This window comes from Pelophylax lessonae (genome assembly GCF_965119305.1).
Source record: "Pelophylax lessonae genome assembly, chromosome: 10".
NCBI classification, from domain to species: domain Eukaryota; kingdom Metazoa; phylum Chordata; class Amphibia; order Anura; family Ranidae; genus Pelophylax; species Pelophylax lessonae.
This window is the reverse complement of record NC_138777.1, coordinates 94172650-94461007: the sequence shown is the minus strand read 5'-3', so window position 1 is coordinate 94461007 and position 288358 is coordinate 94172650. Positions and strand designations below refer to the sequence as shown.

At 43.7% G+C, this 288358-nt stretch overlaps 2 protein-coding genes across 3 annotated transcripts in view; one reads left to right on the top strand and one right to left on the bottom strand.

The window, feature by feature from the left end:
- Nucleotides 1–100637, top strand: part of LOC309565970 (lamin tail domain-containing protein 2-like) — a gene marked incomplete at its 3' end in the record, with an annotated part of 116136 nt that extends 15499 nt beyond the window's left edge. The window contains exons 2-7 of the mRNA XM_082270997.1: nt 57849–57913; nt 67170–67356; nt 69683–69802; nt 91270–91418; nt 94948–95054; nt 100618–100637. Coding sequence (XP_082127123.1) covers nt 57849–57913; nt 67170–67356; nt 69683–69802; nt 91270–91418; nt 94948–95054; nt 100618–100637 — 648 coding nt within the window. The remainder of the gene's footprint in view (nt 1–57848; nt 57914–67169; nt 67357–69682; nt 69803–91269; nt 91419–94947; nt 95055–100617) is intronic.
- A 30460-nt stretch (nt 100638–131097) lies between these two features.
- LRRC56 (leucine rich repeat containing 56) lies at nt 131098–262379 on the bottom strand. Of its 2 annotated transcripts, none has more exons than XM_082269575.1 (14): nt 262192–262379; nt 196817–196857; nt 186913–187063; nt 186008–186113; nt 160107–160167; nt 157835–157931; nt 154277–154474; nt 146494–146671; nt 144665–144877; nt 143620–143684; nt 138861–138985; nt 136876–137066; nt 133296–133605; nt 131098–131692 (listed from the first exon to the last, which is right to left on the bottom strand). In XM_082269575.1, the coding sequence occupies exons 3-14, from the start codon at nt 187054–187056 to the stop codon at nt 131506–131508; spliced, it is 1875 nt and encodes a 624-aa protein (XP_082125701.1). In that variant the 5' UTR covers nt 187057–187063; nt 196817–196857; nt 262192–262379; the 3' UTR covers nt 131098–131505. The 2 variants fall into 2 exon arrangements, with proteins under 2 accessions (XP_082125701.1, XP_082125702.1); XM_082269576.1 differs by having other exon boundaries at nt 186026–186113; nt 262192–262378.
- Nucleotides 262380–288358: the final 25979 nt, after the last annotated feature.

Sequence of the window (288358 nt, the reverse complement as noted above, 5' to 3'; positions counted from 1 at the left end):
GGGATGGGGGTCAGCCTCTCAGTGTTTAGACCATAAGCCGCATGCTGCATCAAATTGGTTTGCATGGCTATCATCCCAGAAGGAAGCCTCTTCTAAAGCTGATGCACAAGAAAGCCCGCAAACAGTTTGCTGAAGACAAGCAGACTAAGGACATAGATTACTGGAACCATGTCCTGTGGTCTGATGAGACCAAGATAAACGTATTTGGTTTGGATGGTGTCAAGCAAATGTGGCAGCAACCAGGTGAGCAGTACAAAGACAAGTGTGTCTTGCCTACAGTCAAGCATGGTGGTGGGGGTGTCATGGTCTGGGGCTGCATGAGTGCACTGGGGAGCTACAGTTCATTGAGGGAACCATGAATGCCAACATGTACTGTGACATACTGAAGCAGAGCATGATCCCCTCCCTTCGGAGACTGGGTATTCCAATATGATAACGACCCCAAACACACCTCAGAGATGACCATTGCCTTGCTAAAGTAGCTGAGGGTAAAGATGATGGACTGGCAAAGCATGTCCGCAGACCTACACCCTATTGAGCATCTGTGGGACATCCTCAAACATCCTCAAACAGAAGGTGGAGAAGCGCAAAGTTTCTAACATCCACCAGCTCCATGATGTCATCATGGAGGAGTGGAAGAGGACTCCAGTGGAAACCTGTGACACTCTGGTGAACTCCATGTCCAAGAGGGTTAAGGCAGTGCTGGAAAATAATGTCGGCCACACAAAATATTGACACTTTGGGCCCAATGTGGACATTTTCATGTAGGGGTGTACTCACTTTTGTTGCCAGCGGTTTAGACATTAATGGCTATGTGTTGAGATATTTTGAGGGGAACAGCAAATTTACACTGTTATACAAGCTGTACACTCACTACTTTACATTGTAGCAAAGTGTCATTTCTTCAGTGTTGTCACATGAAAAGATATAATGAAATATTTATAAAAATGTGAGGGGTGTACTCACTTTTGTGAGATACTGTACCTGTCCATGCAATGTCAGCACGGATCGGATCGGCTGCCGGGTGCTGCTGCCACCATTCGTTCTAAGGGAAACCGGCAGTGAAGTCTTTCAGCTTTACAGCCGGTTTCCTACTGCGCATGCGCGAAGCGAGGTGCACATTTTACTTAACTGGGGGCGGGGGAAGGAGGGGGGGGTGCAATGCTGTCTTCCAGCAGTGGGGAAAAGTGTACCCGTCAAAAATAGTTACCCATCCCCCCCCCCCTGAAAGGTGCCAAATGTGGCACCGGAGGGGGGGGGGAGCAGATGAACGGAAGTTCCACTTTTAGGTGGAACTCTGCTTTAAGAACAGAGGTTTATTACACACTATGGGTTTGATTTACTAAAGCTGGACAGTGCAAAATCTGGTGCAGATGTGCAAAGAAACCAATCAACTTCCAGGTTTTATTGTCAAAGCTTCATTGAACAAGGTGATTCTGCACTCTCCAATTTAGTAAGACAATCCCATTAGATAATTATTTGGGTGCTACATGGTTGTATCAAGGAGCTCTGTCTTCTGTAGTCCTGTCCTAATCAAATGCATCAAGAATGTGATATAGCAGTAACTGAACTGAGAGTTTTTAAAACAGAAATCTATTAGACCAGTGGTTGTCAACTTACAGGATGTTGGGGACCTCAACTGTGTCCCCTGATGGCTCCAAAGGGTTTCACATAACATTTAGTATGTGACTGAAGACCATCAGAGATTTCAGATGTAAAGGAGAAAATCAGTGTATGCAGACATGCAACAGGGGTGGTTGGAGTCTAAAGACACACTACAGGAGACACAGTTAAGCCCCGTACACACACGTAGTGATTGTCGGCCGTAAATATTCGGCCGCCGAACGATCGGCCGATTGTTAGTATGATGCTTCCGACAACCGACTCCGACTTTTCGGCCGAACAGAATCGGGTGTGCAGGCATTAAAATTTTTGTTGGCCAACACCAGAACGGCCAATTGTTCGCCAGTCAGTACAGAATTCAGCCGACAAACAGCCGATTAGCAAGACTGGGCATGCTCAGAAAAGAAAAAACACACGGAAAGTTAACCATCACATGACATCACTTCTGCAGTCGGCTGTTGTTTGCCGACAAAATTCATGTGCAGTCTTTTGCAGTTTTCAGCCGACAGGACAGCACCGGACAAAAGACGGCCGATCGTTCGGCCGACATTCGGGATGTGTGTACGGGGCTTTAGAGACAAGAAACATGCTACACTAAACTGCTAGAGATCACTGCCATTACAGTCTATCTACAAACAAATCCATCCACTACTGACTGCAGGGATCTCCAAAGGGCTGCACAACAGGTACCAAAGGGCCACACATATCCCTTGGTGTGCAGGTTGGCCAGTCGGGTGATAGACATCTGGTAGCACAAGTTTTTTTGCCTAAACCTGGCTCTGCCTATCAACTTTTTTTCAACCAGCCTGTTGGATTTCCCCCGCTTGATCAGCGCTGACAGCTATGGCCGGCAGTGCTGATCAGTGTATTTTGATGGCAGGGAAGTCTCACCACTGCCAGTATACAATACCTGCAAAAGATTCCTCCATCCACAGTGTGTGGATGGGGGAATCGGGTAATTTTCTTCTAATAAAAAAAAAAACTTGGTCTATGGCCAACTTTACACTTACTAACAGGCAACTTCTATTTCAAAAACATTGCTATGTGTTACCAATCATAAAATCGGAATCCTTTTCTTATTTTTAAAGTGGCCCATGGTGACTTGGCCATTACTACAGGTAGACAAGGCTGCTGTTACATTCCAGGCATTATCCAAACTTAAAGCAGGTTTTTTTTTTTTATAACAGAATAGATCCTAGTGGTTTCTTATTTCATGAATGCTTCCCCCTGCTTGTCAGTGGTAATGTAAACTGAGCTGTGTATGCGCAGCTCAGAGTACATTTCCAGCGTCTCTCTGTGTCGTGATAAAGTGACTCCCATGTCTGTGACATCATCACTAAGCTTGTAAAATTTATGCAGGGGCTTCTACTGGGATCTCACTTACAATTACATAAGCATTCCCCCAGAACTACATTCCACATAAGCCCTTTCATTGTTTTGCTGAAAATCTAATTATTGTTTGCATCTGGAATTTGTGTGAATGAAAGGAATAAACATAATTGTCTGATAAAAGCATATCAGAGAGCTATAGGAAGTACTTAACAATCTCAGCCGTTCCAGGATAAATAAAGGAAAGTGCAAAAGGAGATTAGAATTTGTTTACAATACACCAATGCCATTGAAAAGGTACAGGAGGTGTGTAAATGTCACTGGCACATACAGTATTAAAGCCTAGAATGAATGTCCTTTTTTTTTTTTTTTTGCATGCTAGTCTCCAGATCTAAAAATGAAGAGGTTATTAACCACTTAAGCCCCGGAGGATTTTCCTGCTCAAAGACCAGGGCCTATTTTGCGATTCGGCACTGCGTGACTTTAACGGACAATTGCGACGCTGTACCCAAATGAAATTAATGTCCTTTTTTCCCCACAAACAGAGCTTTCTTTTGGCGGTATTTGATCACCTGTGCGATTTTTATTTTTTGCGCTATAAACAAAAAAAAGAGCGTCAACTTTGAAAAAATAACAATATTTTTCACGTTTGTTTATATGAAATTCCCCCCCCCCCCAAAATGTAAAAATCTAATTTTTTTTAACATTTTAGGCCAATTTGTTTTCTGCTACATATTTTTGGTAAAAAAAAAATCGCAATAAGCTTATTTTGATTGGTTTGCGCAAAAGTTATTGCGTTTACTAACTGAGGGAAAAATTTATGTCATTTTTATTGTTTTTTTTTTAACTAGTAATGGCGGCGATCTGCGATTTTTTTTGCGGGACTGCGACATTTTGGCGGACAGATCGGACCCCTGACTAACATTTTTGACACTTTCGGGGGTACCAGTGACATTACTACAGTAATCAGTGCTATACATATGCACTGTTACTGTAAAAATGACACTGGCAGGGAAGGGGTTAACTTTATTAGTGATCAAGGGGTTAAGTGTGTCCCTAGGGGCGTGATTCTAACTGTAAAGGGGCGTGGCTTGTGATGTAACCACAGAGACATAGGATCCTACATAGCAGGATCGTATGATCTCTGCAGTTACACCAGGGAGAATGACAGGCGGCTTTGTTTACAACACCCGCCTGCCTTTCTCCCTCTCCAGCGGGAGATCGCGAGTGGCCGGCGGACATCGGAGCCGCCGGTCACTCGCGCGGGGATGCCCGTGAACAAGCAGGGGCGGGAGCGTGCCTCCGGCGGTGCGCGCTCTCCCCCTGCAGTAGTAGTAGTAGTACTACGTCGCTTTGCCCAGGAGGGGCTGACTGCCGCAGTAAATATACTGTGTGCGGTCGGCAAGCAGTTAAAGTACGAAAATTCTTGTCTGACAGAATAAAAAATTGCAAGTGATGTCATGTGTTGTATTGTATTTTTGGATGAAAACTGTACTGATTAAACAAAAATCGTTCCATCTGGTATCTTACGGGAAAACATTTTGTGTTTGTCCCCTCCAGAAAATTTCAGATGAAAGCTGAGTACCAATGATCAGATTACCATACGATCACTTTCAGCGATATTTTTTGCACAATTTTCTGATCGTGTGTACGGGCCTTAAGTCAAAATCAAATGACTAAAACACTTGTCTCTACTAAACCGAGAATTGTTTATCCAATGGGACAGTGGTGGCCGGTGCGTCCGCCCCCCTAATCTGCATGTGGGGCGCCGGACGCATGGAGTTCAATGTGGCTTTTTTTTTCTGAGTCACCTGATTAGAGCCAGAGGCTCTAATAGGTTTCAGAAAAGGGAGGACCCGGGGCGCAGAGCAGTTGCTCCCGAGCCCACCCATTGTGGGACAATAGCGAATGAAAATTCGCTATTGTCACTCGGATCCTCCTCCTGGCCAATCAGGAAGCGGGTCCGACACCCGCTTCCTGATTGGCCGAAAGGCAAATACCAGCTGCATCAGGTAAGTGCTGGTCTGGGGGGGCTTGCTACACTGGTCACTCTGCATTGAAAAGGGGCACGATGATCTCTCTACATTGAAGGGGGCACACTGATCTCTCTACATTAAAGGGGGCACACTGATCTCTCTGCATTGAAAGGGGCACACTCATCTCTCTGCATTGAATGGGGGCACGATGATCTCTCTACATTGAAGGGGGCACACTGATCTCTCTGCATTAAAAAGGGGCATGATGATCTCTCTAGATTGAAGGGTGCACACTGATCTCTCTGCATCGAAAGGGGGCACACTGATCTCTCTGCATTGAAGGGAGCACACTGATCTCTCTGCATTGAAAGGAGGTACGCTGGTCACTCTGCATTGAAGGGGGCACACTGATCTCTCTGCATTGAAGGGGGCACACTGATCTCTCTGCATTGAAGGGGGCACACTGATCACTCTGCATTGAAGGGGGCACACTGATCACTCTGCATTGAAGGGGGTACACTGATCTCTCTGCATTGAAGGGGGCACACTGATCTCTCTGCATTGAAGGGGGCACACTGATCTCTCTGCATTGAAAGGGGGCACACTGATCTCTCTGCATTGAAAGGGGGCACGCTGATCTCTCTGCATTGAAAGGGGGCACACTGATCTCTCTGCATTGAATGGGGGCACACTGTACCTTGATTACTGAAGGCCCCTTTCACACTTTTGTGACCTCAAAGTCACGCAATTTTTTACAGCGTTTTTTGTTGCAAAGCAATGCCTATTACATTTTTCTGTTTTGCGCCCCCCCCCCCCCCAAAATTTTGAGCACCAGCCGCCACTGCAATGGGACCTTCTGGTAAATGGTGTCATGAACATGGACCAGCCATACATAGAATAAAATCATGGGCTCATGCAGATGCAAAGAATGTGCATATTTCAGATTTTTGATTTAGTGTCAGTCCACACATAAATGAGATGTCAGACATCGCATGTGATTCGGAGCGCACTGCTCTGTAAATCACATGAGATGTCTGTGCAGATTGTATGGCTGAATTTGCATCGCATTCGGACCAAAGTAGAGTAGTATAAGGAGTACGGCGCCTCCCCTGGTAGACTAACAATATATTGGGTAGAGCTGCCTTCAATTTATGTTATGTTATTTATTGGTAAATAAGCAAGATATACACTTCATGCAATTTTTTTTTTTAAAAGGTACACATACAGGATATACACTTTGTGCGATTTTTAAACCCAGGTGACTCTAACTCCCATGTTGGGGTGGTTGTGACTGTACACTCAATAATAGCAAAAATAGGTTTCAATAAAAAGGCAGTTAAAAAAATGAGTGATAAAGTGTTAGTGATGGACCGTGCTGTTAATCCAAACCGTGCGAGGTCCAAATTTGTGCAATAATTAACATAAAGAATCCAGTAATAGGATAAAAAGGTGTCATACACATTGAGTGTCTTATACAATAAGATTCTATACAATGTGTTTAAAAGCTCTCTGTAAATAAATCAATGGTAAATACGTAGTGTGTCGTGCTCAGTGAGGGATGATCCCCCTATAAGGCAAAGCAACAATGAAAAAGACACATAGAAATTAGTGTCCAAATAACGTGGTGCCAAATCCTGTGTTATCCTTCTTTCCTTAGTGCTGTGCAGTAGTGCAACAGGTCTCTGATCCTCCACCTCCGTGGTGCCAAATCCTGTGTTATCCTTGTGCAAAAAACATCCAAAAAGGAGAAGAAGGCTGCCCTGGGACTTTAAATGAAGTGGACACACAGGAGCCAAGCAGATGTATAGTGTAAAACAGTTTATTGAAGGTAGGAAAAATCGTCAAGTGTGGCCATGTGTACATCAAGAAGTAACACATGAATACATATACAGTATATATAATCGAAAAACGGTGCATGAGAAAACTAAGGCATCTTAGGCTCAAAGCATTTCGTGAGAATATCTCACTTCTTCAGGAGTGGATGCTATGGATGGGTCTGGAGAGTACATAAAATAACGTAATCAAGTATAGGAATATATAACACAGTGTCAAATTAAATATTTGAACTCATCAAAGTCCCTATACAAAATTAGCATACTTACAAGTGTATCAAGCCGAAATGAATACAAAGGCGCTGTTATCCTGAGATGGTGGAAAGGGGGCATACTCCAGGAGCTGGAAGCATGAGATGAGAAGACATCCCAATGGGAAGCAGATGGGGGACAAATAAAGCCAAAAGGGAATGAAAAGATGTCCTAGAGTGTCCATGTATGCTGCTAGAAAAAACATATATGAATATATCAAAGTAGGGGTACCAATGGAGTACTGCATCACATGATAATGATCGCAGACAAATAAATATTGTGTAGATGTATACATAATTTAGTGTATAGAAAACATATTCAAATATATGTATAAGATGCTGCATAGCATGGCGTTGCTAGTAGAAAAAAGTTTGGGAAACCAAATAAATGGGACAGAAAGAGAACGGAAAAAGAGGAAAGAGAAAGGGAGAGGAAAATGGGGAGGAAAAAGAAAGGCATAAAGAAAAGGAAAGAGGAAAAAGAAAAAGAGAAAGTGAGTAAGGTGGAAGGACCGGATAAAAAATAAAATAAAAATGAAGTGCCAGAAAAGATGAACAGGTGAGGTAAAGTGAAATGAATCAACGGAGTGGGCAAAGAAAAGAAAAGGTAAAAATAGCACAGTGAAACCAAATAGGTAATGGTACAAGAGGAAGCGATAAGGTGTATACTGACCACATAAATGTTGTGGAGAGGGAAATACATCTGTGATGTCCTTCATGTGAATGGAGTGTTGTGGGGTGAAGAGATCCAGAGGAATGTCCGCCCAAATGGACCCCATATGGGGCGCAGTCAAACAAACGCCTGCACGCCATGTCCGGTGGCTGAAGGGCAGACAAACACCTGTTGGCATCTGACGCCTCGTGGTGGATACCAGCGCTGGCGCCGACACTCACTGTCCACTCAAGCTGGACGTGCTGTGTTATCCTTCTTCCCTTAGTGCTGTGCAGTAGTGCAAAATCCTCCACCAAGTAAGCAGTGGCCACTCACCAGAAGCACTCAGGCTTAGGAGGTTCCTAACACTACATCACTTCCGGTTTTGCGGCTGGTCAGAGCGGGGGTGACACGCACTGTGGAACACATGCCACACAGCTGAGCGGCGGTTCCTGGATTTTTCTAATTCTGACTTACAGCAAGTGCCATTTGAGGCACCTACAAATGTGAGTTTATTACTTTTATTCTGCTTTAATGTTCTCAATAAAATTTACTACACAATGAGAAGTTTTCCCGTATTTCTTGAGATCTCTGAGTAAAATTGGATAGACGTGACCCTGACCAACGCCTATGAGGAAGTGCTTTCCAAGAAAAGAGCAGTACTACAGGCATTTTAGGTCCCAGAGGCCTGAGTGCTTCTGGTGAGTGGCCACTGCTTACTAGGTGGAGGATCAGAGACCTGTTGCACTACTGCATAGCACTAAGGGAAGAAAGATAACACAGGATTTGGCATCACGCAGGTGGAGGATCAGAGACCTGTTGCAATACTGCACAGCACTAAGGGAAGAAAGATAACACAGGATTTGGCACCATGTTTATGGACACAAATTTCTATGTGTCTTTTTCATTGTTGCTTTGCCTTATAGGGGGATCATCCCTCACTGAGCACGACACACTACGTATATACCATTGATTTATTTACAGAGAGCTTTAAAACACATTATATAGCACCTTATTGTATATTTTAGGCACTCATATGTGCATGACACATTTTTATCCTATTACTGTATTCTTTATGTTAATTATTGCACAAACTTGGACCTCACACGGTTTGGATTAACAGCACGGTCCGTCACTAGCACTTTATCACTCATTTTTAACTGCTATTCATTGATACCTATTTTTGCTATTATTGAGTGTACAGTCACATCCACCCCAACACAAGAGTTGGAGTCACCTGGGTTTAAAGATTGCACGATGTGTATATCCTGTAGATGTACCTTTTTAAAAAAAATGGCATGAAGTGCATTTGGACCAAAGTTGCACAGGGCCCTTTTTTGGTCCGCACTAGAATCTGATCACATGGGTGTTTACACCTATGTGATCCTGTTCATGTCCCAAGTGATGTCCGATATGCAAACTGATCTTGGTGTGTCATTAACTGTGTATTGACACCCCCAGCGATGTGCATATAGCAGTGTGAACTGCCTGCAAGTCGAGTGTGATGCGGGAACCTGCAGTGGTTCCCGCATTGCATATGTGTGAAGCGGCACTTAAGGAGATAAATTTGCTGCATCCTTGAGTAGGCTTCTCAAGTGCAGATCTAATGTGAATTGTCATACACAGGCACTAATTTACAGACATACAGTACAGTATAGTGCCTGTGAAACCTTCTACAAGGGAAAATCAACAATAATGTGACCGTGTTTATGATATAAGAACTTTCAATATGTGTTCACCCTAAGCCAGACACCTTTTTCAGATATAATGGCCAAGAACATTGTCTAAGATTCTGGATAATAGAGATAACTGAGAGTAAGGCAATATGTACACTGGACATTTAGCCTTGTAACTCCAATCCCGTTTTAACTTGCATGAAAGGCACAGATACAGCATCTAGCCCTGCTTCCTTCAGCCTGTCAAGGTCTAAGGCAAGCTGAAATATGCTGTGGCTGGATTAGACTAAATGCTATACCAAGTAGAATACTTTTTTAGGGCCTTATGTGTTCAGAGGCATATGCCTCGTGTATTTAGGGGGGCCATAGACTTTTCTAAGGCTACACTAAAATGTCAAGCTTGGGCACGTGGGTTAAACGTTAAGTGTGCATGTGGCCTAACCCTAGAGGCGTGATTTGCAATCCTTCAGAGAGAATGTAGGTGGATTTGAGAAATGAGGGTAACATCCCCACTGGGTCCGATAGATAGGGTCTGTTAACGTAATTTTTTGTAAACAGTTTTTTTTTTTTTTTTTATGTTTTTAAATGTTTTTTGGAAGTTTTTGAAAACTTTGAAAATTTTGGGAGTTATGCATCTTTGATGGTATATTTACATTTAAACAAACTCAAACAGTATTGAGAGTCAATATCTATGAAGCTTGAGAAAGCTGCATTATAGGGCTAAACAAATTTGTAAATGTGTAATATATTGAAAAAAAAAAAATATTTTGGTTGAGGCCTCTTGCACACTAAAAATGTTTGTTTTTTGCATATGCCCATACTCTATACCCTATAGGTGGCTATACACATCACCTGCATTTTCACGGTGGGGGAAATACGGTGGAAATCACTTAGGCATCCATGTGCAAGAGGCTGTAGTCATTGGAGGCCTACGCTGACAGCTTTTTTAAAACAAAAACAATTGCCCCATATTTATAAATCAAGTTTCTGTGCAATTCCTGTGCAAGCCCTGGGCCCTGCAGTGTTTTTTTCAGCCCATTTATGTGAATGGTGTAAAAATCAAAAATATTTCTGCGCTAAATAATTGTGAATGAGATGATAGGAAGAAAAAAAGCTGCTAACACAGACCCATAGAAAAAAAAGTCCAAACAATAAAAATACAAATTGTGTAGTGCTAATGCATATACAATTTGCGTGTGAAACCAAAAAATATAAATGATGACACTCAAATGTTGTAAATACCACTCAATAAAAAGCAGTGAACAATTTCCCATGAGTAACATATGAAAAAGTTCTATAATAAAATATTCCAAAGAAAGGTGAAAACAATTGTGCTCAAAAAGAATTAAGGAAGATAGCAAAATAGTCCCAATAGAATCCAATAAACGATCCTTGTATCACCCGTGAGTAGTTAATACAGTGAGCTGCTTACCAGACCCTTAAGGTCTTCAGGCATATAGGCAATCACAGACAGGCAGATATCATAGGCAAAAGATTCATCAGGAACACACTTTTCATGTGTAAGGCACCAGGCTCCAATGATAAGATGGGGAGTTCTCATGAGAATATAGCCCATATGTGGGCCAAAGAGAAAAGAGAGGGGCGCATAGCGTGATACCATTTAAAAATATAACACTATTTTATTAACCTCCCTGGCGGTATGATTCTTTCGGATTTTAGGTGCTGAAAGCGGTACCATTATTTTGCATGTAATTCTTGAGAATGAGCAGCCCAAACCAAGTATTTAGTTTTTTTTTTTTTTTTTTTACTGTGCGTTCTTCTTTATAACATCTTGGGTATGATAAAGTTTGAAACACAAAATCATAAATTATAATATAATAAAAAACTATAAATAAGTTAAAGTATGTATACATACGGAAGCCGGGGCACGGAGACGATCGGGAGGAAGATCCGCCGCCGCATACCGCTCGCATACATCGCTGGATCCCGGTGATCCCGGTAAGTAACCTTTTTTTACAGAATCCAGCGATGCTTCTGTACCCTGAGTGTGGCTCGGGGTTACCGCCTTTGGCTCTAAAATGTAACCCCGAGCCACGCTCGGGAATACCGCTAAGAAGGTTAAAAAGTTGCACTTACTAAATAAAAAGACATATCAGCGTGTATCAGCATATAGGCAGAGACAAGGCTGCGGCGTCCCGCCGGTATAATGAAAGCTCGGGCCGAATGTTGGGGGCGTGGCTGCGTCACGTCTGGTTGGTTACTCATGGGAAATTTTTCACTGCTTTTTATTGAGTGGTATTTACAGCATTTGAGTGTCATCATTTATATTTTTTGGTTTCACACGCCAATTGTATATGCATTAGCGCTACACAATTTGTACATTTATGTGAATGGGCTGAAAGTGCACCAGATAACGCAAAAAGTAATAAATGCACTAAATGCACTACACGCCGCACCTAATCACATGGTCCTGCGATCTAGTGCCCGCAAATGCAGTTTTGCATTTGGGGTGGCATTAAAGCTCAGCGTACTCCAGCTTTTCAAACACTTTACATAGTTAGTTTGGGCCAAGCTGGTCCAAACTATGTCCCTCACTAATATGTGAGGCCACTGGATGTGCTGTAAAAACTGGGTGTAGCTGAGGCTACGTATAGCATACATCACTGTGTTTTCTGGGTTCGAGCCGAGGACTACCTGTCTCATACCCAGAACACAGTAGAGTCTATCACAGCGACTCTCAGCCATTTAGAGGAGGCAATATATTCTAGCAATGAATACAAAGCTTCCTCAAATAAGTGGGCTGATGATGTCACCACACTTTCATGGGCATTTATTGAGCATTCTTGAAGCAGTTTCAACTCCTCATAAACACAATGAAAACAAGTCCTAAACACGTGATAAATGCTATAGGAGCGTTAATGACCATTGCTTCATTCTTCATAATTAGAAATGTTAGAAATGGGCTCAGGCGTGTTCGGGATCCCAGTCCCAACCCACCGGCCCGATCCCGCCAGGTAGCCGACACTGCACCCCACTAATCACAGGCAGTGATACATTTACTGCTTCCTCAGCTGCACAGACCAGGAAATGTCTCAATGCCCATGATTAGCGGTGTGCAGTGACGGATTCCTGGCAGGTTCGGGCAGGTGGGTTGGAACTAGGATCTTGAACATGGATGAGCCCATCTCTATCAATAATTAACACATGTCTGAATGGGCCCTTATCAAGCATTTATCCTTTCAGTGTGGAGGGGCCCCAGTGCAAGGGTAGTTTTGTTTGTTGTGTCTGGAGTTGGCCTTTAAAGCGGAACTCCATCCACCCTCCTCCAAAAATTAAAAATCAGCAGCTACAAAAACTGTAGATGCTGATTTTAATATTAGGACACTTACTTGTCGAGGGGTCCTGCAATGTCAGCACCCAAGCCGATTTTTCAATTGGCTCTTGGGTGCTGGCACCACCATTCCTTGCAAAGGAAACCGGAAGTGAAGCCTTTTGCATGCGCCAAGTGTGCTGCACTTTCTGAATGGCCCGGCAGCAGAGGAAGGGGGCCAAACTTCTGCAACATGGTCTGCGGCTAGGTCTCCCGGAAGTGGGCTCACCCCCCCCCCCCCGAAAGGTGGCAAATATGGTATCGGAGGGGGGAGCAAACAAGTGAGGCTTTCCCTTTTGGGTGGAGCTCCGCTTTAAGTATTTGCCATATACATCACCTACTAACCATGGATACAGCCCATGGAATAGGCGTGCAGTGATGGCGAACCTTGGCACCCCAGATGTTTTGGAACTACATTTCCCATGATGCTCATGCAATCTGCAGTGTAGTTGAGCATCATGGGAAATGTAGTTCCAAAACATCTGGGGTGCCAAGGTTTGCCATCACTGGAATAGGGTGACAGATGCTTCACTCTACGGCTTCTTTTATTATACTATTGATCATTATTAACTTGCTGAGCAGACTTGAATAAAGTACTCAAAATTTCTACTTGAGTAAAAGTACAAGTGCTCGATCAAAAAATTACTTGAGTAGAAGTGGAAGTGCTCGCAGAAAAAGTTACTTAAGTAGAAGTACTAAAGTATTCAACATTTTTTTTACTTAAGTATTGCAAGTAGTTTTTTCAAAAAATGTGCTACTTAAGTACTAAAAGTAAAAAGTACCAGTAGTTTTGAAAAAAAAATTCTACTCAAGTACTGAAAGTAGAAGTACAAGTACTGTGTTATGTAGTTATTAAAGAAAGAAGTCAAAAGTATGAACATCATATTGTTTTTTATTATTTCAAATGATTTATTCAAATGATTAACCTGTTTGTTAGTAGTTTCTTGATGCACTTTAAGCGCTGTAGCACCATTTATTTGTTTGTTTCATATTTTCTTTTTATTGGAAATATTTTTTATAGCAGCTTTTATTATACACAGCCTTTATTTTCTTATGCGCTGATTTACAAATTACATTATACACATTTTTTTGAGCTTTATGCAACCTGCCATCTACTGTTCTGGCAGTGGTAATTTTTTTAAAAGTAACGAGTAACTATGCAGCACAAAAAAAAAATACTTGAGTAGAAGTATCGAAATCATCGAAAAAATGTAGTGAAGTAAAAGTAGAAGTAGGAGAAAAAAATTCTACTCTAGGAAAGTACAGATACCGCATTTCGGTACTTAAGTACAGTACTTAAGTAGTTCTACTTCGTTACTATACATCTCTGTTGCTGAGTAGAGCGCAGATACCACGCCTGTAAAGAACAGGTGCAAAGACTGCTAATGTTTTCTCAGTAGTAAGGATGGATTCAAAGTATATTCCACAAATAAAGCTACCTTGGGGGGAAATATGTTATAATATGTATTTTTACTAGCAAAGAAGCTTGGGCAGGCGACAGTGTGATGGAGTTTTGACTCAGGACACCCTGGAGCTGAAGTCCTGACATCTTTGCAGAACCCAATACATATATCAACCATGACAGGTCTTTTAGGCCTCCTACACACAGACAACTAGGGGCGTTCACTGGATTCCAGCAGGAAGAATCGGCAGATTCTTGTGGTTGGGATAACAGGTGTATGCAAACAGTGGCGGCCATTCAGCCTGTACTAAGTAATGGCAGGCTAAGGCAGTCGTTGTTCACATCCACATATGCACCATTTACCTGCAGTTAGAAATGGATGTCTGAGCTTGGATAAATCTTTCGTCCCTAACCGCAGTTAACTGCTTAATGTGCGTTTACCTGAGGACAGCCACAGCCGCTGTCAGTTTGTAATTCATTCAAGCGTCCGCAGCTAAATATAAACATCTGTAATTCTGCATGCAAGAGTTCACTAATACTTGAATGCTGGAATTCACAGACTGGCCCTAATCACATGTGAGATTGAGACTGTAGCCTCACTGGAAAATGTTATGTTTGGAGATCTAGAATTAAATGCATTGATTATGCAATAATGTATATATTGTGAAGCTATGATAAGGTGATGCTTATTTTTTTAAAGGGGGGGGGGGGGTTGGCGTCCCCGTGTATGCAAACACCTCTCTCCATTACAGTGCGATTGCTAGTAAAATGGACTGTAAACACGTAATGGATATGTATGAAGGAATACATGGTATACTATAAATCTGTAATACAGAACAAAATTCCATCAGCTTACAGTAGTATTACACTTTGGGGTTTATTTACTAAAGGCAAATCCACAGTGCGCACGTGGAAGTGTAGATTTGAGGGGGACATGCAAGGAAAATTAAAAAAAAAATGAATTTTTACTTGCACATGATTGGATAATAGAAATCAGCAGAGCTAACCCTCATTTCAGATCTTTCCCTGAGATCTACAGCAACTTCACTTCCAAGTGTACTTGCAGTACACAGTGGATTTGCCTTTAGTAAATCAACCCCAATGTTTTTTTGATATAGCTGTAACATTGTGTCACAATGGGTTTGATGTACTAAAACTGGAGAGTGCAAAATCTGGTGCAGTTATGAATGATAACCAATCGGCTTCTAACTTCAGCTTGTTCAATTAAGCAGTGATGAAAAAAAACAAAACTGGAAGCTGATTGGTTCCTACGCAGAGCTGCACCAGATTTTGCACTCTCCATTTTTAGTAAATCAGCCCAAGTGTTTTCTACCTATTTGCAATCCATGAAGTGCAGTTTGTAGGTGAGGGCTCCACACAGGCTGTGCCTTGACATTTACCCATAATGTGCATTGTGGTTTGGGCTTTGTTTATTGTGTTTAAAATTGCTCAATAAAGTTCTTTCATGATGTTGTGTATACACTATTTTACCAAAAGGATCAAGATGCCTGCCTTTGCACGCACATGAACTTTAAGGGCATGCCAGTCTTAGTCCGTAGGGTTCAATATTGAGTTGGCCCACCCTTTGCAGCTATAACAGCTTCAACTTTTCTGGGAAGGCTGTCCACAAGGTTTAGGAATGTGTTTGTGGGAATGTTTTACCATTCTTTCAGAAGCACATTTGTGAGGTCAGACACTGATTTTGGATGAGAAGACCTGGCTCGCAGTCTCCGCTCTAATGCATCCTGAAGGTGTTCTATCAGGTTGAGGTTAGGACTCTGTGCAGGACAGTCAAGCTCCTCCATCCCAAACTTGCTCACCCATGTTTTATGGACCTTGCTTTCTGCACTGGTCCAAATCATTTGGTAGAAAAGACAAAAAAGAAAGGAGGGCGCACCGACCTAGTGCATTATCATTAAAACCATTTATTAAAATATTAAAAAGTGTACAGAATACTCACAAAACTGGTGTGGTATTACACACATCAACAAATCATGTACAATCTCCAAGGTAGCCAAGGTCCCAAAAGTGGCGAATAGGCATGCAGATGGTCGCATGGGGCTGCTGTGGCTAGGCTGACGCGTTTCAGGGGCGAACCCCCTTCCTCAGGGCAGCATTTCTTTAGGTCGGTGCGCCCTCCGACCTAGAGCTCCCGGCAAGTAAAACTAAAGGTCCCCCCCGGACCTTCAGAGCGCATGCTCTGCTCGCGTGAGCGGCTGCATGCACTGCAAATATCTCCTAAACCGTGCCGTGTATAATAAGGCTTACCTGTAGGTAAAAGTGTCAAAAAGCGGGATACTACCGCTTTAATGGGGGGGGGGGGCTGTCAGGTTGGCTGTATGGGGCCCCATGGTTTCTAACAGCAGCCCTGACCGAAGCAGATCAACATCTAGTTCAAATCGGACTAAAAGTCTGCTGATTAGCACATTCCATTGGCACTCCCTACAGCTCGGCAACTGGAAGTATGGACAGAGAGCTGTATGAAGTGTTAGCAGGAGCCTGACATCGCCCACTGATGACGGATGCAAAAAGAGTTGCACATTTTTTTTTTCCTGGAAAAAATGTATGTTTTTTTTCCTAATTTATTTTCATTAAAGTGAACCTAGCCTTTAAAGTGATAAAATATGGGGAAATGTGCACGTATTACAAAGAGGTAGCTCCACTACTGCACTGAGAAAAAAATAGCAAATTTTGTTTTAGATGACATGTTAAGAAAGTTTACTTATTTCTATGTACCTACTGCACTCTTGCTTCTTGCTTTTAGAGAAAAATACAGGAACATAACCCGTTATGTATGGCACCACATCCAAAGAAACATGAAAAAACAAAAAGCAAAACACATAGGACTTTACTGGTTTCCAATTTAAAATCCCAAATAGGAAGAGAGAGTACTCATTTTAGTCCAAAATTTATTATACCAGCATGACTAAAATATCATAAAAGCATATCAGAGCTGTAACTTTCCGCTTATCACTGTAAATCTTTGTTCAGCACTTACTGTTAGGTGGAACCTTTCTGCCTCCCTCTTGGTTCCCTGGGGAATGTTTAATCAGCAGGATCACGAGACCACTCCTTCTTCCTGTTTTAGAAAGAAGGTCTTTTCCTGTGACTCAGATATCACATTTAGAGCATGTCAAGGACATCAGGGGAAGATGACTGCTGAGAGAATTCCTAAGGCTTAAAAGTTTTTGCACCCCTTGGCAAGCGGAGCGAGGTATGCAGTAAGAGTGCATTATATATAAAGATGTATATGTTCTTAGAAATAAATTGTGTCCATGCTGTTAGTTTAAATATGCTATAGATAATCCAAAGCATCTTGCATGTGGCCATGTTTCCTTAGATGTTAAATGTCATTAGATATGTGTGCAGACAACTGTAATCCACCTTGTAACTTCACATTTGTAATTAACCTTGTAACCCCCCTTTTTGGTGATCACTGTAAACAAATGTATTGTATGTCGTTTACAGTTTTCACGGTGCTATGGTGCTACGGTGTTTATGGTGTTCATGGTTTACGGTAATCTTTCATGTGCAGGGCCAAACAGAGGAATCAATGTACCACCAATATAGATCATTACGCATTTCGCCAAAGACTTCTTCAGGGGATCCTATTTGTACTGGGAGATGTGTTATAATTAATATGTGATTCCAAATACTTGTAAATAAACACATACATCAAAATTACACTTCTCATTGAGGATTATACATACCCCAAAAAAGGGGCAATATTCTTTAAAGATTGAGTACTCACTAGTATATACCTAAGCCAAAATGAAGTGCCTGGTCCACAGTGTCGTGGGGAGAAGGGTCACGTACAACCAGTTCTGGCCAGAATATGCATTGGAAACAGTGCAGCTAGAGAGGAGGGATCGCCCTAGGACAGAGTTTACACCTAAAAAATAAACAGTGTGATATATTTGAGTCAATGTCTATTATAAATGGAAGTGTCTTCCTGAGAGAAATAGCAGGTAGATAAAGCCATCAAAATTTTACGGTAGGTGTAGTGACAGTAAGCAGGCATAGTTAGGAAAAAATCACCCCATCTATGTCCATGTATATACATACGTATATATGTGTATGTAACTCAACAACTCACTTGCAGAGGTGAACTCCAAATTTATAGTTGAGGTAAGACAAATGGTCCCATATACAGTTGCCCTCTGTCAAAAGCAAAAATGAATGTATACTACAGTATGGAAACCACTGTAAGGTATCTGTAATAGAAAAGAGGGGGGAGAAAGAGTGCCAAGGAAAGGAACAGGGGAGCCATCTCCCAGATTGTGGGAATCTGGGAGATGGTTCCCCTGTTTCTTTCTTTGGCCCCTCTTTTCTTTGCCAACCTCCCAAAATGTAAAATGGGACTAACCCTTTATGTTTAACACTTGGATTCGCCCATGCCGGTCCTGGCTGTAGCCTCCAATTCCTCACAGGGGATCGGAGAGACATAGGGCCAAACTGAAAGTTTAAGTCATTTTAATTTGATGTTAAATATCAAGGTTATGGCAGCAGCTAGCTGCCAAACACCCGGTATCTTTATTTACAGCAGGCAGCCAGCTTTCTGATAAAAGTGGTCACAGCAGAGCCTTCGCCACGGGATCTATTTTATAGGCAGCGGGAGTGGTGCCCCCCCTCCCCCTGCCACTTCCCAGTGTCTTCCGGGTTTACCAGAGCTGTCGGTAAACCCAGAAGCGATCCAGTCTAATTGGTGGCTGGGCAGAAAGTCAAGGAAGGGCAAGATGGCCCTCACTTGGCTCTACATCATTGGATGACCGGAGCGACCCCTGATGTCACTTCCGGTTCTTGGCCATCAACTTTTTTTTTTTTCTTAAAGTCACATTTTTTTTTTTTTGCTTTTATAGGTTAATGAGAGATCAGGGGTCTTTTTGGCCCCTGATCTCTCAATCTATTACAAGGGATATTTACATTCCTTGTAATATGAATGAAAGTGATAAAAAAATTAAAGGGTAATGTAAAAAAAATTAAAGTAAAAAACATTTAAAGTGCCCCATTCCTGCAAGCTCAAGCACAGAAACTAACACATATACGTAAGTCGCACCCGCATATTTGAGTTCAAACCACACATGTAAGGTATCGCTGTGATTGTTAGAGCAAGAACAATAATTCTAGCACAACACCTCCTCTGAAACTCTAAACAGGTAACCTGTATATTTTTTAACCACTTGCCGACCGCTCACATTGGTGCTACTGCGGCAAAATGATTCAATTCCGTCCAGTGACATAGACCTGTATTCAGTTACAGCGGGAGTCGGGCCAGGGGAGGAGCGGTGGTGATCACCGCCGCTCTTTCCCGGTCGTCAGGGATCGAGTGTGGAGATCCGCCAGCTTGTGTAAACAAAGCGGGCGGATCTCCTAAGTGACAGGCAGGGTCAGATTGCAGGGTTCAGCATAGTTGAACCTGCGATCTGTCCCTATGTCACACAGTCCCCTCCCCCCACACACGTCAGTAAGCACCAGGCATACTTTAACCCCTTGATCACCAATAAAAATTAACCCCTTCCCTGCAAGTGTCATTTTTACAGTAACAGTGCATATTTATAGCACTGATTACTGTAGTAATGTCACTGGTACCCCCAAAAGTGTCAAAAATGTCATTCAAGGGTCCGATCTGTCCGCCGCAATGTCACAGTCCCGCAAAAAAATTGCAGATTGCCGCCATTACTAGTTAAAAAAAAACAATAATTTTTTTTTACCAAAAATATGTAGCAGAAAACAAATTGGCAAAAAAAGTTTAAAAATTTTGATTTTTACATTTTTTTGGGGGAATTTCATATAAAAAATTTGAAAAATATTGTTATTTTTTCAAAATTGTCGCTCTTTTGTTGTATATAGCGCAAAAAGTAAAAATCGCACAGGTGATCAAATACCACCAAAAGAAATCTCTATTTGTGGGGAAAAAAAGGACATGTATTTAATTTGGGTACAGCATCGCACGACCGCGCAATTGTCCGTTAAATTAACGCAGTGCCGAATCGCAAAATTTGGCCTGGTCAGGAAGGGGGTAAAATCTTCTGGTCTTGAAGCGGTTAAAAATACGCTCATTGACAATTTTTTTGTCAAAGACATGTAGCTAAATACATTTTGGCCTAAATATATGACAAAAATTGAATATATTGGATATTTTTTAACTAAAAGTAGAAAAATATTGTTATTTTTTCAAAATTTTCGCATTTTCTTATTAATTTTGCAAAAAATAAAAAGTGCAGAGGTGATCAAATACCACCAAAAGAAAGCTCTGTTTGTGGGAAAAGAAGGACGTAAATTTCGTTTGGGTACCGCGTTGCATGACCGCGCAATTGTCAGTTAAAGTCGCAGAGTGCCGAATCGCAAAAAGTGGCCTGGACGTAAAGCAGGAAAATCCTCCGGTGGTAAAGTGGTTAAAACATTGCCTACGGAGATTTATAAGTACTGTAGTTTATTGCCATTCCACGAGCGTGCGCAATTTTAAAACATAATATGTTCGGTATCTATTTTTTTGGCGTAACATCATCTTTCACATTATGCAAAAAAATTGGGCTAACTTTACTGTTTTTTTTTTTTTTTTAATCGTTAAAGTGTATTTTAAAAAAAAAACTGCATTTGAAATACCGCTGCGCAAATACTGTGCGACATGAAATTTTGCAACAACCGCCATTTCATTCTCTAGGGTCTCTACTAAAAAGTATATATATATATATATATATATATATATATATATATATATATATATATATATATATATATATATATATACAGTACAGACCAGAAGTTTGGACACACCTTCTCATTCAAAGTGTTTTCTTTATTTTCATGACTATGAAAATTGTAGAGCCACACTTCAAGAGGTAGTCACCTGAAATGGTCTTCCAACAGTCTTGAAGAAGTTCCCAGAGATGCTTAGCACTTGTTGGCCCTTTTGCCTTCACTCTGCAGTCCAGCTCACCCCAAACCATCTCGATTGGGTTCAGGTCCGGTGGCGCAGCACCCCATCACTCTCCTTCTTGGTCAAATAGCCCTTACACAGCCTGGAGGTGTGTTTGAGGTCATTGTCCTGTTGAAAAATAAATGATGGTCCAACTAAACGCAAACCGGATGGAATAGCATGCCGCTGCAAGATGCTGTGGTAGCCATGCTGGTTCAGTATGCCTTCAATTTTGAATAAATCCCCAACAGTGTCACCAGCAAAGCACCCCCACACCATCACACCTCCTCCTCCATGCTTCACGGTGGGAACCAGGCATGTAGAGTCCATCCGTTCACCTTTCCTGCGTCACACAAAGACACGGTGGTTGGAACCAAAGATCTCAAATTTGGACACAGATTTCCACTGGTCTAATGTCCATTCCTTGTGTTCTTTAGCCCAAACAAGTCTCTTCTGCTTGTTGCCTTTCTTTAGCAGTGGTTTTCTAGCAGAAATTCTACCATGAAGGCCTGATTCACACCGTCTCCTCTTAACAGTTGTTCTAGAGATGTGTCTGCTGCTAGAACTCCGTGTGCCATTGACCTGGTCTCTAATCTGAACTGCTGTTTCTCTGCGATTTCTGAGGCTGGTGACTCGGATGAACTTATCCTCCGCAGCAGAGGTGACTCTTGGTCTTCCTTTCCTGGGGCGGTCCGCATGCGACCAGTTTCTTTGTAGCGCTTGATGGTTTTTGTGACTGCACTTGGGGACACTTTCAAAGTTTTCCCAATTTTTCGGACTGACTGACCTTCATTTCTTAAAGTAATGATGGCCACTCGTTTTCCTGTACTTAGCTGCTTTTTTCTTGCTATAATACAGATTCTAATGCCCCATACACACTTGCAGATTATCTGCAGACTTTTGTCTGCAGACTTACCAAAACCATATAATATGAGGTCAAACCTAAACACTTTAAATTTATATGCAATCCGGCAGGCCCTTGCACTACATAGAAAAGGTAAGTCTGCAGACAAAAGTCTGCAGATAATCTGCACGTGTGTATGGGGCATAACAGTCTATTCAGTAGGACTATCAGCTGTGTATCCACCTGACTTCTGCACAACACAACTGATGGTCCCAACCCCATTTAAAAGGCAAGAAATCCCACTTATTGAACCTGACAAGGCACACCTGTGAAGTGAAAACCATTTCAGGTGACTACCTCTTGAAGTGTGACTCTACAATTTTCATAGTCATGAAAATAAAGAAAACTCTTTGAATGAGAAGGTGTGTCCAAACTTTTGGTCTGTACTGTATATATATATATATATATATATCTATCTATATATATATAATATTTGGAGGTTCTAAGTAATTTTCTAGCAAAAAATACAGATTTTTACTCGTAAAAGATAGATGTCAGAAAAAGACCTGGTCTTTAATTGGCTAAGCAATGTACAGCGTCTCTATGTGGCAACCTGGACATGGCTTTAGGCAGGAAACATTCTAAGAAGTCTCAGGCATACATTTTTAGTCTGGGAAAATATTTTCAACAGACAGGCTAATGTAAATGAGCGTAAATCATACAGGGAAAAGCAGTGCTGGAGGGGATCAAATGGGCTGAATTCATTATGATCAGAGTGACTCCCAGCGCCGTCAATAGAGAACTTATTTTATGTACACATTGTACTTGCTATTTCAGAAAAATGTAATAATGCCTGGAATTCACTACATGTCCAGATAAGATTTCCAATACAACCTGTGTACGTAGCGCATGAGTCATGAGAAAACACTGTACAATAACAGGTGTACAGTCAATTATTCCCTAAACTGATTTTATCTGTTCAAAAAAGAAATCCTAACAGGCATGAATAATCTACAGCCTGTTAGTGATAATAATAATAATAAAAGTGAGCAATAACAGTAAAAATTAGAGCAACAACAACATATTAAAAATTCTAATAATATTAATAAAAACAACAATATTGTGTTTGAGTGATTATTCAAACTTACATTGCTTTTTTAAAGTGTGCCTTGTATAAAAATGCCAGATCCTCTTATCTGGAAGCCTCAACTCTCAGTTAAGGTTCACAGGATCCTGGAGTGAGGCCCAGGACAATACTGATGCTTAGAAAATGTCCTAGGATTGAAGTGTAAGGTAAGTATGCTTTTATAATTTTCCTTCATTTTTTTTTTCCATGGCAATTACCAAACTTTCACAGGTGGTGAATCAGGTCAATATGTACCTGCATTTGGTGAATGTTACATTCACTGCTTTTAAAATGTGTCCCTAGGGGCAGTTCACATTGCATTTAACCACTTAAGGACCAAGCCTATTTCTGACACATGTTGTTTACAGGTTAAAAATCTGTATTTTTTTGCTAGAAAATTACTTAGAACACCCAAACATTTTATATATATTTTTTAGCAAAGACTTTAGCAAAGAGAATAAAATGGCGGTTGTTGCAATATTTTATGTCACAGGGGATTTGTGCAGCGGACTTTCAAACGCAATTTTTTGGGAAAATTAAAAAAAAAAACGAAACAGTAAAGTTTGCTCAATGTTTTGCATATTGTGAAAGATGATGTCACACTGAGTAAATAGATACCTAACATGTTACAGTTTAAAATTGGGCACACGTGTGGAATGGCAAAAACTACAGTACTTAAAAATCTCCATAGGTAACGCTTTTACATTTTTTACTGGTTACCAGTTTAGAGTTACAGAGAAGAACTTATGCTACAATTATTGCTCTCACTCTGATGATCGCGTCGACACCTCACGTGTGTTATTTGAACACGTTTACATTTGCGGGCGCAACTTTCGGATGCATTTTCTTTCGCGAGCGAGCAAACGGGGACAGGGGCTCTTTAAAATGTTTTTTTTTCCTATTTATTTTATGGTATTTTTAATTTTTTCATTGTTCCTTTAACCTTCTCACATCCGCGCTACAGCCTATATACGGCTGCAGCGCGGACTTGAATTTTCGGGAGGCCGTTTTTAAACGGCCTCCCATAAACACGCCCTCCGCGCGCTCCCGCGAGCGCGCATCGGGCAGAAGCTGTGTTGGCCGTGTCCCTTGGACACAGCCAATCACAGATCGAGACGAATGGCCAATCACAGCGGCCATTCGTCACGATCGAGGCATCCAATGAGAGATGATCTCATATGTAAACATATGAGATCATCTGTCATTGCCTCGGTAGTAACAGACTCCCCGCGCGCTCCCGCGAGCGCGCACCGGGGATAATCTGTGTTGGCCGTGTCCCTTGGACACAGCCAATCACAGATTGTGACGAATGGCCAATCACAGCGGCCATTCGTCACGATCGAGGCATCCAATGAGAGATGATCTCAAATGTAAACATTTGAGATCATCACTCATTGCCAGCTCTCCCTCCTCACACACAGACTGCAGTGTGAGGAGAGGAGAGATCGTAAGTGCGAAAAAAGTGCCCACCATTGCCCACCAGTGATCACCAGTGCCCACCAGTGCCCACCAGTGCCCACCAGTGTGCCCACCAGTGTGCCATCAGTGTGCCAGTGTGCCCAGTCTCATCAGTGCCCACCAGTGCCCACCAGTGTGCCCACCAGTGTGCCCACCAGTGCCCACCAGTGTGCCCACCTGTGCCCATCAGTGCCTGCCCAGTGCTCATCAGTGCCGCCCTGTGCTCATCACTGCCGCCCAGTGCTCATCAGTGCCGCCCAGTGCCCACCAGTGTGCCCATCAGTGCCCGCCCAGTGCTCATCAGTGCCGCCCAGTGCTCATCAGTGCCATCCAGTGCTCATCAGTGCCGCCCAGTGCTCATCAGTGCCGTCCAGTGCTCATCAGTGCCGCCCAGTGCCGCCCAGTGCTCATAAGTGTGCCCAGTGCCCACCAGTGCCCACCAGTGTGCCCATCAGTGCCGCCCAGTGCTCATCAGTGCCGTCCAGTGCTCATCAGTGCCGCCCAGTGCTCATAAGTGTGCCCAGTGCCCACCAGTGCCCACCAGTGTGCCCATCAGTGCCGCCCAGTGCTCATCAGTGCCGCCCAGTGCTCATCAGTGCCGCCCAGTGCCCACCAGTGTGCCCATCAGTGCCCGCCCAGTGCTCATCAGTGCCGCCCAGTGCTCATCAGTGCCGCCCAGTGCTCATCAGTGTGCCCAGTGCTCAGTGTGCCCACAGCGCTCATCAGTGCTCATAAGTGTGCTCATCAGTGTGCCCACAGAGCCCATCAGTGTGCCCATCACAGTGCCCATCAGTGAGCCAGTTTAACCGTGCCCATCAGTGTCACCGTGCCCATCAGTGTCACCAACGATGGCAAAAAAAATTTTCTCAGCCGAGGAGGCCTTTAATATAATCAGTGAGGACATGGACAGGGAGCTTTCTGCTTCGGAATCTTCGGAGTCAGAGTCTGACTCCGAAGTAAATTACGAGCCGGTCATTAGCAGCGGGACGCAGACCGACTCCGACGAGGAGGAATACTGCCCACCTGCCAAACTAAGGCGTTCTGGTGAGGAGGAGGCAGTGCCATCCACCAGCTCCGCGGTGCCATCCACCAGCTTCGCAGTGCCATCCACCAGCTCCGCAGTGCCATCCACCAGCACCACAGTGCCATCCACCAGCACCACAGTGCCTCGGCAAGAAAGGCCAAGCTCAAGTGGGGTGTCACCTCGCCCCCAAAGGGTTAGGACCAACGCCAGCCTTCCCTATGCCCTTCTGAACCCCCTGTGGCTTCCTCCCAACTCAGGAGAAGCCATCATCCCCCCTTTCACTGCCCAGCCAGGAGTCCAGGTCAACACGGAGAACTTTGCCCCAATTGACTACTTCCGTTTAATTTTTACGGAGGACCTGCTGACGTCCATTGTGGCCCAGTGCAACCTGTATGCACATCAATTTATCCACAGTAACCCCACATCTTTTTATTCCCGTCCCTTTGAGTGGAGAGACCTAACGGTGGAGTTCAAGATATTTTTAGGCCTCACCCTCAACATGGGACTCAATAAAAAAAACGAACTGCAAGCATATTGGTCAACCAAACCAATCTACCATATGCCCATCTACTCTGCAGTAATGCCCAGGGCCAGGTGTCTGATGATCATGAGGTTCCTCCATTTCAACGACAATACCCAGTGCCCTCCCCGAAATTCCCCAGCATTTGACAAGCTGTTCAAAATTCGGCCACTTCTAAATTATTTTTCAGAAATATTCCCTCAATTATTTACCCCAGACCAAAATATATGTGTGGATGAGTCCCTTGTTAAATTTACCGGCAGGCTGGGCATCAAACAATTCATTCCCAGCAAACGGGCCCGCTATGGGGTGAAGCTTTACAAACTATGTGACCGAGCCACAGGGTACACCTATGCCTTCAGGGTGTACGAAGGGAAGGACACCCAGCTGCATCCCCCTGAATGTCCGGACTACATGGGATCAAGCGGGAAAGTCGTTTGGGACCTCATTTACCCCCCTCCTTGAAAAAGGCTACCACCTGTTCGTAGACAATTTCTACACCAGTTTGCCCCTGTTCCAAAACCTTCACAGAAAGAAGACTCCTGCATGTGGCACGGTCCGAAAAAACCGGAAAGGCTTTCCTCAAAGGCTAGTAAACACCAAGCTGAGAAGAGGGGAGACGGCGAGTCTGAGAAATGAGGAAGTTCTGGCTGTGAAGTGGAGGGACAGAAGAAACGTGTACATGTTGTCTTCGATCCACAATGACAACTATGTGGAATCCCGACGAAGGAATGGCCCAGTCCGAAAGCCAACATGTGTACATGAGTACAACTTATTCATGGGGGGAGTGGATTTCAACGACCAAATGATGGAACCCTATCTACCCACAAGACGTACCCATCATTGGTACAAAAAAGTAGCAATTTATATTTTTCATTTGGCCATATACAATTCCTACATTTTATACCGCAAATCCACCGAAAGCCCCCAACCCTTCCTTTATTACCTGGAGGAAATCTTCACAACCCTCATATTTCCAAACGGCCCACCAGAAAACATTAGATCTGACGTAATAAGCAGACTGTCTGAACGCCATTTTCCAAGTAAAATCCCTCCCACACAAAAAACCAAAAACGGCAGAAAAAATGTAGGGTGTGTACCAAGGCAGGAATTTGAAAAGACACCCGCTATTATTGTCCCCAGTGTCCTTCCCAACCAGGCCTCTGTGTAGACGATACGTTACCATACTTGTCTAAATTATTAGTATGGTAAACGTAGTCCTCCGCTTTCACCCCTTATGCCACTGTATGCTCCTGAAATGACCCTGGACTGTTATACAACGACGCCTTTGCCTGCTGATTTTGTACCTATGTCTGCCTGCTCCGGAACTGATCCTGGCCTGTTTTTTGACCATGCTTCTGCCTGCTGATTCTGTTCATACCTCTGCCTGATCTGGAACTGACCCTGGACTGTTATTTGACCACGCCTTTGCCTGCCGATTTTGTACCTACCTCTGCCTGCTCTGGAACTGACCCTGGACTGTTTGACCACGATTTTTGCCTGCCTCTGGAAGTAGTGGGATTCATACCACAGGGGTCTCGCATATGTGAGGGGACCAGAAATGTTTTTCTGGATGAAGAAAACAATTTTTTTTGTTTTTCTTCTTCTCAGATTAGGGTCTGGATCCCGGAGGCTTCAAAGCGATTTGGGTGGGAGAAGCCTCTACCCCTGTCCCCATTCTATCCCGACAGAGGCCCTACTTCTGCCTGCAGGACTTACTGCCATCATGCCTCTGCCTGCCGCATGCACTGACACTGGACTGGTATCCTTGCCTGGAGAATTGCATGCACTGTTGCTGACCAAGTCCCTGCCTGCTGCCTGGACTCAACTCCTGTGGACAACTGCGCTTCTAAAACTACAGGTAAGCTTTTGTTTACCCTTTGCTCAGCAGAATGTATTGTGGGGTGTAATTCATGGTATGTGCATGCTATGTGTCTTTGCATGTTGGGCCTCTGTATGTGACCTGACTGCGTAAAAGTCTCACACATGTGGTATCGCCATACTCAGGAGGAGTAGCAGAATGTATTTTGGGGTGTCATTTTTGCTATGTACATGCTATGTGTTGGAAATATCTTATAAATGGACAACTTTGTGTAAAAAAAATGCGTTTTAATTTTTTTTCCACATTTTCCGAAAGATTCTGGAAAAAAATGACATGTTCAAAAGACTCATTATGCCTCATAGAATATACGTTGGGGTGTTTGCTTTCCAAAATGGGGTCATTTAGTGGGCTTTTTCATTGTGCTGGTGCTCCAGGGCCTTCAAAAGTGTAATAGGTGGTTGAGAAATGAAAAGTGTATTTTATGCTCCGAGAACTCCTGGAGGTGCTACTTCAATGTTGGACCTCTGTATGTGGCCTGGCTGTAAAAAAGTCTCACACATGTGGTATCGCCATACTCAGGAGGAGTAGCAGAATGTATTTTGGGGGGTCATTTTTGCTATGTACATGCTATGTGTTGGAAATATCTTATAAATGGACAACTTTGTGTAAAAAAAACGCGTTTTCATTTTTTTTCCACATTTTCCAAAAGATTCTGGAAAAAAATGACATGTTCAAATGGAAAATTGTTATCAAATACTTACCGTAATTTTCCTTTCCTGATGGACTCCATGGCAGCTTACGTGTGGGTTAGTCCCGCCTCCTCCTACCTCATAGGACCCCACTCCCATAAATTTTTACTCCGTGCCAGAGGCCGTGTTCCATAAATAGCCTACTCCAGCAGATGGGAGGGGACTCCAGCTGCCATGGAGTCCATCAGGAAAGGAAAATTACGGTAAGTATTTGATAACAATTTTCCGTTTTCCTGACAGACTCCATGGCAGCTTACGTGTGGGAAATAACTAGCCAAACACACAAGGGTGGGAAACTGCTGGCCAAAAGAAATTTAATTTGCACCATCAACAGACAGTACTTGCAAACCAAAGTTAACAGAAGACAATGAAGCTGGCTCAATACAATAATGAGTCATGAAAGTGTTAATGGAAGACCATGATGCCGCCTTGCATATTACTTCAGGGGCCACATGACAAGAAGCCGCCCAGGATGTGGACACCCCTCTTGTCGAATGCGCGGTCACCGCTTCTGGAGGAGTCAAGCCCTTAGCCTTATATGCCCATTGGATGGTCTGAACAATCCATGCCGCTATGGATCTTGAAGAGGCCCGCAAGCCCTTGTTCTTTCCATGGAGGAGAACAAATAGATAATCTGAACGCCTGAAGGAAGCTGTTGCATCCAGGTACAGTCTCAGAATTGCACCCACATCTAATGGATGTGTATTCGGATCATCTGACAATTTGAATGTTGGAAGGACAATCTCCTGGTTCTCGTGGAAAACAGAGACCACCTTGGGGTGTGATCCCAACACGGGGATAAGAACCACACGATCTGGGAAGAAGGTCAGGAATGGTTCTTTGCAACCCAGAGAACTAATCTCGGAGACTCTTTTAGCCGAGGTGATGGCAACCAAGAAGGCCAATATCAGAGACAGATCTTTAATGGAGAGTTGCTCTGTGTGACTTCTTATGATGTCAGAAAGGAAGTTCAAGACGAGTGGAAGATCCCATTTAAGGAACCTTGGCTTCCTCTGTGGCCTGAGTCTGGAAGCTCCCCGAAAGAATTGACGAACAAGGGGATGAGACGCCCAAGAAGTTCCTGTGAAGGCCGAAATAGCAGAAACTTGCACACGTAGTGAGCTAACGGATAATGGTAGGTCCAGTCCCGACTGCAGGAAACCAAGAATATGCTGGATATTCAGGTCATTGCATGACCCCCCTTTCTTGGTAACAAAATCCATGAACTTGGACCAGATCCTTCCGTAGACCTTGTTAGTGCCCGCTCTTCTGGTACTTAAGAGAGTAGAAATTGCCCCACTCGGGCAACCTAACGCCTCCAGCCTTTCCCTCTCAAAAACCATGCCTTCAGGTGCAGATGAGCCGCGCATGGGTGCAGAGTTGCTCCCTGGGACAGAAGGTCCGGCCTGATGGGTAGAGGAACTGGATCCCGAAAACTGAGGAGCATCAGCAGTGGAAACCATGGCCTGTTCGGCCAGTATGGGGCTATTGTTAGCACTTCCACATCTTCCATCCTGAGTCTCGCCAGGAACCGGAGAATGACAGGAACTGGGGAAAAGGCATATGCCCTGTGGAATCTCCAATGGTCTGTCAGAGCATCCGTCCCAAAGGCTTGGGGACAACTGAACCTCACATAATACTTCGGAAGCTTGTGATTGCATGGAGATGCAAATAGATCCACTTCTGGGTGAAATTCCAGAGAAGTGAGCCACTGGAAGACATCGTTGTGAAGGCTCCATTCGTTGTTGTCCAAGCGGACTCTTGAGAGGAAGTCCGCTTGAACATTCTGTACCCCTGGAAGAAACACTGCAGTGAGGTTGACCAGGTGTTTCTGGGCCCAATATAAAATTGGATCTACCTCCTTCAACAGGGAGTGCCTCCTTGTCGCTTCACATAGGAGACCGCGGTCGTATTGTCCATCCTCAGGATCACAGAAGTCCCTCCTATTAGGTGACGGAATGCTTTCAGAGCGCAGAACGCGGCTCGCAATTCTAGAGTATTTGACACTACCCTGTGAGCTTGGAAATCCCAGCTGCCCTGGGCTATCTCTGTCTGACAGAGGGCACCCCATCCGGTGTTGCTGGCATCCGTGGTAACTGTGATCCAAGAGATGGGCATGATGGAATGGCAATTGAGGAGATTTTTGCTCTGCAGCCACCATGGAAGGCTCTCCCGCATTGATGATGTTATGCGAATGAGGTGATTTTGATCTCCTGGACGCCACTGATGGAGAAACCCCACTTGGAAAGGCCGCATATTCCACTGTGCCCACTTCACCATTGGAGTCGTGGCTACCATGGTCCCAACCAATCTTAGACACTGAGATGCTCGAAGGTGAGTGGTCGTCATAGCTAGGCGTACCCTGTCCCTGACTACCGGGATCTTCTCGAGGGGCAAAGAAATTGTGCCTCGACTTGTGTCGAACTGAGCTCCCAGAAATATTAACGACTGGGTAGGCTCCAGATGGCTCTTCTCCATGTTCAGTAACCAGCCGAACTCGCGAAGAGTGGCTATTACCTGAGACCTGTGTACCAGAAGTTGTTCTCTGTCTTGTGACAGCAGGAGCAGGTCGTCCAGATAATGGTGTAGACGGACGCCTTTGGTCCTGATCAAAGCCACCACTGCTAGTAAGACCTTTAAGAATACCCGCGGCAATGTAGTAAGCCCAAACGGGAGACAGACAAACTGTAGATGATTCTGATCTACTGCGAATCGTAGGAACTTCTGGTAATCTGCTGCCACTGGCACATGGAAATAGGCGTCCTTGAGGTCGATTGACACAAGCCAGTCTGCCAGTTGTATTGCTTGACGGATGGTGAATAGCGTCTCCATCTTGAATTTTTCCTTCTTGATAAAAGAGTTCAGGTGCGTGAGGTCTATGACCGGTCTCCAAGCACCGCTCTTTTTCTGAACCAAGAAGAGAGGGGAGTATAGACCCTGGAACTTCTCGTTGGTTGGAACTGGAACCACTGCGCCTTGAGCCACCAACAGATCTACGTAAGACAGAAGGCCTTGTCTTTTCTCTTCTGACTGTGGCAATGAGGTTGGAATGAACCTCAGTCTGGGCGGACTGCAGAATTTCCAGGAATGGCCTGTTGATACTGTCTTGACGACCCAGAAGTCGTTTATCGAGGTTGCCCAGACGTGTTGGAAGCATAGTAGCCGAGCCCCGACTTGCTCCGCCTGGGCAGGCACAACGTCAAAAAGACTTCGTGGCCTCCCGACCACCAGAAGACCCTCCTCTGGGTGCTTTCTGTCCTGAAGGCTGCGGTCTTCTCCAGTTCTTTCGGAATTGACGGCCAGGCTTATATAGGCGAGCATCCCTTGATCGATCAGCCCCTTGCCTGGGCTGAGACCTCTTCTGGTCCAGCAAGCGCCTATCCTGGGGAAGGAACCGCGACTTACCACCTGTGGCATGGGAAACGGCGCTTTCTAACTTTTTGCTGAATAGGAAGGACCCCTCAAATGGAATTCGGCACCAGGCCTGTTTTGACGCAGGATCGGCCAACCAAGGACGTAACCAAAGAGCCCGTTTTGCAGTAACCGATGAAAGCATTACCCGTGCCCCAAAGCGGACCATGTCTAGGGAGGCCTCCCCCAAAAAGCAGCCGCCAGCCTCAGCTCATGTATTGGCGAATTTCTTGCGACTTCTTCCGACACGCTTCTGAGTGTTGTGTCCACACTGTCTGTCCACACCTCCATTGCTTTAGACAGGGCTGCGAGAGCCAATGCTGGCTTGCATGCCATTCCTGCTGACACATAGATGCGCTTGAGGTCTGAATTAATGCGTCTCTCAAGGCCATCCTTAAAGGTCACTGTGTCTTCAAGCGGAAGGGTGACATGACGCACCAGACGCATCAGTGCTGCATCCACCAGAGGTGCAGATTCCAGGTGTTTAACCTCTTCCGTTTTAAACGGGTACATTTTGTTCACTTTGGAGAGTAGAGAGTTTTTTTCTCTCTGTGCAGCCCCATTCGTCTGTAAGGATTTCGCCGACCTCCCCTAACAGGGGAAAGAAAGGGCGTTCCTTCTAGAGATGCTTAAAATACCTCTTCTGTTTAGAGGGTGACTCTACCGGCTCATCCCACTTCAGGGCTTCCTTCACAGCTTTGACCAGGGAGGGAACCATGGCAAAGTCAAAACCCGCACCAGGGTCGTCTGCTTCAAGCTCACCCTCAGAGTAGTCAGATGAGGAGTGGCTGTGCTGGGAAGGCCCAGGGATATCAATATTTTCACCAGCCGGAGTACTCGCCATCCTGGGGGAGGAAGTTCCAGCACGAGCAGGATCCGAGGTTTTTAAGGACTCCATAACTATTCGCCTGATCAGCGACTCCATCTGCTGGTTGCTGTCTTCCCTTTTGTTTGCAGCATGTGCAAAACAGGGCTCACAGAGCGACTTTCCATCAGGATCTTTTGTCAGAGTGGTGGTGTCCTGAAGTAGCTCCAGACTCTTCACCATGTCGCCTAGAGGACGACCGATGATGATTGATGATGAATGCCGCGTTTGCGACCTGGGAGGATCTTTATCTTCACGGGCTGAGTGACGTCTTTCAGACCTAGAAGGGCTTTAGGAAAGAAAATAAAGACTCAACAGAACAGCAGAAAAAAACCCCCCCAAACATTACAGGGAGAGGAATAAAACCAATCTTACCTGTAATGTAAGGGCTGTCCACCAGGGGGCGGTGAGACATCCATATCACTTTAGGAAACTGCAAGAGATTATGAATGAGTGACATGCAGAAAGCAGGCAGGAAGCCTATTCAGCATAATCACAGCCATCTCTCACCTTTAAAGATTCCTGCAGAGCACGGGGAAGCCGCTGGAAACATTGCTGAACAAACCCACAGATAGCTGAAACTAACAGCTATTTGAATTTGCTACTGGAATGTTGTCACCGCCCCCCTCCCCCCACCTGTGCAAACCAAGCCTCAATTCAGATCGAGCCTGGAAGGCACCGCCCCCCCCACCTGTGTGAACCAAGCCTCGATTCAGATCGAGCCTGGAAGACACCAGGAAGCAGTGGAGCGGAGGGGAAGGACATGGAATGGAACACCATGCATCCCACAGCCAAACTAGACTCCAGGGAGAGATAAGTAACAAACAACAGGAGAATATACAAAAACAAACTGCTGCCATAGAATGTAAAGCAGGATACATCACCACTTCCACGACCAGGCCCTGGACCATACGGACACCACAGCTGCACACATGATGGGGCGTATTAATGGGCCTCCCGCTAATAGCTGGGACGATTGGCCAAATGTCGCTTTGCCTGCCATTGGCCAGGTTTGTAAGCTCTTCCGGCAACTGACTCCACGCCCGTGTCCTACCCCGCTAATAGCTAGGGCGTGCTGGACATGAAAGGGACACCACTCGATCCAACGTGCAGACCGCCAGGCCTGAATCGGGAATCTTCATGAGGTAAGATTTGACTATAATCCTTTCAGGAGGAGGACAAAAAGGAACACGGCCTCTGGCACGGAGTAAAAATTTATGGGAGTGGGGTCCTATGAGGTAGGAGGAGGCGGGACTAAACCACACGTAAGCTGCCATGGAGTCTGTCAGGAAAGACTCATTATGCCTCATAGATTATACGTTGGGGTGTTTGCTTTCCAAAATGGGGTCATTTAGTGGGCTTTTTCATTGTGCTGGTGCTCCAGGGCCTTCAAAAGTGTAATAGGTGGTTGAGAAATGAAAAGTGTATTTTATGCTCCGAGAACGCCTGGAGGTGCTACTTCAATGTTGGACTTCTGTATGTGGCCTGGCTGTAAAAAAGTCTCACACATGTGGTATCGCCATACTCAGGAGGAGTAGCAGAATGTATTTTGGGGTGTCATTTTTGCTATGTACATGCTATGTGTTGGAAATATCTTATAAATTGACAACTTTGTGTAAAAAAAAATGCGTTTTCATTTTTTTTCCACATTTTCCGAAAGATTCCGGAAAAAAATGACATGTTCAAAAGACTCATTATGCCTCATAGATTATACGTTGGGGTGTTTGCTTTCCAAAATGGGGTCATTTAGTGGGCTTTTCCATTGTGCTGGTGCTCCAGGGCCTTCAAAAGTGTAATAGGTGGTTGAGAAATGAAAAGTGTATTTTATGCTCCGAGAACGCCTGGAGGTGCTACTTCAATGTTGGACCTCTGTATGTGGCCAGGCTGTAAAAAAGTCTCACACATGTGGTATCGCCATACTCAGGAGGAGTAGCAGAATGTGTTTTGGGGTGTAGTTGTAAGTATGCATATGCCATGTGAGAGAAATAACCTGTTGAATATGACAATTTTGTAAAAAAAAAAAAAAATTAATTTTGCAAAGAATTGTGGGAAAAAATGACAACTTCAAAAAACTCACCATCCCTCTTATTAAATACCTTGGAATGTCTACTTTCCAAAAAGGGGTCATTTGGGGGTCATTTGTACTTTCCTGGCTTGTTAGGGTCTCAAGAAGTGAGATAGGCTGTCAGTACATTAGGTGTGATCAATTTTCAATGATTAGCACCATAACTTGTAGACTCTCTAACTTTCACGCAGACCAAATAATGTACACTTATTTGGGTTATTTTTACCAAAGATATGTAGAAGTATACATTTTGGCCAAAATTTATGAAGAAAAATTACTAATTTGCAAAATTTTATAACAGAAACTAAAAAAAAACGTTTTTTTTTTTAAATTTGCGGTCTTTTTTCATTTATAGCGCACAAAATAAAAAGCCCAGCGGTGAATAAATACCATCAAAAGAAAGCTCTATTTCTATGAAAAAAAGGACGAAAAATTTATATGGGTTGAGTGTTGCATGACCGCGCAATTGTCATTCAAAGTGTGAGAGCACTGAAAGCTAAAAATTGGTCTGGATGGGAAGTGGGTTTAAGTGCAAAGTAGGCAAGTGGTTAAAAAAAAAGAAAAACAGATCACTTTTTTTGCTGTCACAAGGAATGTAAACACCCCTTTACACCCCTGCTCCTAAAATTACATGCGATCTCTGTGCGGTGCAAATTCAGGCTGAATTCGCACCGCAATCGCACCCAACACGCACAGGACCCTTTTTTTGGTCCGCAGCAGATTCGGATCGCATGGTGGTTCACACTAGTGCGATCTGATTCTGTGCAAACTTTCAGATCGCACTGCGATATGCGATCTGATCTGGGGGTGTCGTTAACTTTTAATTGACACCATCAGCGTATCGCATATGGCAGTGTGAACTGCCAGGGGTGCGGATGCGATGCGGGAACACGCTGTATATTCGCAGCGTTCCCACATCGCACAAATGTGAACCGGGACTAATAGTCAGATTGGTACTCTTTATGGAGGAATCCCAAATCCCTCCTTTGCACTTAAATAAATTCAAAACGCCAAAATCTACGTTTTTGAATACTGTAATTTTTTTAAATCGGCGCCATTGGCAGTCGAGTAAACCAGAAGTGACGTCCCTTCTGGGTTACTTCATTGGAGACCTGATTGAAGCCAAATCCGGATTCGTTCTGGATGCTCACCAACCGGGGGACGTGCCAGCTGGTCGCTCGGGCCTCCCAGTGAGAAGGAAGACCCAAGCAGAGCGGTGGAAGGCGGCATGAGTGGGGGCGTCCCCTCTCGCTTCTTATGATAACTGCCAAGCAGCTGCTGTGCTGGCTCTAAAAAAACGGTACTGGGTGATGCCTCTAGCTTCAGGCATCACCCCGGTACAACCAATTCTACAGGTACGTCAGTTTGCAGGAAGTGGTGTTTAATGCAGGCGCATTAATATGCATTGTGTTGCCCTTTATTATGCCAGCCCATTGATTTGGCCTAAATTGTATCTGCAGAATGTTTTTGTAGTGCGTAAGCATGCACTGAAGTGTGCTGCAAGGTATGTATGTTGGGGTGTCTTTCAAAATAAATAGCACAGCAGGGCACCAAAACGTAAATTGCACGTGTTTCCAAAATACAGTGATGTGATTGGGCCGCAGTCCATTCTACAGCCTAGGATATATGTCAATTCGCTTTTATTCAGGAACCTTGTAAGTTGCTCTTTTAAATAAACCTTTACTTTGTTTTATGGGATTATGTTATGTGTCTCCATTTATGTTTTTTGCACATACCTGATTCTGCCTGGGTGTCCGAGTGAGTCTTGAGGACTGCGTTGCTTAGGAGGTGATCCATACCAACATATGATTCTGAGGTCTACAATATCCTTCATGCTTTTGGGGCCACTTCATTAGTTTGAACGCCCATGTCCTTTTGGTAAGCAGCTCCCAAATTCCTTTGCACCGTGGTGTCCTTCACTTATTTTCCTGCTGCTTTCACGAGAGGAGGTTTTCTTGGATTACCTTGCACTTATTTTTTGGGCTTAATCTATATGAAATCCACTTTATTTTTTTGCTATCCATTATTGTTTATATTATTATATATTGCAGTTAACGTGTGATATATGTTCATTTATATTTAGCGCTACACTATTTGTATATATATATTGGTTTTTGATCATTGTCTGTGGATCAATGTAAGCAGCTTTATCTAACCATTTGATTTATATATTTTTCAATCATTCTTAGCGCAGACATTTTTCCCCTTTCTTGATGTGATTGGGCCCTCACTGTTTTTGAACCAGAAGATCCACTTTGACTGACCAATGCAATGCTAAATGTTTCATCTCTCGCCTTGACTACTGCAACTTCCTTCTCATTGGATTACCTTTACATAGGCTTTCACCCTTTCATTCCATTATGAATGCTGCTGCCAGGCTCATCCACCTTACTAACGGCTCCATGTTTGCTACTCCTCTCTGTCAATCCCTCCGTTGGCTTCCACTCACCCAACAAATTAAATTCAAAATACTAACAACAACTTACAAAGCCATCCACAACTCTTCTCCCAGCTACATCACTAATCTTGTCTCTAAATACCATTTTTTTAAATCAGTTTAGGCCAATTTGTATTCTGCTACATATTTTTGGTAAAAAAAATCCCAAAAAGCGTATTTTAATTGGTTTGCGCAACAATTATAGCGTTTACAAACTATGGAATAGATTTTTAGACTTTGTATTATTTTTATTGTTTTTATTAGTAATCAGTGATTTTTAGCGGGACTGCGACATTGTGGTGGACAGATCGGACCCCTAACTGACATTTTTGACACTTTTTGAGGACCAGTGACATTAATACAGTAATCAGTGCTAAATAATATGCACTGTTACTGTCTAAATGACACTGGCAGGGAAGGAGTTAATACTGGGGTTGATCAAGGGGTTAAATGTAAGCCTAAGGCTCCATGCACACAGAGCGTCAGAAAAAACGAGCTGCAGTGCCACTTCTAACGCCAGGAAAAAGCAGCTGTAAAAATGTGCTTTTAGTAGCTTTTTCCATTGGCGTTATTGCACCTTTGGCCACTTCGCTTTTAGCAGGCGACTTGCGATGCGCCTATTGATTTGAATGCAAGTCGGATCAGAATTATCCGACCTGTAGTGCGACTTGTGCTCTGAGAATCTTGAGGGGGAACTCCACGCCAAAATGGGGGGAAAAAATGGCGTAGGGTCCCCCCAGGTTCCAAACCAGGCCCTTCGGGTCTGGTATGGATTTTGAGGGGAGCCCTACGCCGAAAAAACGGTGTGGGGGTCCCCCCCAAAATCCATACCAGACCCTTATTCGAGCATGCAGCTCAGAAGGCCAGCAAAGGGGAGGAGACGAGTGAGCGGCCCCACCCCCCTGAACCATACAAGGCCACAAGCCCTCAATACCCCCCCCACCCCAAAACACCTTGCCCCCATGTTGATGAGGACAAGGGCCTCTTCCCGACAACCCTGGCCGGTGGTTGTGTGGTCTGCGGGCAGGGGGCTTATCAGAATCTGGAACAAAGGGGCCCCCCAGATCCCGGGCTCCCTCCCTATGTGAATAGGTATGGGGTACATTGTACCCCTACCCATTCACCCCATAAAAGGCAGTGTATGTAAATAATGACAGGAGACGTTTCGAAAAGTTTATTCAAAATCTCCATCCGGTCTTCTCCGCTCCGCTCTTCTCCCCTCCGCTCTTCTCCCCTCCACTCTTCTGCTCTTTTGGCCTCCGCTCTTCTCCCCCTCTGCTATTCTTCTTCATTCTCTGGTCTTCTTCTTCATTCTCTGGTCTTCTTCTTCCTCCGGTCCTCCTCCGATGCTGTCTCCGGTGATTATGCCGGTCTCCAGACTATGCAGCTTATTATATAGCCATTAGGGGCGTGGCCACCCAGTGACATCAACGGGAGACCCCGCCCCCTTTCAGGAGAGCCGCCTGCTTAGTTTACATAGGCAGGCAGCTCTCTTGTCAGTTTCCCTGAAGATCGCGGGAGGCCGGTGGAGAACAACCCCACTGCTCCCGCGGTCTGGCTTCCGATGTGTCTAATAATAAAGCTCAGCATGTTTATAAAGCTCAGCAGCTTAAGCTGAAGTTTACACACCCCTCACTTCCCCTCCTTCAGTGTGGTGAATAATTATCTGCACTCTGATCTGTTTCTTTCATGTATATAGGTGTAGCATCCTCCTAGGTAGGTGCTAGGGAGAGTGTACAGTTTTGGATCCTGACTGCTTATCAGTAGGATTGCCAGGTAAATCTATATTGTTCTCTGCCTACACGAGAGCAGGATCTGATAGTAAGGTCTGCTCAATGTGCTCATGTGCCACTCAGTTTGTCTGAAGTGTTTCACACTGGTCCAATAGGGAGGCAAATTGGACAGTGGGAGGAAACTTGACAAATGAGTGCACAGGCATTTAGAGGAAAGTGCCTCAGTGCATGCTGGGATACTGTGTAAATGCCAGGAGCACATGTGCTCAGGGGCTTTCAGCTGGAAAGCGGTGTCCCGGAGGGAGGGAGGGCGCAGCTGCCTCCTCCTCTGTAGAAGTTGCCATGCGGCCTCAGGTAGTCGACCTGAGGGCTTAAAGAGCTAGAGAGGAACTGAACCCGGAGGTCCTGGAGAACTGACTGGAAGGGAGACACATGAAGAATCTCATTCTGCATACAGTAAGTACAGATCTGTGTCAAGGGGCCTGACCCGAGTGGGGGCATCCCTGCAGCTAGTAAAGTCAGTGGGCGGGTGTCAGTAAAGGGGATGCTAGAAAGTATCCTGAAGATAATGAAGATCACCAAGTCTATTGCTGGTGAAAGAGCAATGAGATTTAATCCTTTTCATACACATGGCAGTTTGGTCAAAGCAGTGTGACTGCTTCCACAAGTAACCTGGTGAGGCCAAGTGAGAGTTGTTCTTATCAAATGTATATTGTTCCAGTTGAAGTATCCCATTATTCCCTTCTCCCATCCAAGTTCCACAATAAATACCAAAACCAATACCCCTGGACTGTTTATTGAGTAACGAGCCATTGGGAGTAAGGATGAATGTGTGAACTGTACCCTAAGTGACTGTCTGCAGGTAATCAGAGAAGGCCCAACACAGCAAGCCCTAAAGGGACAGTGCTACACAGGCATAGAATGCAGCATAATAACAATGAAGAGAGTCTCTCATCTCAAGGCACCCCTAGACAGAGCCATTTAACTACTTGACCTCTGGAAGATTTACCTATGACCAGGCTGTTTTTTGCTATATGGCACTGCTTTATTTTAACTGACAATTGCGTGATCATGCAACGCTGTACGGGCTGTGCGACTCTGTGTTGTGCGTCTGAACGGGCTGTGCGACTCAGTGTTGTGCGTCTGACCGGGCTGTGCGACTCAGTGTTGTGCGTCTGACAGGGCTGTGCGACTTGGAGTTGTGCATCTGACCGGGCTGTGCGACTCAGCGTTGTGCGTCTGACCGGACTGTGAGATTGTGAGTGTTGTGTGACTGACCGGTGTCAAGTGAGTGGAGCGGAATACCAGAGGGTGAGAAGGTAGCGTTAGGAAGCCAGGAAATAGCCACATAGGATAGACTTAAATCGCTGAATCCCCATTAGATTAGATAGTAGGTACAATGCCCGGCGGGTGTGGAGATGCGACTCGGTGTACATCTTGTGATATGTATGCGTTCCTCTGACATGTGATCGAGGGCGAATACAAATGCGCAAAATGTAAGCACGTTGCTTCCCTGGAAGCTCAGGTCCTGAATCTAGGGAAGCAGCTGGCAACACTGAGACGAATGTCCATACCGGAGGAGAGCCAGGATCGTACCAGTCAGGTGCAGACAGGGGCCTGCACAGAGGTGGGCGGAGTATTGGAGGTGCAGGCATCAGAGCAGAGTAGAGGGGTGACAGTTAGGAGGGGTAGAAGGGGTCAAGGCAAGGAGGCTGATCCTGGGCTGGAGCACCCCAATAGATACGCCCCGTTGTGTGATGTTGGGGAAACCAGTCAGGGACCAGCATTGCTGGAGCAGATCGACGCCCCTAGCTGCCAGGGGAAAAACTCCTCCAGTGAGGCCGGGAGAAAGGGAAAGGAAAGACAGGTGCTGGTTTTAGGGGACTCAATCATTAGAAGGACAGATAGTGTAATCTGTGACAAAGACCGTGTGCGCCGAACAGTCTGTTGTTTGCCGGGCGCTCGGGTTCGGCACATCGCGGATTATTGGGTGGGGCTGGGGAAGACCCAGCTGTCATGGTACACGTGGGTACCAATGACATAGGCAGAGGAAGACGGAGAGTCCTAAACGATTTCAGGGACTTAGGCGCTAAGTTGAGGACTAGGACCTCCAAGGTAGTATTTTCCGAAATACTACCTGTACCTTGAGCCACACCAGAGAGGCAGCGGGAGATTAGGGAAGTTAACGAGTGGCTGAGGAGCTGGTGTAGTAAGGAGGGTTTCGGGTTCCTGGAGAACTGGGCCGACTTCTCAGTCGGTCACCGGCTCTTTGGTAGGGACGGATTGCACCTAAATGGGGTGGGTGCAGCCGTACTGGGTGCGAGGATGGCCAAAAAGTTAGAGGGGCTTTTAAACCAGGGAATGGGGGGGAGGGTACAGATGTAGAATTAGCCAGTGGAAAGCAAGTTTCAGAGGGCAGAAATGGGGGCATTAGCGGTAGGGTGTTCGGAGCTCCTATACCAAGGGTGGGTACGGGGAAAAATCAAGAGAGCAGCCTAAAAACATCAAAATTACGAGGCTTGTATACCAATGCCAGAAGCCTGGCCAACAAGATGGGAGAGCTGGAGCTGCTGATGTTTGAGGAGGACTTAGATTTTGTGGGGATAACTGAGACTTGGTTTGACAGCTCTCATGACTGGATGGCGACCATTCAGGGGTATTCCCTTTATCGTAGAGATAGAGAGGGTAAAAAAGGGGGAGGGGTATGTTTGTATATTAAGAACAGTATACATGTAAATATGAGGGATGATATTAATAATGGAGCTATGGACGAGGCAGAATCCCTATGGGTAGAGCTTCAAAGGAAAGGCACGGTGGGGAAGGTAATATTGGGCGTATGCTATAGGCCCCCCAACCAGAGGGAGGAGGGTGAGGCGGACCTCATGTTACAGATAGGATTGGCAGCAAGGATGGGAAATGTCATTATAATGGGGGACTTTAATTATCCTGATATAGACTGGGCAGAAGGAACCGCGCATTCAGCCAAGGCTCGGCAGTTCCTAAATGTTTTGCAGGACAATTTCATGGGTCAGATGGTGAATGCACCGACAAGAAACAATGCGGTACTTGACCTACTGATTACCAACAATACAGACCTGCTCACGGATATAGAAATACGGGAGAACTTAGGGAACAGTGACCATAGGTCAATTGGTTTCAGTATTAATTACAGTAATAGGAAACACAAGGGTAATATAAGGACACAGAATTTCAAAAGAGCCAATTTCCCTAAACTGCGCTCGCTGCTAGAAAATATCAAATGGGATAGAACCCTGGGAACAAAGAACACGGAGGAAAAATGGGAGTGCTTCAAGAGCATACTTAACAAGGGGGTGGGCCAGTGCATTCCAAAGGGAAATAAATTTAAAAGAGCAAAACTAAACCCTGGGTGGCTAAACTCCAACATAAAAATGTATATTAGAGCTAAAGAAAAGGCCTTCAAAAAATACAAGACTGAGGGGTCATTGGCAGCATTTAAGCACTACAAAGAGTGTAATAAGAAATGTAAAGACGAAATCAGGGCGGCTAAAATAGAACACGAGAGACATATAGCGGAGGAGAGTAAAAAGAACCCCAAGAAGTTCTTTAAGTATATAAACAGTAGGAAAGCGAGGCCAGAGCACATTGGCCCCATAAAAGATGATAAAGGAAAAATGGCCACAGAGGACAGAGAAAAGGCGGAAGTGTTAATTTCTTTTCTTCAGTCTTCACAAAGGAATCGGGGGGCTACACGAACCCCGCTTGTAAGGCCGAACTAAAAAATACACCTCAGTAAGTGCCGCCATGGCTAACAGAGGATAGACTTAGAGCTAAACTAGAGAAACTTAACATAAATAAATCCCCGGGACCGGATGGCTTGCACCCAAGGGTTCTTAATGAGCTCAGCCAGGTGATTGCCAGACCATTATTCTTGATCTTTAAGGATAGTTTACAGACGGGTATGGTGCCAGCTGATTGGAAAAAAGCCTACGTGGTACCAATATTTAAAAAGGGGCCGAGATATATCCCGGGTAACTATAGGCCGGTCAGCCTAACATCAGTAGTCTGCAAAATTTTGGAGGGGATGATAAGGGACCACATACAAGACTTTAGTAATGAAAACGGTATTATAAGTAGTAATCAGCATGGATTCATGAAAAATCGTTCATGCCAAACCAATCTATTAACCTTCTACGATGAAGTGAGCTGCCACTTAGATAAAGGTAAGCCTGTGGATGTGGTGTATCTGGACTTTGCAAAGGCCTTTGACACCGTTCCCCACAAACGCTTACTGTACAAACTAAGGAAGGTAGGTATGGACCATAAGGTGAGTACCTGGATAGAGAACTGGCTCCAGGGGAGAGTACAGAGGGTGGTGATTAATGGGGAGTACTCGGATTGGGTGGGTGTGGAAAGTGGGGTCCCCCAGGGTTCTGTCCTGGGACCAATCCTGTTTAATTTATTCATAAATGATCTAGAGGAGGGGATATCTAGTACAATCTCAGTATTTGCAGATGATACTAAATTAGGCATGCCAATATCTTCTATGCAGGATGTGGAAATCTTGCAAGCAGACCTGAACAAAATAACGGGGTGGGCAACTACATGGCAGATGAGATTTAATGTAGAAAAATGTAAAGTAATGCACTTGGGGGCCAGAAACCAGAAAGCAAGCTACTCACTAGGGGGGGAACCTCTGGGTGAGTCTAGGATGGAAAGGGACCTGGGGGTACTGGTAGACAACAGGCTTGGCAGTGGCATGCAATGCCAAGCCGCCGCAAGCAAAGCCAACAGAATACTGGGTTGTATAAAAAAGGGGATTCACTCCAGAAATAAAGAGATTATTCTTCCACTCTACAAGACTCTGGTCCGGCCACATCTGGAGTATGCTGTCCAGTTCTGGGCACCGGTCCTCAGGAAGGATGTGCTGGAACTGGAGAAAGTCCAGAGAAGGGCAACAAAAATAATTAGGGGAATGGAGGACATCAGCTATGAGGAAAGACTACAAGCACTGAACCTATTCTCTCTGGAGAAGAGACGATTGAGGGGGGACATGATATCAATGTACAAATACTGTACTGGCGACCCTAGCATAAGGAACAAACTATTCAGAGAAAGGAGATACAATAAGACACGTGGCCACTCACTAAAACTTGAGGAAAGGCGGTTTAACCTTAAAGTGCGTAAGGGGTTCTTCACTGTAAGAGCGGTAAGGATGTGGAATTCTCTTCCACAAGCAGTCGTATCAGCGGGGAGCATTGATAGTTTCAAAAAACTATTGGATGGACACCTTAAAGACCACAACATACAGGGGTATACAATGTACGGTTAAAAGCAAACACACACACACATCATAGGTTGAACTGGATGGACTTGTGTCTTTTTTCAGCCTCACTAACTATGTAACTATGTAACTATGTACCCACAAAAAATGAATGTCTTTTTTTTTCACAAATAGAGCTTTTTTTGGTGGCATTTGATTACCACTGTTTTTTTTATTTTTTGCGCTATACACAAAAAGACCAACAATTTTAAAAACAAAAACAATATTTTTCAAACGCTCATAGAGCAAGTCTGGTTGCTCCTCTAATGTTAGAGGAGATCCAGGAGGTGACCAGCTCTTTTCCCAACTCCAAAGACCCTGGGGATGATGGGCTGCCAATGGAGGTATTCCAACAATACGCTGATATCCTTTTACCTAAGCTGTTGAAAGTATTCAACGAGGCCCATGAGCATGGACAGTTAGTCTCCATTCACACTACCGCGACTTGTCAGCCTGACAAGTCGCGGTCCGTCGCGGTCCATGCAGTGCTACAGGACCTGTTCTAATAGCTTCGACTTAGAAAAAAGGGTCCTGTTCTACTTCGGGGTGACCTCGGAGCGACTTGCATAGACATTCATTATATGAAGTCCGTGCAAGTCGCGCCGAAGTCGCGGTACACGCGACTTGAGAAGTCGCCCCCGAAGTTGTGCCGCTTCAGTGTGAATGCGGTCTTACCGTCTTTCATGAACAGGGCTAGTATTATTTTGCATTTGAAGCCTAATAAGCCAGCTATGGAGCCTAATTATTATAGACCTATTTTCTTGTTTCAAGCTTACATAAAAATTTTGGCTAAAGTACTGGCTCGGAGGCTTAATAAAGTAATTGCTGATATCGTTCACGCAGACCAAGCTGGCTTCATGCCTAACAAATCCACTGCTTTCAATCTCAGACGACTTTATATAAATATGCAAACACCAGCTGATAACAAAGGGGTGAGAGCGCTTTTGTTGCTGGACGCAAACAAAGCTTTTGATAGCGTGGAGTGGTGCTATTTGTGGGCAGTGTTGGAAAGATTTGGCTTTGAAGAACAATTTATTGCATGGATCCGTTAATTGTATCATAATCTCCAGGCTGCTATCTGGGAGGGTGACAGGACCTCACAGGTATTTTCACAGAAAAGGGGTACTAGGCAGAGGTGCCCTCTCTCCCCCCTCCTATTTGCCCTTGCAATAGAACCCCTGGCAGCTAAAATTAGGACAAGCTCTCTGGTTGAGGGCTTTAAATATGGTGCACTCCATGATAAGATCATAGTCTCGGCTGAGATTATGGACTATTGCCATTTAAACATTTTCCCGGAAACCAGCAAAGTAGAAGTGTGCAGCCCGGTGGCTAACATACGGTGTTACTCACCTCCCTCACATTTTAACCAATGGCAGGTTGCTCCCGTTTGCCAAGATGCAAGCCATATATGGATTGTCAAACAAAATGAACTTCTCCTACCTTCAATTGTAGCATGCCATTAACTACCTCAATACTGGGCACTTAAACCCCCTTCCTTCCCAGACCAATTTTCAGCTTTTAGCGCTGTTGCATTTTGAATGACAATTGCGCGATCATGCAACACTGTACCTAAACCAAATTTATGTCATTTTTTCCCCACAAATAGAGCTTTCTTTTGGTGGTATTTGATCACCGCCAGGTTTTTTCTTTTTTGGTGCACAAATAAAAAAAGACCGAAAAGTTTGAAAAAAAAAAAAAAGTTTTTTTTGTTTAGGTTATAAAATTTTGTAAATAGATACGTTTTTTTCCTGCACTGATGAGCACTGATGACGCCGCACTGACAGGCACTGATGAGGAGACACTGATGGGGTGGCACTGATATGCAACACTGATTGGCACTGATAGCACTGATGGGCACTGATATGTGGCACTGATAGATAGCACTGATATGCAGCATTGGTGGGCACTGATAGGCAGCGCTGATGGGCACTGATAGGCAGCACTGATGGGGACTGATCGGCGGCACTGATGGGCACTGATAGGTGGCACTGATGGGCACTGATAGGTGGCACTGATGGACGGCACTGATCGGCACTGATGGGGGGGCACAGATGGGCAGCACTGGTGGGCAATAATGGGCACTGGTGGGCGGCACTGATAGATGGCAATAACGGGCACTGGTGGGCAGCACTGATAGATGGCATTGGTGGGCAGCACTGATAGGGGGGCACCACTGGCAGGCTCTCTGAGCCCTGTTTGCTATTCCTGGTGGCCATGGTGGGCATCCCTGGTGGTCATGGGTGGGCATCCCTGGTGGCTCTAGTGGCACCCCTCCCCCCCAGGGCTGCACTGGTAATCAATCATCTGATTACCATCACAGACCCCCCCCTGTGATCAGTGAGTAATTAGAAATACTCACTGATCCCCCCGGCTGCAGCACCGATCCTCTCCTCTTCTCCTCACTGACAGGATCTGTCAGGAGGAGAAGACGGCTGTATTGACATTACATGACGGCTGTGATTGGACACAGCCGTCATGTGATCAGGAGGGCCAATCACAGGGCCCTCCTGACGCATCTTGTTGCTCTGTGTCGCAGCACGATCTCTCTCCTTCTGAAGGACGTTCAGTAACGTCCGATCAGAAGGACGAGACTCCCACCCGGCCGTATATGTACAATGGCCCGGGTGGGAGGTGGTTAAAGTGCAAACATTCTTAGAGCACTCCCTCTCCTCTTTACAATATAAAAAAACAATATTTTTTACTTTCTGCAAAAAAATATATCAAATAAAAAAAATAAAAAAACAATGTCTTCATAAATTCAGGTCAATATGTATTCTGCTACATGTTTTAGGTAAAGAAAAAATCTCAATAAGCATATGTTGATTGGTTTGATGGTGATGGTGATGTTATAGCGTCTACAAACTATAGTATATATTTATTATTTTTTAATTTTTTTTATACTAGTAATGGTGCCGATCAGTGTCTTATAGCGGTACAGGGATATTGCGGCGGATAATTGAACACTAAGAGGGAGATTTACTAAAACTGGAGCACTCAGAATCTGGTGCTGCTGTGCTTAGTATCCAATAAGCTAGCAATACAACCTGGAAGCTGATTGCTTTCTATGCAGAATTGCACCAGATTTTGCACTCTCCAGTTTTAGTAAATACCCCAACTGACAGTTTTGACACTTTGCAGGAACCAGTGACACTAATACAGTGATCAGTGCTAAAAATATGCACTGTCACTGTACTAATGACACTGGCTGGGAAGGAGTTAAACATCTAGGGCAATCAAAGGGTTAACTGTGTGCCTAGCCTGTGTTTTTGTTATATGTGTTCCATTTTGCTACAGGGACACAATATCCCTTCCCCCCTGTCAGAACAGAAATCTGCCTTGTGTACATAGGCAGATCTTCATTCTGTGTGTTCTATCGGTGATCGGTGGGTGGCGGCAGACATCCAGTGCCCGGCACCCAAAAGTGCCTGCTTTACTACTTCATCCAAAATGCAGACAACCTAAAGCCTCGTACACACGATCAGATTATCGGATGATCTTTGGTTCGTTTTTTGTTGCATGCTAGTCTCATATGGAAAGTGAAGAGGTTACTTTCATATGAAAATTCTTGTAAGACAGAATTCTACTTCAGAAGTGATGTCATGTGTTGAATTGTTTTGTATGTGTTCTTTCATTTCTGAGCATGCCTAGTCTTGCTCTTACGATTTTTTTTGGACTAAAACTGTACTAATTAAACAAAAATCTTTTAGCCTGTACATCCAGTTTTTGTAGTCCGAAAAGTCGTAATCGGCTGTCGAAAGCACGATACTAACAATCCGAAAATCTGCGGATCGTTCGTCGGAGGAAATTTTACTTCCGATTTTCGTATCATGTGTACGGGCCTTTAGACAGAAAGTCTGTTACTGGCTGGATCACCAGGTGTAATAAAGGAAAAAAGAAAATGAATGCAGCCAACAAATTAAAGGATTGGTAAACTGCAGTATTTTACGTATTTGGGTTTAATAAGTAATGTACCTAGCTAAAATAAAATCTATCAATTATGCTAAAGATATTAAGTTCAGTTATTTACATACCTTATTTGGTGAACATCTTTTGGTACATTAATGAAAGGTAAAACATTTTTAGAAGGTATTTGAAGTAATGACATAAAAGATATAGTAAAGAATAATCTAATAACAGAGAATCAGCATGGATTCATGAAAGAAAGGTTGAATTTTAGGATCCATTCCCTGAGCGTGTCGTTTTCAGGCGTTTATCAAGCATTTTTTCCAGGTGTTTGGAGGCAGACATTAACATCTGACCAAAAACACTTGTAATCTGCCAAAAAAAAAATCTCATGTACTTTTTTGAGCATCAGGCATTTTGCTTCAAGTGACAAAATGTTCAAATGTGAACAGAGGCCATTGAAATGAATGCGATTTTGCTTGTTGTGCGTTTTAGCACTTCAGAGATGAGCATTTTACGAGTTGAAAAATGCTCAGGTGTGAACAGAGCCTTACAAAGTAAATTCAAATCTAGTAATGGTGATGTTGGTGACATAATATATAAATATTTCGTTTTTGAATAAGCATGTACTTGTTAGGGGTTCTCTAAGGTAAAAATAAAATTGAAAAAAAGTTAATTCTGATTGCTACTGTTGTTGCACTTTGCAGAACATTCATTTTTTTTTTTTTTTTTTTTTTAATATGCTTGTTTAAGTAAGGGCATCCAGGAAAAAGGGAGCATATGATATTACTGAGTTTACAGATTTTGAACATGGATCTTAAACAATTTATGACATACGGTATACCCAACACTTTGCAAGAGCCGTACAGCATACTCTCTGATGGCAGGCACACACATGAATTATTCCTTGATTTGACAGAATGACAGAAAGACGTGGGGCCCCCTTTTTTAGCAATGTTGGGAATGTGGAAAATATTTGTAATGTTAGTACTTTGCAAGTCTGGTCCTATAGAGTCATTTGTCTGTCTGTAACTGACAAAATAAAAGACATGTGCCTAGAATCCATATATAGTATACATATCCATTCATTTGAAAGAAACACTTCTGTAGGGATCAAGGCTGGGCAATAAACTGATAGTGACTTTAAATTGCCAGTGATTATTTCAGAGAAAATTAGGAGTAGAAGCTCTGTAAGAGAAGGAGTCTTAGGTCATTTGGGCTTCTTTTTTTGGAGATTCCGGGGTGGGCCTCTTAGAGGAAACCAAGGCAACCCAATTGGAGACATTCATATCACATCAGTGGAAATAAATCTCAAAATCGACCTAAGAATACCTTAGAATTGTGTGCAAAGAGTTGAAATGAACCTGATCCAAACTAAAAAATGGCCAAGGTAACAGCAACATGAAGTTGTGGTAGAAAATATCAATGTTGGTTTTCAAATGGATCCTTGTGTCCCCAGTATGTCTCTTCTGCCAAAAAACTGTTTTTATGTGCACAGTGAAGAAGCCAGGGAAGGTAGGTTGAAGGTAAATGTAACTCCGGTACGTACATGCAAGAGTAAAGCTTAGTACACATGGGTAAAATGCTGGGTGACATTGGGCGATTCAATAAATACTGGATGACATTTGGCCCGTGTGTAAGGTAGCTGGTCCTACAGAAGCCGGCCAAGCATGCTGGAAAACCAGCAGCCGACCGACTCCAGATTAGCGTTTTCCTACAATTTCCCTGTCAGAAGACAATAGAACAGCAGGGGAGATTGCTGTACTAACATCTAAAGATTAGTACAGTTGCTCCGACCGGAGCTGTCAGTTTTTTTCCCCATAATATTTTATTGAATAAAATGCAAATACAAAGGTCTAGAGAGGACATACAGTAGTACATGCAAAGACAAAAACAAAAAACAAAAAAGGGTGTGATCACTGAGAAGGCAAGGTAGACCAAGGTGATAGTGACAGATCTCTCTCCAAGTATCTTGGTATAGCCTATCATATATAGCAGTGGTGGCTGATGTTCCATCGGTCGGGGGGGGGGGGGCGTCAGATGGACCTGACCATGGACCCCCCCCCCCCCGTCGCTCCGCACCATACCCCCCCCCCAGTCGCCAGCTCACTCACCCTGTGTTACCCCGAACTGACCACTGACATGTGGAGGCGGCAGCTTCCCCCCCTTCTCCGTGTCCTCCCTCTGTTGGTTGGACTTCCCCTGCATTTCCTCTACATCACGGCGGCTGTCTTCTCCCTCCTTCTTCGCCAATAGGATGGCTTCTCCTTTCGACCAATCCAGAAACAATATGAACCTACAATATGTACCTGTCTTTACAAATGTGGGTGCCAACCCTAAGTTGACCAATGACTCAATTAGGTGTCTAAAAAAATTCTCAAACAATATAGGTAAGTGGCAGGGCTTTTTTTCTCAGAGAATAGGTGCAGGAACTCCCCCCCTCCCCCCCTTTTGAGTCACTCTTTGTCTCCGCCCCCACCCACCTCCAAGTATCGTCCCTTGGTTCCAACCCCTACCCACCTCCCAGTACCACCGCTTTTAGAGAAGACAGAACCATGTATTATTTTGTGGTGATAAATAATTTGTATGTAATTTGTTAATGACAAGAAAAAAAAAAGCAGTAAAATAGATTCCCTGAAGCCAGCAACAATAGATCCCATCCCAGCCACACTGGATCTCCCCCAGCAATAATAGAGTTCCATGCAAAAATAGATCACCAGTTACAATAGATCCCCCAAGCAGCCAGCATCGTAGACCCTCCAGCAACCTTTACCATTACATGCATTCAGTGCTGGAGGTGCCGGAACTGCGTTCCCCCTCGTTCCTGCTGAAAAGTGGAGTCCAGGCCAAAGGGTGCATCAATGTAAAAGAAGGCCTGAGGGTAAGTCGATACCATAGCCTACCTATGTTACTTTCCCTTGATGAAAGTTATGCTTATTCCGATGCTAATCATAGCCTTATGTGGACACCATATATATATCCGTAGAATGTGTTAGTAGTATTCAACTTGCAGGTTTAATACGCGATCCGACTTCAAAAAAGAAAAAAAGAAAAGAAAAAAGGGAAAGCCCCCCCACTACGTTCGATACAATGGGAGGGAGGCACCATTAGCTACAATCATGGCTGATCAGATATATACTGTCAGGTTGTTTTTTTTTCTCAGACTTACTGAGCGATAATGTAATGACGCTTGTACATTATAACAAATACTCTGGCAGTGCCCCCCCCCCCCCCCCGGCCCAAACCACACACACAATTTCATTTCTGCCCAATTAAAAATTCGAATTCACTGAGCTGTAAGCTTGATTTTATAGGCATAATTTACCCCACATTTATTTATCTACAATAGCAAATGTTACAAATGAAAAACAGCGTGACTCAACAGCTATGACTTGCCTATTACATATTTGTATTGTGAAGTAACAGATTAATGATGCATTACAAGGCTGATAAAATCATTCATTGCTTTTAAAAAACAAGTCAAAAACATCAATCTAAAAGCCTGAAACATATTTGAGATTAAAAATAGTGACTCATTTCCAATCGTATTATCAATTTAAATTATAAGTAAACTATAACTAATGTTTTTGTTTTACATAGAGAGGGAAGTGTTATGACCCCTACCAGGTTTTAAGATGAAAACAATGTGACTGTGTCTTTAAGAGTTAAGAGTTATCCACCGTGCCTTCTATAACCTTCATATGTTTGTTGGACATCAACACAGTGCCACAAGTGATGTACTCTCACCTTTTCAGATACTTTCGGTCAAGTCAGAGGCGTAACTGGAACCTTCAGGGCCCTGGTGCTAGAAACCATGAAGGGCCCCCCGGACCCCTGGCTGGGGCCCTTCCCTTTAAGCCTGGGGCTCTTCCCACTGATTCTGGGGCCCTTTACGCTCATTACGGGGCCCTTTATTATGGTCCCGCAGCAGGACCCTATCACAAGTTCTGCAGTGGGCCCCTTCCTGTCATCTTGGGGCCTCCCCACAGTGGTGGAATGCCAGGGCCCGGTCGCAAGTGTGACCTTTGCAATCCTGGAAGTTCAACCACTGGTGTCAGTAGTTTTTATTTTTTGGTATTTTAATTGTATTATTTTTTTATCATTTTATTTTATTCTTTTACAATGTCACTGACTATGACTCTGTCTATTCAGAAAAGGAAGGAGCTGCTGTATTACATATTTACCAACCCCTTCCTGGTTCTCTATTGTGACACATCCCCTGCAGCAGCCGGCAGGAGAGGGGAGGGAGCACTCAGCACTGTGGGGGGGGGGGGGACCGGGGAGCACACAGGGGTCCAGAGACAGCAGAACACAAGTGAACTTAATAGGAGGAGTGGCGGGGCAGTATACAGAGGAACCAATCTCCTCCATTTTCCTCCTGCAGCTACAGGAGGAAAAAGGAGGACAGTGATTTCTCTACATGCTGCCCCCACCACCCCTCCTATCCAGGTGTACAGGGGAGCTGCACAGGCCCCCTGGAGCATGGGGCCTGGTTGCAATTGCAACCCCTGTAGTTACGCCCCTGGGTCAAGTACTCATCTATACCGAGTACCGATACCTTTGCAGTGTGATTTGAGTCCATACAAAATTATTAGCTGCAAATTGCACTGCAAAGAATTGCATACGTTTTGAACAGGAATGTGATGCGATTCCTGTCTAAATCACATGCGGTTTCCCTGTATGAACCCAGACTGAAGTCACTATGACATGTCTGGGTTCACACAGGAACGGTGCTTGCTAACACTGCACCAGAGGAAGATAGGTCTATAAATAAATGCAAACAAATATTTTGAGACCGTGGCAACATAGTAGCATGCTTTTATTCATGCAATGATCTTCTTCTGGTGAAAAGTTACAATTTATTTACATTCCAGAGCTTAGCGTAGAACATTTCTACACTGATCCCGTACATTGTGTACCTTTAACCTACTGTTTAGTGCAGAGTTCCCCTCATTGTTATTTTGTGCAATGCTAAAAATGTACAATTGTTCCATGATAAAAATTCCGACTGCCTACCGCCAGGTGATAAATACCGAACGTGTGTGTTCCTTTACTTTAATGATGTATCGCATTTTTTTTTTTTTTTTTTTTTATATATATTTACTGTACCTCACATTCAATATTTTACTTTGATGAATTGACTCTCTTATTATCTCATGCAATATTTCCACAAAGTGAATCACGTGACCTTCATATTGCATGTGGAGTCCTTTAGTGAATTGACCCCAGAGCCTGGTCAGTTGATGCTCAGTTATTGTCAAACTAGCGTTAGTGATTCAATAAAAGTTTACCGTGTATGGTGAAACTGGACACCGAGGTGTATTTTTTAGTTTATTTGAAATAATTATGAATGATGACCAGTGCAGCTGAAAGGCTTAAATCAAACTTTATACCTATACATTCTACATTGACGGCAATCTTCACTAACTCAGACTTAGTGGGTGATAACTATGGGGGGTTTATGATTCTGAATGTTGTTTTTAGCCATGTTACCTGCGTAACTTAACAAATATCTTATAACACAAGTTGTAATAATATTAGACATTATTTACATAGAAATGATTGCTTGGTTTGTGACAGAATCCCTAGATTGTATCATAATGAGAAGACCCCAGAGGACATTATCTGAAGTGTAAGATGTTCTGGGTTTCCCAGCCTCCAGCAATGCTTAGTGCACAGAACACACCTGCAGTACAAGGAATTCCTCTTGTGTAACTTCTACTGTTTGCTGGCACAGGAGTGGAGGCTGCATGGCTCCTACAAGTCTAGGGGATGGCATTAAACATGTCAACTAGTCTTAAGTATTGTGTATGTTGGATGTAGGTATTGATATTATTTAAAGTTGTAGTAAGACTCAAACTGAGATTTAAATTATGCATTATACATGTTGCCGCGCTAACATAGTGAAAATAATTTGCTAAAAACAAAGGTCCATATCAAAATGGAATCTATTGTAGCACTGCCCCCTTGGGAGCTGCTGAGTGTGGATTCCCCTGGATTACCCATAGCAACAGTCTGAAAAACTTATCGCTTTAGTTTTTGTATTTTATTTTAGAACTTGGATGGGAGAAGGGATGAGTGGGATACTCCAACTTGAACTATGCACAATTACTGAGGACACTATCTGTAAAGAGTGTGGCAAGGCCACTGCTTCACCTTGCCACTGAAGTGAAGTAAAGCATAGGTTCCTGACTGAATTTCTCTTCAGGGTCCTGACTTGGCACCCCCTTTCTCACTTCCCGTGCATGCTAGCCCTTTGTCCACTGACTCTACACCAGAGTGGTCCCCTTCCTGGGCAGACCCCTGAGGAGCTTCCCGGTACTCACGGACACTGTTTTCCCTGGGTTGCTTTGCCTTCAGCTCCGCTTGTCAATATCCTGGACCTCCTGGCTCAGCATCACACACTTGGTGCACTAGGCTGACTGCCTGTGACCACTTTCCTTGCTGACAGGAGGAGAGACCAACCGTCACCCTCCTCCTGGGCCCTGGATTCTTGCCCAAAGACCCCCTGTCACATGTGCCCTTTGCTTTTATAACCTATCCCAGGATGCACCACTCTCTGTGCCAACCCACTGGGACAGTTACAAAGCCTGTGTGTCACTGGCTAGGTTTCCTCCACTGTCCAACAGGCTCCCCTATTGGATACAGTGGGGATACTCCCTCAGACCAAGTGAATCACACATGGACACGTGTAACAGGCAAAACTACTGATCAGGCTCCCCTGATAAGCAGATGGAGCAAAACAATGCCTTTACCCAGCACCTACCTAGGAGGGTGCTACACTAGCAAAGCTAAATAAAGTGTATGAAATAGTCCAAATCAAATGTATGTCTTGAGGAAAACATCACTGATATTGTGCAGAGATGGTGCTACGCCATTATTTTAGTCACCACTTGGGCCATCACCTTTGTAAGAAATTAACTCTTACTAGACTGAGCCTCAAATGATGTCCTATGGGATGAAAAGTATGTCAGGGCTAAATGTGTATATACAGGGCTTTTTTTCAGCGGGAACGCGGGGGAACGCAGTTCCGGCACCTTCAGTAGTGAATGGTACTGTATTTATTGGCAAGGGGTGCTTGGGTGTGCTGGAGGGTCTATTGATAATGGCTGCTGGGGGAATCTATTGTTGCTGAAGGGGATCTATTTTTGCATGGTTGTTTATTGTTTCTGGGGAGGTCAATTGTTGTTGGTTTGCTGGAGGGGGGCTTATGATGCTGAGGAGTCAATTACTGCTGGATAGGACTTGCTGTTGAGGAAGGGGGTCTGTTGATGCTGGCTGCTGGGCGATCTATAGTTGTTGGGGAGGGTCTATTACTGGTGGATGCAGGGGGGTCTATTTTACTGCTTTTCTTGCTACCATTACCAAATTCCATACAAATTACTTAGCACCACAAAATGATACCTAGCTCTGTATTCTGTAAAGGGGGCGGCACTAAGAGTCGGGGGGGGGGGGGGTTTGAATCAAGAAACGGTGCTCAGAGGTGGGTAGGGGCAGAGACAAGAATTGACCCAGAAAGGGGGAGTTCCTGCACCTATTCTCTGAGAAAAAAAGCCCTGTGTATATATATATATATATATATATATATATATATATATATATATACATATATATGTATATATATATATATATATACGCTGGTCGGACTGAGGTTCTTACCTCTGACAGCTTCACAAAGCAGCATCTGCAGTGAGCCAATATAAAATAGGGGACAATGTTATCATTAGGGATGATCGAACTTTTGAAAAGTTCGGTTCGACCAGAACACCCGAACTTCACGAAAGTTCGGTTCGGATTTCAGAACCCCATTGAAATCAATGGGACCCGAACTTCGGTAATCAAAAAACACCATTTTGAAGCCCCAAAACCCAATAAATGCCCCTAAAAAAATGCCTAGGGTTCTGGGTCATGCCCCATTAACTATTAATCACACAAAAAAAGTTCTTAAAAATTGTCATTTTTGATAAAAAAGCCAATTATTGAAAAATTTAAAAAAAAAAAAAAAAAGAGATTTTTTGATTTTTACTTTGGATTTCAGATCTGGGGGGTCTAAAAAGTGTACATGTGAAGTTTCAGCTCTGTAGCATGTCCAGAACCATAAAAAAAAAGATTGTTTGTATTAGAAAACTTTAAGCACAGGAATATGGCTTCTCTGCTGTAACACCTTGCCGGTTTAATAGCAGGCATTTTTTTGGGTTCTTTGCAGTCAGGAAAAACATCTGAACTTGTGTATAGTGGTACTGTGCACAAGTTCTGATGTTTTGCCTGCCTCCAAAACCCCCCAAAAAATGCCAGCAAAAACACACCTGGGCATTTTTTTTTGACGCTAGCGTTTTTTTTGGCATTTTTTGGGGTTCTTTTGAGGCAGGCAAAACATCTGAACTTGTGTATAGTGGTACTGTGCACAAGTTCTGATGTTTTGCCTGCCTCCAAAACCCCCCAAAAAATGCCAGCAAAAACACACCTGGGCATTTTTTTTTTTTGACGCTAGCGTTTTTTTGGCATTTTTTGGGGTTCTTTTGAGGCAGGCAAAACATCTGAACATGTGTATAGGGGGTATATATAGGCATATATGTCTGAATATATACCCCTAGACATATATAGGTGTGATAGTAGCAGAAATATATTACTGTAAATGATTTCATTAGCGCAAGCATTTATTTCTGCTACTATCACACCTATATATGTCTAGGGGTATATATTCAGACATATATGTCTATATATACCCCCTATACACATGTTCAGATGTCATGTCTGACATCAAACATGTCCTCAAAAAAACACTGGCAGTGGCAGCCCCTGCAGCATAAAAAATGCTTGCTGGTGAGAAGCCACATACCTGTCCCGAAGCAACTCAGAGAAATGATCATTTCTCTATAGCGGTCACCCTGCTATGGAAGGGTTTTGTCACCCTGCCATAGCAGTCACTGTCAGTTAACCCTACACTACACTACGGTCCCCTGACACTTAACACTTTCCCTACAGAAACTAAATTTTTGAAGCTAACTTAAGTGTAAAGGAGCACTCTAACTACACTAGATATCCCTTTGCTCACACTAAAAATAGCTAAATGACACTTTTAAAGTAAAATTAACAGAACTGCTTCCACTCTCTTCCATGTCCAGTATAACAATGCTGGGAATATGGCGGGGGCGATCTTATATACTGGGGGGCGTATTCACTAATGATTGGTCTAGGGACCCCCTAGTCACTCCAATCACATTCCTAGCATTCTCCTGCCCCCTCAATTGGCTTTTGCTAATGGTTCTGGTCCAATCACGGGCTTTTAAAGCCCATTTCCTGAAGCATTGCATTTTGGGCGGTTCTGGTTGCCGAATTCCGAACTTTTTGGGCAAAAAGTTCTAAATTCGGCCGAACCTCGAACACCCAATGTTCGGGCCGAACCGATGGTGGACCCGAACCGTTCGATCATCCCTAATTATCATATCTGTGTCCAATCTATGTAAGGATCACAAGTCAGTACTATAAACAAGAAGTTGTAGATGATCTCACTAACATTTTACAATATTTTATTTCTAAAAGTTAACTTTATTAGACTGAACACTTTGTCATGTTTGACATTTATCTGTTGCTATAGGTAACCAAAGATGATTGGGTAGACAGAGGACCCATGGCGAGAGCAACAATGCCGGAACATTGCAAGTAAGATATATATGTTTTTGGGGGGTTTTTTGCTAGGAAAGTTTTCCTTAATATCAATACAATAGCATCCATTGTAGCAGAGACCACAGCTATAACTGGACCCATGTCTCTAATGCCCTTAGAGAGGAAAATTATCTAAAAGTGATATTTTGGTCAAAGATGTAGCCTGGCGGGCTGAATCCACCCCTGGCTTCTTATATATCCTGGATACCCAAACAGCGAGAGCTCCCTGCCATTGTTCCTGACTCTCTTTCTGTCGGCCTTGTTTTCGTGTTCCCAGCTCCCTCTGTTACATTCTCCCTAATGGATTAAATTAAAACATATCCAATCCAACAAAGAGAGTGGGAATTTAAAATAAACAAAGCAGGTGTGCAAATTTATGAACTCAAGAGCAGACATCTTACCATCATACCTTCTTACCTTAGAAACTGCCAGAGAGTTTACTTTTTACTGGGGAAATTTTTACATTTTTGGCACACATGATAAACTCTGCATTTTTTCTAGAAAATATTTTTAAACCCCCAAACATATTTTTTTAATTCCAGAAGACAGTCTGATCATTGCCAGGGTGACACATCCCTAATAATGTTTAAAGAGAAGGAAGAAAAAATACAGACTGGGATTTTTTTGGTCATCAATTAAATCATAAAGTATTTTAAAAAGAATTACAAAAGCATTTTATTAGACATCAGATAAAAAAGGAGAGACTGTATTAAAACCAATCCAGCTGATAAGTCAAGATGGCCAAAAATGGTTCAATGTTGCCTAGTACATAAAGACCACTCTTTATTTACATATTGCAAAAAGGCTGTTACAATAGCTAAAATGATACATATAGACCCCAACGTGTTTCAATTTCAGCAAATCTTCAGTGGGAATTGGTGTTTAATCAGAAATATGAATGTACAAATCCGAAAACATAATAATATCTACTTATACATAACTTCTATAGCAAACTTACATAAAAGCTGATATAACATCAACACTGATAAACCAACCAATGAAATGTGCCTATATGTCATTGGTGGCCCCCACAGAATAGAGTCTGGGGAGTACAAAGGGCCCTAGGAATCCCTATGGGGGTCTGCATAAAAAATAATACATTTTTTATCCACAAGAGCAATTTTACAAATGAGTAAAAATAGGAGGTGATATGTGCGCTGTCACTTAGGTATCCAAATAGGAGGGATTCCTATAATGTGTTGCAGCTGATCGAGAAACTTATAAGGCTATGAGATTAGGATCAAATCCTATCCCACACGCTGCCAGCTCTAGTATTTTCACTAAATACCAATAACGATATCACATTACAAAGTGAGTCGGCGCTAGTGGGAGAAAATCTCAGAGGGGCTCAAACTGAGCTACCCAATATCAAACGCTCAGCAAGGACTCCTACAGTTAGGTATAACGGAAATCACCATGCAATATGTTTCATTGGATCTGAGGTAAATATATCCACGGAATACTATGAGTAAAATATATAAACTACTATATCAGGCCATTTAATCCGAATCCTAAAGCCAAATGTATGTCTGTCTTAGAAGAACGATATAAGAAGATCAGTAGACTGTAACGATAATTGTGTAAAATCCGAATCCTAAAAGTCGATCCAAATCCTAAAACAAAATATGTGTCTGTCTTAGATATAAATAATGTAAAAGAGCTGCTGCAATATGTATCCAACTTCCATTAAAAGATAAAACCCCACTATTAAAATATCACAGAAAAAATGCCGGATAACCGCATCAAGCGATTGAAATCGCAGGATCGAATAATCGCTGTATAGGCTAATCCAATAATCGAACATTCACTGTTGTATAAAATAGAGTATAAATCAATGTTGACTAATGTGATAACCAATAATTCTGGGTAAACTTAATAATCTATATAAAATGTGATCAATGCGTGGTACTAATAAATATCCATCAATGCGTGATACTGATAAATATCCATATAAAATAAATAAATACACGATGTGAGAAATGAAGTTGATGAACACACAATACTAAAGGTGAGATAAATAATTCAATGAATAAATAAATATACATTTCTTATGCAATAAATAGTCCAAGTGCAATAAATCAAGCTGGTGCGGTGATCAAAAAATAAATATATATATCTTGTGCAATTAACAGTCCATGTGCAATAAATAAAGCTGGTGCGGTGATCAAATAAGTGCACATATAATTAGGTGACAACTAGTGAATCTCAAGGACAATTTGTGGATATCCAGTGATGTGATCCGGAGTGAGCCGTGATAATATAGACGCAGTGGCCGCTCACCTCACTGCACCTTTTAAGGCGCTTTGGCTGATATCTGACCCTGGGGGCGAGATGTTGGGCTTCTCCGGTAGCTTTAGGTTAGTGCACTCCGACCTCCACTCCTTATTCCATAGCTATCGATCCCAAATATGCTCCAACGGTACCAGTATACTCCAAAAAAAGATAATGATGCCCAATAGTGAAGTATGTAAAAACTCACTTTATTTATAAAAAGGGAAAAAGAAACACTCACATTTCCAATCAGAAACAATAGGCAGAAACAATTAGGCAGCCGCACTCATGAGGTATGATTCCTCTGGGTACTTCCGGCTACGGCCGCAAAACCGGAAGTCGACGTCACCCGATGCCTCCCGACGCGTTGCGTCACAGATCATGTGACTTTCTCAAGGGATGCTGTTTAGAATACTGCTAAAGATTTTACGACCCCCTGTATGGCATTTAACTGTCTCTGCTTTTAATCTCAATTCAGTGCTGTGCCAATCTATAGCAGCGCTGCTCTCTCTCCTCATGGGACTCAGAAGCAGCAACAGGAGTCAATCAAATCCTGTGCAGAGGGAGTGGTTGCGGGGCTGAGCAGTGCTGTGTGTGTTTATGGGCGGAAAAAGCCCAGCTCAAGATTGAGCCTGCACAAGTGCCCCCACACAGCCGATCACATGGGTAAAGAGTCACGTCATTGACTCTTTACCGACATCGAGATCGCGCCGCGTCCTAGCAACACGCGCGGTCACGATTGCCGCTCCGCGCGCCCCCGGGGGTACGCAAGAGAGGCTGTTCTGGTGCGCTGTGATATGACGGCATCCAAGGATAATAGCTACACCGCTCTGCCATCATTTGACGGTGGGCAGTTAGTAAGTGGTTAAAAAAAGTCAGCAGCTACAAAAAGTGAGGCTGCTGACTTTTAATAAACACACACCCACCTGTCCCATGGTCCAGCGATATGGCCATCGGGAGCCTCGGTTCCCTCCCTCTTCTCCCCATGGCACAGGCATCTGTACTATGGGCACCCGGCTGTGACAGCTTGCGGCTTCACAGCCGGGTGCGCACTGTGCATGCGCGAGTCATGCTGCGCGTCCTGAGTGGATGAGCAAACTTCTGGGACCTGTGTCTCAGAAGATTGCAGGGAGGTAGGGGGAGAGGAAAACTTCCGCTTGAGCCCCCTAGGTGGCCCAAGCAGAAGTGGAAGCGGGTACCTGTCAAAACCAAGTACCTGCTCCCCCCCCCCAAAAAAAAAGCCGTGCCAAATGTGGCATGTCAGGGGCTCAAGAGGTCTGAAAAATCAGATGTCAATACACAAATGTTTTTTTTTTTTCTCTCTGGATTTAGTTGCTTTCTAAAGACAATACAACGGGTAAAATATATATTGAACACGTCACCATTTTTCTAGGTAAATATATTTTTAAAGGTGATATTGACATGAAATGTTCACCACATATCGGTAGTAACCCATGCAATCCATACATACAAAGAAACCAAAACAAATACGTTCAGAAATTAGGTTATGTGTAATAAAATGAAAAGACACAGGGAGAAAATATTGAACACGCTAACTGAAATGTAGTTAATACTTCGTACAAAATCCACCTGTGTGGAGAAACTAGTCGCATGCATCGCTCGGGTGTGATTTTGCTCCATTCTTCCACACAAACTGTTTTCAAATCTTGAAGGTTCCGTGGGCCTCTTCTTTGAACTCTGATCTTTAGTTCTTTCCATAGATTTTCTATTGGAAGTCAGGTGATTGGCTGGGCCATGCTAGCAGCTTTATTTTTTTTCTTTGAAACCATTTGAGAGTTTCCTTGGCTTTGTGTTTGGGATCATTGTCTTGCTGAAATGTCCACCCTCCTTTCATTGTCATCATCCTGGTAGATGGCAGCAGATTTTTATCAAGAATGTCTTTGTACATTTTTACATTCATCCTTTCTTCAATAAAATTAAGTTTGCCAGTATCGTATGCTGAAAAACTGCCCACACCATGATGTTCTCACCTGCAAACTTCACTGTTGGTATGGTGTTTTTGGGGTGATGTGCAGTGGCTTTCAATGCCTTTTTGCACCTCCCTTTTTTCAATTCCAATATTTCTTTATTGAGTTTTCATATGTTCATAATAAGGCAATGACATAACATAACACATTTTAGTGATAATCCAACTCTGAGAGCCGATGGGAAGAGGGAGAGGACCCCGCCCAGCCCCTGGCACCAGCGCCATCTGCCCCCCGGATCCCTCATGTTTTGTCCAGGAGCGACCGCCGCCAGCATCAACCCAAACAGGGCCCCCAGGGCCAGCCCAGGCGGCACCCCCCCATCCAAAATCAAGCCAATGTACTGGAAACAAGGTGATGAACATCAGCAACACAAAGAGAAAGAAGATAACAGTGGAAAGGTCAACTTATTATATTGTTCAGCTAAATATTGGAAGAGCTAGAAAAGGAGTTCACATAAAATCAACAATAGTTCTGGCCTACTATAGAATACTAATTCAGCCAAGGAGCCCATTGCATACGTGCTTTGTCAGCACCTCCCTTTTTTAATGTGCTCAATACTTTTTCCCTGTGTCATTCCATTTATTCCACATAACATAATTTCTGAACTTATTTGTTTTGGTTTGTTTGTATATATGGATTGCACAGGTTGTTACGCGATGGTGACGTGTTCAATACTTACAGTATTTTATCCGCTGTATCAGCAAACAGTAATGCATAGCCTGCACTGTAACCATAGGTGTGCGCAGCCTATTGCATTAGGGTGTGCACCCCAAAGCTCAAACACATATGAACGCTACCTGCTGTCACAGGGAGGATGTTCTGGTGGCGGGAGGCAGTTGATTAGGAGCATATTACTTTACGCCTTAAATACTGGTGTAACGTGTTCATAAAGTTGAACCTAGCCTTTAATGTAATGGGGCATTTACACTGGCATCCCAAGCACCCACCTGGTGCCACCCCTGGATAATACTAATGCTCATGGGGTGATTAGGGTGTGCCCAGACACACCCCATGCGCACTTCTATGGCTGTAACCCTCAGCACTAAAGCCAAGTTCAACTCACTGCTCACTCCGGTCTCACAGCCCGCATGTGTTCCACAGAGATGCAGGAAGTGACATCAATGATTCTCCACAAGCTTCAAAGCAGCAACAAGATCTCAATGCATTTCGCCATAAGACGTAAATCCCCAAAATTGCGATAAAATGGGCATATAAAAATACCAAGGCTCTTCCGGGTTCACCGCAGCTTGGCGTGTGTTCCACAGAGGACAGAAGTGATGTCTAAGGTGTCTGAACCAGAAATTGCATCAATGTGTTTCCCCCCTCCTACAAGGTGTCATCCAGGACACATGAAGTAACCCCTAATATTGCATATTTAATAATGTGTTCAGTTTGAATTGCACTGGCTTGTGACAGGTTTCCTGTAAGTGTGCTACTCTTTGTTATAATATAATATTTTACATTTTTCAGTCTATTTTACTTTTTCTAAAACTTTGCTGAAGGTTTACGCAGCAGAAAGCCCATCAGAAAACCCCATATCAAGGAAAAAGAAAATTCAGTTTGTTGCATAATTAAAATACATTGCTTGTAAATAAAGACAAGCCGCGGTGAATCCGGAAGAGCCTTGGTATTTTTGCATGCCCGTTTTTATCGCAATTCAATGCAGTGCACTGGGGCCCTGCCTACACAATCACCCATGAGACAAAAAATGCAAATTATCGATAAGGCGATATTTATTGGTACAGCAGTGTCAGGCTAATGACAGCTTCCAAGTTCAGCGGCTGGGTCCGGTAAACACACACGGACGGGAGTCAGGCTCGACTGTCCTGTGTGTGCCTGTTCTTGTGGAGGCAGACAGGCATTCCTGCAGTTGTGGGCTCCTTCTCCATGGCCCAAGTGGCCTGACAGTAGCGCAGGGCCGACAGGCGCTTGCCACCTGCTAAGTTCGGCGGCCGGATGCACACGGGAGTCAGGACTGTCAAAAACAGTCAAAAACATATTGCTTGGACCATAAATCTTTTCGAGCCAGAAGTAACTGCTCCTTCAACATCCTCCGTAATTACATACTAGCTTTGCACCTTCCACAAAATAGACCTTGGGCTCAATTTATTATTACAAGGCATGTGGTTTTTTTTCGTGACTGTTCTCATTTTTAACATTCAATGCTGAAAACAAAGAACGGTACAGAAAATGACAATCATTAAACTCCAGCCAATGCATACTTTTTGCTTTTAGTTACCACTGGGCAGGGTTATAATCTCTGTAAGGTTTTCATTTTTCCCATAAAGGAGATCAAACTGGGGAAGAAATATTTCTTTTTTTTTTTTAAATTTATAAATTTTTATATAATATAAATATTATATATACATTTTTTAAGAACAACACATGATACAGGCACAGACAATGTTGGTAAAAATAAGCAGGGAAAATATAACAGGTCAATGGAAGACATAGCAGCATAAACATATCAAAAAAGGCCAACAGAGCCTAGGGAGGAAGAGGGGGGGGGGACTCAAAGCAAAATTCCCCGAAAGCCAATTAGCGGCATTGGAGCACACCCAACAGGACACCGTAAGTGAGCCCCACCCTAAGATGGACAAGGAGGGGGGACAACAGGACAAGACGAACTACACAAACAAAGACACATACTCACTCACAAAACCAACACACGCACTAACACAGCCACACTCACACACCTTCCCCTACCCTCAATCACCCACCCCCACGGGGGGGAGCAGGTAGTACACAACTTGCTAGTCAGATAATCCTTAATACTCTTGGGACCACAATAGTCTCATTCAGCAGACAAGCTGGAGGACAGAGGGGTATCCGCCCAGAATGAATCCTCTACATCAAGCCAAGGTTGCCAGATTTTAGAGAACTTGCTAGGACACCCTCTACTCTTATAGATCAGTTTATAGAGCGGTACATCACCACACACTAAAACATAGAACTGCTGCATGGTAGGCGGTTCTACACTTTTTCCAATGTAATAAGATACGTTTCCTAGCATAGAACAGTAGTTTGCGGAGCAGGGTGCTAGGACGTACACGGTGTATGATATCATTCAACACGCCCAACAGGCCTACCTCAGGCGTGTGTGGGACCGGTAGGTGCAATTTATCATTAAAAAATGCGAAAATAGACGTCCAGTAACTGTTAATATGGGGACAAGACCAAAACATGTGGAGGAGGTCTGCTGCAGGACAACCGCATCTAGGACAGGCGGCTCCCGGGGCAACCCCCATACAGACCAACTTTTGAGGTGTGTAGTGCAAATGGTGAATGAATTTAAACTGTATCAGTCTGTGGTTAGAGCTAATAAGGTCCTGGAAGCATACCTCTGAGGTCTCATCCCATACCTCCTCTGACAGCTCAGGAAGGAGTGTGACCCACTTGCACATGGCCAGTTTAAACGGGTCGGCACTAGCCGCCTGCAGCCTTGAGTAAAATGTAGTGACCATTTTAGTTACCTCTGGCATAGACAATAACTTCTCCATTGGGGATTCCTCGAGCTCCAGGGTCAACCCAGCAAACTGCGCCCGGGCGGCGTGGCGTAGTAACAGTATTTAAAAAAAGAACGGTTGCTCACACCATGGCGGGCCTTTGGGTCGTCAAAAGAAACAAAAAGAGTTGACCGAAAGACATGGGAGACATGAGCACCCCAAGCCCAGGCCACCAGCCAGAATCCGGATGACCGTGGAGCTCGGGGAAGTTGGGATTGTCCCACAGCGGGGCATTAGGAGACACCGCGGGTGCCAGCCACCCAACCTCCATAGGAGAGACACGAGAGCAGCGCCTGGGTACCGACCTGTGGAGAGCATCCAGAGCCTGCATTCTCGAGCCATGCAAGGCCAATACAAGGGTAGTGGAGGAATTCCCAGGAGAGTCACCAAGCCAGTCATACATATAAGTAAGCTGGGACGCAAGAAAATATTTCTATGCCAGGCCTCCCTGAAATCTGGAGGCCTGGAGGGAGGACCTAGCTATGCGAGGGTGGGAGCCCTGCCAGAAAAAAGAAGTGAGGGTGGAATCTATTTTATGGAATAAACGCCTGGGTAAAAAGACAGGGGAAGCATGAAAAACATAAAGGAATTTAGGTAAGTAAATCATCTTAGGGGAAGAAATATTCCTAATAGAGCCACAAACAGCATTAAAATCCTTATAGAAGTCCTCATCCTTGACCACTTCACTTAAAAAAAATATTTTTTTGTTGTCTTTGCCACTCTTGGAGAGATTTTTCTTATTTTATGCTTCAGTGATCAAAAAGTGAGTGAGAATGTCCCAAATGTCTACAAAAAGTGCATAGAACCACAATGGTTGTAACCCAGCTCCAAAAAAAAAAAGAATTTGAAAATTGTGAGTTTCTCTTGAAAGCGGAGCTCCACTTAGAAGGAGAAGCTCTGCTTGTCTGCCCCCCCCCCTCCGGTGCCACATTTGGCACCTTGTGGGGGGGGGGTACCTGCTCCCGCTTCCTGCTGAGTTTACCGCAGTGAATTCAGCCAAACATTTGGCCCTTGCCACAGCCGGCCCACTGAGAAAGCACAACGTGATTCATGCATGCACAGGAGGAAATCGGCTGTGAAGAGGACACCGCGGGATTGATGGACAGGGAAATGCCCTAATAGTAAAAGTCAGTACCTACAGTATTTGAAGCTGCTGACTTTCAATTTTTTGGTGGTGGTGGGGGGGGGGTGTAGCTCTGCTTTAAGACTTTGTACCTCAAGCCTTATTCAGATATTTTGTTGGTTGCTTTACGAAAGCTGGAGCATGGGAAATCTGGTACAGTTCTGCACAGAAACCAATCAGCTTCCAGGTTTTATTGTCAACGTTTAAATTAAACAAGCTGAAGTTAGAAGCTGATTGGCTTTGGCTATGGCTACCATACACATCTGCACTAAATTATGAGGGCTCCAGTTTTATCAAATCCCCTCCTGTGTGTCTTAAAGCCAAATTAACCTTTACATTAATTAAATAAATGTTTTCACTTTTAGCTCTCCTTGTCCTCTGAAGATTGCTGAAGTCAATTCTTTGGGCCACTTTGTTCGGATAGTGAACTCTTCTCCACACCAAAATTTTGATATAAGTGGCTACATCCTGTGGCAGCTGGAAGGAGGACATGCTGTGTCTATGTATCGCTTTCCACAGAATTTGATCGTTCCTTCTCACCAGCATGTTACGGTAAGGAGAAGACCCCAGTTCAGTCTTACAGCTATCATTGCAATCTAAAATTTTGTTTATTTGAATGAAGTTCACCAGAGAAATTCTGGTAAATTTGGTTTAAATGTTAATAAAAAAGCAAAAAAGTGTGATAGCGCTGCTCTACAATAGGTGTAATAATACAAAGAACATATAAAATAACATTGATTATGTGAAAAAAAAGAATTCCAACAGGTGAGGTGACAAAGAAAAATAAATAGTGCTTCACAAAACAAGTGATGTGCTTCCACTCTTCGAACGTAGGCTCCAACCACCAGGTGCAATGCAAGCTAACCTCCGTAAGGGACCCATAAGGGGTCAATACAGCATAACTGAGGCAACCGCTAAGGAAAGGGTTCCTTGGTACGATACTCCCTTTTACTCCTCTGGCACCATCAATATTAGACACTTAAAGCCCCAACACAACTCATGAAAAGGAAAAAACAAGGCTCCCAATGGTGCAGTATCCGGATTAAAAGGAATCACACACACTCCCAACTTCATAAAATACACTCACATTTATTAAAAAAAAACAAGCAGTTAAATTCCTAAATGGTTCTTACGTGTTCCATCCATAAGGTCCCACCGTAAAGCTCCACCTCTACGCGTTACGCCACTAACGCACGTGGCTTCTTCTGGGGGAAAAGAGGTTTAAATGTTGAATGGAGTTAGTCGGTCTTCAAACGAATGAAAGACCCTAATCCATATCTTTTAAAAGACCTCTAATGAGAACTTTGGGATTGACCATATTAAACAAAAGCAGTGCTGAACCTTTTTAAGAGTCATGCTTCTGTGGTCTACATCTTGCATGTCTCCATGTCTACACTACTTCTCATTTGGCTCTGATAGCTAGTCAGTGGATCACATTATGCTTGGGGGACAAACTAAAACAGTAAAACAAGCTACACTTTAATTTATTTTATTAGAGTTTTCTACAAGGTAATTGATGGTGTTTTCATTTTTTCCATTACTCTTGTAAGTTTTATACTTGGTTTTAAAGAAATATTTACTTGGTTTGCCTCCACTATGTGGAGCAGTTTTCTCTTTACATGTTAAATGACAATAAATGCATTGTGTAGCAAGCTGATACCTTCTACTTTCCTTGTAATAACATATCTGGTTTTAAAACTTTTCTTTGGGGTCTACTCTTGCTGGTAAGAGTTTATATTTTCACGTTGGTTAAGTAGAAGAAGTCACTAGAGGGGATCTTTATTTGGAAATAAGTGGCGCATTGGCTTCTAATCACAAAGTTCCCTTTTTGGGACATTTGGAACTGAGTTTTTACAATATATCACTACATTATGATTTTGTGAATCTGTGTAAGTTTATAAATTCTGTATGATATGTTTGCAAATGTTTGAGCTGTACAGTAGTATTTGCACAGTTGTTTGATTTAAAGGGATAGCACAGCAATTTTTCAGGTTTTATGTTTGGGATCTTATATCAAAGTATGCATTTTTTAATTTCTCGCTGCACTGAGCCCCTAGGTGCTAATTCACAAATCACTGTATCTAATATCCATATCTGATACAACAACATAAATATGGTATAAACAAAAACTGCTCTGCTACAGGCCATACTACTCTTGCATTATCTTCTGGAAGCAGAAGATGGCTCTCCATGGCCATGAGTCGCCACTCATATAACTTTTGAATACCCCAAAATAATACATGTATTTTTTGTGGTACTTTAGCCTGGCTTGATAAATCAGCCTCTGGTAAACCTTTGCACAGAGGGACTGGAAGAGAGAAGCTGAACATAGATGGACCCAAATGTATCCAGATCAGCAGGGACCAGCCAACTTTCACTCCATATATGTCTGTTTCTCATCCTCAGATGGAGTGGGACTGTTGGTAAATGTTTTTTAGATTACCAATTGGATGCAGCACTGATCAGTGTATTCTGATATTTTCGGAGTCCCTGATGTCAGAATACAATAGTGCAGCAGAAAGATTCATCCATCTACCTCACTTGTGTGGATGGGGAAATCCATTCAATTTTTTTTTTTCGATCAGCCCGCTGGCTGTTTGAAGAAAATGGAGTCATCTATGGGCAGCTTTAGAGTCAGCACTGTGAGCCAACCAGGCTCTGCTGCCCTGCACAGTGCTGTCAGTCTAGTACAGAATCTGCTGATGAAAGGAGAACACAGTGAAGACCTCATCATTGAGCTTTTGCTCTTTCACTATCCAATCACAAGCATCTGGCTAGGATATAAGAGAATCTTTGGAGTCACTACACAGACTTAGCAACTAAGTATTTTGTTTTTTGCCTATTATTTTGCCCTTTATAACCCTTTTATGTACTTTAGGTTTGGGCATCTGCACCAAAGGTTTCTCATAACCCACCTACGGATCTGTTATGGAAAGGACGTGTGTACTTCAGAAGCAACCCACAATGCATCACTGTCCTGTCCCGCCCAAATGGTCAGGTATAATGGAAAGATAATTTCAGGAAACTGACATTTATTATTGTTTTATTTTTATTAAAAAAGTTGTATATTTTAATTAAATTCATACTTACAAAAATAAACCTATAAAATAGGAGTGACTTTCACATTTATAAATATAAAAATAGTTTAAATATAATACTGTACAGTATATTGCATTGTAAGGTGTTGTTCAGGCTGAATAACTTCACTAGATATATGCTGTATATTCCTGACATGTCACAACACAAAGGAACAATGGCATTAAAAAGTTACCTCTTATCATTAAAAGCAGGCTTTGATCATCCATCCAGTGACTGTGCCTAGACATAATCTCTCGTTGGTCTCCGCTTCTCTTCCGTGTCTGCCCCCCACCCTAGCAAGGCTTCTGCTATGGGGCACATGGACAGACGGACTCCCGAGCTGGACTGTGTGCGTCCATAGACACACACCGTATGGCTGGGCCCTGCCCCCTGCTTCTTCCCCAAAGGATTTAACTGACCACAGCAGGAGCCAATGACTCCCACTGTTCTCAGTTTGTCTTGTGAGAGCAGGGAGAGACTAGCGCTGCTGCAGGCGGTTACAACACTGGATCGAGAGAGGATTCAAGTAAGTGCTTAGAGAAGGGGGGAAAGAACAGCAAATGGAAGATTTTTTTACCTTAAAGCAGGGAATGAATTAAGGTTAAAAAAAAAAAAAAAAACTTTTTGAATTTAGAACCACTTTAAAGCGGAGTTCCGGGCACAGATGTCATTTTTTAATGAACATACCCCCGGGACAGTCAGGGCTAGCACATTCCACAATGGCTAGCCTCTGATCTTACCTTTTAGAAGAAATACTTATAAAATTTCTTCCACAGCGTTTCCATCTCTCTTGTGGGCAGCTGAAGCCGGCGCGGTCCTCTTCTGCGTCTTCTTCCGCGTCTTCTTCTCCCAGAATGCGCCGCACCGGCCCCTCTCGTCACTTCCGGCGCGGCGCTGCATTCCTAAACAGCTTCTGGGCATGCCCAGAAGCTGTTTAGCAGGGGAATGCGGCGTCGCCCGGAAGTGACGAGCGGGGCCGGTGCCGGCGCATTGATTCCTGGGAGCGATGACGTTTAGCTCCCAGGAATCATCGCAGCGCAGGAAGTGACGGGGTGAGCCGCGGCTCCGAGGGAGGAAGTACCCTGAGGTGAGTATTTACGATCGTCAATTACAAGGTGAGTTTTGAAAAAAAAAAAATCTAACTATCCAATTCCTTTTCAGGTTAGGCTGAACTAGCGGACGGGCACAAAAAAAAAATATTGTTTTTGTGCCCGGAACTCCGCTTTAACAAGTCGTATTAACTTCTGGTGAGATTTCTTCTTTGTGAGATTTATACTGACAGCCTAACTTCAGTAGAATTAAAGGCAAATCATTTTTTTTTTTTTCATTTAGCCAAGAGTCAAAAGTGCATGGGTCAGGAGTAGTGTTGAGCGAACACGGACTGTATTATTCGTGTTCGTACCGAATAATTGGATTTTTGTTACCCGAACACGAACACGGACACTTTACTGTATATTCGGGTAAAAATCCGTGTTCGGTCGTTTTATTTCCGGGTTTTGCATGCTTTGGCGCTCTTTTCATGGCGGGCTTTCAACAGCCAATCAACAATCGTTTAACTGGTGTGCCTTAAGCCATCCCAGCCATGCCTGCAAATGTCTCAGTAGCTGTGATTGGCCGTCTGAAGCATGTGACCAAGTCTTTATAAGTTCGAGGCAGCCGCAGCGGCGTCATTATGCTGCTTAGATCAGGGACAGAGCACACATCAACGTGCTGGCTGCTGATTAGGGAAAGATAGGCAGGAAAAAACCATTTGTGTCCGGATAGAATTGAGGGACAGGTCGGAGTGTTTAGGCAGGGCGAGTTGTAGGCATTTTAGGGATAGAGTCTGCTGAATTATAGGGTCAGTGTCTTCTGCAAACTACAATCGATATTGCTGTGTGGGGGGTGGGGTCTGCACTCAATCCTGATCTACGATCTCTTCTCAATCCTGTTAGGGAGAGGCTGCTGCTGAATTTTAGGGTCAGAGTGTTCTACAAACTACAATCGATATTGCTGTGTGGGGTGGGGTCTGCACTTAGTTCTCCTGATCTACGATCTCTTCTCAATCCTGTTAGGGACAGAGTCTGCTGAATTTTAGGGAAACTGTGTTCTACAAACTACAATCGATATTGCTGTGTGGTGTGGGATAGGAGATAGGCAGGTGTCAGTGATCCACATCCATTTTTCTGTGTGTGGGCTGCAGTGAACACAATCTTTTTGGGGTGCAGTGAACACAATCCTTTTGGAGTGCAGTGAACAAAATCTTTGTGGGGTGCAGTGAACAAAACCTTTGTGGGGGTACAGTGAACACAATCTTTGTGGGGTGCAGTGAACAAAACCTTTGTGGGGTACAGTGAACACAATCTTTGTGGGGTACAGTGAAGACAATCCTTTTGGAGTGCAGTGAACAAAATCTTTGTGGGGTACAGTGAACACAATCTTTGTGGGGTGCAGTGAACAAAATCTTTGTGGGGTACAGTGAACACAATCTTTGTGGGGTGCAGTGAAGACAATCCTTGTGGGGTGCAGTGAAGACAATCCTTGTGGGGTGCAGTGAACAAAACCTTTGTGGGGTACAGTGAACACAATCTTTGTGGGGTACAGTGAACACAATCTTTGTGGGGTGCAGTGAACAAAACCTTTGTGGGGTACAGTGAACACAATCTTTGTGGGGTGCAGTGAACAAAACCTTTATGGGGTACAGTGAAGACAATCTTTGTGGGGTGCAGTGAAGACAATCCTTTTGGAGTGCAGTGAACAAAATCTTTGTGGGGTACAGTGAACACAATCTTTGTGGGGTGCAGTGAACAAAATCTTTGTGGGGTACAGTGAACACAATCTTTGTGGGGTGCAGTGAAGACAATCCTTGTGGGGTGCAGTGAAGACAATCCTTGTGGGGTGCAGTGAACAAAATCTTTGGGGGGTACAGTGAACACAATCTTTGTGGGGTGCAGTGAACAAAACCTTTGTGGGGTACAGTGAACACAATCTTTGTGGGGTGCAGTGAACAAAACCTTTGTGGGGTACAGTGAACAAAACCTTTGTGGGGTGCAGTGAACAAAACCTTTGTGGGGTGCAGTGAACACAACCTTTGTGGGGTACAGTGAACACAATCTTTGTGGGGTGCAGTGAACAAAACCTTTGTGGGGTACAGTGAACACAATCTTTGTGGGGTACAGTGAACACAATCTTTGTGGGGTGCAGTGAACAAAACCTTTGTGGGGTACAGTGAACACAATCTTTGTGGGGTGCAGTGAACAAAACCTTTGTGGGGTACAGTGAACACAATCTTTGTGGGGTGCAGTGAAGACAATCCTTTTGGAGTGCAGTGAACAAAATCTTTGTGGGGTACAGTGAACACAATCTTTGTGGGTTGCAGTGAACTAAATCTTTGTGGGGTACAGTGAACACAATCTTTGTGGGGTGCAGTGAAGACAATCCTTTTGGAGTGCAGTGAACACAATCTTTGTGGGGTACAGTGAACACAATCTTTGTGGGGTGCAGTGAACAAAACCTTTGTGGGGTACAGTGAACACAATCTTTGTGGGGTGCAGTGAACACAATCTTTGTGGGGTGCAGTGAACAAAACCTTTGTGGGGTGCAGTGAACACAACCTTTGTGGGGTACAGTGAACACAATCTTTGTGGGGTGCAGTGAACAAAACCTTTGTGGGGTACAGTGAACACAATCTTTGTGGGGTACAGTGAACACAATCTTTGTGGGGTGCAGTGAACAAAACCTTTGTGGGGTGCAGTGAACACAATCTTTGTGGGGTGCAGTGAACAAAACCTTTGTGTGGTGCAGTGAACACAACCTTTGTGGGGTACAGTGAACACAATCTTTGTGAGGTGCAGTGAAGACAATCCTTGTGGGGTGCAGTGAAGACAATCCTTGTGGGGTGCAGTGAAGACAATCCTTGTGGGGTGCAGTGAACAAAATCTTTGGGGGGTACAGTGAACACAATTTTTGTGGGGTGCAGTGAACAAAACCTTTGTGGGGTACAGTGAACACAATCTTTGTGGGGTGCAGTGAACAAAACCTTTGTGGGGTACAGTGAACACAATCTTTGTGGGGTGCAGTGAAGACAATCCTTTTGGAGTGCAGTGAACAAAATCTTTGTGGGGTACAGTGAACACAATCTTTGTGGGGTGCAGTGAAGACAATCCTTGTGGGGTGCAGTGAAGACAATCCTTGTGGGGTGCAGTGAAGACAATCCTTGTGGGGTGCAGTGAACAAAATCTTTGGGGGGTACAGTGAACACAATCTTTGTGGGGTGCAGTGAACAAAACCTTTGTGGGGTACAGTGAACACAATCTTTGTGGGGTGCAGTGAACAAAACCTTTGTGGGGTACAGTGAACACAATCTTTGTGGGGTGCAGTGAAGACAATCCTTTTGGAGTGCAGTGAACACAATCTTTGTGGGGTGCAGTGAACAAAACCTTTGTGGGGTACAGTGAACACAATCTTTGTGGGGTACAGTGAACACAATGTTTGTGGGGTACAGTGAACACAATCTCATACTTCTGAAGCTTTGAGGGTGCTGCCTGTTCTATACTCCTCCTCCTCCTCCTCATCCATCCTTTTAGGTGTACAAACAATAGTAATTGGGGCCTAGTGTGCTTCTGTACGTGTGAAAAACATACACTTTTTTTTGATCATATTTCCTATTCCGCTATTCAATAAAAACCTTTGGGGCTCAATTAAATTGCGGAATAGTCTGTGTCGGTACGTGTGAGATCCACCTTTCCAAGTTTTTGGGGTTCATCTCATACTTCTGAAGCTTTGAGGGTGCTGCCTGTTCTATACTCCTCCTCCTCCTCCTCCTCATCCATCCTTTTAGGTGTACAAACAATAGTAATTGGGGCCTAGTGTGCTTCTGTACGTGTGAAAAACATACACTTTTTTTTGATCATATTTCCTATTCCGCTATTCAATAAAAACCTTTGGGGCTCAATTAAATTGCGGAATAGTCTGTGTCGGTACGTGTGAGATCCACCTTTCCAAGTTTTTGGGGTTCATCTCATACTTCTGAAGCTTTTAGGGTGCTGCCTGTTCTATACTCCTCCTCCTCCTCCTCCTCATCCATCCTTTTAGGTGTACAAACAATAGTAATTGGGGCCTAGTGTGCTTCTGTACGTGTGAAAAACATACACTTTTTTTTGATCATATTTCCTATTCCGCTATTCAATAAAAACCTTTGGGGCTCAATTAAATTGCGGAATAGTCTGTGTCGGTACGTGTGAGATCCACCTTTCCAAGTTTTTGGGGTTCATCTCATACTTCTGAAGCTTTGAGGGTGCTGCCTGTTCTATACTCCTCCTCCTCCTCTTCCTCATCCATCCTTTTAGGTGTACAAACAATAGTAATTGGGGCCTAGTGTGCTTCTGTACGTGTGAAAAACATACACTTTTTTTTGATCATATTTCCTATTCCGCTATTCTATAAAAACCTTTGGGGCTCAATTAAATTGCGGAATAGTCTGTGTCGGTACGTGTGAGATCCACCTTTCCAAGTTTTTGGGGTTCATCTCATACTTCTGAAGCTTTGAGGGTGCTGCCTGTTCTATACTCCTCCTCCTCCTCCTCATCCATCCTTTTAGGTGTACAAACAATAGTAATTGGGGCCTAGTGTGCTTCTGTACGTGTGAAAAACATACACTTTTTTTGATCATATTTCCTATTCCGCTATTGGGGCTCAATTAAATTGCGGAATAGTCTGTGTCGGTACGTGTGAGATCCACCTTTCCAAGTTTTTGGGGTTCATCTCATACTTCTGAAGCTTTGAGGGTGCTGCCTGTTCTATACTCCTCCTCCTCCTCCTCCTCATCCATCCTTTTAGGTGTACAAACAATAGTAATTGGGGCCTAGTGTGCTTCTGTACGTGTGAAAAACATACACTTTTTTTTGATCATATTTCCTATTCCGCTATTCAATAAAAACCTTTGGGGCTCAATTAAATTGCGGAATAGTCTGTGTCGGTACGTGTGAGATCCACCTTTCCAAGTTTTTGGGGTTCATCTCATACTTCTGAAGCTTTGAGGGTGCTGCCTGTTCTATACTCCTCCTCCTCCTCCTCCTCCTCATCCATCCTTTTAGGTGTACAAACAATAGTAATTGGGGCCTAGTGTGCTTCTGTACGTGTGAAAAACATACACTTTTTTTGATCATATTTCCTATTCCGCTATTCAATAAAAACCTTTGGGGCTCAATTAAATTGCGGAATAGTCTGTGTCGGTACGTGTGAGATCCACCTTTCCAAGTTTTTGGGGTTCATCTCATACTTCTGAAGCTTTGAGGGTGCTGCCTGTTCTATACTCCTCCTCCTCCTCCTCTTCCTCATCCATCCTTTTAGGTGTACAAACAATAGTAATTGGGGCCTAGTGTGCTTCTGTACGTGTGAAAAACATACACTTTTTTTTGATCATATTTCCTATTCCGCTATTCTATAAAAACCTTTGGGGCTCAATTAAATTGCGGAATAGTCTGTGTCGGTACGTGTGAGATCCACCTTTCCAAGTTTTTGGGGCTCATCTCATACTTCTGAAGCTTTGAGGGTGCTGCCTGTTCTATACTCCTCCTCCTCCTCCTCCTCATCCATCCTTTTAGGTGTACAAACAATAGTAATTGGGGCCTAGTGTGCTTCTGTACGTGTGAAAAACATACACTTTTTTTTGATCATATTTCCTATTCCGCTATTCAATAAAAACCTTTGGGGCTCAATTAAATTGCGGAATAGTCTGTGTCGGTACGTGTGAGATCCACCTTTCCAAGTTTTTGGGGTTCATCTCATACTTCTGAAGCTTTGAGGGTGCTGCCTGTTCTATACTCCTCCTCCTCCTCCTCCTCATCCATCCTTTTAGGTGTACAAACAATAGTAATTGGGGCCTAGTGTGCTTCTGTACGTGTGAAAAACATACACTTTTTTTTGATCATATTTCCTATTCCGCTATTCAATAAAAACCTTTGGGGCTCAATTAAATTGCGGAATAGTCTGTGTCGGTACGTGTGAGATCCACCTTTCCAAGTTTTTGGGGTTCATCTCATACTTCTGAAGCTTTGAGGGTGCTGCCTGTTCTATACTCCTCCTCCTCCTCTTCCTCATCCATCCTTTTAGGTGTACAAACAATAGTAATTGGGGCCTAGTGTGCTTCTGTACGTGTGAAAAACATACACTTTTTTTTTATCATATTTCCTATTCCGCTATTCTATAAAAACCTTTGGGGCTCAATTAAATTGCGGAATAGTCTGTGTCGGTACGTGTGAGATCCACCTTTCCAAGTTTTTGGGGTTCATCTCATACTTCTGAAGCTTTGAGGGTGCTGCCTGTTCTATACTCCTCCTCCTCCTCCTCCTCATCCATCCTTTTAGGTGTACAAACAATAGTAATTGGGGCCTAGTGTGCTTCTGTACGTGTGAAAAACATACACTTTTTTTTGATCATATTTCCTATTCCGCTATTCAATAAAAACCTTTGGGGCTCAATTAAATTGCGGAATAGTCTGTGTCGGTACGTGTGAGATCCACCTTTCCAAGTTTTTGGGGTTCATCTCATACTTCTGAAGCTTTGAGGGTGCTGCCTGTTCTATACTCCTCCTCCTCCTCTTCCTCATCCATCCTTTTAGGTGTACAAACAATAGTAATTGGGGCCTAGTGTGCTTCTGTACGTGTGAAAAACATACACTTTTTTTTTATCATATTTCCTATTCCGCTATTCTATAAAAACCTTTGGGGCTCAATTAAATTGCGGAATAGTCTGTGTCGGTACGTGTGAGATCCACCTTTCCAAGTTTTTGGGGTTCATCTCATACTTCTGAAGCTTTGAGGGTGCTGCCTGTTCTATACTCCTCCTCCTCCTCCTCCTCATCTATCCTTTTAGGTGTACAAACAATAGTAATTGGGGCCTAGTGTGCTTCTGTACATGTGAAAAACATACACTTTTTTTTGATCATATTTCCTATTCCGCTATTCAATAAAAACCTTTGGGGCTCAATTAGATTGCGGAATAGTCTGTGTCGGTACGTGTGAGATCCACCTTTCCAAGTTTTTGGGGTTCATCTCATACTTCTGAAGCTTTGAGGGTGCTGCCTGTTCTATACTCCTCCTCCTCCTCTTCCTCATCCATCCTTTTAGGTGTACAAACAATAGTAATTGGGGCCTAGTGTGCTTCTGTACGTGTGAAAAACATACACTTTTTTTTGATCATATTTCCTATTCCGCTATTCAATAAAAACCTTTGGGGCTCAATTAAATTGCGGAATAGTCTGTGTCGGTACGTGTGAGATCCACCTTTCCAAGTTTTTGGGGTTCATCTCATACTTCTGAAGATTTGAGGGTGCTGCCTGTTCCATACTCCTCTTCCTCATCCTCCCTTTAGGGTAGGAAAAAATTTAATCGGGCCTAGTCTGTGTTTGTACGTGTGAGATACACAGTTTTTTATCCTATTCTGCTGTTCAATACACACCCTTTTGGTGTAAAAAACATTAAATTGCGGCATAGTTTGCATATTTGACTGTGAGATACACCCGTGCGATACTGTTGTTCTTTTGTTCCGCTATTCAATAAAGACCTTTCTAGGGCAAGATCTTAAATTTCAGAAATATGAGGAGAGCGTCAAATAGGGGCCGTGGCCTGGGTCGTGGTGGTGCTGCTGCTAGAGCTCCTGTTGCAAGGAGAGGACGTGGTCGATCTGTGCCAGCTACACGCACAAGTGAAACACCTTCCTCAAGTGTGAGTAGGCGACAGAACCTGCATCAGTATTTGGTAGGGCATCATACGCCCCTAGAAGTGATGAGGCCAGAACAAGTGGAGGCGATAGTAGATTGGTTTGCTGCTGACAGTGCCTCCAGTTCCTTCACATTGTCTCCCACCCAGTCTACTGCAGAAAGGTCACAGTTGGCACCTGCAGCCGATGTCCAACCGTCTTTCACCTCACCCCCTTGCAAATCAGGCAAGCAGTCTGAGCCCCAAGCCATACAGCAGTCTCTTCTTCTTTTTGATGACTCTGTCAGCAGGGTTTCCCAGGGCCATCCACCTAGCCCTGCCCCAGAAGTGGAAGAGATTGAGTGCAGCGATGCCCAACCACTTATTTCTCAAGATGAGTACATGCAAGGATCATCGCAGCACGTCTCCGATGATGACGAAACGCAGGTGCCAACTGCTGCGGCGTTCAGCATTGTGGAGACCGACAAGGAGGGCAGGGGTGAAGACTGGGTGGAAGATGATGTGGAGGACGATGAGGTCCTCGACCCCACATGGAATGAACGTCATGCAGGTGACCTGAGTAGTTTGGAGGAAGAGGCGGTGGTCGCACAGAGCCACCAGCACAGCAGAAGACAGCCTTTCGTCGCCTCTGGGCAGCCTGGCACACATGAGCGATTACATGCTGCAGTGTCTCCACAACGACCGCCGAGTTGCCCACATTCTAACTTGTGCTGATTACTGGGTGGCCACGCTGCTGGATCCCCGTTACAAGGACAACGTACCGTCCTTAATTCACTCACTGGAGCGCGATCGCAAGATGCGCGAGTACAAGCGCACGCTGGTAGACGCGATGCTGCTGGCATTCCCATCTGACAGCGGGGCCACAGTGGAAGCACAAGGCAGAGGAGGAGGAGGAGGAGGTCGCCAACTCAACCAGGGCACCGCCAGCACCTCAGAAAGCAGGGTTAGCATGGCCGAAATGTGGAAAAGCTTTGTCAGCACGCCACAACAAACAGCAGCACCAGCAAGCTCAGATGGAACGTCTTAGCAGGAGGCAGCATTTTACCAACATGGTGGAGCAGTATGTGTGCACACGCCTACATGTAGTGAATGAGGGGTCTGCCCCCTTCAACTTCTGGGTCTCCAAATTGGGCACATGGCCTGAGCTTGCCCTTTACGCCTTGGAGGTGCTGGCGTGCCCTGCAGCCAGTGTATTATCTGAACGGGTATTTAGCACGGCTGGGGGTGTTATAACAGACAAGCGCAGCCGCCTGTCCAGAGACAATGTGGACAAGCTCACGTTCATTAAAATGAACCAGGCATGGATCCCACGGGACTTTTCCGTACCTTGTGCAGAATAGCAATGGATACCGACCTTACCCAGCCATTGTTCCATTTTTGCTCTTTCTCACTCTTTTGGGGTTTACCCTCATTTAAAATTTGTGAAAAGAAGCAGTGTTGGCTACCTCGTCCTCCTCCTCAGGGCCAGATTAACGTAGGGGCTATTGGAGCTGCAGCTCCATGCAGGCCCCTACCTTTTATATAGGCCCCGGGTTGGCCATATTCACTGTGACCGCTCTTCTGTCACTTGTAAACACAGAAGTCTGGCTTCTATGCTCGCTTCCCCAGGCAGCACCCTCAGAACCTCCCCACACAGCGCGAAGGCCGGACAAGGAGGGACAGTTGCCGATGCATGGATGTGTTTATGGGCTTCAGAGACAGCATCCCATGTTGAATTAGGCATGCATGGCTGCACCCTTCCTCCTCTGGGTGCATGCCAAGGCACGGCCCTTAAGGCCCTTCAAAATCCTCAGCACCAAGACCATGATGCTCTTAATCCGGCCCTGGTCCTCCACCACCGCCGCTTCCACCTACACCGCCCATAGGTGTGCGCAGCCTATTGCATTAGGGTGTGCACCCCAAAGTTGAAATACACATGCATGTGTTTGCCTACATGTACATGGCCCCGATACATTACTCTCCCTGCTGGCAAAGAGAAATAGAGCAGAGCAGGTGCGAGGGAGATCTTTCCCATCTCCTCACTGGCAAACAGAGCGATAATGCTATGTGCCCTAGGTGATTAGGGTGTGCCCAGGTACACCAGGCACACCCTGTGCGCACGCCTATGACACCGCCACATCCACCACCACCTCAACCTTCCTCCTACTCCTTATGGGCCTCGTCCTTCAGAGATGAAGAACATTGTTTTATTTTTCTGTTTTTTTTTTGTTGTTTTAAGTTATTTCCCTATCCACATTTGTTTGCAGAGCACTTGCCATGCTCTTAACTACGTTTTGCTGCCATTTGCAGCACTCTAGCCCTTTCCATTGGTGTTTTAGAGCCATTTTAGTGCCTTAAAGTTCGGGTCCCCATTGACTTCAATGGGGTTCGGTGTCCGGGAAAAGTTCGGTAAAAGTCCGGGACACGGACCCGGACTTTTTTTTAAAGTTCGGCCGAACCCGTCGAACACGGACATCTAGGTGTCCGCTCAACCCTAGTCAGGAGAGAATAACACACAGAGTGCTGGGATAAGGAGTACGTAAATTGTAGTTTGCAGAGGTCAAGAGCAAGTAGCGCAAAGAGCAGAGGCAAGGTGTAAGTAAGACTAAGAGCAGAGGTCAGGTGTAAGTAACACTTGGAAAGCAGAGGTCAGGAGTAGGTTCAGGTGTAAGCAGAGTTCAGGAGTAAGATCAGGTGTGAGTAACACACAGAGAGCAATGTTCAGGTATAAGTAACACACAGAGAGCAGAGGCCGGTTGTAAAGAATGCTAGCAAAGCAGAGGTCAGGTATAAGTAACACATGGACAACAGAAGTCAGATGTGAGTAATAAACAGAGATCAAAGACAGTGTCCTGGTGTGTTTGTGTGTGTGTGAGGGGGGGCTGGTGCAGTCGCCCCCAGTGCAACATTTAGAGGGGCACAGACAGGGCCAATGCCACCATAAGGCAGCCCAGGCAGCCACCTTAGGGTGGCAGCATGGGGGGGGTTTCAAATAAAATCTGAAATCTCAGCCACTTGTTGGTGATTTGGATTTTTTAAATACCTTTCTCTCCAGCAGGCAAACTAAAACCTCCATGCTGTGCCCAATAGGAGAGAGGGCACAGTGTGGAGGTTTTAGTTTACCTGCTGTCACCAAGAAAGCAGGGAGAATGGATCCAAGCATGCAGAGGAGGATGGATCATGGGCAGACCCCGATTCCACATGTGTGCAGGCAGTGAGTGCCATGCTGTGCGGAGGGAGGGTGTCAAGCCAGGAGTGCGGGGGAGGTCATGGTGGAGGCTCCCCGCTGGCCTCTGCCACCTGAATTCCTACTAGAGATATATCCTATTTTGTATGTGATTGGGGGGGGGGGGGGGGTTGATCAGAGTGGAGGGATCTGATGGGGTATCTGGAGGTGTAATTAGAGTGGAGGGATCTGGGGGATCTTAAGGTCTGGTCAGAGTGGAGGGACCTGGTGGGGGATCTGTAGATGTGATCAGAGTGGAAGGATCTGGTGGGGGATCTGTAGATGTGATCAGAGTGGAGGGATCTGGGGGGGATCTAAAGGCATGATTAGAGTGGAGGGATGGGGGGGATCTGGAGGTGTGATCAGAGTGGAGTAAATCTGGGGGTGTGATCAGAATAGAGGGAATCAGGGGGTGTGATCAGAGTGGAGGAATCTGGGGGGGGGGGGACTTTGGGGGTGTGATTAGAGTGGAGGGTATCTGGAGGTCTGTTTGGGATGGGGGTATCTGGGGGCTGTGATTGAAGTGGGGAGGTATCTGGAAGATGTGATCAGAATGGGGGTATCTGGGGGGTGTGATCAGGGTGGGGGTATCTAAAAGTTCACGGGTTAGGGGGTACAAATTACTTGCCTTGCCCCGGGCATGGACAACCCACACTACGCCACTGAGCAGAGGTTAGGTGTAAGTAATAAATAGAGAGCAGAGGTAAGGTGTGAGTAATATTAGGAGAGAGGAGGCCAAGTATAATGCCAGGAGAGGTCACGTGTACGTAATGATGGGAGAGAAGAGGTTAGGTGAAGGTAGCGTACTGTGAGCAGAGGTCTAGTGTAAGTAACACAGAGTATAGGTCAGGTGTAAGTAACACTAGAAGTGCAGATCAGGTCAAGTGTTTTACCCAGGACCAGAAGACTAGGGAGTGCTCAAGTCCTCACACTCCTTGTTCCCATTGGTGTATTCTGACCCCAACTCCCCAGAATGTTTCTTGCCACAAGGCTGTGCAGTAAACATTACACTGTACAGGCTCCTCAGCCACCCCAAAATTGTGCAACTGGTCTTCACAGCAAAAAGCAGGAAAAGGAAAGCTGCTTCACCTACCCTAGTATTGCTGCACATGTGCAATTGACTAGAGCAGGGGTCCTCAAACTACGGCCCGCGGGCCGCATGTGGCCCGCCAGGGTCATGAACCCGGCCCACCGGCCGGGATGTATCATTCACATTGTTTTTTTTTTTCCTGAATCACCTAATTAGAGCCAGAGGTTCTAATAGACTTCAGAAAAGGGTGGACCCGGGGCGCAGAGCACTGCGCCCTAGCCCACCCATTTGTGTGACAATAGCGAATGAAAATTCGCTATTGTCACACAGATCCTTCTCCTGGCCAATCAGGAAGCTGGTCCGATACTCGCTTCCTGATTGGCTGAAAGGCGAACTCATGCCATTGGCCGAGGAGGAGGCGGGAGGACTCGAGGAGACGCCCCTGCTGCAGATAAGTGCACTGACTGGTCTCTGCATTCAAGGGGGTATGGCACACTGGTCTGTCTGCATTGAATGGGGGCACGGCACGCTGGTCTGTCTGCATTGAATGGGGGCATGGCACGCTGGTCTGTCTGCATTGAATGGGGGCACGGCACGCTGGTCTCTCTGCATTAAATGAGGGCACGGCACGCTGGTCTCTCTGCATTGAAAGGGGGCACGCTGGTCTCTCTGCATTGAATGGGGGCACGCTGGTCTCTCTGCATTGAATGGGGGCATGCTGGTCTCTCTGCATTGAATGGGGGCACGCTGGTCTCTCTGCATTGAAGGGGGCACGCTGGTCTCTCTGCATTGAAGGGGGCACACTGGTCACTCTGCATTGAAAGTGGGCACGCTGGTTACTCTGCATTAAAGGGGGCACGCTGGTTACTCTGCATTGAAAGGGGGCACGCTGGTCTCTCTGCATTGAAAGGGGGCACGATGGTCTCTCTGCATTGAAAGGAGGCACGATGGTCTCTCTGCATTGAAAGGAGGCACGATGGTCACTCTGCATTGAATTCCTTCATATTTTTTTTCAAACTATAGTCCGGCCCCCAACAGTGTCTAAGGAACCGTGAACTGGCTCCCTGTTTAAAAAGTTTGAGGACCCCTGGACTAGAGAGTCTGTCAAAGCCATTGTGGGGTGGTTGAGATGCCTGCAGCTGGGGACATTCCAGTGACACTTGTTTTCCTGGGACAGACCCCTCAAAACAGGGACATTCCCCACAAAGAGGAACATATAGAAACCTTAATGTATATAGAAACTTAGACTATGGATGAATGTCTGTAGTCGGTGAGGTCATGGTCCAGTCTATATGCCTAATGACTAGACTGTAGCCACAAATAAACCATGTCTACTATATTGAATTAAATAGACCACCTATGTAAATGTGTGTAAATTCATAATGTTCCAAAAGCCAAAACCATAAGTAACATAATATAGAATATGATTAACAATTTGCACACATTTATGTCAGCACTGGAAACTTGTATAAAATGTGGCCTACTTAGCATATTTGACACCTACGGCTGCTCTATACTACTAAATTATTCTCAAAAATAGAAATGAAATGCAGGCAGTGAAATCTGTAGGGTTTCCACACACTTATGGTCAGTGGAGAAACGTCAACTTACAGTATATTGATTGTGGAAAAGTGCTCACTTATATTAGCAGTCAATGTATAGTGGCCATCTTATTGTACATTAGTGGTCAGAAAAATGTTACCTTTCACTGGTGGTCAGTGTAGTGGTGAAGGCCCCCTTGGATTTGTGGTCAGTGGGTGAAGCATCCCCTTACTTTGGTGGTCAATGGGAAGAATTATGTTTACATGGGAGGTCAGTGAGATAAAATAACCTTTTACATAAAGCTAAAAAGATCATTGATGTCACTGGTTAAATGTAAGTCAGAAATTGCTAAATGCTCAAGCAACCCCCTAGCAAAAACTAGAATTCTGGTTGATAAGTAACCCAGATGGTAGACTTAGTGTGCTCTGTCACCTTGTGGACAAAACAGAACACTACATCCATTTCAGCCATATGCAGTATTGTACATATTTACTTCTATAGCTATGCTAAAGGATTACATTGCTCTGTGTGTGAGTTACTGAACCAGTGATACGTGTTAGTTTTCATAAGGCCTGTGGGGTATTTTTGATTGTTAAATTACATAGAATTGATTAACCTTTCAAAATTTTTTAATAACATAAGGGATTTGCTAATACTCACCTCTGCACTGAGAACTGAATAATCAAACAACGCTGATCTCTTAGTTCTCCCCTCCGCTCTGAGCAGAAAGCCATGACTTTCAGTCGCTGGATCTCTGTTCTGCCACTCCAACCCTTACTGGAGTGCTGGGCTGGGGAGAGGAGGGAGCAGCTGGCTCAGTCTCCAAGCGGCGCAGTTAAGAGGCTGAGTCAGCTGCCAGCTGTAAAGTCAGGATCTTTCCTGACAGCAGGCTTTGGCCCACTGTCTGCTGAAAAGAACGAACTGCACGTCTGTGATGTGATCCATAGGAGAAGCAGGGGAGGACTGGGAAGGGGGGCAGGGTGGCAATTGCCCCCCGGGCCGCTCTGATTCTGAGTAAAAAGGCTGCACTAAGGGCTGGATTAATGTTGGGGCCAGACACTGAGTAAGAAATAGCAAGAAAGGGGGATATTTGGCGCAAGCAGAATGCCAGTGATCCTAGGGCAGTCTATGCTGGGCTGGGAGGAGGAGGGGAAGGGGGGTTTTTATAGTTCCAGTGAGAGTCCAAAAGATTCTGGTCCACTTGGATGGCTGCTGGCGGTTGAAGAGAGAAGCAACTCTCTATGAAATACAAGGGGAGAGAGAGGCCCAAAGTGCCGATCTAAGTGTAACAGTTTAAAACCTTTAATGTAGGATAAAAACAATATAACTCACAAGAGTGAAGTGGTAACAGGCATCAAGTTATATGTGGAGGTCCTGGGCATTTTTATATCCAGGGGGTCCCTTGGAGTTCTTAGCGGAGCCGGTCCTGGTGCAGGGGAGCGGCGGTCTCCTGTGGGGGACAGGAGACAGTCCTGGTCCGTAGCTGCAGTGGGTTGCTGTTCCGCGCGTGGAGGGGCCGTGACGTCCCTTCCTGGTGTGCAAAGCCTAGGACAATCGGCGACGCATTGTGGAGCATGCGCTCCTTTTTCAGGCCCCTCCACAGCAACCCACTGCAGCTACGGACCAGGACAGTCTCCTGTTCCCCACAGGAGACCGCCGCTCCCCTGCACCAGGACCGGCTCCGCTAAGGACTCCAAGGGACCCCCTGGATGTAAATTGCCCAGGACCTCCACATATAACTTGATGCCTGTTACCACTTCACTCTTGTGGGTTATATTGCTTTTATCCTACATTAAAGGTTTTAAACTGCTACACTTAGATCGGCGCTTTGGGTCTCTCTCTCCCCTTGCCAGACACTGAGTACAGCTGCTGATCGCCGCTACACAATGTTATATTTGCAGAGCTGCAGCGGCGCGGTATGAGTGTGCAGAGTACTCTACTGCACCCAGTCGGCACAATACTAACACAGTCACTTCCCTGTCAGGCATAGTTATCTCTGCCTGACAGGAGCTTCCTAGGCCCTGGCGTAATGTCATATATTTTTGGTAAACCTCCTTTGTTGCTATTAACATTTAATTATGTTACCACATTGCATCATTTTGTCTTGCTTCATAACATCAATATCCATTATAAAACCAGATGGGCATGAATGGTGAGCTGATTCGTTGGTTCAATGGGCCACTTAACTGGACTTGCCCCCTAGGCCTAAGGCTGTCAGCCCTCCCCTGAGGAGAAGCATGGCTAAAATAGCTTTGGCTATACTTCTCCTTTAATCTCTTATTGGCCTGCATTTGAACTGCTTTAAATGGATTTTTCACTCTCACATACTATTCATTAAAAAAAAAAAAAAAACCCAAGGTGCTCTATAAATGATGGCGGTGCAGAGCAAGCAACTCCCTGTGTTCATTGTGCAGCTGCTCACACAGAACTTAAGCAGGACCTGGAAGATGGTGATTATTGCTGTAGTAGTGCCAACTACTACAGTGATTTTTCAGCTTTCCCAGTGGCCCATCAGATATAAGATATGCATACTCACATTGTACCAAGCTGGGCCAATGTAACTGTGCTTATAATACCCGGAGTACAGTGTTAAGCCTATAATTTTTTTCATGTACATGCCCACAATGTTAAGTAACCTTGCAGTAGGAAATGTTAACACTTTTATACAAGTCCAGAGTTTAGTTTTCTGCTAGAAGATAGATTAATTAAAGCAGTATATTTGGTCTTCCTACTACCATCTGGACTCAACCACCTGAATTCCCATAAAAATTACCAACAATAAACTATGTTGAAATGAGGGCCTTGTACTGTATATCTGCATGTTCTTACATCCATGATCTGGTGTTACATTTTCTGAGCCACCTAGAACGAAAAATAACATTGGTTATTATTAGGAACAGGATATATAACCACCTAAATGAGTACCAGTTATTGTGATTATTATATTTATCCAGTGGTGTACCTAGAACCTTCAGAGCCCCAATGCAAGAAACCATGAAGGGCCCCCTGACCCCCGGACTTGGCCCTTCCTTCCCAGCCCAGTGGCTGAATGCCAGGGCCGGTCACAAGTTTGTGTGGTAGTTTTGCCACTGGTGTCGGAAGTTTTTCATTTTTCTTTTAAAGAAGATGTACAGCCAAAGCTTATTTGGCTGTACATCTCCTATGGATCACAGGAGTGCAGTTAGCTCTGCACTCCTGTGACCCATTTTCTGAAGTCCGCTTCCTGCTGATGGCACAGATGTCGGTCCAGGCACTGCATCATCACGACCACGGAGTCGGAATCCGCCAGGTGCCTGGACCAACACCCGCCTCAGCCTCTCAGCGAGCAGCTGAGCTGGCCGCTCCCCGCCCCTCCATGGCCCAGCAAACCAATGAGCAGGGAGCAGTGCTACCAACCTACCAGATTAAAATTTACTGACACGACACCCAAAATTTACTGGAACAGCCATGTTTTTACTGGCATTAACAAAAGTTACAAAATAATAGTTTTAAGTGCAAATTTCAGTATTTAGGCTACAAACAAGTACAATATGCAATTAGCAATGTGATTTAAGGTAGATATTAAAACAAAAAAAAACATAATTCTTATTTTATTTTCAATATAGTAATTAGCTCAGGAACAAGACTCAGGAGGGCAAGAAATTAGAATGGGCAGGGACACACACGTGAAATTGACTCTAACAATGACACTGACAGCAGTGTGCAGCAGCACAGATGATGATGACACCTCACCGACATGACACGTCCCCTCCTGCGTCTCAGTGGCAGTCTCTCTCCGCACCAGTCCAAAAGGCACTGACAGTTCCGCTCCCGGCTTGCCTTGCTCCCATCCTGCAGATCCGCACACGAGTCTCCGGTCCCTCAGCTCCCTTGTGCCATGTCATGACACACATGACACACCCAGGCACCGGCTCTGCCAGACGTGCCCCCCACCCACCAACCACACTATAGCAGCAGGGGCGTACCAAGGGGTTGGCCAGATTGGCGCCCGTCAGGGGCGCAGGTTGAGGGGGGGGGCGCAAAAAAATTGGAAGTGTTAGCAGTGATTTTTGCGTCCTCCGCTCAGCCTGCACCACCGGCGCCCCTAGGCAGCGTGCGACTCCAATCCTGGAGCCTTGTGTCCACTCCAGGCAGCAGTGCGGGCTCTCCGGAGCTCTGTCCACCCACACTCTCTCTCTGTCCCCACTCTCTCCCTGTCACCCCCCCTCTCTCTCTCTCTCTGTCACCCCCTCTCTCTCTGTCATCCCCCTCTCTCTCTGTCACCCCCTCTCTCTCTCTCTCTGTCACCCCCTCTCTCTCTCTGTAAGCCCCCTCTCTCTCTGTAAGCCCCCCTCTCTCTCTGTAAGCCCCCCCTCTCTCTCTCTCTTTCACTCCCCCCCTCTTGCTGTCACTCCCTTTCTCTATCTGTCACCCCCCTCTCTCTCTGTCATCCCCCCGTCTCTCTCTCTGTCACCCCCCTCTCTCTCTGTCACCCACTCTCTCTCTCTCTGTCACCTCCCTCTCTCTCTCTGTCACCCCCCTCTCTCTCTGTAAGCCCCCCCTCTCTCTCTCTGTAAACCCCCTCTTTCAGGGGGGGGGGGGCGCCGATACAGTTCCTCGCCAAGGGCGCTGGAGATCCTAGGTACACCTCTGTATAGCAGGCACTCGGATAGTCTTGGCCGGCACCAGAGCTGAGTTTCACAGCCATATTTTTAACTGCCATCCTTTTCCTTTTACTGGCAGAAGAAAAGTGCCCTTTTCTTACTGGCTGCCAGTAAACATACTGACGGTTGGCAACACTGGCGTGAAAGGGGCAGAGCAGAGAGCTGGTGACTGACATTCAGCAGCTCTCTGCTCGGGGAGCTGTCAGAACTCAGCAATCGGCGATGTTCAATCTCTCAGTTCTCAGTGTAGAGGCGCAGAGGGACAGAGGCAGCATCGGTAACACTTAGGCAAGTATAATCGGGGGGAAAACAAACAAACCCATACTTCTCTTTTAAAGCATGGGTAAAATAGGAGGGGCTGGAGAGCATTCTGGGGGGGCAGCATAGGAGGAGCTGTGGGGGCAGCTGTATATAAAGAAACCAATCTCTTCACCCCCCCCCCCCCCCCAGCTTCTCCTCCTCTTTCTCCCACAGGCAGCGGCTGCAGGGGGAAAATGGAGAGACCGGTTCCTATATGCTGGTGTTTTTCACTCTTTTTCTAGTCAGGGTTACCCTTGAAAGTATTTTCAGTCTGGAGGCACCCCAGTCTGAGGCTTTGTTCACATTACTCCATGTCACAGAATACGTGTAAAATTGCGTTTTTCTGACATGCAGACAAACATGTTGGGATGTCATTCATTTTAATGCTACCTTTACATATTGGCAAATATGGTGCATTTTCAGTGCAGCACAATCAAAAATTAGGTAAGGGAATTCTTCCCCTGTGTTTCTGTAGGGCAGTCAACTGAAATGAATTTGCTGCCCTATACGCAGCACATAGCTGCACAGATGTGAACTAAGGGCTTGTTCACATGTGAGGTGATAAAACCACATGCTTTATCTGTGTTTTTACCACCCCCAACTGTTCCCCCTGTAGCTGCAAAGGAAGCAGCTGGGGGTGTACACATGCTGTGGCTGGAAGTATACCCCCACGTTGGGACGATGGGAGAGTTTGATCACTGTGCAAAGCCTTCTCCAGCACATCCCAAAGATTCTCAATGGGGTTAAGTTCTGGACTCTGTGGTGGCCAATCCATGTGTGAAAATGATGCCTTATGCTCCCTGAACCACTCTTTCACAACATGAGCCCGCTGAATCCTGGCATTGTCATCTTGGAATATTCCCGTGCCATCAGGGAAGAAAAAATCCATTGATGGAATCACCTGGTCATTCAGTATATTCAGGTAGTCAGCTGACCTCATTCTTTGGTCACATGCAGTAACTTTCCAATAGGATAGTTACTGCATACTTAGTTTAGTTAGTTGCTTAGTTAATTCCAGGTGGCGATTTTTTTTATGGCCGAACAGTGTATAAGCACACACACACACACACACACACACACACACACACACACACACACACACATATATAAACACATATATATACATATATAAATGCACATACACACAGATAGCATTTTAAAAATTGCAGTACTGTACCTTAAAGCGATGTTCCAGCTGTAAAAAAAAAATACTGTACCTGCTGACTTTGAATATATAGACACTTACCTGTTCAGGGAGCCCATGATGTCAGCACCCCAGCCAACTTTCGGATGGGCTGCCGGGTACTGCCGCCGCCATTCCCTCTAAGGGAAACCCACAATGAAGCATTTCGGCTTCACAGCCGGTCACCTACTGCGCATGCTCAAAGCGGGCTACGCATTCTCATTGGCTCAAGGGCGGGGGCAGGAGAAAGGGGATGGAACTTTCGAGGGACAGCGCCACGGCACTGTCTCCCAGAAGTAGAGAAGGGTACTTGTCAAACACAGGTACCCATTCCCTCCTAAAAGGGGCCAAATGTGGCTCCGGAGGGGGGGGGGGAAGCAGATGAGCAGAAGTTCCATTTTTGGGTGGAACTCTGTTTTAACTTCCTGCCGGGTATTGCACTGTAGGGGGAGGAAGTGATCATTTCTTCGGTCTAAACAGTGAGACCAGCTCCCGCAGTGGCGATTTACAGTTGGGCTGAGGATCGGGGAGCTTGGTCTCAGCTGCCCTTGCCCCTCCTCCTATTCAGGCTTACTGCATGTGGCCAGGTCGCGATGGTGACTCCTGCGTCCCCTGTACGTATGCCCCTGTATTTATCCTGTATTTGTTTCCTTTAATCTGTTTCCTAACATAAATTTGCATCTGCATTTCCTGTAGAGTTTAATACACATTCTTTTTCCTAGCTTTACTGCTTCTTTCCAAAACCTGTTCATTATTTGTCCTGTATATATTGTCTGTGTCTGCAGCCTGTAGCATCCCATCAGAATGAAGAGTCACCTTCTATGTATACTGGTGTAAGAAAAAGTGTATCACAGAATCAGAAAATCAGAAGATGGCCTGTTTTAGACCAGCACCAACATAGCTGCAACCCACTATCACCTGCTATTCTCCCCAGGTAAATGTGATTAACATATTTATAGCCAAAACCTTTTTGTTTTAGATAGAGTAGGGGGTGAACAAAACCCCTGCATGTTATTTTTGCTGAATTTAAAACATTGGGTACATTTTCTTTCACTTCTTGTCCCAGAGACAAAACAGAATGTCAGAGCAAATCTGCCAAAGCGAGGGAAATTCCCTCTTAGACAGCGGTCCCCGGAACAGATGTCCCCATTGGAAGATTTCCCCTTACCTCTTTTCTCCTGATAACTGTCTTTTTTCGGATTTCCCCTTTATTTCTGTCTCAGTGACAAGGTGGCACCAGTAAAAACCCCTACACTAGGGGTGTCCAAACTATGGCCCTCCAGCTGTTCTGGAACTACAATTTCCATCATGTCTAGTTATTTCTGTGAATGTCAGAGATTTACAATGCCTCATGGGCAACAGCTGGAGGGCCGTAGTTTGGACACCCCTGCCCTACACATATAGAAGGGGCATGTATGCGTGTGCCTGCAGAGCAGGGAATGCCTTGGCTGCTTATGATTGGTGTTGTGCAGTGGCAGCTTTCTGGCAGGAAAGGTCAGGTGGGTTTGGACTGAATCTCCCCAATGGGTAAGCAGACAGCAATACAAACTTGGCAGAGGGTCTAATCCTCCCTCACTCTTTCCAAAATGAAGAAAAAAAAGAAAAGAAAATAAAAGAAATAGAGGAAAAAAGTATTTTGCTAGAGATACACTTTAACACACACAGCACTGTAGTTCTTTGTGGATGTCACATGACATCCTCCCGAAAAACGTGCCTCTCGCCCCCGGGGCAATCTGTCACTGGCTGTGCCCGATGCCAGTGTCTACTGATCGCTCTGACCAATCACAGCAGATCACATGACAGTTGTAAACAATGGATAGCTTCCTTTCATTCCCTCCATTGTATACAATTATGTTGCTAGCTGTGATTGGTCACAATAAACACATGGTACAAACAGGCCAATCACAGCTTATCTGTACCATGTGGTTAGCTTTGACCAATCAGGGTTGGACTGGCCTATCGGGATACCAGGAAAAGTTCCCGGTAAGCTGACAAGTCCCTCTGCCCTGGGGCTGGCTGAAAATCAATGACACCTGTAAAAAAAATGGCTGCGGCCGGCCCGACTTGTACACTGTGCATGGGCCGCTGCCGCTCAGGAAAGTCCGTACACGTTCGGCTATTCTCGGGCAGACAGTGCATGCGCAGTGATGTAATGGTGCCTGGCGGCACCATTTTTAAATGTAAGGCGCCTCACCAAAAGGTAAATGAGACCCCTCCACAGCCCCTACATCTCCTCAGAGATTCTCCTGTACCATGCCCACAGCGCTGCCTCTCCTGTACCATGCCCGCAGCACTGCATCTCCTGTACCATGCCCATGAAACTGCATCTTCTGTACCATGCCCGCAGTCCTGCATCTCCTGTACCATGCCCGCAGCCCTGCATCTCCTGTACCATGCCCACAGCACTGCATCTCCTGTACCATGCACGCAGCTCTGCATCTCCTGTAGCATGTCCGCAGCCCCTGCATCTCCTGTACCATGTCCGCAGCCCCTACATCATGCCCGCAGCCTCTGCATCTCCTGAACCATGCCCGCAGCCCTGCATCGACTATACCATGCCCTCCGCCTCTGCATCTCCTGTACCATGCCCATAGCCCTGCATCTCTTGTACCATGCCCGCAGCCCCTGCATCTCCTGTACTATGCCCGCAGCCCCTGCATCTCCTGTACCATGCCCGCAGCCCCTGCGTCTCCTATACCATGTCCGCAGCCCCTGCAACTCCTCTACCATGCCCGCAGCCCCTGCATCTCCTTTACCATGTCCACAGTCCCTGCATCTCCTCTACCATGCCTGCATCCCATGCATCTCCTGTACCATATCCAGAGCCCCTGCATCTCCTGTACCATGCCCACAGCCCCTGAATCTCCTATACCATGCCCACACAGCCTTTGATCACCTCCTGTACCACATCTGCACTTTTACCCTTTTACCACTTTTAACGGGAGTTTGCTCTTATACAGTATATATATATATATATATATATATATATATATATATATATATATATATATATATATTTAAAGCCCTAAATGCTTTCATATCTGCCTTATCTATAATACACTCTTCAAATGTGCTTTAAAATGCATGGCTTTCTCTTTTATGAACAAGAAAATAATGACATTATGCTGTTGGGCTGGTATAATAATGCTATGAGGCTGGAATGAAATTATTTTCAGGGCTGAATTTTATTCCCAGTCCGGTCTTGTGACCAATCACAGCTAATCACAACAAAAGACACTGAATGAGCTAATTTCATTCAGTTAAAATGGTTGCTTATACCAGTCAGGGGAGGCTCTGCTTCCCCTGACAGCTCGTCCCTGCACCAGTTGAAAAAACAACTACTCCCATATGTCTACCCAATCCTTTGAATCTATGTCAGGGAAATCCTCCTGCCACTTAGAGTATAGCCTCTCAAGGCCAAAATGGACCAAGGGCATTAGCGCCTTATAAATGTTAGATAAGGGTTTGTCCAACTGATTGTCTCCTAATAGGGATTCTAAATTAGACTGAAGGAGAGTTACAGGTTGAGAGCTAAATTGAGTGGCAAAAGCATGCCTAACTTGTAGGACCATGTACTATGCCCGCAGCACTGCCTCTCCTGCACCATGCCCGAAGCACTGCATCTCCTGTACCATGCCCGCAGTCCTGCATCTCCTGTACCATGCCCGCAGTCCTGCATCTCCTGTACCATGCCCACAGGCCTGCATCTCCTGTACCATGCCCGCAGCCCTGCATCTCCTGTACCATGCCCGCAGCCCTGCATCTCCTGTAACATGCCTGCAGCACTGCATCTTCTGTACCATGTCCGCAGCCCTGCATCTTCTGTATCATACCCGTAGCCCTGCATCTCCTAGCTTGTAGGAATCTAAAGAATTAATGATTGGGTAACTCAAACTTTTGTTTAAGGGCATCAAAGAAAATAAGAGCACCATCCACACATATGTGTTCAATCGTTTTGACACCTTTAGAAGCTCATGATCCCGAATCTGGGATAGATAAAAACGCAGATAATAAGAGATTTAGCCATAGGGGGGTGGCAAGGTACAAACTATGCATTTCTTCCTGATGCTTACAAACTTGTTCTTGCCATGCCAGAAATCACTGCTTTCATAGAGAGCATGAGGTGGAATGCAGCCTGGGGATCCCTAAATAACGCATTCCTCAAAAAAACATAATACCCAAGAAAGGCAGCCTCCAAGACCACTGAGGCATTTGTGTCATCTGAGATCACCCATAGGCTGCATAGTAGTATTTATGAAGATCTGGACAGGCCAGTCCATCCTGTGTCCAAGGGCTTCAGAGAATTGTTTTGCTAAATCTGGGAGTGGTATGTCTCCATATAAAGGAAGAGACAATGGTGTTGAAAAGCTTGAAAAAAGTGTTAGGTATCCAGGTTGGAGCATATTTATTGACATTTTTTATTGCGAGTCAATCTAATTTCTTTCTTCCTTTTTTTTAAATAGAAGACACAGTGTCTCTGCTATGCCGTACCTGGACAGTAGAGCACCTCAGAATATGTCTAACCCAGCTAATGTTGTACAGCAGCTTTCTCCCACCTTCAGAAATCCAGGTATGGCACCAGCAGAGTTAAAGTTGTTGTAAACCTCAATCATGAAATCTGAGTAAAGCACATACTTTATATCTGTAGTGTTTACTTGTCTCTCCCAAAAGCTTTAAGTGTAGTTTCTCTCTGGTGCTTCATTCTGTTATCAGCATGAGTCGCTTCTGAGAAGTTTTCGTGACACATTAGATACATTTGTGTCAGAGAGAAGAGCTCATTACAAAGCTTACCTGTTCACAAAATAGTTCCTCCAATCAGCTCTCACACAGTGTCCCAGACCTCTAGCTGTAACTCTCCACCCCTCTTCTGTGATACTCAAAAATGCAGAAAGATTTTATCTAAAATCAGCACTTTCGAAGGGGTGTACGAAAGAGAAGGCTGTGGACAAACAAGTGAAACTTATATAGGAGGATTTGTTTAATCTCTGTGTATCATCTGAGGCCATTTACTTCACTGGGTAGGGTTTACAACCACTTTAAGGTGTAATATAGTATACAGGTTCAGATAGACAACTCAAAAAAAGAAAATTTGCTGACTGGTTGAAAATATAGACACCTGCTTAGGGCATTAAATATGAGATTATTTCCGAGTATAAGATACTAATCCTCAGAAATCTTATTTCCTTGCTGACTATGATAAAATAAATGTGTTTACCATGTTTCCCCGAAAATAAGACCTACCCTGAAAATAAGAACTACTGTTATTTTCAGGGGAGGGCTGCAATATAAGCCCTACCCCCAAATTAAGCCCTAGTTTACTGTTTGTAAAATCCTAGAATCCACTTTATTAGTGTTTTATATAATATTCAGTGTGTTTCTGTAATATAATAGTGTGAAATACCTTCTGTACAGTGCTGCTCGGCACTCAGCTGATCACCTGCTCTGCTCTCCTTCTCGTCTCATAGCTGTCAGCAGGGGATCTCAGCCCCTCCCCTCTGCAGTGTTCAGAGCGGGTCACAGAAGCGCTGAGTATTATATTATAATTGTGTGAACTACCTTCGGTACAGCACCGCTCGGTGCTTCCGTGACCCCCAGCTATCAGCGGGGAGAAGAGGAGGAAGAGCAGCGGGAAATAAGCTGAGTGCTGAGCGGCGCTGTACCAAAGGTAATTCACACAATTATAATATAATGCTCGGCGCTTCTGTGACCAGCTCTGAGATCCCCTGCTGACAGCTATGAGAAGAGAAGGAGAGGAGAGCAGAGCGAGAGATTAGCTGAGCACCGCTGTACTGAAGGTATTTCACACTATTAGATTACAGAAACACATTGGACATTATATAAAATAGTAATAAAGTGGATTCTAGGATTTTAAAAACACTTTTACTCGGTTCACACAGGGGATTCCTGACAGGCAGGGAGGGAGAAACGACAGCACATTACATGTTAAGACCTACCCCGAAAATAAGCCCTACTGTGTATTTTAGTGCCCAAATGAATATATGACCGGGCTTATTTTTGGGGAAACACGGTAGTAGCCATGGGTTGATGTATTTTGAATATCACTATACTTCTTATTAAAGTGAATTGGTCACCTGCATTAAGTATACTTAAGTATAAAGTTTACCTCCCCTGATTCCAGGACCATGAAGTCCTTGACTTCTTCAGTTCAGTACTAAACCCCTCTCCTACCTAAATAAATTACAATATCCCATAGTTTGTAGATGCTATAACTTTTGTGCAAACCAAAATCCAAACCAAATCAATACACGCTTATTGGGATTTTTTTTACCAAAAAATATATAGTAGAATATATGTTGACCTTCCTAAACTGATGAAGGAATGTGATTTCTTTTTTCCATTTTTTGTATTGGATATGTTTTATAGCAGAAAGTAATAAATATATATATATATATATACATAGATATATATATATATATATACACAGTGCCTTGCGAAAGTATTCGGCCCCCTTGAACTTTGCGAACTTTTGCCACATTTCAGGCTTCAAACATAAAGATATAAAACTGTAATTTTTTGTGAAGAATCAACAACAAGTGGGACACAATCATGAAGTGGAACAAAATTTATTGGATATTTCAAACTTTTTTAATAAATAAAAAACTGAAAAATTGGGCTTGCAAAATTATTCAACCCCTTTACTTTCAGTGCAGCAAACTCTCTCCAGAAGTTCAGTGAGGATCTCTGAATGATCCAATGTTGACCTAAATGACTAATGATGATAAATAGAATCCACCTGTGTGTAATCAAGTCTCCGTTTAAATACACCTGCACTGTCATAGTCTCAGAGGTCCGTTTAAAGCGCAGAGAGCATCATGAAGAACAAGGAACACACCAGGCAGGTCCGAGATACTATTGTGGAGAAGTTTAAAGCCGGATTTGGATACAAAAAGATTTCCCAAGCTTTAAACATCCCAAGGAGCACCGTGCAAGCGATAATATTGAAATGGAAGGAGTATCAGACCACTGCAAATCTACGAAGACCTGGCCGTCCCTCTAAACTTTCAGCTCATACAAGGACAAGACTGATCAGAGATGCAGCCAAGAGGCCCATGATCACTCTGGATGAACTGCAGAGATCTACAGCTGAGGTGGGAGACTCTGTCCATAGAACAACAATCAGTCGTATACTGCACAAATCTGGCCTTTATGGAAGAGTGGCAAGAAGAAAGCCATTTCTTAAAGATATCCATAAAAAGTGTCATTTAGAGTTTGCCACAAGCCACTTGGGAGACACACCAAACATGTGGAAGAAGGTGCTCTGGTCAGATGAAACCAAAATCAAACTTTTTGGCCACAATGCAAAACGTTATGTTTGGCGTAAAAGCAACACAGCTCATCACCCTGAACACACCATCCCCACTGTCAAACATGTTGGTGGCAGCATCATGGTTTGGGCCCGCTTTTCTTCAGCAGAGACAGGGAAGATGGTTAAAATTAATGGGAAGATGGATGGAGCTGAGTTGTGTGTTGAGTTATTTTGAGAGACAGCAAATTTACACTGTTATACAAGCTGTACACTCACTACTTTACATTGTAGCAAAGTGTAATTTCTTCAGTTTTGTCACATGAAAAGATATAATAAAATATTTACAAAAATGTGAGGGGTGTACTCACTTTTGTGAGATACTGTATGTGCCCCACTCAAATTCTCAAAATATATCATGTGTGCATTCGCCCTCTCCTTGTGTCTAGGTTTACTGCTCCCTATATTACTGATTTATTCTTTTTTTTTTTCTTTTTAAAGCATTGTCCAGTTCTAGGCCTGCGTCTATGTACGTTACTTGGCATCCAGTAAGTAATAACTGAACTTCTGACATTCCATGCAACTTATCCAATGACTTACATAATAAACGTCTATATGTCTATACAGGAACCACAATCCTCCTTCATTTCTATATGTCAGTTTCTATTTTTGAATAACACCAGATTCAGAGAAATGATACAAACCATTATTATGTTAGACATTTTAATTTCCTTAATATTTTACTAAAAGTAATTTATACAGTTGTGTATGATTTTACTAAATTTCAGAAATCATAAACAAGTTCAGTAATCTTATCTTTCTCATTTACAGAGCAGGTTGAATACAGATAGTCCTCTTGTAAATCTTGTGGCCCAGAAGACTGCCCGTTCCAGACGTGGATTTAAATTCCTCAGTCACATTCCCTTTACCCTTGATGTTCTGCGGGTGTAGAAGAATACTGTATGTCTTGTCATAGGTGTGCAGAGGGTAAGTTAAACTGCATCTGTGCCCAGTAAAAAGGATTTCTCTCTTTTTTTTTTTTTAAATCCTGTTTTTTTTCTAACCAGGCACCTCTTGCCAGTTAATCTCCAGAAGAACATTTTGAGTTAGTCGGCTCCTATTTTCCTAAGAGACCAAGGGTACTAGGAGGTCCCTGCTGAGTGTATAGTGCCAAGCACTGGCTGGCAGGAATGTAGATGGTATGTGCCACCTAGGTTTCTCACAAACATATGGGGGTTAATGGGTTAATGGCTGATGTGGAGAAAACAAACATTTTGTTTTCTCAGAATCCTAATAGGGTCTGTTCTGGGACCTAAAACACAGAGACTTTGTAGAGCTTTGGATGAGATAAAGCCACCATTTCAAGGTCTACATCTTACTTGGTAGCCAGACCTCATTGTTAGTCTCAGCTGTGCACAGGCTTTTATATACAGCAAGCTGACGGATGCTCAGGACTCTCTCTTGTTCCCTCTGCTCCAGGATCCTGCTGCTGGGTGAAAAGGCAGAGTGCAGACAGAACTATAAAAAGGTACAAGTACAGCCTGGTTGTTTGGGAGAACCCATTAGAGAGCATTCTGTTAGTCAGAAACTGGCCTGGGCTAGTTCGTAGCTCAGATGAGCAGATATTTTGTTAGTTTTATGCTAAGTACTTGCTGTACAAAGCCCCCCTGCATTGAAAAATGCATTTGTTTGCCACCTTGCTGAATAAAAGTGTAGGATAAACCTGCTTGGTCTGCGTTTGTCTTGTGCAAGGTTTACTACTGCCAATACCATTGGATCAGATCTCCCTTACAATAGACATGCACGCTCATGCAATACAGATGTCTATGGCCTGATCTGTAGGAAAAATTACAGTTTAAATGGAGGATTATGCACACTGTAATCCAGCACTATTTTAACCACTTTCGGACGTATATACTGCGGTACGGCTGCGCAAAATCATGTACATGATCTTGTGCACAAGATTTTGGCTACATGCCGATCGTTCGGCGGAATAACAAAACTACGGTCGGCCTATGTAAACAAGGGAGTAAAAGCTGTTTCAGCTAAGCTCAGTCAAGCTGAAACACATATCTCTCTTTTCCTCTAGAGCATCCACTCCCCCCACAGTAAGAAAGCACTGCCTAGGAGCACACCTAACCCCTTGATTGCCCCTGGTGTTATCCCCTTCCCTGCCAGTGTCATTTGTACAGTAACTGCATTTTATTTTAGCACTGATCACTGTATTGGTGTCACTGGTCCCCAAAAAGTGTCACTTGGTGTCAGATTTGCTAGTAAACACAATAAAACATAAATAAAAAGTCCCTAAATATATCCTAAAGTTGTAGATGCTATAACTTTTGTGCAAACCATTCAATATACACTTATCAGGATTTTTTTTACCAAAAATATGTAGCAGAACACATTTTGGCCTAAAATGATGAAACAATTTGATTTTTTAAAAAAAAAAAAATTTATTGGGTATGTTTTATAGCAGAATGTAAAAAAATATGTTTTGTTTTTTTTTTTAAAAATGTTTTTTTCTTAAATAAAACCTGCGGAGGTGATCAAATACCACCAAAAGGAAGCTCTATTTGTGGGAAAAAAAGACATCAATTTTATTTGGGTACAGCGTCGCACGACTACGCAATTGCCTGTTCAAGCAATACAGTGCGGTATCGCAAAAAATGACCTGGTCATTAAGGGGGTAAAATCTTCCAGGGCTGAAGTTGTTATAGTCTGTGACAGCTTTATAGCACATATCGTACTTCTGTTTACGTAAAAAAGGATGATATGGTGCGCAGGTCCCTTGTGTCCTGAAGGGTATGACTGAATACCTCTGTGACCTAAAATTCTGTCATTCTAATAATATGTTTATCATCTTCTACAGGTAGACATCATGATTCATGAACAAGCTACACAGCACGAGAAGAAAATTGTGTATACAACAATATCTAACTTATCAAATTGTCCATTTCCCACATCAATCAATCAAATCCTTGGTTTAATTCTTGTACATTCTATTCGAAGAATAAAAGGGAGGATGTGGTTTCTAGTGGCAACAATAGAAATGCCTTTTTTAACACCCAAACAATACTCATAGTATACGAAGATGTAAGAGAGATCATCTTTCAGCATTTGAATGTAGTCTAACTAATGGGACCAAATGGTTGTCTTGTTGAATGTTGCTCTTTTCACAAAAGTTGTTTCAAAAGCTTTATGGATGTTTCAGTAACAAAACAGTTAGCAAATATCTCTCAATTCTCCTCCCAGCTATATAGGGAGTGCCAAGTCTAGCAAACCGATATTACGGCTCTACAGAATGTGAAACATTTTAACTATATATTCATCTACAAAGTATGTCTTTTAAACTTTTTAATGAAATGATACATCATAGGTACACCAGGAGTGGCTAGAAGTGAAATACAAACCTGGCCAAATCCCTAGTTTTAGTTCCAATCATTATTATTAATAATTGCCAGGTAATTATTATTATTACTATATAGGATTTATAAAGCGCCAACAGTTTACAACTTGAGGATAGACAGTACAAATACAATACACTTTCATACAGTAGGAATCAGAGGGCCCTGCTTGCTAGAGCTTACGATCTAAGAGATAATTTAGGTAATAAACCTAAAGGACTGAGCAAAACTATGTTAAAATATATCAGAAAATATTTTAACTTGTAAAATTAAAGTATAACTAAAGGCATTTATTTATTTTTTTTTTTTAGTTTTGGATAGGGTAGAGAAGGATTAGAACAGCTGTCAGTTTCTATTGTTGTCTTTACTCCAATAAGGGAAATTTACCTTCTCTATTTGTCCTGTGTACCGTTACCATTGAAGATGAATGTGAAAGTAAAGCCTACATTTTGGGTTGTTCGCCGAAAAGTAAAAGAGGAGAAAACTTTCAAGGAGGGCACTCATTCTGGTGACAACCAGGGATTCCCCCACATTAACCTCATGGCGCCAACAGTACGCAAATATACAACCTCTTGGTCGGTAGGCCTTAACGCTGAGTGGTTGCAAACTTGCACACCATAATTTGAATACAGCTTTGCTGAGAGTGTGGACCCTGCACGCTCCCAGCACAGTTACCGGCAGCTAATGCAAAGCTACTTGCGATTGGGAGCTTTCCGATTATGTGACCGCTGTGACAGCCAATCACGGAGGTCACATAATCATAAACCCCTCCCTACCTCCTGGCGTCTGCAACCCCTTAAAAGGTCTGGAGATGCCAGCGTCAAGAGGTTAAAGAAATTTCCTATCACTTCCTGTTTTGGTTAAGGGACAGAAAGTGAAGAGAAATCTCGCCTTATGACACAGATGGGGGAAAAAAAAAACAACCAACAGAGCTTATAACCATCCCTTATATTATGCAAAAAATAAAAAATAAATGAAACATTATCAAATGAGTTTAAAATAAATATGTAACAAAACAGTTTGGTGTCTCATTTGTATACATTTTGCAATATCTTTCTTACTGTATACCCAATGAATCTTGACTGCCATTCATTTTGATCTTGATGTTACACTTTTCTTAAAATGCATACCATATTTATTGCCCATGTAATTCATTGTTTTTTTAACTAACAATAAATTCATTTGGCATGTTTGCATCTGTTTGCAGGTTAAGATTTCCACCATTTCTAGATGCTTAATGAAATTTTAACTCGCTGCGATTCAGGGCACATATTCAACACATCCACATTTCCCCCTTGTTATGACTTTAGAGACCCTACAAGTAAAAAAATAAAATAAAAAATGTCTATTGACCTGCCAGAAATGCACACAGCTACTAAATTCCCTTGTGGACTAATAGCACACAATCTTTTTGTTGACTGCTTGGTGTCAGCCCTGGCCATTTGTCTTTTGGGGAACTGCTCCTCCTCAATCTCTCACTCTCCATGACATAGGCCTCTTGAACCTGGGTGAAAAAAAATGCTGAATTTGTAGCCATGTAGATTTGTTTTTATGCATCTGAACACAGGTGCCCTCTTGTATGTGAGATAACGTGCACACAGCTGCCTAAAGATCCATGATGCAACAATTTATTGAGAGTAGAGTGGGAGGAAACTGGAATACCTGGAGAAATACCTGGCAAGCATAGGGAGAACATGCAAACCTCATGCAGATAGTGTACTGTGCAGCAAGGCAGAAGAACTAACCACTAAGTCACTGTTCTGTAGTTATTTGAGATTTATGCAAAGTGAGGAATAATTTCCTTACAATAGAATCATTGATTTCAAATCATTTGGGGATGTATATACATATATATATGGACTAGATAAACATTTTAATTGAATGTATAATATCAATTCGAGTAATGGTGAATGTCACTTAACAGATAAGTATGTCATTTGCTCAGTCAGAGAAGTGTAATTGCACTTATAAAATTAGTTTACAAGAGTTTTTACTGCTAGGTACTGTATGGTAAAATGTTCCAGGCATTTTGATTAAAACCTTGATTTTTATAGTTTGGGAGTGGTTCATTGTTTTGGAGCTTGTGAAAATTGGCATGGTTCTTTTTGGTGTCACTAAATATTTTGCCAAATTAATTTCTGTACCAAGAAATTGTTCAAGAGTTTTTTTTTCTCTTTCGTTCATTGACCAACACAGCTTCAGAACTTCATAACCGTTGGGCTTTACTGCCCCCTACAGGAGTAAGACAGTAGGCAGAAAAATAGTCTTGCTACGCCCATGGGCAGTCCCAGGGGGTATACTCCCTCTCTCTGCTATAGGCACTCTGTTTTTTTCTGCCTAGTCGGGAGTAAGGACCTAGTTCCTTGCTGGGATCTCTGGTCCTGGCAAATTTTTTCTTTTTAGATAGAAATTCTTTTTCTCCTGGAATTTCCCTGTGAAATCTGCAATCAACTGCCAGACTGGGAGACGGGCTGGATAATCTATATCCAGTGGTCACCCCAGTCTGGCCAGTTAGCGCGTGATGACCTCAGCTCCGCGTTAGGTCAGCCGTGACATAGCCCCACTGGACAGGGGCTAGCCTGCGAGTTAAATGCTTTGCAAAGTCGCATACGAACTGAACTCGGCCTGAGTCGCAGCATTCCTCCTGGCTGACAGCCCCCCATTTCAATGGAGAAGGGTTCTATCCGGAGCGGTGCCCGCCTGGTTCCTGGTATGGTGAGTAGCTGTCCCCCCTCTCCCCTTGGAGGGTTTTGGGGTGGACGTGGGCCCCTCTTTGGGATGGTCGGACCCTGGGGTTCCCCTCCTTCCCGTCAGGCACCCCCCTTGTCATCTATCCCCCATCCTACCCCCCCTCCCCCCTCCACATATGTTGGGGCTGTTTGGGTGGTCTGATCCACCTCCCGGGGTAGGGGCAGGGCGCTATGCTGGCAAAGAGGACCGGAGGGGTGCGCCACCGGTGACCGGACGATCGACTGTGCGGGGAGATGGGGGGGTTGTACCTGGTGGGGGCTTCTGCCAAGGCCCCCTATTCTGCCTGGGTCTGTCCTTGAGGCCTGGGTTCCCTCTTAGGTCCCTGTAGGTCTCGTGGTGCTGCACGGGGCCGCCATTTTGTTGTAGCCTGTGCGTTTCTATATATGGTGGCCATGTTTGTGAAGTCCGGCTGCGTTTTTGAGGTGGTTTGCCATTGAAAATAGGGGCAGCCATGACTGTTGAGCCCTGTGGGCTGCGATTTCAGCGGTGGGAGCCCTTCCTCATCCCCTGGTGCTGACTCCTGGATCCTTTCACTCTCTGATCACCGCGCGTGGAGTGCAGACTATCCTGGTGGCTGCAGATTCCTGTTTCTGCTGGGTGGTGAGTCTGGTGGGGTTCTCTCCCTCTTTGCTGAGGATCGCTTGGTGCTTTGTGCCTGGCGACCGGGTGGTGCTGCCAGCGCGGTGGGTGTTGTCCCTTGCAGTGTTTTTACACTTTTTGTGGGGTTCCCCCGGTGACTCATGGAGCACATCTCCCCACCTGATCCCCTGCCTTCCCCTGCCTCATATGTCTCATTAGATCCTAGAACGACCACCGTGACCATGAGTAACCCTGCTGAGTCTGCAACCATGCGCCCGGAATCCTCTGCTAGTGAGGGTGATTCCTCCACGTCTGCAACCGTGCACGAAAAGGCGCCGGTGGAAGCACTGATTGTATCTGTGAAGATGGAGGATGCTGCTACAGCTGCGACGGAGGTGGAAGTTCACTTTGGCACTCAAAAGCCATCCAGAGCAGCAAAAACGTTTCCTTTTCCCGCCTATTTTGACAGAATTTTCGCTAAAGAGTGAAGACGACCAAAGCGTCCCAGTGGGATCCCTAAGCGCTTTACTAGACATTACCCCTATGAGGAGTCCCTTCTTAAGAAGTGGTGGACCCTCATGTTTCCAGATTGAACAAGGCAACCATGATTCCAGTTGAAGAGTCCCCGGCCTTTAAGGATTCAGCTGAAAGGAAGGCGGAGGCTGTGGCCCGCAATATGTACACTCTGGATGGTTCGGCACTGAGGCCTGTATTCACAATTGCACTGGTGTCGCAAACTCCGACCGAGTGGACTAAGCTTTTACGCCGTGACCTGGGAGAATAGTTCCCCCTGCCTTTGCTGAGCTGGCAGACCAGCTGGTCCAGGGGCTGCAGTTTGTCTGTGATGCCTCTTTGAAGGTGGCTCCACTAATGACTCAGCTCGCTGTTTTGGCAGTGGTCCTTCGGCGTGTCTTTTGGCTCAAATGCTGGTCTGCGGACCAGATTTCTAAAAAGACCTGACTGATCTTCCCTTTCAAGGAGATTGCCTGTTTGGAGTTACCCTGGATGACATCGTAAAAGGTCTGATAGGGGGGAATAGTACCTTTCTTCCGCAGGCTACTAAGGGCAAGGAACCTCGTCGTAGACGTAGTCCTTCCTTTAGTTTTATAAGAAGTTTTTTCGTTCCTCAGGGTCAACTGACAAGAGCTCAAAGCCTTTCTGGGCCTCCTCTGGAGGATCCAAATGGACCTGGTCTGGCAAGCCGAGAGCAGGCTTCTCCAGACCCACGGACAAGGCTCCTTTAGCTTTAAAGTGGGTGTGGGTGGGGGATGTCTTCGCTGGTTTCCGGGCCCGTGGACCTCCCTGGTGCAAGACAAGTGGGTCCACTAAGTCATTCGGTCTGGCTACAAGATTGAGTTTCACTCTTGTTCCCCGGCAAGGTTCTTTCCTTCCAACTTGCGCCTGTCCTCGGACCACTTACAGGGTCTGTTTGGGGCAGTTACATCAAGGGGTGATTGTCCTGGATCTGACTTCTGACCATTTTCAGGGTTTTTACTCAAACCTGTTTACAGTTCCCAGGGAGGATGGCAAAGTGCGTCCAATCCTGGACCTCAAGGCACTGAACTGCTTTGTGCGGGTGCAGAAGTTCAGAATGGAGTCCATTCGCATGGTGGTGACATCCCTGCGCCAGGGGGATTTCCTCGCCTCTATCGACATCAAGGTTGCTTACCTTCACAATCCAATATGTGCCAGTCACCAGTGCTTCCTCCACTTTGCAGTGGGAGAGGAGTATTATCGGTTTGTGGCATTACCCTTTGGTCTCACCTCCGCTCCTCGGGTCTTCACAAAAGTGTAAGTCCCGGTGCTAGCTTTGCTACGCCAATGGGGGATCACAGTACTTTGGGTTACTTGGATGATCTCCTTCTGCGAGCGTAGTCTCCTTCTGCTCTGGTGGAAAACCTGAAGATCACAATACGAACTCTGCTGGATTCTGAATTTTCAGAAGTCTACCCTGGTTCCGTTCACAAAGCTGGACTATCTGGGCCTGACTCTGGACTCAGCCTTAGTCAGAGTGCTCCTTCCTCTGGACAAACTCCAGAAATTGCAGGTTGCAATTCGTCTCCTGCTGTCCAACAGATGGTCATCCCTCCGGACCTGCATGCGCGTGCTGGGCCTGATGCACAGTTCTCTACGAGGTTCCTGCAAAGGGAGATTCTAACCAAATGGGACAAGACTCCGCAGTCTCTGGACAATCAGATCCGGATGAGTTGGGGAACAAAGGAGTACCCGATATGGTGGCTTTATTCTCCGGTGCTTCGGGTGCGCAAATCCTTCCTCCCCTCGTATTGGACAGTGGTCACCACAAATGCCAGCCTGTCCAGCTGGGGGAGGCGTCCTCAGCAAGCATTCTTCTCAGGGGATCAGGAGGCTGGAAGAGTCCAGACTACTGATCAATATCTTGGAACTTCAGGGTTGTCCAGAGCGCATTCAATCGGACAATGCCACAGCCGTGGCTTATGTCAATCACCAAGGGGGCACAAGAAGTGTCCTGGCAGGTCTGGAGGTAGCCGCATTCTAAAGTGGGCAGACCTGTTCGTTCCAGCCCTCTCCACCGTACACATTCCTGGGGAGGAAAACTGGCAAGGTGATTGAAATTTTAAGAAACAAGAGCTCTCGCGCTGTTGTAGGGAATAAGTGAATAGACTGGATATGATAAAGGTTGCTGCTGGCACTTAAAGCTGATCCTGGGCTTAAAATGTGTGATAGAGTTTGATAGTGCTGCACTACCTTTTAAAGTGCAATAAATGTGTAAAGTGCAAATGAGTAACCATACAGTATGTGCAAAAGATGCTGGATAAATAATAAAATATACTCGTGGATCAATAAATAAATATCCTCATGTGTGCAAAAGATGCAAATAAATAACATACAATTATATCACTTAAATAATATATATACAATTCTTACTCTTAAAGCAATATATATAATAAAATATAAAAAGTGATGTAATTACATACTAAAATATAAACATAAGTGATAGTGCAAGCGGCTGTGGGAGTAAATCAACTCCACTGACTATAAACATACAGTAGACTGGAATCCGGAGAGAAAAGATATGCTCAGTGAAATAATGGAGCTGAACAGCTCCACTAGCGGAAAATATAAAAAAAAATGTGAAAAAAGCTGAAAAAAATATTTGGTGTTTAGTGTCCACAGTCTTAATGTTAAATCGCATCCATGAGTTGCTTCATATATGTCTAAAATTCTGAATATGTGATATATTCGGGACAGATTGTATCAGTCATGCAGATTGAATCTTGTATGTCCAAACGAGGAAAAACATGCATGTGATGAAAAACCTCTAAGTGCTGTAGTAGTTGCAGAAATTGTGCTGGTGCCTCCAAACTGTGTGACTGGCCTCTCACCTCTCACTTTCTTGCAAGAAAGCCTTATAAGTGAACCGGTTATTCAGGGGGTCCTGGGGGGGGGGGGGGGGGGCCCTAGCGGGGTATGCCGTCTCTTTCCTCCTCTTGGTTCTGTGTCTTGCTCTCAGGGAAAGGGGAATAGACAGAGACATCCCATAGTGTAGTATTTCAAATGTATTTTATTTTAAAAAATAGTGACTCACATATCAGAACGACACACCCCGAACGCAGAAGCAAACACACATATTGTCAGGACCTGGTTCGTCTGCTGGTGACACTGTGCTAGGCAGAAAGCTGCAGTTCGTGTCCACCAGTGGCAGTCAGAAGGTTCCAGGAATCAGCTCCACCTGGTCTAATAATTTGTAGAATCACCTTTCGCTGCAAATCCAGCTGCAAGTCTTTTTGGGTATTTCTCTACCTGCTTTGCACATCTAGAGAGTGACATTTTTGCTCATTCTTCTTTGCAAAATAGCTCAAGCTCTGTCAGATTGGATGGAGAGCGTCTGTAAACAGCAATTTCCAAGTCTGGCTGTATGTTTAGGGTCGTTGTCTTGCTGGAAGGTGAACCTCCACCCCAGTCTCAAGTCTTTTGGAAACTCTAACAGGTTATCTTCTAAGATTTCCCTTTATTTGGCTCCATCCATCTTCCCATCAACTCTGACCAGCGTTTTGATTTTAGGTCAAAAAGTTATATTTTGGTCTCATCTGACCAGAGCACCTTCTTCCACATGTTTGCTGTGTCCCAAACATGGCTTCTCGCAAACTGCAGACAGGACTTCTTATGGCTTTCTTCAACAATTACTTTCTTCTTGCCACTCTTCCATAAAGACCAGATTTGTGGAGTGCACGACTAATAGTTGTCCTGTGGACAGATTCTCCCACCTGAGCTGTGGATCTCGGCAGCTCCTCCAGAGTTACCATGGTCCTCTTGGCATCTTCTCTGATTAATGCTCTCCTTGCCCGGCCTGTCAGTTTAGGTGGATGGCCATGTCTTGGTAGGTTTACAGTTGTGCCATACTCTTTCCATTTTTGGATGATGGATTGAACAGTGTCCTGTGAGATGTTCAAAGCTTGGTTTTTTTTTATAACCTAACCCTGATTTAAACTTCTCCACAACTTTATCCTTGGCCTGTCTGGTGTGTTCCTTGCTCTTCATGATGCTGTTTCGTTTGCAATAATTTTTATTGAGTTTTCAAATAAACAATAACTAAACAAAACATAAACAAATCATAAATATTACAAACAACAAAAGGTCTGTGGAACAGAGAAAGCACATGAGGCAGATGTGATATAATGGGAGTACAATACATTTGCTTTCCAACTGACCATAAAAAAAAAAACTTTTCCCAGCACAGATAGCAACCTTAAAGTCCAGTGCGCCAGGCGACCCACACAAAGGCCATCGTCCGTGCGTCCCAGATGGGTGTACATCGTCCACCCCCCTCCCGACCCGATCTCAAACATCATAGGGTCCCAGGTCAAGAGGGCGTGCGACGCAACAACAGCTGCTAAGAAGTATAGCCTTGTCATGGCTAGATCAAGGCACTGAGGGAGAAGAAGAAGAAAAAGAGCAGCAAAGGAAAGAAGTAAGAGAGGTACAGGTCCAAGAGTGGGCAAGTTCTGAAACCGATAGATATTGGATCCAAGGTTCCCATGTTTTGTCAAATTGAGGGTGCTTATCCAGAAGGGTGGCCGAGAGGCGTTCATTAAGCATGATCCAGGTTAACTTGTGTTTAACGAGATCAAACGGAACAGCTGGGGACCTCCATGACCTGGCTACCGCCAATCTGGCTGCCGTAAAGATAAATGCCACCAATTTCCTGGCCCTGCGGGCACCTGTACCGATGAGTGTCCAAGCAGAGCCTGTTTGGGGGATTTGATCAAGTTAACTTGCGTAAGTAGATAAAGTTATAAACCCTGATCCGGAATCTCTTTACCTTGGGGCAGGTCCACCATATATGTAGAACCATACCCCGCAAACCACATCCCTGAAAACATGGCGCAAAATCACTGGCAGTGTAGTGTAGCAGACGCAGTGACTTACCGCTCCTCCATTCAGCCTGCGCCCCCGGCGGCCGGCGCCCTCCCCGCTCCAATCCCGGAAGCCGCCCGGAGCTCTCTGTGTGTCCAGGGCCAGGTAGGAGATGAAAGTCTGTGTCGGAGCTCGGTGCGATGGGCGGCTTCCCTCATCACAGGGCTCCGCCCACATGACCTCATCAGTCAGCTCCTAGGCAGCTCCAGGGTGGTGGATGAATGCACTCTCTCTCTGCAGTGACGGAATGCCTGGCTGGCCTCTCAGGTACCAGAAGCATTCTCTCCCTTTCACCCCCCTCTCTCCATGTCACTTACCTCTCCCCCTGTCACCCCCCTCTCTCTCTGTCACCCCCCCTTCACCCCCTATCACCCCCCCTCTCTCCCTGTCACCCCCTTCTCTCCCTGTCACCCCCTCTCTCCAACTGTCACCCCCCTCTCTCCCTGTCATCCCCCTCTTTCCCTGTGACCCTCTCTCCCTGTCACCCCCCCCTCTCCCTGTCACCCCTGCTCTCTCCCTGTCATCCCTCTCTCTCTCCCTGTCACCCCCTCTCTCCTTGTCATCCCCCTCTCTCCCTGTCACCCCCCTCTTCCTGTCACACCCCTCTCTGCCTGTCACCCTCCCTGTCACCCCCTCTCTTTCTGTCACCCTCCCTGTCACCCCCCTCTCTCCCTGTCCACCCCCCTCCCTGTCATCCCCTCTCTCTCTCCCTGTCACCCTCCTCTCTCCCTGTCACCCCCTCTCTCCCTGTCACCCCCCTCTCTCCCTGTCACCCCCTCCTCTCTCCCTGTCACCCCCCTCTCTCCCTGTCACCCCCCTCTCTCCCTGTAACCCTCCTCTCTCCCTGTCGCCCTCCCTGTCACCCTCCCTGTCACCCCCCTCTCTCCATGTCACTCTCCCTATCACCCCACTCTCTCCCTGTCACCTTCCCTGTCACCCCCCTCTCTCCCTGTCACCCTTCTCTTTCCCTGTCACCTCTTCTCTCTCCCTCTCACCTCCTCTCTCTCCCTGTCACCCCCTCTCTCTCCCTGTCACCTCCTCTCTTTCCCTGTCACCCCCTCTCTCTCCCTGTCACCCCCTCTCTCTCTCTCTCTCCATGCCAGCCCCTCTCTCCCTGCCAACCCCTCTCTCCCTGCCCCCCCTCTCTCTCCCTGTCACCCCTTCTTTCTTTCTCTCTTTCTCTCTCTCTCTGTCACCCCCTTCTCTCTCTCTCTCTCTCTCTCTCTCTGTCACCCCCTTCTTTCTCTCTCTGTAACCCGCTTCCTTCTCTCTCTCTCTCTCTCTCTCTCTCTGTCACCCGCTTCCTTCTCTCTCTCTCTCTGTCACCCCCTTCTCTCTCTCTCTCTCTGTCAGTCCCTTCTCTCTCTCTGTCACCCCCTCTCTCTGACAAACCCCCCTGTCTCTCTCTGTCAAACCCTCTCTCTCGGGGGGCGCTGATACAGCTTTTCGCCAAGGGCGCTCGAGACCCTAGGTACGCCTCTGCTCGTCAGCACCATGTACCATTGCATTAAGACTTTAAAATTGGCCTCTATCAATAAAGTATTTATATATGACTTAGAGGCATTCTGGGCCATCTGGAACCAGTCTTCTAGTTCATAAGTGGACTGAAGGTCCTGTTCCCATTTCTGCATATAGGACAGTTTGATGGAGGAGGAGGTGAGAATACCATATATTTTCGAGATGTGCCCAGTGTGCTTATCATAGGACCTGCAAAGATATTCCATCGGAGTGGATGTAGTAAGATCAGAAACTGACTGTAGAGAACGTAAATAGTGTGTAAGCTGTACATAGCGGTAACATTCAGAATTAGGAAGCTGTTTTTTTTCCTGTAAGCAAGCCTTAGACATAATACCCTTATTATCACAACAATCTGCAATGCGGATAAGACAGACCTTTATTGGTCCACCAGGCAAAGGCGTGGGATTGGAGCCCAGGGGCGAAATCAGGATTGCCTGTTATCAGAGCCAGAGGGGTGTGGGTAGATTTGAATCCATGGGATTTCAGTAACCTATCCCATAGGCCCAATGAAAAGGAGATAGTGGGACAAAGCATAGGTGGACTATCCTTCTGTTTCAGCCACATCAGATGGCTAATGGGCTTGGAGGGGTGTTGTGCTGATTCGATATGCATCCAGCTAGACCAATGGGAGGAATGAAAACAAATCAATTGGGATAGTTGCGCTGCATATAAATATTTCACCAAATCTGGCGCATCCCAGCCACCCCTAATCCTAGGTGTGAACAACGTGCACCTGTGCACCCGTGGTCACTGTTTTCCCCATACAAAACGTAACAATGTGGCTTGAAAAGCCCGTAGATCGGACAACCTGACAGCTATAGGGAGGGTCCGAAACACATAAAGCAATCTAGGCAACAAATTCATTTTTAGTGTTTACAGCCTGCCAAACCATGAAGGAGGATTCTTTTCCCATCACTGGAGGTCCTGTTGCTTTAATCTAAATAGGGGAGGATAGTTGGCCTGGTACAGTGCATCTATAGTGGGCGTCAAATGAATACCTAAATAAGGAAGAGCCTTATGTTGCCATTTAAAAGGGAAGTTGCTCCGTAATTGGCTTAAGGTGGCATCGTCCATATTCAGGTTTAGCGCTTCAGATTTGGAGTGGTTGCCCGAGAGGCCCGAAATAAGTGTAAATTGCTGTAAAATACGGTAAGGACACGCAAAGACGCAGCGGGGGAAGATATCAGCAGGAGTATGTCGTCAGGAAACATAGCACATTTATGTTCAACCCCTCCACAATGTATACCCTTAACGCCCTAGCAGAGTGTGCCGTGTAGAGGGCCCTCAGGATCGTCAGGAAATGTGACCCAAAGCCGTATTTCTGTAGTATGAGAAACATATAGTCCCATGAAAGGGAGTCAAAGGCCTTACAGAGATCCAGTGACAATAACATGCCCCGCCCCCATCCCAATCGGATTGGACAGCAGCTATAATGTCTATCAGGCGTCAAGTTTGGTCAGGGGCCTGTCTTCCGGGTACAAACCCCACCTGGTCCGGATGGATATACTGGGCCAGGAAGGAATGCCAAGATCTTAGTCATCAGTTTGAGGTCCACATTAATAAGAGAAATTGGGCCATAATTGGAGCAATCACTGTGGTCCTTGCTCGGTTTGGGAAAGACAATAATAAAAGCCTCATTTTCGCATGGCGACAGGGACCCCCCTCCCCTCAGGTCGTTAAAGAAGGAGCATAGATGAGGAGCTAGCAGATCAGTGTACTTTTTATAATAATGACCTGAGAACCCGTCCGGGCCAGGAGCCTTGGAAGGGTACAGGGATTTTATAGCCAGCTTCACTTCCCCTTCTGTGAATGGTCCCTCAAGGATTTCTACATGATCCTTATGGATTTGTGAGAGAGGGACATCTTTAAGAAAGTCCTCGACCTTCGGGTGAAAGGAGTGGACCCGGAGATGCCGAGTTTGGAATAAAACGCGTAGAATTCACGCACTATCAGGTCTGGATTTTGGGATAATATGCCCGTTTGGAGGCGCAATCGGGGAAGTACAGGGTTATAGGGGCGGGGGTTCAATTTGCGTGCTAAGATCATGGAGGGTTTGTCTCCCAGGGTGTAGAAGCGATGGCGGGACCAGCGGAGATATTTTTCCGCCTTAGTGGTAAGGGTAAGGTTTAGGGCTAGCCGTGCAGCGTCTATTTTGTGCCGAAGGTCCCTGAGGGGATTCTGTTTTTGTTCCAGGTGAAGCACTCGCAGAGCCTCCTCCTGTTCCATAACCAAGTTCCATAAGCAAGTAGATGTGTTTGGATCTAGCTGCCAGTTGAATTAGTCTACCCCTTATTGTAGCCTTGTGGGCCGCCCAATTAACACTCGGATTAGTATCGCTGGGGATGTTGTCCTGAAAATATTGGCAAATAGCAGACTCTACTTTTGAGAAGATAGTGGGATTATTTAGTAAGGAGGCAGTGAGTCGCCACGAGAACGTCCCGGGTTTAGTCCCGAACGCCCTGACAGGCATTTGAATCAGAGAATGGTCAGACCACGATACCTCCAGTATCTGGGATTTAAGGATAAATGATATTTGCGAAGAGAAAGTGAAAATATGATCAATACGGGAATAGGTCTTATGTACTGAGGAATAATGGGTGAAATCCTTCGTAGTGGGATATATGTCCCTCCAAACATCAATTAGGTATTTGGAGTGCAGTAAGCGGGCCAATTTACAGCCTTGTTTAGGGATGTGTTTTACCACTGGTTTAAGGGGGTTATATCTGTCCACAGCCAGTTCAAGAGACACATTGCTATCCCCCCAATGATCACCTGGCCTTTGACATGGGGAAGCAAAACAGGGAACATGGATTCAAAAAAGTTAACTTGGCCTGAGTTGGGGGCATATTATGATATGAGAGAAATGGGGTTCCCCCTAATCATGCCCACTACCATTAAATACTGTATCTACCATCCCTATCTTTGAGCGGGATATTTGGCATGCATGTATTTAGGTGTGGAAGTGGTAGAAAATCGTGTCTCCTGTAGAAGAACTATATCAGTTTTCCATCTGTGATACTGTTGGAAAGCCATTATGCATTTGGTCTGGGAATTGAAGCCCTGGTCATTGTGAGTTAAAACTGTCAGAGAGGAAGTATTATGAGCTAACATGGCAGTATGGCAGACTGTACTCACCTGTCGCCGACGATCCCCCCATCGGTCATCACCATATTCCGTTGTTCGGAGCTCCCGAAGCCGAGAGGGGCCACACTCCTAGGGAAAGAGAAGATATAGAGGAAAGAAGAAAAGATAGAATTTAGAAAAAAAAGAAAAAGTGTAAACTCAAAATGCATAGACAAATAAAGCGCCCTGAGACCAAAATTGGCCACTGGGCACAGGGAAGTAAACATTCCCATCTCGATGTGTAAGGCTGCCCCCACCATGGGCGGGGAGGCAAGCTCACAAGGAAGTGGCATGGGACCATTCCCCAGCGGCCCCATCATCGTAATACAATAGCAGAGGCAGCAGGTAATTGCCATGGCTGGACGCCACGCGGCCTATCGCCCCCCCGCCCACGCATGTGCAAGACGGGCAAGAGGCCGCCCGACACCCAGGCGGAGAACACCAATAAGTGCAAAATCATCAGTAATTACGGCGGAATCATTAGTAAAATACTAAAACCAGTAACATTTTCAAAAGGTTCAACCGAGCTGGGGAACTCCCCCAACTATTTCCAGTGGGTACACTGAACTGTAGCTCCCGAGTGCCGGCAGCACTCATGCAGCCCCAGACCAAGACACTCCCACCGCTATGCTTGACTGTAGGCAAGACACACTTGACTTTGTACTGCTCACCTGGTTTCCGCCACACACGCTTTACACCATCTGAACCAAATACGTTTTTTTTGGTCTCATCAGACCACAGGACATGGTTCCAGTAATCCATGTCCTTAGTCTGCTTGTCTTCAGCAAACTGTTTGCGGGCTTTCTTGTGCATCATCCCTAGAAGAGGCTTCCTTCTGGGATGACAGCCATGCAGATCAATTTGATGCAGTGTGCGGCGTATGGTCTGAGCACTGACAGGTTGACCCCCCACCCCTTCAATCTCTGCAGCAATGTTGGCAGCAATCATAGGTTTATTTCCCAAAGACAACCTCTGGATATGACGCTGAGCACGTGCACTCAACTTCTTTGGTCGACCATGGCGAGGCCTGTTCTGAGTGGAACCTGTCCTGTTAAACCGCTGTATGGTCTTGGCCACCATGCTGCAGCTCAGTTTCAGGGTCTTGGCAATCTTATAGCCTAGGCCATCTTTATGTAGAGCAACAATTCTTTTTTTTCAGATCCTCAGAGACTTCTTTGCCATGATGTGCTATGTTGAACTTCCAGTGACCAGTATGAGAGAGTGAGAGAGATAACATCAAATTTAACACATCTGCTCCCCATTCACACCTGAGACCTTGTAACATTACCGAGTCACATGACCCAAGGGGAGGGGCCAGGCTAATTGGGCCCAAATTGGACATTTTCACTTGGGGGTGTACTCACTTTGCCAGCGGTTTAGACATTAATGGCTGTGTTAAGTTATTTTGAGTGGACAACAAATTTACACTGTTATATAAGCTAACACTCACTACTTTACATTGTAGCAAAGTGTAATTTCTTCCGTGTTGTCACATGAAAAGATATAATAAACTATTTACAAAAATGTTAGGGGTGTACTCACTTTTGTGAGATACTGTATATATATTGTGCTCACGTGAATATACCAACATCAGTGTGACACCAGTGATAAAGTGCTCCACCTGCCACTTGTGCAATCTCTTACTAAATCAAGTTGCAACCATATATCATTCCATTCCAAGGCAAATCCATGGATTGAAGTCCCATAATGCTCCTCTCCCCAATATGACTCAAAAGAAAATTGCTTAAAAAAGGGCAAACCTGTGATTCCCACCCCAAATGCCAGCTTATTGTAAACTAAACACCTTACCAAATCTAGGCAATCCAGAGCTGCTCTCGTGACTAGGAGGGCAGACGGCTGATAGGGTATGCAGACTGTGACTATGACGACGCGTTTCAGAGAGTGTGGCCTCCTTTTCCAAGTCCCTTGGAACAGCTGCCAGCCCTCCTGGTCACATGGTATTGAGGGTGGCACTGGCTTACCCAGCAGCCGACCAAGTCTTCTATCAGTGTTCCAAGAGACCAAGAGACCTGTCAGTGTGCAGAGTGGCGGAAGCTGCACTTGCATTCGGCCATTCTAGCTTCCTGTAGTGTCAGCTGGAACCTTTGCCGAGGACACACAGGACACAACGGACATGCATTGCCGAGGAGGGAAATAAGAAGATAATATGCCCGTATCTACTCATGTTTGTGAGTGTATTGTTTTTATTTCTTTGTTTACTGAATAAAAATGTTTTGCACCAGAGCCTGCGCACTCTTTTTTCCGCTTGTGTTTCCAAAGTCTTCAGTGCCCACTGATTAAGAGAGCTGCAAGGTGGTGCTATCAAAAGTAAATTAATCTTTTCAAGGATGGAACACCTTTTTTTGCATGTTTTCAGATTTCTTACCTCTTAGTACTGTATATTGTGTTTACATTTACTTACTTTTATTTTCATCTGATGATACAGTTGATAAGTTTGTTGTTTTTCAACAAAACAAACTGTCCTGCAGATGTAGCAGTGGCAGGATTGAGACAAACCATTTAACACTGACAGGGGTGTTTAGAATAATCAGCTTTTATGTGTTTATGTAAAACCTTTATCTGAAAAAGAAAAAAACTGTTTGCTGTAACTGTTTATAAAATATTTGCTAGAGTTTGTTAGTGTATCTAAATCTGCTAGTAAGTCTAACCCTACCCTCACTCAGGCGGACAATGCTGCTGTCCGAAGATGGCTCTGTTGCTCCTTCATCCAGGATGGGGACACTCTAATACAGGAGGTGTGTTACTGGACAGATTGATAGATGCAAACAGAGGAAAGAAGGCAAAATAAAAGAAAACAAATGCAGCCGCCACATTCAATTATTCGTAAGCTGCAATATATTACATTTTTGGTTTTGGGTGTAGAACCGCTTTAAGAGTCTATCATGATATGATCCTGTTAGGATGAAAAGGGTCTTCTTAGTTTTTGGGTAAAATGGATGTTAAAGCTGACACTGAGGTTGTGGTTCCTGATTGGTTTAGATTCCTTTATAATCAGATCTACAACTGCATTAAAAAATGGTTAACTATGCTCCAAATCTGTTGCCTTTTCATCATTCATATTGGCATGGATGTCATTTACCTAAAATAATAATAAAATATGTTAATCTGGGCTTTACTATATAGTCTATGTTATTATTTTTTGCAGCAGTGCTGCTGCCATCTAGTGACTTCCAGTGATACTTACTGTGCAATAGCAATTTTTTTTTTCTTTTTTTCTTCTTTTTTATGTTACATGAAGATTATTTTTTAAATATTATAGTTTCCTACTTTTGGTATGGCTAAGAACTTATTTTGTTAATTGTACTTATTTTTTTGTTTTGGATGCATTTTGTTTGATGTTTTTCTTTCTGGGTACTTATTTATTGTACATTCTAATATTCCTATGCCTATATTTACCGAATCACTGAAGTTCATCTGTCTCTTACTCTTAGAAGGTTTTTTCTTTTTTAGTCTTGTTTCTTAGGTCCCTAAATTCAGTCCTGGGAAAAGGCTGGCCATAAATTACTCTTTTTTTTTTTTTTTTTTTAATCAGCCAGTAGGCAGATCAAAAAGCAAATGAATTATTTCCCCACCCACACAAGTGAGATGGATGGAGTAATCCTCCCCCTCCGCTGTGCCATTGTATTGTGACAGTGGAAGACCTCCACAGTTAAAATACACCGATCGGTAGCAGCAGTTGCTGATCAACAAAAGTTTTCCAACATTCCCGTTTGACAGAAGTTGACCGTTAGATCTGTCCAGTGGAAATGGCCATGGATGGATCGATATTTTGGCTGGTACCTGCTGAACCAGCTGAATTTAGATCCAACTATGACCAGTTTAAGATGGAAATGAGGCCCTGGATGTAGATCTTTAGTTAGTTTGAAAGAGGCATTCATTGAGCCTTATGTCTTAGGTTCAACCCCGTAAGGGTGGGGGTCAATTAAATTAAGAAATATACATATATCAGAGCCATATAGAGTGCAAAAACATCATCTCACGAGTTCAAAGATTTTTTATTGATTCCACAAGAATACAAGGGGCAGGCAATGCATTTTGAAGGCCAACAAATCCCCTTTCATCAGGGCTACAAAAAAAAAACACACAAAAAGTAACAGCTATGAGAAATATTGATATAAAACATAAAAAATTCCTCCCAAAATACAAACAGCGAAGAGTGGCAACATTTCCACTTATATAAAAGCAGAGTTCCCCCCCCCCCCCCCAGCAAAAAATTAAAAGTCAGCAGCTACACATACTGTAAGCTGCTGACTTTTAATAATAGGACACTTACCTGTCCTGGAATCCAGTGATGCCGGCACCCCAGCCGATGTTTCCATCGCCTGTCGGGTGTTGCCGCCGCCATGGTCTGTAAGGGAAACCGGCAGTGAAGCCTTGCGGCTTTACAGCCAATTCCCTACTGCGCATGCCCGGGAGGGGGGCCGAACTTCAGAGTGATCGTGATCTCCTGGAAGTGGGGACAGGTACCTGTCAAAAACAGATACCCGCTCCCCCCGAAAGGTGCTAAATGTGGCACCAGAGGGGGGAGGAGTCAGATAAGCGGAGCTTTCACTTTTGGGTAGAACTACGCTTTAAGATGTAACCAAAGTGCTTTAAGAGTCGAAGGTGTTGTGCCCTTTGGGGTAAATCATTAAGGAATAAAAATTTTAATAAATGAAAAAAACCCCCCAGAAAACTAGGATAACCACATCTAGTAAACACGGAGCAGTCTAAAATGTTGTTTATATTATATATTTAGTGCCCTATGTACATGGTTGAACCACAATGTAGTAAACCGGGTAAAAAAAAAAAAACAAGAAATGATATACAGTAGGTAAAAAGGCGGGATATATGGACTTTCCAACAAAACAGAAACATTAAAAGGGGATTGCATACCTGTACAAGCCAAATCAGAATGAATAGCTGACAAGATTGTTTCCAAATCCCATAGATACATTTGTTAAAAGCTCTAACAAATTGGAGATTCTGAACAATAACAGAAAAATCTGTTAGTTCCATAAGCCCTTACACGTGAAAATAAAGATATATCAGAAATGTTACAGGACACACACACACCTTTATCAATCAACATTCTAAGTTGATGGCTTTTATTTTCTGCATATATATTACATATATTACATACATACAAACATCATTTTTGTTGTATATTTTGAGTCAGAAATTTCTCTACTGATACAATTTTAGGTGTACGTTTAGTAAACTGAGATAAGCCGAGATCTGGATGATCACGGCTTGTCTCAGAGCATTGCAGGTTTAAAATACTGAGAAGAGTAGTGGAGAACATAGTCTTCTCTTCTCATCTCAGTACACAAACAGCTTGCATTCACTGCAATAGAAACGGCCAGTTTAGAAACACATGATGTCACCTGATCACTGTGCTTCTCTTTGAAGATCTCCTCTTCCTACTTCTCCAGCTCAGAGGTGGAGATAGCAGGAAGAAATAGGAGATCTCTGCTGTGAATGTCCCCGTGCCCAAAAGTGAAAGTAAAAACTCTCCCTACTGCAGTGAAATATACATCAACAGCAGGTTAGAAACACATTAACTATACAATCACATATATATCTGTGTGTATATATATATATATATATATATATATATATATATATATATATATATATATACTGTATGTACTGGTGTGTATGTATGTATATATATATATATATATTTTTTTTTTATTTCAGGTACTTATATAGCACAGTCAATTTACACAGCGCTTTACATATACATTGCACATTCACATCAGTCCCTGCCCTCAAGGAGCTTACAATCTAAGGTCCCTAATGCCTCGTACACATGTACCGATCGGCCGTCTTTTGTCCAGGGCTGTCCTGTCCGCTGAAAACTGCAAAAGACTGCACATGAATTTTGTCGGCCAACAACAGCCGACTGCAGAAGTGATGTCATGTGATGAATAACTTTCCGTGTGTTTTTTCTTTTCTGAGCATGCCCAGTCTTGCTAATCTGCTGTTTGTCGGCCGAATTCTGTACTGACTGGCGAACAATCAGCCGTTCTGGTGTTGGCCAACAAAAATTTTAATGCCTGCAGGACAGATTCTGTTCGGCCGAAAATGCGCTGTCGGCTGTCGAAAGCATCATACTAACAAGCATACAATCGGCCGATCGGTCGTCGGCCGAATATTTACGGCCGACGATCGGTACGTGTATACGAGGCATCACTCACATACATACACAGCAGGGCCAATTTTTTATACAGGATCCAATTAACCTACCAGCATGTCTTTGGAGTGTGGGAGGAAACCAATCTGTCACGATTCAACCACGCCCACGGCGACTAGCTAAACGAGACGTGATGAATCGTGACTGGGCAGTATAAGGGGATAACGGAAATAAAGAAAATTCCTACTAAAGGCTCGTACACACGTACCGATTGTCGCAGAAAAGATTCGGCAGACGACCGATCGGCCAAATGTAGGCTTGTTAGTATGATGCTTCCGACAGCCGACAGCGCACTTTCGGCCGAACAGAATCTGTCGTGCAAGCATTAAAATGTTTGTATGCCGACACCAGAACGGCCGATTGTTCGCCAGTCAGTACAGAATTCGGCCGACAGACAGCAGATTTGCAAGACTGGGCATGCTCATAAAAGAAAAAACACAGGGAAAGTTAACCATCACATGACATCACTTCTGCAGTCGGCGGACAAAATTCGTGTGCAGTCTTTTGCACTTTTCAGCGGACATGACAGCCCGGGGACAAAAGACAGCCGATCGTTCGGCCGACGATCGGTACGTGTGTACGGGGCTTAAGTAATTAGATTGGTTGCAATACTTTCACAGCCTGCACTGCCTTCGGTCACCACTAGAGGGAGACTCCAGTCCAATCCAGCTGGCTGACCACACACAGGCAGATACAAATCTTACATACAATCTGATGCACTCTAAGGGTTGGGGAGCAGTCTAGCAATTACCACACACTACTAGGATTCCTCCAGCTATCCTACAAGCCAGAACCCCTGTGTTGATCACTCTTCCCACTGTCCCCACACCCACACACCACAAACGATAGCCTGTGGTCTGGTGTACAATCTGCATGCAATCTGCCAACATACAGTGCAATTGCATACAGATTGGCATGTATGTATGTATGTACTGTATGTATGTGTGTATATATATATATATATATATATATATATATATATATATATATATATATATATATATATGTGTGTGTGTGTGTATGTGTATATATATATATATTTATATACTGTATGTATATATACCGTGCATGTGTGTGTGTGTGTATATATATGTTTTCATGTGTCAGAACATGTCATTACGAGTTCTTTTAAACTTTAGTTTCACTTTTTAAATTTAGCAGTGCCTGTAATCTCACAAAATCTCGCGAGATTACAGGCAGTCCACCCAGTTATACAGAGATCACGGCAGTTCTCAGAGAAAAAACTTCTCCTCTGATCACCCTGTGAGAAGTGAAGTTCTCACCCTTCTAAACTGGGTGCCAGAGGAGATATTTTTTCTCTGAGAACTGCCGAGAATTGAACTGAGAGAAAACTTCTCAGTTTACTAAACGTACACCTTAGTTTGTGTATTTCAATTAGTCTTAATATTAACAGTTTGAAATGCATTGTAGACTATTCTGTGTTTACTAGATGTGGTTATTCTAGATTTTTTTACGCTTTAATTTTTTTCTTAAAGTTTTATTGCCATAAATATTTCCCCCCAAAGGGCACAAGATCTACTGCATTTTATAACTAGGTTTTAATTCTTGATGAACATTTTGGGTTAAGTCTTATCAATGGTGATTTTGCCACATTTTTTACATTCATGTTCATATTTTAGGTATCATTTTTTGTGTATTTTATTTATCAGTGCTTATCATGGCTGTTACTTCAACTTTTGTATTTTTGTTGCCCTGATGAAGATGTGGTTTGTTGGCTCCAAAATATGTTAGCTGAAATTAAATTTGCTTTCTTGTGGAATCAATATAAAACTTCAGCCTTGATTTCAGCCTTTGCTGCTTGAATATCACTTTACCTTGCCTTTGAATTTGATATGTTTCTGTTGAGAAGGCTTTGTATTTGCTTAGCAAATGATATCACATATGATGTTAAACGGGTACTAAAACCCAAAATGTAATACATTGTAGCGCACCGATCATTACTTGTGATAGCTGCATCAGTTTTCTTTTTCCTCTGTATTTAGCTGCTGATCTGACCATTAACACACCTCCTGTATTAGAGTGCCTCCAGTCTGGAGGAAGGAGCACAGGAGGCACCCTTGGACAGCAGCATCATCAGTTTGGGGAGAGGGGCATGTTAGATGTACTAGCAGATTTTGATACAGCAACAAATTGAAGCCAGACTCCAGCAACAACTTTATAAGCAGTAACAGCAAACAGTTTATGTGATAAATGTTTTACATAAATAAATAAATAAATAAAAGCTGATTATTGTAAGCAACTCAGTGGTCAGTGGTAAAGGGTTTGTCTCATCTTCTTAACTGATACATCTGGAAGAGAGCTTGTTCTTTTGAAAAACAACAGACTGGCTGGCTGGATCATCAGATGAAATTAGAAGAAAGAAAGCCTAAAAAAGGAAACAAATGCAGCCAGCACATCTAAGAAAGCTACAATATAACAAATAATTGCTTTTGTGTTTAATACCACTTTAATTCTTTCTTGGATAAGGACTGAAACTGCTTTGCAGACATTATTTGCACAGTTATGGTGGTTCAGATCCATAAACAGCATGAGAAAATTATTTTCAGGCATGGAGGAGTTATAATAGAGGGATAATGTAGTAACAATATTGTAGGCTCTGAAACTGGAGTGGAACTACAGGACCCATTGTCGCATGTATGCCCCACGTTAATATTGAGTAAAATGGAGAATAGAAGAAGGAATTGGGACTTTAACGGTAGCCACTCATAACCCCCGGGGAGAAATAAACTCAAGTGTTTATATAAAATGAATATTTTATTTAGACATCATTAACCACTAAGCCCCAGAGGATTTGGCTGCTCAAAGACCAGGGCCTATTTTCGGCACTGCATGAATTTAACGGACAATTGCGCGGTCGTGCGACGCTGTACCTAAATGAAATTGACGTCCTTTTTTTCCCACAAACAGAGCTTTCTTTTGGTGGTATTTGATCACTTGTGCGATTTTTACTTTTTGCGCTATAAACAAAAAAAGAGCCACAATTTTGAAAAAATAACAATATTTTTCAAATTTTTTATATGAAATTCTCCAAAAAAAATGTAAAAATTAAAATTTTTTAGCATTTTAGGCCAATTTGATTTCTGCTACATATTTTTGGTGAAAAAAATCGCAATAAGCATATTTTGGTTTGTGCAAAAGTTATTGCGTTTACTAACTACGGGAAAGATTTACAGGTCCCTCTCAAAAAATTAGCATATTGTGATAAAGTTCATTATTTTCTGTAATGTACTGATAAACATTAGACTTTCATATATTTTAGATTCATTACACACAACTGAAGTAGTGCAAGCCTTTTATTGTTTTAATATTGATGATTTTGGCATATAGCTCATGAAAAACCAAAATTCCTATCTCAAAAAAAAAAAAAAATATATATATATATATATATATGTAATATAGTATAATATAAATAAATGTTAGCGGTATACCTACCTAACTTCCACAAGGAAGGAAGTAGAAATGGAGCATCTGGAGTCGTAGGATGGTACTTTTCTTTTATTGGTCGGATGAAATATGCTAATATATATATATATATATTTTTTTTTTTTTTGTGTGTACTATTGTATTGTAACTCAAGTGCTGTGAAATAAGTGTGTATATGTAATAAGATTTATGAAGATTAATGTATTGTATAATTATATCTCCCAGTACTGACCAGGAACTCCTGAAGAAGCTACAAGCAAAACGCGTAGCGATCCTGTCATTTTTGGAGATACCCGTGGAACCTAGAGAATCTAATCTCGTATCACATGGTATCTATATACACTACGGGTATTCTCATTAGCCTCTCCCTTGTGTTGTAGGAGAGAGCCTGTTATATATTGTATATCATGAGGAGATATTGCATCTACTTTTGTATTGACATTATATAACCTTTTAATGATGTCTAAATAAAATATACTTTTTATATAAACACTTGAGATTATTTCTCCCGGGGGTTATGAGTGGCTACCTATAAAGTCCCAATTCCTTCTTCTATTCTCCATTTTACTCAATATTAACATGGGGATGTGGAACCACTAAAAAATTGAGTCTTGTCCCATATCTTTTTTTTTTCCTGTATGCCCCACACCTACTCCTTTGCTTTAATCAAATGAAAATATGTATACATTTGATGTATATTCTATTGATGCAGCCTAGTTCTGCTGATGTTGTGCTAAGCTGTCACAGACATTTTAACAAAAAGAATTCTTACAAATTAATTAAAAAATAGCTTTATTCATACAAACAAAAATATTCAGAGTATAAAATATGATTATCTTGCATTTTTTTTCACTGTAACAGATCACATCTGAATGTTAATTTATCAATGTACATCAAAACTTAGCAAAATTACATTTCTAATCTCAATATACAGATATGAAAGAGGTTTGAGCAAATAAGGTTCCATTTTATTGGCATTTCTTTTGAGTTTAAAGGTCCAATCTACTTGTGGCACTTTTCCACTGCAAGTACCGGCTAGTACCGGCTCGGCTCTACTCGGCCCTGCTTGGCCCGGTTTGCTTTTCCACTGCTGGTACCGCATGGTATAGGGTCGGAACGGTTCGGTACGGTACGGTATAGGTTTGCTTTTCCACTAAAGCAGTACTAAAGTTAAGTGGGTAGGATAACAACGGGGTGGGTGGGATTCTCTGACCAATCAGTGGCTAGAAGTGACTGCATGCAAAGGATTGTGGGATATGGTACCAGCAGTGTTGGGGGTAACTAGTTACAAAGTAACTAATTACAGTAACTACATTACTTTTTTTGGTAACTAAGTAAAGTAACTAGTTACAATACTAATATTGGTAACTACACTACTTTACTAGGCTATAGGAGGTAACTACACTACTTTACTAGACTATAGGAACGCTCTTTCCTGCGTTACCCAAGCCGTGTGATACAATCGTTATTTCGAAGAATAGAGAGGGATGAAGTTTATGACTTTTTGTTGCACTTTATGTTTTATTCTGTTTTTTTTTCAGGTTTTGTTCTCATGTTTCCCAAAGCCTGTGTTTATACAATAAACTCTATGCAGAAAGAGTGCCATGTATCTTCTTCTACACGGTCAATTAAGAAAGAGGAGAGTAAAGTAATAAGTAGTGAAGTTACTTTTCAAATGCAGTAACTAGTAAAGTAATCTCATTACAATTTACAGAAGTAACTAGTAACTAGTTACATTTTTTGAGTAACTACCCCAACACTGGGTACCAGTTATGGTACCTGTTGGAACCACAATCGAGTAGGTACTGTTTTTTCAGAGCCGTACCGTACCGTACCGTTCGGTTCCATGCAGTGGAAAAGCAAACCTATACCGTACCGTACCGAACCGTTCCGACCCTATACCATGCGGTACCAGCAGTGGAAAAGCACAATTAGAACTGGTATTTCAGATGTACAGCGGGTATAGAAAAGAATACCCCCTTTAAAATAATCACATTTTGTTGCTTTGCAGCCTAAAATGAGCCTACAATTTTTGTTTTATTCAGCTGTATTTACTCAAGTTTACAAGTTATTTTTAGGAGGGGGGGGGGGTTGTTTCCAACCCAGTGATTCTGTTTTTGAATGCTTTTTTAATTTTTTTCTGACATGTTGGTGTTATATCTTTAACTCGGACATTATAAGTTGTAAATACAGCTGGATAAGAGCCCGTTCACACCAGTACGACTTGTCAGGCGACTTGTCAGCCTGACAAGTCGCAGACCGTCGCGGTCCATAGTGTAATACAGGAACGGTTCTAATAGGAGTGACACAAGTCGCTCTGACTTAGAAAAAGGTTCCTGTACTACTTCAGGGCGACCTGGAGCGACTTGCATAGACATTCATTTTATGAAGTCTGTGCAAGTCGCGCCGAAGTCGCGCTGCACACAACTTCACAGGTCGCCCCCTAAGTCGGAAGGCGACGTAGTGTGAACCAGCACTTAAACAAAAACTGTCTTCATTTCAGTCTGCAAAGCAACGAAATCTGACTATTTTATTTTTTATAATTATACAGGATTTATATAGCACCAACAGTTTGCGCAGTGCTTTACAATGTGAGGGAAGACAATACAGTTACAATACAAGTCAAAACAGGAGGAACTAGAGGGCCCTGCTCGTTAGAGCTTACAATCTAGAAGGGAGGGATAGGTGATTCTTTTCCAAACAGGTGCTTATTTTTTTTTTTTTTCTAGATATCACTCTGATCAGAAGTTTCAGTTCACATTCTGCAGAATTTATCATTATAAAAAGATTATAAAATGTAAGTTGAGACTGAAAACCACTTGTAATGTAATGGCTGTCTCTGGTAAACAGATATGAAAATATAGGTGCAGACATCTTATCAAACACAAAAAAAAGCTGGAGTAAATGGGCTTCCTGATATCTGTCCAATATGATTTATCAGTTTTGAATGGACTGACACTTAAAAGCATTAAAGGGTAACTCCACTTTTGTAGGGAAAAAAATAGAAAATAAAAATAGTATAGCGTATACAATTGCAACTCAAGTCATATTGTAATTAAATGCTATTAAAAATGACATTTACTTTTCAATATGCATCTCTGTAATTTTCTGTAAAATGCAATGCAATATGGCTACCTGGAGGTGCTCTGTACACAGAATGTATACAATACACCCCCTAGAAACATAATTTCCTGCTTGTGTGATTGGCTCACTGATTTTCCCAGAAGTCTGCACTAACATACAAGTCAGATATTAAGCATCCCCTGCAACAAAAATGTCATTTTTGGTGAGATACTCCAAAAAGGAAATCACGTCTAAAGAGATGCAGAACCTGCAATTTTCCTCATTAGAGCCCTGCAGGTACAGCAGCTGGTTGATAATTATGAAACCACTCCTATTAGATTCACTTACCACATGGACACAAACAAACACACAGGGATTTCTTCAGAGTGACAAAAGGTAGGAATCTGCACCAAGGTTTGTTAAAATCCTTGTAATGTACATAGATCACCCAGGGGGGAATGTTTTTATCTTAACAAAAGCTAAGCTACTCTTTAAACAAAGCAGGAACGAAGGTCAGTTGAGTTAATATTAGGTGATTTAACTATGCTTAGTATAGAAAGATTTTTTTAACAAATTGTGCAGATACCAAACATCTCCCACCAAAACTTCATATATAAAATGGGTAAAAAAAAAAAATGTGCCTTATAATATAACATTGCATACGCTCACATTCATTTAAAGAATGAAGCCATAATGGACAAACTCCACCCAAACTTCCCTAATACAAATGTTCCAAGTGTTCTATTACCTCTTGTTTTCCCTTTTCTTGATCTAACAATGATTCTCCATTTACTCTACTTCACCCATGAGGCACCATACCTTTATCTGTTTGCCTCCTATCTGATTAAACCCGTCCCCTCAATGATTTTCCCATCCTTTCACTGTTTATCCTCCAACCTTCTGTTCTAATAAAACCTCTATTCTTTTTATTCTATGAGTACTGGAACATATACATTTATTCTATGAATTATGAGTACTGGAACATACAATATGATACAAAGTGTTTGCCAGGTCAATCCATACATCACCAGCCCAGCAGAACATGGGTGCAGATCCAGGCTCATTCCCAGGCCACAACATTCAGATGAAGAAAAAAAAATAAATATAACACACTATTGTTCCCTAAAAACGTATTTTCATTATTCAAAATTTACATAGAATGCAAAAAAAAGCTCTGGCACATTTCCTCAGAGCTTTGCCTAAGCACTCTTTGACAAAGGCTAAAGCCTAGTACACATGGGCTGAATGTCAGCCAGCATCGCCTGGTTCAATAGAAACTGGCCAACATTCCGCCCGTGTGTACGGCTTCTGTCGAAGGCTCATGACCGAAAAAGGTCTGCCGACTGGCTCCCTGTCAGCACTCTTAGCCAGGGCTGGTGCTAGACTATTTTACGCCCTAGGCAAGACCAGCTACTTGCGCCCCCCCGCCCCCAAAAAAATAAAAAGGGAAGGGGTTAAAAATTCCTCTATGTCATACCCAGTGACCCTGATCTGATGGCTCCTCTATGTTATGCTGTCATACCCAGTGACCCCCATATTCCTCCATGTCACACCTGGGGACCCTATTGTCCCTCTATGCCACACCAAGGGACACCGATGATCCTCCATGTCACACCAGGGGCACCTGATGTTCCTCCATGTCATTCCCAGAGACCCTGATGTTTTTCCATGTCACACCTGGGGACCCTGATGTTCCTCCATGTCGCACCTGAGGACCTAAGTCCCCCATGGCACACCCAGGGACCCCAATTCCTCATTGCACACCTGGTGACCCCGAAACCCTGTTACACCCGGCGACCCCTATCCCCCATGGCACATGTGGTGACCCTGATTCCCTTTCACACCAGAGAACCTCCATGTCACACCCAGGGACCCTGATCCCCTGTTCTGGGGACACTCACTGGGCGGTATGAAGAGAGTGGCCCGCACTCTGCCCTCCTTTACCGTGATCCTGCTGATTCCTTCTTCTAGGATGGTCCTCTTCTGGACCACAGTGCTCACCAGAGTTCCAACCGGCTCCTGGTGAAGGGAGAAGCAGCAGTCTGAGAACTCTGCACGTCCCTAATCCCAAACCTCTTCAGACCATTCCAGTGCCTCCTCATTTCTGCTCCAGTAAAGGTGCCACCCTCCAGTGCCAAGCTTGGGGTCAGGTTCAGCTCTCCTCCGCTCCCTGCTTAATACCGACCCAGGGAAATGAACGGCTGCCCACCAGCTCAGTGCAGACAGTCACTTCCTGCCCAGGGTTTATACCATTCAGCTCCAGCCAAAGGGGATCATCATGCAGGCAGCACTCCTGTGGGCTCCCTTCCTGCCTCTTGCCCCCCCCCCAACAGTGGTGGAAAGCCAGGGCCTGGTAGCTCAGCCACTGCCCAGACACCTGGCATCTTCCTCTGTCCATTCTTCCTCCCCCACTGCCGCCCCCTCCCCTCAGCTCACAAGGATCATTCATGATGGACAGAGAGTGTCAACTCATGGCTGCGCCCCTAGGTTGCAATGTGCCCGAGGCGGCTGCCTAGTTTGCCTAATGGAAGCACCGGCCCTGCTCTTAGCCAATGGTTAAGAATGCTGACTGGAGTGTTCTAGGGGTTGGGGGGTCTGTCCCCCTGTCAGAACACAATAGCACAGCAAGGGAGATCGCTGTACTAACATCTGATTGTTAGTACAGTGGCTCTGACCGGAGCTGTCAGATTTTTTTTTCGTTCAAACTGATGGATTGAATGAAATAACAAAAACTAGTATGTGTGTGTACAAGGCTTAAGTACACTGGGAAGTGTGCCAGGCATTATCTTGAGTCCTGTGCTGATTTAGAATAAAGAAAATATTTTTTTAGTAGACACAGTGGGGAAGATTTACTAAAACCTGAGAGTGCAAAATCTGGTGCGGCACTGCTTAGAAACCAATTTGATTTCAGGTTTCATTGTCAAAGCTTAGATGAACAAGCTGAAGATAGAAGCTGATTGGCTACAATGCAGAGCTGCACCAGATTTTGCACTCTCCAGTTTTAGTAAATCTCCCCCTGTGTGTGATATTCCTTTTTTTCTTCATTTGAATATTGAAACATGCAAGGATATAACTTTTCTAAATATGCTAATTGTTCATACTGGGAAAATCAATTCCATGATAAGAATATATTATGGTTAACCCTCTTGACTGGCAGTGTCGGGGCTTTTCTTCCCACAGTCTAAAATATACTGCTGGGCTAAAGTGATTTTACTGTTTGCGCATGACTGTTGTAAGGACATTGCATTGTGAGCTAATTTAGCAGCAGGGACTCATGTGAATAGTTTAATAGTCTCTAAGTGCCAGTTCACATTAGTGCGATCACAGAGATCCCATGTAATTCGGAGAGCACTGCTCCTAAATTACATTCGATCTCTGTGTGGTGCAAATTCAGCTATACAGTTTGTATGGCTGAATTCGCACCGCAATCGCACAAAAAGACGCACAGGACCCTTTTTTTGGTCTGCAGCAGAATCGGATCGCATGGTGGTTCACACTAGTACGATCCGATTCTGTGCGAACTTTCAGATCGCACCGCGATATGCGATCTTATCTGGGGGTGTCGTTAACTTTTAATTGACACCCCCAGCGTATCGCATATGGCAGTGTGAACTGCCAGGGGTGCGGATGCGATGCGGGAACACGCTGTATATTCGCAGCGTTCCCGCATCGCACAAATGTGAACCGGCACTAAAAGGGCTATGGGAAATAGTTTCAAATTTATATACAAATCAGTGAAATAAATACATAGTTTTAGATTTCAGATAGCAGTCTCTGGAAAGACGTTTAAGTCATCCACTGATAACAATATAGTCATCTCTTCACTACCACTTTGTTACTTGTCTGGATGTCTGGATATCTGTTATAGTCACTAATTTATCATTTGTTCCTAAAAGTACACATAAGAAAGAATATGTGACAATAATAGAGTAACTGTGTGATCAACAATTCAATATGTACAAAAAGTTCCATATAGTTAACATTCTATAAAGCATTCATATTGCGGTATTGCAGTGTTTCCCATTCGAAGGCGCGTTTCTTTTAGTGCAACAAGTGAAACAAATAAGCAAACCTATTTTTCTTGGAAGATCATTATTAATCATCGCTTAATATTGTTATTGCATTTAATTAGAAGCTTCAAAGTTCCTATCTTGTGGATTCTTCCTCTTCTTGCTTTTTAAACACATTTTCATATCATGATAAATATCCCAATACAGCAGCGAGATTCTGTGGTCAGCAAAGTGAAGTTGACCACCTTTCCCCATCCTCATATGCCATCCTATGTGTTTGAAGTCTTGCTGGCTGTTAGAAGAGTTGGTCTATTTGGCAATCTTTGCAGGATGCCCTTTGATGTAACAGGTCGAATATTATGTGGTGGCGATGGTCTCTCTGGCATTTTACTAATGGAACGGATGACTGGTTGATGGGAGGTAATGAATGTAGGACTTTTTCTTTCTACTGTAGACCTAAACAACAAGAACATATCCAAAAAAAACTAAATTTTATGATACACAAGAAGACTTATGTATATGCTGATAAGGACATACATTCTGAATTCCACAGTTTACAGATCCCTTTAATAATGTACCTTTCGTACTTCTCCCAAAGTATGAGCCGAATATGAGCTGAATATCATTAGGTTACCTCAGTTAAAATGTATGTATGGTTAAATGTTGTCTTTAACCCCTTAGCACTGGTGCTTCCCAGCCCATTAAGGGGGTTTCAGACACCAGAGGCAGGCATTTTGGTCACGTGACTGCTATGATTGGCTGTCACATGATCAGAAAGCTTTCCATTACCTGCTGGTAACTGTGTCGAAAGCGAGCAGGGTGCGTTCTCTTGGAACAGCATTGTTTACATTTTGGTACGCATATATGCGACCTCTCGGCTTTAAGGCCCAGCTCCCAAGTGGCTGCATATATGCGTACAGCCGGCATGAAGAGGTTGCATTTTGAACAGAGTGTGGAAAAACTTTTACCCATGTTGATTTTTATTGAAGTCTGTGTTCCCACTGGATACCTTTACCCTAATTGTCCTAGTGACCATTGCCCCTAAAGAAAGTGATGTGGAAACTTAAAAATTACATAGTTATATAGTTAGTGAGGTTGAAAAAAGACATCAGTCCATCCAGTTCAACCTATGATGTGTGTGTGTGTTTGCTGATAACCATACATTGTATACCCCTGTATGTTGTGGTCTTTAAGGTGCCCATCTAATAGTTTGTGGAAACTATCGATGCTCCCTGCTGATACGACTGTTTGCGGAAGAGAATTCCACATCCTTACTGCTCTGACAGTAAAGAGCCCCCTACGTACTTTAAGGTTAAACCGCCTTTCCTCTAGTTTTAGTGAGTGGCCACGTGTCTTATTGTATCTCCTTTCTCTGAATAGTTTGTTCCTTATGCTAGGGTCGCCAGTACAGTATTTGTACATTGATATCATATCCCCCCTCAATCGTCTCTTCTCCAGAGAGAATAGGTGCTTGTAGTCTTTCCTCATAGCTGATGTCCTCCATTCCCCTAATTATTTTTGTTGCCCTTCTCTGAACTCTTTCCAGTTCCAGCACATCCTTCCTGAGGACCGGAGCCCTGAACTGGACAGCATACTCCAGATGTGGCCGGACCAGAGTCTTGTAGAGTGGGAGAATAATCTCCTTATTTCTGGGGTGAATCCCCTTTTTTATACATCCCAGTATTCTGTTGGCTTTGCTTGCAGCGGGTTGGCATTGCATGTCACTTCCAAGCCCGTTGTCTACCAGAACCCCCAGGTCCTTTTCCATCTTAGATTCACCCAGACGTTCCCCCAATCTACCATTGTCACCAGAAATGGGTTGAAAAGAAATCTTTCAATGGAGACACCTGTTAGGGTGACAACTGCCTTAAACAGGAATACCCTCGCTTTGAAGAAATTTCCTCTCACTTCCTGTTGTGTCTCCAGGACAGGAAGTATTAGGTTAGAGTACTGAAGATTTTAGCCCCTCTGTACCCTATTAAACACTAAGAAACATTTTGGATGTATAAATACTTTATAATAATATAAGTAATGACCACTCAAGAATTTGAACACTAACCTGGAGGGTATATAAGCTGCTGATGAGTATCCAGAACCAGGCCTTCCACCTTCCATGTGTGACTGGACTAGAGTCCTTATGCTTTTGTCATCAGTAAGCAAGAATGCCTCATCTGCTAAGTATGCAATTGTTTCCACTGCCCTTGGGGTAAGGCTTTTAATCTGATTTGTACTTTGGAGTAAACGTCTGGCTCGTATATCTGCTCCTTTGTTTAGGCGCAAATTTCCAGTGGCGGAAGAGGGTGGGCATGGCGTAATAGGAGGGGATGGCTGAAGTGGAGCATCCTGCAAAGTCATCTCTCCAAGCTGGCCTGATCAGACAAGAAACAAACAGTGTTAGTCCTTGCTTCTGCAATGTGATATTTACTGCAACTACAATGCCCATCTGCAAGAGATTATTACAACAAAAATATGATTAAAGGCTTTGGACAGGACCTTCTATTTTTGTACACTGAGCTCAGTTGCCAGTGTTAACAACTTGTCAGAAGCTGTTTAACACTGCATAACTATTTATCTTTTTTTTTTTAAAGACATCCATAAAAAATGTCAATAACAAACAAATGTATGTGGGATTGGAGCTTTTTTTTTTTTTACATTGTTCCAAAAAGTTTATCTGACTATCTCAAGCAACTATCGGGTAATGTAAGACTTAAGGCTCGTACACACTATAAGAAAATCGGGCGGACATTTTCATCCAAAGAATTTTCGTATGATTTTCGTATAGTGTGTACAGAACTTTCCACAGACGATTCAGAATTTTCTTACAAAATTTCTCGAAGGGACAAACTCCAAAATCTTTCTCGTATGGGAAAAAACAAATGATTTTTGTTTAATGTGTACTGTTTTCATACGATTTTTTGTACAAGAAAAATCAGAAAAGAAACACTGCGCATGACCAGAAACAATAAACAACAAAAAAAGCCTTTGTCGTACGAGAATTTTCGAACAAATTTTCGTAGGAAAATTCATTAATCGGATCCGATTTGCTGTGAAACAACAAGGAAAATCGGACAATCGTTCGCCCGATTTTCTTATAGTGTGTACCCCACTTTAATGTGAAAGCGGAAATTAGTCCTCAGAATGGGTCTAGTGGTGCCGCACACTTTTCTATTTAATTAATCAACAATGGCATTATTTCAGCATTATGATCAAATACAGGAAAACTAACAGCGGGTGTGCATCATTTTAACTGTTTCAAATTATTATTATTATTATTTTTTTTAAAGTGGAACTAAACCCTCCTATCCTTTACAGCCAAATAAGCAGCCATCTTAGTCCCTCCTTGATCTGCACTGCAGGTGCCATGGTGTTGCACATGTGATTAGTTATGACACCACCCATTTGATGGCTTCATAGTTCTGTTGAGAGAACAAGCATCCGTGACAGGTATCAGTTATCATTTACTGCATGTCTTGAAAGTAAATGTTTGGGAAACTCTTAAAATGAGTGGTTTCGTTTCACGTTATAGCGGAACTAAAGGTAAAAATACTATCCTTAGTTCTAACATTCCGACACCCTTGACCCCTTGCTGGTGCTGGCATCTTCTCCCTGGTTTCTTTTGGGTGCCGGTCTTTGGCCATCTTGATTGGCCAGCATAGGATGATGTCACTCCTGCATGCACAGGAGTGCAGTCACCCTGACGCAAAGGCTGAACTCCAGGCAGACATATAAGACAGGGATAAATTGCAGCTTTGCATTCATTAATACATCCTTAATGTGTTAGTTGACCTCCTTAAAGTGTTAGTTGACCTTTGCAGAAAAAATGTAAAGGTGAACTAACACCGTACACCCTCCCTCCCCCAAGTCCCTGATGTAATTAACTCTGAGGATGCAGAGCTGTCAGTGCCCACTCAGTCGGTTCAGCAGTCCAGTGATTTAATACCCTCTGTGCAGTGCATCCAGGACAGATCAGAGCGATTCTGATTGGTCAGCAACAGCACAGTGGATTGCTCTGGTCTGTCCTAGAAGTGCTGCACAGAGAAGAGAGAGAAAAGCAGGGATTTTGAATCCCCAGACTGCTGGACCAGCTGCATGGGCACTAACAGCTCCCCAGACGTAAGTACAGTGTGGACTGTGGGGGTGGTGAGGGTGTATGGTGTTAGCTCACATTTACATTTTTTTGCAAATGCAAGCAGTTTATGTATCTAAATAGGACTTGGAGCCAGGTTTTTCCAGCCCCTATGCAGCACAGCTCTGGGAGAGGGAGAGGTAGCACAAGTAGCATGCTGATATGAGAAGAAATCAGAGTGAAAGAGAGGTGAGCTGAAGGGACAAGACCTGTTCGTGTTACTGAACTCTGGCAGAGAAAAAGTCTTCCCGCCTGCCAGACAGTGCTGTGCAGCATACCAGAATCCTCATGATTAAGCTCCAAGGGGTGGAACTAAATGCATTGGGGGCATGGCCTGGCTGGATTCCAGGCTGAGGCTGCCATTCATCTTACTTCAGGTCTTTTCCTTTGACATGGCAGAATGTAAACACCAGAAATAAATGGAGAGAAATACAAATCTTTTGGCAGGTAAAACAGCTTGCTTATAAGTTTCATCAGTGTATTTAGCTTTCTGCTTGGAGTTCAGCATTAAAACATATACAAAATAAAAAATACAAAAATCATAAAACACTTATGTGGCATTACACTAAGAAGATACTTAAACTAGCAAATCTAAAAAGATGAAATGCACTTCCACATTATGGACTAAAAAAGTGGCTTGAAAAAACTCTTTACTATCCACTCAGCATAACAGTGGGCAAGATGACTGTGTCAATAAAAGTATGAAAATATGGAATTGTGGTGTCAGAGATGACACTATAAAGAAGAAAGTATGTATGTGAACAATTTATTTGGAAGGCAATACTGAAACCTGCGGTACATTTAATTGACAATAGTGTACCTGTCACACATAGTTAGGGCCTAGTTCAACAGGCCTCAGGCTTGTGTCAACAGCACCATTTTGAGATGCTTATAAGATCATTCAGAATTAAGTGACCGGTATATTTGACTTGCAGTGGACGTTCCTCTGACCTACACTTCACTCGCTTTAAATGGGTTTTGCATACCTATAAACATGTACAGGAATGCAAAACTCGTTTGTTGCAAATGAAGACCTGTTAACAAAGACCCTAACAAGCAGAAATACTGTGTTTATGTCATAGGTACTCATAAACCACTTGGGAACAATCTGTGACTTAAGAGGATGTAGCGTGCCAAACAATGAATCAACAGAGTGTAAAGAAATGTGTGTTATTGTAAAGTAGAATGGTTTCAGGAGTTTTAAAGACCCCTTCTTTAGAAATTGGGCATAGCCATGCCCAGCCCAGAACTGGTGGGGCAGTAATGTTGTTTGGCCTTTATCAGGTTTTGGAAAAGTCCAGCTGCTGGTGTCTGCTATGTCTGTAAGGAGAAGAAGCAGCTCTCATATTTATGTCACCTATAAAGGACAATATGCCCATGTATGACCAGACTACCTACATTTAATCACAATGACTATAGACACTAAAAAATGATATAAACAGTTATTTTGGTCTGTCTGTTATTTATTAGCATTTGCCCCTTGAAAAAGATAGAAGTTGTCAATATTTCTCACTTGCAGGTGACCGAGGTGATGGGCTTGAGGTATCTGGAGTGACTCTTATTGGACATTGTGAGTCCCAGGAGTCTTCTAGTTCTACATCTTCACTGCTAGAAGACAAACTGTCCTCTTCCTCTTCCTCTTCATCACTATGTGTTATAACGAGAACCTGAGGAGCACGTTGATCCTCAATCCGCTTCAACTGCCTGAAAGAAATCAATTCAGAGTCACAATGTTGTTTTGGCCTTGGTTCATGTAACAAAGCAGATGAAAGAAAACCTAAAATGACAACCTGGCTAAGTTCTAAAGAGGCTAACAGTAAAGGTGGGCTGATCTATACTCCAAAATGGCTAAAATAATGTGACTTTTTTTTCAGTATACACTGTGTGTTGAAGACTAGAGCAAGTACTGTAGATCTCTAGCTGAGACAAATTTGAGAAAACATTGTTGGTTTCTGCCATGAGTTGTACCTGTTTTAACCACTTAAGCCCCGGATGATTTTACCCCCTTCCTGACCAGGGGGTTTTTTGCGATTTTTTACTGCGTGACTTTAACGGACAATTGCGCGATCGTGCAAAGCTGTACCTAAACGAATTTGACGTCCTTTTTTTCCCACAAACAGAGCTTTCTTTTGGTGGTATTCGATCACCTGTGCAATTTTTTGATCATGCGCTATAAACAAAAAAAGAGCGTAAATTTTGCAAAAATAACAATATTTTTCAGATTTTTTTATATGAAATTCCAAAAAAAAAATGTAAAAATCAAAATTTTTTAACATTTTCAGCCAATTTGTTTTATGCTACATATGTTTGGTAAAAAAAATCGTAAAAAGCGTATTTTGATTGGTTTGCGCAAAAGTTATCGCGTTTACTAACAAAGGGAAAGATTTTTGTCATTGTTGGTGTTTTTTTTTTAACGAGTAATGGTGGCGATCTGCGATTTTTTTTGCGGGACTGCGACATTGCGGCGGACAGATCGGACCCTTGACTGACATTTTTGACACTTTTGGGGTTACCAGTGACATTACTGCAGTAATCAGTGCTATACATATGCACTGTTACTGTAAAAATGACACTGGCAAGTGTCCTAGGGGCATGTTTCTAACTGTGATGGGACATGTCTACTATTGTAAAAACAGAGATCAACGGTTCTACATAGTAGAACCGTCTAATCTCCATTTTTACACAGAGGAAAATGACAGGCGGCTTGTTTACATTAGCCGCCTGCCTTTCTCCACCTCTACCGACGATCGCCGAGTGACCGGCGGACATCGGGTCCACTGGTCACACGCACTGACTCCTTAGTGAACGACCCGCGGCGGGCGCGCGCCTCAGCGGGCGCACGCTCGCCTGCTATTGGCTCACAAGCCGGTGACAGGCTAGTGACGTATATATATACTTTGCCTGGCCGGGGCTGACCGCCGCAGTATATTTACTTGCCGCGGTCGGCAAGTGGTTAATGCAACGTTTTCTGTTAAAAAAAACAAAAAAAAAAAACATTGTTAGTTTAAATCTGCTACTGATTTATTATGTCTATTAAGAAGTTTAATAAAGAGCCTCTCCCCCTAGAGACAGCTATGGTTGAACATTTTGGGGTGAATCAGCCCAGGAATCATTATGTTTGTTGAGGAGTTCAGTAAAGGAATCTTCCCCATCAGGCACATATTTGAGTGACTTTAGTGGGGTTGAATCCACCAATAATTTCATTAGATTCTTAAGGACACTAGAAAGAGATCTCTCCTTACCACAGACACCCTTTGATATACTGTAAGGTACTAGAGGTCTTACAACTTGCAGCCTTACATATGGAAAGTGGTTGAAAATTTGAACCGATACACTTGGCCCACAAGGGCTTCTTTTTTATACTTATCAAGCCATGTGTGCTGGCTATGTGCATGTTGTGTGTTAAAATTAAAAGCTATCTGACTATATGCCATTATCAACAATAATTATAGGTTCTAAAAAGTTCTAGATAGCTGAATGTCTCTGAAAAGCTCTTACTCATTGTGCTTTTCTCTCCAGGCTTTCAACTCTGCAAACACATCATCACGATCTTTGTGGGTTGACACTACTGCATGAGGCTCAGGTTTGTGGCCCTCTGATTGGAGATTGTTCACAGGAGTTAACTGAAAAGAAAACGTTGATTAGACTTACAAAAGGTAAACTTTTAGGGCGACCATACATGGGAAGACTGCAAATGTTCTCTGCTGGGGGTCAGTGTCTACGTGGATATTAAATAGTGTCAGTCATATGATAGCCATACCTGCTTGTTTATATAGTCATGGAGCTCAAACCCTTTCTGCAACAATTAGATCTGTAAAATTTAGCTATACATGTGTGTGGCAAACATTTTGGAGAACTTACTATGCCAGAACACCAGTTGAGGAAATAAAAAATTGTCCATTGGCCTTTCAGCCAATTATGTTTCAGTTATCATTTTGGAAAAGGCCAACAAAGTTCCTCTACAGTTCACATACAGCTAACATACTTATAATTAGCTGGAGTCTTCCTATGCTGGTCATAGATGGTTAGTATTTTCTACATTCAGTCAGTGGGCTAAGTGAGAAAAAAACAGATTCCTCCCTCCACACAAAGAAGGTTGATGGAGGAATCCCCCCTTTGGAACACTGTATTCTGACAGTGGCTCCCAACACTGATCAGCACCTGCAGCCACTGATCAAGAAAAGTTATCCAACATTCTCCTTCGCTGGCTTAGCTAGGGGAAGCAGGCTTAGGTTGGCTGGCACCAACTGACTCATCAAACCTATTTCGCAAGTCTAGTGATGTCGTTGTATTGAAGTTAGAGTCCTTAGAATAAACAAGTACCCCCAACAATTGCGTGTTGGATACGGAAAGTAGAATAAATAAAATGGAGGACTTGATATTGACAGCCCAGCATAAAAGAGAAAGCTATAATGAGACCTGAGAGGCATGGAATATGTTTGTCCTCTCGGAGGAAGGTGTAGCTCTTCTAAGTGAAATTAAATATCTCTGATTGATCAAATGTTTTGCCACTGCCCCCCCCCCCCCCCCTTCCCCTTTCTTTCCTCCTTTTTTTTTTCTTTTTCTCTTTTACTCCTTTGTTAGTAAAAAATGGGATGGGTGGGAGAGATCATATTTCTAGGATTATGTTTGGAAAGTTCTATCACAGTGGCATTGTAGAGGTAGGGAAGAAATATTTTAATTGAAATGTTTTTTTGATTTGTATATAATATGGATTCTAATGTGTTTTTTGTTTCCTTCTATTTCATGAACTATGGTTTTTGTTTTTTTTTTCTTTGTTTTCTATAAATGTGACTGTAATGTATTTGGATGGATAAACCTACTTTAAATTCTCAATAAAAATTATATATATATATATATATATATATATATATATATATATATATATATATATATATATATATATAAAAAAAAAAAAAGAAGTTAGAGTCTTTAACAGCAGTTTTGAAGAGAAGAATGTTGTTCAAGGTATGTTCAATCTTGGACAACTCCTCCTACCCAATCCGCAATATGCTGGTCAGTCTGTGGAGTACAATCAGTGACAGATTGTTACAACCACGATGCACCACAGAGTGAGACAGGACATAATTTTTGCCTGTGGCTATTAAATTATACAATTCTTCTCTGTAAGGGCTGGAGGCGCAGATTTAATCCTCCTGGTTTATGATCAGGGTTTTACAGTGTGTAGTTTTTATAGTATGTTGGTATTATGTTAATTATTATTTGGGGTAATGTTAGAGAAAGTGGTGTATTATTTGCATTTTGGTAGTTTGATTTTCTGTTATTTTTAATCTGTTTTATGTATTCTATGTTGTATGTTAACTGTATGGATGGTTTATTAGAGTGTAATTTTAATTTGTTTTATTTGGCTCTAAAGGCTGTTATTGGTAATTTTGTTGTGTCTTTGTGTCTTGTTCTGTTCATTGTTGTGATCTTGTGTTGTCTTTGTTGAGTGTGGCTGTGTCACAACAATTTCCCTTTGGGATTATTAAAGTATTATGATTTCTAATTTTGACAGAAGTCGATCAAAGCAAGCAAATACAGGACTATCTACAGGGAGATCAGATAAATAAACAGACAAGCGCTTGACCATTTTCAGTAATGTCTTTGAATACAGTCACTATTTAGGCAATGAGAATATCTTTATGGCCCCTACCAAGTATCCTCCAACCAGCAGGTCTGTCAGTGTGTATTTTGCTGAATAACATACTGTATATTTCCATGTTAGTTGCGTTTCCCTTGCTTTCCACTGGTATCAATGCTGCATGAGCTTATATACAATGCCTCTCCCTGAAGGGCGCACTATGCATGGCTGCATTAAGGTCCAAACCTTGGTGCTGGACACTTTGCATAAAGCACCAATGATCACCCAGGCCCATATACAGGCAGATTGTGCCTGTCTGTCTATTGGGGCTTTAAAGTGAACCTGCACTTTGCCCACATGCGTAGCCCTCCCTGAGCATAATTACTTACCTCCGTTTATCTCCCTCACTACTTCTTTCAACCTCCGGAAATGACAGAAAGTTCCATGTAAGCTATGAGTTTCTGGTGTCCTGGCTTACACAGGGCTATGGACTCTCCATATTTCTGTGCTGCTTAGGCCAGCGTTTTTACCTACAGTGAGCTAGGTGCTCCTACATCAATAAATACTGGGTATTTCCACTGGTTTCCAGTGATGAATGGATCATGGGGGAATGAAGAAAGGTAAGTATATGCTACTGGAGGGAAGGATAGAAACAAACCTATTGCTTTGCCCTGAATCCTTTAAAGCACTACTTCAAAAAGAGTAGTTTGTTTCTTCACTTCAAGCCCCTGGCTAAGTGAGGTACTGTGTTGCTCACATTGCTGCTAACATATGCTGAGCAATTTTGACTCGGTACAGTCATAGAGCACCGATTTTCGAAATTATATTTTTCTGCGTACATTAAACTGTTTTTAAATGGAAAGCAGTATGGCCTTTTGTATTTGCCTTTTGAGATGCCAAGATGATGGAGTTTTTTTTTTTATATATATCAAAGAACTTTATTGAACATTGTGCACAAACATTACAGAGTCCAGAGCACATGTACGATCAAGTCACATATATCTCAAGGGTACAATATGCATAATTGCGAAATGCCAGTGATACGTTTACCCGTGGTGCCAATAAAACCAACCAATATTAATTGAGACAGTCAATGTATACATTTGTTGCATGCAACCCATCATGACTTTATCACAAAGGAGGAGAACCATACTGTCTAACATCCTCCCAGCTAGTAACATGCCTAGGATGAGGTCTACTGGGACCAAACACGGCACGGCCAGCCAAGGGGCCTATAATTTTTCAAATTTACTCAAGTTACCCCTGTGCTGAAAGATGTATTTCTCCAATCTTAAGGTATCTCCCATTTGGACCACCCACTGCTTGACTGTGGGGGGGGGGGGGGGGGTCACAGGATATCCAGTGTCTCAATATTAGTTTCCAGGCTTGAAACAGCACCCTGGTTATAGCCTGTTTAGTAATATCTGCCAGAGGAACAGCACCCAGGATACCCAACAGGCACAGCTTAGGGTCATCAGACAACTGAACCCCAAATGCCACAATTAGGGTACGGATGACTCCCCTCCAGTAGATATGAAGTTTTGGGCATCTCTACATGAGGTGTATCAAATCTCCATGGTCCCTGTGACATCTGGTACAGATAGGGGTTTCATTTTTGCCCATATGGTGTAACCTAGCAGGTGTGTAGTGAGTTCTATGTAGGTTATAGAGTTGGGAAATGCGTTAAGCAACATTCAAAGAACACTGCTGTACCGCCTGAAGTGCCTCCTCCCTCTGTTCCTCCTCAAATGCTCCTAGATTCTCTCTCCGACCGGGAAGACACACCCAGGGGATGCTCTTTTCGGAAGGTATTCAATAAAAGGGAATAACAATGTGATATAAAGCCCTTATAAGTGTCCATTTCTGCCATAAAATTAAACACAGGTCCACCCCCCACGGGCCCTCACTGCATGGTGAAGTTGCATGTAATAGAACTTCACGGAGATTGGAAGGTGAAATGTTTCCCTCAGTTCACTAAAAGAACGTAGCATTCCATTTTTAAAAACATGGCGTAAGTGTGTAATACCATAGTTTTTCCATCTGCCACCGTAGGGTAGCATGGCTAATTCCGCATAGTGAGGATTATCCCAAATGGGGCTAAATCTAGTGTATCCCACTACCTGTTGTATCTGTCTGATGATAGAGTTTTAAATGCAATCCGAACCATATGGTTACACATTCCTCTAAGTACTAAAGCACAGTTTGTATGTTATATTTTGGCATACTTTGGTGCAGTGCAAACAATTTTTGCACTGTGAAGAGCGACCTTATTTACACAATTGTGTAAAGGACATAAAGCACTTTTTATAAGCTTTTGATTACAGTACTTTAAAAAAAAAAAAAGTTTGCATGCGCTTTAAAAGATTTTATTTATTTTTTTATTCATATATGTTATGTATAATATTATCACTATCTCTGCTATTAGCATATACGATTATTGCATAGAGTTGGTTGATACAACTAACTTGTGGGGTGGAACAGCACACCATTATTTGTTTGGTTTTTTAATTAATTTTTGCAAATAAATTTATATTAGGTGCTGGAAGCTTAGTGGGGGAAATAGTGAAAACACAGAATAATAATAATATTACTACTGAAATTTATGCTATGTTTAAATATGTTATATACAATATCTACCTAGCCAAAATGTCTATTTCCTTTACTGACATTTACCCCCATTTTTTCCTTTCTTGTCCGAAGAGCCTTTATTGGATTCCCACAGATGACTTTACCAATGCCTGAAGGATGACAAATAAAGAAAGAGAACATTACCAACATGCTATGGTATATTAAATACAATGTATGACTTTAAAAAGCACAAAGGTTGTGTACAGCATATAGTGGAATATGGACAAAAACAGCATCAGTGAAGGAAGGAAATGTATAAAAAACAACATATTGTAGGTTTAGATCCATACATGAAAGAAATATTTCCTGAAGAGTACAAAAGAAAGATCTAATTCCGCATTCAGCTTTACTGGGATCAGAAGGTACCATGCCACACTGTATCTGCCGCACTATGGTCCATACCAGGTATTATAAATAATTGATGCTAGTAGATTTGACAAATTGGACATTAGTGGTGACAGGCTTAAGGTACAACACTTAGGGCTCTTTCAGATGAGTGGCTGGGAGGCAGTAAAGTTAGGAGACTAAGCCATGGTTTTACCACCCCCTGAATTTTAACACTACAGCAGGACATGGCTATTCACATGCCACAACCAGGATGCTGTGCTTAGCAGCCATAGCATTTTTACCTCAAGGTGCAAAATTTGTCAAACTCACACTTTGAGTTCAATGGGGTTGCACTGTAACAGTGAGCTAAATAATCAACTTGCAGTTGCAGCATGGCCCCGCAATGTAAAATTGACATTCATTAATGTAAAAATAAAAGTAAAAAAACAAAAAAAAACCCCAAACAAACAGGGGTTCAGAAGGTGGTAGTAGCGTCTCCTGAATGCTTGCCAGTCGCTGCTACGCTGACCTTTAAAAAGTGATCCACCATGGACACAGAGAGCGGTTAGCAGTACCACTTGTCTGAAAGAAGCCTTGAAGGCCAAAGGCGGCAGCAACATTTTAATTTGGTCTGGAATAAAGAACGTATAAATAAAGCCATAACTCCCCATGCTAGTTAAAGTGAAGGGAAAAGGACTAAAGAGGTTCAAGAAGCAAAAAGATGTAGTGTTTATGACAAGACGGAGTCTTATGTTTAGGTCACCATGAGTGAGGTCACTGGCTTCATCATCTGCTGGGTCATTCCCCGGTGATTCAGATATAAGACTTGCTCGTCTATTATGTAAGCTGGAAATTGCCCTCCCTGCACTTGAAGGCCTTAGTGCAGACTGTGGTCTTCTGGTAACCCCTGGCTGGGCAGTACTGGGTCGAACGTTTTCCTTTTGTAGGGCACTTCCCAAGTCTTGAAGTGAGCCATCTATAAATAATACATGCAGGGAATTATTCAGTAATGTGTATTAATAAATTCATTTGTCAAATTATTCAATGTATATATACAGGCTTATTCAGTAAGTATTTAGTATGACAGTTTTATTCATTAAGGCAGTGAAAAAAGGAATGATAATGAGCAATGTACATCATCTTCAGCATGGAGTGTCCTGCAGCAACCAATCAGAAACAATTTTTCAATAATCTGACTATAATAACCTAAAATCTAGGTGCTAGGGCAGAGGTTCTCAACTCTTGTTTTCAGGACCCACTAACAGGCAAGATTTTAAGTATTACCTTATGGAGATGCAGACTAGAATAATGCAATCACTGAGAAATTTTATCACCTGTGATGTATTTCAGTTATCTTGCAAACCTGGCATGTTAGTGGGTCCTAAGGACAGGAGTCGAGAACCACTGTGCTAGGGGAATTGCACTTCTTGCACCATTATTATTTTTAGACACATGAAAAGTCAACAAATTATAAGCAATACTACTTAACCACTTCCCGCACCCCAACGTACCTCTACATCAGCCTGAAGAAGTGGTATTACCGGGGTGATGCCTGCAGCTAGCCTAAAGGCATCACCCCGGTACCGTTTTTTAGAGACAGCCATCGGCTTTCTGGAGATAACTGATGTGGCTCAGCAGCCGCTCAACCATTATCCCCCTCCTCCCGCCACCTTCTGCCCCTCTGCCCAGGTCTCCCGTCCCCCCGGGACATTGGAATAATTCTAACCAATGCGTAGCTGTGGTGACATCTTTGCAATGGAAACAGCTAGACATTGGATCACCCCTGATTTAAATTTCATCCTACACTGGCGAGCGCGGCTTCAGCTGTCCGATCTGACTTATTCCCTTCCTGGGATTCTACTGACATTAATTTATAATATTCAAAGAATTGTCACCCATCCATGTCTCTATGCTTTTTGTGGACAAATCACTTTACAAAACATCCCCAAACATTTCTGTCCGAGGCCATCTTGAGTAAGGGCAGATGATTCATGTAGCACTTACTAGAATCCATCTGCTCTTAGTTCAAGCATGCATGCGGGAAAGTGTGCTTTGCTGAGAAAACCCCTCCTCCCCTCCCGAATGTGATGTAATTCATCATTTGCCTAGGCCTCAAAGCCAGAAAGCAACTGAAGAAATAAAAAAAAAATAGTTTAAGACAAGGAAATGTGATATACTTTCCTACCTATTTACTAATTATTAAAAATAGTCAATGTTGCTTAAGAGAGTGAAGTTCTGCTTTAAAACCCAATTCTGGGATAAAATAGGTTTTCCTGGAATGAGGCTTTACATCAAATGATGTAGAGTAATGGATGGTTTCATAATTATAGGGCTGGTACAGTTCCAAATATTTTAATTTGGACAAGTTACAAAACAAGTTATGGTGATCAAACTAGATTTAAACCAAGATATTATTTTGGACCAAGACTATACATGTGTCTTGTGGTGATTATAGGAAATACAATTATTGCCATACCGATACATTCTACTTTTTTAGGGATATTGTCTAGTTTCATTTCTTTTTAAAAATCAATGTAAATTTGTAGTATGATTGTGTACTTGTTACATCCTCTTTTTTACCATTCTTCTTACCCAAAGATGTATCCGTCTGGCTCACAACACTTTCCTTAATTAGGTCCTTTACCATCAACCAGTCTTCTGATGGAGTGTGAGGTGTAGCTGGGTTTATTTGGTCAGCTGGCGCATCATCTAAATATTGTATTTGAGGGATTATCTTTTTAATCACGACCCGATAATTGTAGTCTGCAGGCTAAAGTTCAGAACAAAAACAGTTCAGAACAAAAACACAAAATACTTGTCTTAATCCTAGAGTTGTGACTCTAGTACGTCAATTCTAAAGTCAATAGGGAGTTTTTTAATCATTATTGCAGTATTCACTTTTACCTTTTGCTGTGTTTACCTCCACCTGTAAGAGCTACAGCTACAGGTAAGGCTCAATCAGAGCTAAAGACTGATGGATTGGCAAGATCTTTGCATAGATACATTAGTCAAGCTTCCTTGCTTCCTTCAGCCTTGTGTTGGTTCTCATTTCAAATTACTCAGTGATTTTGAAAGTGAGTATATAGTCCAGTGTACCAATTAATCATACCAGGTATAACAACAGCTCTTCCTGTTGAGAAATAGTACATTCCTTTTATAACTTTTACATGTGATTTACCTCAATTGACTCCCCTACCGTTGAAATAGAATTTGTGGATTCAAATTCTGTCAGTACTGACACAATGGGAATGATTGAAGGAGAAGTTTGGGGTTGTTAATGAAACATTCATACTCACCTCAATGCTGCAGCTGTCCCCTGTTGGTTATAAGCCTGAGAACGGAACAATCACGTGACCACTGATCGCTCAGTTCTCGAACAGCTCTGGACAGAGAGCAATGAGTGTCAGTCGCTGGCTCTCTGCTCTGCCCCTCCAGCGCTCACTGGAGTGCCAGGCTGTGATGGGGGAAGGAGTGGCTAGTTCTCAGCCGCACGCCAAAAGTCTGAACCAGATGCCGATCAGGAAGCTGCGTAGATCTTGACAATATGGTCTGAATTCTTCCAGAGTCTGGAGCAGCTCTGCGACATCAGTAAACAGTAACCCTTAGCAGTTTTTTAGGCGGACCTGATCAGACCCTCCATTGTCCTCTATGGAGTGGCAGATGTCCATTGACACTCCCCGACATCCAATCCGGTCCTGTCCCCTAAAAAGAGATGGATGGGGATCTGTTCCCCATCCATCTGGCAGATCAGATCACATAACAGTCAGATGAAATTGACAGGCGGTCCATTTCCATCTAACCTCCCTATTGAGAACAGAGTCTGTGTCCATTCCACATAAGCAAAGTGGACACAGACTGTCATCCACCTGCTCATTGAGCATCAGTGGACAGATTCCACACTGAAAAGGTGGATCCACTGCCAGAGTCTTCCCTGTGTGAAAGGGGGCTAATCAGGTATTCTTTGCAAAGTGAAGCCACATGCACTAACCTCTGAGACAAATCCCTTTGCTACTTCCTATGCAAAGTGAAGAGCCTATTTGCCTCTGGTAAATCAATCCCAGGGTTTCATAATTACAGGATTACAGTGCAGGGCAGAGAAATGCACATCAATTTGCACAGGTTGCTCCTTTGCTGGCCAGATATGTAATTTGCCATGCTCTTGCTGGTAAATTACTTTCTGCAGGGCTTCTGTGTAATGAGCAATGGTTCGCTCATCCATCCATCCAGTAATGGGAGGACTTGTGCAAACAGGTGAGTAGTTTCACTCTACATTAGTTTATTGTCTATTGTATAACAGTTAACTGATCTCAGGACTATGATGCCATGTATTATTACGGTCTTCATTTATTGCATACCTTTAAATAAAAAATTAAAACCTAGCAAATAATTTCTCTTCTTTGCTCAGTTTTAGTATGTTAAATATACAATTGAAATAGTCTTTTTTATATGCTGTTTGATATGTACAGCAGTTTATTCTGCCAGAAATCTTTTTCGCTGATAACTTCCCGTATTCGCTGCCTGTGCTGCACTCCTAGATGTTAGCATTGTTCTCAGTTCTCTCTTTTTTGAGTCTTGAAAAAGCTTGATTACCGTACATTTTGTAGCACCTTGGTTTGCCTCCAAAACAAAAAGGAAGGTGTCTTCATCAGTGTAGTTGGACACGGTTAGCAGGAAGTTACAGCTTAGCAATAGAAATGCAATTACAGCTTTTAGGACTGAAGCTTTTAGAAGCTAAGTCCGTGGGAAACAATAATGATCATAAAGGGTGATGGTTAGGAATACCAGTTCAAGATCCGGGTACTACAAACATCCTATTTGTAATTTTTCCTAGTTAGAGGAAAGGATTACAAGATCGATATGAAGCATTTCTGGTGTAAATTTTATGAAGCACTGAGCAAATGTGTTGGTCTTTGTTGTATGGGAACACAGATCTACGTCTGTGAGTTATTAGCACTTTGTTGTCTGCCTTTTGCACTGTTTATTATATAATTACCTGAAAGTAATTTTTGATGCCACATTTTGCATACTTGCTGTGGCACATTTACCTAAATGTATTCAATACACAGATTAGCAAATTAAAATATCTGCTGAGATAATTAAAATTAACTTCTTCCCGTCCATCCATAGTTCATAAACAGCCGGATAGAACAGCGCCGATGTGGGTGGATGTACCCATACATCCTCCTGCAGCGACTGCTTGAGTGTGCTTTTTAGAGCACAGTGGTGGGATCGGTGACCTGCTGTTTACACTGGACTAGGCTGATCATTGATTCATGTACCGGGCTGATATATGCGGCCCTGTTACTATGTGATTACTGTGACCAATCACAGCGAGCACATGAGCAGTAGTAAACTATGATGTCATGGTTTATTACTGTGTGAGCTCCGTGATTGGTATAAGCTACAAACAGCATACTCTAATATCAGCTTCAACAGGCAGGGAGCTTGCACTAACAGAGAGGAACGGTAATTGCAAATATGGAAATAATATGCTCACTCAATATTTCTCAAATATCAGCACACATTGCTATGATCATTTGCATGAAGGCAAGCCTGTGTTTTTTTCATGCATGATGAAGCAACAGGTTCAGATTAATTGTGGCCCCCCATTAAACATGTGCAGAACAGAAAAAATTGTTTTGTTTCATATCGCATAGATTTGTTATGTTACTAATTTTGTTTTGTTGAATTGTTTAAGAACTTGTTTAGTTTAATTTAATTTTTTTAAATATATTTTCCGAATAAATTAAACATTTTAGAACAATTTGAATTCGGATCGGTCGAAAATTATTGACTGGTTTGAATTCTGTGTGAAGAATAACTGATTGTTAAGGAGCGGGTCGGGAAGCAGGCCACCGCTTCCTTAACAACCGATGACTCATAAGCAGTAAGCAGGCTTACCTGCGGACAGCTGAAATGTAAACAAGAATGTCGGTAATGAAAAATTCAGAAAAAAATGGCATGGGGGCCCCCCCAAAATTCATACCAGAACCTTATCCAAGCATGCAGCCTGGCAGGAGGGGGGGGGGGGGGGAACTGAGCGCTTCAATAAGGCTTACCTATAGGTATTGCAAATATCTCCTAAACTTGCACCGTTTAGGAGATGTTTGCTTTTAATGCAGCCGATGACGTCATCAGCGCATGCACTCTGAAAAAACGGCCACTCGTGCCATTCCTTCAGAGCCCTGTGCCGTGAATGGCGGCTCCCTTGCGCATGCGTGGGAGTGATGTAATCGCACCTCCGGCCACTCAGATGGCCAGAGGACGCGAACCAGGAAGCAGGACGGCCGAACATGTCGGCCATCCTGTTGCTGAGCGGGCGGCACTGCGGGGACTTCGTTCTAAGGTAAGTATTTCATAATGAGCTAATATGCGATGTATACTAGCTCAATATGCCTTTGTCTTACAAGGTTTGTGTTTTTTTTTTTCATTTTTTTGAGGGGGGTTTACTTCCTCTTTAAAAAAGAAAAAAGAAATGCCCCCTGAAGTAGATCCAACGTCAATCACGATGCCCCCCGCTACTGCCGACCCGAAAAAAAAAAAAAAAAAAAAGCATTCTGCACTCGACGAAGGTTCCCACTGTCTTCCCGCTCAGGCTTCTGACAGTTCCTAAATAAATAAGGGGCGGGGGCCACCCGATGACATCATCAGGTCACCACCCCCATTTGTGATGTCATTGTCCGGGGTGTGCTGGGTGGCCCTGCCTTTTAGCTAATAAAGAACTGTCAGGCGGTGGGAGCTTTCATCGGGTGCAGAACCTTTTTTTTGACCAAAAATTTTTGGTGGGATTGACAATGTATCTCCTTCGGGGACTTGTCAAAAACTGTCTGTGTTTTTATTAACTTTTTACACTTTTTTGGTGTCTCAAAGGGGCCTGGTAGGGATCGGGGGGGGGGGGGGGTCGCACTGTTTTTTTTCAGCATTTTTTGTATTGTCAGTATTCTTTTGTTTACATTCATCTGTCATTGGGGAAGCGCGCAAACAGCTGATGAGTCATTGGTCGTTAAAGAGGTTGTAAACCCCATTGTACTGTTTGTACCTATAGGTAAGTCTATAACAGAGCTTGCACGGTTTAGGAGATATTTACATTGCATGCAGCTGATGGCGTCATCGGCGCATGCGCTCTAAAGAAACAGCCGTCCATGCCATTCCTCCAGAGCCCTGTGCTGCGACCGGCGGCTCCCGGGAGTGGCGCCACGCGGCTCTGGCCAGTAGCAAAGCCACAGTTCGCAGACCCGGAAGGAAGATGGATGCGACCTCCAACAGGGACGATGCGGGCTTCATTTACAGGTAAGTGTCACATAATGTGCTAGTATGCGTTGCATTCTAGCACATTATGCATTTACTTTGCAGGTAACCAAAAATAAAAAAAAATTTCCCAGGCTTTACTTCATCTTTAGGGATGCAGTGGCCCGCTTCTTAACTACCAGCTCTTCTTCACACAGAATTCAAATTGGTCGATCATTTTTTGACCAATCCAAATTCGAATAGTTTTGAAAATCTGAAACTCATTAGAAAACGAATATAAAAAAAAAAATTCAACAAATTTCAACAAAATGCGCTACTATTTTATTCAGAGATTCGGATATATCTGAATTTCCAAATTACCAAAAATGTGTCCGAATTTATAATGGGAACGAAACGAATTGCACGTGTCGAACCCCCATCAACAGTACATAATCATCTTCTCTTTGCAACATGAAACATACATGGGGCTAAGGCTACATTCATGCAGTAGTTTAGCAGCCGTAAGGTGTGGCCGCCAGGTAGAATCTGTAGGTTCTTGCTGGTGGCTGTAAATGTTGCTTGCACACACTGCGTACGAATAGCGACAGCTGTAAGATTTGTACAACTACAGTGCAGAGTGCATGAGCATCATGGGAAATGTAGTTCCAAAACATCTGGGGTGCCAAGGTTCGCCATCACTGGCCTAGGCCATCTTTATGTAGGGCAACAAATCTTATTTTCAGATCCTTAGAGAGTTCTTTGGCAGGAGGTGCCATGCTGAACTGTCTTCCAGTGACCAGTATGAGAGAGTGAGAGCGATAACACCAAATTTAACACACCTGCTCCCCATTCACACCTGAGATCTTGTAACACTAACGAGTTACATGACACTGGGAAGGGAAAATGGCTAATTGGGCCCAATTTTTGACATTTTGACTTTAGGGGTGTATTCACTTTTGTTGCCAGCAGTTTAGAGATTAATGGCTGTGTGTTGAGTTATTTTGAGGGGACAGAAAATTTACACTGTAAGGCCCCTTTCACATGGGCGATCCGATCCGCCTGTCAGTTTTTCAGGCGGACCTGATCGGATGCTTCTTGCATCCCTATGGGGCAGCGGGTGTCAATGGAGACATCTCCGCTGACACCCGCTGCTATCCGATCCAATCCTGTCCAAATAAAATCCGGACAGTTGGAAACTCTATTTTCCATCCGTCTGGAGGATCGGATCAGATGGGATCTGATGAGAACGGACAGGCAGTCCGTTCTCATCTGATCTCCCTACAGAGGACAGTGGGGCTCTGACAGCTCTGTCTCTGCACACAAAGCAGAGACAGAGCTGTTATCCACCTGCTCAGCGGGGATCGGCGGATCAATCCCCCGCTGAGCAAAACGGACTCCGTCGGGCGGTGCGCCCGTGTGAAAGGGGCCTTATACAAGTTGTAGAATCACTACTTTACATTGTAGCAAAGTGTCATTTCTTCAGTGTTGTCACATGAAAAGATATAATAAAATATTTACAAAAATGTGAGGGGTGTACTCACTTTTGTGAGATACTGTATATATCCCCTTTAACAATAAGTAGCCTATTCATTCATTCTAAAAGGAAGTATATTTTCTACAGTTCTATATATCAGATATAAAGATCATTAAATGATATTTATTTCCCGTCACTTGTGCTATATTTTTCCAGCTTAGTCTGCACATCTGAGCTAAGGCCCTACTTGATGTAACCAGTAGCTCAGGCTCCCTGCATGTCAGACATGAGATCACCAGAGGAGATGATCTCACCCCAGGTGAAATCAGATCAGGCTCTTACACCAGATGCAGACATGGGTTGATAACCTTGTTAGAGGCTTTGTCTGGGGACAGTTGGAACTTAACACAAGAAGAATAGACGCCATGCTAAGCAAAAATCCTTATTACTATTTTACAGTTGTAATCTGGAAACTTAAAGAGAACCTGTCTGCCTACAAATATGGAAGGTACCATTTATCCATGCTTCCCTATTTGGCAAGTCACTGGCTATGAAAAATCTTGCAGACTTGGGTCTAAAAATGTATAACTTGGCAAAATAAAAAAGCAAATATATGCAGTATATCTCTGCCATATGTACACATTTTCTGTTGTTTTGACTCTTTAAAAATGCTGCAAGAGTTTCACAAACCCTTAGGGTATGAAGATGAAAAAGGGGGAGTGTTCTGTAGTTCAACAGGGAAGAATTGAGACAGGCCTGTTCACACTGCTTGGGATTTCAATGCAGTAGAGACAGCGTTGTCAGAACCCTGCAGTGTTAAGACCCGTACACACGAGTCGAAATTCGGCCAGGAATTTTCGTCCGATGACCGATCTGCCGATTTTCGGCTTGTTAGTATGATGCTTCCGGCAACCGACTCCGACTTTTCGGCCGAAAAAAATCTGGTGTGCAGGCTATAAAATTTTTGTCCTCCGTCAAAACACGGCCGATTTTCATGCAGTCAGTACAGATTTCGACAGGGAAAAATCTTATGAGCAAGACTGGGCATGCTCAGAGAAGAAAGAACACAAAGAAAGCAAACCAACACATGGCATCACTTCTGAAGTAGAATTTTGTTGGGCGAGAAAATTTGTGTGCAGTCTAGGCACATTCCAACCAACAAAACACCACTCTGGACAAAAGATGGACGACCGGTCGGCGGAAATTTCGTTGCGTATGTACGAGGCTTTAGGAGCTCATCAGATTTCTGGCAGTATAAACAGGTAATTTTCTGTATTTGCAGTGTTTTTAAACGGGCAAAACATGGGAAAATATACATGTGCTTTCTAGACATAGACTTTAAAGGGCCTATATCATGAGAACATCATAAAGGCTGCCATTGCGGCACTCTTTTTTGGACAATGTTTGTTACCTGGCTCTAATACTGATGTTTATAACTTCAATGCTGTACTTGTCGCTGACCTGAAAATTAGTATTCATATATACTTTTCTCAGCCTTATTTAAAGCATACACATTTTGGGTCTGTGATTCAAAAGAACCTAGGTCAGGCATAGCCAGGCAGCTATCATTTTCTTCAATAATAAAATGTTTAACCATTAAAGATCACGTCAGTGATTAATTCATTTTAAATATACATTGAAGAGGTATCAATGTTTTGTGTCAGGTCAACTTACCATGGTGCCTTCAGGACTAGGTTGAACACACACAGGATTGCCTTCTATGGTGAGGGTTGTTAGATTGCTGCACAGTGCTAGGTACTGCAATTCACTTATCTGGTCGATGTTGTTACCTTCAAGGTCAAGGACCTCCAGATTTTCCAACATGCTCACTTGACTGAGGTCTCTGAGATCATTGTAAGCCAGATAAAGCTCCTGCATTGGACATTAAATTGTCAGACATTAATCATTGGTCAAAAAGAAATCAGCGCCCCATTGAACACCAAAGATATCCCAAAAAATAAAGTGTTTTTAGGTAACCTGATTTATTCAATGGAGCATACATAGATTCATTGACCACACCAAAAAGGTGGATTCTTTAGATACAGTTTAAAGTTAGTTTCCTCTTGTAATACAATATTGTTCTGCAAAAAGAAAATCTGGAGGAGTCCCTTATGTTAGGCTTGCCTCAAACTAAAGCCTGGTACACACGCAATGATTGTTGGCCGTGAATTTTCGACCAACGTCCGATCGGCCGATTGTCGGCTTGTTAGTATGATGCTTCCAACAACCGACTCTGACTTTTCGGCCGAAAAAAATCTGGTGTGCATGCTATAACATTTTTGTTGGCCGTCAACAGAACGGCCGATTGTTCGTCAGTCAGTACAGATTTCGGTAGACAGAAATCAGATGAGCAAGACTGGGCATGCTCAGAGAAGAAAAAACACACAGAAAGTAAACCAGCACATGACATCACTTCTGAAGTTGGTTGTTGTTAGCCGAAAAAATGTGTGTGCAGTCTAGAGCACATTTCAACCAACACAACAACACTGGACAAAAGACGGCCGATCGGTCGGCCAACAATCGTTGCGTGTGTACGAGGCTTTAGTAAATGTGAGGGATTTCAGAAACCCATCTCATAGAACTGGGCAGCTGTGGACTTGGAAAAGTCATAACAAGTAATGCAGTGGTAATATGTCTGAAGCTTTTGAGACAAAAATATGGCCCATGCTCAGTAGCCTTCATGGCAAAAACATTGGGCATCTGTTTGGACTACCAAGAAGAGCTCACAAGCCTTTGCCTGCCTAATTGCTTGGAAACCTCTCGAAGTGCTACCATGCAGTTGGTACAGAGAGAGAGAGAAAATATTGTGTTTACTTCTTTACTATACTCTACACTCTGCTGTGTGGCAGATCATGTTAGTATGAAGACTGTTGCTGCCAGTGCTGACCAGTAAACTGGAACCTGTTGCCTTAGAGCAATGACCACAAGCTTCCTGCTATGACACCAAAAGCCTCCTTTGTGGCCACCTAGCATAATGTTCACTTTGCTTTGAAGGTCTTCCCACCTCAAACTCACTGCCTCCTGGTCTAATGAGAGTGACTTGCTGGCCAATAAGGCGTACCTCCCAACTTTTTGAGATGAGAATGAGGGACACCCATTAGAAAATGTTTGTAGGCATTGGAAACACCCTCTGCAACACCTCCTTAACCACTTGCTGACCGCCCCACACAGATTTACTGCGGCAGGGCAGCTCGGCTGCACATAATCACGTAGATCTACATGATTATGTGCACGTAGATTCTGCGGCGCACGCACGCCACTGGAGCCGCGCTCCTACTGTGATTAGACACAGCGGGAGCCAGACCGCGGGAGGAGCAGGCTCAATCGCCGCCGGCCTCCTGCAATCTTTGGCTAGAATGACAGAAGAGCCGCCTGCCTATATACGGTAAATAAAGCAGGCAACTTTTCTGTCAGAGAGGCAGGGAAAGATTGTGTGATTCAGCCATGCTGAATCACCGATCTCTCTCTGCCTCTGTCCAACCAATCCCCCCACACAGTCAGTAAGTACTATTAGGCATAAAGTTAACGCCTTGATCACCCCCAGTGTTAACCCCTTCCCTGCCAGTGTCATTTATACAGTGACAGTGCATATTATTTAGCACTGATTACTGTATTAATGTCACTGGTCCCCATAAAGTGTCAAAAATGTGAGTTAGGGGTCCGATTTATCTGCCGTAATGTTGCAGTCCCACTAAAAAACGCTGATCGCCGCCATTACTAATAAAAAAATAAATAAATAAAAAGTACAAAAATCGATCCCGCAGATTGTTAACGCTATAACTTTTGCGCAAACCAATTAAAAAACGCTTTTTGGGATTTTTTTTTTTACCAAAAATATGTAGCAGAATACAAATTGGCCTAAACTAATAAAAAAATTAGATTTTTTAATTTTTTTGGGGAATGTTTTATAGCAAAGTAAAAAATATTGCGTTTTTTCCAAAATTGTTTCTTTTTTTTGTTTATAGTGCAAATCTAAAAACCGCAGAGGTGATCAAATACCACCAAAAGAAAGGTCTATTTGTGGGAAAAAAAGGACATCAATTGTATTTCAGTACAGCGTCGCACAACCGCGCAATTGTCAACACAACTTAGTGCCGAATCGCAAAATATGGTCTGGTCATTAAGGGGGTTTTTTTTACCTCTAATATTCCTTTATACTGGCTTTTGAAATTTACAAATGCAACAATTTACACATTGGATGAGAGGTTTAGCACTTGGAAACATTTTTTGAGAGATAAAAAGTGAATTTTAAATACAACTTTATAGATCAGACCAAAATGAGGGACAAATGAGTAGGAAAGAGGGACAGAGGGACTTTGTTCCAAATCAGGGACAGTCCCTCCAAATCAGGGACATTTGGGAGCAATGCAATAAGGTATTCCCATTGCTGGTAGGTGGGGTTGGTACACAAAGTCAAAATGTTGAGACCTCCAAGGCAAAGCAATATGAATCCCAGATGAAGCAAAGAGGGAACTTCTATAGGCAAGACAGATAATAGCAAGCCACTTGTAATAACTACCTTTTAGGCCTTACTCTGGAGGACGAAATGGATGTCAGGTACTTCAATATTCCTAATACCGTATTTTATTAGACTGCTGAAGATTTTACATGCTTGTCCATATGCTCACCTGTTGTTGCTGAATACTTTTTTTATTGTTGGGAATTGATATGCGTTCTTAACACTTATAATTAATAATTAAATAATTAATACAATTAATGTTTGTTATCCCAGCTTCTTGGAGTCACGGAGGGGTACAATAATAAAGTACATTTACTTATCACTTAGCTAGGATTAAGGCTAGGTTCACACCACTGCAATCCTATTTTGTTCCAGTTTTCAGTGTGATTATGTAGTGCAACTTGAATGCAACTTGGATGTGGTTTGCATATTCTATGGGACTACGCTGCCATTGCACCAAAGTAGCACAGGAACCTTTTCCAAAATCGCACTGTGCTGGGTTGCATTGATGTGAACAGGAACGTTTGAAACAATGATGATTTCCATTGTCATGTGATTCTGGGTGATTCAAGTCGCATCTGAAATTGCACTACTGTGAACAGAGCCTAAGGTCTTCTGTGCTGAAATGCGTTAGCTGAACTGTTTTGCTGTTTTTCTTTTATGGAGCTGTTTAAATATTTATCCTTAAAATGTGGAGACAACTCAAGCCACAAATAGGAGTTTCCCTTGGAACATATGGGTGATCATTGAAAAACCAACAGTGATATATTTACCTTAAGGGAAAAGAAGGAGGCTATGCCATCGAGGTCTGTGAGTCCGCAGCGTGCCAACCAAAGCACTTGCAGATTTGAGAGAGAGGTGCCAAGATCTCTATGAAATGAAAAATTAAATAAAAAGTTCATAACATATCTTTTATACAGGCATATTTATTGCTGGGGTATTTATGTAATTGTTTATAATGTAATTGCACTTGAACTTTAAATATGTTCTGAAAGTATTTTCTAGGAAAGTGCTTACTATATAACAATTGTTAAAAAAAAAAAAAAGGTAAAATTGTTGCCCATAACATCAAATCAGGTGGCTTCTATAATCTTCCATTCAGCTTTAAAAGAATGATAGATGGAATCTCATACACTGTGACTAATACCTAAAAAAATATTTTTTGAAAAAAATATAAAAAATATTTTTTTTCTACCAGTTTTTATAACCAAAATGTAAATAAGTACTAAAGATGAAAGCCAGGCAACTACCAATTTTATATAGAAATGTTAGAAATGTTGACCTTCCTAACCACTTGAGTACCAACCCTTAACATACCTTCATTACCTGGTAATTTTTCATTTTTCATTGTTGTGATAATTTGAGTGACAATATGTTTGTCATGCAACACTTTACCACTGAGGTTTTTTTTATATTTTACTATTTTTATATAAATGAAAAAAGACTCAAAAAAGATTTCCCTTCCTTTCTGTAATAAAACATTGCAAATAAAAATGGCAGACATGTGTGAACACCTCCAAAATAACATCATTTTAGAAAGTAGACCCCCAACATAATCTCATTTTTGCCATAATTTTTTGGAAATGAATAAACATGCTAGTACTGAGGTGGGGCACTAGATACAGTGTATCATTATAATGTACAGGTAATACAGAGAGGGAAGAGGAGGTGAAAAAAACCTTAATTAAACTCACAAGTGCTTTTTTTTACCACCTCTATTCCGTTATACTGGCTTTTAAATTTTACAAATGCAGCAATTTTGAAATTTGATGAAAGGTTTAGCACTGGGAAATACTTTTGGAAAGATAAAGCGTGCATTTTATATGCAACTATATAGATCAGACCAAGATGAGGGACAAAAGAGGAGGAAAGAGGGACAGAGGGTCTTTGTTCCAAATCAGGGACAGCCCCTCGAAATCAGGGACAATTGGGAGCTATGCTGTAGGAGCTGATTTTTGCCTTCCAATCAATATTCCAATAGAAGGGTATCTACCCTTCTTTTGTACCTATTTTGATTCGTAGTGCCATTTTGGTTTTTTCAATAAATACAATTATTTGTAATCTTTAGCCCCTTCCCAGGACTCCTTTGAGTCTTAAAGTGGAACTAAAATCCCACTGTGAGCAGGCAGGCTTTTTAATGCAGAAGTGACATGCAATAAACTACACCTACCTGTCTGCTCACAGTGATCCCTGGAATGTAAGGTGAGCTGTGCATACACAGAATGACTAGCTCCTGCACATGCACAGGATTAACGTCACACTGCACTGGTCAATGAAGAGGCCCGAAAACATCACAAAGAAGAAGATGTCGGCGCTGGAGGGACTATTGGAAAGGTAAGTATCTATGCATTTAGTTCTGGTTTAATGCCAGGAGGTGGAGAAGACTTTCCGACATGATCACTGTGATCCACTGTCACAGCAGTCACATGATTGGGAACCTGTCCTATCGGTTCCTGACAAATAACAAAGACCGACAGCTGTCAGTGACAGTTCAGTAACTGTGCTGGGAGCGCACAGTGAGCACAGAAACTTTGTGTGCAGCGTGTTATGCCTCGTACACACGCAACGATTATCGGCCGACCGATCGGCCGTCTTTTGTCCAGTGTTGTTGTGTTGGTTGAAATGTGCTCTAGACTGCACAGGAAATTTTCTCGGCCAACAAAAATCTACTTCAGAAGTGATGTCATGTGCTGGTTTACTTTCCGTGTGTTTTTTCTTCTCTGAGCATGCCCAGTCTTGCTCATCAGATTTTTGTCTGCTGAAATCTGTATTGACTGACGAACAATCGGCCGTTCTGTTGACGGCCAACAAAAATTGTATAGCCTGCACACCTGAAAAGTCGGAGTCGGTTGTCGGAAGCATCATACTAACAAGCTGAAAATCGGCCGATCGGACGTTGGCCGAAAATTCACGGCCAACTATTGATGCGTGTGTACGAGGCATTAGTGTTAAGGTCCACCCACCCTGCTGTTGCACATATGCGTTACATGGATGACAAGAGGTTAATAAGCAAAGTTATACAACAAATAACAACCTTCCCCTTACCGTATTGACAATATGACACTGTTATTCAGTTTTAGTTGTCTAAGGTTTGGCATGTATGTACCTATAAAAATGAAAAAAGAAAAAAAAATGCAATTTACTTTTTGGCCAAATATGTAACACCATGCAAGTAAAAGCCAATATATGATCAGTTGTGGTAAGTACAAAAAGGAAAACCATTCCTGACAGAAGTATGGAGGCTGCTGATTTGTCGTTCTGAAAATTCTAGTTTTCTGGCTGTCATAATGATCCTTTGGCTACAGTACTTTAAGCCACTGGCCCAGAACAATGAGTGTGTTATAATGACATAGAGAGTGCTGAATCCAGATGTTTCAACTAACAGCCAGGCAATTGGCATTTTTAGGGTCAGTGATGACAACTTCCATATTTCTTTTAGGAAAGGTTTATTTAATCAGCTTTAAATGTTTATTTTCTGTGTGTTGGGATAATTACAGCAGGAATCAAATTAGTTGCTAACGGAAATGTGTACTTTTCAGTTCATCAAGGTTTCTAAAGTATGTAGTGTATGTGCTACACAAGCCATTAGATTATTAACCATGTACCTTCGTCCTATATATATATATATACGTATATATATATATATATATATATATATATATATATATATATATATATATATATGTGTGTGTGTGTATATATGTGTGTATATATATCTCAAAGTCCCAAGAACAAATGGGCTGGAGGACTTTCATGGTACAGTATGAACTCACAAAATGTTATTAAAAAATACAAAAAATGTATTGAATATGACATATACGTTGTTTTATAACAAAAACCCATAAAAGGCCAAACATGACAATACAAGTGTGTAGATATGATCAACTGGAAAACAGTCAGTTGAATTAAAAAAAACAAACAAAAAAAAAATTCCTGTAAACTAGATTGGATATTCACTGTAGGTGTCTCCCCCCATTTGGGGGCCCCCAGAGAGGTATCTCCAATCTTACTCTACATGTTTCGCATTTTTTCAGCTTCTTCAGGAGTTTAGCTCAAGAGGAATGTACGATATATTATTTTCAATTTTTCAGCTATCCAACATTATGCCCATGTCCCGCACTCGCCAGGAGACCGCCATTTGGCATTGCCATCCATTAAATCAGGTTGATCACTGGTGAGTATGGCCGATCGATCCCTGATGGCGTTTGGGTGATGGGATTTATGGGTCAATATCTGGGTGTATATGTGCTCTAGTTCTTTATTTGTTTAACATAGTTTTCTTTTATTGACACTTTATTATTGATTGTATAGTTTTGAATTTTGATATATGATCACATACTATTTGCATATTATTTTTGGGTTTGTATTTCTTTACAGATACTACATTCTGCTTGAGCTAAACTCCCGAAGAAGCAGAAAAAACACGAAAAATGTAGAGTAGGATTGGAGATACCTCTGTGGGGGGCCCCCAAATGGGGGAGACACTTACAGTGAATATCCAGTTTAGTTTAGAGAAAATTTTTTGTTTTTTTTTGGTTTGTTTTTTGAATTCAACTAACTGTTTTCCAGTTGATCATATCTGCACACTTGTATTGTCATGTTTGGCCCTTTATGGGTTTTAAAAAAAACGTATATGTTTAATATGTATATGTTAAACATATACGTATATGTATAATACATTTTTGTATTTTTTAATAATATTTTGTTCATACTGTACCATGAAAGTCCTCCAGCCCATTTGTTCTTAAGACTTTAAGGTTTCTAAACTAGGTCTATGGGCTTTTTTTTACTAGCTCAGCTTGAGTTTAGTTGGTAAGTAGAATGTGGAAATAGGGATACATCATAATTTAACCACTTGCCGACCAGTCACGTTGACTGTACTGCGGCAAAGTGGTTAGTTATCTTCCAGCGCCGTAGACCTACGTCACTGGACTCCTCCCCTTGTGGGCGGCGCGCGCACCGCCGGAGGCTCGCTCCCGCTGTATTCATTCACAGCGGGAGTCGGGCCAGGGGAGGAGCGGCGGTGATCACCGATCGCCGGGGAATCGAGTTTGGAGATCTGCCCGCTTGTGTAAACAGAGCGGGCAGATCTCCTAAGTGACAGACAGGGTCAGATCGCAGGGTTCAACATAGCTGAACCTGCGATCTGTCCCTGTGTCACTCAGTCACCTCCCCCCACACACGTTAGTAAGCACCAGGCATACATTAACCCCTTGATCACCAATAAAAATTAACCCCTTCCCTGCCAGTGTCATTTTTACAGTAACAGTGCATATTTATAGCACTGATTACTGTAGTAATGTCACTGGTACCCCCAAAAGTGTAAAAAATGTCAGTCAAGGGTCCGATCTGTCCGCCGCAATGTCGCAGCCCCGCAAAAAAAAAAAATCACAGATCGCCGCCCTTACTCGTTAAAAAAAAAACACCAAAAATGACAGAAATCTTTCCCTTAGTTAGTAAATGCAAAAACTTTTGCGCAAAGCAATCAAAATACGCTTATTGCGATTTTTTTTTTTTACCAAAAATTTGTAGCAGAAAACAAATTGGCCTAAAATGTTAAAAAAAATTGATTTTTACATTTTTGGGGGGGGGGGGGGATTTCATATAAAAAAATGTGAAAAATATTGTTATTTTTTCAAAATTGTCACATTTTTTTGTTTATAGCGCAAAAAGTAAAAATCACACAGGTGATCAAATACCACCAAAAGAAAGCTCTATTTGTGGGGGGAAAAAGGACGTAAATTTCGCTTGGGTACGGCGTTGCATGACCGAGCAATTGTCAGTTAAAGTCGCACAGTGCCGAATCGCAAAAAGTGGCCTGGACGTAAGACAGCAAAATCCTCCGGTGGTAAAGTGGTTAAGAGGCCTTAATGATATATTGATACATTCTCTACATGTGCTTGATTCAGAGAGGAATCCATCATAACATAACAGGTTCACTTCCTCTTCACATGCTGAAATAGAAACGACTTGGGAGACAGAAGGAAACACCAACCAGAAGTTCTCTTTTCCTTATATCTTACTTATTTGCAATGGTATTGTGAAGACCAAGATTATACCAATTATTAAATGATATGTTGTAAAGGTTCCAAGACCTGACATTTGTTTGGGACTGCTCTGAAAGTATACCTGTATTTACATTTTGGACAGAGATGAAATTAATTTAAATCCCTGTCAATTTTTTTTTATTTGCGGTCTGTTTCCTGTAGGAAAGATATCCCTTTACTTCCTGCAATGGAGTCATAACAGGACATGAGTGAAATCTCTCTAAAGTAAGGAAATGCCCCTCCTAGGCAAATGGACCTAGAGATTCTTAAGTACCGTAGTTTGTCGCCATTCCACGAGTGTGCGCAATTTTAAAGCATGATATGTTAGGTATCTATTAACTCGGCATAACATCATGTTTCACATTATACAAAAAAATTGGGCTAACTTTTTAATTGTTTTTTAATTCATGAAAGTGCATTCCTTCTCAAAAAATTGCATTTGAAAGATCGCTGTGCAAATACCGTGTGACATAAAATATTGCAACGATCGCCATTATATTCTCTACAGTCCCTGCTATATATATATATATATATAATGTTTGGGGGTTCTAAGTAATTTTCTAGCAAAAAAACTTATGTCAAAAAGGCTTAGACTCCGAGGGGTTAATAAAAGTGATCCAACAAGCCCTTAACCACGTGCCGACCAGCCACAGTATATATACTGTGGCAGGTTTGCTTTTTTGCGCAAAACTACGTACCTGTATCTCATTTAGCGCAACAGCCAGCAGGAGCTCACACTGATTGGCCACTGGGGGAGCCAATCAGCGGGTGCGGCAGATGCAATGTCCGCCAGCCACCCGCAATTTCTCCCCAGAGAGGAAAAACAACAGTCTGCCGATGTAAACAAGGCAGACCGCTGTTCTGTCAGGAATGAACAAAGTGATCTTGTGTTTCTGCTTAGCAGGAACAAGGATCTCTGTGGTCATCCAGTGAGTCCATCCCCCACACAGTTAGAAAGCATCCCTCAGGGACACGCTTAACCCTTTGATCGCCTCTGGTGTTAACCCGTTCCCTGCCAGTGTCATTAGTACAGTAAAAGTGCATATTTTGAGCACTGATTACTGTAATAATGTCACTGGTTTCAAAAAAATTGTAAAGTGTCAGGTATCCGATTTCTCCACCACAATGCCGCAGTCCCACTAAAAATCGCTGATGGCCGCCATTACTAGTAAAAAAAATCAATAAAAATGCCATAAAAATATCCCATTGTTTGTAGACGAAATAACGTTTGCGCAAACCAATCAATATACACTTATTGGGATTTTTTTAACCAAATATATGTAGCAGAATACATATTGGCCTAAACTGATGAAGAAATTTGATTTTTTTTTTTACATTTTAAAATGGCCTGGTTACTAGGGGGGTAAAACCTTCCGGTCCAGAAGTGGTTAAACAGCACAACTGGCGTGGGATCAGCCCACTAGTAGGTTCTACACTAATTTAAATAACCCCTAAATATTACACTTTGGAGCAGAACTATAGGCAGTGTTAAATTTGGCGACAAAGATATTTTCGGCAGTTGCATGTGTTCAGTGATGAAAACGAAACAAAAATAAAATTTGAATTAGGTCAATTGACGAAAACTATGACGGAAAACAATTCTAATTTCCATCAAGGAATGAAAACGGAACGAAAATGTGGAGGAGGGATGTTTACCCACCTGAACTTCCGCTTTCCTTGGAGCTCCACCAGTCTGTTAACCCCTTTACGACCGCCCGCAGCAGTTATACTGTAGCAGGCAGCCGCTCCTGCGCGAACCGCTGTAACTATACGTCCGTCAGGAGGCTAGGGGGCGAGCACGCGCCGCAGCGGGCGCACTCCTGCCCCCATTCGTCAGCGGGGAAGCCGATGCAGCGGGCAGGGGGCTCCGATTGCCGCCTGACACCTGCAATCATTCCCCGCTGGGAGAGAAGAATGGTCAGCTGTTTTAAAAAACAGCTGACTGTTCTTCTCCCTGGAATGATCATAGAGTCCCTGTGATCCTTCTATATAGCAACACATGTCTATATGGTCATTTCACAAGTCACGCAATCCCCCCCCCCCCCCGCACAGTTATATTCACTCCCCTAGGCTCACGTTTAACCCCTTGATCACCGACAATGTTAACCCCTTCCCTGCCAGTGTCATTATTACAGTAAAAGTGCATATTTTTAGCACTGATTACTGTAGTAATGTCACTGGTACCCCCAAAAGTGTCAAAAATGTCAGTCAGGGGTCTAATCTGTCCACCGCAATGTCGCAGTCCCACAGAAAAATAACAGATCGCCACCATTACTAGTAAAAAAAAAAAAAAAAAAAACAATAAAAATGACATAAATCTTTCCCATAGTTAGTAGATGCAATAACTTTTGCGCAAACCAATCAAATACGCTTATTGCGATTTTTTTTTTACCAAAAATATGTAGCAGAAAACAAATTGGCCTAAAATGTTAAAAAAAAATTTTTGGGAATGTCATATAGCAGAATGTGAAAAATATTGTTTTTTTTCAGAATTGTCGCTCTTTTTTTGTTTATAGTGCAGAAAATAAAAATCACACAGGTGTTTAAATACCACCAAAAGAAAGCTCTATTTGTGGGAAAAAAGGAGGTAAATTTTGTTTGCGTACAGCATTGCATGACTGCGCAATTGTCAGTTAAAGTCAAGAAGTGCCAAGTTGAAAAAAGTGGCCTGGTCATTAAGGGGGAAAATCCTTCCGGTCGTAAAATGGTTAAAGCCCCAGCACCCTGAGAAGCTGTATTTTCTCCTTCACCGATGAGGCCGCACTGATGAAGAGACACTAATATGCAGCACTGATGGGTGGCACTGATTGGCGGCACTGAAAGGCAACACAGACTGGCGTCACTGATAGGCACAGACTGGCGTCACTGATGGGCACAGACTGGCAGCACTGTTGGGGCTGCATTGTAATCAGGGCACTGATGATCTGTGCCCTGATTAACGTTAAATGTCTCCCCTGTGAGGAGATGCCGCTGATTGGCTCTTCTCTCCTCACACTGTCAGTGTGAGTTGAGGAGAGCCGATAAACAGCATCTTCTTGTTTTCATGTGATTCGCTGTGGTTGGACACAGCCGATCACATGGGTAAAGGGCTGCGGCTCCTTGCCAACTTCGGGATCACACTGTGTCCCAGGGACAAGGCATGCCCACGATTGCCGCACTGTGCACCCCCGCGGGTGCACGCTCGCGACTAAACTGGGCATCATCATATGAGGTCATCCCAGAACAAGAGTCACCCCGCTCCACCATCATTTGTCTATATGGCGGGCAGTTAAGGGAATCCCTTGGGGTCACCAGAACTAGTGTCCCCATTAGAACATTTCACCTCTGTTCATTTTCTGGGGAAAACCCAACATTTGGGATTTTCTTTTAACTATAATGGTAAACAGAACAAATAGAGAGGGTGAATATCCCTAACTGAGGTACAGGCAGCAATAAAACCTCACAGGTGTTCTAGTGCATCTCTACTCTATCCAAACTAAAAAAAAATTGCTTTCAGTTATACTTGGGAACTAGTCTGTACTACCCCTTAATTACCAGGCCTTTTTCAGTTTCCAGTGCTGTGATAGTTTGACTGACAATTATTTTGTCATGCAAAGCTGTGCCCAAAAGAATTTTATACAATGTTTTTTAGACAAATAGAGATTTCTCTTGGCGGTACTTAATAACCACTGAGTTTTTTTAGACCAAAAATATATATTTCCGTAAACTCTATTAAAATAAAAATTCCAGGACAGGACAAAAAAAAGTATGGAGGTCAGATGTGTAGGAGAGGAGGGAGGGTGAAATGGTTAAAGTTTACTTGAATGTGATGCTGCCAAGATCTCTACAGTGCTCAGGAGCTTGTGGATGAGTCATGTATTGCACTGCCCCCTAGAGGAATGCTGAAGAATGACACTTTTGGATTCCCCTGGGTTACCCATAGCAACTTCTTGCAGGAATCTTAATACTTTAAGTTCTTGGCTCAGTCCCATTTTCCCCCCTTTTTTTAACCGTCCCCCCAGTTTTGTACCTTTTTGTAGGTAGTGGGCTCCAATGTACTGATGTACAATAATTACTGCTATATTACTATGCTTTTACGTTATTATCTCCGTACAAGCCCACTGCCTGATGTATTATATTTATTTATTCTTTTGTTATGATATTCCCCTCATATTCAACATGAATAGGGATGGAGGTATCTAACCCCCATTAGGTAGAGCCTCATTTAAAGTCCCACTTTCTGAACCTTGGTTCAATTCTCTTGTTTAATGATTTAGGGATGGAAGTGTGCGGCTGCAGCTTGGTTTTAATGTCAGGCGGTTTGCCTGCATTATATATATTTTTTATTGGCTTTATTGCTGGTCCAATCAATATGTGTACAGTGACATGAGATTTTTTTTTTTGCTACATTTTGGTCCTATCAGATAGGCATTGTTCCTTGGCGGGAGCTGCGATGCGCTCTGGCGGCCCCCCTCCTCCCCCTCGCCCCGGTTTGGACGCGGGCGATGTGGGCGGTCTCATCACGGCGCATCGGCGTCACGCCATCACTGCCGCATGCGTGACGTCTATCGACGCCACCGCGCTCGGCACGTGATTCCATCTCGCGCCCTTATATGGGGAGGATTGTTCGCCGCCTTCCGGGATGATGCCTCTTCCGGGAGGCGGCGACTTCCTTCCCACTGCAAGCGTGGACGTGACGCTGGGAGCTCCACCATGATCGACTCGGGTACTTGATTTGGACATTCTCCCTCCTTTTTGTTCACCAGCCTGTCTGGTTTCATCCTCACTATTGGGTCTCTTGGCAGTGGCACTCTTTCTATCTCAATACCTATCGGTTCCTAGGGTACTCTACACCTATCTCCTCTATGTTCACTTTTTACCCATGCTTATCACCTTACCTCTCTGGCATAGGCCACTTACATCACCTTTTTGGTATATTACTTTTTTGTAATAATCTTTTTTGCCTATCATTCTTTAAGACCCACTACTACAATGTCACCATTTTCTGAATACTTATATATATTTTTGTACTCACTTCTACAGATTACTTTGGTGACTGCTAATATGATACCGCCCCTCTGTCAATACCTTGGCTACACTCCCTCTTTATGAATGTCCTCTCGGTGTGCCCTATGTTGGTTGCTGGCTGGGCTCCCTCAGCTCCCGGTGTGGATATGCTGCCTTCTTGACCCAAGCTACATGATGTTCTCTTAGTCTTGCATACTGATTCTACTGCTGTATATGCATATATTTTATGATGCACCTGCTCTTGAGAAAGTGGTTATGTCCACGAAACGCGTCGAGACTTTTACCGATGCATCTATGTTACTACGATTTGGATTTTACAATATGTACCCATAGCTGCCAAAGAACCTATATACAAGCCTATTACATCATGTGTTTTCAATATTATGCTCTGTACTGCACCATGATCTGCTAATACTATATGTATGTACTATGCAATTGATGCAATGCTATACAAGTTTATATGTAACAATAAACCTGTTTTTGTTTTTTACCAATGTTCTTTAAACAATTATTACCAACTGCATGTCCTCACACTTCATTTAAAGTCCCATTTTCCCCCCTTTTTTTAACCGTCCCCCCAGTTTTGTACCTTTTTGTAGGTAGTGGGCTCCAATGTACTGATGTACAATAATTACTGCTATATTACTATGCTTTTACGTTATTATCTCCGTACAAGCCCACTGCCTGATGTATTATATTTATTTATTCTTTTGTTATGATATTCCCCTCATATTCAACATGAATAGGGATGGAGGTATCTAACCCCCATTAGGTAGAGCCTCATTTAAAGTCCCACTTTCTGAACCTTGGTTCAATTCTCTTGTTTAATGATTTAGGGATGGAAGTGTGCGGCTGCAGCTTGGTTTTAATGTCAGGCGGTTTGCCTGCATTATATATATTTTTTATTGGCTTTATTGCTGGTCCAATCAATATGTGTACAGTGACATGAGATTTTTTTTTTTTTGCTACATTTTGGTCCTATCAGATAGGCATTGTTCCTTGGCGGGAGCTGCGATGCGCTCTGGCGGCCCCCCTCCTCCCCCTCGCCCCGGTTTGGACGCGGGCGATGTGGGCGGTCTCATCACGGCGCATCGGCGTCACGCCATCACTGCCGCATGCGTGACGTCTATCGACGCCACCGCGCTCGGCACGTGATTCCATCTCGCGCCCTTATATGGGGAGGATTGTTCGCCGCCTTCCGGGATGATGCCTCTTCCGGGAGGCGGCGACTTCCTTCCCACTGCAAGCGTGGACGTGACGCTGGGAGCTCCCACATGATCGACTCGGGTACTTGATTTGGACATTCTCCCTCCTTTTTGTTCACCAGCCTGTCTGGTTTCATCCTCACTATTGGGTCTCTTGGCAGTGGCACTCTTTCTATCTCAATACCTATCGGTTCCTAGGGTACTCTACACCTATCTCCTCTATGTTCACTTTTTACCCATGCTTATCACCTTACCTCTCTGGCATAGGCCACTTACATCACCTTTTTGGTATATTACTTTTTTGTAATAATCTTTTTTGCCTATCATTCTTTAAGACCCACTACTACAATGTCACCATTTTCTGAATACTTATATATATTTTTGTACTCACTTCTACAGATTACTTTGGTGACTGCTAATATGATACCGCCCCTCTGTCAATACCTTGGCTACACTCCCTCTTTATGAATGTCCTCTCGGTGTGCCCTATGTTGGTTGCTGGCTGGGCTCCCTCAGCTCCCGGTGTGGATATGCTGCCTTCTTGACCCAAGCTACATGATGTTCTCTTAGTCTTGCATACTGATTCTACTGCTGTATATGCATATATTTTATGATGCACCTGCTCTTGAGAAAGTGGTTATGTCCACGAAACGCGTCGAGACTTTTACCGATGCATCTATGTTACTACGATTTGGATTTTACAATATGTACCCATAGCTGCCAAAGAACCTATATACAAGCCTATTACATCATGTGTTTTCAATATTATGCTCTGTACTGCACCATGATCTGCTAATACTATATGTATGTACTATGCAATTGATGCAATGCTATACAAGTTTATATGTAACAATAAACCTGTTTTTGTTTTTTACCAATGTTCTTTAAACAATTATTACCAACTGCATGTCCTCACACTTCATTTAAAGTCCCATTTTCCCCCCTTTTTTTAACCGTCCCCCCAGTTTTGTACCTTTTTGTAGGTAGTGGGCTCCAATGTACTGATGTACAATAATTACTGCTATATTACTATGCTTTTACGTTATTATCTCCGTACAAGCCCACTGCCTGATGTATTATATTTATTTATTCTTTTGTTATGATATTCCCCTCATATTCAACATGAATAGGGATGGAGGTATCTAACCCCCATTAGGTAGAGCCTCATTTAAAGTCCCACTTTCTGAACCTTGGTTCAATTCTCTTGTTTAATGATTTAGGGATGGAAGTGTGCGGCTGCAGCTTGGTTTTAATGTCAGGCGGTTTGCCTGCATTATATATATTTTTTATTGGCTTTATTGCTGGTCCAATCAATATGTGTACAGTGACATGAGATTTTTTTTTTTTGCTACATTTTGGTCCTATCAGATAGGCATTGTTCCTTGGCGGGAGCTGCGATGCGCTCTGGCGGCCCCCCTCCTCCCCCTCGCCCCGGTTTGGACGCGGGCGATGTGGGCGGTCTCATCACGGCGCATCGGCGTCACGCCATCACTGCCGCATGCGTGACGTCTATCGACGCCACCGCGCTCGGCACGTGATTCCATCTCGCGCCCTTATATGGGGAGGATTGTTCGCCGCCTTCCGGGATGATGCCTCTTCCGGGAGGCGGCGACTTCCTTCCCACTGCAAGCGTGGACGTGACGCTGGGAGCTCCACCATGATCGACTCGGGTACTTGATTTGGACATTCTCCCTCCTTTTTGTTCACCAGCCTGTCTGGTTTCATCCTCACTATTGGGTCTCTTGGCAGTGGCACTCTTTCTATCTCAATACCTATCGGTTCCTAGGGTACTCTACACCTATCTCCTCTATGTTCACTTTTTACCCATGCTTATCACCTTACCTCTCTGGCATAGGCCACTTACATCACCTTTTTGGTATATTACTTTTTTGTAATAATCTTTTTTGCCTATCATTCTTTAAGACCCACTACTACAATGTCACCATTTTCTGAATACTTATATATATTTTTGTACTCACTTCTACAGATTACTTTGGTGACTGCTAATATGATACCGCCCCTCTGTCAATACCTTGGCTACACTCCCTCTTTATGAATGTCCTCTCGGTGTGCCCTATGTTGGTTGCTGGCTGGGCTCCCTCAGCTCCCGGTGTGGATATGCTGCCTTCTTGACCCAAGCTACATGATGTTCTCTTAGTCTTGCATACTGATTCTACTGCTGTATATGCATATATTTTATGATGCACCTGCTCTTGAGAAAGTGGTTATGTCCACGAAACGCGTCGAGACTTTTACCGATGCATCTATGTTACTACGATTTGGATTTTACAATATGTACCCATAGCTGCCAAAGAACCTATATACAAGCCTATTACATCATGTGTTTTCAATATTATGCTCTGTACTGCACCATGATCTGCTAATACTATATGTATGTACTATGCAATTGATGCAATGCTATACAAGTTTATATGTAACAATAAACCTGTTTTTGTTTTTTACCAATGTTCTTTAAACAATTATTACCAACTGCATGTCCTCACACTTCATTTAAAGTCCCATTTTCCCCCCTTTTTTTAACCGTCCCCCCAGTTTTGTACCTTTTTGTAGGTAGTGGGCTCCAATGTACTGATGTACAATAATTACTGCTATATTACTATGCTTTTACGTTATTATCTCCGTACAAGCCCACTGCCTGATGTATTATATTTATTTATTCTTTTGTTATGATATTCCCCTCATATTCAACATGAATAGGGATGGAGGTATCTAACCCCCATTAGGTAGAGCCTCATTTAAAGTCCCACTTTCTGAACCTTGGTTCAATTCTCTTGTTTAATGATTTAGGGATGGAAGTGTGCGGCTGCAGCTTGGTTTTAATGTCAGGCGGTTTGCCTGCATTATATATATTTTTTATTGGCTTTATTGCTGGTCCAATCAATATGTGTACAGTGACATGAGATTTTTTTTTTTGCTACATTTTGGTCCTATCAGATAGGCATTGTTCCTTGGCGGGAGCTGCGATGCGCTCTGGCGGCCCCCCTCCTCCCCCTCGCCCCGGTTTGGACGCGGGCGATGTGGGCGGTCTCATCACGGCGCATCGGCGTCACGCCATCACTGCCGCATGCGTGACGTCTATCGACGCCACCGCGCTCGGCACGTGATTCCATCTCGCGCCCTTATATGGGGAGGATTGTTCGCCGCCTTCCGGGATGATGCCTCTTCCGGGAGGCGGCGACTTCCTTCCCACTGCAAGCGTGGACGTGACGCTGGGAGCTCCACCATGATCGACTCGGGTACTTGATTTGGACATTCTCCCTCCTTTTTGTTCACCAGCCTGTCTGGTTTCATCCTCACTATTGGGTCTCTTGGCAGTGGCACTCTTTCTATCTCAATACCTATCGGTTCCTAGGGTACTCTACACCTATCTCCTCTATGTTCACTTTTTACCCATGCTTATCACCTTACCTCTCTGGCATAGGCCACTTACATCACCTTTTTGGTATATTACTTTTTTGTAATAATCTTTTTTGCCTATCATTCTTTAAGACCCACTACTACAATGTCACCATTTTCTGAATACTTATATATATTTTTGTACTCACTTCTACAGATTACTTTGGTGACTGCTAATATGATACCGCCCCTCTGTCAATACCTTGGCTACACTCCCTCTTTATGAATGTCCTCTCGGTGTGCCCTATGTTGGTTGCTGGCTGGGCTCCCTCAGCTCCCGGTGTGGATATGCTGCCTTCTTGACCCAAGCTACATGATGTTCTCTTAGTCTTGCATACTGATTCTACTGCTGTATATGCATATATTTTATGATGCACCTGCTCTTGAGAAAGTGGTTATGTCCACGAAACGCGTCGAGACTTTTACCGATGCATCTATGTTACTACGATTTGGATTTTACAATATGTACCCATAGCTGCCAAAGAACCTATATACAAGCCTATTACATCATGTGTTTTCAATATTATGCTCTGTACTGCACCATGATCTGCTAATACTATATGTATGTACTATGCAATTGATGCAATGCTATACAAGTTTATATGTAACAATAAACCTGTTTTTGTTTTTTACCAATGTTCTTTAAACAATTATTACCAACTGCATGTCCTCACACTTCATTTAAAGTCCCATTTTCCCCCCTTTTTTTAACCGTCCCCCCAGTTTTGTACCTTTTTGTAGGTAGTGGGCTCCAATGTACTGATGTACAATAATTACTGCTATATTACTATGCTTTTACGTTATTATCTCCGTACAAGCCCACTGCCTGATGTATTATATTTATTTATTCTTTTGTTATGATATTCCCCTCATATTCAACATGAATAGGGATGGAGGTATCTAACCCCCATTAGGTAGAGCCTCATTTAAAGTCCCACTTTCTGAACCTTGGTTCAATTCTCTTGTTTAATGATTTAGGGATGGAAGTGTGCGGCTGCAGCTTGGTTTTAATGTCAGGCGGTTTGCCTGCATTATATATATTTTTTATTGGCTTTATTGCTGGTCCAATCAATATGTGTACAGTGACATGAGATTTTTTTTTTTTTTTTGCTACATTTTGGTCCTATCAGATAGGCATTGTTCCTTGGCGGGAGCTGCGATGCGCTCTGGCGGCCCCCCTCCTCCCCCCGGTTTGGACGCGGGCGATGTGGGCGGTCTCATCACGGCGCATCGGCGTCACGCCATCACTGCCGCATGCGTGACGTCTATCGACGCCACCGCGCTCGGCACGTGATTCCATCTCGCGCCCTTATATGGGGAGGATTGTTCGCCGCCTTCCGGGATGATGCCTCTTCCGGGAGGCGGCGACTTCCTTCCCACTGCAAGCGTGGACGTGACGCTGGGAGCTCCACCATGATCGACTCGGGTACTTGATTTGGACATTCTCCCTCCTTTTTGTTCACCAGCCTGTCTGGTTTCATCCTCACTATTGGGTCTCTTGGCAGTGGCACTCTTTCTATCTCAATACCTATCGGTTCCTAGGGTACTCTACACCTATCTCCTCTATGTTCACTTTTTACCCATGCTTATCACCTTACCTCTCTGGCATAGGCCACTTACATCACCTTTTTGGTATATTACTTTTTTGTAATAATCTTTTTTGCCTATCATTCTTTAAGACCCACTACTACAATGTCACCATTTTCTGAATACTTATATATATTTTTGTACTCACTTCTACAGATTACTTTGGTGACTGCTAATATGATACCGCCCCTCTGTCAATACCTTGGCTACACTCCCTCTTTATGAATGTCCTCTCGGTGTGCCCTATGTTGGTTGCTGGCTGGGCTCCCTCAGCTCCCGGTGTGGATATGCTGCCTTCTTGACCCAAGCTACATGATGTTCTCTTAGTCTTGCATACTGATTCTACTGCTGTATATGCATATATTTTATGATGCACCTGCTCTTGAGAAAGTGGTTATGTCCACGAAACGCGTCGAGACTTTTACCGATGCATCTATGTTACTACGATTTGGATTTTACAATATGTACCCATAGCTGCCAAAGAACCTATATACAAGCCTATTACATCATGTGTTTTCAATATTATGCTCTGTACTGCACCATGATCTGCTAATACTATATGTATGTACTATGCAATTGATGCAATGCTATACAAGTTTATATGTAACAATAAACCTGTTTTTGTTTTTTACCAATGTTCTTTAAACAATTATTACCAACTGCATGTCCTCACACTTCATTTAAAGTCCCATTTTCCCCCCTTTTTTTAACCGTCCCCCCCAGTTTTGTACCTTTTTGTAGGTAGTGGGCTCCAATGTACTGATGTACAATAATTACTGCTATATTACTATGCTTTTACGTTATTATCTCCGTACAAGCCCACTGCCTGATGTATTATATTTATTTATTCTTTTGTTATGATATTCCCCTCATATTCAACATGAATAGGGATGGAGGTATCTAACCCCCATTAGGTAGAGCCTCATTTAAAGTCCCACTTTCTGAACCTTGGTTCAATTCTCTTGGCTCAGTCAATGATAAGTCTAAGGGTTGTTGTTTTTGTTGTTTTATTTTGGGATAGGAGAAGGGATGAGTGGTATACTCCAACTGTTAACTATTCACATTTCAGAGGACTTCTAACTTGAGAATGCGGCAAGGCCGCTACTTCATCCTGCCACTTGAATGATGATAAGATAAGTGTTCCTATTAGTGTTTCTCTTCAGGATACTCCCCCAGTACCCCCTTTCTCTGTGCTAGCTCACACCTGTCCACTGACTCTACACTCCGGAGTGGTCTCCTTCCTGGGCAGACCCCTGGGCAAGATCCTCTGTACTCACGATACTGTTTTTCCAGATTCTCGCAGTGCCCCAACTCCTCCAGTCAGCTCTTCTATACCTCTGGGTTTAGCCTCACACCAATGGCTCATCAGGTCGACTGCCTATGACCACCACCAACTGCAGCAGAAGAGGAGGCAGCTGCCACCCTCCTGGGACTTTGCTTCCCGACAAAAGACCTCTACCTCATGTGCCCGTGGCTTTTTATACCCCGCCCCATAATGCACCGAGACCAACTGTCTGTGCCAATCCCTGGGGCAGTACTAAAAGCCTGTGTGTCATTGGTTAGGTTTCCTCCAGCATCCAATGTGCCTCCCCATTGGATCAGCTGGGGACACTCCCTGGGACCAGATGAGTGACACACTGGGCACACTAAGCAGACCTAACTCACAGATCCTGCTCTCTGTTAGGCTGAGAACAATATAGATTTTGCCTGCTGCTCCTCTGATAGCTAGACAGAGCCAAAATGATACTCTCTACCTAGCACCTGACTAGGAGGGTGCTACACATGTATTCATTAATTCCCATTTCCTCCATTGTAAGAGGAAGGGGAGGGCTCTTAGATGTAAACACACACTGTTTACATCATGTGATTGCTGTAATTGGTCTCTCGATGACCAATTGCAGCATAGGTGTGCGCAGCCTATTGCAATAGGGTGTGCACCCCAAAGCTCAAACACACATGCCTTTCTCTGCAGCCTCAGCTGCACTGGACAGTGAATGAATGGGAAGTGCTCTGTGCTGAGCGGCCTCCTGTTCATTCACAAACTGAAGCATAGTAAACCTTTGTAATCATTTGGAAAAGGAAGGCACCAGTAATTACATAGTAAATTACATATTTACTAGCCACTTTGCCCACTCTCCATCCTGCAGAGTAGTGATTAGGGTGTGCCCAGGCACACCTGGCACACCCCTGCGCACGCCTATTGAAGACACAAAGCAGTTTGGATCAGCTCTGTGCATAGAGTTTATGAATTCAGCCATTCTTGGACAGCTCAGTTTATAGCCATTAAATAAGCTATAGATTATACAATTTTCTTTCCTGCAACCACGGGGTATTGAAGGATAGAAAATCGCTTGATTTCCCTATCAACACTATCAGTGTTGATTGGCGAATCCCCCCTGCTGTTCTATTGTATTCTGACAGTGGAAGGTTTCCCAGCCATTGAAATACACTGATTGCACAAGAAAAACCTAACAGGCTGGTTGTATCACAGTCGATCAACTTCAGTACAACCGGCCTGCCCATAGATGGATCGAAATTCAGCTGGTTCATGCTGAAGTGGCCAAATTTCAATGGCGGATCTTAGTAAAGAAGCTACCTTGCAGTGCTTTATCCAGAGTCGTTTATTGATAGCAATGGCTAAACGTATGGCAGTACACAAGTGGTAAAGGAGACATACATTAGAAAGTAATCCTGGAGGGAGGGGAGTGTTAGATGTAGATTTGAATACACTAACAAATTAAAGCTTATTTAACATTTTTTAAGCAGTTACAACAGTTTTTGTTCCCTTTGGGATAAAGGTTTTACATAAATAAATAAAAGCGGATTATTGGAAGCACCTCTGTCAGCGGTAAATGTACTGACTTAAAGAGGAAGTAAACCCTCCTCAGGAAGTTGTACCTATAGGTAAGCCTATGATAAGGCTTACCTATAGGTACTGTAAATATCTCCTAAACATGTACCGTTTAGGAGATATTTACCTTTAATGCAGCCAGTGACGTCACTGGCGCATGCGCTCTGAAGGAACGGCTGATCGTGCCGTTCCTTCAGAGCCCCGTGCCGTGACCGTCGGCTCCCGCGCGCGTGCGCGGGAGTGACGTCACCGCGGCTCCGGCCAATCAGATGACCGGATGCCGCGATCCCGGAAGACGAGCGACATGTCATGTCGCCCGTCATACAGGTAAGAGAGCGGCACGGCGGGGGCTCGTTCTAAGGTAAGTATTTCATAATGAGCTAGTATGCGATGCATACTAGCTCATTATGTCTTTTTCTTGCAGGTTGTAAAAAAAAAAAAAAAAATTTTTAAACAAGTTTACAACCTCTTTAACCCTCTAACTCAGGGATTCCCAAACTATGGCCTTCCAGCTGTTGCAGAACTACACATCCCATGAGGCATTGTAAAACTTTGACATTCACATACATGACTAGGCATGATGGGAATTGTAGTTCCTGAACAACTGGAGGGCTGTAGTTTCAGAATTCCTGCTCTAACTGATATGTCTGCAGGACAGTTTGTTCTCTTGAAAAACAACAGACTTGATCAACAGGTGAAAAAAAAGAGGGAGAAAGCTTACAAAAAGAAAACGAATACAGCCATCACATCTAAGAATTGGTAAGCTGCAAAATAATAAACATTTGCTATTGGGTTTATTACCTCTTTAACATTAAACAATATTATCTTATGTATATTTTGTAATCATCTATGGATATGGGGTAGCCTTCTTGGTCTTGCTATCTTATTATGGCTTGAAAACAATAGACCCTCTGTAGTAATGACTGGCGGGCAGGCACAATGTTATATAGACTGCCTTGGCTTGGACCATTTTAAGAAAGAAAAAGGTGTTTTATGGGTGTCCAAACTTTTGAGTTTTCTGGGCCTTATTGGAAAAAGAGAAATTGTCTTGGGCCACACATTAAATACAATAAGGATAGCTGATGAGCAGAAAAAGTCTGCCAGATCAGGTAATGACCACTGATCTAGATAATGTACCTATTTTATTCTAAAAGTAAAAGAGGGCAACATAAAACGAGTGCGATATTTGATGCGATAGTTGTTTTTTATAGACTAACACATCAATATTTGGTTTGATGGAAGTAATAGCAATTCTTAATGAAATCTTGGGGTGCTCACCAGATACACTATATTGCCAAAAGTATTGGGACACCTGCTTTTACACTCACATGAACTTATATGGCAGTCTTAGTCTATAATGTTCAGTATTGAGTTGATCCACCGTTTGAAGCTATAACAGCTTCAACTCTTCTGGGAAGGATGTCAACAAGGTTTAGGAGTGTGTCTATGGGAATGTTTGACCATTCTTCCAGAAGTGCATTTGTGAGGTCAGGCACTGATGTTAGATAAGAAGGCCTGGCTTGCAGTCTCCGCTGTAATTCATCCCAAAAGTGTTCTATCGGGTTGAGGTCAGGACTTTGTGCAGGCCAGTCAAGTTACTCCACCCCAAACTCGCTCATCCATACATATTACCAAATGTACTGGGTCACACCTCTAAATCATTTGGAGGAGAAGGGATTATGGTGTGGGGTTGTTTTTCAGAGGGTGGGCTTGGCCTCTTGGTTCCGGTGAAGAAAACTCTTAAGACGTCAGACACATTTTGGACAATTTTATGCTCCCAACTTTGTTGGAACAGTTTGGGGATGGCCCCTTCCTGTTTCAACATGACTGCACACCAGTGCACAAAGCAAGGTCCATAAAGACATGGATGAGTGAGTATGGGGGGGAGGAACTTGACTGGCCTGCACCTAAACCCAATAGAGCATCTTTGGGATGAATTAGAGCGGAGACTGTGAGCCAGGCCTTCTCATTCAAAATCAGTGCCTAACCTCACTAATGCGCTTCTGGAAGAATGACCAAATATTCCCATAGACACACTCCTAAACCTTGTGGACAGCCTTCCCAGAAGAGTTGAAGCTGTTATAGCTGCAAAGGATAGGCCAATTCAATATTGAACCCTACGAACTAAGACTGGGAGGCCATTAAAGTGGAGTTCCACCCATTTTTAATAAATTGGATTACATAGATGTATGTAATCCCCTTTAAAACGACTTTTACCAAAGGAAAGTTTTTTTTTTTTTGTTGCTAGTAATACCTTATTTTCTGCTTTGTTTATCCTCTTCTCACTTCCGGGTCTGGTTGGCGATTACGTCATTCGGCGATTCGCAGTGTGTGCTGGGATGTATCTCAGGGCATGAAATCTTGCATTATTACACAGGAGATGAGCTGCACTGCGTGCTCTGCCCCGCCTCCGCCCCGCCTCCTCTCAGTGAGCTGTATGTATGTATTGTATTGAGGCCGTGCTCCGCCCGCCTCCTCTCAGTGAGCGAGGACTGAAAGCATTATATCCTCACTGAGCTCCATGAGAGGAGGCGGGGCGGAGCACGGCCTCAATACAATACATACAGTACAGCTCATTGAGAGGAGGCGGGCGGAGGCGGGACAGAGCACGCAGTGCAGCTCATCTCCTGTGTAATAATGCGAGATTTCATGCCCTGAGATACATCCCAGCACCCACTGCGAATCGCCGAATGACGTAATCGCCGACTGGACCCAGAGTGAGAAGAGGATAAATAAAGCAGATAATAAGGTATTTACTAGCAACAACAACAACAAAAAACTTTCCATTGGTAAAAGTCGTTTTAAAGGAGATTACATACATCTAAAGTCACTAAAATGGGTGGAACTCCACTTTAAAGTTCATGTGCCTATAAAGGCAGATGTCCCAATACTTTTGGTAATATAGTGTATTTTGGTTCTAATTTTGCCCTTTGTGTGCTTCATTCTTGAAAACTGTTGCTCACAAATATAGGTGCTCCCAAAAACTTAAAGATAGAACTTAAAAGTCCATTAACGAGACACTGTCACATTTTTTTCTTTGCATTTTCCTTAAAATCCCATCCCCTCCCCCCCCCCGGCAAGAAAAAAAATCAACGTTTTTTTAAAGAAAGTTTACAATTTTGTGTTGGGCCGCATTCATAGCCATCCCATGGGTCACGGATTGGTAAAAAAAAAAAAGGCGTGATTTGGTAATGCTGACATATGCCCTGATGATTTATAAGATACGTGCCTTGTAAAGTCTGCTTCTCTTTAATGACTAAGGACTGGTGACTTATGTTGGTGCTGAGTGTGCATGTTGCTCTCATGAAATATGAAATCAGCACGAGTCACACAGGATACTTAGCCCCTGCCAGACATATTCTTTCACTGGCTACAATGCACCTAACTGAAAGCTAAAACATGATCAGTTACTATTTAATATGTACATATCATCACCTGTTGTGCCATGATTAAATAAAGGCCATAATGCTTTGTTCTGATATTTGGAATTTATTGTAAAGAATGAAATATACAGCGGCAGCCAGCAGTACATATGGGTATTCTGATCTGTATTCCCAATACATGGGGCTTCTGCAGACCCATAAACCTGACAAAAATGTCTTGTAACAGTTCCGGTGTATGTATAGGCAAAGCTTTATTTTTTTTTGGGGGGGGGGGGGGGGTAGCGTGTTTGAAATTTTTGCCAGTTTATTTCTTGCTGCCTGTGCCCCATTGGGTACAGTTTTGTTACAGTCTCAAAGCTACAACAGGATATTTGTAAAATCTCCCAAAGTGTAGGGAAATTCATTCTAAAGCTGGCCATAGATGTATTTTTTTTTTTGATCAGTTGGTGGGCCAAAAAAAAAAAAAAAATCTAACTGATTCCCCCCATTCAAGCAAGCAAGGTGGATGGGGGAATCCTCCCCACTGAGCTATTGTATTCTGACAGTGGGGACTCCTCCACTGTCAGAATACACAGATCAGTGCTGCAGCCGATTGGCTGCATGCACTCATTACATGAACTTTCCCAACAATCCTATTAGAGAGAGGCTGATCATTAATTCAACTTCTCTTGAGTGGGAAAGGCCATTGATGGTTTGAAAATTGGTCAGTCCTTGCTCACATATACAGTACAGCTCATGGACCATTGGTGTGATCAGTAAGCTGTTGATTATGTGAGGATGGGGGTGCTTTTAAAAAAAAAATATATATATATATATATATATATATATATATATATATATATATATATAATATTTTTTTTTTAACTGTCCTTTAAAAAATAAAAAAATAAAAATTCTGATCACTTTCATTGCTCTCACAAGGAATGTAAACATCCCTTGTGACAGTCATAGGCAGTGACAGGTACTCTCCTGGATACCCCAAACCCCTCCTCTGTACTTCTAAGTATCCAAAATCTGCATTTTTGTATACTCTGGATTTTTTAAAATCAGCGCCATTAGCTACAGAGTAAACTGGAAGTGATGTGGTGATGATGTCGCTACACCGGAGACCCAATCGAAGCAGATTCCGGCTTTGTTCAGGTCTCCGGCCAGCCTGTGGACATGCCAGCTGGACGCTCAGGTTCCCCGGTGGAACGAGAGATCTGGGTAGAGCGGGGAAGGCAGCAGGAGGAGGGGGGAGGGACTTCCCCTCCCACTGCTTGTGATAACGGCCAAACGGCTAATTAGTGATCACATGAAAGCTGACCGTCCGATCTAAATAACAGTAGTGGGGTGATGCCCCTAGCTGCAGGCATCACTCCCGTACAACCACTTCCTCCAGAATGATGTACAGGTACGTGATTTCGCAGAAAGTGGATAAAGTGGTTGTAAACCCCTTACATATACCCACTAAAGTGACTGGCCTCAGGTGATACACAGAGATTGAACCAATCCTCCCACATAAGTTGTATCTGTTTATCTGCAGTCTTATTTTCTCTACAGCCACTCAAAGTGCAGTATGTATACAGCTAGTCTGAGCTTTCAGAAAACAGGGGGCAGGGAGCTGAAGTTACTCTGCAAAGCTCAAGCTGATTGGAGGGAAGGGACACACCTCCCTTCACACAGCAGAACACACTTCAAACAGAGATAAAGCTGTCAATCACGGGCTCTGTGCTTAAGATCCCTCCCCCGTCACCTATCTGCTCTTGGTGTCAGGAAAACATGTCAGAATTGACTCATAAAGATAGCAGAGTAAGAATGTGATCGCAGACAAAAGTGACACTAAAGCCCCGTACACATGTACCGATCGTCGGCCGAACGATCGGCCGTCTTTTGTCCAGGGCTGTCGGTGTCTGTTGAAAAGTGCAAAAGACTGCACAAGAATTTTGTCCGCCGACTACAGCCGACTGCAGAAGTGATGTCATGTAATGGTTAACTTTCCCTGTGTTTTTCCTTTTCTGAGCATGCCCAGTCTTGCAAATCTGCGGTCTGTCGGCCGAAATCTGTACTGACTGGCGAACAATCGGCCGCTTTGGTGTCGGCATACAAAAATTTTAATGCCTGCATGACAGATTCTTTTCGGCCGAATGTGCGCTGTCGGAGGCATCATACTAACAAGCCTACAATCGGCAGATCGGTCGTCGGCCGAAGCTTTTCGGCCGACGATCGGTACGTGTGTACGGGGCTTTAGTGCTCTGGATTGAGACAAGTACACACTATAGAAAGATGTGCATTGTTCATATTTCAGGTCTGAGGTTTACAGCCACTTTAAGTGTCCATTCACACTGATCCGACTTGGACAGCGTCATGTCAGCCTGACAAGTCGCGGTCCGTCACGCTCCCATTGTGCGGTACAGGAGCCGTTCTAATAGGAGCAACACAAGTCGCTCCGACTTAGAAAAAGGGTCCTGTACTACTTCGGGGCGACCTGGAGGCGACTTGCATAGACATTCATTTTATGAAGTCCGTGCAAGTCGTGCCGAAGTCGCGCTGCACGCGACTTCACAGGTCGCTCCCTAAGTTGGAGCGACGTAGTGTGAACCGAGCCTAAGGGTACTTTCACACGGTACTGATGTTTAAACATCGGTATTCCAGGGCAAAATTACTTGTTGTTATTTTGGACATATTTGCTCGTACACAAAAAATTCTAGCTCCCAGAATGCAATTCTAATATCTTAAAGACAGGTTAACGTTGTGTACACATACACGTGTAGAATACTGACCAGAAATGCAGATTTCTGTATGTTTTATTTACTGATCTATATGCAGCGCCTGTTTATGTATACGGGCACATCACCACTTGCCGACAGCACACTTTAGTTTTACTGCTATAGTGCTGGCAGGCTGCACAGAATCGTGTGTGTGTGTGTGTGTGTGTGTTTGTGTGTATATATACAGTATCTCACAAAGGTGATTACACCCCTCACATTTTTGTAAACATTTTATTATATCTCTTCATGTGACAACACTGAAGAAATGACACTTTGCTACAATGTAAAGTAGTGAGTGTACAGCTTGTATAACAGTATAAATTTGCTGTCCCCTCTGCTGAACTGCTGGCAACAAAAGTGAGTACACCCCTAAGTGAAAATGTCCAAATCGGGCCCAATTAGCCATTTTCTTTCCCCAGTGTCATGTGACTCGTTAGTGTTACAAGGTCTCGGGTGTGAATGGGGAGCAGGTGTGTTAAATTTGGTGTTATCGCTCTCACTCCCTTACACTGGTCACTGGAAGTTCAACATGGCACCTCATGGCAAAGAACTCTCTGAGGATCTGAAAAAAAGAATTGTTGCTCTAAATAAAGATAGCCTAGGCTATAAGAAGATTGCCAAGACCCTGAAACTGAGCTGCAGCATGGTGGCCAAGACCATACAGCAGTTAAACAGAACAGGCCTCGCCATGGTCTACCAAAGAAGTTGAGTGCACATGCTCAGCATCATATCGCGAGGTTGTCTTTGGGAAATAGACGTATGAGTGCTGCCAGCATTGCTGCAGAGCTTGATGGGGTGGGGAGTCAGCCTGTCAGTGCTCAGACCATACGCAACACACTGCATCAAATTGGTCTGCATGGCTGTTGTCCCAGAAGGAAGCCTCTTCTAAAGATGATGCACAAGAAAGCCTGCAAACAGTTTGCTGAAGCAGACTAAGGACATGGATTACTGGAACCATGTCCTGTGGTCTGATGAGACCAAAATAAACTTATTTGGTTCAGATGGTGTAAAGTGTGTGTGGCATCAACCAGGTGAGGAGTACAAAGACAAGTGTGTCTTGCCTACATTCAAGCATGGTGGCGGGAGTGTCATGATCCGACATTGGGGAGCTACAGTTTATTGAGGGAACCATGAATGCCAATATGTACTGTGACATACTGAAGCAGAGCATGATCCCCTCTCTTTGGAGACTGGGCCGCAGGGCAGTATTCCAACATTATAACGACCCCAAAAACACTCCAAGATAACCACTGCTTTGCTAAACAAGCTGAGGGTAAAGGTGATGGACTGGCCAAGCATGTCTCCAGATCTAAACCCTATTGAGCATCTGTGGGGCATCCTCAAACAGAAGGTGGAAGAGCGCAAGGTCTCTAACATCCACCAGCTCCGAGATGTCGTCATGGAAGATTGGAAGAGGACTCCAGTGGCAACCTGTGAAGCTCTGGTGAACTCCATGCCAAAGAGGGTTAAGGCAGTGCTGGAAAATAATGGTGGCCGTAAAAAATATTGACACTTTGGGCCCAATTTGGACATTTCCACTTAGGGGTGAACTCACTTTTGTTGCCAGCGGTTTAGACATTAATAGCTGTGTAAATAAGTGAAAAAATAGGCGCTGGTAATCAGGTAATCAGTGGTGGTGTTCCAGGTGTGTTAGGGGGTATTAGATTGTCTACACCAATCAATTATGTCCATAGAGATAAACCTCGTTTACCAATAAATAAATAAATAAATGGTGGACTTTAAAATCATCTATAATACCATAATGTGAACCTTTTGTAATATCAAACTAGTAAAAAGGTGAAATATATATCTCTGTGACTATATAAAAATAGGTGACTTTTAGTGATAATAAAATTGCAATTAGATTGCAATTACAAAATGTGAGGGGTGTACTCACTTTTGTGAGATACTGTGTTATATATATATATATATATATATATATATATATATATATATATCCAGTGGTTATTGAATACCACCAAAAGAAATATCTATTTGTAGGGAAAAAAATTATATTAGTTTCATTTGCGTACAGCATTGCATGATCGCAATTACCGGTTAAAGTGGGAGAGGAGAGGGAGAGATACGAGGCTTCGATGGCCGCATTGCTGGACCGTGGGACCGGTGAGTGTGTGTTTATTAAAAGTCAGCAGCTACAATTTTTGCAGTAGAACTCCTCTTTAAAGTAGCACAGTGCCAAATAGCAAAAAATGGCATGATGATGAAGAGGGGAAAATCTTCCGGAGGTCAAGCGGTTAAAAACAATGGTCTACATTTATATTAGTAAAAAAAACACTTGCATACCTTAAAACACAGCATTTTTAGACATCGGTATGCAAGATGCCTTAGGAGACTGAACCACTAAAGTGACCAGAAACATGGGTTTGTTTTCTCAGCATTCCCCCATCAGGATTCAATGTGCAGTGCCAATTGGTAAACAAAGCTCAAAGCAATTGAATACCAAAGCTCAAAGCAAGGTGAATACCATGTAGAAGCCGCAATGCCGGATGATCAGTGTGCCTATTTATTCAGAAGTTCCGATGTGTTACAACACAAGGAACAGTCATGGATTCTACATCTATCATGGAGTTCTAGCAGCTATCATGCTGAGACTCATGTGATGTTCAGGTAATGATCATTTGGAAAGTGCGGCATACTCCATATATTTTCCTAATAGGGCCCTCTCCTTAACCCCTCACCTAGAAAGCATCCCTCACCAAAATTCCCCAAGGTGTGATCCCTAGTGTCCACACACATCTGGAGGGTTGTAACGTCTTCCAGGTCATCGGCTCCAGTAAGTGTTTTCTGTAAAGAGGAAAATGAATTGTCAGGTTTATGTCTATTAAAAACATTCAATCAAACACACTTCTTTTGTATGTGCAGTGCCGGGATAAGGTCATTTAGAGCCCGGGGCAAACATGCCAAATTGCACCCCTCCCCCCAAAGAAGTATGAGCATTAAGTATGAGCGAAAATTCCCCTCCTCAAATCTGACCCCCTAAGCATAAATTCCCATACCCAACCACCACCCCCCCCCCCCCCCAAGCACATACCCCCCTCATTTTCCATATGCCCCCCAGTACAAATCTACCCTCCCGAAAAAAATTCCCCTCTCGTAGTACAAATCCTCAAATTTCCCCTCTGGGCACAAATCCTCTCCCCTCCCCCACTCTAAATACCCCCCCCAGCGCAAATTCTCCCTAATCCCCCCCATCCTAGCACAAATCCCCCCCAGCACAAATTTCCTAGCACAAGTACTTGGCTAGCACAAATCCCCCCCCCCTCCCCGAAGAAAAACTTCCCCTCCTAGCACAATTTCCCTCCCACTCATCATTTTACCATTTCTAGCACAAACCCCCCAAAATTCCCCCTCTTAGCACAAATCGTCCCCCCCCCCCTTTCCCAACACAATTCCCCTCAAATCACCACTCCTAGGGCACCTTCCCAAATTTCCCCCTATTAGAATAGATATTATCCCCTGCCTCTTGGTGGTGCCCCCTTCACCTCACATGATACCACAGTGCCCAGGGCAGACGCCCCTCCTGCCCACCCCTTGTCCCAGCCCTATGTATGTGTATACTTCTAAGTCTACTACTAAGTCTTACCAGTCTGGCCGGAGACAGGTACTCATCTACCAGGCCTTCATCTTCATCATAGTTCAATGGACTTGGGTTCAGTGATCCCTGACAGCCCAAATCTATCACCCGGACGCTTGGAGTACTGGGGCGCATCTCTAGTGTCTTATCCATAGTACACCTGATAAAAAGCCAAAGTGAGGGCTAAAATTATTTATAGAAAGCATTTAATAGGTATCCTAACAATATATAAATATATATATATATATATATATATATACACACACACAGTGCCCTGCGAAAGTATTCGGCCCCCTTGAACTTTGCGACCTTTTGCCACATTTCAGGCTTCAAACATAAAAATATAAAACTGTAATTTTTTGTGAAGAATCAACAACAAGTGGGACACAATTATGAAGTGGAACGAAATTTATTGGATATTTCAAACTTTGTTAACAAATAAAAAACTGAAAAATTGGGCGTGCAAAATTATTCAGCCCCTTTACTTTCAGTGCAGCAAACTCTCTCCAGAAGTTCAGTGAGGATCTCTGAATGATCCAATGTTGACCTAAATGACTAATGATGATAAATAGAATCCACCTGTGTGTAATCAAGTCTCCATATAAATGCACCTGCACTGTGATAGTCTCAGAGGTCCGTTTAAAGCGCAGAAAGCATCATGAAGAACAAGGAACACACCAGGCAGGTCCGAGATACTGTTGTGGAGAAGTTTAAAGCCGGATTTGGATACAAAAAGATTTCCCAAGCTTTAAACATCCCAAATAGCACTGTGCAAGTGATAATATTGAAATGGAAGGAGTATCAGACCACTGCAAATCTACGAAAGACCTGGCCGTCCCTCTAAACTTTCAGCCCATACAAGGAGAAGACTGATCAGAGATGCAGCCAAGAGGCCCATGATCACTCTGGATGAACTGCAGAGATCTACAGCTGAGGTGGGAGACTCTGTCCATAGGACAACAATCAGTCGTATACTGCACAAATCTGGCCTTTATGGAAGAGTGGCAAAAAGAAAGCCATTTCTTAAAGATATCCATAAAAAGTGTCGTTTAAAGTGTGCCGCAAGCCACCTGGGAGACACACCAAACATGTGGAAGAAGGTGCTCTGGTCAGATGAAACCAAAATCGAACTTTTTGGCAACAATGCAAAATGTTATGTTTGGCGTAAAAGCAACACAGCTCATCACCCTGAACACACCATCCCCACTGTCAAACATGGTGGTGGCAGCATCATGGTTTGGGCCTGCTTTTCTTCAGCAGGGACAGGGAAGATGGTTAAAATTGATGGGAAGATGGATGGAGCCAAATACAGGACCATTCTGGAAGAAAACCTGATGGAGTCTGCAAAAGACCTGAGACTGGGACGGAGATTTGTCTTCCAACAAGACAATGATCCAAAACATAAAGCAAAATCTACAATGGAATGGTTCACAAATAAACATATCCAGGTGTTAGAATGTCCAGACCTGAATCCATTCGAGAATCTGTGGAAAGAACTGAAAACTGTTGTTCACAAACGCTCTCCATCCAACCTCAGAGCTCGAGCTGTTTTGCAAGGAGGAATGGGCAAAAATGTCAGTCTCTCGATGTGCAAAACTGATAGAGACATACCCCAAGCGACTTACAGCTGTAATCGCAGCAAAAGGTGGCGCTACAAAGTATTAACTTAATGGGGCTGAATGATTTTGCACGCCCAATTTTTCAGTTTTTTATTTGTTAAAAAAGTTTGAAATATCCAATAAATTTCGTTCCACTTCATGATTGTGTCCCACTTGTTGTTGATTCTTCACAAAAAATTACAGTTTTATATCTTTATGTTTGAAGCCTGAAATGTGGCAAAAGGTCGCAAAGTTCAAGGGGGCCGAATACTGCATCAAATTGGTCTCCATGGCTGTCGTCCCAGAAGGAAGCCTCTTCTAAAGATGATGCACAAGAAAGCCCGCAAACAGTTTGCTGAAGACAAGCAGACTAAGGACATGGATTACTGGAACCATGTCCTGAATTCTGATGAGACCAATAGAAACTTAATTGGTTCAGATGGTGTCAACTGTCAAGCGTGTGTGGCGACAACCAGGTGTGGAATACAAAGAGTGTTTCTTGCCTACAGTCAAGCATGGTGGTGGAAGTATCATGGTCTGGGGCTGCATGAGTGCTGCCGGCACTGGGGAGCTACAGTTCATTGAGGGAACCATGAATGCCAACATGTACTGTGACATACTGAAGCAGAGCATGATCCCCTCCCTTCGGAGACTGGACGGCAGGGCAGGATTCCAACATGATAACGACTCCAAAGACACCTCCAAGATGACCACTGCCTTGCTAAAGAAGCTGAGGGTAAAGGTGATGGCAGGGGCGTTGCTAGGTGAAAAAAAGACCAGGGGCTTCAGCCCGAAGGTAAATTTGATAACCCCTCCCACATTTTAAAGTAAGTCCCGCCCAAGCTCCACCCAATACCCCCCCCCACCCCTGCCCAATGCCCAGGAACTCAGCACAGGGATGGTGGGAACCCCTCATAATTGGCACAGCAGGTGTGCAGACCTGGGAACTCAGCACAGGGATGGTGCAGGTATCCCAATCAGAGTCCCTCTTTACATCAGATGTCCCCATCACAGTGTCCCCATCACAGTGTCCCCATCACAGTGTCCCCATCACATTGTCCCCCTCACAGTGTCCCCATCACATTGTCCCCATCACATTGTCCCCCTCACAGTGTCCCCATCACATTGTCCCCATCACAGTGTCCCCATCACAGTGTCCCCATCACATTGTCCCCCTCACAGTGTCCCCATCACATTGTCCCCATCACAGTGTCCCCATCACAGTGTCCCCATCACATTGTCCCCATCACAGTGTCCCCATCACAGTGTCCCCATCACAGTGTCCCCATCACAGTGTCCCCATCACAGTGTCTCCATCACAGTGTCTCCATCACATTGTCCCCATCACATTGTCCTCCTCACAGTGTCCCCATCACATTGTCCCCATCACAGTGTCCCCATCACAGTGTCCCCATCACATTGTCCTCCTCACAGTGTCCCCATCACATTGTCCTCCTCACAGTGTCCCCATCACATTGTCCCCATCACAGTGTCCCCATCACATTGTCCCCATCACAGTGTCCCCATCACAGTGTCCCCATCACAGTGTCCCCATCACATTGTCCCCATCACAGTGTCCCCATCACAGTGTCCCCATCACAGTGTCCCCATCACAGTGTCTCCATCACATTGTCCCCATCACATTGTCCTCCTCACAGTGTCCCCATCACATTGTCCCCATCACAGTGTCCCCATCACATTGTCCCCATCACATTGTCCCCATCACAGTGTCCCCATCACATTGTCCCCATCACAGTGTCCCCATCACATTGTCCCCATCACAGTGTCCCCATCACAGTGTCCCCATCACAGTGTCCCCATCACAGTGTCTCCATCACATTGTCCCCATCACATTGTCCTCCTCACAGTGTCCCCATCACAGTGTCCCCATCACAGTGTCCCCATCACAGTGTCCCCATCGCATTGTCCCCATCACATTGTCCTCATCACAGTGTCCCCATCACAGTGTCCCCATCACATTGTCCCCATCACAGTGTCCCCATCACATTGTCCCCATCACAGTGTCCCCATCACATTGTCCCCATCACAGTGTCCCCATCACATTGTCCCCATCACAGTGTCCCCATCACATTGTCCCCATCACATTGTCCCCATCACAGTGTCCCCATCACATTGTCCCCATCACAGTGTCCCCATCACATTGTCCCCATCACAGTGTCCCCATCACAGTGTCCCCATCACAGTGTCCCCATCACAGTGTCCCCATCACAGTGTCCCCATCGCATTGTCCCCATCACATTGTCCTCATCACAGTGTCCCCATCACATTCTCCCATCACAGTGTCCCCATCACATTGTCCCCATCACAGTGTCCCCATCACATTGTCCCCATCACAGTGTCCCCATCACATTGTCCCCATCACAGTGTCCCCATCACAGTGTCCCCATCACAGTGTCCCCATCACATTGTCCCCATCACAGTGTCCCCATCACATTGTCCCCATCACATTGTCCCCATCACAGTGTCCCCATCACATTGTCCCCATCACAGTGTCCCCATCACAGTGTCCCCATCACAGTGTCCCCATCACAGTGTCTCCATCACAGTGTCTCCATCACATTGTCCCCATCACATTGTCCTCCTCACAGTGTCCCCATCACATTGTCCCCATCACAGTGTCCCCATCACATTGTCCTCCTCACAGTGTCCCCATCACAGTGTCCCCATCACATTGTCCCCATCACATTGTCCTCCTCACAGTGTCCCCATCACATTGTCCCCATCACATTGTCCCCATCACAGTGTCCCCATCACATTGTCCCCATCACAGTGTCCCCATCACAGTGTCCCCATCACAGTGTCTCCATCACATTGTCCTCCTCACAGTGTCCCCATCACATTGTCCCCATCACAGTGTCCCCATCACATTGTCCCCATCACATTGTCCCCATCACAGTGTCCCCATCACAGTGTCCCCATCACATTGTCCCCATCACAGTGTCCCCATCACAGTGTCCCCATCACAGTGTCCCCATCACATTGTCCCCATCACATTGTCCCCATCACATTGTCCTCCTCACAGTGTCCCCATCACAGTGTCCCCATCACAGTGTCCCCATCGCATTGTCCCCATCACATTGTCCCCATCACATTGTCCCCATCACATTGTCCTCATCACAGTGTCCCCATCACAGTGTCCCCATCACAGTGTCCCCATCACATTGTCCCCATCACATTGTCCCCATCACAGTGTCCCCATCACATTGTCCCCATCACAGTGTCCCCATCACATTGTCCCCATCACAGTGTCCCCATCACATTGTCCCCATCACATTGTCCCCATCACAGTGTCCCCATCACAGTGTCCCCATCACATTGTCCCCATCACAGTGTCCCCATCACAGTGTCCCCATCACAGTGTCTCCATCACAGTGTCTCCATCACATTGTCCCCATCACATTGTCCTCCTCACAGTGTCCCCATCACATTGTCCCCATCACAGTGTCCCCATCACATTGTCCTCCTCACAGTGTCCCCATCACAGTGTCCCCATCACATTGTCCCCATCACATTGTCCCCATCACAGTGTCCCCATCACATTGTCCCCATCACAGTGTCCCCATCACAGTGTCCCCATCACAGTGTCTCCATCACATTGTCCCCATCACATTGTCCTCCTCACAGTGTCCCCATCACATTGTCCCCATCACAGTGTCCCCATCACATTGTCCCCATCACATTGTCCCCATCACAGTGTCCCCATCACAGTGTCCCCATCACATTGTCCCCATCACAGTGTCCCCATCACAGTGTCCCCATCACAGTGTCCCCATCACATTGTCCTCCTCACAGTGTCCCCATCACATTGTCCCCATCACATTGTCCTCCTCACAGTGTCCCCATCACAGTGTCCCCATCACATTGTCCCCATCACATTGTCCTCCTCACAGTGTCCCCATCACATTGTCCCCATCACATTGTCCCCATCACAGTGTCCCCATCACATTGTCCCCATCACAGTGTCCCCATCACAGTGTCTCCATCACATTGTCCCCATCACATTGTCCTCCTCACAGTGTCCCCATCACATTGTCCCCATCACAGTGTCCCCATCACATTGTCCCCATCACATTGTCCCCATCACAGTGTCCCCATCACAGTGTCCCCATCACATTGTCCCCATCACAGTGTCCCCATCACAGTGTCCCCATCACAGTGTCCCCATCACATTGTCCTCCTCACAGTGTCCCCATCACAGTGTCCCCATCACAGTGTCCCCATCGCATTGTCCCCATCACATTGTCCCCATCACATTGTCCCCATCACATTGTCCTCATCACAGTGTCCCCATCACATTGTCCCCATCACATTGTCCCCATCACAGTGTCCCCATCACAGTGTCCCCATCACATTGTCCCCATCACAGTGTCCCCATCACAGTGTCCCCATCACAGTGTCCCCATCACATTGTCCTCCTCACAGTGTCCCCATCACAGTGTCCCCATCACAGTGTCCCCATCGCATTGTCCCCATCACATTGTCCCCATCACATTGTCCCCATCACATTGTCCTCATCACAGTGTCCCCATCACAGTGTCCCCATCACAGTGTCCCCATCACATTGTCCCCATCACATTGTCCCCATCACAGTGTCCCCATCACAGTGTCCCCATCACAGTGTCCCCATCACAGTGTCCCCATCGCATTGTCCCCATCACAGTGTCCCCAACACAGTGTCCTCATCGCATTGTCCCCATCACAGTGTCCCCAACACAGTGTCCTCATCACATTCTCCCAGCACAGTGTCCCCAACACAATGTCCCCAGCACAGTGTCCTCATCACATTGTCCCCACCCATGTCCCTCCCCCCCAGTTGTACTCACATCTCTCTTGAATGAAGGCAAATTCTCCTTCCTCTCTGCAGTCACGTGATAAATGAAATGACACGGAGAGAGAGGAGGGAAAGTCTGCCAGCTTCCTATCTCCCCCTACAGGCTGGAGGGAGGAGAAAGCCTAATCCTCCCTCCAACAAGTGTCCCAGCTGCAGGAGTGAAATCACGATCACTCCTGTCATGGAGGAGCGGCACCAGGAGTCCGCCCCCCCCCCTCCACTTGTGGTTGAATAGACTCCTGTCCTGTGGTAACACTGGTAAGTAACTTACCTTTTGCAGGTGCTGGCAGGTGGAGTCGTTATGGAGTGGACACCCGGCCGGCTAGCCTGTCACTGTCTGTGCCGCCGCCCAGAGAGGAGAGAGGTGGGTGGAGGCGGAGCTAATTCTAGGCGCGGAGGAGGAATTTGAAATCCTTCTCCGCTCTGAACACAGGGAGCCTCTCCTGCTGCTGTCACGTGACGAGTGACATCACTGGTTGCTAGACGCCAAGCGGCAGGCTATAGTAGCAACCAGTGTGACGGGGCCAGGCCAGGAAGTAGAGGCTCAAGGAAGAGAAGGAGGAGGACCAGTGACACTCGGGGCTAATAATAATAAATAATCCACACGAGACTCGGGGCTTTTTGGGGGCCCACTCGGGGCTATAGCCCCTGTCAGCCCCCCCCTGCCGACGCCACTGGGTGATGGACTGGCCAAGCATGTCTCCAGACAGGTCGCCCCAGTGTGAACGGGGACTTACAGGCATTTGGCTTTTTTTTTGTAGCACCTCCAAGCACACGTAGGCGTTACAGACGTATTCATAGAGAAGCCTTTACAGGCTGAAAAAATAAAACCATCACTAGCACATTCAGGAGAGGAGCTTATGAGCAGAAAATAATGCATCAAATTGATCTAAATGCTGGGCGTCTTTGAGCGTTAATACATTCCAATGACCAGAATAAATTGATATTCTAGCCAATGAATCCAATTAAGTGCAAATGCTTGACGCGCCTAAATGCGTCTTCTTACGTATGAAATATGCGGCTTTATGTGTATTTTATAAGCAGCTTTTCTCCTGCCGGGAGCTCTGGCATTCAGAGGAGAAGAGAAAATAAGTAAACTCTCAGTCTGCATAAAGTCTTAAAGCAGTATTAAACCCAAAACCAAAAATGTAACACATTGCAGTTTACCAATCATTAGATGTGGTGGCTGCATCAATTTTCTTTTATTAGCCCTTTTTTCCCCTCTGTTTTCATCTGGTGATCTGGCCAGTAACACACCTCCTGTATTAGAGTGTCCCCACTCTGGATGAAAGAGCACAGGGGGCACCTTTGGACCGCAACATTGGTAATCTGGGGGGGAAGAGGAGTGTTAGTTGGACTGACAGATTTAAATACACTAACAAATTAGAGCTGAACTCCAGCTAATAATTTATAAGCAGTTACAACAAACTGTTTTTTTCCTTTTTGGAATAAAGGTTTTATAAACCAGATCACCAGGTAAAAAAAATAAAGAAAGCTTAAAAAAAAAAAAAAAAAAAAAAAAATGAATGCAGCCACCACATCTTAGAATCGGTAAGCTGCAATATAATAAATACAGTATTTGCTTTTGTGTTTAATACCCCTTTTAACCTCCCTAGCGGTATTCCCGAGTGTGGCTCAGGGTTAACCACTTTACCACCGGAGGATTTTGCTGTCTTACGTCCAGGCCACTTTTCTTTTTGCGATTTGGCACTGTGCGACTTTAACTGACAATTGCGCGGTCGTACGACGCCGTACCCAAAAAAAATTTACGTCCTTTTTTCCCACAAACAGAGCTTTATTTTGGTGGTATTTGATCACCTGTGCAATTTTTACTTTTTGCGTTATAAACAGAAAAAGAGCGTAAATTTTGAAAAAATAACAATATTTTTCACATTTTTTTATATGAAATTCCCCCCAAAAAAAATGTAAAAATCAAAATTTTTTTAAATTTTTGGCCAATTTGTTTTCTGCTACCTATGTTAGGTAAAAAAAATCACAATAAGCGTATTTTGATTGGTTTGCGCAAAAGTTATTATGTTTACTAACTAAGGGAAAGATTTCTGTCATTTTTGGTGTTTTTTTGTTTAACGAGTAATGGCGGTGATCTGCGATTTTTTTTTTTTTTTTTGCGGGACTGCGACATTGCGGCGGACAGATCGGACCCTTGACTGACATTTTTGACACTTTTGGGGGTACCAGTGACATTTCTACAGTAATCAGTGCTATAAATATGCACTGTTACTCTAAAAATGACACTGGCAGGGAAGGGGTTAATTTTATTGGAGAGGGAGGGGTTAATGTATGCCTGGTGCTTACTAACCTGTGTGGGGGGAGGTGACTGAGTGACACAGGGACAGATCGCATGTTCAGCTATGCTGAACCCTGCAATCTGTCACTGTTTGTCACTTAGGAGATTCGCCCGCTTTGTTTACACAAGTGGGCGGATCTCCAAACTCGATTCCCCGACGATCGGGGAAGAGCAGCGGCGATCGGCGCTGCTCCTCCCCTGGCCCGACTCCCGCTGGGACTGAAAACAGTGGGAGCGAGCCTCCGGCGGCATGCGAGCGCCGCCCACAAGGGGAGGAGTCCAGCGACGTAGGTCTACGTCGCTGGACGGAATCCAGCCACTTTGCCGCAGTACAGTCCCAGTGACTGGTCGGCAAGTGGTTAAATTTCAGTGCCAAAAGCGGTAGCTCCGAGCCACACTCGGGGTACCGCTAGGGAGATCGCTGGATCTTGTAAGAGAGGGTACTCACCTTGTCCCCGGGATCCAACGATATATCCCGGCGGTGTGCGGTGGCCGGATCTTCCTCCCGATCCTCTGTGAGCCCCGACTTACGTCTCCTGCGACGTGACGCTCGCAGGGGGGTGGAACCGGGGGCAAATTCAAACAGTAAAACACACCAAACACACTGATACATTACAAAATAAAATAAACTCACATTAGTTTGCCCCCCAGTGCCCTTTCCTGAAGTTTTACTGTACTTTTTATGTATATATATATATATATATATATATATATATACGTATATATATATATATATATATATGTATGTATATATACAGTATATATATATATGTATACATACATACATACTTTAACTTATTTATAGTTATTTATTATATTATAATTTATGATTTTGTGTTTCAAACTTTATTATACCCGAGATGCTATAAAGAAGAACGCACAGTAAAAAAAAAAAAAAAATCATATGTAAATAGTTGGTTTGGGCTGCTCATTCTTAAGAATTACATGCAAAATAATGGTACCGCTTTCAGCACCTAAAATCAGAAAGAATCATACTGCCAGGGAGGTTAAGAGTTATCATTGAGTTGCTAATCCTAGACTATAGCAAATGCTGATTTATAATACACAATACAACTGGAATGAAAATGGAAGAATGTTACACTTCACAGAAATTATACTACTCTAAACGTTCTTAAAAAAGTGTAAAATACTCACCTCTTGAACAAAAGTTACATTTCTAGGAAACGTGTCCAGACCTAGGAAATAGAAGAAGGACATAAATTATAAAGCCGTATTAAACCCAAAATGTAAATAAAATGTAATACATTGCAGCTTACTGATCCTAAATGTAGTGACTGTGCTAGTTTTACTGAACAGGTAGGGGGTGTTTTTGTGCTAATGCCATGTTTTTGTGTATATATATATATATATATATAAACACTGTACCTGATTCTACACTTCTGCCTGCAGGGGGCATGTGCCTGCAGGTGAATATTTACAGCAGAAGCCAAACTGCGGGTGACGGGCACTCAATGTCCTCCAGCACCTGCTGATTGTCTGTAAACCACACAGAACAGGGATCTACCTATGTAAACAAGGCAAATTGCCATTCTCACAGGGGGAAAGTGATGGATTCTGTGTCCCTGCTAAGCAGGGACTATAATCCATTTCTTCCTTTAGTGAAAGCAGCACATACGTTACACAAAAACACTGGCTAGGCAAACACACCCTTTGATCGCCCTAGATAATTAACCCCTTTCTAGCCAGTGTCATTAGTACATTGACAGTGCATATTTTTTAGCACTGATCACTGTATTAGTTTCACTGGTTGCCGCAAAGTGTCAAAGGTGTCAGTGTCCGATTTTTCCGCCGCAGTCCTGCTATAGGTTGCAGATCGCCATTTCTGGTATAAAAGAAAAATTCCATAAACCTATTCCATAGTTTTTAGATGCTATAATGTTTGCGTAAACCAATCAATATACACTTATTGGAGTTTTTTATAATCAAAAACATGTAGCAGAGCTGCAAAGGCAGTTCCACAGATGCATCAGCCGGCCGCATTATCCGTTGCCTCTTCTAAAGTTCTGGCAGGAATGTAAGGAGGAGTGATACCAACAGCACTTCGCCTCTTATTCCCGGTAGCCCCGGGATTCACAGCATGAAACAGCACTACTGCATGCAAGGTCATTGTCACTGGGTTTAAGGATACTGAACACAATAGCAATTTTATGGGCACATAATTAGTCATATGGGTACAACAGCATCTTTATGCGATTGTGCCCATATAGCTGCTATTTTGTCCATATAGATTCTTTTGTGCCCATATAGATGCACAATAGCATCTATATGGGCACAACAGCAGCTATATGAGCACAATAGCATAAAGATGCTATTGTGCCCATATAGGTGCACAACAGCAGCTATCTGGGCACAACAGCAAAAAGATGCTATTGTGCCCAAATAACTACTAGTGTGCCCAAATAGGTGCTATTGTGCCCATCTAGATGCATCTAAATGGGCACAACAGCATAAAGATACTATTATACATACATAACTTCTATTGTGCCCATATAGAGGCACAACAGTAGCTAGATGGGCACAACAGCAGCTAAATGGGCACAATAGTATAAAGCCCATAAAGACGCTATTGTGCCCATAGAGAGGTTATTGTGCCCATAAAGCTGCTATTGGGAATCTCTATAGGCACAATATCACCTATAACAGTAGGTTAGGTGCGCCATAGCAATAGACTATTATATCCTGTCGGTTTGGTGCGCTTTCTGAAAGCACAAAAAAACTCCTGAATGCCTTGCTAGGTCTAAGGCTGGCCATACACTATACAATTTTCTTATTCAATTTCCTTTAGATTTAACTTAAACTATGTAGTGCAAGGGCCTGCCTGATTGCATACAAATTGAAAGTGTTTAGGTTTGACCCTACATTACATGGTTTTGGTAAATCTAAAGGAAAGTTGAACAAGAAAATTGTATAGTGTATGGCCAGCCTAAGAATCAAATATTAAGTGTCACCATAGGATGGCGCTATGGACACTAAGGTAGATCCGTGCCTCGTACCGCTCTAGTTTGCCTTGCTAGGTTATCTTGCTAACAACAGGACCCAGGTAGATCTCCACCTCTGGTTACCCCCGCCATAGATCATGTCTATACACTAAGAAACATTCAATATAATTATTTTTCCTGACTCCCACATACTATGCATGTGTGCTGTTGTATCCTACATAAGCAGTGACTTAGCTAAGAAACGTATTATTGAACTGAAAAGAGAGAACAATATATTCTCATCATAACCCACTCACCTTATTCTACATAACAGCAGGAAACATTCAGAGGTTGGAAAGCAAAGTTTAAAAAGTTGAAAAATGTAGGTGACACCTGAAAGCAGACTATCCTTGCCTAAAGCTGGCCAAAGATCGATCGCATTTTAATCCATCTATGGCCCTTCCTACTCAACAGAGGTCAATCTAACGATCAACTTCTAATTTAAAAGAACTACTGCTTCGCTATACTATCCACTCTGATTTATAAGCTATGACATATGTGGACCACCATTAATATTACTAATACCTCTATTCCATAATTTAACCATATGTGCCTAAACCAGTGCAATTATTACATAAAATGTCAAACTGTGCAACATCCAAGCTTAATAAAATAAATAAATGAATACATAAATCAAATTCATAACATTTAAATTTCATATTAATTTGTGCATTTTACAGTTCATTTATGTGTTTATCATTCACTATAAAGTGCAATCGAAGTTAATCACAGTACACCCATACGGAAAAATACAATGCATCCAATTTATGTAAAGTGCTTGCTGGAGATGGACATATGTATGTATTGGCTTTTTTTGCACAATAAAACATACCATAAATACTCGAGTAAAAGCCGACTTTTTTAGCACATTTTTTATGCTGAAAAAGCCCCCCTCGGCTTATACTCAAGTCACTTACCTGTTCTCCCTGGGGCTGACCGAAGGTCAGCGGCAGCCGGCCCGACATGTACACTGCGCATGCGCCGCCGCCACTTGGGAAAGCCTGTACGCACTCGCCCATTCTCAAGCAGACGGCGCATGTGCAATGACGTGTTGAAATGTAAGGCACCTTGTGGATGGGTAAGTAAGACCCCCCATGCCTTCAGCCCTGCATCATGCCTTCAGCCCAGCATCTCCTGCACCATGCCCGCAGCCCTGCATCTCCTGCACCATGCCCACAGCCCTGCATCTCCTGCACCATGCCCGCAGCCCTGAATCTCCTGCACCATGCCCTCAGCCCTGCATCTCCTGCACCATGCCCTCAGCCCTGCATCTCCTGCACCATGCCCTCAGCCCTGCATCTCCTGCATCATGCCTGCAGCCCTGCATCCCCTGCACCATGCCCACAGCCCTGCATCTCCTGCATCATGCCTGCAGCCCTGCATCCCCTGCACCATGCCCTCAGCCCTGCATCTCTTGCATCATGCCTGCAGCCCTGCATCCCCTGCACCATGCCCGCAGCCCTGCATCTCCTGCACCATGCCCTCAGCCCTGCATCTCCTGCATCATGCCTGCAGCCCTGCATCCCCTGCACCATGCCCTCAGCCCTGCATCTCCTGCATCATGCCTGCAGCCCTGCATCCCCTGCACCATGCCCGCAGCCCTGCATCTCCTGCACCATGCCCAAAGCCCTGCATCTCCTGCACCATGCCCGAAGCCCTGCATCTCCTTCACCATGCCCACAGCCCTGCATCTTCTGCACCATGCCCGCAGCCCTGCATCTTCTGCACCATGCCCGCAGCCCTGCATCTCCTGCACCATTTCCCACCCTAGGCTTATACTCAAGTCAATATGTTTTCCCAGTTTTTTGTGGTAAAATTAGGTGCCTTGGCTTATATTCGGACCGGCTTATACTCGAGTATATACGGACTTAAACTGGATTACACTATTGTGAGCCCTCTTCCTTTTTATGGTGATGTTGCCTGGGACAAGCAGATCAACAAAGTGGAGAGCAGACAATAAAAAGGTGTATTGACCTTCCTATATTATAAGGGGTTGCATCAAATCTGGTGAGTGGTGCTCACTAAATGGCCATACACACAGGCTGAATAACAGGCGCTATCGGCCGGTTCAATAGAAACAGGCACGTGAGTACAGCAGCCTGTCCGACAGAAGCTGGCCGAATGTCTGGTTTCTGTCGAAGGGGCATAATCGAAAAAGGTCTGCCGATTGAGACCTGATCTGCGCTCTCAGCCAATGGTTGATGCTGACCGATGTATTCTGGCAGCGGTGTGTTTTCACTCGGGAGACAACACCCATGCTGGAGGATAGATTACTTGTTCCTAAGGCTAAGCGAGCCTGGGAACCTGAAAGAGCCGAGGGAATGTGGAGGTCTTAGATGAGTGAGAGATCCAAGGGTGCCAGAAGAGAGACCAGGGAGTGGGCCCATGCTGCAGGGTGCTGCAACTGAAAAGGCTGAGAGCTAGGAGCTGGGAAAGCCGGATGCATCACAGAGGTACTGTATGAGCTGGCTTAAGGGACCAGCCAAAGACCAGGGTTAAGGGCTAAGCAGTGGCGCTGTTGAAGAGACAGGCAGGTGGTTCTGTATTTTTCCATTACCTTTTTATGTTGGTGAAAATCCCCTGCATTGGCAATTTTTTGTGATGAACTTTAAGTTTATTTAATAACAATGGGCTGGAAAACCCTGGACCACTGTTCGGACTGGCGTGGGCTACAAATGCTTCTAACACTGAGCTGAATTCTACAATATCACAATTCAGACAGCGGAGGAGTCCCCACTGTTAGAACTCAATAGAGCAGGACAAAAAACAAGGGGTAGTAGGGGCAAAGAGAGGACCCAAGAAAGCGGGACTATACTGGCATAACTTGTGGTTGCAACCACCAGTTATGCCGGTATAGTACCGCTTTCTTGGGTCCTCTCCTGGCCCCTACTACCCCTTGTTTTTTGTCCTAGTTTCTTGGGGATGATGGCACACATTTTACGGTATCCATTTTTTTTACACTTTTTTTTAACTCAATAGAGCAGCGGGGAGGATTCCTCCATCCACCTCGCTTGTGTGGATGGGGGAAAACGTTTGTTCTTTTTCGATCAGCCTTCTATGGCCAGCCTAAAGGTATAAACATCTATGGGTATTAGTCTGCACAGAATGTGAGTGAGAATCTAGAAGCACAACAATGTGGCACCTACTTTTAGTTGGCCATATATATATACACACAGATTGGGCTGTCCATACATGATGCATAATTTGGCTATCCAAAGATTTCGGTCTACATGGAAAGTTAAATCTGACAGGGGAATCTAAATGACACTATGGGGTTGATTTACTAAAACTGGAGAGTGCAAAATTTGGTGCAGCTCTGCATAGAAACCAATCAGCTTCCAAGGTTTTTTTTTTTTTGTCAAAGCTTAATTAAACAAGCTCAAGTTAACAGCTGTTTGGCTACTATGCAAAGCTGCACCAGAACTTGCACTCTCCAGTTTTAGTAAATCAACCCCATTCAGTTTGTCTATAGAATCTTCCTGGAATAGAAGGTGTGCTGGTTAGGTCCTGATAACTACAATCTATTTGGCTGCTGGATTGCTGATATTTAACCACTTCCCGACCGCCCCAGAGCAGATTTACTGCTAAAGGGCGGCCGCGCCGCATCACGTGATCCTGCCCTTCCGGGTATCGGATGCGAGTGCACAGTGGCTTGCTCCCGCTGTGATTTTACATGGGAGCTGATCCGTCTGCACCGGCTGATCGTTCAGGACACTGACAGAATGGCCATCTGCCTATGTAAACAAGGAAAATTGTCATTCTGTCAGGTCAGAAGACATTGATTCTGTGTTTTTGTAAAGCAGGGATATCAATCCATGCCTTCCACTAGTAAAAGCCCCTCCCCCACTACACTGAAACACCAGCTAGGCACACAGTTAAGCCTTTAATTGCCCCTAATGTTAACCCCTTCCCTGCCAGTGCCATTACAATGACAGTGCATATTTTTAGCACTGATCATTGTAATAATGTCACTGGTCCCCAACAAAAATGTCAGGTGTCCGTTAGGTTTCCGACTTGTCTGCTGCAATGTCGCAGTCCCGCTATTAAATAAATAAAAATACAAATATCCCATAGTTTGTAGACGCTATAACTGTTGCGCAAACCAAACAATATATGCTTATTAGGATTTTTTTTTACCAAAAATATGTAGCAGAATATAATGGCCTAAATTGATGAAGAAATTCGATTTTTACATTTTTTTTATTGGATGATATGTTTTAGAGTAGAATGTAAAAAATATTGTTTTTTTTTCAAAATTGTCGGTCGTTCTTTTTTTATAGCACAAAAAATAAAAAATGCAGAGAGAGTTTAAATACCACAAAAAGAAAGCTCTATTAGTAGGGAAAAAAATACACATTTTATTGGGGCACAGTGTTGCAAGATGGTGCAATTGTCAGTTAGGCCCCTTTCACACTAGTGCGACTTGTCCCGCGATTTTGGACCACAAAATCGCATGACAAGTTGTTTTCCATTATTTTCAATGAGCCCATTCATATCAGTGCGTTTTGAAGTCGCACCGACTTCAAAGTAGTGCCTGCACTACTTTGGCACAATTGTAATGCGTTTTGAGGTATATAGCCCTGAGCCATTGCTCAAAATCGCAGAAAAGTCGCGGTAAAATCGCATCGCATAAGTGTGAAAGGGGCCTAAAGTAACGCAGTGCTATATCGCAAAAAAACGGCCTGGTCAGGAAGGGGGGTAAAAGGTGAAGTAGTTAAAGTATAACTAAATGTAAGTTTTAGACTTAGATTAGAACACTTGTCAGTTTTTTTGCTGACTATGACCTATTACTGTGGGTTGTCTTCAAATGGGAGCTCTACTACTGGTGACAACCAGGGGTTCCCAACATCCTGTTTTGTTTATGGGACAGGAAGTGAAGGAAAATCTCCCCTCTGGCAAAAAACCTGGACAGGGGCTATAACTCTCTCTTATTCTATCCAACATTTTATAAAGTTTTGCCTTTAGTCCAATGTTAAAGCTTGTGTTGCACCATAAACAGGCTAATTTTGAGCAATTTATGTCTTCTTTATTAAGTCAGATTACAGTGGGACCATCCCATGGCTCTGATCAGCCCAGTAACAAAGTTTTGATGCTGTAATTAGCTTTTATACCTATAAAGTGCCTCTATGTCTCTTTCCTGCACATAGGAACATTAAAGTATTACTAAAGGCAAAACTACTTTTTTTTTTTTTAGTTTTGCATAGAGTGGAGAGGGATTAGAACCCCTCTCAGTTTATTGCTATCTGTGCCCCCCCTCCCCCATTAGGGAGATTTAGAGTCTGTTCACACTGGGGCGGCACGACTTTGTACTACTTCGGGGGCGACTTGTGCATTCCCATGCACCACGACTTCGGAGCGACTTGCAGGGACTTCACGTAATGGAAGTCTATGCAAGTCGCTCCGAGGTCGCCCCGAAGTAGTACAGGCCCCTTTTTCTAAGTCGGAGCGACTTGTGTCGCTCCTATTAGAACGGTCCTGTAGCAATCAATGGACTGCGAGGGAGCGCGACTTGTCAGGCTGACAAGTCGCCTGACAAGTCGCTCTAGTGTGAATCGAGACTTACTCTCTCTATTTGTCCTGTTTACCATTATCAATGAAAGCGGAAGTAAAAGAAAATCCCAAATTTTGGGTTGTCCCCAGAAAAGTAATAAAGGGGAAATCTGCCAATGGGAAAACTGGGGGTCTCCAAGGAATTTTCTTAATTTGCTAGAATTTCCTCAAACTTCCTGTTTGGCTATGGGACAGGAAGTGAAGAAAAATATTCCCAATGGGACACAGATGGTGAAAAAAAAAATCTGATAGGGGTTATCTATTCCTTGCTCTATCCAAAATGGGTAAAAAAAAAGTTTTGCCTATAGTTCTACTCTAACTAAGGTGTCCATCACAACAGAGGTCATTGAAAGCCTCTTCAAACACAGCAGTAATGTGCAGAGGCCCTTAGACAGTGATGGTGAACCTTGGCACCCCAGATGTTGTGGAGCGACATTTCCCATGATGCTCAGCTACACTGCAGAGTGCATGAGCATCATGGGAAATGTAGTTTCAAAACATCTGAGGTGCCAAGGCTTACCTTCACTGCCCTAAGACAACCCACAAGTAAAGCAATATAGACACCTGTTTGAAGACTTCTATGCCAACAAGCAAAATTTGAACATTTCCCCCGGGCACAGTAGATAATTAAAGAGGCTATATGGACATAATGGAGCAATATGGGAAATCAATACTATTTATGGTTCTTATGCACAGAATCAAGCCATTGTGGACTGAATGTAGAAGAGGCCAATTAAATATTTAGTATTTTGTTTTGCTACTGGTTGCTCTAATATATAAGTGATTCCAACAGGGTGATCTAAATAGGCCTTCCCGTTGTCCATGGCTAGGGTAAGAGATATTTGTTGACTCAATCTGCTCTCTGGAATGAAGAGCATTATACAATGACAAGGTCATACGGGTAATGATGTATCAATAATTTATGTAAATATATGAGCAATGATTCAGTACTTCCCATTCCTAACCACACCTTGCTATTCCCTGCACCTCTGTCTGTAGCCATCTAAACAGTTAAGTGGCTGTGCCAGTAATGACTTCATTTATTGATGCAGCAGTAAAAGGTAGAGATGCAGCAGTGCAGTCCTTAGTCAACACCGGGGATGTGAAAATAGTGCCAGACTGTTTCATTAATATATTTGCTTTCAATTGGTGACCTCATGCCTAAATTTAAGCACTTACTTAATTCTGTTGGTCTCTGACGACATTCTGGCTAAGGCAACGTACATTTTATTTGGTACATTATTGATATATGTCCAGGTTATTTACACAGTACCTTTTAATTTGATGAAAACGCTTAAAGCAGTTGAATACATTACGCTAGTGCTAGTCATAATAAAGGGGATTTTAATTAGGACCCCTTAGCACAAACGTTTTAAACTAATAGAACCTAAGATAACCATAGGGCGAGCGTGGAAAATCATCCGTGATTGATGTCACATTGGTGAAACCTAAAATATCCTGGATTATGATCAATGAAAAATTGACCAGCATTTTGCAGAGATAAACAAGCTAGGTTTGAGAGAGTGTGGAACCCTTGGATTCCATATCTCCAAGCCCCCTAGATACTGGGCCACCTTGTGAGGGGTGACCAGGGCTAAGGGGACCTACAACCTACTCTACTCTGATCTTCTTCTACTAGTTTCTTTTCTTCTCCCACCCCTTTTTTTTTCTTCTTGCCTCTGTTACAGTGCCCAGAAAGGAATGCAAGGTACGTCCAATTCTGGACCTCATGGCGCTAAACTGCTTGGTTGAGGTACTTAAGAGTTCCGCATGAAGTCCATTCGCACGGTAGTGGCGTCCCTACATCAGGGGGTTTTCTTCTCGCTTCTATCAGCATCAAGGACACCTACCCGCACATTCTAATATGCGCCGGTCAACAGCGCTTCCCCTGTTTTGTCGTGGGCGAGAAGCAGTATCAGTTTGTGGCGTTGACCTTTTTGGTCTCATATCATACTGATAAATGATATGGTGGGATGCTGAGGGGGGACCGCACAGCTTCCCCAATTGTGCTATTTTCTCAGAATTGAGACCCCCTTGGGTTGCGGTATCAGGATCCATTCTAGATGCTGATGTTATACTTCACCATGCTCTGGAAAATACGTGTGACAATTTGCTGTAATGTCACATGATAGTTATTACTATTTGTTGATATTTTGAATACCTAGTGATTGATACCTGTGGGCTTATACTACAGCCTTAGTGAAATGGTCATGCAAACAAGTAGAGCCGGATTGCTAGGCCTGAAACTTTGTGCAGTAGCTCTTCTATACAACTGATCAGGGCCTCTGATCCCTTTGGTAAATGCATTCTCGTTTTGACTATTACCTGATAAAGTTCAAGTTCAAGTATAGGTTTTTGTGCTGTACTGTGCTGTGCTTAAAATTGTACCAAAAATTATTGGAAATTAAACTAGTAGTACCTGTTTCCTAAAATAAATACTTCTGAAAGGTTAATGGGGTACTTTAGCTTTTAGATTTCAATATGTTTATTCATTTTCGTAAGAAAAGAAAAAATACACAAAGATGCTTACAGTTAAAATCTGCAATGAAAGATAACATATAACAATGCTAAACAGTCAACATGGTCCGCAGAGGAGCTCATGGCATTGGCATACATGACTAAAGAACACCACTCTGGCAGTCTCCATGGACCGGGGCAATGTCATCCGGGCCTGGTCCCACTCCGACGCCCCCAGGGGAACACACTGCGCCCCAAGGGGGTAGCGGCCACCCAGCTCCCAGTCCACCGTACCACCGCTGGCATTGGAAAACCTCACCACAAGCATTGGTATTCCACCGATACGTCAAATTTAGGCAAAGGCCGCAACGAAAGGTGAACAATGACCCTAAGAGAACCACGTCTTCATAAATCCCTTTGCGATAGAGAGAAGAAGAGAGCATGAAGGAGAGAGAGAGGAGGAAAGAAAAGAGAAGAAGAAGAAAAGGAAAGGGAGCGAAAAGAATAGAGTAAGGAATAGAAGCAGTAGGAGGTTGGTGTCCAGGTCCATGAGATAGGGGCCCAGGCGACTCGGGAAAGCCGTCCGATCCTGGCATATGGAGGGAGAACCCTCCTGTTTATGGGGAGCCCACCAGGTATCTCACCCAGGGGTCCCAAGTCTTCTCAAAAAGGTGCATTTTATCTTGGAGGATGGCCACCATCTTCTCGTTGATCATGATCCAGGTGCTTTAAGCAGCTCCATCGGTAGCACCGGAGATCTCTAGTAGCGGGCAATAGTTATTTTAGTTGCTGTGAAAATAAAATTAACCAAGCATTTGGTGTGTTTAGAAGCCTTCTCAATAGGTTTACCAAAGAGCGCCTGTAGCGGCGACTTGACTAAGTTGATGTGAGTGAGAGAATATATAAAATTATATATGCAGATCCAGAATCGTCAGACCTTAGGACAGGTCCACCAGACATGCAGAACTGTGCCCGTTTGGCCACAGCCTCTAAAGCACAATGGAGAGGTCTCTCGAACCGCTGCAGCCAGTCTGACTGGGACCATGTACCCCCTCAAGAACACTTTATAGTTGGCATCTATCAGAGATGTGTTAATCAGGGATTTCGAGTTTAGCTGTGCCAACGTTTCCACTCAGCCCTGTCTAGTTCCTCACCCAAATCTGCTTCCCAACGTTCCATATAAGGCAATTTAGTGTTGTCATCATTCAGTATGTTATAAATCATAGATATGAAGCCTCTCTGTTTATCAATTGTGTTGCAGAGATGCTCCATGGGAGTCGAGGTTGTTAGATCACAAAAACCTTTCATAGAGTTCACATAATGGGAGATCTGAGTGTAGCGAAAATACTCCCTCACTGGAAGAGAATACTTTCCCTGTAATGTAGCCCTAGGGAGCAGACCCTTCCTATCACAAAGGTCCGCCAAGCAGAGAAATCCCTTGTTCGTCCCCCATTCAAAAGCAGGACAGAGGCCCGGAGGGAACCGTGGATTGCCCAATAAGGGAGCCAATGGAGCGTGGGGGGACTTGAAGCCATGTTGTTTCGACAATCTGTCCCATATTCCCAAGGACGTACTTCAGCTTTAAAATTCATCCCAGCTTAGAAATATAGTAAAAAATACATTATTAGAAAAACAGATCTTAGTCATTGTAAAAAGACAATGGAAAACAAAATTGGGGGTCTTGAGAATAAATAAATCACCCCCCCTTCCTTCTTTTTTTTTTTAGGGCTGGTTCACACTAGTGCGATGGCAGACTTAGCATGTGATTTGCACCGCTTTGCTGTGCAGATCACATGTGTTGTCTGTGCAATGCGAATTCAGCCATACAAACTGTATGGCTAAATTTGCATCGCATTCGAACTAAACTTGTGTAGGACCCTTTTTTTTTGTCCACACCGGAATCGGATCATATGGGTGTTCACACCTATGCGATCTAATTCTGCAAATCTCGCTGCGTTTTGCAAACTGATTGCGGGTTGTCCTTAACTTAAAGTAGAACTATAGGCAAAACTTTTTCTTCCATTCTGGATAGAGTAAGGGAGAGTTATAACCCTTGTCAGATTTATTATTTTTTTTTTTTCTTTTGCCCATTGAGATTTCCCTTCACTTGCTGTCTCATAGCCAAACAGGAAGTGAGAGGAAATCCCTGCAAATTAAGGGAATTCATTAACGACCCCCAGGTCACCAGAACTAGTGTCCCCATTGGAAGATTTCCCCTCTATTACTTTTCTGGGGACAACCCAAAATGTGGGATTTTCTTTTACTTTCACTTTCAATAATAGTAAACAGGACCAATAGAGAGGATGAATCTCCTTAACACACAGACAGCAATAAAAACTGACAGTTGTTTTAATCCTTCTCCCCTCTATCCAAAACTAAAAAAAAAAAAGTTTTGCTTTTAGTTATACTTTAACATATACTCCGCAATCATTTCACATGAACAGGTTGCGATTTTGATTTGGTGTGAATTTGCAGCGAATTCCCACTGCATCTGGTGTGAACCTGCCCTTAGTTGGCCCACCCTTTGCAGCTATAACAGCTTCAGCTCTTCTGGGAAGGCTGTCCACAAGGTTTAGGAGTGTGTTTATGGGGATATTTGACCATTCTTCCAGAAGCACATTTGTGAGGTCAGGCACTGATGTTGGACGAGAAGGCCGAAGGCCTGGTTTGCAGCCTCTGCTCTAATTCATCCCAGAGGTATTCTATCGGATTGAGGTTAGGACTCTGTGCAGGCCAGTCAAGTTCCTCCACGCCAAACTCACTCATCCACACATATTGCCAAAAGAACTGGGCCACCCCTCTAAAGGACTTGGTGGGGGGGGGGGGGGTTGTTTATGCAGTAAAACATGCTTGTTATACTCCCTGTGGAACCTAAAGGGTTAATCCTCTGCATTGTGTAAAAAGGCTTTTTGATCCTGTATGCACAGATCCTCCTCTTCTTCCAGGGACTCCAGAACATGTCTGGATAAGACAGAGCCTTTGGAGTCGGGTTGCACATGCTCAGTTTGGTGTGTATTGCTAGAGATTTTTTATTTTTTTCAGAGTGCATGCGATTAGCACAGGGCCAATCAGCTCTGTCCAGACAGAGGGTCAGGGGTCCTGGATCCTGATAGGACAGCTCAGTGCAGTATGAAAACTCCTCCTACAAGCTTTACCAGGAACTGATAGAAGCCACAAGACTGCTATATACTGCTGATGAGAAAAGGTATTTAGCAGTTTATATTTACTAAAACGATTGCATTTCCATGTTCTGTGTACTGTGGGAGATCAGATATAGTGAATGCAGGCTCCTGGGTTTAGTAACACTTTAAGCTTACTGTATATCCTTGAAATTCGCTGAACTGCATGGATCTTTTTTTTTTCCTGGCATAAAACTGTCAGGAATGTCTTGCTTTAGGAAACCAACATGGGGTACAATACGTCTTTGATCTGGAAAGTTTTATGTTGTAGACAAAGCAAAGCAGGAACGTGTCTTCTCCGCCAATAAGGCAAGTCTGGATTTGTAAAAAAAAAAAAGTTCACGCTGAAGAATTCAGAACTGCTGGAAAGTCAGACAGACCAATGTTTCACCTTCTTGCTGCATTATATTTACTATACAGCATGTACATGGTAGAAACATTGTCTGTAGAGTTTAAACTACTGGCAAATATGGCTCAGGATTGGACAATGTATCTACAATGTATCAGACAAGATCAACAGAAGCCAAAGCCACAATGTGGAATGTGGCTGTCTATGCATGGCCCAAGGCTGCTGAAACAGACATCCAACCCTAGAACTGTTCTGTTACACTGGAGGAAACACTTGTTTCATCCTTGTCTCCAGTTTTACTACATAAGCCATATTGTATCGGCACATGCATAGCTTTCTGGTACAATCATTTTTATTGAGAATCAAAAGCAATACAATGCAAGAAGCACACATGCAGGGGGCCTTGAACACAGTGCTGTATCTTGGCCTAGGCCAACAAGGCCCAGGCCTAGGGCAGCACTTTGCAGCACTTTGAGAAAAAAACAGCCTCCTCCCACCTCCCCCAATAAAAAGAGTCCCTGACGGCTTGTGCTACACACTTTTAGTATAGTGCCAGTCTTATAGGGCGAATTGGGCAGGAGGGCAGGGTCCAGGAGGCAAATCAGTCTGGCACCCCCATAAAGCAGTCACACTGCTACCTCCTGGTATGATAGGGTAGGATATGATGGTATGATGATGGGCACTGCTGAGGCTGACCTTCTGGGAACTGATGAGGCTACACTGATGGGCACTGATAGACTGTGGTTGTGGTCTGTGGTTTACAGATGACAGGGCGGGTCATAAACAGGAAGAGGTGTGGCCTTTACAGGAAGGGGTGCGTCATATTTAAATTCGGGGATGCACAAGTTTAGTCAGGCCTAGGGCAGCACAAAACCTGAATACACCACTGCTTGAACATCCATATATAAATGAAAATTGCTTACACCTGAAAATAACAATCACCAAAACAAGTCAGGTGCATGCAAAGAAATTTAACGAATCAACACGAAGACTGAACAATTTAGCCATATAAAGAAGGCCACCAGCCATATGCCACGTACACTTGCATCGGACGTTGGCCGGGAATTTTCGGCCAGCGTCCGATCGGCTGATTTTCGGCTTGTTAGTATGATGCTTCCGACAACCGACTCCGACTTTTTGGCCGAATAAAATCTGGTGTGTAGGCTATAAAATTTTTGTTGGCCATCAACACAACGGCCGATTTTCCGTCAGTCAGTACAGATTTCGGCAGACAAAAATCTGATGAGCAAGACTGGGCATGCTCAGAGAAGAAAAAACACACAGAAAGTAAACCAGCACATGACATCACTTCTGAAGTTGGTTTTTGTTGGCCGAGAAAATTCGTGTGCAGTCTAGAGCACATTTCAACCAACACAACAACACTGGACAAAAGACGGCCGATCGGTCGGCCAATAATCGTTGCGTGTGTATGAGGCATCAGGCCCCTTTCACATGGGTGATCCAAACCGATCCGCCTGTTAGTTTTTCAGGCGGACCTGATCGGACCCTCCATGCATCCCTATGGGGCAGCGAGTGTCAGCGGAGACATCTCTGCTGATACTCGCTGCTATCCGATTCCGATCCTGTCTGTGAAATCCGGACGGATGGAAACCCTATTTTTCATCCGTCTGGAGGATCGGATCGGATAGGCTCAGATGAGACTGGACAGGCGGTCCATTCTCATGCGATCCCCCATAGAGGACAGCGGGGATCTGACAGCTCCGTCTCTGCACACAGAGCAGAGACGGAGCTGTCATCCACCTGCTCAGCGGGGATCGGCAGATCGATCCCCCGCTGAGCAGAACGGGCTGCGTCGGGTGGTGCGCCCGTGTGAAAGGGGCCAAAAAAGTGATTGTAAACATAAAAAAGGGGGTGATAGTACTGTGCTCCCGGGGTATGGTGGGTAATCGAAATATTAAAGATAGGCACTTGCAGCACCCGGGGATAAATTTACTTGTGTATATCAGTATACTCATTACCTTGATAGCGCAAGAGTCACATTACATTTATTGATTGTAAACATGTTTTACTTACTGTGCAAGGGTTTTGCACAGCGTAGTCCCAATCCTCCTCTTCTGTGGTGCCCCAGCGTCGCTTCTGGCTCATCCTCTTCATCGGGTGCCCCCATGGGGAGTCGCTTTCCATGGGGTCACCTGTGCGGGCACGCTCAGCCCCGCCCCTGCTCTTGTGTCACTGGATTTGATTGACAGCAGTGGGAGCCAATGCTATTAATCTATCCAATGAGGACCCAAGACAGCCGCTTGGCTCGTGCTCGTCTCTGGAACGTTCGGGTTCAGGTAGGAATAACGGGGGGGGGGGGGCAGCTGTAAACAAGAAGGCTTTTCACCTTAATGACTTTACAACTCCTTTAACTGGCTGGGTCCAGGCAGGGCATGCATAGCATTCTGTCAACATTTGCCTCTAACTTTGCCATTTGGCACTGCTTAGGCGAAACTCGTTTGAAAAAAAAAAATCTATCTGTCCCGAAGCAAACCACATCTACCTAACTAGCAAAGGATTGAAGGTTTTTTTTTTTTAACAGCCACCTAAAATGTATTCACAGGTTTGATTAGCAGCTACAGGAAGAGATTGCTTGAGTTAAAGCGGATCTTCACCTCATCTGAGCACCGCAAACCAAAAACACTATTTCATTAATTTTTAATATTTAAAGCAAACTCCCCCATCCATTCGTGTCTCCATGCTTTATTTTGTTGAGAAATCACTTTGAAAAACACCTCCCTAGCATTTTTGGCAGTGGCCATCTTGAGTAAGGGCAGATGATTAATGTATCATTTAATTCCTGGAATCCGTCTGTCCTTAGGTCAAGCATACATGCAGGAGAATGTGCTTAGCTGAGAAAACCCCTCCTCCATTCCTAACCCCCTACTGCAGACTCGTGGGATGTAAGACATCATTTGCCTAGGCAAGAAACCAGGAAGTAACCTAAAAAAATAAAAAAAAGTTTAAAACAAGTAAATATACACTATCCTATCTATTTACTAATGCTAGCAGCATGATGGTTAAAAAAAATCTGTGTTGATTGGGAGAGTGAAGTTCCACTTTAACCAGTCGACGACCACTCGTCACAGATGTACTGTGGCAGGCAGCCGCTCCCAGGCAAATCGCCGTACATGTACGGCGCTCGCTCTCTGGAGGCTAGGGGGTGAGCGCGCACCACCAGCTTGTCAGCGGGAAAGCCAATGCATGTGTCAGGCGGCTCCGATTGCCGCCTGACACCTGCGATCATTCCCCGCTGAGAAAGAATGACGGTCGGCTGTTGTAAACACAGCCAACTGTCCTTCTCCCTGGGATGATCACAGAGCTCATGTGATCCTGCTATATAGGATCACATGTCTCTATGGTCATCTCAGAAGCCACGCCCCCCACAGTTAGAATCACTCCCCTAGGCTCACATTTACCCCTTGATCACCCACAGGGTTAACCCCTTCCCTGCCAATGGCATTATTACAGTAACAGTGCATATTTTTAGCACTGATTACTGTAGTAATGTCACTGGTCCCCCCAAAAGTGTCAAAAATGTCAGTTAAGGGTCAAATCCAAAAATCGCAGATCACCGCCATTACTAGTAAAAAAAAACAACAAAAACAACATAAATCTTTCCCGTAGTTAGTAGATGTGAAAACTTTTGCCCAAACCAAAATATGCTTATTGCGATTTTTTTACCAAAAATATGTAGCAGAAAACAAATTGGCCTAAAATGTTAACAAATTTTGATTGTTAATTTTTTTTGGGGGGGAAATGTCATATAGTAGAATGTGAAAAATGTTGTTTTTTTTTCAAAATTGTCACAAAAAATAAAAATCGCACATGTGATCAAATACCACCAAAAGAAAGCTCTATTTGTGGGGAAAAATTTTGTTTGGGTACAGCGTCGCACGACCGTGCAATCGTCCGTTAAAATAACGCAGTGCCGAATCGCAAAATAGGGCCTGGTCAGGAAGGGGCGAATCCTTCCGGTTTTAAAGTGGTTAAGGAAGTTCCAATGGTTTCTCATCAATGACCTTGGTGCTTATAAAGCAATTCCAAATAGTGAGTGAAAAAAATCAGTGAACCACTAATTCAGTAAACACTGCAACCGTGCTAAATAATGCCTCGTTCACATGGGCTATGATACCCATATTTTTAAGTTATTGCAGCATCTCTATTCTCTAACTTTGAGCTACTGCATGCAGGCAGCCCATTGAAATCTATTAGGATAGAACAGCTACACAGATATAGCCGCTGGTCCTAATGTGACAGGCTTGCAGCTGAGCCCCCCTGAATGAACACTGACTGCGTTCAAAGCTGCTCAACCATGCGCCTGTCACGTCAGGACCAGTGGCTGTGTCCATGGAGGCTATGCGTCCTAATGGACTTAAATGGGCTGCCTATACGCAGCACCTGGAAGTTGCAGCACTGCAAAAAACAGCCCATTGGCTATATGGGCATTGTCACCCTTGTGAATGAGGCCAAACCCAGAAAGACTGCTTGAGTACTTTAAAACTCAACTCCAGGTTGAGCAATGATTAAACATTTTGGACTTCAGCATCTCCTAAAGAATAATAAAACCGTTGCTACAATGGCAGCTACACTGATCTGATCTCTGCCTCTCCCCTATAGACTCGAGTCGCCAGGTCACTGATCCAGGGATGTTTGGCTTCCTGTGAGCAATGGCTCAGTCCCCTGACCTGGACTCACAGAATAATGCTCTGCACTCCACCCTGGGCTCACAGGAAAATGCTAAAGACAGCAGACCCACGACGGCACCAAGGCCCAGCTGATGAGGAGGCACAGCTCTCAAGCCTTTCTATATGTAAGGGACAGCTATTGCCAACAACTGAGAGTTAAGTGGACTGGCGCAATGCAACAATGCTCAAATGGAAAACTATCAGTACTGATAAGTAGGCTTGCACCGATACCAGTATCGGTGCCGATACTAAGCATTTGGACGAGTATCGGAACTTGTACAAAATGCACCGATACCTGAAACCAATACTTTCACGCTTGGTTCTTTCAGCTGTCGGCAGGATTCCCCCACTGACAGCTGAAATGTAAAAAAAAATATCGGTTGTTAAGGAGCTGGGCCGCCGAGTCCTTATCAAAAAACGACTCATTGGATGTTTATAAACAACATTGCTCAACCGCATTTTTTTTTTTTGTATCTTTCTGTTTCTTTAGCTACAGATCAAAGGGATGAAATTAAATTTGCAAATGAAGTGGCATGTAAATTATACCCTCTAAAATCCCCCCACACTCCTGTGGCCCCACTCTTCCATAATCCTCGCTTCCCGCCGGGCCGATGGCCTAGTCGATTCACTTGGTGGACCGACAAAGGTCTTTATAGAATTGCTCACTTTCTGGATAACAAGGGGATTAGGCCACACAGTTATTTTAAGGAAAAGCTGAAGATGCCTCCTGGGGAAACCTTTCACCTCTGCCAAATACTGCATTTCCTCCGTACCTTACTGACCGAGGAGGTAGATATTACCTCCAGAACTTTTTTCGAGAATCAATGTCTGCGTGGGGCGGAATCACGGGGGGTATAACGGCGCTCTATGCCCTTTTCAATGATCAAAATCACAAACTTTCATACCAACGGGCATGGGAATCAGATCTGGGAGAAACAATTGAGGAGGAGGACTGGACAACCTGGTTGACCTTGGTGCACAAAGGAATACTTAATACCTCCCTAGTGGAAGCCAATTATAAGGTGTTGTCTCGCTGGTACTTGGTTCCATCCAAACTAGCGAAATTGTATCCTGGGGCCTCTTCCCTGTGTTTTAGGGGCTGTGGACAGGTTGGTGATATGCATCATGTCTGGTGGTCCTGCCTGAAGGTTCGGTGCTTTTGGATTCGGGTATTTAACCTGATCCACTCAGTGAGGGGACAAAATGTCCCCAGGGCTGCGAAAACTGCACTGTTTGCCGATCTCGACGGGGGGATCCCCAGACATCTGCGTACCCTCATTTTTTTATCCTCTCAGCTGCCAAAATAACCATAGCACGTTCCTGGAAGTCGCCAGTCCTCAATATTGTGATGGTTAAAAATAAAATATCCTGGATCATGGTCAATGAAAAATTAACTAGTATTCATAGAGACACTCAGATAAATTTTGAGAGGGTGTAGAACCCGTGGGTGGCTTATCTACAGGCTCCTTGACAGTGGGGAGGCATCCTATGTTTGCATCGGGGCTCGAACTGGGGGGGGGGGGCTCTTACTTTTCCTCTCTTTTCTTTTTTCTCTTTTTCCTTCCATTTTTCTCTTTTTCTTTTCCTTTCCTCTTTCTTCTCTATCCTATTAGCTTTGCTCTTTGATTGATCGGGACAACCAAACTGCTTTGGACGGTCTCTATACAGTTCAATTTCTCCCGTGCTGTTCTGTTATGTGAGGATTGCTGCCGATCGCTACTTTGAACCAATTTATTTGACACGAGATGTTATATATTGGGATCGCTGTGCATATGTATGGGACACTCTTGAACGTTATTTACATGTTTGTACAATGGTTGCCGTAACCTTTTTTTCTCTTACGTCCTCCGACAGTCGCCGCCTCTTCATATTCGTCACATATGGGGTATTAGACTTTGCTCCGAAGGAGTAGCTAGGCAACAGAATATGTTAACAATAAAGCTTTAACATATCCCACCCTCAAGGGGTGGTCCCCTCAGTCAATACCCTCCTACTTCCTGCAACCATATCTCAGTTTTAATGTCTAGCTTGTCAGGAGTGGCTGGCTCTCTCTGTGCTGGGACTTTTTGTCCCAGACTCTTTCTTCTTTTTGATATTTTGTTTGAGTTTTCTCTCTACCTTTACTTAGCTGTTATTTTTGTCAGCATTAGTTAGTTCTTCGGACGAAGAGGATCATGCGGACTGGGTCTCGGGCTGATCCCCCTGGTCGCAGGTCGTGGGTCAGTGGCTTCCCAGTCTGCCATCGAGCGTTCAGCCAGGTAACGCTCCTGGCACGGTGAACGACCCATCCCTGTTCGGTGCAGGGATGATTGGTGAGGTGGCTACCTCACCGGACGCTGTGCGGTTTCTGAACCGCCATTGTGTGCGTCTTGAATTGCGACTCTCCCTGCCTCATGTGCAGCGGCTTGTTCGCCTGTGCGGGTTCCCCACGCCATGTGAGGTAAGTGTATCTATGTGGGGACCTGTCTGTCTGGGGGGGGTCTCAGTCTGGGACTGTGTAACCTGCCTTTAATCACACTGCTTGTCTCCCTATATCTCGGCTGCATGCTGTGGGCTGCAAGGGGGGGGGGAGCTGTATGACACTGAGTATGTCAGGCTGGGCAGTGTGAGGAGCTGTGTGCTGTGGGGCATGTTTTTAATGGCATGTTGGGGCATATACAGCGATCGCTGCGGCGATCTAACATGTATCCATATAATGGGATAATATTGTGTGTGATTTTTTGCACTGTGGAGCGGCGATTTCGGCGCCAAACGGCGCCATTTTACCGGCGCCCGCTCCGGCCGCATGGTTTACATGCACGGCGGCCATTTTCTTGTAGCCTCCATAGGCTTACATAGAGCGCCCTGGCAGCATCACTTCCTCTCTCCTGGAAGCACCGATCGAGGCAGCAGCAGCAGCGGAGTCTCCTCAGGTTTTATCCTTCTATTCCTGTGTTCCATTGCCTGTATTCAGTCTGTATATTCCCTGTGGGGGTCTCATTGTGCCTGAGTGTGGTGCGGTGGGCTGCGCTTGCCGCGCTTGCTGTAAGGGGGCAGTTAACCCTTGGTTGTCTGGCATACAGGGGCAATGGATTCTCAGGAGGGCAAGTTTCCCACAGTATTGGTGGAAAGCCAGGGGACCGCTGTTTCCCCCCCAGGGGGGGATTTGGCCACGATTGTGGCTGGCCTTGCTGCACAGGTGCAAATGCTGGTGGCTGCTCAATCTACTAAACGGCCCAGAGTTGCTCTGTCCTCTGATTCTGAGGGTGAAGGTGATGGGGCTGTTCTGGCGGGGACCCCCCTATCGGGGTCCCGCTCCTCTCTTGATCTAGTGGGGTCTGAGGTAGAGGCTGAAGTTGAGGGGGTTGATAATTCTCCCCCTGGCTCGCCTGAAGAGCTTGCAATCATGGATGAGTTGATTGCTTCCATTAAGCAGACGCTACGTTTGCAGGACGAGGTGTGTCCCCCAGCTGCCTTGGCGGCTTATGGGACGCAGAGAAAACGCAGGACGCCGCAGGTTTTTCCCTGCAATGCTGATTTTCAGCGCGCTGTTAAGGACCAATGGCGCGATTTGCGCAAGCCTTTTGCGGTACCAAGTAAATTTAAGCTGCGTTATCCTTTCTCGCCTGCCACTGATGAACGGTGGTGTGTGCCTCCGCCAGTGGATCATGCTATTGCGGTTTTGAACAAAGCCACTGCGATCCCTGCAGAGGGATCCCCTGTTTTCCGTGATGCCACGGATAGGAGACTGGAGTCTCTTGCCCGTCATACTTATTCTGTTACGGGTTCTATGCTTAAGGCTCTGTTTGCTTCTCTCATGGCGGCCCAGGCGATCGCAAGTTGGACGCAGATGCTTAGGCGCGTCCTAGTGGCCGATTCGGCCTCGGCGGCGACCCTGGATATGGTGGATCAGATCCACCAGGGTGTCATGTATCTGTGTGATGCGGACCTGGACCTGATTCCGTTGGCCGCGCGTGTGCACAGCGTGGCGGTGTTGTCTCGCCGCCTGGTTTGGTTGAAATGTTGGTCGGTGGACCAATCTTCACGTAAAACCTTAGCCAATCTGCCTTATGATGGGTCTCGCCTTTTTGGGGAGTCCCTGGATGTGTTGATTAAGGGGATTACCGGGGGTAAGAGTACTCTCTTGCCCCATTTCCCCAAGGCTAAGGGGGCTTCTGGGAAGAAGCATGCTCATTTTCGGCCCCCTCAGGGGTCCTTTCGTGCCTTTCGGCCGCACTACAAGGGCAAACCGTTCAAGGGCCAGGGCTCTCAGAAGAAACCCTGGTCTGGGAAACAGAAGTCCGGCCAATCCGGACCTGCGGCCCATAACAGTTCGGCCTGAAGGGGCGCCCTCACCCAGTTTTGGGGTGGGGGGACGCTTGCTCGGTTTTCTTCAGCCCTGGTTGGCCCGTGTGCGGGACAGATGGGTTCTGGAAATCGTTCGATCTGGTTACAAGATCGAGTTTCTCTCTCGGCCAGAGAGCAGATTTTTTCCCTCAAATCTACAACTGTCTCCAGAGCGCCTGCGGGATCTGCACCTGGCGGTGCGGGACCTGAGGGCTCAGGGAGTGGTGGTTCCGGTGCCTCATCGGGACAGATTTCGGGGGTTTTATTCCAATCTGTTCACCGTGCCCAGAAAGGAGGGCAAGGTTCGTCCTATTCTGGACTTGAAAGCTCTGAACCGCTCTGTGCGGGTTCGCAAGTTCCGCATGGAATCCCTGCGCTCGGTGGTGGCTGCCCTGGTTCCGGGGGAATTCATGGCCTCCATCGATTTGAAGGATGCGTATCTTCACATCCCCATATTCGAGGGTCATCAGAGATACCTTCGATTTGCCATTGCGGAGGATCACTACCAGTTCGTGGCGTTGCCCTTTGGGCTCGCCTCGGCTCCGCGGGTCTTCACCAAGGTGCTTGCACCGGTTCTGGCATTATTGAGAGCCCAGGGCATTTCTGTCCTGGGGTATCTGGACGACATTCTGATTCGGTCTGCGACCAGTCAGGGTCTGGAGAAGGACCTGTCTGTCACGATGCAAACTCTGCAGGAGTTCGGTTGGACGATAAATGTTCCAAAGTCGACACTGAGTCCGTCGGTTCGTCTTCCCTATCTGGGAATGATACTGGACTCGGTGCAGGCGAAGGTCTTCCTGCCGGAAGACAAACTCAGGACTCTTCAGGAGGAAGTCAGGTCCCTCAGGGACGTTCCGAACTCGTCTCTGCGGACGTGTATGAGATGTCTGGGATTGATGGTCTCGGCTTTCGAGGCGATTCCTTTCGCGCAGTTTCACACGCGGGGTCTCCAGGCGGAGATCTTGTCCAAGTGGGACGGGCGACCTCAATCTCTGGATCTTCAGATCTCGTTGAGTCATCGCACCAGGGAAAACCTTCTGTGGTGGCTCCAGTCCCCGTTGGTGTCCGGGGGCAAGTCGTTTCGTCCGATCTCGTGGACGTTAATCACCACGGATGCCAGCCTGTCGGGCTGGGGTGGTGTTCTGGGCGTTCTGTCCGCCCAGGGGACCTGGTCGGAGGGGGAGTCTTCCCTCCCGATCAACATTCTGGAATTGCGTGCGATAAGGCTCTGTCTTCATCGCTGGACGGACCGGCTGCAGGGCTGCCCGGTTCGGGTGCAGACGGACAATGCCACGGCGGTGGCCTACATCAACCACCAAGGGGGCACCAGGAGTGCCCGAGCGGCTCGAGAAGTGGCCGACATTCTGTCTTGGGCCGAGACTCATGTCCCGGCGATAACGGCGGTTCACATTCCGGGAGTGGAGAACTGGCAGGCGGACTATCTGAGTCGCCAGACCCTGGATCAGGGGGAATGGTCTCTCCACCCGGCTGTCTTCCAGATGTTGTGCGCGAAGTGGGGTCTTCCAGATGTGGACCTGTTCGCGTCTCGCCTCAACTACAAGGTGAAGAGGTTCGTGGCAAGGACGCGCGACCCTCGGGCAGACGCGTCGGACGCGTTAGTGGCCCCGTGGCATCAGTACAGGCTGATGTACGCGTTTCCACCGATTCAGTTGCTGTCCCGGTTCCTTCGCAGGTTACACTCGGAACGCAGCACGGTGATTCTTGTGGCGCCGGACTGGCCTCGCCGGTCCTGGTACGCAGACCTCGTGAATCTGGCGGTCGACGCCCCCTGGCGTCTGCCTCTTCGGGACGATCTACTGTCTCAAGGACCGATTTACCATCCTGCTTTACAGTCGCTGGCTTTGACGGCCTGGCTGTTGAGACCGAGGTCCTGAAGGAGAAGGGTCTCTCTCCAGAGGTTGTTCATACCTTGATCAACGCGAGGAAGTCTTCCTCGGGAAAGGTTTATTACCGTACTTGGAAGGCCTATTTTGCCTGGTGTGAGTCCAGGGGGTTTTCACCCCGCACGTACTCGGTTTCCCGTGTGCTGTCTCTCCTTCAGACGGGTGTCGATCAGCGTTTGGCGCTGGCTACGATAAAGGGTCAGGTGTCTGCGCTGGCCGTTCTGTTTCAACGTCCCGTGGCTTCCAACTCCTTGGTTGGCACTTTTATTCAGGGTGTGCGGCATCTGGTTCCTCCTAGGAGGGATCCTTTGCCCCCTTGGGACTTGAATCTAGTCCTGTCTGTGTTACAACGTGCTCCTTTTGAACAGATCAGGGAGATATCGTTGTCTATGTTGTCCAAAAAGGTCGCCTTTTTGGTGGCGATCACTTCGGCTCGCAGAGTGTCGGAACTGGCGGCTTTGTCCTGCAAGTCTCCGTACCTGGTTGTTCATTTGGATAAGGTGGTCTTGCGACCTAATCCTTCTTTTCTGCCGAAACGAGTTTCGGAATTCCATCTTAACGAGGATATTGTTTTGCCTTCGTTGTGCACGAAGCCTAAACATCCAAAGGAGGTGAGACTACATTCTCTGGATGTTGTTCGGGCGATTAGGGTTTACCTTAAATCGACTGAGTCTTTTCGAAAGACGGACTCCTTGTTTGTTCTTCCAGAGGGTCCTCGGAAGGGCATGGCGGCTTCCGCCTCTACCATTGCCAAATGGATCAGGCAGACCATTGAACAGGCCTATGCCTTGCAGGGGAAGGTTCCCCCTGTGCCTGTGAAGGCGCACTCTACTAGATCTCTGAGTACGTCTTGGGCCTGTCGTCATGGGGCTTCTGTAGCCCAGGTGTGTAAGGCGGCGACTTGGTCGACCGTACACACTTTCACAAAATTCTACAAAGTAGATGTTCAGGCATCGGCGGATGCTTCCTTTGGCCGCAAGGTTCTTAGTGCGGCTGTTCCCTAGGGTCCCTTGTTGGGGACTCCTGGCTGTTGGGATAAGTTTTGTATCCCCTGGTTTTTTGTCTTTTCCTGGGTTGTTGCTCCTGTTGAGCACTTATTTTTGCTGTTGCCCAGCTGGTTTCCTTCCTTTGGTAAGGTTCCTTTCTTTGATGTGGAGACTGCGTTGCCTTTCGGCGCGGATGCGTTTCCCACCCCTCATGTTTGCACTGCATTGGGACGTCCCCATATGTGACGAATATGAAGAGGCGGCGACTGTCGGAGGACGTAAGAGAAAACGGAATTTTTGTAAAATCTTACCTGTAAAATTCCTTTCTCTGAGTCCTCCGACAGTCGCCGCCCCCGCCCCTCTTTTGGGGTTTGAATGTATACTCTACTGCTATTCCACTAAAACTGAGATATGGTTGCAGGAAGTAGGAGGGTATTGACTGAGGGGACCACCCCTTGAGGGTGGGATATGTTAAAGCTTTATTGTTAACATATTCTGTTGCCTAGCTACTCCTTCGGAGCAAAGTCTAATACCCCATATGTGACGAATATGAAGAGGCGGCGACTGTCGGAGGACTCAGAGAAAGGAATTTTACAGGTAAGATTTTACAAAAATTCCGTTATTTGGCTTGTTGGCTGTTCCAATTTCTTACTTTTATATGTTATTTTGTAAAATCTTTAATAAAAACTATTGAACATTAAATTTGCAGATGAAGTCAGTTTAAAGCAACCTGTCAAGTAATAAAAAAAAAAAAAAAAAAAAGCGTTTTTTTATTAAATGTTCCTCTGTTCATTTAACCCATTATTTACTCAAATCCACCATGAATTCTCTATTCTCCTCCATTTAGTTATCATCATTTTTTGTTCACTTCTATTTTATATACTATTAATAATTAAAATGTTTTTTTTTTTGTTTGCATTGTTCGTTAATATTTTTACACCTTTTACATCTATTTGCGCTTTTTCCAATGTGAATTGTATGAAGTAAAAAAAATTAAAAAATGTATTTCATTTGTAAAATAACATTTCAATGCTTTGTACCATCGCTGACAGCTGAAGTATAAACAATTGGTATCAGCGAGTACTAAAAAAAAAAAAAAAGTATTGGTACTTGTAAAAAAAATGAAATTGGTGCATCCCTACTGATAAGGTAGGCTGTACCCCCTGTATGCATCTCTAGAATTAATGGTCAATGTAATGTGAGTAATGTATCCCTAAAACCATATGGACAATGACAATATGGCAATACAGAAGTCACCCATGCAAAAAAAAATTCCTAAGGGTTCACAAACACAAAAATGTTGTTGCTTGGTTCATGAGGATAAAACTGATGCAATTAGGGCTTACCGATTCTTGACATGGGCTTAAAAATGGCTGTGCATTAAGCGTTGTCTCTGCAGGACCCTTAACCACAAATCAGATCTAAAACACTTAAAAATCCCACAGGACATTTACTAGTGCATTATAGAAGTCTTACATTAAAGTAAAACAATGCTGAAATCAATGCAATATATCTAAACATGAACCCATTGAGAGATACTACTTATTTTGTTTAATGAGAACACTCTACCAGGAAGGCAAGCATTAACTGTTTATTATATTAAAACATATTCTTCTAAAATATAATGGGTAACTCTCTGAGAACCAGCTTTAAAATAATCTAAAAGGGAACTTTTTAAATCCCAGCAAAAAAAAACTCTCAATTCACCATCACAATCTGTTTTATCTGGACATAGATGGTGCAATTTCAAATTTTTTGTTCCATTACAATGTGTTTTTTTTTTTTAAGTCTCCTTATTGCTTTACTAAATACATTTAAAATTCTTGATGACCTGAATACACATCTATAAATGTGTCCAGATGTAATTCATAAAGGAAAATAGTTTTGCTAAGGGAATTGGAGTAAATGACCATTTTTTCTGGCCAATTAGCAAAATTGCTTATGACGAAGAAAAATAAAAAATAATTATTTCCTAGATTTCTGCAGGGTGTAGCAATAAAGAGAGAATTATCAATGATTAAAGTGACAATACAGTAATCCCCCGCTCCATCGCGGTTCAGTTTTTGCGGTCCCGGTAATTCGCGTTTTTTTTTTTGTAATGTTATTTTACTAAATAAATCATTAAAAATGAAATATTTTTGTGTTTTCCATAGCTCTTGCTATGTCTCTTAGTATCTTTTATGTGTTTAAATGAGTTTCTATTGTTTTAAAAGTGTGTTTAACCACTTTACCACCGGAGGATTTTGCTGTCTTACGTCCAGGCCACTTTTTGCGATTCGGCGCTGTGCGACTTTAACTGACAATTGCGCGGTCGTGCAACGCCGTACCCAAACGAAATTTACGTCCTTTTTTTCCCACAAACAGAGCTTTCTTTTGGTGGTATTTGATCACCTGTGCGATTTTTACTTTTTGCGCTATAAACAAAAAAGCGTTTATTTTGAAAAAATAACAATATTTTTAACATTTTTTTATATGAAATTCCCCCCCAAAAAAAATGTAAAAACCAATTTTTTTAAAAATTTTTGGCCAATTTGTTTTCTGCTACCTATGTTTGGTAAAAAAAATCACAATAAACGTATTTTGATTGGTTTGCGCAAAAGTTATTGCGTTTACTAACAAAGGGAAAGATTTCTGTCATTTTTGGTGTTTTTTTTTTTTAACGCGTAATGGCGGCGATCTGCGATTTTTTTTGCGGGACTGCGACATTGCGGCGGACAGATCGGACCCTTGACTGACATTTTTGACACTTTTGGGGGTACCAGTGACATTACTGCAGTAATCAGTGCTATATATATGCACTGTTACTGTAAAAATGACACTGGCAGGGAAGGAGTTAATTTTATTGGAGAGGGAGGGGTTAATGTATGCCTGGTGCTTACTGACGTGTGGGGGGGGAGGGGACTGAGTGAGTCATGGACAGATCGGATGTCCAGCTATGCTGAACAGTCCGATCTGTCACTCCCTGTCACTATGGAGATCCGCCCGCTTGTGTTTACACAGGCGGGCGGATCTCCACACTAGATCCCCGACGATCGGGGGAAGAGCGGCGGCGATCGCCGCTGCTCCTCCCCTGGCCCGACTCCCGCTGTGACTGAAAACAGCGGGAGCGAGCCTCCGGCGGCGCGCAAGCGCCGCCCAGAAGGGGGAGTGTCTGACGACGTAGTACTACGTCGTCAGACGATAACGAGCCACTCTGCCGCAGTAATATTACTGTGGGCGGTGGTAAAGTGGTTAAAGACCTTAAAATGCTTCTACACGTACAGTGACAGTAAAATAAACATGCCTACAATGCATTTTAATAGGGTTTTTCTATTTCGTGGAATTTCACTTTTCGTGTCTGGGTCCGGAACGTAACCCCCGCAATGAAGGGGGGTTTACTGTATACAATATTCTTATGTTTCTAAAAATAACATATACACATCCACTAACTACATAATGGGCCTGAAATCTATTTTTCATGAAATTGTTTTACTGGTTTTTTTTTTCCTGCCTCCTTATAACCTCCTCGGTGAGATCCCAAACCTCTCCTTTATCCCCTCCCTTCTGATTGTTTGTTTGGTACCAGTGCACATTTGTGGCAGTTATAAGCACTGCTTTATGTATACTACATGTCCCATTGCTCTAGTCGATCTTGGGAGAGAGCAAAAGATGGTGGCTACGTTTCTACATACAGTGGGACCATTAGAAAAAAACAAACGTAGCCACCCTCTCAGGGTAGCTTCACACTAGTGCAGTGCCATTTTGATCTGATTTTCAATGTGACGTTTCAGTGCAACTTGAAATACGTATTTAATGCGTGCTTATTACTGTGACTCCCCCCTGCTGTCAGCAGCAGGGCTGAGTCATCGGTTGTTAACTAGCCGGCACCCGCAGGCATCCTAACAATCATGAGTCATCCCTGTTGTCAGCGGGACTTCCTTGCTAACAGCAGAATGGTAACAAAAGACATAACAGGCACTTTAGCCTGGTATGGATTTTAGGGGAAACCTCATGTCAAAAAAAAATTAAGTAGGGTCCGACCCAAAATCCAAACAAGTCGCTTATCTGAAAATGCAGCCTGTAGTCCACCCCCCCCCCCTCCTGCCCCATGCCAGGCCACATGCCCTCAACAGGGGGAATGCATAGCACCATGGACAAGGGCCTCTGGCCTGGTGGTTGTGCGGGTGCAGGAGGAGGCTTATTAGAATCTGGAAGCCCCCTTTAACAAGGAGGCCCCCAGATCCCCCTATGTGATTGGGTATGGGGTATCCTTACTCAGGGCCGGTGCTAGACTATTTTACGCCCTAGGCAAGACCAGCTACTTGCGCCCCCCACCCCCAAAAAAATAAAAAGGGAAGGGGTTAAAAACTCCTCTATGTCATACCCAGTGACCCTGATCTGATGGCTCCTCTATGTTATGCCATCATCATCAATCCCTAATCCCAAACCTCCTCAGACCATTCCGGTGCCTCGTCATTTCTGTTCCAGTAAAGGTGCCACCCTCCAGTGCCAAGCTTGGGGTCAGGTTCAGCTCTCCTCCGCTCCCTGCGTTATACCAACCCAGGGAAATGAACAGCTGCCCACCAGATCAGTGCAGAGAGTCACTTTCTGCCCAGGGTTTACACCATTCAGCTCCAGCCAAAGAGGATCATCATGCAGGCAGCACTCCTGTGGGCTCCCTTCCTGCCTCTTGGGCCCCCCCCCCCCCAACAGTGGTGGAAAGCCAGGGCCTGGTAGTTCAGCCACTGCCCCAGACACCTGGCATCTTCCTCTGTCCATTCTTCCTCCCCCACTGCCGCCCCCTCCCCTCAGCTCACAAGGATCATTCATGATGGACAGAGAGTGCCAACTCATGGCTGCGCCCCTAGGTTGCAATGCGCCCTAGGCGGCTGCCTAGTTTGCCTAGTGGAAGCACCGGCCCTGTCCTTACTCATCCATCAAAAAAAATGTCAAAAGTAAATAAACACAAGACAGTTTTTGACAAATCCTTTATTTGAAAAAAAATGTCCTCCAATGTAAATCCATCATCAACCACAATAAATGCCGGCCACCAACCTGCATGAATAACAAAAAAAAAACACTGCTTACCGAACATGACTGCTCCTGAAAGACAACCCTGCTTCTCCCCAGCAGCCAAGTAAACAAAGGTGCGTGATCACCTGACAACACCAGGTGATCCTGCCCCTATGATGTCCCTTGGAGACTACACCCCATGACGTCATGGGGTAGGGACGCGGGTGACGTTACCATGTGCCCCCTAACCCCATGACGTCATAGGACAGGGTCTCCAAGGAAAGTTATAGGAGTGGGGTCACCGGGCAACCACAACCTTGTTTACTTAGTGGCGGGGGGAACCAGTGCTGTCATTAGCTGAGAGTCAAGCGATGGGAGCAGTTGTGTTAAGCGCATTTTTTGGCTGCATTTTTTTTCCTGTAGGTCGGCAGTCGGAGTTTAACCTAATTGACGATGCATTTACTGTCTTTTCTCACAACTGTCTTATGTTTTTATTTACTTATGATATTTTTTTTTTTTTGTGAATGAGTAGGGCTACTATGTACCCCATACTTATTCACATAGAGACTCTTTATTGAGATGAGGTAATAAGGTGTATATGAAACGATATAATATGAAGACACCAAGGTGAGTCCTGTCCACTAAAATTAAAATTGCAAATTTTACGCAGAAATGCTGCGCTGATACCCCTCATGGACTATAGGAAACAGACTATTGTGGTAATAAGTATAAAAAAGATATAATTTTATTAAGAAGGCATAAATGTGTATATATATATATATATATATATATACATATATATATATAGAAAACAAGTATACAATCATAAACGTCCCACATGGGACTATATTAAAAACAACAAATGGTACCCATTTGATATCATACATTGATGTTTCCCAATAGTGTCGCCACCTGGTGAGTGACATGGGCAGGCTGTTATATATGGATATCTATTCATCTAACATGTTTCGGACTACAATTTGTCAAGTCCTTCTTCCGAGATGTTTCAATGGGTACTGATTAAGTTCTGGAACATAAGTACACACTATTAGTGATCATACGCTGATATTCCAATGGTAAATAGTATATTTCGGTATCAATAGTAGTAACATGATCAGTACAATATGCAACGAGCTACTATTATACTCACACAATTGAACAACCATTTTGCACATGGTATTGGATTGCAGAGTGAAAATTGCGCAATAAATGAACGCAATCAGGATATCCGCGTGTGAATGAGGCTAAACACTCGTTCGTCCAAAAATGGAGCTGGATCACAAGGACCCAAAGGGTGAAAAATTCACCTCTGTGATCAACCGCCAGGTAAGGTGTCTAAAAAAAAATAAAATAGGGTATAGACTCATAAATTGAAAATTCCAAATTCCATCTATAAAGTTGTATATACATAGGGAATCCTCCCCTCAATGATTGAAAACCCCATAGGGATTTTGAAAAAGTCCCAAAGCCATAATATATGTAATAATATCCTCAAATATATATAAATATATGAGCATTGAGTAAATATTAGTTAAACCCCCCGAAGGTAATATTTGGGGTACTTAGAATCCCAAGAGGTATGTTAAGGTCAAATCATACCTGTGTGTCAGAGTACATTCATCCTATGTAGACAACCACCACCTCCTCTGTGCAGTTGGAGACTAACACAGAGGGGCGGTGGTAATATACTATGCCTGCAGGTGTGAGTCCTACCTAATCATAGCCATCAGCTGGCTAGTTGACAAATGGACACGCTCGTCACCAAGGCGATGAGTTGGGTCCATGTCGAGTCCTCTGGCGGATTGACGCGCGGAGCCAGCCCGCTCCGTGGCGTCCCGCCGCCACCAACGCTGTACAGGCAGAGTGCCTGCGTTTCAGAAGGAACGCAAACAGGAAGAGGACTACGGTGCGGCGCCTCATTCGTCCTGCTGAAATAAGGGCATCAGATAGATGAAGGGGGGCCCTTTGTGCTCTGGGTGAGACAAGTCCCATAAAGAAGAGCTGGGTCCCCTCACACCAAGGGGGTATCATTTGATGCAACATAATAAAAAAAATACAAAAGAAAAATTTACATTATATGAATATTAAAAAAGGGGAAAATAAAATAATAATGAAAAATAATAACTTACATATAGACATAGTCCGACAAAACAAGCCAAAAACAGCCAAAAATATATATACAAAACTTATAACACGTACAACAAATATATATGCCAAATGACAATTTTTTCACTTATTAGACACATAGGTCTTTTCATTTGAAATCCAAACATCATAAAATACATGCTGATAATATAATGACGTGTTACAAAAAAACGATCGTTCCTACACAGGATGCCTACAGGTATGCCTACATCTAGACACGCATTCCTTAGAGACAAATCTTCCTTCTATTATAATTGTTCTAATGATTCCTTGAATTGCACTATATGTCATATCTTTCGCTATAAGTCTAATTCACAAGGCCCCGATTGGAAGCCAGCCAAGTATGGTTTAAAGTTGAAGGCTTCAATAAAGCCTGGGGGTGAGGTAGCTTTGAGATGGAATATCCATTTCAGCTCACTTTGTAGCAAACTTTTATTAAGGTCGCCACCTCTTAGATTAGGGTGAATATGATCCAAGGCCAATAATTTAACTTTCGGGGCAGAGTCTCCATGGACTAAAGCACTATGTCTTTCCAAAGGAAGATCTAGGTCCTTTTTAATAATACTCGTCAAATGGCTGTAAATTCTATGCCAAAATTTCAATTTGGTTTTCCCGATGTAGTAGCACCCACATTCACAAGTCAGTAGGTACACTACACTGGGGGTCCTGCAGTTTACATAGTGTTTAAGTCTAAATTTTGTGCTGTTTGGTAGGATCACATGTGATCTAGTGTCTATGTATGTGCAGTAGCTGCATCTACCACACCTGAAAGTTCCGAAGATTTTACATCTGTCTTTTCTGTCTGTTTTAAACTCGCTATGGACCAAATTGTCTTTCAGAGATGGAGCTTGTCTGTAAGTAATCATCGGCTGTTTTGGTACAAAGGCAGACAGTGATGGGTCCATACTGATAAGGTACCAGTATTTTCCGAAAATATTTTTGATTTGTTCATGTTGTGTGGAATACTGCATAATGACATAGTTACATAGTTAGTGAGGTTGAAAAAAGACATCAGTCCATCCAGTTCAACCTATGATGTGTGTGTGTGTTTGCTTTTATCCGTACATTGTATACCCCTGTATGTTGTGGTCTTTAAGGTGCCCATCTAATAGTTTTTTGAAACTATCAATGCTCCCTGCTGATACGACTGCTTGTGGAAGAGAATTCCACATCCTTACCGCCCTTACAGTGAAGAACCCCTTACGTATTTTAAGGTTAAACCGCCTTTCCTCTAGTTTTAGTGAGTGGCCACGTGTCTTATTGTATTTCCTTACTCTGAATAGTTTGTTCCTTATGCTAGGGTCGCCAGTACAGTATTTGTACATTGATATCATATCCCCCCTCAAACGTCTCTTCTCTAGAGAGAATAGGTTCAGTGCTTGTAGTTTTTCCTCATAGCTGATGTCCTCCATTCCCCTAATTATTTTTGTTGCCCTTCTCTGGACTCTTTCCAATTCCACCACATCCTTCCTGAGGACCGGTGCCCAGAACTGGACAGCATACTCCAGATGTGGCCGGACCAGAGTCTTGTAGAGCGGGAGAATAATCTCTTTATTTCTGGAGTGAATCCCCTTTTTTATACATCCCAATATTCTGTTGGCTTTGCTTGCAGCTGCTTGGCATTGCATGCCACTGCCAAGCCTGTTGTCAACCAGTACCCCCAAGTCTTTTTCCATCCTAGACTCCCCCAGAGGTTCCCCCCCTAGTGAGTAGCTTGCTTTCTGGTTTCTGGCCCCCAAGTACATTACTTTACATTTATCAACATTAAACCTCATCTGCCATGTAGTTGCCCACCCCGTTATTTTGTTCAGGTCCGCTTGTAAGTTTTCCACATCCTGCATAGAAGATATTGGCATGCTTAGTTTAGTATCATCCGCAAATACTGAGATTGTACTAGATATCCCCTCCTCTAGATCATTTATGAATAAATTAAACAGGATTGGTCCCAGGACCGAACCCTGGGGGACCCCACTTTCCACACCCGCCCAATCCGAGTATTCCCCATTAATCATCACCCTCTGGACTCTCCCCTGGAGCCAGTTCTCTATCCAGGTACTCACCTTATGGTCCATACCTACCTTCTTTAGTTTGTACAGTAAGCGTTTGTGGGGAACGGTGTCAAAGGCCTTTGCAAAGTCCAGATACACCACATCCACAGGCTTACCTTTATCTAGGTGGCAGCTCACTTCATCGTAGAAGGTTAATAGATTGGTTTGGCAAGAACGATTTTTCATAAATCCATGCTGATTACTACTAATTATATTGTTTTCATTACTAAAGTCTTGTATGTGGTCCCTTAACATCCCCTCCAAAATCTTGCAGACTACAGATGTAAGGCTGACAGGTCTATAGTTACCCGGGATACACCTCGGCCCCTTTTTAAATATTGGTACTACGTTGGCCTTTTTCCAATCTGCTGGCACCATACCCGTCTGTAAACTATCCCTAAAGATCAAGAATAATGGTCTGGCAATCACCTGGCTGAGCTCTTTAAGAACCCTCGGGTGCAAGCCATCCGGTCCCAGTGATTTATTTAATAATACGGGTAATTTGTTTTTTTAAGGTTGTGTTGTGTAAATAGTAGGTCACTTGGGGATCTATTTTTGGCCTTTTTCTATGCTTTTTTTTTTTTAAGTATTTTGCGACTATTATCTTTCTAGTTACCTAGATTGCAATCTCCTTGCCTCTTGCTCAAACAGAAAGTCTGTTGAGCAGTTATGTCTCGCTCTGATGTATTGTCCATATGGGATTGATCTAAGGAGGGGCTTAGGATGGAAGCTAGATGCCTCTAAAATTGTATTACCCAACATTGGTTTTCTGTAGAGTTCACAATAGAATTGACCATCCGAATCTGTATGTATAGATATGTCTAGAAATGTTATGAAGGACTTATCGTATGACATAGTAATCTTTGGATTGAAGGTGTTGTTGTGATTTATATGATTCAAAAAATCATTAAGCAGTATTTCGAATCCATCCCATAGCATGAAGATGTCATCGATGTATCGATAACACGCAACAGCGTGGTCCGTATATATGTCGATGCACCCACTCCCCCAGGTACAGGTTGGCATATGATGGAGCACAATACATGCCCATAGCCACATCCTGCACCTGGAGGTCGTGGGAATCAAGGAATGAAAAAAAATAGAGTTTTAGAATGAATTCTAAAGATAAAACAATAAACTCATTGAGCGGCCGCTTATAAGGACTTTTTTGAGAGAGGATATGTTGAATAGCAGATAGGCCCTTGTCATGGGGTATAGAAAGTCTCCACGTCAATGGCCACCAGAATGGTCTGGCTAGTGATGTGGAGGCCCTCTAAGACCCTAAGTATGTGAATGGTGTCTCGAATGTATGAAGGCAGACCTTCAACAAAAGGGTGTCCACAAAATTACTTTTTTTTCTGTTAGGCTGCCTCGCCCTTACACTATCGGCCTACCAGAGGGATCCAAGGGATTCTTGTGAATCTTAGGGAGGGCATAAAATGTTGCCTTCCTAGGATATGTGATTCTTACATACTCCCAGGTGTTTTTTGGAATGATATTGCGATAGTAAGCTTGGTCCAGGAAGAGATAAAGCTCTTGGGTGAATTTGTCAATTAGTGATCTTGGAATGGGGTGATACCATTCTACGTTTTGTAAAATCTTTTTACACATCTGGATATATTGTGAATTAACCCTAATCCCAATATTTACCCACTTATCTGATGGCTTTATTGTGATAGAGTTATTGTTTTTTAGGGAGTGTAATGCTTTAATTTCATTCTTGGTAAGATTGCCCAGGTTTCTATTAGACAACTTAAGGTTTTGAATATCTGTCTAAACCAATTTCAAAAACACAGCTGTATTATGGTTAGAGCTAGGTGGAGGAAATATACTGTTTACCATTGGTATATCAGCGTATGATCACTAATAGTGTATATTTACGTTCCAGAAATTAATCAGTACCCATTGAAACATCTCTGAAGAAGGACTCAACACATTTTAGTCCGAAACATGTTAGATGAATAGATATCCATATATAACAGCCTGCCCATGCTACTCACCAGGCAGGGGCACTATTGGGAAACATTAATGCATGATATCTAATGCGTACCATTTATTGTTTTTAAACATAGTCCCATGTGGGACGTTTATGATTGTATACTTGTTCTCTATTTATACATTTATGTCTACTTAATAAAATTATGTCTTTTTTTATACTTATTAACACAATGGTCTGTTTCCTATAGTCTATGAGAGGTATTAGCACAGCATTTCTGCATACAATTTGTAATACTTATTCAAATAGGGGGCTGGGACAGGGAGTTCCCTTGTTAAAGGGGGCTTCCAGATTCCAATAAAGTTGAGGGCAAGAGACCCTTGTCCTCATCCACATGGGAAGCTCTCCTGGGGGGGGTCAAAGTTCCCCCTATGTTGAGGGCATGTGGCTTGGTAAGGTTTGGGGGGGGTGCTTGCCCAACCCCCCCCCCCTTTTACTGGCCTGCATGCTCAGATAAGGCTCTGGTATGGATTGGGGGGGGGGGGGTAATTGGCATGCCGCTTTAAAAAAAAAAATGTATGTTGGCTCTTTTGTTTACATTCTGCTTTCAGCAGGGATGACACATGGTTGTTAGGACTCCGGCGGGTGCTAGCTCCTTAACAACCGATGAATTATCTCTGCTACTGATAATAGGGATGAGTCACTGGTTGTTAGGGTGCCGGCAGTGCCTTCTCCTAGCAACCAGCTTGAATCGTGCTTTTGATGCGATCTTGATGCACTTCTGTTGAAGTCTATGGACCTCAAAATTGCCCTGCATTGTACAAAAGTAGCACAGGACTCTTCCCCAAAGTTGCATTTATGCAAACGTGCATAATTTGAAGCAATATTATTTTCATTGTAATGTGATTCAGTGTGACCCAGGTCACATCTGCAATGGCATCAGGGTGAACCAGGCCTAACAGGAAGTCAGATCACAGCAGCAAAAACAAAGGAATTTGGAGAAGGCTGCGAGCAACAGAAGGTACTTTTTTGAGTTAAGAATACATAGTAAAATATGATTTTTTTCCTTTTAACCAGACTGTAGTGTCACTAAAACAAAACTAAATTTTTGGTGCAGCGACACTACAGCATACAGAAGTAAGCAGGGAGAATTACGATGATAGATGACTGGTCAGTAGTTGACTGTCAACTATGACAGTGAAGAGAAGGTACATTTATAAACCTTTAGATGCCAGATAGAAGAGGACTGTTGATCACACACATAACCAGCAGTGGCCTCATTTTGTCTCTGTAACCTCAAATACAGACCCTGGTTGAGATGACTGGGGTGAATGATATACTACTGCATGAAAGAATAACAGCTGGGAAAGTACTATGCCTGTGACTGATGATACTGAGCATTGAGAAGATGTGTCCAGCACCAATGCACTCAGATAACAGTGATCTCAGTACATACATGAGTATATGATGTATTTACAGTTGTGTTCAAAATTATTCAACCCCCAATGCTGTAAAGGGTTTTAGGGAATTTAGTGTACATTTGTAATTGTATTCAGAATGAAATCCTACAAGGACTTCTTAAAGAACCATATGCAACTAAAATGACATCAATTGGTTTTGTAATACAGTAGTAAATGTTTCTTTCGTGAATTCTTCATTGACACAATTATTCAACCCCTTAAAGACTACCACTCTGAAGAACAGAGGTTCATTGAAGTGTTTTCAATCAGGTATTGAAAACACCTGTGGATGTCAGGGAGCAGCAATAAAGCCTAATAAGCACCAATTAGGCAGCTTTAAAATGACTGTGATACTCAGCTCCTTCTAGACATTTACTGGTGAAGCCAAGAGAATGGTCCAGGAAGACAAGAGAAGAGGTGATTACTCTTTACAGGAAGGGCAATGGCTATAAGAAGATTGCAAAGATGTTAAACATACCAAGAGACACCATAGGAAGCATCATTCGCAAATTCAAGGGAAAGGGCACTGTTGAAACGCTACCTGGTCGTGGCAGAAAGAAGATGCTGACTTTGACTGCTGTGCGCTACCTGAAGTGTAGAGTGGAGAAAAGTCCCCGTGTGACTGCTGAGGAACTGAGAAAAGATTTGTCAGATGTGGGTACTGAAGTTTCTGCTCAGACAATACGGCGCACACTGCGTAATGAAGGCCTCCATGCCAGAACTCCCAGGCGCACCCCCTTGCTGTCTCCAAAGAATAAGAAGAGTCGACTGCAGTATGCCAAAAGTCATGTGGAAAAACCACAGAAGTTTTGGGATAGTGTTCTGTGGACTGATGAAACAAAATTAGAACTGTTTGTGCCCATGGATCAACGCTAAGTTTGGAGGAGGAAGAACAAGGCCTATGAAGAAAAGAACACCTTGCCTACTATGAAGCATGGCGGGGGGGTCAATCATGCTTTGGGGCTGTTTTGCTTCTGCAGGTACAGGGAAGATTCAGCGTGTGCAAGGTACCATGAATTCTCTTCAGTACCAGGAGATATTGGGTGACAATGTGATGCAGTCCGTCACAAATCTGAGGCTTGGGAGACGTTGGACCTTTCAACAGGACAATGATCCTAAGCATACCTCCAAGTCCACTAGAGTATGGTAGCAGATTAAAGGCTGGAACATTTTGGAGTGGCCATCACAGTCACCAGACTTAAATCCGATTGAGAACCTCTGGTGGGACTTAAAGAAAGCAGTTGCAGTGCACAAGCCTAAGAATGTGACTGAACTGGAGGCTTTTGCCCATGACGAATGGGTGAAGATACCCGTAGATCGCTGCAAGACACTTGTGTCAAGCTATGCTTCACGTTTAAAAGCTGTTATAACTGTAAAAGGATGTTGTACTAAGTACTAAGATTGAATGTCACTTGGGGGTTGAATAAAACTGATAATGATGTGAGCACAGAAAAGACATTTGTGGTTATTTCATTATAAATGTTATGTTATATTTGTCTGACCTACACGTGCCTCTTTGATTTAATTGTAAGCAGGATGACTGAATGATCAAAATCAATGTCAAACTGGCCAAAACAATCAATTTCAGTGGGGGTTGAATAATTTTGAACACAACTGTATAAGGACACAACACAACTCTACTTGACTAGCTACATGGGTGAGGTAGGTCCTTCTTTGGATTCCTATATATTTGCAGGCTTCACTCATTAGGTCTCTCTACCATCCATCCTGATTCTTATCCTGTCAGTCTGGGAATCTGGTTTCTTTAACCCGTTGTGAGGTGTTCACACTCTTTGGCATTCTATACAATATACCGCTATCTAAAATTCCTGGAGAATAGGTTTAAGATTATTATTTTTCCTTACAAGTACACAAAAAGAGTTTAACAAGTGGTCTGTAGAAGAGATGTCTTATAGTCGTAGTGTGAAGCAGAATGAAGTCTACACAAAATAGCCCACCTGGTGATTGAACATTCAAACCACTGCATGATAGGTATAAAGTGCAAACCAAAGAGCCAGGGGGGCAGGTATGCTGTCAATGTGATACAAAAGTCCCATCCAACCAACGTTCCTAGGAACAGAGATGGCAGGCTCACATCACTGAAGGACATGGCAATGACATCGGGGTTCTGCAGGTAGAATCTGAAAGTACAATGGGAAACCAGGAGTCCAAAGCTTTCAAAATGCAGAAGATTCTTCAGTGGCCATGGGAGGTACTAGCAGTAGAGTGGTATGTAGGAAAGCAATCCTTTTACAGGGACCTTCTTTGTTTTGTGATGACAGTCTTGTTAACTATTATATTTATTTAATGATTAAAGTTTTTGTTTCCTATGTCTTTGTGCACAGGACATGGAGACAAGGCTAAGCAGATCAACTATGCACAAAAGCATAGGAACTGAGGTGCAGAAAATGGCAGCAGGTGCTCTGGACTGATGAGTCAAAATTTGAAATATTTGGTTGTAGCAGGAGTGGTTTGTTCACCAAAGGGCTGGAGAGCAGTATAATAATGAGTGTCTACAGGCAACAGTGAAGCATGGTAGAGGTTCCTTGCAAGTTTGGACTTCATTTCTGAAAATTAAGTTGGAAATTTGGTCAGGGATCAATGGTGTCCTCAATGCTGAGAAATACAGGCTCATACTTATCCATTATGCCATACCATCAGGGAGGCATGTGATTGTCCCCAAATTTGGTCTACAGAAGGGCAACTAGCCCAAACATACAGCCAATGTCATTAAGAACTATCTTCAGCATAAAGAACAAGGAGTCCTGGAGGTGATGGTTTGGCCCCCACAGAGCCCTGATCTCAACATCATTGAGTCTGTCTGGGATTACATGAAGAGACAGAAGGCTTGGAGGCAGCCTACATCCACAGAAGATCCATGGCTAGTTCTCCAAGATGTTTGGAACAACCTAGCTACCAGGTTCCTTTCAAAAACTGTGTACCTAAAAGAATCAAAGAATTGATGCTGTTCTGAAGGGGAAGGGTGGTCACACCAAATATTGATTTGATTTGGATTTCTCTTCTGTTCATTTACTTTACATTTTGTTAATTGATAAAAATAAACTCAACACTTCTATTTCTGAAATCATTCTTAATTTACACCATATTTTCACACCTGTCCAAGACTTTTGCATGTATATATAAATTATTCATACCAGTGTCTGAAGAAAGTACAGTTACATTTAATTATTCCAAATTGCAATAAAAAAAGGAAGATAAAATCCATTCGTTATAGGCAACAGGAAGAGGTTTCCCATAATACACTTTTCTTCGAATGGTCCCACTGGTACTACCCGCAAAAAACAATCAGATTCAAATGTTCAGATACTCATAGAAACAATTTAATAGCTTGAATCAAACTGATGGCAGCCTGGATACACAGAAGGTTTTTATTTAAAGCGGTAGTTCTGAAAAAAAGAAATCCAGGCCCTCCTGCAAGTTAATGACATACTGTGCTAGTATGCATCGCATACCAGCACATTATAAAATATTTACCTGTAATACTGATCCATGCAGTGGCGTTCTTTCTTCACTGACAGGGCCTCCATCTTCACTCAGTCTTCGTTCCGGGTTTGCAGGCTCTGGCTGTTTGAATAACCGAGCCATGATGACGTCACTCCCGTGCATGTGCATAAGAGTCATGGTTGTGACACATCGCTTTGGATTGACAGCACATTTAGTGTGCCCTCAATTCAGAGATCAGTGAGCAATGCATGTCCTGGGGACATCACCGGCTGCAAAATATGTGAATATCTACTAAATGGTGCACGTTTAGGAGATATTAATTTTAACTACAGGTAAGCTTTATTATAAGCTCACCTGTTGGTAAAAGTGACAAAGAGAAGTTTACTACAATTTTAGGACACTTTATAAAATATTTTATTGGGTTTTTCCAAAATCTATATAGAAAGAATAAGAAAAAAAAACCCCATGTCATTAAAATCTGTAAAGTATTATATAACATCAGAGTTTCTTTGTCCTGGAAGCCTGGGCATATTTAAACCCAGCAGATGCTCCCAGAAAGGGGATTTAGTATTCACCTTTACAGACCTCACTTATCTCAATTTACTGGTAAAATTGGAGGGCTTTTAAACTCTCACAACTACAAAACACATTGTGGAAATAAGACATGATTACCCCACTTTGTGTACTGTATATTAAAATTAGTCTACGTGATTCGTTTATGTCCCTTCCTATCGTTCAGTTAACATCAATATGTTATTCTATAAGTTGGATAAGTTGGATAAAAAGGAAAACTGCGCTACTCAAAATAAAATATATCAAAAGACAAAATATGTGCATACACAGTAGCAACTCTTCTGTGAGACACGCACAGCATAGTATGCTCCAAATTGAGTTGCGCTTAAAATTTTGAAAATAAAACAAAGGAAGTCCAAAGAGTGATAAACCAAAGTCCATCCAATCAAAGTGCACTATTCATCACCCGAATGGTGTGTGATCTCAACTGAAAAAGACCTCCACCACGTAAATTGGCTACTCACCAGCTAGTATTGACCTCCTCTCACAAAAGTTTCTTTCACTTGTGGCTTTAAACCCAGCCTGGGCCTCTGTTCAATCAAGGGGGCCTAATTTAAAGGGAACGGTACCCGCCACTATTGAGGAGACTCGGTCATCTGGTGATCCAGTGGGGTAATCACTCGAGTGCAAGTACAATGCAGGAAGCCGATGGAGGAAGTGAGAGAACGGGTAGTGCACACATGACTGCCTGGTGACGTAGGCACTTCCCATTATCTGTCCTTCAGCAGGGTTCTGGCAGTGTCCAGAAGACTTTAGTGGTGGCCTAATGACATAAGGGATATGAGCAGCATCATGACCAGACAGGGCAAGGATTACAGCACTGGATCACCAGGTGACCGAGTCTCCTCAAGAGTTGCGGGTATCGGTCTCTTCAACTTAAGTTGCCTTGATTGAACATAGGCCCAGGCTGGGTTTAGAGCCACAAGTGAGAGAGACCTTCTGTGATAGGAGGTCAATACTAGCTGGTGAGCAACCAATTTATCTGGTGGAGGTCTTTTTCGCTTGGGATCACACACCATTCAGGTGATGAATAGTGCACTTTGTGATTGGATGGACTTTGGTTTATCACTCTTTGGACTTTCTTTGTTTTCCTCTCAACATTTTAAGCACCACTCTATTTGGACTATGTTATTATATAAGTACAGCTCCATCTAACATACAGTAGTTATGCGTTTTTGTTAAAAAATGATTAAATAGTATATCTAGGCATGATCCAAATTTATCCCCGCACCTCTCTCTTCCCCTCATCTGAAAATAAATTTGCCTTTACCCACTTCCTGTAATAAGAAGCAGCTTTTATGACATCATCAACAGGCTTGTAAATTTTTTAGTGGGGCAACTGTTGGGTGGAGGGATCAGTAGGGTGCCCTAGGTCAGTTCCTATTGAAGTAGTTACATCCCCCAGAACTATATAGCCAATGTCCCTACACATATGGGTGGGCAAGCTTTTAGGAGTCAAGGCCAGAACATTGTTTTGCTGGGAAAAAAAATCAATGTTTGCAAGCATAAACTGTGACAACACTGGCACTATTAGCTGATAAAGAGTTAAAGCGGAACTCAAGTTCTTTTGGTGGTACTTGATCACCTCTGCGGTTTTTATTTTTTGCGCTATAAACAAAAAAAAAGAAACCATCATTTTGAAAAAAAATATATATTTTTTTTACTTTCTGCTTTAAAACGTATGTATTAAAAAATATAATTAAATCTAATGTTTTCATTAATTTAGGCCATTGTGTATTCTGCTACATATTTTTGGTAAAAAAAAGAAAATCCTAATAAGTGTATATTGATTGGTTTGCGCAAAGGTTATAGAGTCTACAAACTAGGGGATACATTTATGGACTTTTTATTTTTTTATTGTTTTTACTAGTAATGGCGGTGATCAGCAATTTTTAGTGGGACTGCGACATCGCGGTGGACAAATCTGACACTATGTGACACTTTTTTGGGACCAGTGACACCAATACAGTGATTAGTGCTTAATAATATGCACTGTTACTGTATAAATGACACTGGCAGGGAAGGGGGTTAACACCAGGGACGATCAAGGGGTTAAGTGTGCTCCTAGGGAGTGCTTTATAACTGTGGGGACAGTGGATGCACTGGTGGAAAAGAGAGATCCGTGTTTTAGCTTAGCTGAAACAAAAGATCTCTCTTTTACTCCCTGACAGAACAGCAGCCTGCCTTGTTTACCACCGTTCTGTCATTCTGGCGAACGATCGGCGGGTCTCGGCAGACCCGCTGATTGGCTCCCGCTGTGTCCAATCATAGTGGGAGTGGCGCTCCAGCGGCACATGCGCGCCCCTGACATATCCTGCACAAAATCTCGTACATGTACGGGATTTTGCGCAGCTGGGCCACCCTGCCTCAGTATATATGCGGTGGGCAGTCCGGAACTGGTTAAAAGTGTTTCTACATGTAAATAGTATAAGTACCAAAATGTTTTTAAAAATTTGCCTCCTGTTACAACCTTTGCAGCAGCACTCAGACTGGCAGATGGAGGGGCAGTACTTTAGGCCAGGGGTCTCCAAACTATGGTCCGTTACAGGATGTACACAGACTGAGGAACCAAATCAGTTGGTCTTCTCTAATAGGCACCATGATGTAAGGGGGACTCTGATGGGGACCCAAATATAAGGGGTGCTCTGATGGAGAAACCAAATCAGTTGGTCTTCTCTAATAGGCACCATGATGTAAGGGGGGCTCTGATGGGGACCCAAATATAAGGGGTGCTCTGATGGAGAAACCGAATCAGTTGGTCTTCTCTAATAGGCACCATGATGTAAGGGGGACTCTGATGGGGACCCAAATATAAGGGGTGCTCTGATGGAGATCTTGATGTAAGGGATGACTCTGATGGGAACCCTGATGTAGGGTGAACCATCATGAGGACCTTCCATTGCACCAAACAGTCTGCACACACAGCTATCTTGAAAGGGAAGTCACTTTTTTGGCATCTGTCAGATAGGCAGCAATGCTTACCACAGTAAACAGCAGTTGGTAGGCATTCAGGAGGCGACCCTGGGGGGTTTTATAGTTAAAAATTGCAATGCAACAATGCTCGCATTGCGGTGCACTCCCACGGAACTCTGTGGGTGACTTTGACTCTGCAGTTATAAATGCCATGGCCATAAAGCAAAGCATTGTGGCCGTGGCATGTGTACAGCCCTGTCAGGCTGTAATGTTGGCATTTGGTTGTGTGGCTGGGGGGGCAGTAAAACCATGGCTCAGCCACACGTGCCTGTGTGAAAGAATCCCTAAAATGTACTGAAACTTGTTTTTTTATGACAGAAGAGACTGTATATGTTTCTGTTTTGTAAGTGTACACTATAAGCACATGCACAGATCAGTGTACAGTATTGGCACAATTCTGTGCCAAGGCAAAGTAACTCCCATGGGCATGCATGGAGTAACATCATCCGAACCTGGTCAATCAAGTGGCTGAAAACTCTGAACTTGCAAGAGGACTGGGAATAAATGAAAGCAACAGATAGGGGAGCTAACACTTCAGCACGAGAGAATACTTTGGCAGGGAAGTCCGCTACAATGTGCTAATATGCTGTGCACACTAGAACATTGTTGCAAAATGCTCCAGGGGCCCAAAAATGTTTCTTTTGGTGGCTTATTCCTGCTTGAAAAAAAAAAAAACTGCTTAGCATTATTTGTATCTAACAGACCACACAACTAGACCAATATCATTTTTAAAATACAACAACCCTTTCTAAGGAAAAAACTCCAAAAATTAGGATCTGTTTTGGCACTTTTCCACTGCAAGTATCGACTCGGCTCCACTCGGCCCTGCTTGGCCCAGTTTGCTTTTCCACTGCATGCTACCGCATGGTACGGTGTTGGAACGGTTCGGTACGGTTTGGTACGGTTTGCTTTTCCACTAAGGTAGTACTAAAGTAAGTGGGTGGGATAACAACAATTCTCTGACTAATCAGTGGGTAGTAGTTACAAACAGTCAAGGCTGCATGCAAAGGATTGTGGGATATGGTACCGGTACGGCCCTCTTGGAACCACAACCGAGGTGGTACTGTTTTAGTGAGCCGTACCGTTCGGTTCCATGCAGTGGAAAAGCACCGCCGTACCGTACCGAACCATTCCTACACCGTACCATGCAGTGGAAAAGCACAAATGCGAGCCGAACCGTTCGGTTCCATGCAGTGGAAAATCGCCTTTTGTGGCCACACCTAAGGCTCTGGTCACATCTACGTGTCCCGGATCATGGGCAGGAGCACCACGATTCTGCCGCGATCATGAAACACGGGACACGCTTCCGATCTCCATCACTTCCAATGGCACCCCAATCGCAAATCCTGACAAATCGTGCTAAAATCGCGCAAACAGAATCGCAGGACACCTGTCGTCCAAAAGTAGTTCTGGATCTTCTTTTGGGCAACAGACTTCCCGCAAACTCTGTTAGCGTGATTTTACTGCGATTTTTCGGACGACAATCGTGGCAAAATCGTGATGTGTTTGGGGTGCCCTTGGAAGTGATAGGGATTTGCACCAATTTGGGATTGCGGGCAGAATGTGAACCGAGCCTAAACCTCTGCACATATAGTTTAGAAAGCCTATAGCTGGCCATACACTAACATTGCACTCATTCAGCCCAACAAGCTGGACTAGATACATCTTTAGATTCCCCTATCCATGCTAAATAGTATGGATCTTCCCTGCTGGCTATTGCATTCTCACAGCTGGCACCCGAGGCTGCCAGAATACCAGAACAGTGGCTGCATCTGAATGGATGCAGTTGCTGTTCAGCCAACAACTTTCAGCTCAGCTTCTTTGATTTTTAGATCTAAGAACATCAGGCAGAAGGGTGCCAACAGGGCTATCCATGGTGCAAATTTCGACCTGTGTATGGCCAGATTCAGACAGGAAATAAAACGTATGCTTCCATAATGCAACAGGAATGTATTTGTTCTGCTCTGTGTAAACTGTACGGTCATCCAGCATAAGGGTAAAGGCAAAGACATTAAATGGTATTACATATGTGTTTGAGGAGTGCTGGACCCCAGAATGGGCCAAAATTTAGCTGTCAAGATTTTACTCTCAAGGGCAGCTCCCTGTCAGGTGCCCAGTAGGTTCTACGGAGTAGTCTAGAAAGCATTAAAAGGATGAGAGTGCCACAAAGATTGATTTAGTCCAGTAATGAGTTAATTTTTCACGATATAGTAATCAGAAAATGAAACATGTTTCGGGGGCTCAGAACTCCCCCTTCTTCAGGGCTAAGGAATTACATTTTTCACGATATAGTAATCAGAAAATGAAACATGTTTCGGGGGCTCAGAACTCCCCCTTCTTCAGGGCTAAGGAATTAAATTTTTCACGATATAGTAATCAGAAAATGAAACATGTTTCGAGGGCTCAGAACTCCCCCTTCTTCAGGGCTAAGGAATTTAAAAAAACATAAAACAGTATAATCTAAATGTTCAAAAACACAAGTACAGTGTGTGTCTAAAGTAGCCATACTCAACCAAGGTTCCATGGAAGCCTAGGGTTCCTTCTATGAGAGCCAGAGGTTCCTTGAGCTGTGGCCAACTAACCACCCATCTGATGGTGCCTGCATAGTTCCAGGTCCAAGGCCACTTGACAGTGCCAGCGGCAAGACTGAAAGGGTGTTATTCTGGCCACCCTGGAAGTGGGGCATTCTTCCCACATACCACCAGTGTAATTTTTCCAATGACCCTCAATTGACTAATCTTCCTTGGGACATAAATATAATTTCAAGAGTTCCTCTGGGGTAAAAGGTTGGTCCAAAGACGTTGTACTATGTACGTATTGCTTCTCCCATATTGCGAGGAAAGGATACAAAAACGTTAAGTGATTTCAGTCAATGAGTTTAATGGATACTCATTTTAACCACTTAAGCCCCGGAAGATTTTACCCCCTTCCTGACCAGGGGGTATTTTGCGATTCGGCACTGCGTGACTTTAAGGGACAATTGCGCGGTCGTGTGACGCTGTACCTAAACGAATTTGACGTCCTTTTTTTCCCACAAATAGAGCTTTCTTTTGGTGGTATTTGATCACCTGTGCGATTGTTTGATCATGCGCTATAATCAAAAAAAGAGCGACAATTTTGCAAAAATAACAATATTTTTCACATTTTTTTTATATGAAATTCCCCCCAAAATGTAAAAATCTAAATTTTTTTAATTTTTTGTCAATTTGTTTTCTGCTACCTATGTTTGGTAAAAAAAAAAAATCACAATAAGCGTATTTTGATTGGTTTGCGCAAAAGTTATTGCGTTTACTAACTAAGGGAATGATTTTTGTCATTTTTGTTGTTTTTTTTTTTTAATGAGTAATGGCGGCGATCTGCGTTTTTTTTTTTTTTTTTTTTTGCGGTACTGCGATATTGCGGCGGACAGATCGGACCCTTGACTGACATTTTTGACACTTTTGGGGGTACCAGTGACATTACTACAGTAATCAGTGCTATACATATGCACTGTTACTGTAAAAATGACACTGGCAGGGAAGGGATTAACTTTATTGGAGAGTGAGGGGTTAAGTGTGTCCCTAGGGGCGTGCTTCTAACTGTGCAGGGATGTGGCTGTGTGTGTAACAGCACAAATCAATGGTCCTACATAGCAGGACCGTTAGATCAGTGCTTTTACACAGGGAAGAATGACAGGCGGCTTTGTTTACATTAGCCGCCTGCCTTTCTCCCTTCACAGCGGACGATCGCGAGTGACCGGTGGACATCGGGTCCGCCGGTCACACGCACGGAGGTGTCCGTGAACGAGCCGAGGCGGGAGCGCGCCTCCGGCGGCGCGCGCTCTCCCGCTATTGGCTCCCAGGCTCACTTTGCCTGGCCGGGGCTGACCGCCGCAGTAAATAGTCGTGCAGCGGTCGGCAACCGGTTAAACAATACCCTGTTTTTGGGTAGACCTGAGTTCCATTTTTACCAAGATTTCTTCGTAAAAAATGACGGCCTGAAATCCTCACCAGACGCGCGCCAACCCTGTTGGATACCCTGCCAACAACCAACACGGTAATATGCAGTGATTTCAGAATGCGCTCAGTATACTTTGTAGATGAAACATGAACAGGAAACGTCTATAAAACCTGTGAATTCATTCGCTAGCTGGGCTGATCAGCGCAGATGTTTTTCACATCTCTGGTAGTTACATTACGTCCCCCTCATTTCACTGCTTACAATAAATCTTGCATATGTGCTTTCAAATGGTAATGTGCCGTTCTTGTCTAGTTCTCCATGTTACCCGGGATTAAAAACAAAACACAAATGTAAAATTTCAAGTGTGGGATGAAAAACTCATTAGAGAAAGTACCTAATTGTTCATGAACCAATTCTTTAAGGAGTTAACTCTTTACAGTTATTAATTCTGTTCACATTTGCTGAATATATCCCTAATGTATATACCCCATTAAGGGCTTTACTGTGAATTAGTATGAAACACTAAAGCCTAGTACACACGGTGAGATTATCAGGCGCATGATCGTCCATTTTTTTTTTATGTCATTCTCCATTTTGAAAACTAAGGTTACTAAAGTATATAAATTCTCAAACGACAGAATAAAAATTGGGAAGTGATGTAATGTCTTTGCATTGTATTTTTGGTTGAAAACTGTACTGATTAACCACTTGCCGTCCAGTCGCTGTACTACCGGTACGTCGCTGCACGGGGGCGCTCGTGGGGACGCGCGCACGCGTGCCCATTTGCCAGAGGGGAAGTTGATCTGCGGGTCCGGCAATCGCGATTGCCGCCAGGCACCCGTAATCGCTCCCCATGGAGTCAGAATGGCGGTCTGCTGTTGTAAATACAACAGACCAACACACAACACGGTGAAATTATCAGAAGCATGATCGTCTGTTTTTTTTTTTTATGTCAGTCTCCATATTGAAAACGAACAGGTTACTAAAGTATAAAAATTTGCATATGACAGAATAAAAATCGGGAAGTGATGTAATCTATTTGTATTGTATTTTCGGTTGAAAACTGTACTGATTAACTACTTGCCGTCCATTCACTGTACTACCCATACGTCACTTCACGGGAGAATAAAAATAAAACAAAAATTGTAAAGTGATGTAATGTATTTGTATTGTATTTTCGGTTGAAAACTGTACTGATTAACCACTTGCCGTTCAGTCACTGTACTACCAATACGTTGCTTCACGGGAGCGCTCGTGGGGGCGCGTGCACACGCTCCCATTTGCCCGAGGGGAAGCTGATCTGCGGGTCCGGCAACCGCAATCGCTCCCCATGGAGACAGAACGGCGTTCTGCCATTGTAAACGCAACAGACTGCTGTTTTGTTTGTTTAGGAACACTGGTCTCTGTGTTCATTTCATAAGCACATCCCCCACACAGTTAGAAAGACCCCCTGGGGACACATTTAACCCTTTGATCGCCCCTGGTGTTAACCCCTTCCCTGCAAGTGTTATTAATACAGTAACAGTGTATATTTTTTAGCATTGAATACTGTAGTAATGTTACTGGTCCCCCCAAAAGTCTCAAAAATGTCAGTTCGCCGCAATGTCGCAGTCAAGCTAAAAATCGCTGATCGCAGCCATTACTAGTAAAAAAAAAAAAAATTAAATAAAAATTACATAAATCTTTCCCCTAGTTTGTAGACGCGATTACTTTTGCGCAAACCAATTAATATACACTTATTAGGATTTTTTTTACCAAAAATATGTGGCAGAATGCAAATTGGCCTAAAATGATAAAAAAATTAGATTTTTACATTTTTTTTATTGGGAATGTTATAAAGCAGAAAGTGAAAAATATTGTTTTGTTTTTTTTTTCAGAATTGTCGCTCTTTTTTGTTTATAGCGCAAAATATAAAAACCAAAAGAAAGCTCTATTTGTGAGAAAAGAAGAACATCAATTTTATTTGAGTACAGCGTCACACGACTGCGCAGCTGTCAGTTAAAATAACTCAGTGCCGTATCGCAAAAAAAAGGCCTGGTCATTAAGGGGGAAAAAACCTTCCAGTCCAGAAGTGTGTTAATCTAACATTGACACCCACAGCGGATCTCATAGATTGCTAGGCAGTGTGATGTGGGGAATCGCAGTCTTTTGGGTTTACATGTTCCGCGAGAAACATGTAGAGAACGCTATCGTGACTATGTGAACCCGCCACCGCCGTTGGAATATATCTGTATATGGAATTCTACCACATAAGCTCTTATTGAGAAATATACGGTCCTGTATTTGGGTTACGTTTTATACTTTCAACTGTGTGGTAGGGTGGGATTCACTGGTAACGGTTGTCAGACCATTTATTTTTTTAATAATGTTTTGTATATTTTTGCAATATAATTTTAAATGTTTTCAAATACAAATATAGAAATTTTATGACATTGTGTCCTGTTGTCGTGCCAACAAAGTCCAGTTTGAAATGCTCTTCCCAGTTCCTTCCATATGAATAGGATAAGGGACAGATATACCTAAGTGTCCACAGTGTCATCCTGTGGTGACACTGTAAAACTTTAATATTGATTTAGATTAACTCAATTTAAATCATAATTTTAAAGAGCAACTGTCATCTCTGTCCCACAGTGGCTCCTCCTCTGACCAACTGTTTAATCACCGCCAGTCTAGGGTTGCCACATCATCCCTTTAAACCAGAACATATATTAATTACACAGGTTCTGAGCCTAATATAATGCACATAAGGCACTAAGTGAGTTTAATTACCACCTTAATCAGCCACAGAACCTATGTCATTAATGTGTGTCCTGTAATAAAAGGATGCGGTGGCAACCCTACGACAGTCCCATTCACTTTAACTGGACGGCTGGTGATGCGGCAGTGACACAACAAGGTGAGGGATGTGGCAGCAACAGGTGAGTAGATGCCCGTTAACAGGCACTGCCATGATGGATCTGAAACGACAGGTGCTCTTTAAATGTAAGGACTTATTCTTGCTGGTAGTTAGAATCTTTATTGTTTTGCCAACAAAATGAAAGTTTAGAATAATAAGCTGTCAAATTATTAAAACAGTGATATCAGAACCTGATTAATCATACAGTTTGTAGTGTACAAAGATTTGCAAAACAATGGAATAAAGGAATATTCCTGAAATTTGTTTTAATCTCATGGTTACCTTGAAATTGAGTGAATGCATCAATGCAGTGCATGTTATCTTAGCTTGCAGAGCTTAGACTCGTTGAATGAATTTACCAAAAATTTAAATATTTCAGAATTTACAGCCTCATGCAACATGACTAAGCACCATTTCATGCTGAATAAACTAAACTAATAATGTATCTTAAATAGAAAACTATCTTTAGATCTTTTTACTCCAAAAGCATTTTATTAAAATAAATTTGATAAAAACCCCAAAAAACTGATTTAAAAAAAAAAAAAAGATTTTTTCAATTTAAATACATTTTTTTTTTTAAATCAGTTTTTTTGGATTTTTGATTTTTATACACCCTGCTAAAAACAGATAGATGGGGATAGCAGATTGGATGACAATAGGCTTGCCACCTCATCCTTTTAAACCAGGACACACATTAATTACACAGGTTCTGTGGCTGATTAAGGTGGTAATTAAACTCGCTTGGTGCCTTATGTGCATTATATCAGCCTCAGAACTTCTGTAATTAATATGTGTACTGGATTAAAGGGATGAGGTAGCAACCCTAGATGACAATCGGATGGAAACGAACATGCAGTCTGTTTTCATCCGACCACCCCATAGAGAGCAGCAGGCTGTGTCCGTGTCTGCTTTGCATAGCCGAGCGGACACAGACCTGTCATCCGCCTGCTTGGTGGGGATTAAGTGGAGAGATCCCCGCTGAGCAGGTGGATCCACTTGGACAGACTCTGCCGACTCCGCCCCGTGTGAAAGGGGCCTAAAGTAAAATTTTGTACGACAAATGGTCTGCCGATTTTCTGATCATTAGTATAGTGCTTTTCTACAGCCGATTCTGACTTTTCGGATGACAAAAGCTGAAGGGGCAGGCTATAAAATTTTTATCGTACGTGAACACAATGTCTGAATTTTGTTTAATTAGTACGAGACTAAGCATGCTCGGAAACTAAAGAAAACAATTCAACACATGACGTCACTTCTGAAGTTGTATTCTGTCATACGGAAACGTTCGTATGTTGAGTAACCTCTTCACTTTCCATATGAGACTATCATGCAACAAAAAATTGGACGAATATTCGCTCGATAATCTGACCGTGTGTACGAGGCTTTAGACTTTAGACAAGGAGTCAAGCTGAGAATCACTAGCTTAGTGAAACCATTCAGAACACAGATAATTGCAAATGTCCTTATTAACAGAATCTCTCACAAGACTCTCACTGTGAAGTCCATGGTAGCTATGGTAGTACATGTGAAGGGCTGAAGGAATCCAAATTCCCGGGGGGCAAAGGGCCACCCAACTGGTTCCCCATCCGTCTAGCGGATTGGATGGCAATCGAATGGGGAACCAATTGGGTGGCCCTATGCCCCCGGGCCTTGAGTTACCTTGGGAAACCTCAATTGTTACCAGAGCACTCTGGTAACAATTGAGGTTTTGTTCCCCACAGTAGCTGGGTCTTCAGGTGAAGCTTGTTGCAAAACAGCCTCATGTACACGGCTGCTCCTAATGTGAGTTTAGGAACTTTTGGTGTTTTTTTGCCAAAGCCCCTGAACTCAACTCAATAAAAGCCTATGTCCATGTACACATACGTAGGCCTTTACTAGAGTTTAGGAGCAGCAGAGTTAAGGGCAGTTAATTATCCCTCTCTTGAAAGCAGGGGAATTGCGTTCAGGTAAGGAATGTTTTGGCTAAAAAACGCCAAATGCGGAAAAAACGTGTAAATGCGCCTATGCTCTAGCCGCATTCCGTCTTTGGCCATTTATTCATTTTGGGGGTAAAATATTTTGGCCAATGAAATTAATAAACGTCCAAGCGCTAAGGCTCCATTCACACCAATGAGTTTATTCATGCTTTATGCTTTTTGCAGAAACCCAGGACATTATTTTTAACATGGGTTCCTATGGAACACATTTACATCAATTGTGCAAGAAGAGCGGGGGACGAGTCCTTAAAGAGGAACTTCGCCTTTTGGGTGCAGTTCCGCTTTATTATAATCAATTTCAATGAATATGAATTTATTCTCGGCCATTGGCACCTTTAGCGCAAGAAACACTCAAGAAAAATGTATCCCTGCAAATTCTTTGTATGTCTTCACGCTAGTCCATTGCGCTTCCGTTGTGGTGTTAAAAATCCTTCTTGCTGCATTTCGCACCTCCCCGTTGAAGTGTATTGAAAACGCAGCAAGAACGCATCATTAACGCACCAGTGTTATGCATTTGATGTCACATGACCTATGAAAAACAAACCATAAGCACAGTAAAATGGTGGTAAAATGGGCGCGAAATTGCTGCAAATGTGCGTTAAAATTGCATCAAAACTGCCGAGAATTCGCAGCAGAATCGCCTGCATTTTTGGGCACCATTATTGGCACTTTTTTCTCTTAACCATTTGTGACTGAAATGTTTCAGCAGCCAAAATTTCGGTGCATCTCTACAAATTTGCCTAAAAAAAAATAAAACACAAAACATATATTGCGGCAAAATTGAGGTAACAACGCAAAAAGCACAGCAGGAATGCTCAAAAGCAACTTGCATAGGTATGAACGGAGCCTAAATGCAGCTAAACATGGTACAGCGTTTACTTGCATTTTTGCGGCGTTTAGTGTTTTTCTGTCGCCTGGCCTAGGCAAGTTCTAGTGTACGTGTAGCCCTTAGCCTAGCAGACACAGGCAGAATGTTGGGCGGCAATGGCTGGTTCAATATAAACCGGCCGATATTTGGCCCGTATATACTGCAGTCAGTCCTAAAATCGCATAGTTAGTACAGCGGCTCCGACCTGACCTGTCCGTTTTTTGTTTTTTTCGTTCAGCCCGCTTGGTTGAACAAAAAAAAAAAATAAGTAGTGTGTACCAGGCTTTAGACTCTGGCCTTCCTGCCTGCACACCGGTTCTGGCAGTGAAGGACCTCTCTCCTGGCTGCAGGTCACTTGCCCACCTACCTCTGCCTCTTTAGAAGTGGCCTTTCTGAGCTGCTGAGAGAGAGAAGCTGAGAAACTTTTCCCCGAGCACCTTCAGGAACCCAGGTTATTGTAGGAAAAGGAATTAAAGGAGACGGCATCTGAGCATGGTGTGCTAACGGGCTACACTCTGGGGCAAAAATGCTGCATCTCCTCTCTGATCTTGTGAGGAGGAGTGCCTTTTGACATGACGTTACCACATTCAATGGTGATTATGAAGGCACACATGTAGTCTTCTCTGAACCCAGCATTGTTGATGTTTTGCTATGATAGCATGACATCGGCAGATTTTAACAAGAAAGCCATTGAGTGTCATAAAGATAACGCACCAAATACCAACATGAAGGATATCAGGCTGACCGCATGCCATTACATATGTCAAGTCCCTGAAGAGGGCTGACATTTTTTTAACTATTGTTTACATTTTATAATAAACTGTATTGTTGATGAAGTGTCTGTTTTTTCTACTATCTATTATTTATCCACTGTAACTAGTAATGCAAATATCTGTTGTATTGTCTATAATCAGATCTCACCTCACCCACCTATTAGACCAGTAGTCTCCAAACTGTGGGCCAAGGGCCAGATGCGGCCCTTTGCTAGCCCTTATTAGGTCCTGGGGTCACTATTCCTCCCAATGATATGAGGTGCTATTCCTCCCACTGACACCAACAGTAATCATTTCTGCCACTAACACTAATGATGGGGCATTATTCCTTTCATTAATAATAATGATGGGGCACTATTCCTTGCACTAGTATCAATGATTGGGCAACGATTGCTGCCACTGACACCAATGAAGGGGTATTATTCCTCTTATTTATACCAATGATAGGGTACTATTCTTCCCACTGACACCAATGATGGAATACTATTCCTCCCACTGACACCAATGATGGAATACTATTCCTCCCATTGACACCAATGATGGAATACTATTCCTCCCACTGACACCAATGATGGAATACTATTCCTCCCACTGACATCAAAGATGGGGCACTATTCCTTGCACTAATATGAATGATGGGGCACTATTGCTGCCACTGACGCCAATTATGGGGCACTATCCCTCCCTCTGACATCAATGATGGGACACTATTCCTCCCACTGACACCAATGATGGGCATTATTTCTCCCACTGATACCAATGATGTGGCACTATTCCTCCCACTGACACCAATGATGTGGCACTATTCCTCCCACTGACACCAATGATGGGGCACTATTCCTCCTACTGACACCAATGATGGGGCACTATTCCTCCCACTGACACTGATGATGGGGCATTATTCCTCCCATTGACACCAATAATGGGGCACTATTCCTCCCACTAATACCAATGATGGGGCACTATTCCTCCCACTAATACCAATGATGGGGCACTATTCCTCCCACTAATACCAATGATGGGGCACTATTCCTCCCACTAATACCAATGATGGGGCACTATTCCTCCCACTAATACCAATGATGGGGCACTATTCCTCCCACTGACACTGATGATGGGGCACTATTCCTCCCATTTATACCAATGATAGGGTACTATTCCTCCCACTGACACCAACGATAGGGTACTATTCCTCACACTGACACCAATGATAGGCTAATATATAAAATATGTTTTCCTTCGTTTCTGTTATAAAATTTTGCAAATAAATAAACTTTTCATGAATTTAGGCCAAATGTATTCTGTTACATTTCTTTGGTGGAAATAAACCAAATCAGTGTATATTATGTAGTCTGTAGGAAAGTTATGCAGTCTACAAACTATGGAATATATCTAAAAAGTGATCAATCATGATGTGCGGACGGCTTATCTCATTTCTTGAGGCCCAAAAATGTCAGGACAGTACAAATATCCCCCAAAATGACCCCTTTTTGGAATGTAGACAGTCCAAAGTATTTAGTAAGAGGCATGGCGAGTTTTTTGAAGTTGACTTCAACTGGCTTTGTTAGATTCTGGAATTTAATATGGTCCTCTTTATGTGTTTTATTTTATTTATTTTTTTTGGTTCTCCTAGCAATGTAATGCTACTCTGCTTTATCATTGTTGTCAAGAAGTTGTCATTAGCGTAGATTAAAAACAAGAAAGCACGCAAGCAAGCAGAGCCCATGTTGTTTGGATCAATAAAGCCCTTGTTCCTTCATCCTCCTCACCAGGTGCCCAAGAAAAGTGATCTGTGTTCCCAACTCACTCCCACTGCTGCTGAAAGGAAATCTCCAAGGCAGAAATACACGGGCTACTAGTTGCCTGGCTGTCTTCAGCCTCAATGCCCGTTATTCCCAAGCAGACTTCCATGGAACCTAAGGGTTTCCTCTAGAGGTTGCTAGGGATTCCTTAAGCAGCAGTAATTGACCTCCCAAATGATGGTGCCTGCATAGTTCTGGGTCAAACGCCATTCAGCAGAGTCAGGTGAATTGCACAAATTATTTATTTATTTTTCTGTTTGTGGCATTCTGATCACCAGTGTAGGGGGACATTCTTCCCACTGATCACCAGTGTAGGGGGGAGGGGCATTCTTTCCACTGATCACCAGTGTAATAAGAGGGCATTCTTGCCACTGATCACCAATGTAGGGGGGGGGGGGGCTTCTTACCACTGATCACTAATGTAGGGGGTGCATTCTTCCCAATTATCACCAATGTAGGGGGTGCATTCTTCCCACTGATCACCAATGTAGGGGGTGCATTCTTCCCACTGATCACCAATGTAGGGGGTGCATTCTTCCCACTGATCACCAATGTAGGGGGTGCATTCTTCCCACTGATCACCAGTGTAGGGGGACATTCTTCCCACTGATCACCAGTGTAGGGGGACATTCTTCCCACTGATCACCAGTGTAGGGAGGAGGGGCTTTCTTTCAACTGATCACCAGTGTAATAAGAGGGCATTCTTGCCACTGATCACCAATGTAGGGGGGGGGGCTTCTTCCCACTAATCACTAATGTAGGGGGTGCATTCTTCCCACTGATCACCAATGTAGGGGGTGCATTCTTCCCACTGATCACCAATGTAGGGGGTGCATTCTTCCCACTGATCACCAGTGTAGGGGGACATTCTTCCCACTGATCACCAGTGTAGGGGGGAGGGGCATTCTTTCCACTGATCACCAGTGTAATAAGAGGGCATTCTTGCCACTGATCACCATTGTAGGGGGGGGGGGCTTCTTCCCACTAATCACCAATGTAGGGGGTGCATTCTTCCCACTGATCCCCAATGTAGGGGGTGCTTCTTCCCATTGATCACCAATGTACGGGGGGGGGGGGGCTTCTTCCCACTAATCACTAATGTAGGGGGTGCATTCTTCCCACTGATCACCAACGTAAAGCTGGTTATACAATTATTGAAAGTCAGGAGGCTCAGCAGGGATCAGCCAAATTGGGATCAGGGTGCGGCCATCCCTGTCCAAGAAAGGTTGACTGTTTGTTTGACTTCTGTCGAAGGGACATGTTGGAAAATGTTCCCCAAGCAGCCAATCATCTGGTTCAGCTGTCAGAATACAATGTCCTTGTAGGGGGGATTCCTCCACCCACCTTGTTTGTGTAGATGAAGGAAATTGTCCGTTTTGCTTTTTTTTTTAATTCAGCCTGCTGGCTGAACAAAAATGAACAAACAGTGTATGCCCATCTTAAGGAACATTTTCCCACTGACCCCCAAAGATTTTAGCAAGAGTTCCCTGGGACCTGAAAATTATATCTAGGGTTCCTCTGGAGTTAAAAAGTTGAGATAGTCTGCACTACAGTTTGTGAGACACTAACCTTGAACAAGCATGCAGTCAGTAAATTTTGAACTCATCCGCATACTTGTTCTAGGTCACATTCTCTTCTATCCATCTCTTAATGGTATGCTAAAACCTGTAACACTGTCATGACTATTGATTTAGGACTTTCAAAGGAAATTTGTATAGTCACTGATCTTGTTGAATGTTGTAATGAATGGTCTTTGTGTGAACGTTCTCAGGAAAATCTAACAGTGTATGATCAACTTTACATGGATCCAACAGCCTCGGCATTCAGTGACTGTTTACTTCTTGGCTGTACTAAACTGAAAAAGAAACACTTGCACGAGAGGAATGCTGCTTTAAGACCCTATGGGTAGTGGACCATGTAAATAAAAATCGCAAACTTTGATTTAGGCAGCGCTAATTCCTCACAAATAACACTACAAAGGTGCACTCATGCAATTTAAATTTAAATAAATATATGTAAAAAATACTTAAAGAAATTAATGTAAAGTGATTATTCCTAAATAAATAAGCTTAAAAATGTGGGTACAAACTGAATTAAGTTGTGAATCAATAAACCATAACTCGATCCAATGAAAATCAATAAGAGGTGCTTGCAATATAAAGTGCTATATTGCAAAAAAATGTGAAAAAATATATATGATAAAGTCCTTGAAAAACATTCAAAAACAGTCCAGAAAAATATCCCATGTGCAAAGTGAATTCCAATAAGGATATCAATCGTAAGATTAAACTTCTTAGTCATGCAAATAATAGTGATGGTGGCACCCTCCAAACACCGCCAAAAATAGGAGAAATACAAACTCACCAGAAGTAGTTGATCTTTGTTGGCGTATGTCAACAAAAGATCAAGTAGCGCTTAATATATCTCAGTGATCCGGATCCAATGGACCATGCACCCTTGTGGAGGAAGTTCCTGCAGATAGATCTCAGGGGACACAAACCAGATAGAGAGGCGGACTCCTCATAGTGTAGTATTTAAACAATGCTCCAAGTTTATTAAAAAGTTGATAAACGTTTATGAAAAACATACAAAAAGTTTCCAGCAGACAGACCCGTTTATCCCTATGAAACGTTTGGCTCCTTTATGATCACCTGCACAACATGCCGGGAGCCGCAACCCTCCAGGAAGTATTCCTACCGATGTGCGTTCCAGGGCCAGTTCAAAGCGAGGCAACGTGCGTGTCAGCTTGACGCGTTTTGTCACTACATTGACGTCATCGAAAGCTGATCTTGGCTGTGCCTGAGCATTACAGTCCCATAAACTGGTGGACTTCACCTCTGGGTGAGTTCATGGGCTGTAATGTGCAAGTGTGGCCAGAATTCTTAGTTCAGAGCAAAGAGGCAAAATGGATAAGTGCACTTATGGCTCGTTTCCACTGAGCTTTCTGGTACGGTTCGGTTCGGTACGGTACGCTATTTATGCCGTTTCCATTGTGAATGGTACCCTAATTCCGAACCGTACCGTACAACTTTTTTGGGACGCTTTCGTTGGGGTACCAAGCACATTAGTACCCTACCAACACGGTGGAGCTATACTCTGCAGAACTTTGATTGGTTGACAGAGAATCGTCTATCACAGCTTTCCTGCTACACCACGCCTATCATGAAAGGGTACTATTGGCAGTGGAAACGCAAGGTGTACCGTTCCGAACCGTAACATACTGAACTGAACCGTACCATACCACTCAGTGGAAACGAGGCATTAGTCTTAATGCTGAACTTAGAGAAAGGAAATAATCCTCACTTGGAGTGGGGCTTCCTCTATGTCAAGGGTTAAATGCTCATTCATATCTAGGAGCACCGGGAAAAATCAGTTTTACAGGCTCCCTCCAGGCTGTAAGACCAGTCCCTCCCTCCTCTCCTGCCCCTTCCCCTGACTCTTGCAGATCCCCTGACGTCACTAAGTCCAGTGCAGAGCCCATAACCCTACATTAGACGTGAAGATGAGGAACAGTCTACTGCCAGAGCAAAGGATACCTCCCAAATCTAGAACTTGAGAAGACTGACACTTCAAGGAGATAGTGACCTCTAGCACACGTTGGAAAACAAAACCTAGGCTTCCTTGTATCTATAAGATTTGGTTTGATTACAGGCGGTCCCCGGGTTACAAACAAGATAGGGTTGGTAGGTTTGTTCTTAAGTCAAGTTTGTTTGTAAGTCGGAACAGGTCCATTTTTTAAATGTAGCTCCAGCCAAAATAATAATTTTTACGTCTTTTGGATAGCATAAGGAAAGGTTAAGACACCTGTATCATTTGTTTTGCTGTCTGTACCCCTGTTCAGAAGATTTCACCTCACTTTCTGTCCCTATGACAGTTGGATTTTAAACATTTTGGGTTGTTGAAGAAGAAAGCATTGGTAAAGCTTCAGTGGAGAAACATTTTTCCCATGAGAACTCTTACAGGAGTGAATTTCCCTTCCTAGGGGTAGATTTCTCCTCACTTCCTGTTGTCTCCCCCCGTTTGTAAGTAGGAGTCCCTTGTAAGTCGGATGTTTGTAACCCGGGGGCCGCCTGTATTGTGGCACAAGCAAGAGTCCTACAGACACATATAAACCTCAGCACAATCATTAACCACTTGGCGACTGCCTAACGCAGATTCACTGCGGCAGGGCAGCTAGGCTGCGCATAATCACGTAGAGCTATAGAATCGTGTGCACGTGGTCTCGGCGGCGCTCATGTGCCACCAGAGCCACGCTCCTGCTGTGATTAGACACAGCGGGAGGCAGACCGCGGGAGGAGCAAGCGCGATCGCCGCCGGCCTCCCGCGATCTTCAGCAAAACTGACAGGGGGCCGTTTGAAATGTAAACAATGCAAGACATCTCTCCTGTCGAAGAGGCAGGGAAAGATTGTGTGATTCAGCTAAGCTTTATCACAGATCTCTCTATGCATCTATTCAATCTACACAGTTAGAAAGCACATATAGGGAACACTTGATCACCCCTAGTGTTAACCCCTTCCCTGCCAGTGTAATTTATACAGGAACAGTCCATATTATTTAGCAACGATTACTGTATGAATGTCCCTGGTCCCCAAAAAGTGTCACTTAGTGTGAGATTTATCCGCCGCAATGTCGCAGTTCCAAAAAAATCGGTGATCACCGCCATTACTAATAAAAATAATAAATAAATAAAAAGTCCAAAAATCTATCCCATAGTTTTTAAACGCTATAACCTTTGCACAAACCAATTATTATATGCTTTTTAGGATTTTTTTTTACCAAAAATATGGAGCAGAATACAAATTGGCCTATACTAATAAAAAAAATTTGATTTTTTAAAAAAGGTTTTATTGGGAATGTTTTATACCAGAAAGTAAAAAATATTGTTTTTTTTTTTCAAAATTGTCGCTAATTTTTTGTTTATAAGGCAAAAACTAAAAACCATAGAGGTGATCAAATACCACCAAAAGAAAACTCTATTTGTGGGGAAAAAAGGACATCAATTTTATTTGAGTCCCACGACCGCGCAATTGTCAGTTAAAGCAATGCAGTGCCGTATTGCAAAAAATGGCCTGGTCATTGAGGGTTTACCTTCCAGAGCTTGTGTGGTTAAAGTAGAAGTCCATCCTAACACTAAAATCCCTTCATCTACAGACATCGATGATCTAACACTAACCTATCTAGTAGCCCTGCAAAGAAGAAATCAGTACACTTAGCTTTTTTTAATTCGATCCAACCCGATCCCACGCTGAGCTTTCAGCCACTGTGGAGGTGCGTGCAGAGGACACAGCCGACAATGGAAGCCCCATAGTAAGTCTATAGGTGATGTCACTTCCAATTCATTTCACAGCCGTTGTCGGCCGTGTCCTCTGCAGAGCTTCCGCCGCTGGAGATCGGGTCGGATCGGCTTCAAAAAAGGTAAGTATACTGATTTCTTCCTTACAGGGCTAGATAGCTCAGTGTTAGATCGTAGATGTCTGTAGATGTAGGGATTTTAGTTTTAGGCTCCATGTACACCGGACGTTGTAAATGGCTGTTTAGGAGAAGTTGGGCGTTTTTTTTCCGAAGCCCCTGAACCCACCTACATGTTATCTTATCTCTCCATGTACACAGGGTCCTTTACAGTCATTTGCAGGCAGTTGAGTTCAGGGACGTTTTTTGGAAAGCAATTATTTGCGTTCGAACGTGTGTTTCCCGGCGTTTCAAACGCAAAAACGCGACTGAACGTGGCCAAACGCGACTGAACGCGATGACCCGCATTTAGCGCTCGCATTTTTTTTATTTTAACCACATCCCACCCGCCCTATAGCAGATTGACGGCGGGATTGTGGTTGTATTATCCCCACCGGACGTCATATGACAGCGGCAGGATAATACGCTCTGCGCGCCCCCCGGGGGCGTGCAGAGCGGCGATCGGTGATGCGAGGTGTCAGTCTGACTCCCTGCATCTCCGATCTCGGTAAAGAGCCTACTGATGTCCAATCACGGCTGGTCACATAGTAAACAGGAAGAGCCGTTGATCGGCTTTCCTCAGTATGTGCCTGACAGGCACGAGTAAAGGAGCGCCGATCGGCGGCTCCCCTGACGGGGGGGGGGGGGGTCAGCACTGGTAATCAGATCATTGATTACCAGTGCAGACCCTCAGGGGGGGGTGCCACTAGAACCACCAGGGATGCCCACCCATGACCCCAGGGATGCCCACTATGGCCACCAGGGATGGCAATCAGGGCTCAGGGAGCCCCCCCATTGCCCTCCCCATCAGTGCTGCCCGCCAGTGCCCTCCCTATCAGTGCTGCCCACCAGTGCCCATCATTGCCATCTATCAGTGTCGCCCACCAGTGCTCATTATTGCCCAGCAGTGCCCATTAGAGCCCATCAGTGCCGATTAGTGCCGCCTATCAGTGCCCATCAGTGCCCACCAGTGCCGTCTATCAGTGCCCATTAGTGCCCATCAGTGCCACCTATCAGTGCCCATCAATGCCGCCTATCAGTGCCCAGCAGTGCCACCTATCAGTGCCCACCAATGCTGCATATCAGTGCTACCTATCAGTGCCGCCTATCAGTGCCACCCCATCAGTGCCTCCTCATCAGTGCCTGTCAGTGCAGTCTCATCAGTGCTCATCAGTGCGGGAAAAAACGTATTTATTTACAAAATTGTATAACATAAACAAAAAAACTTTTTTTTTTTTCAAACTTTTCTGTCTTTTTTTATTTGTTTAGCAAAAAGGAAAAAACCCAGAGGTGATCAAATACCACCAAAAGAAAGCTCTATTTGTGGGGGGAAAATGGCATAAATTTGGTGTAGGTACAGTGTTGCATGACCGCGCAATTGTCATTCAAAATGCAACAGCGCTAAAAGGGGAAAATTGGCCTGAGCAGGAAGGGGGTGAAAGTGCCCTGTATTGAAGTGGTAAAGGGGAATGATTTTTTTTACCTCTAGGAACGGTTCTAAACGCAAACGCCCGCTAAACGTGGGTGCAAACGTGACCTAACGGACATTTTAAATGTCCTAAAAATTCCAGCATTCAAAGGGACTTTTAACAACGTCCCCTGTACATGGAGCCTTAGGGTGGACTTATCCTTTAAAAAAACACTTCCATTACATTTGGTTGTGAACACACTGCAAATAGTCAGAGAGCTTACAAGTCCACTGAGACTACCTTAAAGCGGAGTTCCAGCCTTTTCTGTGTTTATTAAAAGTCAGCCCCTACAAAAAGTGTATCTGCTGACTGTTAATAAACACACACTCACCTGTTCCATGGTCCAGCGATGCGGCCGCCCAATGCCTCGATCCTCTCCCTCTGGTCTCTTCGATGCCGGCATCACTGGTGTGGGCACCCGGCTGTGACAGTTTGCGGCTTCACAGCTGGGTACGCACTGCGCATGCGCAAGTTGCGCTCCGCATCTTGATTGGCCGGCAATCTTCTGGGACCTCTGATGTGTCCCAGAAGATTGCAGGGAGGGAGGGGGAGAGGAGAACTTCCGCTAAAGGCGCCGCTGCGCTCCGAGCGGAAGTGGGAGCGGGTACATGTCAAATCTAGGTACCCGCTCCCCCCCCCATATAAATGACATGCCAAATGTGGCATGTCAGGGGGTTAGGACTACCTAAAGCGGAAGTTCCACTTTTGGGTGGAACTCCGCTTTAAAGAAAAACGTCATTAAAATAGTCATGGACTGCTTATCAAATACTGAGACAATGAACTCTTTGGTGTAACGCAGTGCCGTATTGCAGAAAAGGGCCTGGTCAGGAAGGGGGGTAAATCTTCAAGAGCTGAAGTGGTTAAAGGAGAATTATCACAAAAAATGATTAGTTAAGCCCATAAGTGATTTTTTTTTTCTGCCACTAATTTTCCTTTATTGTCTTTTGGAAATTACAAATTAAAAAATAGTAAATTTAGAAATTGATGAAAGGTTTAGTACTGGGAAACACTTTTTGAAATATTAATATACATTTTATATACAACTATATAGATCAGGCCATAATTAGGGACTTATGAGGAGGAAAGAGGGACAGAGGGACTTTGTTCCCAATCTGGGACAGTCCCTGGAAATCAGGGAGAGTTGGGAGCAATGCAGGAAGATTTCTCACTCCTCTCTGAGTTACAATTGATACATTAGTAGTACTTCTTCTCTGCATTGACTTCCCCACACTGACCACACACAGTGACACCATATATACCTGGGTCACCCTCCACATCACAGCTGAGCCCAGCAATCCATTCTATACCCGGCCCGGTCCGATCCCTACCTTCCCTCCGTTATCAGATCCCGGCAATCACTGTGTACAGACACGATCACACTCGGCCAGGCTTTGCTGCATTCCCAGGCCTTGTTACCAAGGAGCCCTGTGTCATAGCAACCGGGAGACAGAGAGGGAGAGAGAGGGAGAGTCATTAACATAACTAAATATTCATTGTCCGCCTGATGGATACCTGACATAGAGGACGATCCGACTACCTGTGTGGGCGGAGCTAAGCATTCCTACACAGGACAGTGCTCTGCAGGAGATCTGCTTTATTTACAAGTAAGGGAGATTATCCAGATGAAATGTTATCATAAAAACCATACAAATGTCTGTATTATGTTATAAAGCTGAGAATGCACAGGCAGATCTGTCATCACATGTGCCAGTATACAGATGAGCAGAATACAATCAAATATATCTTCTGAGGGTTCTTACCTTCTGTACCATGGAATAGAGAATGTACTACCTTGTGGGGGGGGGGGGGGGGTTGTCACCTTCTGTGCCATGGAATGGAGGATTGTTCCCTTGTCGGCGGGTTGTCACCTTCTGTGCCATGGAACTGGAGGATTGTTGCCTTGTGGGGGGTTGTCGCTTTATCTACCATGCAACTGGAGGATTGTTACCTTGTAGGGAGTTGTCATCTTGTGTACCATGGAATGGGGGATTGTTACCTTATAGGGAGGTTGTCACCTTGTGTTACAGGGAACTGGAGGATTGTTACCTTGTGGGGGGTTGTCACCTTGTGTTACAGGGAACTGGAGGATTGTTACCTTGTGGGGGGTTGTCACCTTGTGTACCAGGTAACTGGGGGACTGTAACTTTGTGGAAGGTTGTCACTTTGGGTACCAAGGAACTGGAGGATTGTTACCTTGTGGGAGGTTGTCACGTTATCTACCATGGAACTAGAGGATTGTTACCTTGTGGGGGGTTGTCACCCTGTGTACCATGGAACTGGAGGATTGTTACCTTGTGGGGGGTTGTCACCTTGTGTACCAGGGAACTGGAAGATTGTTACCTTGTGGGGGGTTGTCACCCTGTGTACCAGGGAACTGAAAGATTGTTACCTTGTGGGGGGTTGTCACCTTGTGTACCAGGGAACTGAAGGATTGTTACCTTGTAGGGGGTTGTCACCTTGTGTACCATGGACCTGGAGGATTGCTACCTTGTGGGGGGGGGGGGGGGTTATCCCTCTGTGTACCATGGAATGGAGGATTGTTACCTTGCGGGGGTGGTCACCTTATCTACCATGGAACTAGAGGATTGTTACCTTGTGAGGGGATGTCAACCCGTGTACCATGAATCTGGAGGATTGTTACCCTGTGGGGGGTTGTTACCTTATTCACCATGGAACTGGAGGATTGTTACCTTGTGAGGGTTGTCACCTTATGTATCATGGAATGGAGGATTGTTACCTTGGGTGGGGGGGGGGTGTCACCTTATTTTCCATGGACCTGGAGGATTGCTACCTTGTGGGGGGTTGTCCCCTTGTGTACCATGGAACTGGAGGGTTTTTACCTTGTGGGGGTGGGGGGTTGTCACCTTGTGTGCCATGCAACTGGAGGATTGGTACCTTGTGGGGGGTTGTCTTCTTGTTTACCATGGAATGGAGGATTGTTACCTTGTGGGGGGTTGTCACCTTGTGTTACAGGGAACTGGAGGATTGTTACCTTGTAGGGGGATGTCACTTTGTGTACCAAGGAACTGGAGGATTGTTACCTTGTGGGGGGTTGTCACCTTGTGTACCATGGAACTGGAGGATTGTTACCTTGTGGGGGGGGGGGTTGTCACCTTGTGTACCATGGAACTGGTGGATTGTTATCTTGTGGGGGGTTATCACCTTATCTACCGTGGAACTGGAGGATTGTTACCTTGTGGGGGGTTGTCACCTTGTGTACCATGAAACTGGAGGATTGTTACCTTGTGGGGGGGTTGTCACCTTATCTACTATGGAACTGGAGGATTGTTACCTTGTGGGGGGTTGTCACCTTGTGTACCATGGAACTGGAGGATTGTTACCTTGTGGGTGATTTTCACCTTATGTACCATGGAACTGGAGGATTGTTCCCTTATGGGGGGTTGTCACCTTGCGTACCATGGAACTGGAGCATTGTTACCTTGTGGGGTGGGTTCGCTTTGTATACCATGGAACTGGAGGATTGTTACATTGTGGGGGTTGTCACCTTGTGTACCATGGAATGGAGGATTTTTACATTGTGAAGGGTTGTCACTGTGTGTACCATGGAACTGGAGGATTATTACCTTGTGTACCATGGAATGAGGATTGTTACCTTGTGTGGGATTGTCATCTTGTGTACCATTGAACTGGAAGGTTGTCATCTTTTGTGCCATGGAACTTGCCATGTTACCCATGTGGGCGGGGCTTGATGCGCCCAAGTGGGGACTCGCTAATAGCTCTTGCTAATGTATGTACACGCAAACGTAGGCCGCTGTCACATGAAATTAAGACAGCACTCTGACTTAGAAGCGACCATACTTTACTTGCACAGTTAACCCTTTGTGTATATCACTTCCTATTTGCACACGGCTCATATTTGGTTGCTCTGTAACTTCTCCCAATGGATGCAACGATTCTGAGTGGGTACCGTGGAGGCCTGTACCACACACTCCACAAGCACAGCCCTGACACCTGAGATCATCTCTTCACGTGTTCTTGAGCTTCTTAATTCCCAAGGCTTCACACTACTCCTCTTCCATGAAACCTCCAGCTAGCTACCTGGGATACCCCATGCTGCGATGTCGGCACCAGTCGCTAGGGAGGGATCCAAGCTCACAAACCCCTTCTCTACCAGGTCCCTCCGTCACCCATGCCTTGTCACCACGACTCCCACTGGCTGGCTGTTTAAGCACCTGAAATTACTCTCCTTTCCTCCTTCCATTGCAGGTTAGACCTTTGAAATGTGTTCACTCTGACTTCTCTTCCATCTATGCCCTGTTCTTTGTGTAGCACCCTCCTAGTTCAGTGTAGGCTGCTAGGAAGATTTAGTTTAGTGGAGCAGAGGTTGATTGTCCAGGGCTGCTCAGTGTTTCACAAGCTGTTGTTCTGCTACTCCCCCTGTCTTCTAGAGGCTTCTGGAAGCATAGAGGGAAAACAGAACAGGAAGTCTGAATGTTTATGGAACTCCAACCAATCCCTAGACAAGTGTGCCCAGAAGGTAGAGGGGAAGCTCATACTGTAAGTAGCCTGAGGCTTGGCAGCAAAGGGCAGTGTTCCTGGGTCTATTCCCTCAGGAGGAGACCACTGTTCAGGGGCTCTGCCCTGGGGACAGAAAAGCTAGAGGAGCTAGAGGGAAGACCTTGAAGTCACAGCCAGCCTAGAGATCCAGTGGGACATTTATGTTACAAGTGCAGGACAACCAGGAGTTGAGCAATAGAGCCATATGTTGTGCAATACAACCAAAAAGCTTGTGTCTAATGCCAGCCATAGATGGATCGAACCATGGGGGGCAGGGAAGAAATTTGATTCCCCCATCAACACAGATAGTGTTGACAAGGAAATCCCTCCTGTGAAGCTATTGTGTTCTCCCACCACTGGCAATATTCACATGTAAATTCCAGGAAGGATGGTTGTACCCAAGTTCAACTTGAGGACGCTCAGCCTGCCCATACATATTTAGAATATCAGGTTGTTTCTGCTGAAGCGGCTGAGATTCGCACCGTCTATGGCCAGCCTAATAGTCAGAGGTTGTGCAATACAGCCTGAAGTTTGTGCATTAGCAGCCAGAAGTCAAGTAGTCCTCAAGTTAGGAAATTTTGTATTTCCGGGGTATCCCATGCCCCCAATCTCTATAAAGTTCCTGTTGCAATAAAAACATTAAAAAGAAACCCCTAGACTGATTTTTTGTGCCAGTGGAGGAATGCTGAACATGCTGTATGCCTGGCTGTTTGTGTTCTAAAGGGAGAAACTACCAGCGGCTCCTGTGGAGGTAGTGCTGCATTTGATATTCCACGCATGGACCTCTTTAGTGACTTCAGACCAGGAAGATTGGCTTAACAATAAAACTATTTTACTGAAGTAGTTAAATGTATCAAATGAAGAGTTCTCAGCAGCATCTTCCATGCACATTTCTGTACAAAGTCCTCTAAGTGCCCTTTTAGTGTGTCTCTGGTGCTTCCTTGTGCCCCATGAGGTGGTCATACCTTAAACAGGTGAGAACGTCTACTAGTCCACTTAGCAGTAAAGTCCATATCCCTCGGAACCACAAGAGTTCATATAGTAGAAAAGTGGCAAATACACCCTCGGCAACATTCTCTTCCCATGCAAAGAGCAATGAAAGACCCTGACCTAGATACAGTTGGGATCGAAAGTTTGGGCACCCCAGGTAAAAATTTGTATTAATGTGCATAAAGAAGCCAAGGAAAGATGGAAAAATCTCCAAAAGGCATCAAATTACAGATTAGACATTCTTATAATATGTCAACAAAAGTTAGATTTTATTTCCATCATTGACACTTTCAAAATTACAGAAAACAAAAAAATGGCGTCTGCAAAAGTTTGGGCACCCTGCAGAATTTATAGCATGCACTGCCCCCTTTGCAAGGCTGAGGCCTGTCAGTATCATGGATTGTTCTCATTCATCCTCTGGGAAGACCAGGTGATGTCAATCTCAAAGGTTTTAAATGCCCAGACTCATCTGACCTTGCCCCAACAATCAGCACCATGGGATCTTCTAAGCAGTTGTCTAGAAAACTGAAACTGAAAATAGTTGACGCTCACAAAGCTGGAGAAGGCTATAAGAATATAGCAAAGCGTTTTCAGATGTCAATATCCTCTGTTCGGAATGTAATTAAGAAATGGCAGTCATCAGGAACAGTGGAAGTTAAAGCAAGATCTGGAAGACCAAGAAAAATATCAGACAGAACAGCTCGCAGGATTGTGAGAAAAACAATTCAAAACCCACGTTTGATTGCACGATTGCTCCAGAAAGATCTGTCAGACACTGGAGTTGTGGTACATTATTCCACTATAAAGAGATACTTGTACAAATATGTATTCATGGAAGAGTCATCAGAAGAAAACCTCTTCTACGTCCTCACCACAAAAATCAGCGTTTGAACTTTGCAAATGAACATATAGACAAGCCTGATGCATTTTGGAAACAATATCTGTGGACCGATGATGAGGTTAAAATTGAACTTTTTGGCCGGAATGAGCAAAGGTACGTTTGGAGAAGAAGGGGCACAGAATCTAATGAAAAATACCTCTGTCCAACTGTTAAGCATGGGGGTGGATCAATCATGCTTTGGGGTTGTATTGCAGCCAGTGGCACAGGGAACATCTCACGAGTAGAAGGGAAAATGGATTCAATAAAATTTCAGCAAATTTTTGATGGTAACTTGATGCCATCTATGAAAAAGCTGAAGTTAAAGAGAGGGTGGCTTTTACAAATGGATAATGATCCTAAACACACCTCGAAATCCACGGGGGATTACATCAAGAGGAGTAAACTAAAGGTTTTGCCATGGCCTTCACAATCTCCTGACCTCAACATAATTGAAAATCTATAGATAGACCTTAAAAGAGCAGTGCGTGACAGACAGCCCAGAAATCTCAAAGAACTGGAAGACTTTTGTAAGGAAGAATGGGCAAAGATACCTCAAACAAGAATTGAAAGACTCTTGGCTGGCTACAAAAAGCGTTTACAAGCTGTAATACTTGCCAAAGGGGGCAGTACAAGATATTAACTCAATAGGGTGCCCACATTTTGGCAGACACCATTTTTTTGTTTTCTGTTATTTTGAAAGTGTAAATGATGGAAATAAAATCTAACTTTTGTTGGCATATTATAAGAATGTCTAATCTGTAATTTGATGCCTTTTGGAGATTTTTCCATCTTTCCTTGCCTTCTTTATGCACATTAATACAAATTTTTACCTTAGGTGCCCAAACTTTCGATCCTCACTGTAGGTTTCTCCTTTTTTAAATGTTTTGTCCAGCAGAGGGCGGTACTTTTCAGGAAAGCTGGGAAAACCTGATTAACAGTGTTAGCCCTTGTCTACCGAATAGCACCACTTTTGGTGAGCGACATTACCTAGCATTACAACCCACACAATAGAAAATACATTTAACCCAGAAGATAATGAGCACAACCTACACAGGAATACCTCAGTAAGCATACATTGTCTGTTTGTTTCATTTTGTCCCTAGTTTCTCCCTCCACAGTTAGCAGATGCTCTGTACAGCTAGTCCCACCCACTTTTCAGTGTGTCTTTAGTTTCTGTTTTGAGCAAACATAATTGCTGGAACTAAATATACTGTATTTTTTACCTATCCAATGTTCATCTGTGAAGATCTGCACAAGTTTTTGATTAAAGCTTTCTACGATCTGCAAGATGTAATTTGGTTAGAGTCAGTGTCTGCAAGCACTGTTGAGATTGTAAGTAATAGCTATCTCACCACAACCTGGTTCAGTTATAGAGATCACACTTGCAATGCTTAGATTGGGGAGGCAGAACAGAACTGGAAGGTTGTCAACCTTTGTGCCATGGAACTGAAGGGTTGTCACCTTTAGTTCTATGGTACTAAACATTTGTCACCTTCGGTTTTACAGAACTATAGGGTTGTCTCCTTAAAGGGGAGCTCCAGGCTCCCCCCAAAAATGTAAAGTCAGCAGCTACAAATACTGTAGCTGCTGACTTTTAATGTAAGGACACTTACCTGTCCAGGGATCCAGCTACATCCTGATCTGAGACGATTCTTCAATCGGCTTCAGGTGCAGGTGTCAGCATCTCTAGTAAGGTACACAGGAAGTGAAGCCTTTGCGGCTTCATAGCTGGTTTCCTACTGCGCATGCACAAGCCGCACAAGCCTTGTGAATGGCCCCATAGTCTACTGGAACCTACAATGTGTCCCAAAATGCTGCGGGGGAAGGAGGGGGGGGGCAGAACTTTAAAACCAGGTACATGCTCCCCACAAAAAGTGCCAAATTTGGCAGTGAAGGGGCGGATGCAAACAAGCGAAATTTCCTCTTTTGGTCGAAGTTCCACTTTAGGTATCATGGAAATGGAAGGTTGTCATCTTTTGCATGGAAATGAAGGGTTGTCACCTATTATACAATGATACTGGAGGGTTGACACCTGTGACTATAGTTCCACTTTAAAGGCTGAATTGCACTTGTTTGTTGTGATGTAGGTTACCACAATGCACAATACATGTCCTATACATCTACCAACAACTATGTAGCGCAAAGGCTTGCATGATTGGATACAGATTGATTGGATAGGTAAGGTAGGTCCTCATATTACATAGTTTCAGTAAATCTAAAGTTGATTGTACAGAGATTGTATGGTCAGATCGTAACATGTATGGTAACCCTTATGCCTGTGTGTATATGGGTGGCAGAAGGGAAGCACAAACAGGTGGTGGAGCCGTGGTTATACCATCCCCCAACCACTGAGCCCCAAGTTAATATGGCCAGTGATGAAAATTGTACCTTCTGTTGCTCTTGACAGGTGGAACTGCCACCTAACGCAACCTATTCAAGTGCATAGGACCACACAGCAAACACAATCTGATCAAATGATTCTTCACAACATCAGACAACATGGCTGAATCTATGAACTATCGAAAAAAAGAAACACATTCTGTGTCACTGAGTCATTTTTTACAAAACCGAACAATTTGATTGTAATTAATCTGTTCAGTATAGTTGGAAACTCTAACCATAGGAAAGTAGATAGATCGATATGATCATTAAGGGTGTGGATCATATTTGTGTACCCACACAGTAAAACTTTTGACACTGCAATTATATATACAAAAATGATTCCGTGTATGACCACCATAACACAAACTAGACACTGTATAGTGCTGATTGGTCTGGTCTACTTGCAAACTCACCAATCTGGTTGTCTGCGGTGTGCAAATTTTGACTGCACCTAGAGCAAGGGACTCCTAACCTTTTAGTATAAGGGCCACATTGTATATTTCACAAATATTGGTGGGCCAAAAAAAATCTTCATCAGAGTCCCCACTTACATCAGGGTCCCCATTACAGTCCCACTTTAAAACAGGGTCCCAATCAGAGCCCCCACTTACATCAGGGTCCTTATCAGAGCACCCCCTTTCATTAAAGTCCCCATCAAAGTCCTCCCTTACATCAGGGTCTCTATCAGAGTCCCTCCTTAAATCATGGTCCCATCAGAGTCCCCCTTACATCAAGGTCCCTATCAGAGTCCCCCCTTACATCAGGGTACTTATCAGAGCCTCCCTGTTCAAGAAAGTTCCCATAAGGGTCCCCCCTTACATCACGGTCCCAATCAGAGTCCATCTTACATAAAGGTCCCTATCAGAGTCTCCCCTTACATCAAAGTCCCCATTAGAGGCCCCTTACTTTAAAGTCTACATCAGAGTCCTCCTTACATTAGGGTCCCCATCAGAGTTCCCCTTAACATCATTGGCCCTATGCATACCATAGGCAGCCTCAGCAGACCTTAATCAATAATTTGTGCACATTGAGGATACTTCATTAACTCTAGCTGGGAGGGTTGAAGTTGGTCAGATGAGACCCGCAGGCCATAGGTCGGAGACCCTTGGCCTAGAGCAGGGGGTCCCCAAACTTTCTAAAGAAAGACCCTTCAGGCTTTAGTGGGGCTGGACTGTGCCCGGTGGGAGTAAGCAATGCCAGATCTTTGGTATTAGAGGGAGTAACACTGTAGTACTGCATACACAGATGGCAACAGGTCCTCTTCATGGGCCCCTGAATTCTGCCTATATGCTGTAGTTGGCTAAGTGCTTATACTTCTAGGTTTGTGCATAGCAAAAAAAAAAAATCAATAATCCATTTTCAACAATTGTAAAAGTGAACGGGTATCATTGTAGCCAGTAAAACTTTTACATTCCATGGAGAGGCCAAGCATGAAAATGACAAAAAAGATTACAGTACGGTATTCTAGATATCACTGGCCACCATCCAAGAGAGGAACAACCAAGATACCCTTAGCAGATGAAAGGTTAAAAAAAAAAAATAACACTTCTCTATTGCAATAATTCCTGTAAATTAGCTTGCATCAGCATCTATTTATATCCTTTAGATCCGTCACGTTCTTATAAACTATGCTTATGCTATTGTGGGTGCATGTGACTGGTATTTGTATTATACTATAACCACTGTTCTCATCAGAGCTGTGCTATCCCAGTCTATTGAATGTTACATATTTTACAATTTTCACATTCACCAGGGAATTTTTCAACCCAGACTTGTTCCATACACAATATACTGTAGATCAGCCTTTCTCAACCTTTTTAACATCAAAGAATCCTTCATATGACTTTCCAGTCTCACTGCTGATAATGACAATATCTACAGCTCATGGCATGATGGTCAATGGGAAGAATGCTCCTTACATTTGTAATCAGTGGGAAGACTCCTCCCTACAGACAGCTAAAAAATCATTGGTGTCAGTGGTTACGTGTCTAAGGCCGTCCATAGACTAAGCAAATTTCTTTCCAGCAACAAAATCGCTTGATTCATCCATCAACACATTTAGTGTTAACCACTTGCTTACAGGGCACTTATACCCCCTTCCTGCCCAGACCAATTTTCAGCTTTCAGCGTTATCGCACTTTGAATGACAATTGCGTTGTCATGCTACACTGTTCCCAAACAAAATTTTTATCATTTTTTTTACACAAATAGTACTTTCTTTTGGTGGTATTTAATCACTGCTGTGTTTGTTATATTTTTACTAAAGAACCAAAATAACTTCTATTATAAAATTTTGCAAACAGGTATCTTTTCTCATTCATTGATATGTGCTGATGAGACTGCACTGATGGGCACTGATAGGCACTGATGAGGTGGCACTGATAGGTGGCAATGGTGGGCACTGATGGGCACTGATGAAGAGGCACTGATAGGTGGCACTGCCAGGCTCTGATAGGTGGCACCCAAGGGCACTGGTAGGTAACACTGATAGGCAGCACTGATTGGTGGCACTGATGGGCACTGATAGGCAGCTCTGATAGGTGACACTGATGATAAGTAATTTAAATAAATAGTGCTGCGCAAATGAATAAATAAATAAATATTATCTACCAAGCAGTGAATAACTAGTGATAAGGACCAAAAAAATACATATACTGTACGTAGATAAATAAAGCAATATTGGGACATGCAATAAAATACATATAAATACAAAAGTGCAAAGTGATTCAATGTGCAAAATACAAAAAAGTCCAATATATAATAGTCCCCGTGAATCTTGGTGGCAAAACAACAATCCTATGACAGTGATCAGGCCACCTTAAAGCGGCTAGTGCTTCCCAATAGTGAGTGACCAGAGTGTCACAGCTAAACGGCAACCGTGCACCCCCTTGTGAGTGGGTGCTCACCTTAAAATATAAACGATAAAGCGTATATGCAGGGGATCTCAGTATGTGCCCATCTGGATCTGTATGGTTCCTCCCAGTCGAGACAACTTTGGCTGGTAAACGTATGCCTCAATGCAGCGCCATATGCAGATGTAAGAAAACTCACAATAGTGCTAAAATCCTTATTAAAATTTTAATTATAAAAAAGAAGTCAATCACACTCACATGTACAGGTGCATATATGCACCTTCAAAGGGCCACAACTGTAATTGCTCCAACCGGAAAATGGTAATATCGTGGTGGTATAGTGAAAGACGCTGTTCCCATCTGCCTGCTTCTATAAATCGTCAGCCGACAGTCTCACCAAAGAGTAGCGAAGCGTTCCGTCAGTCCTTGCCCCTCCCCTATGCGTGACGACACAAGGGACCACGTGTCTTCATCAGGGGGATATGCATACATAACCAGCTTCTGTTTACTTCTGTGATCAGCTGTGATTGGCTAACAGCTGATCACATGGTAAAGGGCCACTGTAATTAGCTCTTTACCCTTTTCTGTGATCAGCTGAGTCCGAATGTCAGCCGATTCCTGTTGAACCAGCCATGATTCCAACCGCCTATGGCCGTCTTTAGAGAAAAAACATTACTCATTGCTCATGGAACTCCCAGCAACCTCTGAAGAAACACTGGTTGGGAAAGGCTGGTATAGATCAGGCATCTCCAAACTTTCTCAACAAAGTGCCAGTTTACAGTTCTTCAGACTATAGGGAGGTTGGACGGTGACCAGTAGGAGTAGAAGATGCTTCAGTGTCAGTGAGACTAAATATTGCTTCAAGTTTGGTGGTCAGTGGGAGTAAAAAAATTGCATAGTGCTTGTGGTCAGTAGGAGGAAAAAATAGTGCAGCATAATTGGTATTAGTGGTAGAAATGGCGCTCATTTGTTGGTGTCAGTAGGAGAATAGAGGCCCATTGTTGATGTAGGAGGGAAGATATATGCCCTACTGTTGGTGTCAGTGAAAGGAATGGGGCTTCAATGTTAGTGTCAGTTTGAGGAATAGTGCCTCGTATCAGTGGGAAAAATAGTACCTCAAAGGCAAGATAAAGGCAAGCAAAGGATGAAATTCAGCCCAAGGGCCACAATTTGCAGACCACTGGTATAGATGAACAGATTCATACAAATCAACACTCAAAAGAGAAGAATTCTCACCGCAATGGATTTTTTTCTGGGTATATAGTAGAAATCAATTCATAAAACCATAACGTTTATTGTACAAATATTAAAATGGTATATAGAACTATATCCAATATTTTTAAAGTAGAGTTCCCAGATCCTATTTCAATTCAACATTCACGTGGTAGCTCAAGGCTTTTCGAATGCTTCAAAACATCTTCATCAGGAGAACATGTTAACCATATCCACAGGGAAACCCAGTAGAATAAAATCAAAAGTTTCTGTACAGTTTGCTAGGGTAGAAACTCTCGATTCTAGAAGGGAACATCCGAGGAACATTAGGTTGATAGTCCAAAAAATATATAGTCAGAAATAATCCTCTAGTTTTTTATGCCAAAAGTAAGTACTTCAGAAAAAAAAACAATGTATTCATGCAAAAAAAAAATCCAACTATCCATAGAAGTGATCAAGACATCCAGATCCTTAACCGATGTATGCAATCCAAGTAATCTGGTAATCAGCAGATCAAAAGTTCCCCAGAGCATATCCCATCAAGCCAGGATTCAACCTGGACTGTGCCATTGTGCTGCATGGGAAATCCACAAACTTCTGGTGTTTTCTATCAAGACCAGGCATGTTCAACCTGCGGCCCGAGGGCCGAATGCGGCCCGGAACCGTAGGCAATGCGGCCCACTGCCCCATGACAATTTTTATTTTTTTGCTGGGGAGGAAGGAAGTTGAGTCGTGGGGCACATCCACAGCGGCTTCCAACTAACTGTAGGCAGAGGCTGCCTCGGAGGGGAGGGGGAGGGCTGCCGGATTAAAAGCAGATCGGGGATCTCCTGCTTACCCAGCGGCCACTGTCATACGAAGCCCCGCTTCCTGGACCGGCTCCTATGATAGACAGCACATTGGTGACTTCCTTAACTATAGTATATATTTTATATGCGGCCCGAGAAAATTTCTCTACACTCAATGTGGCCCAGAGAAGCCTAAAGGTTGGACACCCATGATCAAGATGTACAAGGACAAGAAGAGGGTAGATGACTGTTAACATTTGTTGGATTCTTGGGATCCAAATAAAGGCTTTTCTAGTTTGATTGGACATGTATGCCTTGAATTAATATTCTCATCCTCCAGTCAAGGCGTGAGTTCCCTGGTTTTACCAAGGGTGCTCACATAGAACAAGAATCCCCCCAAAAGACTGCAAAGGGAGTTCCTCCTCTCAAATGACATATTCCAGGAGTGCCAAGCTGAAGATAAAATATCCCCAAAAAATGTAACAGTTCTGTAGCAACATCACATAAGGCAGCCAACACATTTTAGGGCCCCATGCGACCCTTCAAAGGTTTACAGATGTGAAAAGCTCGCATGGACTCAAGGACCCTCTTTGACAAAACAGCTCTATTCAGATGTGTATAAGGATTTCAATATAAACAATCAGAGTTTTGTTCCAGTGTGATCATCCCCATCATCCATTGGAGGGATAGTCTCCCATAGAGTGATGAGCATTTGTCGCATCTTACCTCTACAATATTGCCTTCCCGAAATATTTCATTCTCTATATATTTTAAATAGATTTTTTCTAAATAAATCAAAACATCAGTTCTCTGCAATAGAAGAGGTTCATCTACAACTCCAATACAAAAATCTAATAGCAGCTTACATGTCCTTAACCACTTAAAGCGGAGTTCCGGGCACAAAAAAGATTTTTTTTTTTTTGTGCCCCTCCGCTAGGTATGCCGCACCTGAAAAGGAATTGGATAGTTATTTTTTTTTTTTTTGTTTACTCACCTTTTTATTGACGATCGTAAATACTCACCTATGACAGCTTCCTCCTCCAGCGCCGCGGCTCACCCCGTCACTTCCTGCCTCGCGATGATTCCTGGGAGCTAAACGTCATAGCTCCCAGGAATCAATGCGCCGCACCGGCCCCGCTCGTCATTTCCGGGCGACGCCGCATTCCCCTGCTAAACAGCTTCTGGGCATGCCCAGAAGCTGTTTAGGAATGCGGTGCCGCACCGGAAGTGACGAGAGGGGCCGGTGCAGTGCATTCTGGGACACGAAGACGCGGAAGAAGACGGAGAAGAGGACCGCGCCGGCTTCAGCTGCCCACAACCGAGATGGAAACGCTGTGGAAGAAAATTTCTAAGTAAGTATTTCTTCTAAAAGGTAAGTGCGAACCGGGACAGATCAGAGGCTAGCCATTGTGGAATGTGCTAGCCCTGACTGTCCCGGGGGTATGTTCATCCAAAAAACGTTTCTCTGCCCGGAACTCCGCTTTAAGCCCAGGCCTATTTTGGACACTTTTTGTTTACAAGTTAAAATCAGTATTTTTTCCTAGAAAACTACTTAGAACCCTCAAACATTATATATATATTTTTAGCAAAGACTCTGGAGAATAAAATGTCGGTCATTGCAATATTTTTTGTCACGCGGTATTTGCGCAGCGGTCTTTAAAACGCCTTTTTTTGGAAAGATTACGAAAAATCACATTTCACATTTTTTTTTCCTATTTATTTTATTTTTTTTTAACTTTATCACAGTTTTAAAAAAAAAAAAAAAAATCTGATCACTTTTATTGCTGTCACAAGCAATGTGAACATCCCTTGTGACAGCAATATGCAGTGACAGGTACTCTTTATGGAGGGATCGAGGGTCTAAAAGACCCTAGACCCCTCCACTACACTTCCATGTTTTCAAAATGCCAAAAACGGCATTTTTTAATACATTCATTTTTTAAATTTGCCACCTTTAGCAGCAGAGTAACCCGGACGTGACATCATGGACGCCGCCTCCGGGTTACGTCATCGGAGACCCGATCTAAGCGCTTTCGGCTTTGATCAGGACTCCATCCAGCCGGCGGACATGCCGGCTGGGTGCTCGGGTCTCCCGGTGGGACGGGAGACCCGGGCAAAGCCGCGGAAGGCGGCAGGAGGGGAGGATGTCCCCTCCCGCTCGCCAGGGTAACGACAGAGCGGCTCCCGAGCTGCATCGGTCATTACTGCCGGAAAGCCGACCACCGGCTCTAAACAACGGTATCGGGGTGATGCCTCTAGCTAAAGGCATCACCCCGGTATAACACCCCAAAGTTAGCCGACGTAGCCCTACGTCACTTTGCGGTAAGTGGTTAAGAAGTGGTGGCTGAATTAGTTTTCTTTCCTCAGACTGTTTTTTCTCTATTTTCACCCATTGATCTGGCAAATAACACACTACTTGTCCCTGAGTGGCTACATTTTTTTCTCCACTGTACCTATGAAGGGGGCCATGGTTGTTACCCTAGGGCAGGACTACAAACGCATCTTCCTTTCCTCATCCCCATTACACATAGGCATAAGGACTGTCTCTCTTTTGGAACAAAGTCCCTCTGTCCCTATTTCCTTGTCATATGATCTTGTTTTGATCTGATGTAAATATCTGTAAAATAATGTAATATTTGCCTATAAAAAAGTGTTTTACAGTTCTAAACCTTTCATCCAATTTCTTGTTGCTTTTGTTCATTTCAAAAGCTAGTATAAAGGAATAGTAATGATTAAAAAAATGCACTTGTAGGTTTAACCAATGAATTTTTGTGTACAATGTGTATTAACCACTTCAAGACCAGGCCTATTACTGACATTTGTTTTTACAAGTTAAAATCAGTATTTTTTATTATTTTTTAGCAGAGACCCCCAGAGAATTAAATGCCAGTCATTTGCGATCTTTCAATCCCAATTCTTTGAGAAAAATACACTTTAATGAATTAAAAAAAATATAAACAGTAAAGTTAGCCCAATTTATTTTGTATACTGTGAAAGATGATGTTACGCTGAGTAAATAGATACCTAACATGTTATGCTTTAAAATTACACACACTCGTGGAATGGGGACAAACTACGGTACTTAAAAATCTCTTTAGGCGACGCTTTAAAAATTTCTAACAGTTACCTGTTTAGAGTTACAGAGGAGGTCTTGCACTAGAATTTTTTTATCTCCTGCTCTAACGATTGCGGCAATACCTTACATGTGTGCTTTGAACACTGTATACATCGGCGGGCGCGACTTAGGTATGCGTTTTCTTTGGCGCGCAAGCACATGGAGTGGGGTGCTTTAAAACCTTTTTTTTTTTGTTACACTGTCCCTTTAAAAAAAAATCCTAAACCCCTTTTATTGCTGTCAAAAGGAATGTAAACATTCCTTGTGACAGTAATAGGCAGTGACATGTACTCTTTATGGGGGGGATCTGGGATCTAAAAGACCCCAAACCCCTCCTCTGCACTTCAAAGTATTCAAAACGCCAAGATCGGCGTGTTTGAATACTCTGGATTTTTTAAACTGGTAACGTGCTTCCGGGTTACTACATCGGAGACCCGATCAAAGCCGATTCCAGCTTTGTTCGGGTCTCCGGTTAGCCGGCAGATGTGTCGGCTGGTCGCTCGGGTCTCCCTGTGGGACAGGAGACCTGGGCAGAGGTGGGGAAGGCGGCGGGAGGGGGAGACGTCCACTCCCGCTGCTTGTAATGACAGCTGAGCAGCTGCTTAGCTGCATCGGTTGTTATTACAAAAAAGCCAACCACAGGCATCACCCCAGGACAACCGCTTCAGAAAAATGACGTACAGGTACGTGATTTTGGGGGAATTGGTTAAAGTGTCATTAAACTCAAACTCTCATTACATGCTATATAGCAGTGTTCAAACTTGCAAAGCCACTAAAGAATTTGTTTTGTGTAGAATGAAATCTACCTTATTGATCCTGTCTTCAGTTGTCCCTTCCATCTTCTCTGTGTCCATATTGCAGGCTGAGATTGTGAAGACCAGCTGGTTTGCTCTACTGGGCATGCTCAAAATCAGTTCCCTTCTAAGCTCTTAATTTCCTACTTTTTCCTATTTGTACAGCCCACAGCCCCCATGACCATACTGTAGAGTCAGATATGTTGGCATATACCGAGTGGTAAATGACCATGGGCCCCCGCAGAACTTTTTTTTTTTGGGGGGGGGAACATAATTTTAAAATCATCCATACTTCGCCCCTTTTCAACAAAATCATGAATCATTTGACTTATTTTAAGTATTTATTTTTAAAGGGCAAATGGCAGCATTTATTTTTAAAGCATTTGTTAACCTAAAAAAAAAAAAATGGTTCTGTTCTCTTAAAGCATGTTATACAGCACAGTGCTTGTGCGGTGTAATTTGGCCTCCCCGTATCACCTAAAATACCTGGCTGATCCTGCCTGGCTATGTCCTCCCCTCTGTAAACTGACCACGGTATACCATGGCTGCTGAGCCCTGACACCGTGGTCAATTTACGTGCCTCCATCATCCGCAGCTCACCTTTCCTCCTCTGTCCTCTCTCCCCCCTCCCACCCTGCCTGTCTACTCCTGTGTCAGTGCCCCTCCTGATGCTGTAGTTTCATTTAAAGTTGCATATCCTATCTACAGTCTGTTTAATAATCCTGTGTGCCCCTGTGTCTGTGTTTTATGAAAATAAGCAAATCTTTACAAGTTTTCAGATCTCCAGTTGCCGCTCACGTGAACCTCCGGCTTTACCCTCCTCTCCCCCTCCCCTTCTCTTCCCCTCCCGACTGACTACAGTGAGGAATCCTCGGCCCCACCCACTACAGGCAGCTGTCAGACGGGGAGAGGAGAGAGCCGACGGGTCACGTGAGCGGCACTTGGCACTCTGAAAACTGGTAAAAAAAACGCCTTTTTTTTATTTAAAACACATACACAGACACAGGGGCACACAGGATCAATAAACAGACCAGACAGAATGGTATAAAGTGGCTTAACAACCACTTTAAAGGGGAAGTTGAGATTCCAGGGGGAGGCATTTGCCCCCCCTTGCCCCTATTTGCGGAGGCCCATGTAAATAGTACTCCCTGCCCTCCCTCCTCCTCCATGTCCTCCTTTTTCTAAACACTATGGGGGTGTGATATAGTATGCTGATTGATTATATTCACTAAGGAACTCAAAAAATCTTAGTTTTAATATAAATTAGTATTACATACAGTATCTCACAAAAGTGAGTACACCCCTCACATTTGTGTAAATATTTTATTATATCTTTTCAGGTGACAACATTGAAGAAATTACACTTTGCTACAATGTAAATTAGTGAATGCACAGCTTGTATAACAGTGTAAATTTGCTGTCCCCTCAAAATAACTCAACACACAGCCATTAATGTCTAAACTGCTGGCAACAAAAGTGAGTACACCCCTAAGTTAAAATGTCCAAATTGGGCCCAAAGTATCATTATTTTGTGTAACCACCATTATTTTCCAGCACTTCTTTAACCCTCTTGGACATGGAGCTCACCAGAGCTTCACAGGTTGCCACTGGAGTCCTCTTCCACTCCTCCATGATGACATCACAGAGCTGGTGGATGTTAGAGACCTTGCGCTCCTCCACCTTCCATTTGAGGATGCCCCGCAGATGCTCAATAGGGTTTAGGTCTGGAGACATGCTTGGCCAGTCCATCACCTTTACCCTCATCTTCTTTAGCAAGGCAGTGGTCCTTTTGGAGGTGTGTCTAGGGTCATTATCATGTTGGAATACTGCCCTGAGGAAACGTCTCCGAAGGGAGGGGATCATGCCTTGCTTCAGTATGTCACAGTACATGTTGGCATTCATGGTTCCCTCAATGAACTGTAGCTCCCCAATGCTGGCAGCACTCATTCAGCCCCAGACAATGACACTTCTACCACCATGCTTGACTGTAGGCAAGACACACTTACATGTACTCCTCAACTGGTTGCCGCAACACACGCTTGACACCATCTGGACCAAATAAGTTTATCTTGGTTTCATCAGACCACAGGACATGGTTCCAGTAATCCATGTCCTTAGTCTGCTTGTCTTCTGCAAACTGTTTGCAGGCTTTCTTGTGCATCATCTTTAGAAGAAGCTTCCTTCTCTGACGACAGCCATGCAGACCAATTTGATGCAGTGTGCGGCGTATGGTCTGAGCACTGACAGGCTGACCTCACACCTTCAACCTCTGCAGCAATGCTGGCAGCACTAATACATCTATTTCCCTAAGACAACCTCTGGTTATGATGCTGAGCACGTGCACTCAACTTCTTTGGTCAACCATGGCGAGGCCTGTTGTGATTGGAACCTGTCCTGTTAAATCGCTGTATGTCTTGGCCACCGTCCTGCAGCTCAGTTTCAGGGTCTTGGCAATCTTCTTATAGCTTAGGCCATCTTTATATAGAGCAACAATTCTTTTTTTTAGATCCTCAGAGAGTTCTTTGCCTTGAGGTGCCATGTTGAACTTCCAGTGACCAGTATGAGAGAGTGATAACACCAAATTTAACACACCTGCTCCCCATTCACACCTGAGACTTTGTAACACTAACGAGTCACATGACACCAGGGATGGAAAATTGCAAATTGGGCCCAATTTGGACTTTTACACTTAGGGGTGTACTCACTTTTGTTGCCAGTGGTTTAGACATTAATGGCTGTGTGTTGAGTAATTTAAGGGGACAGCAAATTTACACTGTTATACAAGCTGTACACTCACTACTCACTTGTCACATGAAAAGATATAATAAAATATTTACAAAAATGTGAGGGGTGTACTCACCTTTGTAAGATACTGGGTGTGTATATATATATACTGTATAAAGCAAGTAAAATAAGTAAGGAACACTTTGACATTTTTCTGGGTAAATATATTTCTAAAGGTGCTATTGACATGACATTTTCACCACATGTCAGTAACAATCCATGCAATCCATACATACAAAGAAAACAAAACAAATAAGCTCAGAAAATAAGTTATGTGTAAAAAAAAAAAAAAAAAATGGAATGACAGGGAAAAAGTCTTGAACACATGAAGAAAGGGAGGTGCAAAAAGGCACAAACGGCCAAGACACCAGCTGAAATCTATCAGTAATTAGAAAGCAATCCTTCCCCTTGCCAGTGCAAATTAATATCAGCTGGTTCAGTCTCAGCTGATGGCCTATAAAAATGTGTCTCATTACTAAGTTGTCACACAAGAAACATCTCATGATGGGCAAAAGCAAAGAGCTCTCTCAAGACCTTGGCAATCTTATTGTTGCAAAACATGCCGATGGCACTGCTCAAAACACTATAGGAGATAGGGATTTTAAAGGGATTGTAAGGTCTCAGAGTTTTTCACCTTAATGCATTCTATGGGCCCTTCCCTTCAAGCCTGGGGCTCTTCCCACTGATCCTAGGGCCCTTTACTCTCATTGGGAGGCCCTTTATTACTGTCCCGCAGCGGAACCCTTTCACAAGTTCTGCAGTGGGCCCCCTTCCTGCCATCTTGGGGCCTCCCCACGGTGGTGGAATGCCAGGGCCCGGTTGCAAGTGGGACCTTTGCAATCCTGGAAGTTCACCCACTGGTGTCAGTAGTTTTTAATTTTTGGTATTTTAACCACTTTAGGACCAGGCCTATTTTTGACACTTGGTGTTTACAAGCTAAAATCAGTTGTTTTTGCTAGAAAACTACTTAGAACCCCCAAACATTATATTTCTTTTTTAGCAGAGACCCTATAGAATAAAATGGAGATCGTTGCAATATTTTTTAACACACCGTATTTGCGCAGCGGTCTTCTAAACGCAATTTTTTTGAAAAAAAAAAAACCTTTATTTTAGTTAAAAAATAAGAAAACAGTAAATTTAGCCCAATTTTTTTCCATAATGTGAAAGATAATGTAACGCCGAGTAAATAGATACCCAACATGTCATGCTTCAAAATTGCGCACGCTCGCGGAATGGCGACAAATTTTGGTACTTAAAAATCCCCATAAGCGATACTTTAAAAAATTCTATAGGTTACCAGCTTAGAGTTACAGAGGAGGTCTAGGGCTCAAATTATTTCTCTCGCACTAACGATCACGGCGATACCTCACATTGTGGTTTGAACACTGTTTACATATGTGGACGGGACTTGCGTATGGGTTCGCTTCTGCGTGCGAGCTAACGGGGACAGAGCGCTTTATTTTTTTTTCCCTAATTATTTTATTTATTATTTTAGATTTTTACACAGTTTAAAGAAAAAAAAATGATCATTTTTATTCCTATTAAAAAGAAACATTCCTTGTAATAGAAATAGCCATGACAGGACCTCTTTATTGTGAGAGCTGGGGTCAAAAAGTCCTCAGATCTCACAAGTACACTATAAAAGCAAAAAAAAAAAAATAGCGGTGATCCCGAATCACGGGAAATAGCGGGACACCCGTGCGATCCACGTCACTTCCAATGGCACCCCGAACGCAGCATGATTTTGCTGTGATTGTCGCCTGATGAATCGCGGTAAAATCGCTCAGACAGGGTTACGGGAAACCTGTTGCCCAAAAGAAGTTCTTTTAGGTGACAGGCGTCTCGGGATTCTGTTTGCACGATTTTTGCCACAATTTGTCGGGCGACCATCACAGCAAAATCGCCCCGCGTTTGGATTGCCATTTGAAGTGATGAGGATCGCAAGGGTATCCCACGATTTGCCGTGATTCAGAATCGCAGGCAGAATCGTGGCAGTTCTCCCCGCGATCTGGGATGCCAAGATGTGAACGGAGCCTGACAAATGAAATAAATATATTGTTCATATGTTATTCTTTATTTTAAAACAGCTCTACAAAAACAAATAAAAAAAAAACAAAACAAAATGAATGTTAATCTGTAAAGTGATGGCATCCCAATAGTAAAATCCTCAAAACTGCTGGAATTGCTGGCCAAGACAAGAAGAGGGAAGGGGCTTTTTATGGTCTAAGAGCCGGTTCACATTTGTGCGGCTGCGGCGTTCGCATGTAATGTCGGAGTGCACTGCTCCTTCATTACATGCGATCGGCTGTGCGGTGCGAGTTTAGCCATACACTTTGTATGGCTAAATTCGCACCGCACCCGCAGCAAACACGCACAGGACCCTTTTTGGCAGCCGCATCAGGATCGGATCGCACAGCGGTTCACACTTGTGCAATCCGATCCTGTGCGAACTGTAAGATTGCACTGCGATATGCGATCAAACTGGGGGTGTCGTTAAGATTACATTGACACCCCCAGCGTATCGCATATGGCAGTGTGAACTGCCGGGGGTGCGTGTGCGATGCGGGAACAGGCTGCGGATTCGTAGCCTTCCCGCATCGCATAAGTGTGAACCGGGGCTAATAGCACAGTGGCGGCCCCACCATTGGGGGCGCAGGGGCCCTGCCTCCCCCTATCTATACGTCTGGCCCACTAATCTACATGCAGGGCACCGGACGCATGGATTCCAATGGGATTTTTTTTTTAAGCACGTGATTAGAGCCAGAGGCTCTAATAAGCTTTAAAAAAAGGGTGGGCTCGTGGCACAGAGTACTGCGCCCTCAGCCCACCCAGTTGTGTGACAATAGCGAATGAATATTCACTATTGCCACACTGATTTTCCTCCTGGCCAATCAGGAAGCGGGTCCTGAGACCCGTTTCCCGATTGGCTGAAAGGAGAAGCCATCCTATTGGCAAAGGAGGAGGGAGGAGACGCAGGGGAAGCCCACAGGGGAGACTGAGAGACTGAGACTTTGCCACCCCCCGGCCCATTGAGCATCAGCCGCCACTGTCTAATAGGTGGGTAAATGGTCATAGCAAGAATAGGTGGCTGGCCCAACCACAAATGTAAACTATGCCTAACGTTTTATTGTTTTCCTGTAAGGCCCTTTTCACACCTGAACATTTTTCAGCTCGTAAAATGCTTATCTCCAAGGCTCCGTTCACATATAGGCGTTTAAGACCGCGGGCAGAATCGCTGCAATTCTGCCTGTGATTCCGAACCATTGCAAGTCACGGGACTCCCGAGTGATTCCTGTGACTTGCAATGGCACCCCAAACACTCGCGATTTTGCCGCGATTGTCACCCCATAATTTGCGGTAAAATCGCACAAACAGAATCGGGGGACGCCCAAAAGAAGTTCTTTCAGGCGTCCCGCAATTCTGTTTGCATGATTTTACCACGATTCGTCGGGCGACAATCGCGGCAAAATCATGCTGCATTTGGGGTGACATTGCAAGTCACAGGAATCGCTCGGGCGTCCCACAACTTGCAATGGTTTGGAATCACGAGCAGAATCTTGGCAATTCTGCCCGCGATCTGAAACGCCTATATGTGAAACACCTCAAGTCTCAAAACGCCCAACATGCAAAATCCTTTTAATTTTAATGGCCCCTGTTCACATCTGAGCGTTTTGTCGCCCCTGCTCACACCTGAGCGTTTGTTATCAGCCCCTGTTCACACCTGAGCGTATTTCAACTCGTAAAACGCTCATCTCTGAAGTCTCAAAACGCCCAACAAGCAAAATCCAATTTATTTCATAGTTACATAGTTACATAGTTAGTGAGGTTGAAAAAAGACATCAGTCCATCCAGTTCAACCTTTGATGTGTGTGCATGTTAGTACATTGTATAACCCTCTATGTTGTGGTCTTTAAGGTGCCCATCTAATAGTTTTTTGAAACTATCGATGCTCCCTGCTGATACCACTGCTTGTGGAAGAGAATTCCACATCCTTACTGCTCTGACAGTGAAGAACCCCCTACGTATTTTAAGGTTAAACCGCCTTTCCTCTAGTTTTAGTGAGTGGCCACGTGTCTTATTGTATTTCCTTTCTCTGAATAGTTTGTTCCTTATGGTAGGGTCATCACCAGTACAGTATTTGTACATTGATATCATATCCCCCCTCAATCCTCTCTTCTCCAGAGAGAATAAGTTCAGTGCTTGTAGTCTTTCCTCATAGCTGATCTCCTCCATTCCCCTAATTATTTTTGTTGCCCTTCTCTGGACTTTCTCCAGTTCCAGCACATCCTTCCTGAGGACCGGTGCCCAGAACTGGACAGCATACTCCAGATGTGGCCGGACCAGAGTCTTGTAGAGCGGGAGAATAATCTCTTTCAATGGCCCCTGTTAACATACAGTATGAGCGTTTTTGTCTCCTGTAGCAAAACAGCCGAAGCTCAAAAAAGTACATGAGTTTCTTTTTTGGCAGATTACAATCGTTTTTGTTACATGTCAATGCCTTCCTCCAAACACCTGCAAAAAGCACCTGAAAAAAGCCAGAAAAAACACCTGAAAAAAGCCTTAAAAACGCCTGTAAAAAGCCCAAAAAAAAAAACCACTGGAAAAAAGCCCAAAGAAACGCCTGAAAATGATAGGCTCAGGTGTGAATGGAGCTGTAGGCGTTTTTTAGGGCTTTTTTGAGGCGTTTTTTTTTTGGGCTTTTTTCCAGGTGTATTTTGCAGGTGTTTGGAGGCAGGCATTGACATCTAACAAAAAATGCTTGTAATCTGCCAAAAAAGAAGCTCATGTACTTTTTTGAGCTTCAGGCGTTTTGCATCAGGCGACAAAATGGTCACATGTGAACAAGGGGCATTGAAATAAATAGGATTTTGCCTGTTGGGCGTTTTGAGACTTCAGAGATGAGCATTTTATGAGCTGAAAAACGCTCAGGTGTGAACAGGGCCTGAAGCTCAAAAAAGTACTAGAGCTTCTTTTTTGGCAGATTACAAGCGTTTTTGTTAGATGTCAATGCCTGTCTTCAAACACCTGCAAAAAACGCCTGAAAAAAAGCCCAAAAAAACCGCCTGAAACCGATACGCTCAGGTGTGAATGGAGCCTAATAGGATCATAGCCAGTGATATGCACAGCCTGTGTAACAAGGACTGCAACAAAGTAACTTTATAACTATTTCAAAGATTGATCGCTGTAAATAACTTCTAGGAAATCTAATCTGATCCTGGTCATAAAGGGAAACTTCTGTATAATGTTTTGGAGTTCATTTTGTAGCTTTTTTCTGTTTAAAACTGAAGTTTAGTCATTCATCCCCCCTAGCTGAAAGCAGTGCTCTCACCCAAAAGCAGGCATTTAACCACTTAAGCCCCGGAGGATTTTCCTGCTAAAAGACCAGGGGGTATTTTGCGATTCGGCACTGCGTGACTTTAACGGACAATTGCGCGGTCGTGCGACGCTGTACCTAAACGAATTTGGCGTCCTTTTTTTCCCACAAACAGAGCTTTCTTTTGGTGGTATTTGATCACCTGTGCGATTTTTTGATCACGCGCTATAAACAAAAAAAGAGCGACATTTTTCACATTTTTTTATATGAAATTCCCCCCCAAAAAAATGTAAAAATCAAAATTTTTTAACATTTTCGGCCAATTTGTTTTATGCTACCTATGTTTGGTAAAAAAAATCGCAAAAAGCGTATTTTTATTGGTTTGCGCAAAAGTTATTGTGTTTACTAACAAAGGGAAAGATTTTTGTCATTTTTGTTGTTTTTTTTTTTAACGCGTAATGGCGGCGATCTGCGATTTTTTTTGCGGTACTGCGACATTGTGGCGGACAGATCGGACCCTTGACTGACATTTTTGACACTTTTGGGGTTACCAGTGACATTTCTACAGTAATCAGTGCTATATATATGCACTGTTACTGTAAAAATACACTGGTAGTGAAGGGGTTAACTTTATTTGGGAGGGAGGGGCTGTGTGTGTCCCTAGGGGCGTGCTTTCTACTGTGATTGGCTGTGGCTTGAGCTGTAAGGACACTGATCAACGGATCTACATAGTAGATCCGTGTGATCAGTGTCTTTACAGCGAGGAGAATGACAGGTGGCTTGTTTACACAAGCTGCCTGACATTCTCCCTCTCCCCCGCCGATCGCCGAGTGACCGGCGGACATCGGGTCCGCTGGTCACACGCGCGGGGGGGGTCCGTGACCGCGCGGGAGCGGGAGCGCGCTCGCTCCCCAGACCCTCCCAGGCTAGTGACGTTAATTAACGTCACTCTGCCTGGCAGGGGCTGACCGCCGCAGTAAATCTACTTGCGGCGGTCGGCAAGCGGTTAATATATTGTAGTTTACCAATTCTTACATGTGATGGCTGCATTAGTTTCCCAGGCCACAGAAACACACTCAAGAAGCGTTCCAGATGCGTTTCTGCATGCCCGTTTTTGACGCGTTCCAGTGTGCGTTTTTGATACTTTTTGGACACATTTTGGTGCGTTTTTTCCCTTAAGGGAAATCACATTGTTTTCAATGGTGCCTGTCCTAATCAATGCGACCCAGCACAATGCGATTTTGGAAAAGGTTACTGTACTACTTTGGTGACTCAAGTGCGACTTCAGCACCACAGACTTCTATGTTGTCGCACAGAAGTCACACCAGCATGCGATAATCCTATGTGACTTTGATAGATCGGTGTTTTTTTCTGTAACCCTCGCCTCTCTTCCTAGACCTAGATCATCTGTGCTGTCTAAAAATCCTTCTCCCAAGCACATCCCATTCACACGTGAGGGTAGCAGAAACGCGCATTCCTGCTATCCTTTCTTTTTTTTTACGCCTTTTCATATGTAAACACGCATCGCACATAGGGCAGGGGAATATAAAGGCATTCTTTTAATTGGGCTGCCCTAAGCGCAACAAACACTGCAAAGTAACTTAAAAAGCTTTCCAGTAATGGAGAGTTGTGCATCTTGATGCGCATTGTAGAATGTTACTTCACCACGAGGTAACCTAAAAAAATAAAAGCAACTGTATTGGGACGCCTGTCTTTACACACAAAGGAACTTTAATGACATCTCAGTCTTTGTCCATAGAGTTGGTCTACCCTTTGCAGCTATAACAGCTTCAACTCTTCTGGGAAGGCCGTCCACAAGGTTTAGGAGTGTGTCTATGGGAATGTTTGACCATTCTTCCAGAAGCA

Coding starts and splice junctions, on each gene's coding strand:
- LRRC56 (XM_082269575.1), bottom strand. CDS start 187,056: ATGGATAAGACACTAGAGATGCGCCCCAGTACTCCAAGCGTCCGGGTG. Junction 160,168..186,007: donor TGGTGAGGGATGCTTTCTAG/GTGAGGGGTTAA, acceptor TCATTTTTATAG/GTACATACATGCCAAACCTT. Junction 154,475..157,834: donor CCTCCTTCTTTTCCCTTAAG/GTAAATATATCA, acceptor TGTCCAATGCAG/GAGCTTTATCTGGCTTACAA.